General features: G+C 45.7%; 1 protein-coding gene across 1 annotated transcript; it reads left to right on the forward strand.

Annotated features, from left to right (window-relative positions):
• The first annotated feature begins 26,677 nt into the window (after positions 1–26,677).
• Positions 26,678–202,415, forward strand: BRINP1 (BMP/retinoic acid inducible neural specific 1). The gene is made up of 8 exons (XM_036261325.1): positions 26,678–27,052; positions 72,266–72,533; positions 136,740–136,930; positions 143,501–143,670; positions 146,873–146,978; positions 171,727–171,963; positions 176,484–176,706; positions 201,113–202,415. Exons 2-8 carry the CDS (start codon positions 72,316–72,318, stop codon positions 202,251–202,253), a joined length of 2,286 nt encoding a protein of 761 aa, XP_036117218.1. The 5' UTR covers positions 26,678–27,052; positions 72,266–72,315; the 3' UTR covers positions 202,254–202,415.
• Positions 202,416–288,358: the final 85,943 nt, after the last annotated feature.

Genomic DNA, 288,358 nt, shown 5'->3' on the forward strand with positions numbered 1-288,358 from the left:
CCCAACACTCGATTGAATTTTCTCCTTCAGCTGAGCAGCCAGCGGTGAGCTCCCTGCCTCTCTCTGGTGTGCTAAGAAACGGGGCCTTTCGAGTCATGGGTTCCGATCCCAGCTGCACCTTGGTGGTTGCTGGAGTTTGTGGGCACGTGCTCCGTGCTCCCCAGCCCTGTCCTCCCAGCAGGGGAGACGCTGCACCTGGGAGCTGGGCCAGCATTTGCCCTTGGCCATGGCCGCCTCAGAACCCGCCTTGCACACTAGCCTGGCACTGTCCAGTACGAATGGAAGCATGACACCCGGGCCTTTGCTTGTTTTAACTTTATTTTTATTGTTGACACTGTTAGAGATGTCCCCATCTGACGCCCCCCCCAAACCTTTGCCCATCTCCACCCTCTTCCCTGGGGCAATCGCTGTACACATGTCTGTGTCCATGGGCTAAGCCCCCAGCCCCCTTCCCTGGGGCCACCACTGTGCTCTGGTCTGTGTCCATGGGCTAAGCCCCCAGCCCCCTTCCCTGGGGCCATCACTGTACACTTGTCTGTGTCCATGGGCTAAGCCCCCAGCCCCCTTCCCTGGGTCCATCACTGTACACTTGTCTATATCCATGGGCTAAGCCCCCAGCCCCCTTCCCTGGGGCCATCACTGTGCTCTGGTCTGTGTTTATGGGCTAAGCCCCCAGCCCCCTTCCCTGGGGCCATCACTGTGCTCTGGTCTGTGTCCATGGGCTAGGCCCCCAGCCCCCTTCCCTGGGGCCATCACTGTGCTCCGGTCTGTGTCCATGGGCTAAGCCCCCAGCCCCCTTCCCTGGGGCCATCACTGTGCTCCGGTCTGTGTCCATGGGCTAGGCCCCCAGCCCCCTTCCCTGGGGCTATCACTGTGCTCTGGTCTGTGTCCATGGGCTAAGCCCCCAGCCCCCTTCCCTGGGGCCATCACTGTGCTCTGGTCTGTGTCCATGGGCTAAGCCCCCAGCCCCCTTCCCTGGGGCCATCACTGTACACTTGTCTATGTCCATGGGCTAAGCCCCCAGCCCCCTTCCCTGGGGCCATCACTGTGCTCTGGTCTGTGTCCATGGGCTAGGCCCCCAGCCCCCTTCCCTGGGGCCATCACTGTGCTCCGGTCTGTGTCCATGGGCTAAGCCCCCAGCCCCCTTCCCTGGGGCCACCACTGTGCTCTGGTCTGTGTCCATGGGCTAGGCCCCCAGCCCCCTTCCCTGGGGCCATCACTGTGCTCCGGTCTGTGTCCATGGGCTAAGCCCCCAGCCCCCTTCCCTGGGGCCACCACTGTGCTCTGGTCTGTGTCCATGGGCTAGGCCCCCAGCCCCCTTCCCTGGGGCCATCACTGTGCTCCGGTCTGTGTCCATGAGCTAAGCCCCCAGCCCCCTTCCCTGGGGCCATCACTGTGCTCTGGTCTGTGTCCATGGGCTAGGCCCCCAGCCCCCTTCCCTGGGGCCACCACTGTGCTCTGGTCTGTGTCCATGGGCTAAGCCCCCAGCCCCCTTCCCTGGGGCCACCACTGTGCTCTGGTCTGTGTCCATGGGCTAAGCCCCCAGCCCCCTTCCCTGGGGCCATCACTGTGCTCTGGTCTGTGTCCATGGGCTATGTGTCTATGCTAAGCCGTCACCTTCTTTCATCCCGGCTCCCTTGCCCCTCCCCTCCGACAGCTGTCAGTCTGTTCCTTGTATCCAGGCCTCTGGTTCTATTTTGTTCATCAGATTCCACATATACGTGACATCATATGGTCCTTTTAAATTTTATAGCAGCCACACTAAAAAACAAAAACAAAAACAGGTGTAATCTATTTTATTTAACACATTCTATTCTCATTTCAATATGTAATCAATATGAAACTATTAATAAAACAGTTCCCCCCTTTTACCTTCAATTTTCAAAACCCAATGTATATTTTATACTTGAAGCATATCTCAGTACAAACTCTAAATGTTCATCAAAAAACTTGACTCAGATTTCAGTTTCATAGGATTTATGCAGTTGAAAAGTAGATTCATAAACCTGAGTTTTCTACACACACTTAGAATTGTTTCACGAACAGTCATTGAGTATCAGCTTTTGAGTTTAAATTTAAGTCATATAAAATTAAATGAAATTAAAATCGGAATTCCTCATCACACTGGCAATGTTTCAAGCTCTCAGTGACCATACGTAGCTAGCAGCTGCCACATTGGGTGGCACACATCCAGCCTTTTACCTTGTTTTTACGTTTCTTCATTTAAAATCGTCATTACGTGTATGGTGAACTTGAACATCTCTGAAATACTTGCACCCGTGATGGTTTATGTGCTCATCCTGAACACCGATGAGACAACCTGGATAGCTACGACCGTCCCCACTACAGAAACAGCAGAACTGATGCTCAGAGGGATTCAATGACCAGCCTAGGGTTACACTAATAGTACATCGCAGGGCCAGGTCCAAAGTTCAGTGATTCAGTGCTGCCAATTTCCTGAACGGGGCTCTGCTCAAAATCCTTACTTTATATCAAATCCATTTGATATAAAGACCAGCCTATCAACTTTATTCTTTTTTTTTTTTAGTTCTCACCCGAGGACATTTTTTTCCATTTTTTATTCAGATAGAGTGGGAAGGAGAAAGAGGAAGAGAGAGAGAGAGAGAGAGAGAGAGAGAAAGAGAGAGAGAGAAATGAAAGGGACACATCGAGTGGCTGCCACCCGCACGACCAACCAGGGCCGGGCTCAAACTGCAACCGAGGTACATGCCCTTAGCGGGAACCGAACCCGGGTCTCTCTGGACCGCAGGCCGACGCTCTAACTGCTGATGCAAACCGGCCAGGGCTCAAGTTTATTCTTTTAAAATACCTATTTTATCACATAGTTGGTATTATGTGTTAATAGTTTGTGCCCATCTTTTTTTTTTTAAGTTAAAGGGAAGGGAGATGAGGTTATTGCTGAAGTGCTGAACTAATTACCCCTGCTGTAAGCTTACTTAGAAGGCTCGTTTTAGCAGGTGTGCTATTTAAGCATCAGATAACTGATTTGTTAATAACTCTTTTTCTTCCTCTAGTGGGTATAATTTTCTTTTGGGGGTTCAAAAGGTAAAATTTTCACCACACAGAGACCTGATTGTAGTGTTCAGTCTTTAATAAGGTTTATTCTTATAGGAGGTTTTCTGGTTCTCTTTCTCTTTTCGTTCCCCCAGGTTGCAGGGTGTGTGGGAGTGCTAATCTATAGAGCATCTTTCTTCTTCTTCTTCTTCTCTGTTTGTGTTCCTTTGACTGTTTTCTCTTGTGAAGGCAAATACAATAATAACATCTTACTTTCTAAAGCTCTTTTCATCCTGATCGAGTTCCGAGCGCCACGGAATACATTGCATTTCAAAACTTATGGAAATGCAGTCTTACAGGTTACAAATTCAGACAACATGAAAAGTCAGACACACAGGGATCTTGGAGCACATCCATTCACTCACAACATGCCCTGTCCTCCAAGCAGCTACAATTAGTCTCAGCGCTACGCCAAGCCTTCTGCTAACGGTAGCACAGGCCTCGTTAAGAGCAAGGAAATGGTGTTTACTTATGTCTACATTTCCATGTGATTATTGGGAGCCCACGCAGATCTGCTGGGTTTAAACCAGAGGTGCTGGAAGAGGAGATTGTACTTTCACTTCAGTTTTGCAGACAAACCAAGCATTTGCATCTCTTTAAAAGCTCCCTTCTCTTGTTCCTTCTCTCCGGGGGCGGAGGAGTCCGTGTTGCTTGCACAGACTCTGCAAAGGCTGCCTGTAACAATGGAGAAAACTACAACCCAAGTGCCTACCATCTTGGGGAAAGACCTACTTACAGAATTCCAAACTCTGGATCCCAAACAAGGGCTATCTCACCCTCACTGCCCAGCCTACCACCTTAGCTGCCTGCACTCTCTACCACTACCCCACTGGGACTTTTGTCTGGAGCAAGCTCCCTCCTGGCCTCAGGACCTCTTCTCGCCCTGTTCTTCTATCAGTACTTCTGCTGCTGGCTCCTGGAAATCTCCCAGGTCCTCGCTCAAAGAGCATCTTTTCAAATGGGCCTGCTCTGTCCATCTGAAAAATGTCATCATGTTTCCTGTATTGTCCCCCTGCGACTCTTCACTGTTGCCTTGTTGTTGTTGATTTGTGTAACTGTGTAGTGTTCAGTCCTCTTCCTCAGAGAGCGGTGTTAGCTGGAAACTTGAATGTGGCATGGAGGCCCCAGGAAACGCTTCTCTGATGCATAGCCCTTGCAAAAGAGAGAGTTTGGGGTTAATCACAGGGGTCTTTACTTAACTGCAAATGTTGTGTTTAGGGCTCAAGAGTAATTTCTAAATCTGTCATTCATGCTGAAAAGGATTTAAAAGAACAGCAACCATGCCCATGTCTCCTCTGGCTCACACTGGAGAAAATCACTCAGTGCTCAGCGGGTCAGATGAATAAGGGAATATGGCAGGAGGGTTTCGAATCACTAACTTCTCCATTCCAATACTTAACATTATTTTCTGGGAGCATCTTACTAAGTGCCCATGTTTACCATTAATTTCTTTTAAATGTGTATAACAGAAAGGGAACTGAAGAACTCAATATAAATCCCTTTCATTATACCTTAGCTCTAAATCAAGATGTAAGCTGATTTTTGATAGAAGAAATGAACTTCTATTATGCTACAGTGACATAAACTTTGTGGGGAGAAAGGGAGATGGAGGTCAGGAAATAGAGAAAATTTACCATTATTATTATTTTTTTACATCTACTGTCTCATCCAATCTTCAGATGAAGCTAGAATGGAGGTTATCATCTGCATTTTCCAGCTGAAGACTGGGACACAGACAGGAAAGGAAAGACCTATGTGGGAAGATCGAAGGGTTGCTGTACATACAAAAGGCATTGTGTGTGTGTGTGTGTGTGTGTGTGTGTGTGTGTGTGTCTCACATGGGTTTCAACCCAAGTGCTTACTCTGATCTATCGGTAGTAACTGTGGGGACAACTGTTAGGAAGGATTCTGAGGCTGTGTCAGAGTTTAGCCAGAAAGTGCGGCAATTGATTAATAATGTCTGTCAGGGACATGGCCTTGGTGGTGGTAAAAGGTAGAACACATGCCATATCATTTAAAAACTCGGTAAATTATAAGTTTCAAAGCACTAGCCATCTGTGTTATCTGGATTTTGAATCATCAAGACACGTGGTTTTCATTTCTGACTCCTTTAATAGTGAGCAGTGTGGTCTTCAGAAGGTCATTGTCTTCTCAGTGGTCATTATGAGTCTGTAAAATGTGAATATTGTAGTAGATGATCAGTAAGGCTTAATCCAGCTGAAATAGCCTGTGATTTTATAGGAAGTTTATAATGACTATATCATTAAAACATCCCTACTCATATAATAGCAGTTCCATCCTGAGCTACCAGTTCCTTTTTCTCCTCTTTTTCACTTGTACAGATTACTTAAATAGGGTATTTGCTTATATAAACAATGAAGCTCTTTAGAAGGCCAATATTGATGCATTTTGTGTGAAATTTGAAGTATGTCATGTGTTTGCTCTAACACGTATTGGGAAGCAGTCAGATTCTCATTTTTTCTTATTTTCATGGTGACAGTGGTTGACCTACAGGATACATTCTGTACACTGAACATATGCTGATGATCACAAAAGCACAGTACAGAATCGGAGAAGCAAACTTACATGAAAAGAGGATCAGAGTACACGATGATTCTTGAAGTTATAAAGATATTTTCTCCTTCTGGTGATGAAAAGAAAACACATTAATTGCAGAAAGATTAGGACAGGCAGAGAAGAAAAAGGCAGCTTGAATGTGCAGTCCCTGATACCAGGAACTACGTCTTACTTGCCACCCATTGTATCTCCAGTGATTGTAGAATTTCTTGGACTAATTAGTAAATATGAATATGATTGTTGTTAAAAGGCAGCTTTATTGAGGTATAATTTACATACAACAATAGTCATCAAGTTTAAGTATACAGTTCAATGAATTTTGACAAATGTCTACAATCATGCAATCACTTCCACAATCAAGATTAGAATATTTTATTCACTTCTCATAAGTCTCTTGTGACACCTTGTAGTCAATGTGCGCTCCCCACCCCTGGTTCACTTAAAACCACTGAGCTGATGTCAAAGTCATCTGGAATCAAACAGTGTAGTCTTTCATGTTTGGCTTCCTCACATAGCATAAAGCTTTTGAGATTCATCTGTGTTGTTGGGTATCATTAGTTTGTTCCTGACCCATTTTTATGGTTATACAACAATTTGTCTATCCACTCACCAGTGGATGGACATTTAACTTTCCAGGTTTGCCTACTGTCATGAAACTCTTAACATTCCTGTGTAAGTCTGTGTGAACATCTGTTTTTCTTTCTTTTGGATAAAAATCTAGGAATGAAAATGCAGAGTTAAATTTTAACTGTGTACAACATTCCAGAGTGGTGGTATCATTTCTCATTTTCAGCAGCAGTGTGAGAGCAAAATTTGTTTTGTCATTCTTAATTTCAGTCACTCTAAATCAGCGGTTCTCAACCTGTGGGATATGACCCCTTTGGGGGTCGAATGACCCCTTCCCAGGGGTCACCTAAGACATAACAGTAGCAAAATTACAGTGATGAAGTAGCAACAAAAATAATTTTATGGTTGGGGGGGTCACTGCCACATGAGGAACTGTATTAAAGAGTCGCAGCATTAGGAAGGTTGAGAACCACTGCTCTAAATGAACATGTAGAAGTATCTCGTGGTTTCAATTTGTATTTACCTAATGACCAATGATACTCTCTGTACCTTTCCCCTGCTTATTTTGCCAGGTGTATATTATTTTCTGATGAAGTAGCTGTTCAGATATTTCTTTTTTCCTTGTTTTTGTTCATTTTATTTTGTTTTTTAATTCTAGTTATTTATCTTTTTGTTATGGAGTTGAATGGGTTTTTTTTTATATATGCTGGTTATACTTATCACATATTTTCTCAGTGTATGATTGTCCTTTTCATTTTCAATATTATAGTATTTTTTGAGGAGCAAAGAAGTTTAATTTTGGTTAAGCTCTATTTGAAAATTCTCTATAATTTCTCCTTTTGGTATCCTATAGTCATTCATTTTTCCCTAACCCAAGGTCACAAATATTTCCATATATATTGTCTTTTAGAATGAGGTTTGAGCTCTTACATTTAATTTTATGATCTATTTTGAGTTGATTTGTATGACTGGTGAGGTAAGGGTTGAGGTTCATTTTTTAATAAGTGCATATCTGATTGTGCCAGCACCATTTGTTTAAAAGGATAATAATACTTTTCTCCATTGAATCTCTTTGGCTCCTTTGTCAAAAATCAATTAACCAATTATGTTTGAATTTTCATTTCTGATATTTTGTTCTATTCCATTGATTTATATGTTATCCTTTTGCCAAAACAACCTTGTCTTAATTCTGTGGCTTTATAAATAATAAGTCTTCCAATCAGGTAGTTTAAGTCTTCCAACTTTGTTATTTTTTCAAAATTGTTTTGGTTATTCTAGGTTGCTTGCATTTTATGTATGTTTTATAATCAACTTTTTGAGTTCTATAAAAAGTACCTATTGGGATGTTTATGGGGACTTATATGTGTCTATTGATTAGTTTGGGGAGAATTGACAGCTTAAACCATTGAGTGTTCTGATTCACAAATATGGTACACATCTCTCTTTATTCACATCTTTTAAAAAAGTTAGCAACATTTAAAAATATTCAGTACACAGATATTACTGCATTTTGTTAAATTTATCTCAAAATGCTCATCCTTTTTTATGCCATTACAATCATATTTTTAAAAACTTTCACTTTCTAATTGTTAATTGCTGGTATATAAAAAAACTATATGTGGACATTGATCGGTATAATGAAATTTTGCTACACTCACTTATTAGTTCTAGGAGCTTTGTAATAGATTTGGAGGGTATTATTTAGATAATCATATCATCAGCAAATAAATAAATAAAGACAGCTTACTTATTATTTTTCAATCTGAATATCTTTTTTTTTTTTTTTTTTTTTTATCTTATGGCATACTATAAGATCTCCAGTACAATAATGACTACTAGTAATGAGAACAAACATACTTGCCTTGTTTCTGGCCTTTTGAGAAATACATTCAGTTTTTTACCATTAAATAAGCTAATACCATAAGATTTTTGTAAATGCCCCTTATTAGATTGAGAAATTTTTCCTTATTTGCTGAAAGTATCTTTTGATCATTAACAAATATTGATTTTTTTTCAAATACTTGTTCTGTATTGATCAAAATAATTATATAGACTTTCTTGTTAGTCTATTGACATGGCAGATAACATCGATAGATTTTTTAATGTTGTTATATAATAAAGAATTTGTCTGATCTTTATACCTGGCTTTTGGGATAGAATTTCTAAACCTTTGTAATTTCTCAACTGATAGGAGTGTCTTGTTGTTATTCATAGTGGGTCCCTAGGATTGTGACTGAGTTTACGCTAATGAGGTGATTTATGATGGATGCCTAGAAAGTTTCAGGCTGGTCTTGTTGGAAAGACCAACCATTATATTAGAGGCTTGAACCAGATTATATCAACCTGACCTCTGCGAAGGACACAGTGGTTAGAGACTGAGTTCAATCATATGCCCAATAATCCAATCAAATATGCCTACGTAATAAAAGCTCTGGACAACAAAATTCAGTTGAACTTCCTGTTTCATTAACACATTGATGTGTCAGGAGAATGACATGCCCTAATTTAACAGAGGGAGGGCATGGGCTCTCTATGTTCGGTACCCTTCTAAACTGATTCCATTGGTTGCTTCTTTTGGCTGGTCCTGATTTGTAGTCTTTAAAATAAAACTATAATTTTAAGTATAGCACTTTACTGAGTTCTGTCATTCTAGTGAATTATTGAACCCAACGGTAGAGTGAAAACCCCTGAGTTTGCAGCTGATTGGTCAGAAGTGCAGAGAGTCTGGGAACCCTGCAATTTGTGGCAAGTTTCTGAAGTCATGGCAGTCTTGTTGAGGACTGTGCTCTTCACTTGTGAAGTCTGTGCTCACTGAGATAGTTAGTGTCGGAGGGTTTTGCAATATTACTAATGTAAAACCAACTTTGTATTTCTGAAAAAGTTTTTTTAACTACACATAAGGATTTATCCTTTTAAGATATCACACAGTTCATTTTGTTAATTTTATATTAAATAATTTTTATTTATATTTAGGAGTGACGTTGTTCTATATTTTTCTTTTTCTTTAATGTCTTTTCATGGTTTTGCTATTAGGGTAATGCTGGATTCATAAAACAGACTGGGAAGTGTTATCTCCTTGTATATTTATCTGAAGTTTTTGTATAGAATTGGTATTATTTCTTACTTAAATATTTGGATGAAGTACCTGGGCCTGAAATTTTCTTTGTGGGAAGGTTTCTAAATATGAATCTATTTTAATAAGTATGGTGTTCCAGTTATCTGTTTCTTCTTTAGTGAGCCTTGATTAATGCCTTAATTAATGCCTTTCAAATCCTTCATACATTTCATCTTAGTTGTCAAAATTTTTGTCACAGAGTTGTTTGTGATGTGATATTCTCTTATTATTCATGGAATGACTGTAGAGTCTATTATGATGTCCCCTTTTTCCTTTCTGATATTGTCATGTGTGTTCTTCTCCATCCCTATGAAATCAGCCTAATGTCTGCCAAATTTTGAAGTTTTCCAAAAATTGATTTTTGTTTCATTGTTTTTTTCAATTATTTGCCTGCTTTCTCATTTTTTTCAATATTTAATTTTTAACTTTTATGTGCAAAACGCTTTTTTATTTCTTTGATCTCCATTCTTATCATGTCTTCTTCTTTTTTTTTTCCTAGTTACATTAGATTTCATTTGCTCTCCTTTTTCTAGTTTTCTAATTAGAGTATTGACTTGAGACTGCTATAAGACAAGTATATAATCTTTTAAATTTCTGTTTAAGCATTGGTTTACTTGAAAGCCACAATTTTGTCATGTTGTGTTTTTTTTTATCAATTCTCAACTCAAAATGTTTCCTAACTTCCTTTGTAATTTCTTCTTACCCAGATGTGTGTTGTTTAATTTCAAATATTTAAGGGTTTTTCCAAGAACACTTGTGTTTTCTAGTTTAGTTCCATTTTGATCAGAGAATGTACTCTATAAATTAAAAAAATATATGTTTTTTCTTTATTGATTTTAGAGATAGGGAGAGAGAGATAGAAACACTGATGAGAGAAGACATCAATTGGCTGCCTCCTGCAACCCCCCACTGGGGATTTGGCCCACAACATGGACATGTGCCCTGACTGGGAATTGAACCTGTGACCTCTTGGTGCATGGGTCAACACTCAACCACTGAGCCACACCAGCCAGGCAGTAGACTGTAAATTTTTAATCATTTTGTTTACTTATATTTTGGGAGTCCTTAGAATGTTATCTATACTACATGTTTACTTGAAAGAATATGGATTCTGCTCTTGTCTTGTGCTAATATTCCTTTTCTAAATCTACTTTATTTGATTATTAATATTGATCCTATAGTTTTTTGTTTTTTTTTTGTCTTTCATGTTAGTGTGGCATACTATTTCTATTCTTTTACTTTTACTATATCTTTGGCTTTATATTTAAGGGGTTGTAGGCAATATATAACTGCATCTTGCTGTTTCTATGCAGTCTGACTATTTTGCTTTTTCTTTGGAGTCTGATTATTTTATTTTATTTATTTCATTTAAATTATTTCATTTAATTATTGATTGAATGAGTTTACAGCTATTGTTATGCTTATTTGCTTTCTATTTATATCATCTGTTCCTTGTTTAATTTTTCTTGTTTACTTTCCTAACTTTTGTTCTCATTAATTGAGCATTTTCTGTGATTCTATTTCTTCTCTACTGTTTATTCACCAGATAGTCCTCTTTTTGTTTATTTTAGTGGTTGGTTGCTCTAGGGCGTATACTATACATCTTTAACTTATTGCAATCTATCTTCAAGTAATATATCAAATTGCATATTGTATAAAAACCCTAAAACAGCATACTTTCATTTCTCTTATTTTGACCTTTAGGCTGTTGTTTTCATACATTTTTACTTCTATGTATATTTTAGAATCCACAAAACACTGCTAACATGTTCTGTTGAAAAAAAGAATTATCATTTAACAATATTTTAAATTATGAGAAGAAGAGGGAGATACATGATAACTATATGATTTATTATTTTAAAATTTATCTTCTAAGGCATAATCTTGCACTATAATTAACTTGTTTCAGTTAACTTCACTTTTCTCATCTTCAACTTCCATGACTTAGAAAAAATGTAGAAGACCCTTTAAAACAGTAGTATTTATAATACTTTTAATAGTGAAGTCCAACAGCAAAAATATCACAAATATACACTCTCTATATATAGGTAACGTAGTTATTCATGTTATGACTGTTACACCTATGTAGTATATTTATCATCACATACATATGTTAGAAGAACAAACTCAGAAGATGAGAAAAATAAACAGAAATAGAATTTTAACAATTTACTCTCAAAACTCATAATGGAATATTTTTTCATCTCTAAGATGTATGCTTACGCACCTTGGAAACCACTACTCTCAAACATAAAATAGTAAAAAAAAACATGGCGTGAGCAATCAGGGTAACCAACTTACTGAGTGGACATGACAACTCAAAAAGGCATACATTTCATTATTTACATTTTATACACAAGGAAACTGAGGCTTAGATAGTAAGAGACTCACTTAAGATCACATATAAGGTAAAAAGAAGACCCCAATCTAAGTGCAAGTGTCCTCATTCTGAATCTAATTAACTTTTCTTTGTACCACTGTGTCCTACCCTTTGAAGAGTGATACTTCATGCCTGATATATATGGACAACATTATCCAACAGCCTAGTAATTACCAATAACTCAAAAATCCTTCATAATATGATTAAGCCCTTCATTTCCAAAACAAATCACATAAGATCTTTTATTCAATGAATGCTCTTCAATAATGAGAATAGTACCTGTATTAGACTATACCAAGATGACATTTAATCTTGTGTTTCTATATCATTTGCTCTTAATTCTTTCTCTTATTTTGTGTGAGGAGAAGTGAGGTCAGTGGGAATTAACTTTTCATTTCCCATTAATAAGGAAGATTTTGGGGGGAAATTAGGCCTAAAAGAATGGCAAGGAATTGGGCTAGAAGGAGGGAGGGAGAGTATTTGGAGAATAGAGAACTCTTTGGAGAATGTCCCAAATCCCAGCTTCTATCTACCAAGTAATCACATCGAGCAGACAGTGAAAGACTGGACTAGATTCAGCCATTGACCTAGAGATGAAATTCTCCATTTTCCATTATCAACGCGGCCAGAAATCTACTCCCCCTGGAGCTATACTTCACCAACTTGCCTTCCCCTCCCCCCCCTCGCTGCCTGGTTTATAAATACAGATCCAGGCATGGAGGTGCACAGACCCAGCACTCCCTTCCCAAAGGGCAAACTGTTTTTGTATAGCACCAAGCAGAGTTCAGGAGCCAGAAATGGTTGTAGTAAATAAAATAACAATATTAAATCCTATTCGAAGTTCTGTGATTGATGGGCAAAAGGAGATAAGAGAAGATGAAGAATCAAAACTAAAACTCTTCAGCCTACTGGCCATGGCACAGTAAACACACGCAGAGGTACAGTTTGGTGCAGGAGAGAGAACGTGGGTCTGACGGTAGAAAGACCTGTGTTCATGCGCCCGGTTCTACCTTTTCCTCTAGTTTAACACCTCAACTCTCCTAGCCTCAGGTGATGTTTCAAATGTGAGTGCAATTATTGATGTCACCACAGAGTTGCTCTGGATATTAATGTGAGAATAAATATAAAGTCATTTAGTTAACCATTTATTATTAACCTTCTACCCATTCTCCAAGGCCATGACTAAGTCACTCTTCCCTCCGAGGATCTGATCATTCTATTGCCTTCATCTAAAGTGACCACTCCATGTCCCAGAATCCTTTGGAATAGCTAGTGGCCACATTGCAAAGAGTGAAATGAAATGGATGAAATTAATTATAACATTTCATTAAACTCCATATATCGAAAATACCATTGTTCGAACATGTAATAAAAATATTACAGACATTTTATATCCCTTTTTCATACTCCTTTTTTTGGTTAATTCTCACCTTAGGATATTTTTCCATTGACTTTTAGACAGAGTGGAAGGGAAGGAGGGAGGGAGAGAGAGAGAGAGAGAAAAAAGAAAGAAACATCGATGTGAGACAGACACATCAAATGGTTGCCTCCTACCTGGCCCTGGTCGGGGATCGAACCTGCAACCTAGGTACGTGCCCTTGACCAGGAATCAAACTTGTGACCCTTCAGTCTGCAGGCTGACACTAACCACTGAGCTAAAGTGGCCAGGGTTCCATACCCTTTAAATAAATGGTGTATATTTTACACGAGCAGCATGTATCAGTGCAGATCAGCCCTCTGTTTCTCAACATGGCTAGCCACTGCCTCTTCTCAGAACCAGTCCAAGAGGAGAGAGCATTTCTCCTTTCTGTGGGCTAGATGCTTTTCTAAGGGTGGTCTTCCATGGCAACAACGATTCAGTGAGCTGGGGAGTACTCCATATTTCCAACTCAGTTTTGGGGTTTTAATTATTTTAACTATCTTTCCTGATAGCTGAGAGTCAAACATCAGACTGAAAATGGGATGGAGCAGAGTGCAAGATGTGACCTTTAAAGGTCATTTTAGCCTTGATTCAGTGCCCCGTGGATGCTTTTAAAGGTAGCCCTCATTCTTCAGATACATAAAGCTGCTAGGAAGAGAGTAGGTCAGACCGGATTAGACCCCGTTGCCCTGCATCCTATCCAACAGTGTTCAAGAGTCAAAATGCTGTTGGATTCTGAGGGACTCTCTTTGCCCAGCGTGAATGCCAATGTGCCCAGTGTACATGTAAGACCCTTGCTCGGACCACCATGTCCTAGATTTGGCTGTAGGAGTACGCAGTTTAAATTGAATGAGAGTGGGGATGTTCAAAAAGATCATCAACAATGACAACAATCAAAAACAAAAATAAAACAGAGATTCCCTAATCCACCAATGAAATAATATTTCATCTCAGCTCTCAAGTCTAGACCAAGATCTCCTAGAGCCAGATGGTTCCAACTGAATCTGTTAATCCTGAAATTTTGTAGCTGTTAATGTCTGGCAAAGATGCCTCTGGATTTCTAAAAGCAAAGAGATCCTGGGAGATTATGGTTCACCTATGTCTCTGCAGAGCCTTGGGTGAGGGGTCCATGCCTATGGTAATTTAGGAGACAGTCAAGGTCCACTGATCTTTCTAAAGGTACATGGCAACTCCCCAGGAGACAGATGTTTGCACAATGATTTCTGGGCACAGTCAAATCGGATCACCACTCAGAGGGGTATTTGTTTGCAGAGGAGAAATGCAGTTCGCAATCCACTAGAGACCTGAAGAGCCGTGGAATATCAACACAGCTCTCCAGGAGCACATTCGACCTGGTTTGAGCTCGCGATGAGCAGGCATAACTATTCTGACTTGGAAATGATGCATGCTGCATAGCTTGAAAATGGGCTGGAAAAACACCTCCCCGCCTCTTCCCAGCTCACAGGCTCATTTCCTGAAAACAGTCAGAGGAACAAGAAACAGGGTCTGATTCTAGCTCATTGATCAAGGTACTTTGCTGCTAGTCTCGTCTACAACATACCAATGGGAAATGAAGGGTCCTTCCTTATTCAGGGAACCCTTTGGCTGTCTTCAGAGACTTGCCGAGTAGGTAGGACATATCTTAGCCCACCCTGGGTAGCCTGTCAAGGGTTTGGGGAACCAGCCAGAGGTTTTTCAACTCCTAGGTTCATTTTATCTTATAGGTAATTACTTTTTTTTTTTTAACAGTGAAAAAATACACTTTGTTAACAGAATGTAAAAAACAGTTCTTCTCATTCATATGCTTTACCTTCCTCACTGTAGATGGTAAGAAATGCTAACATTATACATACTAGTGGAATATTTTTCATTTTTTCACTAGTTCATTATCTAGGTTAATGTACCAAGCAGAAAACATATTCTGGTTGCTTGTCGTGGGTTAGAATTTCTAATCTTTGTATGCATAAAAAAAAGAGGAAAAAGAAGACAAAACTAGGTGTTGTTGAATGTATGTGTGTTGGTTTTTTTTCATGTAGTCACTCAGCTGACATTTCGTGAATGTATTCTCTAAGTCAGATGAGACCCTAGGTTCTGAGTTTTCCTCTTGGATCTACCTTTCACAAACCATGTGGTCTAGGCCACTCTATGAACCTTAATCCCATTGACAACGAGATAATACACAGTCGGACCTCATCACACACTGGACTAAGAACTGTGTCAGTCATTTTGCCGGGCAGTAATAGTTTCCATCTTTACTCAGTTCTCTAAACTAAATATGATTGGGACAATTTTACATATGAGAAAAATGGACTCAGAGCGGTGAAGCAATCTGGCCCGATTAAGTTAATGGCAGAGGTGAAATCTGAACCGAAGTTTGTCTGGCTGCAAAGATTATTCTCTTTAACACTATGTGGAAGTCTTTATAACCACACAGAGCTATTCTCTGTCATTTTGATTATGACATAGCTAACTTCATATATTAACCTAAATACCTCTATGGGATCTCAGGAATTTTGTGAATGTTTTTACAAGAAGCTTTTAGAAGGTTGGTGATGATCCGGTAGGCTGAAAGGAGATTGTTGTCATCCTTAGGCACAGTTCATCAGCTGAAATGCTGTGGCCATAGTACTGAGACCTGGGCATCAGGGTTTGTGCTAATCACAGGGTCACGATGTAATGAGTAGAAAACTCACCAGGAGAATGTGGGCCTCTGAATTTAATGCTTGTATTTTTCTTACATGCCAATTTCATAGATCTCTCAACATACTGATTGGAAATTTCCATCTGTGTGTTTTAAAGAAACCAATATATTAAAGCTACTGGTGGAGTTCAGAAAGTGGGCAATGCCAAAGCAGCTCAGTGCTCATTGTTTTGATACTTTCAATACATAGATACCTGAATGGTGTCCTGTAGTCCCTGGGGACAGGAAAAAGAGCCAATTAAAAAAACAAAACAAAACGACCGTTTCAAACTTCCACTTTCTAATCACATGCATTCTCTCCTGATCTTTGTGATGCTTGCGAGTTTGGGCATGCAAATTTATAAAAAGGAATAAAATCAATTTTTACTATCTTTGGTAGTGTTTAATAACATCATCAAAATATTTCAAAACTAACTGTGATCACTGAATTGTAAAATGTGGAAAGTTCGGCAGTATTTAAGAATCTCTCTGTTAAAGTATTCTGGGATTTTCAAAGAACCCTGAGAAAAATGTAAGCAAAACATGATCTGCATGTTGAAGACGAAGAGACTGGTTCTAAGAGGGTCCCGAGGGGGATAGAATTGTTGGTGAAGTTGAATATCCTGAGCATCCACTGTTGCTTGGAGGTGAAATACTAAAAAGTTATTTAAAATGTAAAATTCTTTGTGTGTATATTTTCCTGAGAGACCAATGGCCAGCTGATTCAGGTCAAATGGGTTGGTGACATGGCCATTTATTGCCTTTGTAGCTTGGACCTTTTCTCCATATTTCTGATGATAGCACCCCCAAAATTTCTTACAAGGGGCCACTTTCCCCCTTAATCCATCTGGTTGAGGTGATGTTGAGTCATCTTTGGGATGCAGAGCACAGAAGACCGTGATGGAGATTCAGTGGTGGGGACACAATCCTATCAGAGCCATGGAGACACAGTCCTGGATTTTTGTTGGGACTTTAGAGCAGTTCACATTCACCTTCCAGCTACCTGTAGGGGCGTCTGCAGGATGGCTGAGCCACCTGAGGGACAGAGAACGGGAGAGGCAGGCAGGATGGGTCCTGATGCCACGAAGGCAAACTCAAGCAAGTTCTATGTCTGCATTTTTTTTTTTTTAATTACACGAAACTATAAATTTCCCTTTTTTTGGCTGCGGTTCGTTTCATATGAGTTTCTCGTCATTTGTAAGCAAGAGAATGCTGATTGATACTGCGGGTTTGATTAAGTGCTCCTGCTGAAACCCTGTCTGGAGTTGCGCAGACGCCCAGAGTGTGGAACAAGCCTGCAAAGTGACCAGCGTGAACACGCACAGGACTTGGGTGTGTCATGGTGTGATCACTTAACAGTGCTGTTATCAGCCGGATCTAATACAGGCACCCGTCCTAGCAGACAAAAACAGTGACTAACTTCATCAACCGTGGCTTTGTTTACTCTCTCGTTGCTTAATCAAACAGCCATTAATTTGTTCCTTGGGCTACCTGTCCCTAGTAAAGCCTGCAGGGCCCACCTAGCAGTGAAATCGGGTTTGCTATCTACAGGTATGTCTGGATTTCATAAATATTGTATTTTACCCAAGCAGCAGTAGGGACCCAGGCTCTGTAAACAACTATTTTTTGCCCTGACATCTGTAATAAAACATGGAGAAGGATAAAAGGTACGCGGCGCTTGACCTTCAGGATAGAAAGATCGAGATATCCTGATTTCACAATTTAGATAATTCTTTCTTTTTGATCGCCCCATGAGACAGGCATGTTTTCTCTCTCACATCTACAGAAGGCCTTCACCTGTCTCAGGCAGAGAACATGCACGGTTTCGCCTCTCCTGACTAGTCTAGTTGATTGGTAGCTATTGCCTAGAAGGCTGTACTAGGAAGTGTTTGGGGGTTTTCTGGGAGAGGGTCTGGTGATCCACTAGCAACGATGCCCCAGGCGAGACATAGACAAGAGGTAACGCTGAGGTGACACCAAGAAATATTGAAAATCTAAGCATGTCTGGTGGTTTGAAGTGAAATAAAGATTAGCCAGCTAAACTCCAGCTAATTGCAATAGAAGTCAATTGTAAACCCTGACAAGAGGATATTTATGTCAAAAAATGACTAGCCAATCATACCCTCTCAGGAACAGGGATGCGGAGGCCGAATGGGAATGTGTTTAGATGCCAGTTTCATGTCACTGTGGACTCGGGCAACGGGGCTTGCAGTCCTGTGTTCCAGTTGGCAGAGGTGAGACCTGGCATGGCTGAGCACAGAGGAACACAGCGAGCAAGGTCGCGGAGGCACTGGGGGGATTCAAGCCCACCGTCAGCTCCTGCTAGTGGTGGGTTCTTCAGCAAACCATTTCACTTCTCGGATCCTCAATCTCTTCATCTGTGACAGTGGACAATACCTGTGACTTATGGCCTTTTGAAAGCTGATTTTAATCAATTAATTTGATTGCAGAATATTTGCGAAGCGCTTAGCAAACTTGCTGGCACATTATAGGCATGAAATCTGTGGCAGATGGAAGCAATGAAGAAAAATAGCAATGCTAGCAATGCTGTGTTGTCTGACCCAGTCAGTGATGGTTCCCGTGGAGGGGTACTCACGGGATAGTCTCTGGGGCAGACGGAGGGTTTCACCATTCACAATGAAAGATGTAAACAAAACGAAACCTGTCTCCCCTGTGCCATCCCTGTTGCTTCAAAGGCATCAAATTAGAGGCTCATAGGGCCGTGGTTAAGTGCATTGAATTATATGTTCAACTATATGAATCTATTAATATATTTTCTTTATTGATTTTAGAGAAAGAAAGGAAGAAGGAGAGAGAGAGAGAGAGAAATATCAATGTGAAAGAGAAAATCGACTGGCTGCCTCCTGCATGCTCCTCACTGGGATTTGGGCCCACAACCTGGGCATGTGCCCTGACCGGGCTGACGTAGTTCAATGCTCAACCACTGAGCTACACCAGGCGGGCAGTAGTTATCTCATTTAATCATTACAACAACTTTGTTAGGATAAAGTCTTCCTAATGAGACTATATGCTCCCGGGGAAGAGGGGGCAGGGGAGTTGTCCACTGCTGTAGACCAGATGTCTGGGTCAGAGAAGGGACTCAATAAATAAACTCTAGATGAATTACTGGATCCCATTTGCCAGATGAAGACATTGAAGCTTGACGGGATTGATGCTATGTGTATGCAGCCCCTGGCTTATTGGGTGTCTTCCTGGGGGACGGTGATGCCGGGTTCGGGCCCAAATCCGTTTCACTTCAAGGTCCATTTCTCGTGTCCACTATGCTCACTGACTTGAAAGTAATTTGTGTTTATTCACATCTCAGAAAGAAAGGATGTCACCGGATCGGAAGACCGTCTTCCTGAAAGCAAGCTGGGGTGCAAATAGGCACCCACTCTCACACTCCCCACCCCCACGAGCCCCATGTATCCAGATGGAATTAACTTCAAAATGAGAAATCAACAGGGCAAGGCTTTTCAAGAAGAGAAGTCCCTGGATGAAAGCTCTGAACTTGAGTGAGAGGGATTTCTCCTTCTCTAGCCTGGGAGATATTTATGAATGGACCTGCGGTAGGCTGTCAGGGGTAGAGATATCCTATAGGAGCCCACAGATATTCAGCACCAGCAGGCATTGTCACCTGGTCATGCAATGCCAGGACTGAAAGAGAAGGCTGTAGAAACGACTTGATATAATCACTTACATTATAGATTATATCAATTTTCTATTGGTGGGCAACAAATTTCCACAAATGTAATGGCTTAAAAAAACAAACACATTTATTTTCTCATAGTTTCTGTGGGTCAGAAGTTCAGGCATGGAATGACTGACTTTTCCACCCAGGGTCTTATCAGACTGAAAGCAGTGCGTGAGCTATGGCTGTGGTTCTTACCTAGAGCTCGATGTCCTCTTCTCAGACATCGTAGGCAGAATCCTTTTCCTTCTGGTTGTAGGACTGAGGTTCCTGTTTTCCTGCTAGCTGTCAGTCAGGGACCTGGAGACCACTCATTGTTCCTTGCTATATAATTTAATGTAATCATGAGAGTGATATCTCATAGTCACAGGTTCTGCCCACACTCAAAGGAGAGAGATTATACAAAGGCAAGGGTACTGGGGTCAGCTTTAGAATTCTGCCTACCAAATAAGTTGAGAACACATGTCCCAGAAGGACAAATAGACTTAATTTGTCTGGAGCACAGTGCTTACTGGAGACAGATCTGATTGATGGCTATTCACCTGGCTCCAAGTTCATCTCTCTACTTCTGGTCTCTGTAAATCAAGTGCTTCAACATTGTGTACCTAAAACTCAATCATCCTGATGGATAATGCTATCGGGATACCTTTGGTAGCAAGTGACAAAAACCCAAATCAAACTAGCTTAAATAGAAAGGAATGTTATTGGCTCCTGGGGCCAGTATCTTTCTATGACTCTAGGTATCTCTGGATCTATTTTCTGGTTAAGCCTTCACGTTGCCTTCATTCCCAGTCCAGCTTCCTCACTGTAGTGGCAAAGGTAATTGCCAGAACTCCAGGCTTGGATTTTACTAGCTAAGTATATCCATCATAATCATTTTGTTTTTATGAGTACTTTTTAATAACAGTTCCAGTAAATGTTCTGGGGCTGGCTGATTGATTGCACCAATCTCTAAACCAATCATAGTGACCACTGGGATTTAACAGCCTCACTGGCCCGTCTTGGTTATATGCCCTAGCGCCAGGGGCTAGAGTCAGCACCTGTAGAACCACATGGACTGAGAAACTTAAAAGGCTGGTTTCCCAAAGGAAAATAAAGGTGGTGTTAGCACCAGAGGAAAATGGATGCAAGGCAGTCTAATGCTGCCAATAGCCTATGGAGGGCTCCCCCTAGTGGAATGTGGCAGAGAGTGAGAACTGGGGTTAGGCAGGCTTATTACAAAGAGGGAGCTGAGTGGAAGTGATTGATCATAAACCACCAAAACAGTGTTTAACATAGAAATAAAGAGAGAACCAGTCCCCCAGCCTTGAAGAGTTTGCAGATCTGGGGTCAAGGAAGTCATACTAAGTTCCTAAGCCTGTTTCCTTTTCTGTAAAGTGAGGCTCCCTGTCATGTCTACCTCATCTTTCAGTCACTGCAAAAAGTAAGGTTCCAAAAAAACAAAGTAAAACAAAGGAGAAAATATCTGAGATTTCAAAAGGGCTTCATCTGCTAAATAATTAATTCACACAGAGTACTGAAATTTGCAATAGGGTTATCCCTTGAGACTAAGCCAACAGGATAGTATTTTTCTGGACACTTTAAAAAAACAAAAACAAAAACAAACCCTTTTTAGAAATCATATGCCACCAAGGTAACAGCCTGGGCAAGATCAGGCCTAAGGAAGCTGAGACTTTGGCAACATGGACGAGAGAAGGAGTTGAGAGAGAAAGCTGGGGATATCTCGTGAAACAAGTCTGCACACGCTTGTGTCCAAATGCATCCAATCTCGTGGCTGAGGAGCCTATTGGGAGACCAGGAAGCATGCAACTCCTAGTCCAGGCATTCACAGGTGAGGGCTTGGCTTCAGAATATCAGTGTACTTGCTCAAAGAATACAACCAGGAGCCAGGAATACCGAGATCAAGGTTCACATGTGCAAAAAGGCATCAGAAAAGGCAGAAAGTGAAAGGTATCAATATCCTTAAAGATTGAAGGGCTTATGAAGAACTCCTGTTTATTCAATAAATATATCCTGGTTCTTTCCAGGTGTAAGCCTGGGGTAGCACAGTGACTATGGGCTGGACTTCCCTAGCAGGGTGGCCTGGTTTTGAATCTTGGATCTGGTATGTGATATTGGGAAATGCATTTAACCTCCCAGTTTTTCTCACCTGAAAATGGGGACTAGAATCCTAATAGTAGTATTGATATCTCAGGACTCTTTGAGGGATTAAATTAAATAATATTTGTGATCATAGAGAATAGTTCCTGGGACACTGGGCACAGTTAATACCTTTTAACTGTATTTTTATGTGCCAAGGTCTCATGATGAATATAACCTTTAAGTCTTTGAATTCTAGTTCTAGCTCAGGAAACACATATTAAACAAACAATATCACCAATCACTGTTTAATTACAATGATGATGCATGTTATGACATTCAGGTGTGAGAAAGCCCATAACAGGGGACATGCCTTGGTCTGGAGATCAGGGAAGTGACATTCAACCTGATCCTTAGAGGGTGCACAGGACTTGGATAGTAGTGGGAAGTGGCTTCTAATGGGAGGAACAGCTGGCACAAAGGTTTAGAGGCATGAAGGGACTTTGTAAATTCTGATGACTAGAAAAGTGCCGGTGTGGTTGGCTCAGAGGGGAGACATGACATTAAGGAGAAAGATCAAGCCTGGTACACTTCATGTTAAAATATGTCTTATCCTCACTGAAGTAGTAAAGGACATATGTGAACTAAATATTTAAGGAGGGGTCAGGTTGGGTCACACAGAAGCAAAGGGTTACTGGGGAGAAAAAGGCTTGGAAGTAGAGGGGCTGGTCTAATTAGGGCACAGAAAGAGGGACACTGGGAACTGGAATCAATGAGCAGGTAATTTTTAACAGTGAAGGTATGGGGATGATAACTAGGTAAACATAATATAGTAAAGAACACCAACCAGATGATGGAGGGCATTGAATTCTGGGCAGAAATGTTTTGACTTCGGTACTTTGGTATGCAATAAAAAATCCTCCAGGTTTTGGATAAGTAGAATGATGGATAAGAGTTGTGTTTTAAGCATATTGCCCCAGCAGGTTTGGGAAAGGGGTAAGGAGAGAGAGAGAGAGAGAGAGAGAGAGAGAGAGAGAGAGAGAGAGAGAACCAATGGCATGTAGCATTTTTATTCAATTAGGACATGCTAATGAAAACCTAAATGAGAGAGACATGAAAGGCTTGAAAGTTGCTCATACATAGTGATCACTCAGTAAATATTAGTTCTTATGAATTCAGCTGCTTTTAAAACAAAGTAAAAATACTCTTGATAGGTGCAAAATGTTGATCTCATATAAAGGCAAATTTTTTCTCCTCTTAGCTCCTGTAGCATTTCCTATGGACCCTGCCCATTCCGGCTGCAGTCTGTGGTACTTTGTGATCATCTACGGATAAGTATGGCTCCGCAACGGATTTCAGACTCTTGGAAGACAGATACCAGAGAAGATATTTATTTCTGAATCTTTTATACCACCTTATATTCAGTGGGCACTTAACAGATGTGGGCTTTCTTCTGCAGTTGTTCAGTCTGTTCTGAACCCAAAGGATAAAGAGATGAAGGGATTTTAACTCCTTTGAGATTTGACAGAAGTAGTAAACTTCAGCTTCTGAGGCGGTGGCAGGTGGCTCAGAGTCCTGCACAAATAGGGCTAAATCTTATCTATTTACCGAGGGGAAAGTAAAACCTCCATTTTTGTTACTGAACATTTATCTATATTTCTTGCCTATTTCTAGAAAAAAAAAAAAAAGGCTGTTTACCTGCTTTTTGATTTCCCTATTGGCTCCCACTTACCAGTTTCTCACGTTCAAATATAATGAAGCAATATGTAAAATCCAAGGTCAGGCTGGAGACAAGAAAAGTTATCTACTCTAGAGTCCCTGGAGTTCGGGTCAAGGTATACATATCCATGAATACAACTGGCAAATGAAACGACCTGACAATCTTGTAGGTATTTTTGTAAGTATATTTTTTTCAGAAGAAAGAGGGTCTATAGAAATTTTGAGGTTTCCCAAAAGGGTCTATGACTCTAAAACTATGATCCAATGCTTATCAAATTATCATAGTGAGAAAACTAAAAAGGAACCATCATATTGTCTCATTAAATGTCCTTGGCAGAAGGTCCCATTCTAAATCACCTAAGATCTACAGACAGGAAGTTCTTTCTTAAGTCTACCCTAATTCTTTGGCACCTTCTCCCCATGCAAGCCCTTTGGTAAATTCAGTGGAAATAGCAAACAGCTGCTCACCAACACCCACCCCAAAGAAAGAACAAGACATTTCTCACATAACTCAAGCTGCCTTAAATGTTCTTTCTTTGGCAAAGAAGAAAAAAAAAAAAAAAGAAAATATATTTTTGGCCTCTAAACCTTTTCCCACCCATGTGTATTTCTGAAGAAATGTTATCCATATGGTTTCGATTGCTTTCTCCATAAGTCATTAGGCATGCTTTCCACTGAGAACTTTTCTGATGACCAAGGGGTCTTTGGAGACTTTTAAAAATGGCTCTCTTAGCCTTTCTTCATAGAAACAGGAAAGCTAAACAGAGCCAAATGCAAATGAACAAAGACCTGGAAAGGTTGGGGTTTTATTCAAAACTCAGAAGCCATAAGGCTTGGGTAAGTCTTACATCTGTCCATGCAAAGCTTTCATCTCCTCCGGCAGGGACAAGAGCTGATAAATACTCCACTGGCCCAGAGGACGTGATGGTCTCAACCATTTATGTTGATATTTAAGGTTGAGTGTGGTGGCCCCATTAAAATTCTAAGTTTCCTCCAAAGCTTCTCCACTATTTCCAGAGGCCACAGTAAAGATTTTGGACTTAGACTTGGATGTGGAATTGTCTCTTGGCATGCTACTCAAGTTTTCCAAGCTCCAATTTCCTATGATGTAAAAGTGGGATTTACCTATTTCATACCTCACAGCATTTTGAGAATTGTAAAATATAATATAGGAAAGCTACAAATGAAATGCCTGGTGCATGGTAAAAGTTCAAAAAATTCTCTCTTTCCCTCTTCTCTTTTATTCTAACAATAGTTGGGACTGGGAAGGATTCTGTGTTTCGTGAAGGAAATATTGGCTGTGCGAGGTGGAGGAGAGGAAGATAGGAAGGTGTTCCACAGTGTTAAATCCTCTTTCTAAGGTATCTGGATCACAGCCCATCTTGGGAGATTGATTAAGAGAGAAGAGCTAAGAGAAATCAGTCTGTATCTTGGGCCTCCTTGAAAGCTGCCTAACTAGGTTGTTTCAGACTGATTTCAAAACTACACCCCCAGCAGGATAGCTGTTGCCTACTCTCACTCAGGAAGAAATGATGGAGAAACAGAGGGAAGAGAAGAAAAGAATAAAGGAAGGGATGGGGTTAGAGAAAGGCAGAGAGAAAGGGGAGAATTAAAGGAAGGAGGAAGGAACAGGAGAGGTTAACCTAGATGGGAGAAGCAGTGTGTGTGGTAAGAGCATCTCTTTGTGGTTGGACTTAAAGTCAGGACTATCTAAAAACCACTGCCCATGATCTGAACCTGGGCCAGAAGACGAGAGAAGGAGAAAATTGTCCAAACAAAATGGAGAAGTTTTCACCTGGCAGAGAGAAATCAATCAAGCCCTTGGTCAGTGTCTGGAGAGCTGTCCGTGGTGCTGACTACCCGTGATTTGGATTAGAGCGAAGGAGAAGCAGAGCGGAGCTTTGAACTGCAGCGCTACTTCTTCCCTCTTCTCCCTGTGCACCGTCCCCCGCCCCAAATCCTACACTGCTGAGACCCAGGCTCATTCTGGTTAGTTCTCTGTCTCCTCAATTTTTCCATTCCTCCCTGCCAACGCAATAATTTTTCTCAAGTTCTTAATTCCTCACTCAAAAATTTATCTTTTGTTTCAAGACGTTTCTTCCTCTAATTCACTGGCCCCTAGATCCTTTTAGGTCTCCTTAGTTATCACACCTCTCTTATCACCCTTTGCATAATAATAATACTAATAACAATAGTGGTCACAATTACAGATAACATGCTTTGAACACTTGCTAGGTGTCGGGGAGTATTCTAAGTACTTGTACATACATTAACTCATTTAAATCTTACACCAACCATGTTAGGTAGTTATACTCTCTTATTATACAGGTGAGAAATTGAGGCTTAAGAGGTAAGTAGTGTGGCCAAGATCACATAGCTACAGGATTCCAGCCGGTCTAGAGCCTCCACTTTTACTGAATCTGGGTTCCTTTAAATTCCTCCTCACTTTTTCCATATTGCTCCCTGCCCCTCCATCTGGTAGCTTCATGGATGCTACCTACCACTGTCTAAGCTCCAGGGGCTAGGAGTCTTCATTGCTGAGTTAGTTTAAATTTAAAAAGGAAGCAAAGTAAGCAAACATACGGAATATGCACAGTGTGAGAATTTCGATTGTGCACTAGTCTTCTTTTCTGCTCCAGGGAGAGGCCTCATGTCAGCAACTGCAGCCTGCATCTCAAGCTAAAGTCTGTGTCTTTTGCTCTCTCTATATCAATGCGTTAGCCCCCTTAGTACCCTCGCCCCTTCCCTGCCTCTGGTTTGATGGAGAGAACTTTGTGCCCCCTCAGATTCTCACTCCCACATCCTGCCCACCTAGACAGAAACGCTTGCTTAATTCCGGGAGGTTGCAGCGGACTCATGCGTACACATACAGAGAAACAAACAGCCTAAATACTCATGTAGAGGCACAGAGATACAAACGGACCCACACGGCAACTCCCCAGGCAAAATCACACTCAGATAGATACACGCAGACACAAGCACCCGCATACCCAGAAACACGCAGCTACTCGCGAAGCACACAGCTACAGACGGGCTTAAGAACACCACGATGCAGGGTTTTCACAGTCCCTTTCGGTGGTCACACATGGGAACACACCACCCTAAATCCCCAGACCTACGCGATTGCCCAACGGTTCAGACTCAGCCCACCCAGGCCACCCCTCCCTCCAAAGAGACCTCCCCCTTCTTCTCCTCCGCCTCAAGGTGTACAAAACACTACTCAGAATAAACCCGGGCCCGGGATCCTCCCTTCCCGCCCCGGCAGCTGCTCCCCCATTCATTTTCGCCAGTCGCTGGGTAAGTCCCTCCCCCGCGTAGCCCGGCCTCCTCTGCTCCCCGCCCTGAGACCGCGGCGCACTTGGACTTCCCTCTCCATTCGCTGGCCGCCTCGCTCCGGGTCCCCACGGCTGCAAACTGATCTGGCGCGGGGGGAGGAGGAAAGCGCAGGCGAACGAGCGAACGCAAGAGAGGGAGAGGGAGAGCGAGCGAGCAGCCAGAGCGAGAGAGCCGGGGGCAGAGGGAATAGTGACCGCCTTCGGAGCCCGGATTCATGCCTGTCCTCGGGACCAGCCAAGGGGACTTGACGGCTGAGTATGAGCCAGGCTGCTAGGAGCCAGGTACCCTCACGCCTGCAGTCCCCGCGCCGATCCCGGTATGCGAGCTGGACGCAGGGCTCTCCCAAGTTCCCACCGAACCGAATAAAAAGCGTCCGCCCGCAGCTCTCCGCCAAAGACGGACATTGACTCCAGGTAAGGCGGCGCCGGGCGCAGCGCCCCGCAGCCCATCTGCCCTTGGAGACGGCCGGGCCGCATTCGGGGCGCCCCCGCCCGCCCCGCCCCCCTTCCTCCAGCACCTTTCCGCTCTTCCCTCGCAGCCTGCCGCCTCCAAGTCCTCTCAGGTTCCCGGGAAGGGGGGGGGGGTCTGTATTCTGGGCTGCTAAGGGTTAAATGCGGGTTTTAGTAAGTGGCATGTGTGCTCCCCGCGCGCTCCCGACGTGTGTACCATGGTGGGAACTTGATGTGGTGCTAGTGTGTGTTTGCGTGTGCGGCGTCGTTTGCGTGTGTTTGTGGTGTGTGTGTGTGTGTGTGTGCACGTACGTACACGGGAGGGGTGAAAAGATGTCCTATAACCTACTTAAGGCGCGATGTGCGTGTGCATGTTTGTATGTATGTGTTTGTATGTGTCTTTTTAATTAGGTCTCCGGCTTACACGAAATGGGATCCTTACTATAGGATCACGTAGCCATCTGGAAACCTGCTGTGGACTTCCGCGTGGGGCTCTGGGCTCGGGGTTTGGGAAGGATTATGGGGATAAGGATGGCACCTTATTTAGCCCATTATTGGTACCCTTGAAGGAAAATTCTCCAGGATGGAGACCTGCTACACTTGAACTCACCGTTTCCTATGAAAGAGAAATGGTCAAACCTTGAGAAATTAGATGCTGTCACTTTAAATTCTGCACTAGGCAGACTCCAGGATTCTGACGGGAATTTGGAGTCACTGGGTAGTGGGTGACAGAAAGGGAAGAGGTCAGCAGTAGGCTTTCTATCTGGGGCTTGACAAGTCTGGATGGAGTCTACCCTGCTTCTTCATTTGTAATTGTAATAGCATAACAGCACCTTCTGCTTCTGGTGCTTTGGGGGAGGATCTGGGCAAGTTTGCATGGATTCTCCCTAAAGGAAAAGCAGAAAGAGTCCTCAGGGACTTGCTCATCTATCATAGTTACACAGGATCTCAAATTCGTAAAAATTTCATTTGGGCTAAGCACTAGGTAATATGGAAGGAGATGGATGGGCCACTTCCCTAAGATAGATTTCTTCTTCCCTTCCCCATTTCAAACAGGCTTGGGGAGCCCCAAGAGAATCTCTTCCTAAACTGTTCCTCTTCTTGGCTCCCCTAGAGTTAGGAGGATACTGGGAGAAGGCAGAGAGGCAGTGTGTGTGTGTGTGTGTGTTTCAGGACTGAGGGAGACCTACAATTTGGGAATGGGTTGTGGGTGGAGAACTCATGGCAGGATATGGCGGTAATTGATTTAAACTGCTGCCTTGCTGTCTATTTGCACTTCACATCTCTTGCTTGGCTCCAACATAATGCCAAGGACAGGAGGGTGGTAGAAAGAATCTCAGTAAGGAAGACAGTTCAGGCCAAGTCCCTCTGTCCCCTTTCCTGCAACCCTAGGAGGCTCTCTAGGTAAGTCCCTGGTTACCCTGGCTAGGTCCTGCCGGGCTGGAACTCTGGGGCCAGCCATTGATTTGATTCCTGGCTGCCTCTTAAAAGCTTGCCCTACTCAGCAAAAATGCTGAGTTTTACTGCTGTTCATGGCTTCCAGATTCGGCAGCTGTTACTTTTCCAAGGTAAGAGGCAGCCGTTCGGCTCTCAGAAGCAAGGCTAGGGGAGGACGAGGGCTGGCGTGCTGGGGCACCGCTTCTTGTCTGGCTGGAAAGGGGCCACTGGAAAGACCTTTTGGGAAAATCAAAGTAGAAATATACTTGTCTTAAAAATGTTTTATATGTGTGGATATACGTATCTTCTGGGGAGAGATAAAAGCAAACGTGTGTTGGCAGGCCCCAGCCCTGGCGGGCGGGTGCCGTGTACCTGTAGGCACTTGCACACACACCATTCTCTGGCCAGAGGCTGATACCTGAACCTGAAGCCTTCACAGGGCCGCAAGGAATCTTCTTCGGGAAACTCGTATCAGAGCAGAGCTCCTCGGCTCATTTTGAGTGGGGGTGTGAAGGCAGAGGAGGAGACCCCATGTAAGGAGCTGCTCACGTTTTCTCTTTTTACATCCATAGACAATCACCTCTGGGAGGAATATCAGTGAACAGACAGGCAGAACTCACCCAGAGAGGGGATGAGAATTCCCCAACATTCTCTAGGGAGTTGGTGGTATGCCCAAGGCTGAAACTTGTGATGACTGACACCCAAATCAATGCCACACTGCCCAGGGGCTCCATATGGTTCCTCACCCCATCCTGCTACTCTGCTCCCACCCAAGACATCACTTGTCCTCCCTCATCAAACTTCTCATTTCGGAGATGCATTTAAAAGCTACTCCACCTGAAAACATGAGCCCAGAAAGAAAGGGTCTATTGCCTCCATCACTCTCCTCACTAGACAGACAGACAGACAGATACACACACACACACACACACACACACACGCACACATGCACACAAACATACATTCTTTCTCCAGTGCCTTTCAGAGAATTGCACTTGGGCAGGGATCCGTGCTGGCTGTGACCGAGCATCTGAACTGTCCCTAAGTCCTGTATTAAGGGATGGTTTGCTTTCCGTAGAGCCAAGTGTACACCCATCACTGATGCAAATACTTCAGGAAAATGAATGTCTTTATATGGAGGAGAATCCTGCCCTTATGCATATTATACGTCGCATGCTCATAGGAGCTTGTGCAGGTACACATGCGTACATGCACTCAAACAGACGTGCGCACACAGATCCAGAAACCTTTCCTACTTGCTGTATTCCCCAAAAGGGAATTGCAACCTCCGCACCAAATTGTGTTCCCCTATTTAAAGGCATCACCCACAGGAAGACTGGGACTCAGAGTCACAGGGAAGGAGAAATATAAAGTCCTATGGAAGATAGGCTTTTGAGAAGTCAGAATCAGGCCCTCATAGAAGTAGGCTCCCAGACTCCTAGCTGCATGTTTTGGGGTGCAGGCAAGCACTGAGGAAAAAACATGGGGGTTTCAGGCCCATCTTCAACAGAGCCTTTTCCACGCAGGCTTTTCCGGGGCTGGATGGCACTTTAGTTCCCAGAAGGGGGAGCTGTGACTCCATTCCAACCGAGGAGAAACAGCTCAGATTCCAAATCAGCTACTGGGCCCCTGTGGAGTTTAGATGGCCCAGCTGAGGCTGCGACGTATTTATTTGAAGCAGTGCAGGAGGGGACCTTAGAAACACTCTCCACTGCTCAGTCCAAATAAAATATCTCTGGGCTTGCAAGAGTTTGTGCTGTTGACCACCAAGTCCTCTATTTGTCTGGAAAGGTCTTTGCCCAAAGGCGCCTTCCGTGGTGGGGAGACACATGCTCTGGTTTGCATCCTCCAGTTTGTCGCCTCCCAATTCCTTAAACAAAATCACCAATACATAGTACCTGAACAGGCCCCTAAGGTTAGATATATCCTGCCCTTCCCTCCCTGCATCACACTTGCTAAATTCCAGAGTTCCAAATTGGCCAATGAACCCCTGGTGATCATGTTAAAGATAAGGTGGAGGTCATGTGAAAAGGACAAGCCTTCCCATATCATTCCCCAAGTAATCCCAATCATCGTTTTCCATTCTAACTGTTCTGCAAGGCATACCTTTTTCTTCTCTCCTCCACTTCCCACCTTCAGCAGCTACTGTTAAAAATCCTGTTCATATTTCAACATCCAGCTCCAATGACCCTTCCAGGAAGTCTTCCCAAAACCTTGTTTTGGAATCAGTCTCTTTCTCCCCTGTTCTTTCACATAATTTTCTCTGAAACCCTCTTTTAACTGTGTCTCGGTTCACTTTGTTTTATAGCTCTGTGGGTATCTGTCTAGCTTGCCCTTTTCCGTATGGTCTTCTAAGGAGCATTTTTTAAAATCTCCAAGGACTGCCACCTAATAGTTATTTTATAAATGTTTGCTATTGCTGTTTTCCAGTCTCAACAGAAGCTATGACTCCTCTCTCTCTCTCTCTCTCTCTCTCTCTCTCTCTCTTTCTCTCTCTCTCTCTCTCTCTCTCTCTCTCTCTCGTTGTTTCCTATTCACTTTAAGCAATGTATTCATGGCTTCAGAATTGTCCCACTATATCTACAATATAGGGATATCAGCGATGGTCCAGACAGGTAAAATTATGCCCTGATTGAAGTGAGCATTACCTTACTGTGCTCTAGGGCCTTTAGTCTTGTTCTTATTCGGTCTTTCTTCTCACTCACTGAGGCAGATACAGCCCCCTTTTCAGAAGAGGACAGTGAAACTCATGCTGTCCAGGTCTCTGGCCCAAGGTCACATAACCAACAGAGATAGGATTCAAGCCAAGTCCTGGCTTCAGCATCCCTACTCTGTCCAGCATACCGCTGACCTAATGGGAACCACTGGGGATGGCAAACAGGATTGGTTGTTCAGTGGATACTAGGAATAGGGGGCTTATTATTAACTCTTTGAAATTGATATTATGAAGGAGTCAGGGAGTTATTGGGTCAACGAATCTGTATTTTCAGGTTCCTCAATAACCAAACCTTTCTCCTCATTCAAGAATCAAGACTCCTTTTTGTAATATCCATAACACATGACCACTCAGTCTCATTTTTAGTACTTTTAACAACTCATTACCATACAAACCAGCCTTTGTTATATAGAAAGAGGTTTATCGGAACCTTGACCCGGAGTCTGCCTTCTAAGTCCCTGAAATCACACAATACAAGTATAATTCTCTCCCAATGATCCGCTCTTCAGATATAATGGAAGCGTGATCGTGTTACCACCGTATTCTCTTTTAGACAACACGGGGCCCTTTTCACAGCTTTGTCACTGCAACATTCGTTTGGGCCCCTCACCAAGCTGGATGCTGCCTTACGGACGTTACCTGGTTTATCTCACTTGTAGGGCTTAGGAGCCACAAAAGCAGAGAGGGTGACCTGAAATCGAGAGAAGATTACAAAGGGTCATTTATTCAACAAATATTTATTGTGTGCCCGCTCTCTCTCAATCGTTGCTCTAGACCAATACTGTCCAATAGAACTTTCCGTGATAATGGACATGTGCTCTGGACTGTCCATTATAATGGCCATTAACCACATGTGGCTGCTGAGCACTTAAAATGTGGCCATATTACCAATGAACTGCATTTTAATCTTATTGTCATTCATTTTATTATCATTTAAATTAAATCGTTATATGTGGCTCACTATTACTGTTAGTGAACAGCACTGATCTAGATAGAAATGTCTCCTGAACTTGGTCCTGTTTTCACGGAACTCCTACTCTAGTGGACAGAGATAGACAATTACTGAGTCAAAAATAGGTAAGCAAAGTAATTTCATGCAATAGTAAATGCCATGCAAATAATAATACTTTGTTGTAATAGGCGAGAAAGGACTGTAGGTGGTATAATTTTCGATAGGGTAGTAAGGAAAAAAAACTTCTCTGAGGGGGTGATGTTGCAGCTGAGATCTATTTTAAATTTTGTTTTCTTTATTGATTTTTAGAGAGAGATGAAGGGAGAGAGAGAGAGAGAGAGAGAGAGAGAGAGAGAAATGTTGATGAGAGAAAACATCGATTGGCCACCTCCTGCATGCCCCCCACTGGGGATGGGGCCCACAACCTGGGCATGTGCCCTGATGGGAATCAAACTGGTGACCTCTGGGTGCATGGGTCAATGCTCAACCAGTGAGCTACACCGGCTGGGCTGCAGCTGAGATCTAAATACAAGGAATCAGCTATGTGATTATGTGGGGAAAGGATATTAGAGGTGGAGACAAGAACAGAAGTCACTAAAGAGGGGCAAGCCTAGGAAATCTAAGGGCAATGTGGTTGAGCTGAATAATAAGGAGAATGTCATGAGATAAAAATAAGACAGGTGAGCTGAGGCAAGCTCACAGAGGCCTTATACAGGAGGAGGGAGTGAAAAATCAAGACGTCTGCCCCTTGGACTCTCCCTGTTTGGGAAGCAGGTAGTCTGAGTACTTAGCTGAGGAGAGTTGGGAGATTGACAGAAGGTCATCATCAAGTATTCTCAGTGGGTTTTCATCATGTCCATATTTTATCAGTCATTCTGATGAATTCTTCTAATCTTCACCTCTAGTCCTGCTCTGAGTGCGGCATGCTCTGGAAATACCCAACTCTAAAGAGAGGGGGAGAACCTGGAAGAGGGGAGATGGATAGAAAATGAGGAAGGGAGTGAATACCTGGGAAGAAGGTAATTGAAATGAAGTCTGGTGAAAAAGGATGAAAGCTATTTGGATCAGCAAAAGTTATTGCGTACCTCGTCTGGGAAAGGCCTTGAACAAAATGACTTAGGGGGTATGGTGATGAATCCTGCTAGGTGCTGGAAATCTAATAGAGGAGATCTACAAATTTGTAAATTGTCATTCACGGTAGACTGGTGATTGTCATTTCAGAAGTTCTGTAGTTTGGGGAAGTGGAAGATTAGAGGAAGATACAGAGGCCATGACAGTGAGGAGGAGGGTGGCCAAAACTGCAGGTCTTGAGATCAGAGACTCTTTCTTTTCCTTTTCTATCCCTTTTCATTCTACATTTGATGTAATAAGAGCACAGGGGCTCAGGGCTCCTGATTCTAGTCCTGACTCCTACCACAGTGTATCGGGACCACCTTCCCAACATATCCGCCCCCTTCCTGGGCATTCCTTCTGCACATTGAGAAAGACCAAACGATGGCCTGTCCCACCGGAGGGGTTTGCTGAGCTCTTTGGAGATGTTGCAGGATGAAATTCTTGTAAAAGCAGAGAGACACACACTCATCGTGGTTGTGCTTTATCATCAGGGTTAGATGTCTTCTCAAAAACAAGCAGATCTGAAGGAAGTCATAGCTCAGGGCACAGACCGTGGCTCAAGACGGTGGCTGAGTGGGACAGATAGACTGCTCCTGGAACTCTCAACATCAAAGTGATTCAGTGGAAGCTTGCAAACCACTGTCCTTCTGGAATCCAGTAGCCTAAAAAGGCTGCTTAGAAATCCGTAGACAGTCCTCGCTACTGAGGGGGCAAAGAAGACAATTAAAAAGATAATGAGACTGAGAGAAACTGAAATTAATTTCTTTCTTTTTTTTTTCATATGAGGGTGAAGGGGATCTTTGTCTCTCAAAGGAACTATCTTTTAGAAATTGCAGGTGGACTTCAGGAGAATAGACTAAATGGACTGAGTGTGAGAAAGTTAAGTTTGGTAATTACCCAGCCTGTCCGCTCTCCAGCAGAGGACACACGTAGGGCTAGAGAGCCTGGGGAGGGTGCAAAATATGTCACTCTGAACAAATCCTGTTCTCCGTTTGCAGAGATTTTTCTCAGGGGTGCGGAGCTGCGTACAATGATGTCGGGACCGTCTTAGAAACAGCTAAGAGACTGTGTCCCCCCAAGCGTGAGGAGGTAGATTCATAAGGCAATTAACAAAAGCTAGATGCAATAACTTTTGTGTAAACTGCTCAAGTAGGAGCAGCAGGGCTCCAAGTAAATCACCCATGGAGCAACTAGAACCCTTTGTAAGGGTTCACCTAATACTGGCTCAGAAGGGCTTCTGAAATATCATTTATCTAGCCTTCCAGAAATCCTGCAAAGGAACCAGTGGGGACCTCTGAGAGAAATAGGGGGTTTTGGGGGTAATGTGGAACAGCCAAGTGCAGATTACAAGCTGCTTCTGGTGGAGGAAGAGCAGACATCTAGGATATGATTGCTTTTTCGCCGACCCACACTTCCAGGTGGTCCATTCTCACATCTCCATTGCAAGAATTTGCAGTCCACAAAAGTAGATGAAACTCTGGTGGGCTGTGGAATTCCTCGAGACCCCAGAGACCCCATGATAGACCTGAAAAAGCATTCCGAGAGCTGTGAAGCAGACACCTGCCTTAAGTAAGTACGTTTCAGTTTACAAGCAAATGGACAAGCTACATTTCTCATGCGATTTGATGGGCTCTGAGTTTAAAGGCACATTCTAGGGGAGGAGCTACAAGGAGCCTTGGCTGGCACTTTCAAAACATCTGCACAAAGCACAGGGGCCATCCAAACAATCAAATCAGTGTTTTGGCATGTTTAGGACTCTAGGAGAAAGATTAAAAAATAGATTACCCAGCAGGGGCTGGTAATAGGGTTTTTCTGCTGGGACAAATTGTAGAAAGACGATGCTTTGAGATGAAGCGGTTCTCATCAGATGCCGTTGCCAGAGACGGCAGAGGCAAGGGCAGGCTGACGGGGGTCATAAAGACTTTTATTCTGAACGCACATCAACAGGACAGCATCACTGAGACTCCAGCGAAGACTTGCAATTGATTCCAGAAACCATTACCTGACCAGCCACAGTGTCTCCTGCCCTCTCCTTTCCCGTTCCCCGTGGCAGTGGGGGTGACAGATTTAGGCAGAGTACAGGATAGAATCTGAAGGGGTTCTGAAGAAGCTTCTTCCACAATATTTAGAGATGGCCCAAATGTCACAATTATGAAACCATTCTCGGAGTGGCCAAGTGTGTGTGCCAAGCAGGTCATGCGTTCTTGGTGCTGTAACAGGTCCTTGGGAGACCTGTGCCCCATGTCAACCTCTCAGTGAGGACCTCCCTGACCCCTCCATACAGAGCAGCAGGTCCTCTCCTGCCGTGTCACCTGTCATCTCTAGGACACTCATCTGACCACCGCACATTTACCTGTTTCTTTACTTATCGTCTTCCTCGCTAGACTGCTGTCTCCAAGGAGGCGGGGACAGGTCTGTTTTGATCATGGCTGTATTTACAGCTCCTGGAACAGTGTCTGGCACAAAATAAATGTTCAATAAACAATGTTTGTTTTTAAATAAAAGAACGAAAATCGCATTTCATAAAAGGCCTCCTTCAATCCAGATTGCTACCCCTGCCACACAAGAGCGTCCTTTTCCCCCTGCGTTCTTGCCAAGACTGAATGCTGGCATCAAAACAAAACAAGACAAACAAAACAAAACAAAAAACCCAGAACTAACAAAAACACCGGTTAATGCTGTATGGCATCACAGTGTTATTTTCAGATTTCTATCATTAGTGAACTTGAATATTTTGAGTTTTTAAATATATATATTTTTGGCCAAATGTGTTTTCCATTTGTATTTTTAGCTAACAGTTCCATCCTCAGATCATATTCCTGTGGTAGGTGATCTTTTTTTTTTTATCCTCACTTGAGGACATTTTTGCATTTATCTTCAGATAGAGTGGGAGGGAGAGGGAGGAAGAGAGAGAGAAACATTGATGTGAGAGAGACACATCGAGTGGTTGCCACCCACACGACTCCAACCGGGCCGGGGACAAACTGCAACTGAGGGACGTGCCCTTAGTGGGAACCGGACCCCAGACTCTCTGGTCCACGGGCTGATGCTCTAACCGCTGAGCCAAACCGACCAGGGCTCGGTAGGTGATCTTACGATCATATCTGCACACAAGTTCCACTAATGGGAAAGAAGAACTTGACCTTGAGCCTTTTCCTTTCCCCCTATATTTATTGTTCTCCTTCCTACCTTCTCTCAAACCCATTCAATATGCCCTTCTTTATACATACCCATGCATGTATGGTGTATGCATGTATACATATTTGCAGAAAGAACAAGATCATATATATATATACACACACTTTTTTTTTTCTCTTGCAACATCTGGCTGTCACAATTAATGCCACCTCCACCTTGCTACTTTGTGAGCTTCTTTTAAAGTGCTACTGTTACCAGAAGTGGCTTAAGTGATCCATTCCCAAGAAAAATAGGGTCTTAGCTCTGGCCCCGAGTTAGAACATGGCTGACTCTATGACTTCTAGTCCTGGCCCCGGCAGCACTTGAACTTCCACAGCTCAAAGGTGCAAATAAACACACAAAGCTAAGGTTTTCTGCTGAGGCATTGTGAAGTTAAATTACTATTTTAAGAGGCTATGAAGTTGGCAGCTAGAAAGCATGGAAGAGGGGAAGATACTCATGGTGTTGAGAGATAAAGGAGAGAAAGGAAAAGGAAAATGCAGGTTATTAAGGAGATTTAAGAAGCCTCCCTTTGGTGGCGCCCTTTATAGCATCTCCTGAACCATGTAAGATAGACACCTTTCTCATTTAGATGTACACAAGGCCAACGGAGGCCAGCGCCCATGTGACAGAATGGTCAATGATTTGCAACAGTGGTCCTGACCTAAGATGATATGGACCCAGCAGCAATAATCAACCTTGATTTTGGGAGGCCACCAAGCTGCGAAGAGTGGGGTGATGCCTCAGAGGGGTGGATGGCAGGAGGACAGGTCAATGAAAGAACGTTATGTCTGGTATCCGATGATATGGGTTGAAGATCTGACGCTATCGCTTACTGTATGACTTGGAGCAAATTCTGTCACCTCTGAGCTGAAAGGTCCTCATCAGGAAAATGGGGAAAATAATTGCAACTTCAGGGTGTGACTGTAAAGGGTAAATGAGAGAAAGCATGTTAAGACATGCAAGCACTTGGTAAAATAAATGGTAACCGCGAGGAAGAGGGGACACAGTTCACACGAGGACGAGCAGCATGCTGTGTTGTCCGTCAGCCGCTCTCTCATATGCACTTACTGAATACCCTGGTCTTACAGATGAGGAAATCAAGTGAGCTACCACGACACAGGCTGCAGAGGGCTAGGGTATGAGAACCAACGCAGATACTGTTCGATCTTAAAGACAAAATAGCTTCTATCTAAAAAATAATAATAAGAGGAAGTTAAACTGGACTGTGATGGAAATAACTTTCAGTTCCAATGGCTGATGATTCTGTCTTTTTCGGGCTTCTGATTCATGGTAATGTAGAGAATAAAGACATCTCTCTCAGTTATTTGACATCTTTCTGAGCCTTTTCCTACTCTCAGTCTCTCCCCTAATTGCTAGTATCACTTTGCCCCATAGGGGGACAGGGGATCAGGAAAAATGATTGAGCAAGCTCATTTGCAAGGTAGTACCTCAAACCTGGTCGTCATCTCTTTCCTACAAGACATTTCCAGTTGGAGAACATACCTGGGGTCATGGGCAACATTTCATCTAATGCAACAGAGTGTAATAATAATGAAAAGTAATAATAGTTAACATTTATATAATGTCCTTGATCTGCCAGGCATTGTTCAAAGCACTGATCATATAAACTCATTAAATCTTCACAATATCTCTTTGAGGAGTTGCTACTGTCACCCTCATTTTACAGATGAGGAAACTGGCACAGGAACATCAGGTAGTCCGGCCAAGGTCGCAGAGCTAGCCAGCAGCGGGGCTGGCGTCCAAACTCGAGCATCCCAGATTTCCACCACGCTTGCAGGTCGGACGGAAAGAGTCCAGATCTTTGATGCATCATTGACTCAGTGTGCGGACTTGGACAAAGGGCATCACTGTGCTGAGCCCTGGTTTCCTTATCTCTAGACTGGGTGGTGTAGCACCTATGCATGAACGTGTTGAGAATATTCAACAAGTCATTAAGTCAGAGAGAGGCATGAAGATAGGGAATGTGATCTGTAAAGTCTGCTAATAGCAGTGCCTCCCTGACAGTGTTGCTATGAGAACGCATGTCACATATACAAAGCGCTTAGCAACATGTCTCATATATAGTAAGTGCTCAGTAAATGACACTCATGACATTTATCAATATGGAGATATTTTGGTTGCGTTATTAAGTTGAACATATATGTAAGGTACAAAATATATAGCATGGCTATTTTATAAGATGCACCTTAATATTTGAGTGATTCTCTTTGGGTGATAGGTTAGGGGGAACCTAACCTATCTGCCCTTTTATACTTACCTGTGTTTCTTAATATTTCTTTTATGAATGTCTGTTACTTGGGTAATTAATATTTCCGGTAGCAGAATTTGGGGCATCAGTGAGCCAGTCTGATAGAACACACATGTTAATCTGAGATGATACAGAGTAGCTGCTGCTGAAATTGGAGCTACAACATGGAAGGGTACAGAGAGCGGTCTGTCTGTGTGAGCCACCAAAGTGCATTAGCCAGCTGGGTAGGAGGAGGAAGGGCATTCCATGTAGCATGGAACAGGAAAGAGTTCCATGTGATTGGAGAGAAATACTCTAGGGATGGACCCTATAAAGCCTTGGAACTCATATTAAGTAATCTGTGTTTAGAAAATTATTGGTAGCTATTAAGATAATGCTTGACTTGATGAGATTGGGGATTAGGGAAGATGAGAAGGAAGGGAGGGGGGTCTGGTGGCTCTTTAGCAGGTTATGGTAATGGTTAGGATGACAGAAGATGTCCTTCTAGGCTTGGGCAGTGACAAAGGCGGGGGTGGATTGGAGGAATGCTGTAATGGTGAGACAAGGTAGAGGGAGGGAGGGGTTGTGGATGACTTCCTTTGAGGTTATGCAACATCTAGGCCTGCTTTCTCCAAATAGTGCTTCCAAAAACAGCAGGGTCTCAATGATCTCACCCTGGGCTGTGAAATTCTTTAAAAAAAAAAAAAAAATGTTCTCAAACCAAAATTAGGTTTAATTTGCTTTAATTGAAAAATAAACACATGCCATGTACAGCACTCTCAGAGGAGGAGAAAGAGCTAACAAATGAAATGAACACTTGGGTGTGTTAGACCCACCATGATTGGGCACCCTGAAAGGAGAATCGGTATTGGTTGACAAAAGAAACTGAGACTTAAGTTCAGGAATAGGAAGTGTAGGCCTTCTCTCGGGCCTTGGTTCTCTTAATCTTTTGTGAAGTTGTTTGTATCATTAAGAGCACAGTAAGGCAGCTGTGGGATAAAGGAAGGCGTACTGAGCTTGAGGTCAGAGAATTTAGGTTGGATGCATTTCTATCACTTTAATCGCGTGATCTTTGGTAAGTTGTTTTATTTCTTACCTTCAGGCTCCTCATCTGTAAAATGGGGATAACAATCCAGATATCATTGGATTCCAATGAGGACTGTATCATTATTATACATGGGCATGCTGTGTACTCTGAAGAGATGATGGAGAAAGAGGAGGGGGATGGAAAAGGAGAGGGAATGAGGAAGAAGGTGGAGGAGGATCGGAAAGAGGCAATGGAAAAGAAAGAAGAGGAAGAGGCTACAATGAGTCTAACTGACTCATTCTATCACATTAACGAGCGCCTTCGAGGTTCAGGCCTTGTGTTGATGCTAGGAGATGAAGTGGCAAGCAACAGCTGAGCCTCTGTGGCACCTATATTCTAGTGATAGACATTCTCAATTTCTAGCCCGTAGAATGGAGTTCAGAAGGAAGACTGGGCTAAAGCAGGTGTTTGGAAAGCCTTTGAGATGTGTTTTAGGAGCTCTTATTGGGCATTTTTCTCTCTTTTCACAAACACTCTGTCTTCCCCATTCATGTATAGATACTTGGACGCTGATTTAGGTTCTGCCTGTGTCATGGGGAAGAGTCTGATAAACCCATTTGCATCCAGGGGTTGGTGACTTGGAATTGTAAGCTCAAGTGTCAGATTCTTATAATATTGACATCTGAGAATCATAGTTGTAGAATTTTAAGATCTATCAAACCTTGGAATCATAGAATCTTAGAATAATAAAAACTCACAGAGTCAGAATCTCATAGACTCCTAGAATGTAATATTCACAGAATATAAAAATAAACCCTTAGTACCACCAAATCATAAAAAGCATGGAATCATGAAATTAGTCTTTTAGAAGAGAATGGCATTTTATGATTATCTAGTCCACCCTCCTGCCCAGTTCATGGAAAATACTAATAGAGCATTAAAAATACAAACATTCTTGACACTCTTTATAGAGAAAAAAGGTGGCCTTAAGGAAAATGTCATGCTTAATAACACCAATGGTGAATGTACTGGCCCCGGGGTCACTGATGGTAGAGACGGGCGGAGTTTCTGAACTTGTAAAAGTTCTCAGTGGGGTGGCCATTGAGTTGACTGACATCAGAAACAAACACATCTGAAGCGAAATAGGAAATAATGCCTTTGCTCACTGACCATCCCTGATGTAATTACTCATTCCGGCCAGTCCTAGCCATGCTATCATTTTAGAAGGTAGTCCCCTAAATATTGGTCTCTTCTCTTTGGACTGCAAGCCCCAGAAGGTCAGCGGTGACCTATGGCTCTGGACGACTTCTGTAAGGTGTGTGGTAGTGGTTAGCGCAGCGGGCTTTTCCGGTGCCCTCTTCCTGTCGCTTCCCTCGGGTTCCTCCTGCATACACACGGCGCATTATTGCCGGTCTGCATCCTTGCTTATGTTTCCTCTGAAGTATTGGCTTGTTTTGCAAAGATGTCTTTTAAATTTTAACCAGGCCCTCATTCTGTGCGTAGCAGTTATTTCTTCCATATTCTCTTAGGAACTCCGGTCGAATGGCTTCGTTTGACAAGTATAGGAAGGACCTGGCTTAAAGAAGTGTGTAGGGTGCATAGCAAGCTCTTTGCTGTATACCACAGAGTCAGTGTGTGTGTGTGTGTGTGTGTGTGTGTATACGCGTGTGTGCATGTGCTGCTCACACACAGTGTGAGTTTGGGTGTTTTCCACGTGAGTACGCAACTGCATTTGAATGTATTCATGGATTCCTAGCGGATAATCTCATGTGCAAATGAATGTGCTCATGAACAGGTAAGCTATGTAAATGATTATGTGGCTTCCAAAGACCTTTGTCGAACATCTACTGTGCTTCCGCCAATGAAGTGAGTGCTTTCATGGATGCTACTGTATTTGATTTCACAACTATGAAGTAGTTCTTGTAGGCATTACAGTTTCTATTTTGAAGATGGGTCAACTAAGGCTCTTAGAATTGAAGCGATCAGGGCTAGTATTTGAAATGGTCTATTAAAGACTTTTTTGTTTATATGTTTTTGATTTGGGTGTACAGGTATGTTAAAGCAGGTTGTGTGTGTGTATGGGTGTGTGTTCACACTCATGCTCATGGACATATGGGTATGTATGCATTTCTTTGTCACATGCATTTTTTTTCTGTGCATGGATGTGTAAATACACGAATATGTATATAGTAAATAGATATGCACCAGCTGAAACCATAATCATCTAGCAAAGCAAATCTATGTGGTTGGTCTTGGAGGCCAGGGGAGTGTGGCCACAGTGAGTTGTAGGGAGAGAGCAACCGAGAGACAGAGGGTTTGTACCCAGGTTTTCCTGCCCATGTGCTTCCCCTCCCCTGAACGTCCCCTCACCATTTCCTGTGCTGGGGTTTTCTCAGGCTACCATCTGAACCCACGTAAATCTCAGGCAGTCTGACACCCAGCCAAGCCACACAAACATTCCGAATTCATGGCACTGACACTCCAAGGGGCTGAAATAGAACTTTGAAATTCTCCTTCACTTTTAATTAAAAAAAGATTTAGGCCAACCCTGGGTTCCCGGTTCTATTTAACTGCGACTGCTTTTAACCATTGTTGTATTTTTATTGTTGCAAAAGTGACGCACCGATCCATCTTCCTTGTAATGCTTCTCGGTTTCTGCTCCATCTGTTGAAGAGAAAACATTTGCAGAAAATCTCTCGGCTTCTCTCCAAGGGCAGAAACTTCCGTTGTAGCAAGGAATACAATGCAGGAAACAGTGTTGGCCATCAGTGAAATCAGAAAATTAGAAAAATTAATTTCCAGTAGCTTTTGGATTATCATTTGCCCAAACTACAGGTTCTTCCCTGTTCCCAGCGGGAGCCATGGTGTTCCCCTGGGTATGCTGGGCACTCCACATTTAGGTGTTCTCACTCTTCTTTGCAATGGAACCATCCATTCTCTTCTCGTTTGTGTTTGTCCCCTGTTCTAAGCCAGAACCTACATTGTTTTTCTAATAAACTACTATTGGTTCTTGATAAGGACTGTGTTTGTTAAGGAAGGGGCATTGGACTCGGTGTGGGAGGACTTGAGTTCAAGTCCTTACCTTGCCATGCCAGAACCTGGTGAATCACTCAAGCTCTCTGAGCCGGGATTTCCTAGGAAAGCACCAGCATGTGGCGAGAATCAAATGGTTTCATTGAAACCCAAATGCTCCGTGAATTGTGCAATGCCGCACTCATGCTGCACGTATCTAATCCTGCTGTTCTTTGGCCGGTTCCTTTTGTTTGTTTTTTGTTCGTTTAGTTATTTAATTATGGGATCTTGCTGGGTGAATGCTATGGACCAGGTCTTGCTTTGGTGCAGGTAATGCTGTATGATTAAGGCAAAGGCCATGCCCTCCAGAAGCCCACATGTAAGACAGCATAATAGGTGTTGGCATAGAGTCATGACTAAGCTGTGGCTTTCTCTTCCTGGCTGATCAGGGGATTCTTTACTATTCAAGAGATGACCTTGCACTGAATATTAAGGAATAAGGGCTTTATTAGGTTTGGTATGGGGTAGGGTAGGAGAGCATTCTTGGCAGAGGGACTGGCTTGAGAAAAGGTAACAGGGGGGCCATGCTGAAAATATCTGCAGGGAATTCAGAAAGCAAAGGCAGAGACGCTGGGAAGAGGCATGGGTAGCAATGGGGCAGAGTGACAACAGCTAGGAGCTGACATTTCGAGGTGGGAGGGAGCTGTTGATAGATGTAAGCAAGGAAGCAACCCGGTGTGATATTGTGATTGATAATGAGAAATGTATATTTGGTCTTCACCTTTCTTTCTGACACAGAGCTTTGAAAATCCTTGGAATTTCATGATAAGAGAGATACAGGTGCCTGGCCAGTGTGGCTCAGTGGTTGAGCATTGGCCCATGCACCAAGAGGTTGCCAGTTCAATTCCTGGTCAGGACACATGGTTGTAGGCCAAATCCTCATTGGGGGGCATGCAGGAGGCAGCCAGTCAATGTTCTCTCTCATCAATGTTCCTATCCTTCTCTCCCTCTCCCTTCCTCTCTCTCTAAAATCAATAATAAAAAAAAAGGAAAAAAAGAGCGAGAGATAAAGGTGTCTTTTGTTATATTAATGAGATAATTTTGGAAAACATAGATGGGTACTGGTTGCTACTGGAGCCAACCTTGGATTAAGAGGGTTGGAACTTTCAGCTTCACCCGCTGACCTCAGGGGAAGGGAAAGAAGCTGGAGGTTGACTCATTCAGCAATGGATAATTAGTTAATCAATCATGCCTGCGTAATGAAGCGTCCATAAAAATCCCAAGAGGACAGGGTTCGGGAGCTTCCAGGGGGGTGAACACATGGAGGTGCTGGGAGGGTGATGCACCTGGAGAGGGCTCCGTGCCCTCCCCATACCTTACTCTATCCATCTCTTCCATCCGGCTGTTCCTGAGTTATATCCTTTTATAATAAACCAATGATCTAGTGAGTAAACAGGCTTCCTGAGTTCTGTGAGCTGCCCTAGCAAATTAATCAAACCCAAGAAGGGAGTCTTGGGAACCTCCGACCTATATCCAGTCAGTCAGAAGCATAGGTGACAACCTGGGCTTGCAAATGACACCTGAAGTTTTGGGGGAGGAACATTCTTATAGGACTGAGCCCTCAACCTATGGTATCGGACGCTGTCCCCGGGTAGATATTGTCAAAATTGAGTTGACCCAGCTGGTGTCCAAGCATTGCTTGTGATTAGAGTGGCCACCTCCCTTCAGCCCCCTGCGCTCCTCCACACACATTGAAATCGGTCTCAGAAGATCAAAAGACCTAATCATAATGACAGCTCCCTTTTACCAAACACTTAACTATATTTGTGGCAGACGCTGTGTTCGTGATTTGCATTAATCATTTCATCGAAGGCTCAAGTACAGGATGCGGTGGAAGGAGTACAATGTTGACTGATGTGGGAACTGAGGTTAGAAGATCTGACATGACTTGCCAGCATGGATAGTGGGCCCCACAGTTTGAGCCCAAACCCGGTTCTGTCTGCCTGTAATTCTGCCATGACTCTCTTGGCTATCCAAATGGGCATTTCAGGGATATCTGGTTAGCTCTGGACAGGAGCTGGGAAGGATGGAGAGGCTGAGCAAGTAACAGTTATGGTTACTCCGGGGGTAAGAACATCCCTTGGAACTCTAAAACGAAGTCACTGTGAAATTGCAGGCAGAATGTCTAGTCTTTTCAAGGAGACTTTGGAGCAAAGAGAAGAGACTGTGGCTAACTTCTGAGTGCACCCAGGGCAGGAGATGGGATCTGGGAAGAAGTTGGGTCTTCAGGCTTCTGTTAATGAACATCCTTCATAGTGACTCTGGTGGTTTCGTAGGAGATACCTAACATTACTGGGAAATGTAATGGAAGCTGCCTTTCTTGGCAATCCTCCAGAGACAGAACCCCAAAGTGAAAGGGCCATAAAACAACCCATAAACTTTATTTTTTTGTCCTTCTGTAATTACATTTTTATAGCATTTTTAACAACCTTTGAAGGAAGAGCCACAGAATCACATACTCTGTGGTTTGGAATGTCTGAGATTTTTAGCCTCTTTCTCACTTAGTGAATGCCAGGATCCAAACCCCTCAGTTCCAGCTCAGTCTGTTGCTGCCATCTCTGCCCATCGGACTTTTCTTCGTGTATGCCTTTCGGTGCTATTCTTCTTTGGTCAAGACTTGTAGATTGATGGCACTTCAATGCTGGTCTAAGATTTGTGTCTAGATCTGAGGAGCAATCTTTTATTTTGAGGTTATGCCCTCCCTATTTTATGTTGCTGGGTAAAATATGTGTTCTCTTATAAAATGCTAGTAATAGTAACTGAAATTTGTTTTTGTTAAATGACCTTTTCTAGAACAAGAATACATTGATAACCTCCTATTGGTCCCCCCAAATTGGTTTTATAGATTTGACTTCGCTATGGAGCTCGAAAGGCTGATGTTGATGCTTAGTCACACAGAATAAGTTGTTCCTCATTCCACATTCAACTCCCGAACACTATTATCATATCATTGTGTATTTTATCATTTCCTATGATACCTTGGTAATGTCTTGCCTATAGTAGGTCATCTTTAAATGTGTGATAAAGTAAGTGAATCTCCAGATAATCAAACGTGTTATGTCCAGGGCTGCTTGGTGTAGTGAAATATATACAATAGTGTAAATAAATAAAAAGCTTAGTCAAGAATCCAGAGTTGAGTAAGTTAGTGGTTAAGGGCTTAGGTTCTGGAACCAGACTGCCTGGGTGTGAGGCCACTAACTAGCTATATAACTCCAGGCAGGGTACTTAACAATGTGCTACCTCACTTACCTGATCTGTAAAGTGGGTATAATAAAAGCCTCATAGAGTTGCTGTGAAGATGACACGAATTTACCCAGATAAAGACTGCGGAGTGGTGCCTGAGACATAGGAAATGCTCAGTAGATCGTAACTCACATCAGTAAGAGTCACATTATCAGACATAATGTAGTTGGGAGCCCAGGGTGACTTGGATCAGAAGACCAGGTGCATGTCCCTGCTTCACAACCTATGAGTTGAGTAAGCTTGGAAGATGACCTAACCTCAAATTCAGGACTAACAGCCAATAAGACGTTAGAGAAAGCTCGTGTGTGTAGGACGGGCAAGTTGAAAGGCCCCCAGGAAGAGGGACCTTGGAGGAAGAGCGGGTTATTGCTGTAGAGAAGGTAGTGAGGTGGGTGGCCCAAAAGCTGAAGTAGCCTGTGGAGCAGATGTGGAACCACCTATTTCCTCTTTCTGGAAAGTTCTTTAAAGAATTAGTATTATTCTTTTCTGTCAGTGTGGAAGGTATTGAAATAATTGCATTTGAGGGGACATTCTCGTTTTGTAGAGATACCCAGAAGGAGAATTTCCATTCTCTCAGACATGTACTACCATGATGAAGACCCTTCTTATCATGAGGGGGCTGACGAAAAGATGAAATTCACATTGACGTTGGAACGAAAGTTGTTAGAATGTTGTTCAGGGTCTGGAATTGTTATCAAGGATACTTAAGACGGGATCAGTCTGGAAAGGGCTCCTGCCTGACGTGAGTGGAATCAGATGTGTGTCTGTGAATATTCAATGCGACAGAGGTTTTGACTGCTCCCGGCTCCCTGGATTTTGTTTGTTGCCAGAGATCAGGCTGCCATCTGGATAATACCTGCCTCCAAGATGTTGCACGGATTCTTGCTGATTTTCAGAAGTTGGTCAACAATTCCTTTTGTTTATTTTTGTACAGAGAAGAAATAAATGCTAGGACATTGAGGTTACGAGAGGAGACTGGCCATGTGGGGTGGAGGCAGGAAGTCTGAGGCTCTGTTTGTTATGTGCTGGGGATCTTGGTGAGCCACAGCAGGGGCGGAGTTAAACAAATCAGACATGAACAGAGGATGCTGAATGGATAATCTAATTGAATGCCCCTCTTAGTGAAATAAAGGCATTTGCTCAATTAGATGGTGGCTGTGGCATCTGAGGCTGAATGTGTGGCTGGAAACTGGGAGGGGAGAGTATATTCAAAACCTTAGCACTTGGTATCAGGTAAGCATTTTTATTAGAGCATCTTGGAAATCCATTCATGTGCTCACACATTCACCTATTCATGCAACGGGCCTGCATGGAAAAACTCCTCTTTGTTCTAGAGGCTGTGGTTAAAACGATAAAGTAGATATGTCCTGCTCTGGAGAAATGTAATCAATGGATAAATGTCTGTTATACACCTACTATGTGCTAAGTGCTGGTGATAAAAGTGAGCAAGACAGCATGACTTTTACTTTTAAGGACTATACAATTCTGGAGAAAGATGAATGTTAACCAGATAATATGAGAGTGCTGGAATATATATATATATATATATATATATATGTGTGTGTGTGTGTGTGTGTGTGTGTGTGTGTATTCCAAATAATAACAATAGTAATAATGATGTATATTTATTAAGTATTTGCTATGTGCAAGGCACAGTACTAAAACATTTCATATGTACTGTCTCAAATAATTTCCCCTGCCTTTTTCTGAAGTAGGCAGGATACAATTATTAGCCAAATTTTACCAATGAGAAAGTGAATTCAGGGATGCTACGTAAGTTACCCAAGGAAACAAAAGAATAGTAACAGAGTGGGAAATAAACTCCAATGCCCTTCCCCTTAGCTTCTCTCCCTCTGTCCTGTCTCCCCAACACATGGTAGGGAGCCTGGAAGTAGGGGCATCTACATGGTTGGGTTCTGAGCTGAGGCAGAGGCTGGAAAAATGCCTAAGCTGGGTCATAGGTTTAGTGAGAGTTCATTTAGAAGACAGGTCTGGGAAGAGCATTTCATGGTGTGGGAACAATGCAGAGGTCTGAACCACCCCAGACCTTCAAGGAAGAATAATTAGCTCTGAGTAGATGGTTGAGGGGCAACCCGGGAGTCTAGGCAGGAGAGGGTCATTCCAGTCCCTCCACACCGCACAACCTTGGGCAGGTAACAGTGTCTCAGATTGCAGCATCTGCCCAGGATCACCTCTCAGGGATCCAGCGAGGGAGAATTCACTGACCGGGTTAGGAGCTACCCAACAGAGAGAGAGATAAAGAATGAAGAGGCAGGTCTTAAAGGTAGAAAGATGGGCTTCGAGGCTTAAGAAGTTCTTTGAGGGGCAGGGGTGGCTGTCAAACAGGGCGCTGAGCAGGAGGAGGAAGCATTTTGAAAAGTCCGATCCCACAAGTTCAAGGTCAAGGCGGCGGATGTGTGGAATGCTGGTGGATGGGTGGGGAAGAAAGGCAGCACGGTGCTGGGCGGGGAAAGGAGCAGTTGTGAAGTTCAGGGTTTGACTTGAAGAACGTGACCCAGATAGCCAGCTTTCTCTTCCTGATGTGTTTTTAATCGGATGTTCTTCTAAATTCACCCTTCGCTGACTCCATATCTCATTCCCTGGAGGCAGCGCGGAGCTATCTGTGTGCATCTGCACTTTATATAGCTGAGGGTCCTTTTCCCGTCACACCTGCTGGCTCACATCTTGGACTCGGCACCACAGCCAAGTCCCACTGTGCTGAATGCCCGGGAGGAAGCTCAGCTTGACACTGCGCCCTGGTAGTAGCAGGAAGTGTTTAGTGCTCACTTCCTGTAATGCGGGCACTCTGCTAACTGCTTTCCATGCATTAATTGATTTGATCTGGGCAACAGCCCGCTGTATTGTCTTAATCTCTATTTTATAGAGATGCAAACGGAGGCAGAGAGAAATAAAGCAACTTACCAAGGTCATGTAGTTAATGACAAGCCTAGGATTTGAACTAGGGATGGCCCAGTTCAAAGTTTGATGCTTATTCTCTTGGGTCTGTTGTTTGCTTGATGCTGTACATAGATTTTCCAGCAGGGGTGCAGTTTGGGGCAGGGCTGTGATAATAGTTATGTTTTAGGAATAGGAGTGAAAGTAATATCAGGCCTTCACAAATACCATTGAGTTAGTTTTTTTCACGCATCACCTGTCACCCACAGGTGGTGTCTTACAGGTCTCATGTCTAGAGGTCTCCCAGGTGCGAAACATACCAACTCCGGGTCTGGCTCTAGGCCACGATGCAAACGCAAGTGAGAGGCCCATCTGTGGATACACACGGGGCCCAGGCGGGTGATGTCGTGGTGGTTGGCAGGTTTGGGGTTTGGAGTCCCTGTTCTTACAGGACACTTTATGCAGGCCATTCTCTTTGTCTTCGTCTCCGTTTCTTGTCCTTCAAACAAAGGAATTAGATGAATGTTTCTGAAATGTCAGTTTTCCAGGTACCATCTTAACTTCTCTCTTTTTGTCTCATCTACGCTACTTAGTGTTTTCCCTCAAATTAATGCACTTCTTACCGACAAGCATACATTCAGAAAGGAAACCCTATCACCGCAGCCTTTTTTCTTTTGTAAAAATGTCGTTGGCCAAATAGAAGGTCTAACCGCACAAGCCATACGATTAAAAACAAAACGGTGCGCCAATCCTCCAGCTCCGAGCCTGGCCTCTGCCTCCGCCACGCGCTCCCGCCCGGGTCTGAGGCCAGGCCGCGCTCCTCGGGCGCTGGGCGGAAAAGGAATACTGGAAACGCCGGGGAGGAGCTGCAGATGTAGCAGCCCTGGAATGAAACCTTCTCTTTGACTTACTCAAGACGGAGGCAGGATTGAAAAGGGGTTTTGTTTTTTACTGCGTGAGTCAGAGCTACCTGACGAAGGCAGATGTCCCCCCAAAGCCGCCCCTCTCCAGCCGGCCAGGCAGCCTCGATTTTAGGAGAGGCTGGACCTGGGGTCTGTACCGCTTCTCAGCCCGTGTATTCGTCCGCTCTGAACGTTTGCCAGGGTCCTCATGTCCTTAGAGATCCGTTTGGAGAGAAGTGGGCTCGACTGGATGTGAAGTGAAGGCCTGAGTCTAGCCTGAGTGTGGAAGAGAGGGAGCAAGACGGTCTCTGTGCAGTCGCTCCTCCGAGACACCAGGGGGAGGCAGGGTTGGGGTCTAGGGCGCCCAGTGCTGGGGTTCCTTTCCAGGTGGCTCCTCCCACTCGAACCTTCCACTCTTCTATCCTTGACCTCGATGCCCTCCGGCTCCCTCTTCTCCATGGCCCTTTCCATGATTCTCCCCTGCCCTCTCTCCCTTGTTCACCCGAGACAAACGCTGTCAGGGCTGATCTCCATTTAAAAACCGATGTCTAATGAAGCTTTTAACAGTTCTGGAGGAGGAATTAACAAGAGTTGATTCCTGTTCCCATCGTTGGTCAGGCATTTGTCATGTAGAATTTTATTTCCCTCAACAACTCAATGAAGTAAGCAAGGGCGAGCATCTCCTTTGACACATCAGGTGTGGAGAGTATAGTTACGTCCCTCAGCTCCGAGGCCTGCAGGGTCCAAGTGTCTCAAAACCCGTGCTTTCTCCGTTACTGGGATGCGTTGAAGGTGTTTGGGGGTGGGCCAGGGGAAGAGGACGTTCTTGGGTTGGGGACCTGTCCCTGCACCCTGGGGGTAGGGCAGACTTCACACCTCTCAGCTCAGCCTTTCTTTGTTGACTGTTAGAAGGATGATGCTAATGAGATCCTACTCATGGATCTGTGCCTCTTGGGGGCCAATTAACTTCACTTCACTTTAGCTGCTAGGGACCTCAAAACTAAATCCAGATAAATTAGCTCTTCCCAGGGGCCGGGTAGCATCTCTTCCTTCACTCATTGTAACTATTCTTTGTTCCATTTTTATTTTTAATTCTTTTGATTTATATCTTATTTAACTTCATAATATCGTTCTAGCTGTGTCTGGGGCGTAGGTGGGGTACGGATATGAAGTAAATAAGTGAAATCACTGTCGTGCCATCTCTTGGAGAAGGAAGAACTCCTGGGTCCTCGTCTGCGTGGAAAAGCTGAGGTTGTTCTGAGATAGCAGCTTGGGGCATGAGTCCTTTCTGGAGCACAAGGGCACTTGGGGAGGGGCCAGACCTGGCCCACTACCTGTTTTTGCCAATAAAGTTTTACTGGAACACAGCCATGAACATTTTTTTTCTTTTTGCTGATTGTCTATGACTGCTTTTATGCTACAGTGGCAGAGTTGAGTAATTGAAACATGAACAATATGGCCTATAACACCTAAACTGTTTATTATTTGGCCCTTTAAAGAAAACATTTTCTATTCCTGGTCTAGAGGAAAACAAGATTTGTAGAAGCTGCTATCCAGGTAAAAAGGAAGCTAAAGCAATTCCCCTACCTTTATTTGGTGTCTCATTTTTTATTTCGAAACTAACTTCCCTCCCCTCCCTTCACCTCCCTCCCCTCCCCCTCCCTTCCTTTCCTTCATCTTCCCTTTCTTTCCTTCTCCTTCTCCTATTTTGTGCTGAAAGATTCCTTCTAGTTCAGTTGTTTTTATTTTATTTTTTTACATTTTTATTTTAGAGAGAGAGGAAAGGAGAGAGAGAGAGAGAGAATGAGAGAGAGAGATTGAGAGAGGGGGGAGAGGGAGAGAGAGAGAGAGAGAGAGAGAGAGAGAGAGAGATCCACTTTCCTGCTCCACCCAACCCCATGGTTGATTCTCATGTGTGCCCCGACCTGGGATCAAACCCACAACTTTGGAGTATCAGGATGATGTTTCAACCAACTCAGCTGCCCAGCCAGGGCAGTTTTCTTTTTTCTTTTGGAAGAGGAGACTGGACTCTAGGAACTGGAAGTGACGTCCAAGGTGAGGAGGTCAGAGGTGACAGTGAAGGGACAACCACTTCCCAGTTGGCATTTCCTCCCCGTGTCTCTCCCTGTGCGCACAGACCAGGTTAGGAGCTCAGAGGAGACGAGAGATATACAAATACAGGACAAGCACTTAGCACAGAGCCTGGCACAGAATTCGTGATTAGTGAAGCCCCGCTGAGTTCAAGACAAGCCCAGTCTAATTGCAGAGGCAAAAACATGTGCCCACAGTTTGAATGCCGGAAACTAGGCACAGCCTTCGACGTTGGTGTTTCTCATGATTGGCCTGGAGAGCCTCCCCTGCCCCTCAGCGCCCCTCCCTGTGCCCTGGCCCCTTCTGAGCCTACTGTGGAACTGCTTCCTTAAGCCAATATTCTTATTTCAAAAGTAGTGGAAACTGAGTCTCAGAGAGAGGAGTTAACCTGCCCAAGGCCACCGAGTAAGGTGGGGACACAGCCAGGATTAGAACCCAGGTGCCCTGGTTTCCCAGTCAAACACCGTTTCCATTGCGGGATCCTGATAAGTAACCATGAAATGATAGTGTACCTTTTAAAGGACAAAGAACAATCCTCTCCCTTCCCAGCTACAGGTGAAGGGGTCGATGGGTCAGGAAAGGCTTCCTGGAGGAGGCAGGGCTTAGGTGGTACTAAACAGGTGGAGAAAATGTTCTGCACCTACAGAAACAGCAGTATCTTTCCCAGAGTGTTAGGGAATTGGACGTACCATGCTTATAGGATCTGTACTGTTATATAGGAAGGGAAAATAAGGTTGGGGAATTAGGTTGGATCTAGTTAGGGTGATCGCTTGGGTGTTTAATTAGATATTTGGACTTGATCCTGTAAGATCAGAATCACAAACAGGTGTACCCGTGGGCGCTTGATGTGTTGTATTTGACCCTCACGTGTCAGGGGGACAGATCATTTGTTCATGCTTAAAAATGGAGAGATTTCACCAAGAAATCTGGGTTCCCTCTGGCTTTTCCTAGAGATCAGACTAGTGGCAGCTAAGAGATGCCACTCCCACGTGGCAGCAGTCTGCCGTCCTAGACGGGGTCACACGTCTGCCACTTGCCACCATACTCTCTTCCTAAGCTCCGTACCTTGTCGCTCACGTTATGTCAGGGACTCAACAAGGCTTTGGAGTTTACTGTTCCTGAAGAAGTGGTGATGTACTAAAAATTCATCCTTATTGACGTGATGAAATCAATGTCCGAGGCTGTTTATTTGCTCATCAAACATTCATTAAGCATCTATTTCCAGCAAGGCTTTAAAAGGGAAGGATTGACTTCGGGACATGAATTAGGAGGCTGGTCCAGAGGTTCCAATGAGGAAGGATGAAATCTGCTTCGGAACAGAGCCATGGTGACAGGGAAGAGGTTGGACTCTTTTCCTTGAATCCCCACAGTCGTCCTTTTAAAGAGAAAGCTGCCCCATCCCATTTCCATAGAATCGGGCACCTGTCCTTCTAGACCCCTTCACCCGGTCTCTTTCATAGTGTATTCATCTGAGAAGAGGGATCCATCCTTTCCTTCTCAGACCTTCTCTCCCTCTCTCTTCTCTTTCTCAACTTGTCGAGCGAGCGAACACATCCCACCTGGGCCCGGTTCCTGTCAGTTCAGCCCCTGCGTACAGAGTGGATGGCTGTGCACCTCGGAGGTGGGCGTGCGCCTTCACAGACCTGCCAGGAAGAGCCAAGAGCCGGGCTGGCAGCGCCGACCTCAGAGCTGCCTCTCAAATCAATACACCTGCTTTGTTTCCGACTCTGCATCTGACTGTGGCTCTGCATCTGACTGCGGCATTCCGTTCCGCTCCCCAGCGCGCTCTCCTGCCTTTCGCTCCCACCCTCCCAGCCCACCCTCTCCATCTCCTCTCCGGGGTGTTCCCCAAAGGGCCCATGTTTCTCCATCCCTCATGCACATTGCAGTATGATTGCTCTCACAGTAATGAGTTGCTGCATTTGGGGAAGTTGACTTCGCTGGAAATGGTCCTATGCTAAAGCACAACAAAACCTTACTAATACAGTGCAATGCGATGCAATAAGACAAAATCAGTGCCTACAGGAACCGGAGAGGATGGTTGGAGCAGGGCAAATAGTACGCAGGAGGAGGCAGGGAGCCTCGGTCCTTGCTCTTGGTTTCTACCATTCACTAGGGCCGTTGCACAGCCGTGGTTTCCCTTGTCCTGGAATGAAGCAGCTGGATTGGATCCTCTTTGAGGACCTGTCCACCTGGAATCACTCGGAGTATTAGGAGGACATTGCGAATGGGCTTTCTTTTCCACCTTTTCATGGCACGTGTACGGTGATGCCAGTGCGACATGTCAGCGTGCGGGAGCAGGAGCCGGTTCCGTGTTCCAGCCGGAGGAAGGACTGCCTCCCCGGGGAGCGCACGGCCCGGGGACTCCACTGCCCGCCCGCCGGAGCTCTCTGGATCCTAAGGAAGCCTGGTCTGGGGATCATGAGGAGCAGAGGAACATCACGCCGCGCCATGTGGAGGTTCTGTACTCGGAGAAAGCATGCTAGGCCAGATGACACCTCGGGTCGTTCCCCTCCGGAGGGGGGTGTCGTTACCCTCACAGAGAGCTGGCTTTAGGTTTGCGGATGTGTTACCGCATCCCCCAGCTCCCCGCCTGGCACGGGAAACGTGTCCCATCAGTACCTGTTGAATGACTAAAAGTCACTGGTATTTTTTTTATTAATTAATTTATTTTTGTTACAGATGTTTCTCCTTTTCCCCCACTGACACCCTCCTCCCGATCCTGCCCCCTCACCTGCAGCACTGTTGTCTACGTTTGTTATGCACACATGCATTTACGTTCTTTGGTTCATCTTATCCACCCCTCCTTCCCGAGGTTTGTCAGTCCTAATGGTACTCCTTTCTATGGCTCTGGGTCTATTTTGTTCATTATATTCCACAAATAAGTGAGAGCATGTGGTATTTGTCTTTCTCTGCTTGGCTTATTTTGCTTAACGTCATACTCTCCAGGTCCCTCCATGTCCTCTCAAAGGATAAGAGATCTTTCTTACAGCTGCATAGTACTCCATTGTGTATATGTACCACAGCGTTTTTATCCACTCATCTACTGGTGGACACTTGGGCTGTTTCCAGATCTTAGCAATTGTAACTAGTGCTGCTATGAACATAGGGGTACATAGAAAGTCACTGGTATTTGATCATAAAATGTCAATGACTGCCTGAGTCAGAAAGACCCTTGGAGATCATTTAAAACTTCCACTTTTCCTACACGGACAAATGGAGGTCTAGGCACAGCATGAGCCTTTACCCAAATCCCACGGTGAATCAAAGACCAAGCTGGGACTGGGGTGCAGGCCCCTGACTCCCAGACCAGTGCTTTCTCACTGACCAAGTCTTACTGCATCACGTGGTATCACTGGGCTCAGTCCTCGGTTAGCATGTCCAGGGGCCCTTGTGGGTTCTGGGTGAGCACTCCGAGCCTCTGGGGAGAGGCCAAGCTGGTGCTTTCCTGCCCGGGGCTGGTTCTTCCCGTGGGTCGCCGTCGGGAGGACACTATCATTTTCTGTCCGCTGTCCCGCAGCACACAGCCACCCCATCACTCACTGCAGCAGACCCTGCGGAGCACCCAGAGTACATCTGGAAGCCACTTTCTGTTTGGGAGTCAGTGGCGGTCAGCCAACGTCTCGGTAATGTTTGCTTCCCTAAGACTTAGGCAAATCAAATCCATCCACTTTCTCAGCCTCTCTCTGTCTGGCATCATTTCCCTGCATCCGAGCCAAGCCAGGACTGAGCACGGTTCTCTCTCCCTCCCTCCCTCTCTTTCTTCTTCTCTCTCTAGTAATATGTCAGTTTTGTCTTTATTTTACTAGTATAGAATCATGACCTGAAGCAGTGTTAAATTTGGGGAAAAAAATCACCCAGGCCCACCATCCTGATTCTAATAAGCACATAGACCAAGTCCCAGAGATGTGGGGTTACCAGTTACCCCGTCTTGCTTCTGCAGTGGGATTAGCAGGGGGCTAGAATTTAGACTCAGCCCAGTCCAGTGGCAGTCACACCTCAGCGCCTCCTGTCCTCCACCCTCCCACTGACAGCCCTGCTTCAGCCTTATCTCTGCTGACCGTCCTGGAGCTGGGGTCCGATTAGGAAGGAGCTGAAGACATGTCCGCTAATCTCAGACTTGAGGCTTCGACTCTCCGGACCTCGGATCCCTATGAAGTGTGAACTCAGTTTGCTCGTTTTGCACATGGCACAGCATTGTCGTGGGGGGTCAGATGGGGTCAAGTGCTCCTGAAGGTTCCACAGTGCTAGGCATGCACCTGCTCCTTCTGCCTGGTGTTATTAGGGCTCCTTCTTGAATGGGAACTTACAACTTTCAAAGTTGTGTTTATTCTATAATGAGCATGTGGGGCATCCTGGCAAGGAAGCAGGTGTGGTATTTCGGAGCAAAGAATCTCTTTCAGGAGCCTTCTCCTTCATCTCTCTGCCTACTGTGTGCTAGGCCCCCAGCCCAGCGGGGAACCGTCCTTCTCTGGGACTGCATTCAAAGCCGTGCAGTCAGGGGGTGTAGCAGCCAGAAATAGACCAGTGGTTTCCTTGGAAGTTTCACAAAAATGGATCCTTTGGGTCAAAGGCTCCTTAATCTGCAAAACACAAGCTGTTTGCCTGACTTGAGGCCTCCGCAGACTTCCTAGGCTTGACGGGGCTTTGGTATGGAAAAAATGGTTGGTGTTTTGAAGATTAAGGGCCCTTTCATCCAAAAGATGCAATTTTTTTTTTTCTTATTTCCTCAAGCGCCCAGAGAAACACTATGTTCCTTTCTGGTTTAAAAGCTGCAGCCTCCTTTTGTGTGCCTAGGTTTCACTGCATACTCACAGCCTGGGGGAGAGTCAGTGAACCTCTGCTAGGACTAGCTCTCCCTTCCTATTCCCAGTATGCCTGTCTTCCCCGCAAACGCCCTAAAATCATCTGGGAGTGTTTTATGACGGCAAATTCTGGGATCTCACCACCAGAATGTCTGAGGAAGTCTCAAGGAGAAAATGCATTTGGAAAGTAGAGACTGCTTGGGAATCACCAGCTTCAAGATGCCTGACTTGGAAGCAGAGTCCCCAGCCCAGAAGTCGTCAGTGTACGGTGGTGGCTAAGAGCCAGGACTTTGGAGAGACCTAGAATCAAATCACAATTTTGACTCTTCCTACCCATGATGTGACTTGGAACAAATTACTGGACTTCACTGACCCTGTTTCCTTACTCTAAAACGGGAACAGTGTGTCCGTTAGCTACCCTCCCACCTCCACCACTATCAGGTCCGTGGCTTTAAACAGCTGGCATTGATTATCGCAGCACATGCGTCTGTGGGTCGGCCAGACTCACGGATCGAGGCTGGGCTGTTCTTGCTCCTCAGGCTCAGCTGGGGGCTCTGCTGTGAGCTTGGCTGATGGAGGTATGCTTGCTGGATGGTCTGCCCACATGTCTTGTCCTCCATCTTCCTCTGAGACACCAGTGCTAGTAGCAGATGCACAGGAGGTGAAGGAGAAACACCCGAGGTCTCTTGAGGCTCAGGGCGGGCACAGCATCACTTCTGCCTCATTCCAATCACCGAAGGGAGTTAGGATGATGAGCCTAAATGCAAGGGAGGGGGAATAGACTTCACCTCTGCAGTAGGAGAGCTGGAAAACTGCATGACAAAGTGCCCGCGCACAGGGGAGGGCGATGACTGGGGGCCATTGATCTGCCACACCTGTCCCACAGGGGGCCGTGAAAGTCAACTGAAATAATGTTTGTGAAGTTCTTGAAACAGTTCCTGCCCAGCACTGAAAGTTCATGTGTTGTGTTCATCGAGGTCATTACTAGAGTGAGGACTAACACATGGTGGCTGGAGTTATTAATCCAGAATTTCCAAATCTGGAAACTTTCTGAAGATCACACAGATGGAGCAGGTTGAATGAACCCTTAGAAGTCAGACGGTGCTGCGATGTTTTATTTGCGACTTGAAGGACAAGGGGGAGGACCTTGGTTCTAGCTTGTTGTGGTATTCGACGTTCCAACAATTGTGAGGCATTTCTGACAATGGCCTCAGATGTCCCTGCCCACCTCCCTCCCCTGCCAGGACAGTGGGTCTCACAGGAGGATGTGACTTTTGCAAACATAATATTCACCCAGAGCAAAATGCAGGTCCCAATGCCTTTCTTACTGGAGATTGCAATACAGTAGATCTCATAACGGATCCAGAAGGTTAAATATTTATTAAGCATCTCTAGTGATTTTGCCCAAGATGGTCCACGGACTTGAATCTGAAAGAGAGCCAAAAGGAGGGAAATATTGAATCTCTCGTGTCTTTCTTTGGTTGATGGTCACATTAATAGGGCCAGAGTTCATCTGTCGCAGAATGCCAGTTCTCAGGTCTGTGGGTGTTGGAAAGAGGCAGTAGTGATAGGGGAAGACAGACTTGACCATGCACACATTTGCCAGGGAACACACATGGCCACGGGAACACCCCAAAACAAGAAACACAGGAAGGTCAATGAAATAACATTAGCTGAGCAAATTTTATGTAGGTATGCAGATGTGTGTTGTAAAATTGCTGTTATCTGTTAGGGCTTCAGGTGATGGTAGCAATAGAGAACCAAACTCATACTGGATTAAGGTTAAAAAAAAACAAAAAGCAAAACAAAATAAAACACTAGCTGTGAGACCATGAGTAAGTCACTGAAGCTTTTTGACCCACTTCCTCTCTCATTAAGTGGGAATAATAATCATACCTTCTTCAAAGGCTTGTCTTGAGGACTAAGTGAATTGTGCGTATTTTATTGAAATAATTCACCATGTTACCTCACTGAATGTTCATTTTCTCATCTCAGGAATGAGAGGTATAAATCTCTGCCCTACATATGTTAGAAGTGGCTCTGAGATCAAACAGGAGCTCGGGCCCTTTGCAGCATGAAGTCTTGCTGGAATGCAAGGATGGAATGAGGAGTACCTTGAGAGAGTGCAGGGGAAAGAGGGCATTCACAGTCTCCAAACTGACCTTGTTTTTCTAAAACTGTGATTGCCCACCCAGCACCTGCTTAAATACTCAGATGTGTCTCCCCTGCCTTCCACCTTGGGTTCCATGATTGTCATGGACAAGTCGCAGTTGGAGCAGTTCCTTTAGCTCATCATTTAGAAAGCACTGCACAAAAGACTGAACCCATTGCACAAAGCCAGCAGAGCTCAAGGAGCTTCTATCCAAATGCATCCACCAGGAACCTTTCAGCTGTTTTCTTTGGTGATGTGTTAGAAACATCAAGCCAAAGGTCAGAGCTTTTGACAAGTAAGCGCTGAAGTTTAGGTTCAGATGGAAATGTGTTTTATTTATTTGCTCCAATGAATATTAAGAATAGATTAGCCACAGGGAAGAATTTAGAGCCATTAACTCAGCAGAACACTGTTTATTTATTGAACAATTATATTTTGAGCACCGGTCGAGTGCCAGTTCTCCTCTTTGGCATTCCAACTCTTCAGTAAGCCTGTAGGGAGAGCATCCTTTTCTTACTCATTTCTTTGTCCCATGCAGCATTTAATGTACTGATTTGCACATAATTGGTGGGTTTGCATGATTTGATGCCTTTTGCTCACACTGGTCCCACTACCTGAAATGCCTTCTATGAAATCCTTTTTTCTCCCTTTGCCTGGAAATCACTACTGAACCAATAGAACCCAGGTAAAATCTCAGTGCCCCTGAGAAATTTCCTTGAACTGGCTCTGTTGGAGTTACTTTTTCCCTCCTTTCTTCCAATAACACTTTATTTAAGTCTCCAGTAAAACTCAATTTATTGTTTTGCAATTTGAGGGGTAAAGATTTATCTCCTTTGCCAGCTTCTGGCTCCCTAAATCCACAGATACATTCTTATTTTTCTTTGACTTCCCAATGGCTGGTATAGAGTTTGGCATTCCACCCCAATCCCAGACCCCCTGCTGTTCTTTCAATCAGTACTAATTTTCTTTCCCTTTCATATTTCTTTTCTTCTTTAATTCTGTATCTGTTCTCTGAGTTTATAAATATCATCCTCATCCTTCTGTGAAGAAAAATTTCCCTGGTGGAGAGAAAGGAAGCACCAACTACTACTTTTCGGGGACCTTTCTTTGCCAAGTAGTCTACACTCTATGCTTCCATTTATTCATGTTCCATTCATGCCTTAATCTCTTTCAATGAATCTTCAGTTCCCATTAAGACATTGAACGCTGCCAACCACCTCTGGATTCTTAAGTGCAAGAGACGTTTTGAGTCCTCATCATGTTGTACCATTCTGTAGATTTTTGAAACTTGAGAAACTTCTCTTCTTAAATGTTTCTGCTCCTCTGACTTTGTTGATATTATTCTTTCATGATTCTCCTCCTCCCCCTCTTACAATTGTTTCTTACTGTACTTCACGGGACTCTTTCCCTTTTAATCTTTCCTACATATGAGCATCACTCCACCTTTATTTCCATTATTCTTGTCCCACGGTACTCACTGGGTGTTCTCATCCACTTCCAGAGCTCTAACAACCACTAGTTCAAATTGACTTACAAATCTCTACCTCTAGTTTGGCCTCTCTTTTGATTTGGAGTCAAGGATTCTTTAGTCTACTAGAAACTCTGACTTAAATGTTTAACAGACACTCCAGACTCAACAGGTCCAAGAGGGAACTTGTCATCATTCACTCTAAACCTATTCTTTTTTTATAATTATTGTTTATTAGCATGAATGACACCCATCATCAGTCTAATCATCAAACCAGATCTAGGAGTCATCATCGACATTTCTTTCACTACCCCACCCACCCAATCTTCAACTCTTGCTAATTTGCCTCTCCATTTTTTCTTTTTCTTTTTTTCCACTTTCTGTCAAATATAAGATGTCTTGTTCAGGCCATATCTAGCCTAAACTATTGTGATTTCCTCCTTGTTCCTCTTAAATTTATCCACCACCCCTTTAGTTGGAGTAATTCATCTAAAATAAAACTCTAATGTAGAACTCCTCTGCTTAAAAGCCATTGGTGGATCCCTGTGATCCCACAGGGTTAATCCTAGCTCTTGATTTATTCAATTCATTCATTCAGTGAGTATTGATTAGTGTCTACCATATGATTCTTATAAATTCCTGAGCATACATGGGGAGAAAAGGGGGAAGAATCTATGTCTTCAAGAAGCTACCAGTTATGCATAAATATAAGATTATAAAACAAGTCACCCCTTTCAGCTCTTCCGCATCATCTCCTGTCACTCCCTTCCTCAAAATTTTCAATGCAGTAACTTTGAAATGTTTGTAGATATTGTATTCATACCACACTCCTGCATTCTTTTCACATGCTTTGTCCTGACCTGAAATGTGGTGTCCACATTTTGTCACCCGACAAAATTCTTTTTCTTCTAAGTCCTGCCCTGGATGCCATGTGCAGGAAGCTTTCTTGGGGACCCCAGCTTGGAGCTCCAAGCTCCTCCATGGAAGACTGGGTGCACTCTGTCTTTGACCTGTTACATTGTGTTCAAATTACCTGTTTCTTTGTCCGTCTCCTACTGTGGACTCTGAAAACTAATTAAAATAGTAGGGACTCAACAAATATTTGTTGAATTTTATCACACGGACCCAGAAGAGGCATTCCAGCATGTTAATTTCACTTTCCTCTTTGAAAGATGTCCTGCAAAGACTGCTGGTAATTTGGAGAGAAAACTTAAAAAGCAGTTTCCCTGCATTTGGATCTTTACATTTCTAAATGTGGCTCCAAATGAAATGTTTATGAAGAAAAAGATGCTAAACACAACTTACAGACATATTGTTAATCACACACACGTATAGTATTTAGGGTATCGTCCCCAAATTATAAAAATAAGTATTCCACATATTTCAGTTTTCTTTCCGACTTCCATGGCCTTACCTAGATTCAACATTTCCAGACGTTTCACACCTTAGTTTGACTTAGCAGCCATTCTCTTTGTTGATATCCTTACATTTCACTTGTGGTTGTTCACGATTGTCAAAACAAACAAACAAACAAAAACTACAACTAAGGATGATGTAGTTTCTTAGCTTATTGGATCAAAGCATTGAATCATAGAACCTAGTTAAAACTGGCTTAGTTTGAAGTATATTTCTGCTATTTTTAAATAACCAGATTTTTTAGAAGAATCTCTGTCCTATCATCTGCACGATAGAAATGATGCTATCAAGCTCAGAGAATTGTTCTATGGATTTAATGTCACAGGCCATGAGAAAGCCTGGCATAGTATCTATCATGTAGTAGGTACACAGTAGTCTTTTACCCACCCTTACTAATGTACTTAAAATATGTGAAACATTAACAGCCTGTGGTGAATTTGGGAAATTGGGGTGGACATTGCAAGAAGAGGGAACTGTAGAAGCAAAAGCAATGAGGTATAAAGTTTATGGTGTGTTCAGTCAGTGCACTTGTGGAGAGAACAGGGTCAACTGAGGGTAGGAAGTGGAAGAGCAGAATAGGAAAAGATGAGTATACAAAGTATCCAGCTCATAAACATTGAGGAATATGAGACTAAAAGGTAGGGCAATCAATAGGGAGCTGATGAGCTTGTTTAATTAGGGGATTGTCATAGTCATGACTGTATTTAGAAAAAAATTGCTCTGGCAACTAGAGTGGTGCTAAGGATGGAGGTAGCAGAGATACATGAAGCGGGAAACCAGTAGGAAGATGAATGTGATAGTCCAAGTGTTTAGAATGACAGATATTAAGAGAGAAGTTTCTAAAGTGAAGTGTCTAAGGGGGAGGGAAGAAAATTCAGGATTACACTTAGGTTACAGAAGACAAGAGAAGGCAAAAGTTGTCAAAAGATGTGGGTTAATAGGAAAACAAAAGAAATGGACAGGATATGAAGGTTGTGGTGCTGGTGGTGTTGGTGGTGATAGTAGTGGTGGTGGTGGTGATGATGGTGGTAATTGTGGTGAGGGTTGTGATGGTGGTGGTGATGGTGGTAGTGGTGTTGGTGGTTGTAGTGGTGGCAGTGGTGGTGGTGATGATGGTGTTGATGGTGATGGTGGTTGTGATGATGGTGGTGGTGGTGTTGATGGTGATGGTGGTTGTGGAGGTGGTAGTGGTGGTGGTTGTGGTAGTGGTGATGGTGTTGATGGTGATGGTATTGATAGTGATGGTAGTTGTGGTGGTTGTGGTAGTAGTGGTGGTGGTAATGGTGGTGGTAGTGGTGGTGGTGGTGGTTGTGGTGGTGGTGGTGGTGGTGGTGATGGTGTTGATGGTGATGGTATTGATGGTGATGGTGGTTGTGGTGGTTGTGGTAGTAGTGGTGGTGGTAATGGTGGTGGTAGTGGTGGTGGTGGTGGTTGTGGTGGTGGTTATGGTGGTGGTGTTGATGGTGATGGTGGTGATGGTGGTTGTGGTGGTTGTGGTACTAGTGATGGTGGTAATGGTGGTGGTGGTGGTGGTGATGGTGGTTGTGGTGGTGGTGAAGGTGTTGGTGATGGTGACGGTGGTTGTGGAGGTGGTAGTGGTGGTGGTGGTGGTTGTGGTGGTGTTGGTGGTGATGGTGGTGATGGTGATGGTGTTGATGGTGATGGTGGTTGTGGTAGTAGTGGTGGTGGTGGTGGTGGTGGTGATGGTGGTGGTGGTGGTGGTGGTGGTGATGGTGGTGGTGGTGCTGGTGGTGGCAGCATTGGCAGCAGTGGCAGCAGTATTGGTAGTTGTCGAGGAGGAGATGGTTTAGTAGAGTGGAGGAGGAATTTAGGAAAAGTCCTAGGTTTCACATAGGCATGATTCAGGACATTGTGTGGTTCACTTGAATGGAGAATACCAGGAGAAGGGGAAGTCTGAGAGAGTGAGGATGGCTTTAGTCAGGGATCATTTGAGTTTGAGAAGCCTATGAGATTTCCTCGAGATGTTGATGTGGTTGAAAATAACAATATAAAATATACAAATTGTAATGAACACTCATTACCTTGGTTTCTAGACTTTTTTGCAGTCACACACATAATATTGAGTAAAAATATCTGACTATATACCTCTCTATGAATGTATGCATATAAATTATTTATACACACTACCTTAACTAGCTAATATCTCAATTCCCCAGTGCTCAGTGTTCACTTAGAGCAAGGATCAGCATTAATAATTGCATATGTAAATCCATATTTTAATTAGTCCTCTTGATCATCTTGAATTGTTTTGGCCAACTCATGACAAATCTAATTAGATCATCATTATTGGTTTAGCACTGTAGTGTGGCTGTTTCTTTGCCATTTTTTGTTTTGGGTTTGAATTATTCTCATTATTGTCATCCACAATTGATTTTTATTTATTTTTTTTTATCCTCACCTGAGGACATTTTTTTTTTTTTTTGTTCAGATAGAGTGGGAGGGAGGGAGAGAGAGAGAGAGAGAGAGAGAGAGAGAGAGAGAGAAACATCAATGTGAAAGGGACACATCGAGTGGCTGCCACCTACACAACCCAACCAGTTGCCAGGGACAAACTGCAACCGAGGTACGTGCCCTTAGCGGGAACCGAACCCGGGTCTCTCCAGACCGCAGGCTGATGCTCTAACCGCTGAGCCAAACCAGGCGGGGCCACAATTGATTTTTAAATGACTTGCTCACTTTGGGAGAGTTGGTTTAGTCAAAATCAGGTAATAGAACCCTAAACTCTGTATCCTGAGGCACAGATCAGCATCAGGCATGAAGGTACACTGAAAGAGAAGGAATGATGAAGCCCGGCCTCTTCAAGGTGTGCGACTCCCCTTCACGCTTAGTGTCTTTTGTGAGTTGTGACTGTCTGATATTTGGGCTAAGTGTTGAAAGTAGGCAATCAACATGTACACTAGAAGTTCTGATTTTATTTCCTTCTCTGTGTCCAGATTCATTAATTATATTTGAAGTTCATTGGAGTTTTACATCGAACTGGGTGGACACTGAGTTAAGTGTTTTAATGCATGAAATCTTTACTTTGTCCAAATAAGATCCATAGAGTACAATTAGAAAGAAAAAAAATTCCTCAATTCTTGTTTCCCATCATTTAAACTTATACTTAAATCAGGTGTCCCTGACATTTGGATAAAACGTAACACAAGGCCATGATATTTTCAAGTTACATTCAACATCTTTTTGTTCACCTCTATTTCTCATATTCAGTCTTGGTTCAGCAATTAATGTGTCCAGTTCAGTATATAAGAACAAAACAAATTTTATTTAAAGTGGACACTGCATTGTTCCCCCAGATTTTTCTGTCTTTCCCCAGTTTATGAATTTGCCATATCTCCTCCATCGTGTTACCTTAATCTTGACTTCTTCAGGGCCCAGAGTTTTCTCAAGATAGTGAGGCAAGGAGGCAGTAGGACTCCTTCCTTGACTACTTTTTCATCAACTTAGTATCCGTGCTGCAAAGGGTTGGCAGGTGTTCAGACTTACAGTTTTCCTATGCAGCATTTTGGGGGGTATCTGGAGCTTCTCTTTGTCTCTGGGATCTCTTGTGATTTTTTAGGTGAAGGAAATGGATATCTTTTCAGATTCTCACTGACCAATTATTCTTGTGTCCTTGATAAATTACAAGACACTTTCAGTTTCCTTTTGCTGAGATCCCCTTCCCTCCAGGTCGGGATCTAGGGCAACACCTTCTGGCTTTCTCTTTCATGTGGTCCACCTCTGATTTATGGGGGACACATCCCTTTTACACATGAGCTAAGAAGTTATTTCTCAAATGGCAACCCCTCCTCTGCACCAGGCTTCAACCGGCCTCTCTTTAGCTTTTCCTCTGCAGAATTCTTTGTTTAGATTTCTCCGGTGTGAGTCAGACACCAATGTGCCATGTTCTCCCAACCTCCTGGGGACATTGCATGGTCTTCTTGAAGCTCAAGGGGAGGGGCTTCAACCCTGATGGTGCCCATGAGTTGTTTGGGGATAGGCAGGAGGAGTCATAGTGCGCTGTCTGTTCTCACTCAAACTCCATTCGTGATCAAACTCTTTATGCCTTCAGGTGACTGAAAGGCTGAGAACCTCAGAAAGCTCATTTTCTTTGGAAATCCTAAATCGTGGTCACCCACCTCTCCTTAGACTATGGTGTCTATCGTCCTGGATTTCAACTAAAACCGAGACTAAAACAGTTGTATTTAAAATCCTATTTAATGTTTCTCCAAACCCTAAGAGGTACTCATCATCTTGTCATTGCCCAGATTTTACAGATGAGTAGACTGCGTGGTGGTCACCCAGCTCTGTAGGTTTTTCTCTCTGGTGAGAAGTCTGATCTGGAGACTCTGGTTTCAAAGTTGAAGCCTGGACGAGATCATCAGGTTGACATAGGCTCAAGAGGCAGGCACTGTGGTCTCAGATCCGGTAACCTGCCTTAGGGACCCTGAGGGTGGGGGACAGAGCGGGCATTCCCTTCCCTCTTGGGCCCAGAATGGGGGCCATGGCTCTGCGGTGCATACAGAAGCAGCAGAGAAGCTTGGTGATAAAGCTGTGGAAGGCCCTCTCTCATCCCTGCTGCGTGCTCCTGGGATGTAAGTAATTACAAGGACAACAGTTAGTGTGCTCTGTGTGCATGAGCCTGATTCCCATAGAAACGCTGCAGGCTTATCTGTAGCACGGTGCAGCCGAGGGCCCCATGTGTTCTCCATCCTTCAGCCCTCGTCAGCGGCGCCACGCCCAGCAGGGCACCCCGCGGCACAGGGCCTGGGACTCATAGAAAGCCCCTGGGGGTCAAGGGCAACACTGGGAATCGAACCAGCCTCTCGTTCACAGGCTCTAAACCCTGGTGGCAGGACGTGCCGGTCTGAATGATGGAAAGCAACAGTTCTGAACGGCATGGTCGTACCTGTCCAGGTGTGTCTCTAGGACGTGCAGATTGGGAGGTGTGGCCCTTGAATGTGGGAGTTGTTGTTTGTAAGGTATTTCATGTCTGTTCGTTCATCGGTTTTGAAGGGAGGAAGCGAGAACACAGTGGCTCGACCACACCGTTGCAGGGGAGAGTGAATCGGGTCCTCGATATGTTGATTAAAAACGTGGAGATGGATGAGTGACCTTCTCAGGAGTGTCGTAGGCCTGAAAGGCTCATTCTAGCCCTGCACTGTCCATTGAAAGTAGAATACCATCTACATCTGTAATTTTAAAGTCTCAGCGGCCATGTTAAAGCAATTAAAAATAAACCGGTGAAATGAATTTTAATAATATATTTCATTTAATCCAGTACATCCAAAATAGTAATGTTTGTACATGTAACCAGTATGAAATATTAGTGACAAGGTTTATTTTCTGTTACTCCTACAATGTCTTCAAAATCTGGGGGCAGGGTGTACTTTAAACTTGCGGTGCCCCTCGATTTGGAGTAGGCACGTTTCAAGTGCTTGAGAGCCACACGTGGTCAGTGCTCCCAAGTTGGACGGCACATTCTCCAGCTCTTCTGTTACGTTGGTCCATTTACTTCAGTTTCCCCTCCCCCATGTATAAAATGGAGATCACAGTTCCTCAAGATGTTGAGAGGTGGTCAGATGTGTAAAGCAGCTAGTGTGGTTCGTGATACACAGTAAATGCTCAGTTAATGCGCGATTCCTTCCTTAAACGGACTTTTCCTAGTCCTGGCACATAGCAGATGCTCAGTTAATGCATGATTCCTCCCTCAAACTGCCTTCCACAGCAACTAAAGTGTAAGCTCATTGCAGGAGAGTGACATGCAGTTTGACCTCGGACCATCTCCAGAAGTAAACCAGAGCTAACCCTCTCCCTTCCTTCCACAGACATCTCCCCCAGGCATTTGCACCCCTCACGCCTGCACTTTCTCCATGTCTCTGCTGCAAATGCACTTAATCAGAACAGCTTTTCCTGAACACCTGTGCGTAAAGGGGCTCCGTCAGCCCCTCTTCCCAGCTTTGATCTCCTTCAGAGGAGCCCTCACCATCACAGAAACTTCTCATTTGTTTATTCCTCCCAACCCAATAGCAAATTAGTTCCTGGAGGGCCCAGGCTCCTCTGTTTACCATTTAATTTCCAACTAAATATGTTAATGGATGAATGAATGAATTTATTGAAGATCCCCAATGCTTTGTCCTTTGCATATAGCATCGGAATGAAATACACAGTTCTTGCTGGATGAGAGAGGGGGAGAGGCATACGGGTGATCAAATGCCTCAGAGGTCCCTATTCTCACCGAAACCTCTGCTACCCGGTGTCCTGCCCTGGGCACACGCCATCACTCTGCCCTCTCTGACCTTTAGACCTGTGTTATGCCACTTGCTGCGCTGGAATTTCCTTTACCTCATCTCTGCTTAATAAAACCTGACATGCTATTTAAGGCTCTGCTCAAACACCACCTCTTATACAGGATCCTTTTCAGATCTCTGGGTTGGAGACGTTATCCCTGGCCTCCATTCCTGCCCTGGACACTTTCCTTTTGCTCTAGTGTTTATGACAGCATGTTTCTCGTATCAGAATTCCTCACAGAAGGGTGGGACTCCCCACAATATACGGAACCTGTGGAGGGCAGGACTTAATCTCAGCTGGGGTGGGATGAGGGTGGGGATGTAGTTGAAACTATGCAGACTTTGTAACGAGAAACCCAGGGCTTAGAATCCTGAATCAAATCCTTCCGAGTTGTGGGCTTGGTAAAGTTATTCAATGTCTTTAAGTCCCAAGGTGCTCATCTGTGAAATGCAGTAGCTGCGGCCACCTCATGGAGAAAACCTTTCTTAACGTGTACTCTATCCTGGGTGCTTTGACTACTACCAAGAGAGCACACATGAATCCAAGCACACAGCAGATACCCAATAAATACCAGTCAAGCGACCTTTATATGATCCCTAGTCTCTAGTCCAATTAGTGCTAATATGAGCTTATTTATAGAATGGGGTCACAGTGTCTATCATACTATGACAACATGTAGGTAGCACATCCACAATCCATTAGCTCTTGTTGTTCTTTGTTTTTAATCCTTACCTGAGGACATGTCTCAAAGTGGGAGGAAGAGAGAGGAAAAGAGAGAGAGACATGAAAGGGACGCATTGAGTGGCTGCCTCCCGCACAACCCCAATCAGGGCTGGGGAAGAACCACAACCAAGGTATGTGCCCTTGACCAGAATCAAACCTGCAACTCATTGGTCCACGGACCAATGCTCTAACCACTGAGAAAAACTGGCCAGGGCCTGGCTCCATGTCTGTTGAAATTCACCGAATAGGAACTTCTGTTTTCATTTTTAGTATTCTGTGGATTTTTGTGATTTTCTAAGTCAACGCAGATACATATTCTGACTTCTTCCAGGAAGAGCTTATATCTACTTGCTCAAATGCAGATTTTATCATCGGCCCTGACAACAAAGAAGGTTCAAACATGGCCATGCACACCCACTGTGTTGCTGAGACAACATGTCAAAATGAAAACCGGAGCTAAAAGATAGAGGTCACGGTCTGTAAAAATAACAATGGTGGGTGAGAGCAGGGTTTTACTTCCGCACCGTTGCCATATGGGTCCAGTATTTTTGTTTGTAGGGTGTTTAGCAGCATCCCTAGCCTCTACCCACTCGGAGTGAGTTGCACCCCCACAACATGACAATGACAGATGTTCCTTGCGGGACAAAATGGCCACCACTTGGATTAGACCTTTCAAATTTCAGCTAATTCTAGGACTGTTGGCCGAGGGCTCACTTTCTTGCGCACGCATGCACACAAACACACACATGCACACACACGCGCACATGCACACATGTGCACATGCATGCACACACACACATGCACACGCACACACACATGCACACTGCTGTTCCATGCATAGCTTCATTCCACTTTGAAAAGCTGCAATGTTCTGAGTCACGTTTCCTTGCAAACAGTCTAACAGCCAAGTATTCTCTCCCAGGCTCCCAGCCCACTCTACTTACAACAGAAGCCACGGGGAAGGTTCCTATGGGTGACATGCGATTTTAGTGGTTCCCCAGTGAGATTTCTGAACAGTCGCCTCCGCCCCCTGCTGGCCTCTCAGGTGGGCGTGGCCGCCAGTCTTGGCAGCTGCACTCACCACGCGGGGCTTTGAGGCTCTGAGCAGAACTTCGGGCCTCAGCCTCTGGCGCCCACGCCTCTGCCCACGGGCCTCGCCCCTCGGCCGCTGACAGCTGGGGCGGGTGGGCTGAGCAGGTTTCTGCAGTTACTCATCATACAACGGCAATTGGGCAACAGAGGGAAACGTCCAATTGAGGAAGGCATTTCCATCCCTTCTACTGATTTGTTTTCGCTTTACATTCTTCCCGTTTTCAGTTGGAAGAGTAGAGAAATAAGATACCACATTATTCATATATGTACATCATTTTACTCCCGGTAGAATGTTTGTGTCTTTACCACATTTTTAAATGGTAGAAATAAAATTCTGAGATCTAGAGAGAGGACGTGACTGGCTAAAGTCACACCGTAGACATGTGTAGAAAGTCATTTAAAGGTTCTTTCCAGATAAAGGCTCGCAGCCCAGCCCTGGCCAGTGTGGCTCAGTGGTCGTGGGTTCGATTGCCAGTCAAGGGCACGTACCCAGGTTGCAGATTCAATCCCCAGCCTTGGTTGGGGCACATGCCGGAGGCAACCAATTGATGTGTCTCTCTCACATTAATGTTTCTCTCTCTCTCTTCCTTTCTCTCACTCTCTATAAAAATAAATGGAAAAGTAGCCTTGGGTGAGAATTAACAAATAATCAAACAAACAAAAAGGCTCACAGCCCAATGAGCAAGACACAGAAACAATTATGTATAATAAAAGATAATAAGCACTAATATACACTTATATGAAGTAAGCAACTAGAGCGGAGAGAAAGGATCAACTAGAGTAGAAAAAGGAAATGACCTTTGAGGACCTGACTCAGCTGGCTGCTGAGGGATAAACAGGACTTGGCTGGACAGTGGGGACAGTCTGACCAACGGCAGTCCCAGCAGGGAATAAGTGGACATCGCCAGCACCAACATTCATCGTTATCATCACCCTCACCATCACGAAGCACCTGCTCAATGCTAGGCACTGGGTGGACCACTTTACCTAAATGGTGTCGTTGCATTTTCACACCAGGTGCTATTGTCAATCACATTTTACAGACAAGGAAACTGAGGCTCAGAGAGGTTAGATTCTTGCCTGAAATCATGCTGTTTATGACTGATGCCGCCTGGATTCGGAGCTGTCTTTCAATATGGACTAAGATGAGTGTGTCTAGAATAAGTGGGGTGGGGACCACAGACAGCATAGTTCTAGGGCAGTAGTAGAATTTTGCTGAAATGATAAAAACAAAATTAGTAAATTTTCAAAGGCTAGGCATGGCCCTGTAGTCTCTCTTCTCTACTCCCCACAAGGAGCCTCTTCTGAGCTCCCTCTTTGTCTTCAACACTTCTCCAACATGGTGCCACTGCGCTATGCTACCACACCCCCAAAAGGAGATGGCTGACACCCCACCTAGTTTCCTGGCTTTTAGTTTACCTTCTTTAAAAAAAATTTTTTTCTTTATTGATATATTAGAGAGGCAGAGAAAGGGAGAGAGAGAGATGGAAACATTGATGAGAAAGAACATTGATTAGCCGCCTCCTGCATCCCCCCCACTGGGGATTTGGCCCACAACCTGGGCATGTGCCCTGACCGGGAATTGAACAGGCGACCTCTTGGTGCATGGATCGATGCTCAACCACTGAGCCACACCAGCAGGGCTAGTTTCCCTTCTGAACATTAGGGAACCTTGAGGCTCAGAATCACCAGGAGGTCAAGTCTCCTTGGGGTGAAGGAGACACCTCACTGAACACCATAGAAGTGACTCTAATGAGCACCACAGCTCTTCACCTGTAAGGTAACCAACCCCAAAGCCGTGCTCATAATCCATCCCGAGACAGTGCATTCCCATGACAATGGAAAGGCAAAGTGGGTATCCAGCAGCTACCTGTCTGTGCGAGAGGAGGAGGGAAGGGGAGTCCCATTCACCCTGTCCCTGCCACGAGAGGCAGGTTGTCTGTGAAGGTAGTAGGTGGAGCGGACCCTTGAGTTTTGTCTCCATATCCTGGAGGCTGTTTCTGCATTTATTCATTCGTTTCATACATTCTATCAACACATGTGCCTGGATCACCTTTGATGTGCCGAGTGCCAGGGTATAGGCACTTAAGCCCATCCTGTGTTCCGCAGATGAGGAAACCGCATGCCTAAGCAGTTAAGCAGTTTACATGTTCATACAGTATATGAACAGCAAACAGGACCGGGAGTCAGGATCTCCCTAGATGCCATGCTCTTAACCAGACACTGGACTGAATTTATAAACCTCAAAGCTCTCTACTGTAAGGTAGTATTAAGAAGATGTGTTAATACCTTTCCCCTTTGTCTTTCTCTCTTTTCCTTTTCTCTCTCTCTCTCCCTCCCTCCACTTCTCCCTACAGGACTCCACAGAATGGAGCAAGAATGAGAGGAAAAAGGCCGGCAGAAAAGCATGAACTGGAGGTTTGTTGAGCTCCTCTACTTCCTGTTTATATGGGGCCCTATCTCAGTGCAGCCCTCCCACCAGGAGCCAGCTGGGACAGACCAACATGTCTCCAAGGAATTTGATTGGCTCATTTCAGACAGGGGGCCTTTCCACCACTCCAGGAGCTACCTATCCTTTGTGGAAAGACACCGGCAAGGATTTACAACCAGATATAAAATATACAGGTAAGAGCTGGGCTACGCTGGCCCTTGCTTTTCATTCATACAGGCTTTGGCGGGGGGGGGGGGGGGGGGGGGTCATAGGCATGGGCCTTGCTGTAAGGGGGAGCGTCTGGACCAAGGGATCATGCCCCTTCAGCAGACTTTTGGTTACATTTTCACCATTTTTTTTCCACTTTGTGTAAGAGATCAAGAGATCAGCAATGACAAGAAGAACAAATAGCTAATATTTATTGAGTGCTCACTGTGTGCCGGGCATAGTACTGGTACTTTGTGTATACTATCTCATTGAATCTATAAACCATCGGAGATAGGTTCTTCTCTTTCTCCACTTTGTAGATGAGGTGAAAGCTTCAATGAGGCGAAGTAACTTGTGTCAAGTCACCCTGTAAAGGGTCAGATACTTTTAGCCCACCCTGTCAAGGGTCAGTAGTGTTGCTTTGCACTTGCATCTAGTGACCTACTCAGACACTTGTACATATTTGGAAATAAGAAATGACAGTCAGTGAACAACCTTTTCCTGAGCAGATCTCAACTGGTTCTTGGCTTCTTGGAATCCTACTCATTCAAGGACTTAGCCCAACGTTCTTTTCTCTGTAAAACCATGGCAGAGTCTCCTCATTCCACTTGATCACCCTCTCTCTGCACTTATACCTTGTTAGTGTTAAACCATCTGCAATTAGAAATTTCATTTCTAGATGCCCAGAGTGACTTTTGTGCTGCCTTGTGTCATACGCCCATAATATATATTGTGGATATAAATGAATTGGAGAATGCAAAGACTCTCTAGAGGTGTAACTTTTGTCTTAAGGTCAAGGAAGAAGAACAAAACCTAACACTTGGGGGCCAGTTAGGATAGGGGAGCCAGGAAGCATGGCAAAGGAAGGAGTCGACCTGCCGCTGAGAAGGCATGGCTTCAGGTCTTAAATCTTCTGTGTACTTGCTATGAAAATAGGCATGTCTTCTTTGCACATTCTGTGGCATTATTGGCTGAGAATGGGTTATTCATAAAGTCTCTACCAGCTGCCAGTGCTTCTGATTTTATGCTGTATATTCAGATCCTACTTTCAAGTTGGCCCACTAGTGACTGAGGTCTTGCAATGGTTCCATTTATACAAGAGTTCACAGATGAACTTTCCATGAACTGTTGGGAGCTATAGATGATGAGAGGTGTTGGGGAAGGTGCTCTGGGCATGATAAAGAGCAGGGACTACAAAGGAAAATGAATACGGGGTGTGCACGGGAAGAGCTAGCACCAGGAGCATGAAAGTGATGCATTTCTTCTTTCAAAAGAGAAGACTATCAGAATCTCTAAAATAGAGTTATTGATTCAAAAGTCTAAGTTATTCCTTAGGGGAATGAATGATCCAAGAACAATCATTATCTACTTAATTTCAAATTTGGATCCTTAAAATAGTTTCGGACACAATAGGACCATGACTTTCAGGGAACATGCATAGACTAAATATGGGCGCATCAGTTACTCAACAGAATGCTCCAATATCTTAAGTCCTGATGTTTCAAAAGACATTGGCTTGAGATGTTGGATTTAGGGGAAGAGAAGGAGTAGTAAAGACCCAGATGTTTGCAACCTATAGATAATAAGAGCCTCTTGGTTTTATCTGTGGCTTTCTCTTCAATGTGAGTCTCCTGAGGATACTTTGAAGTTGGAGTAACTGGGGCTCAGATTTCCACTTTAAAGATCAGGAGATGATTGGCTGGAATAGAGGTATGCAGCTGAGAAAAGGTGGAGCCTGGACTGGAAACAAAATTTGATGACAAGTCCATCTACATAAATAAATATGCCAGAACTGGAGGTATCCACTCATTGTTTACAATTTTTTTTTTTAGCAGCTGTTGTATACTTGGCCCTCTGCTAGACACTAGGGATAAGTTGGCCTGAATATAAGTAATCATGAGATGACATGGTGATGATCATAAATGAAGTTCATAGGGGAGTTACCACACTTGTTAGATGATTAATATGTTTGTGATTGCTGTTGAAATAATCTAGACATAAATGGGTATCCTCAGTCCAGCCACAGATACAGAGTGTTCAATAGTTGCAACCTTTTATAGAGCACTTACCATGTGTTATGGGGGCAGGTCATTCAATTCTCACAGCACCCTCTGTGAGATGAGCAATGCCTTGGCATTATGCAGATGGGAAAACCAGGATTGGGGAGGCAGAATTCATTGCTCCCACCCAGAGATGTCCAACCTTTTCATTTCATGGCAACATGTGAACTAATTACTAGAATTCTGCAGCACACCCAAAATATATGTTTTGCCGATCTTACCAAAAAAATAGGTGTCATTTTGATTCATTCACACTGGACAGCTGTGTTGGCTGTTGTCATTTTTTTTTTTCTCTATTGATTTTTAGAGAGAGAAGAAGGGAAAGGGAGAGAGAAATAGAAACATCGATGAGAGAGAACATCGATTGGCCGCCTCCTGCATGCCCCCCACTGGGGATCAGGCCCACAACCAGGGCATGTGCCCTGACGGGGATTCAAACCAGTGACCTCTTGGTGCATGGGTTGACGCCCAACCATTGAGCCACACTGCCCGGGCTGTTGTCATTTTTTTTTATTTGACAATCTAAGGGAAAAGAGGTCAGTGCCCTGACTAAATAGTCAGGTATTACAAGTTTAAAGATTCTTGTGGCACCCCAGTGTGCCATGGCACACTGGTCGAAGATCATTGCTCTTGCCCCTCCATCTGGTGAGGAGTGGAACTGGGGTCCAAACACAGATCTACCTGACTCACAGCCCTCCTGTCACCCACTCTGCTGCATGGCCCCTGCAGCGTGGAGTCCAAATGTGGGGGTGGTTTCTAGGTGCTGAGAAGTGAAAGGCTGCTAATGGGGTTGGGAGTCAGGGCATCTGGATGCTCGTTTCTGCTCTCCAGTCACTGGTCTGGTGACATTAAGCAAGTTTTCTCCTCTCCTGGATCCCACTTTCCTTACCCATCAAATGATAGGTGTGGTGTGGATCCGTGGCTTTCCATCAATGCTCTTTGAAATCCTGAGGAGCGATGAAAGAAGTCATAGGAGCCAGCAGAGTGTGGGAAGACAGGCAACGAGCAGGCAGCGGTCAGGCAGGATCCCCAGCCTTTCCCAGCCCTTCTGCGAAAGGTTTGCTTCTTCTGCTTCTGGGTGCAGGCTGTTCATATGCTTTTCTTTGCATTCTGCTGCTAAAACAAAGTGTGCAATCAGCCAACAGGCCAATTTCTAAGCTCCTTTCTAGCTTTAAAACGAAGTGTAAGGCTTAATCAAGGTCACATGGTTAATTAAATGATGGAGTTCAACCCAGAAGTCGGGCCCCTGGTCATCTAGTTATTTCTTCCTTCCTTTATTTAATCCTCAAATAATTACTAAGCACCATCTACAGGCCCAGTGCTGTTTTGGGGCAGGTGATACAATGAGCAGTAAAACAAACATGGTCCCTGCTCTCAGAGGAGAGACTAATATTAATTAAACACGGCGCGCATGCATGCACACACAGATACACACACACAGCGCTACAAAGAAGAAAGAGCAAAGTAGACATAACTGAGACAACAGTAATGCCATAAACATGGATCCAGAACCTACTATGTGCAGTGGTTTGGTGGGGCTTCTATCATAATCCGCACATGGACATGCAGATAGGTACCCAGAGACATATGTGCCTAAGCAAACCAGGTTCGGACCAGAGCAGAAGCCAGCTAGGGTGTGCTCATCGGACTGGTTGTGCATCAACACTTCCTCCCCATTGCATGCTGCTTTGCTGAAACACTATGCATGTCCACCAGTGATTTCCTGCGCTTCCTGTGCGCTAACATGGGTGCAGCACCTTGGAAACCTGGGCTTCCTGTGTGCTCTCCTGCACTTCCTGTGCACTAACATGGGTGCAGCACCTTGGAAACCTGGGCTTCCTGTGTGCTCTTCTGCACTTCCTGTGCGCTAACATGGGTGCAGCACCTTGGAAACCTGGGCTTCCTATGTGCTCTCCTGCACTTCCTGTGCGCTAACATGGGTGCAGCACCTTGGAAACCTGGGCTTCCTATGTGCTCTCCTGCACTTCCTGTGCGCTAACATGGGTGCAGCACCTTGGAAACCTGGGCTTCCTGTGTGCTCTCCTGCACTTCCTGTGCACTAACATGAGTGCAGCACCTTGGAAACCTGGGCTTCCTGTATGCTCTCCTGCACTTCCTGTCCGCTAACATGGGTGCAGCACACTGGCAACTTGGCATTTGCATCAGGAAAACAGTCTTCACTATCAGAATGTGCCTTATTGTCATATGCTAGAGAGCCCGCCTGTTTGAAATGTCCTAGACCTCAAGTTCTGGCCAGTTTCCCCCACCCTGCATCCAGGCTAGAGCCTTAGTGATCTGGAAGCTTCGGAAAGACACTGGAAGGCTCCTGTCCTCTAAGTGGGTTAAGGCCATCTCCCTCCTCATGCATATGCATGCAGAACCTGGTTTCAGCTCATAGAGTCGTGGTGGGGAGCCGGTGCCATTGGCAACGATGAGAGAACCTTTCAGATTGAATCCCAGCAGAAACCTCTCTCATGTTGGTGCACAAGCCGAGCAGTAATCTGTGCACAAGCAGTGATTTGGGTGCGCAAGGCACACGCTCTGTCCCTCACCATCCTGAGCTGACACCTGGAGGCTGAGCGAGTTCTCTGCTGGCTCCCCCCAGGTAGCTGGGCAGCAGTATTGATCTTGGGCCCAGGGAACCTGGGCCTGGCCCTCCCTGATGCATGATTTCAGCCAACAATGAACCTTTTCCGAGCCTCTGTTTCCTCATCTGTAAAACGAAGTGTTAGTTTAGGTGGTTTCCAAGAGCCTTCCCCTGTCTGAAATGTCATGATTCTGTGAAATATTGTCATTTAAAAACAGAACAAAGGGAAGCAGAGAGGACTCTAGACTTGGAATCTGGAGACTCAGGTTTTGTTTAGTTTGGAGCCTCTTTGTAGCTCCGTCATCCTGGGCAGATTCGTTCACACAGCACTCGCTCATTCATTCGTCCATTGCTTTAGCACTTAACACAGATCATCTGCCAAAAGCTGTGCTGATAGGAGCAAAAACAAACTCCTGAAGCTCACCCACAAACGCACACCCACAAACCCACCGTGGAGGGTAGAGGACAAAAAGATTCAGTAAGCAAACAAGTGTCATTTTATGCAGGCGGGAAACACTCTCTTCTCTCTAGAAAGGGATAATGATGTCTGTCTAACCCACGAATCCAAATGACAAAACTGTGTGTGAGAATGCTTTGCAAAACTGAAGTTTTCTTATATCTGGAATTTTAAAAATAAGATTCTAAATCACTATTCTAATAAAATCATTTATGTTTAACTTTCTGTTAAGCCCGGTGCATATGTCAGTCATTAAATATAGCCATTCTGTGAGGGAAAACTGTTTAGTTTCCTTTTTAAAGAATTAAGTATTGATTTTTAGAGAGAGAGGAAAGGAGAAAAGAGAAACATTGATCAGCTGCCCTGTGCATGTCCCCTACCTGGGGATTGAGCCCATTTCCCAGGCATGTACCCTGACCAGGAATCGAACCAGCAACCTCTTGGTGCATGGGACGATGTCTAACCAACTGAACCATACTATCCAGTGCAGGAAATACTATTGTTGTCCCTATTACAAATGAGAAAATAAAGGCACCAAGAGGCGAAGTGTATTGTCCATGTCATACATCTGGGAAGTGGCCAAGCCAGGAATCAAAAGCAGGCCTTAGAGATGCTACAGCACGAGAGTCCCTAACACTATATGCTCGTGACTCTCTCTGCTTCTTAGTCACCTGTTTTATTAGCAAATGCCAGGAGACTTCCTTTGACCACGGACAAGTCACAACTCTCTGAGACTCGGTTTGCACTACAAAATGAAGATAATATTGCATGTGTGGTTGTGGTGAGAAATAACTTAGATATCAAGCATATTGAGCTTGGAATTTTGCAGGAGCTGCATGAATGCACGTTCTTCCCTCTACTCGGGAGAGCTGATTGCATTGCTAGAAATTATTTCTTTTCTACTTATGTTAATTTAAGAGTCAGTGTTGTCCAAAGGTGTTCCCTGTGTTTCCACTACCATTTTGTGCTTATTTTTTGTTTATTTATCCTGACTTTGAGATCCTTAGTAGTTGCTGCAAATTAAGCAATCATTTCAGAGGTGGATTTAATAGGAGTATTGTGGTACCCTCTGTAGGCTTTGGTTCTGGAGAGTCAGGGCAGAGGAGAGATGCTGATAATGGTGGTCACTGTGGCCTAAGAGACAATTTCATATCCAGTGGTTTTCCCTGTAGGTTGCAGAGCAAGATCTGTAGCTTATGGAACACCTGTCTTTGAGCCTTAAATAAGTACCTAAAACTTGAGTGTAAATCAAATCTTGGTAAACAAAATCTGATTGCCTAACTTTCTTGCATTTATTTCAGAGTTGCATGAATCTCCATTTTAATCTGCTCTCCTGATGGTTCCTTCATGTGTTTCATAAAAATATCTTAGTAGATTTTGTGGTAAAGCCACTACATGAATGGGGTGGAGATGGGTGGATGGTTCTACTGAGACAGATGAGATGTGGATAAGGATCCAGAAATCATTCAGGCATATACTAGGCACCTAAGTAGGCTAGGTGCTGTACACGGGGGAGATGCTGCTGCCTAAGGTAGACAGGTCTCTGCCTTCAAGGAGCTTACAGACAAGTGGTGGTGAGAGACGTTCACCGCTGTGCCACTCAGGATGCTTGTGGGGGAACTTGAAAGCAAACCACCAACCTCTGGATTCCAGATAGAATCTAGATATCACGTGGTGCGAATGTTAGATTTTTATTGGTGTGGCTAAGACTAGTCTAAATTAGCATTTCTTAAAGCACATTATGTGGAACTCTAGTTTCATGTGATGTTTAAAGATTTTTTTCTGGCAAAAAAAATCGATCCTATAGTCAAATAAATAATAACAATAATGATGATGATAAGTTAATTGCTGACATTGAAAGCCTACCGAGTGCTTAGCATGGCCACAGAGTGTATATGTTATTCCAGCTGATTGGTCTCACCACAGTCCTGTGCCTTAGGTATTGCTAACATCCCCGTTTACATACTTGTCCGAGGAAAGAGCTCTTCTCACTCAGCCACGCCACAGGCAAGCAGGTCCCAGAGCCTGCAGGGTTAACTCTGCTGCGCTGCTCCCCCGGTGACAGAAATCTGTTGGTTTGGGAAACAGATCACCCCTGGAATATTGAATCATATTTGACTAGACCCCCCTTGACCATACAACCTCTTTTTCTGGGAATGGCTGGGATTCTGGAGAGCAGGCTTAAGGAGTCACCGGCACTCCCTGGCGTTGGCAGCGTGAATGTCGCTTCTTTAGATGCTGCCAGCCTGTGTCCAAGCACCCTTTTTTTTTTTTTTCTTTTTAATCCTCACCCGAGGACACTTTTCCATTTTTTTGTTCAGATAGAGTGGAAGGGAGAGAGAGTGAGAGAGAGAGGGAGAGAAACATTGATGTGAAAGAGACACATCGAGTGGCTGCCACCCACACAACCAACCAGGTCCGGGGACAAACTGCAACCGTGGTACATGCCCTTAGCGAGAACCGAACCCTGGTCTTTCTGGACCACAGCCGACGCTCTAACCGCTGAGCCAAACCGGCCAGGGCTGTCTAAGCACTCTTAAAGGGACATCTCTTCAACCTGGGAAGCTGGCACCTGGCCTAGGAAGCCACCCTACCTGTTGAACTTCTGCTTTGAGCACGTTGGACTCAATCTGCATCCTGGTTTATGATGAAAAGGAATGGAATTAGTAGCCTTGGTTTCCTGTCACAAGTAAAAGCCTTATCTTTTTTTGTTTTCTTTTCCCTTTTCATTTCCTAAAATTTTGCACTATTATTTCTGATTTCTAAGTTAGGCCTTCCACCCTATGGGGTAGGGATAAGAACCTCAACAGAGGCCAGAGTCACAGTCGGGGAGTAAGGAGAGGCCATGATTCAACAGGCAAAGACATGGCTGCAGGTTAGAATCACCTGCAAAGCTTTTAAAAAATACCAAGGCCTGACCCCGGCCGGTTTGGCTCAGCGGTTAGAGTGTCAGCCCACGGACTGGAGAGTCCTGGGATTGGTTCCCGCTAAGAGCACGTACCTTGGTTGCAGTTTGTCCCCAGCCCCGGTTGGGGTTGTGTGGATGGCAACCAGTCTATGTGTCTCTCTCACAGCGATGCTTCTCTCTCTCTCTTTTCCTCCCTCTCTCTCTCCCACTCTATCTAAAGATAAATGCAAAAAATGTCCTCGGGTAAAGATTAAAAAAATTTAAAAAAACAAGGCCTGGGTCCTTTGTCAGTATTTGGGGTTCATGGGTCTAGGATAGACATGAGACCTCTGAGCTAGGGCACTGATTGTCAATCAGGGCTAATTTCTCTCCCTAAGGGCACAGTTTCGGTTGTGGCATCTGGAGGGCGGAGGCCAGGGATCAGGGCCTGCTAACCACCCTGCTGCGCCCCCGGCCCTGCGGCCGTCATGAGGCTCCGACGTCTGCGGTGTAGAGGTAGAGAAACCTTTCTCTACAACAAGAATCTTTGGACAAAAGGGAAAAGGGTGGTGGGAAGGATGTTAGAATACGTGGTCTTCGAGTTTGGTCTTCATCAGTTCATGCTGGGAGGATTGAAATAGAGGCAGCAGCATGTGGCCGGGTTCCCAGAGAGTCTGGTTGCAGGAGTAAAGGGGAAGGGATGCCCCACGTTCTGAGACGTGGCCTCAGTCAGGGTGGCCATTGGTGCACTGAGGAAGGTGAGCTGCTTTTTGCTTCCTGCGGCAGAGAGGGGACCTCTAAGGGAAACATGTTTTCCAGTCCCGATGCACCAGTTTCCATTCCCTGGGAGGGCTGGCGGGTTTCTCGGAGGTAAGTTCAGCCTGCGTCGGTGGCTCTGGGCAGACATTGCCTGAGTCGTTAAAAACAAGCTTGGACCAAGAGCGTCAACACATGCTTTTCATTCCTTCGAGAGGACGCCAACTAGGCTAAAACTAAGACGAGCATGAATGATGTCCCATGTTTGGAGGTGTAGATGCCACTTACAGGTTGGCATCGCTGGTGAGAGCCAATACCCTGTGCTCCCCCCTCCTGCCCTATCCCTCATTTAGTCCAAATTTTTGATCAAGGTCTCCCTGAATATAGTGGGATGGGGAGGGTTACCCAGCAAACATCTCCCCAGCCACTTGTGAGCCATTCAAATACAATCTTCCATGCTGATGATCTAAAAAAAACTGAGCTTCCACTTCCAAGAACGATAGCTTTATGGCCACCCAGTCGGTACCTTTGCGGCTTTACCTCTTTGCTCTCACACCATTACCGAACTGACGTCCCTGAGCAGCTGCAAACCTTCATTTGCTACGGTCTCTGCAGAGCAGTTACCCAGCTTTACTTAGCAGCGATGTCTGAAAATGGACCGGCTTGCACACCTCCCGCATGTGGACTGACTGACTGGCACAAATCCAGCCAAAATTGTGACTGGGGAAATTAGGAGGAGGATGGAGACAAGCCCTTGGGGCTTTGGATACTATGTTCCAAATCTGGAGGAACTGGGTCCGATCTGGAGCATCTGCCCCTCACTCAGACCTGGAGCACCCGCCCCTCACTCAGATCTGGAGTACCTGCCCCTCACTCAGATCTGGAGTACCTGCCCCTCACTCAGATCTGGAGTACCTGCCCCTCACTCAGATCTGGAGCACCCGCCTCTCACTCAGATCTGGAGCACCTGTCCCTCACTCAGATCTGGAGCACCCGCCCCTCACTCAGATCTGGAGCACCCGCCCCTCACTCAGATCTGGAGCACCTGCCCCTTACTCAGATCTGGAGCACCCGCCCCTCACTCAGATCTGGAGCACCCGCCCCTCACTCAGATCTGGAGCACCCGCCCCTCACTCAGATCTGGAGTACCTGCCCCTCACTCAGATCTGGAGCACCCGCCTCTCACTCAGATCTGGAGCACCTGTCCCTCACTCAGATCTGGAGTGCCCACCCCTCACTCAGATCTGGAGCACCCGCCCCTCACTCAGATCTGGAGTACCTGCCCCTCACTCAGATCTGGAGCACCCGCCTCTCACTCAGATCTGGAGCACCTGTCCCTCACTCAGATCTGGAGTGCCCACCCCTCACTCAGATCTGAAGTACCCGTCCCTCACTCAGATCTGGAGCACCTGTCCCTCACTCAGATCTGGAGTGCCCACCCCTCACTCAGATCTGGAGTACCTGCCCCTCACTCAGATCTGGAGCACCCGTCCCTCACTCAGATCTGGAGCACCTGTCCCTCACTCAGATCTGGAGCACCTGTCCCTCACTCAGATCTGGAGTACCCGCCCCTCACTCAGATCTGGAGCACCTGTCCCTCACTCAGATCTGGAGTACCCGCCCCTCACTCAGATCTGGAGCACCTGTCCCTCACTCAGATCTGGAGCACCCGCCCCTCACTCAGATCTGGAGCACCCGCCCCTCACTCAGATCTGGAGCACCCGCCCCTCACTCAGATCTGGAGCACCCGCCCCTCACTCAGATCTGGAGTACCTGCCCCTCACTCAGATCTGGAGCACCCGCCTCTCACTCAGATCTGGAGCACCTGTCCCTCACTCAGATCTGGAGTGCCCACCCCTCACTCAGATCTGAAGTACCCGTCCCTCACTCAGATCTGGAGCACCTGTCCCTCACTCAGATCTGGAGTGCCCACCCCTCACTCAGATCTGGAGTACCTGCCCCTCACTCAGATCTGGAGCACCCGTCCCTCACTCAGATCTGGAGCACCTGTCCCTCACTCAGATCTGGAGCACCTGTCCCTCACTCAGATCTGGAGTACCCGCCCCTCACTCAGATCTGGAGCACCTGTCCCTCACTCAGATCTGGAGTACCCGCCCCTCACTCAGATCTGGAGCACCTGTCCCTCACTCAGATCTGGAGTACCCGCCCCTCACTCAGATCTGGAGCACCTGTCCCTCACTCAGATCTGGAGCACCCGCCCCTCACTCAGATCTGGAGCACCTGTCCCCTCACTCAGATCTGGAGCACCCGCCCCTCACTCAGATCTGGAGCACCCGCCCCTCACTCAGATCTGGAGTACCTGTCCCTCACTCAGATCTGGAGCACCCGCCTCTCACTCAGATCTGGAGCACCTGTCCCTCACTCAGATCTGGAGTGCCCACCCCTCACTCAGATCTGAAGTACCCGTCCCTCACTCAGATCTGGAGCACCTGTCCCTCACTCAGATCTGGAGTGCCCACCCCTCACTCAGATCTGGAGTACCTGCCCCTCACTCAGATCTGGAGCACCCGTCCCTCACTCAGATCTGGAGCACCTGTCCCTCACTCAGATCTGGAGCACCTGTCCCTCACTCAGATCTGGAGTACCCGCCCCTCACTCAGATCTGGAGCACCTGTCCCTCACTCAGATCTGGAGTACCCGCCCCTCACTCAGATCTGGAGCACCTGTCCCTCACTCAGATCTGGAGTACCCGCCCCTCACTCAGATCTGGAGCACCTGTCCCTCACTCAGATCTGGAGCACCCGCCCCTCACTCAGATCTGGAGCACCTGTCCCTCACTCAGATCTGGAGCACCCGCCCCTCACTCAGATCTGGAGCACCCGCCCCTCACTCAGATCTGGAGTACCTGCCCCTCACTCAGATCTGGAGCACCCGCCTCTCACTCAGATCTGGAGCACCTGTCCCTCACTCAGATCTGGAGTGCCCACCCCTCACTCAGATCTGAAGTACCCGTCCCTCACTCAGATCTGGAGCACCTGTCCCTCACTCAGATCTGGAGTGCCCACCCCTCACTCAGATCTGGAGTACCTGCCCTCACTCAGATCTGGAGCACCTGTCCCTCACTCAGATCTGGAGCACCTGTCCCTCACTCAGATCTGGAGTACCCGCCCCTCACTCAGATCTGGAGCACCTGTCCCTCACTCAGATCTGGAGTACCCGCCCCTCACTCAGATCTGGAGCACCTGTCCCTCACTCAGATCTGGAGTACCCGCCCCTCACTCAGATCTGGAGCACCTGTCCCTCACTCAGATCTGGAGCACCCGCCCCTCACTCAGATCTGGAGCACCTGTCCCTCACTCAGATCTGGAGCACCCGCCCCTCACTCAGATCTGGAGCACCTGTCCCTCACTCAGATCTGGAGCACCCGCCCCTCACTCAGATCTGGAGTACCTGCCCCTCACTCAGATCTGGAGCACCCGCCTCTCACTCAGATCTGGAGCACCTGTCCCTCACTCAGATCTGGAGTGCCCACCCCTCACTCAGATCTGAAGTACCCGTCCCTCACTCAGATCTGGAGCACCTGTCCCTCACTCAGATCTGGAGTGCCCACCCCTCACTCAGATCTGGAGTACCTGCCCCTCACTCAGATCTGGAGCACCCGTCCCTCACTCAGATCTGGAGCACCTGTCCCTCACTCAGATCTGGAGCACCTGTCCCTCACTCAGATCTGGAGTACCCGCCCCTCACTCAGATCTGGAGCACCTGTCCCTCACTCAGATCTGGAGTACCCGCCCCTCACTCAGATCTGGAGCACCTGTCCCTCACTCAGATCTGGAGTACCCGCCCCTCACTCAGATCTGGAGCACCTGTCCCTCACTCAGATCTGGAGCACCTGTCCCTCACTCAGATCTGGAGTACCCGCCCCTCACTCAGATCTGGAGCACCTGTCCCTCACTCAGATCTGGAGCACCCGCCCCTCACTCAGATCTGGAGTACCTGTCCCTCACTCAGATCTGGAGCACCTGTCCCTCACTCAGATCTGGAGCACCCGCCCCTCACTCAGATCTGGAGTACCTGTCCCTCACTCAGATCTGGAGCACCTGCCCCTCACTCAGATCTGGAGCACTTGTCCCTCACTCAGATCTGGAGCACCCGTCCCTCACTCAGATCTGGAGCACCTGTCCCTCACTCAGATCTGGAGCACCTGCCCCTCACTCAGATCTGGAGCACCCGTCCCTCACTCAGATCTGGAGCACCTGCCCCTCACTCAGATCTGGAGCACCCGCCCCTCACTCAGATCTGCAGCACCCGTCCCTCACTCAGATCTGGAGCACCTGCCCCTCACTCAGATCTGGAGCACCCGTCCCTCACTCAGATCTGGAGCACCTGTCCCTCACTCAGATCTGGAGCACCCGCCCCTCACTCAGATCTGGAGTACCTGCCCCTCACTCAGATCTGGAGCACCCGCCCCTCACTCAGATCTGGAGTACCTGTCCCTCACTCAGATCTGGAGCACCTGTCCCTCACTCAGATCTGGAGCACCCGCCCCTCACTCAGATCTGGAGTACCTGTCCCTCACTCAGATCTGGAGCACCTGCCCCTCACTCAGATCTGGAGCACCTGCCCCTCACTCAGATCTGGAGTACCCGCCCCTCACTCAGATCTGCAGTACCCGCCCCTCACTCAGATCTGGAGCACCTGTCCCTCACTCAGATCTGGAGCACCCGCCCCTCACTCAGATCTGGAGCACCCGCCCCTCACTCAGATCTGGAGTACCTGTCCCTCACTCAGATCTGGAGCACCTGTCCCTCACTCAGATCTGGAGCACCCGCCCCTCACTCAGATCTGGAGTACCTGTCCCTCACTCAGATCTGGAGCACCTGCCCCTCACTCAGATCTGGAGCACCTGCCCCTCACTCAGATCTGGAGTACCCGCCCCTCACTCAGATCTGCAGTACCCGCCCCTCACTCAGATCTGGAAGCACCTGTCCCTCACTCAGATCTGGAGTACCTGCCCCTCACTCAGATCTGGAGCACCCGCCCCTCACTCAGATCTGGAGTACCTGTCCCTCACTCAGATCTGGAGTACCCGCCCCTCACTCAGATCTGCAGTACCCGCCCCTCACTCAGATCTGGAGCACCTGTCCCTCACTCAGATCTGGAGCACCTGCCCCTCACTCAGATCTGGAGCACCCGCCCCTCACTCAGATCTGGAGTACCTGTCCCTCACTCAGATCTGGAGCACCTGTCCCTCACTCAGATCTGGAGCACCTGCCCCTCACTCAGATCTGGAGCACCCGCCCCTCACTCAGATCTGGAGTACCTGTCCCTCACTCAGATCTGGAGTACCCGCCCCTCACTCAGATCTGGAGCACCTGTCCCTCACTCAGATCTGGAGCACCTGTCCCTCACTCAGATCTGGAGCACCTGTCCCTCACTCAGATCTGGAGCACCTGTCCCTCACTCAGATCTGGAGTACCCGTCCCTCACTCAGATCTGGAGCACCTGTCCCTCACTCAGATCTGGAGCACCTGTCCCTCACTCAGATCTGGAGTACCCGCCCCTCACTCAGATCTGGAGTACCCGCCCCTCACTCAGATCTGGAGCACCTGTCCCTCACTCAGATCTGGAGTACCCGCCCCTCACTCAGATCTGGAGTACCCGCCCCTCACTCAGATCTGGAGCACCTGTCCCTCACTCAGATCTGGAGCACCCGCCCCTCACTCAGATCTGGAGCATCTGTCCCTCACTCAGATCTGGAGCACCCGCCCCTCACTCAGATCTGGAGCACCTGTCCCTCACTCAGATCTGGAGCACCTGTCCCTCACTCAGATCTGGAGCACCTGTCCCTCACTCTTACTTTGAAAAATGTTTACTGAGCTCCAGGCACCTGCTACCTAGACTCTGTCCTGTTTCCTGGGACTAGGAAGAGGAAAACCTTGATCCCTGCCCTCAAGGGACTTAGAGTATCTTGAGGAAACTGCCTGAAAGGCAATTAAGCACCAAGCCTCCTGCTAAGTTCCCTGATTGGGCAATGCCCTGGATGCTGTGTTTGTGCCGGGTGGAGTGGGGGAGGGGATTTCCTCTAGCCTTGGAATCCTGAAGGTGAGGAAGGATGGGCGGAAGAGGCCTCTCCAGGAAGGCATCCTAGAGGGAAGAGTGCTGACCTCAGTCTTCAGGGAAGACTCAGACCTCATGAGCAGTCAGCTGGGACAAAAGTAGTCCGGGCAGAACAGTAGCATCTGCAAAGACGAGGAGGCAGGAGAAATTGGGATGGCAAAGTGATTTTAACTAACCTTCAAACTCTAGTTATTGTCAGGGTCTTACCATATAGCTATACAGAAGAGTGTTTTGTTTTGTTTTCCATTTCTTGACCCTCACTCATGCTACATTTTACACTGGCACTCAGTCTACTTAGAGATGTGTGAAATGAAAATACATGAAAAACAATCTTAACCTTACAACCTGGGATGAATCTTGAGATTTTGTATTCTATTCCATTCTAACTGAATCTATTCCTTTCTGATTCCTTTATTTTAAAAAATGCAGGTGTGCATCAATGAAATCGATTTCAGCCGCCACTAATGGGGTGGGCCGGACGGTTTGCAAAACACCGACTTCGAGTCTCTGTTGGGCTCAGGTTTTGGCTCAGAGGACACTGCCCCATATTTGGCTGGCAGAGTTTGCCATGGGTTCAGGGTGAGCGGATTAGCACCTGGGCCCTGACTGAGGTGGGCCACAGGAAATCAACGAAGGGTTTGAAACGTTGAGACCCACATGGTTCGACATTAGTGTAGACACCACTCTGGCGTCTACACTGGCGGGGGAGACAAGGCTGAGAAGCCTGTGGCAGCGATTTAAAGGAGAGGGGGTGAGTGCTGGATCCCAAACAAAGGCAATAAAGATGGAGTTCATTAACTCCCAAGTACCACTCAGTGCCACCGACAGAGCTGCTTGGTCTACCTGGCAGACAGCTCTCTCCCTGGGCTGCATCCAGGCGTACTTGCCCCAGTTCCATTCCGGGCACCCTGTGGCAGGATGCATTATTTTATGTAGCATCGACAGCAGCTGGATACCTTTGTGTCTCACATGAAAGGAACCAGAATGCCCAGGCTTCTGCCTCTAGGCAATGTCTTTATCTCTCAAGGCCTTCTTTCTGGACGTAAGAATTACTGGGTCTCATTAGCAGTGGATTCCCAGGCTGGTTTGGAGGAAGGCCTTGTATTCCACCCTTTATCTGCACCCGACTCGCCCCTGCAGATGGAAAGTCACAGCTGCGAGTCAGCAGCTCAGCTCACGTGAAGCCTGTAGCAGTCGCTACAGCTTAGTGATGAAGAACAGGGGTCGAGCCTCTGGCCGACCTTGTTGGAGTTCTGGCTCTGCCACTTCCCACTGAATGCCATCCTGAGCGTGGTACTTTCTGGGCCTCCGTTTCTTCAGCTGCAAAATGGGGAGACATTCCAAGATTGTTGTGAAGACCTGAGAAGCCAAGATATGATGGCATTTAGCATGGAGCAAGGGCTTGAGGACTCTCTGAAGCACCGATCCCTGGACTTGCAGCAACGGGGACGCGCAGTGGTTTGTGGGAGACTCCAGCAGGCGGGAGCTGGACCTGAGTGCTGAGTGGCTCCGGTGGGTGCCCTGCGGAGCCAGCGTTGCTCTGTTCTTAGACTAAGAGGGCGCTTGTTAGGAGGCAGATGAGCAAGGGGACCAGAGAGAGGATGTTTCTGATGGCCTGAGGCACCAGGGGTAGGAATCCAGAGGCCTCCACACTGGCAAGGTGTCCTTAAGTTGGCAGCATGCATCTTTTCACGTAAACAGCACACGTCCGTGATTTGCAGGCGTCTAATTTATTAATCAGCCTGGGTAATGGGAGCTGGCTGCGACACCTCATCTCCCAGTTCCGGCTGCCTGGTGCCCGCCGGGGTGCCTTTGATGTCGAACACGGGAGACTCTGGCCCCTGGGGGATGGCTCTTCACCCTGGCCCCTCCACAGCCTTTCAGGTTGGGGGGTGCGCATGTGGTGGGGTAACTCTGCTTTTGCCCAAATTGCAGGTGTGTTGTGCAGAGAAGGCAGCAAGATGCAGCCTTCCTCCCGAGCGCTTGTGACAACCTCTCTGTGACTGTGGCGTGACAGCGGCTTTATATCACATTGACAGGGAGTGTGGTCGGTGAGAGGGACGGATGTGAATACAAACGACAGCGAAGTCTCCGCGATGCTAAACGGTCGGGGCTGTCCGCGCATTAATCCACCAAGTACGTGCTGAGTCCCTGCCGTGTGCAGGGACTGCACTGGCCTCTGAGGACACCAAGGTGTCCCTGATCGGGGCCCTTGAGGGGGGCTCTGGGGAAGCGGAGGGGCGGGGGACAAGCCGGCAGATGGCTGCCTCCGGCGAGGAGTGCTGGGGGTAGCAGAGGGGACCTGAAGTGGGCCTTGATTAAGAAAGGCTTCCAGGAAGAGGTGTGCCTTGTTTTAAAGTCCAGAGCTGAGTGGTAGGCATTGGGCCACGGAAGGCAGTGTGTGTGCGCATGCGCGCGTGCACCTGCGTGTTTTCAGAAAAGGTCAGACACGAGTGGCAGGCAGAGGAAACACTGGCTGCTGGCCGGAGAGGTCGGAGGGCCAGGTCAGGATGCAGCCCGAGGTATGCTGTCTGAGGGACTGGGCACCCTCAGCTGCTGGCTCCGTCCTGTCTCATTTCAGGGTTCTCTCTTACTGTCTCAGTGACTTGGTTATGGGTCCCCCAGGCCGGGGAGATACTAATAGTTCTGTTTATTAAGTAGTTCAGTTCAAACAACTTAATGAAGTCTGTATGTCCCACGAAGTTTAGTGGCCATTTAAAAAATAATACATGCAAATCTAGAGAAACACAGTTTTTATTTCATTCTCAGATAACCACCGTTACTGCTTCTCCGGGCTTGCAGTGGGGCACTGCCGCCCTCACTTCCTGCCCCTCGGTACTTTTTTCACAGTACTTGGTAGTCGTACCAACTGCCTGAAACCCATCTTCACTAGCAGTATGCTATCGGTGGAAGGACTGTGGTGTGTTCCAATGTTGACACTGGGAAGTACCTCAAGTTAGTATTGTTCCCGATGCCCGATAAATGTCAAGGATCCCGCATTTCCCTTGAGCCTCTGCAACACCCCGCTGTGCCTGCACAGTGTCTCAGTGTGTAGAACCCAGGGCCTCAGGACAATAGGGAGCTCCTTTGAGGTTTCTGCCCGGAGACCGCATACTCAGGTTATCCTCTTAGAAAGATCGCTCCTGCTAAAAAGGAGAGGAATGGATTGATGGAGGAAATTGGGCGAGGGTGCCAACTGTGTGGCAGGGAAACAGAATGCTATGGCATTCTGAGGGTGGCAGAGTGTCTCAGGCTAAAGTAGCATCAGTGGGGGTTTGAGATATATTTTTAAATTTTTTATTTTGGGCCCTGGCTGGTGTGGCTCAGTTGGTTGAGTGCTGTCCCATGCACCAAAGGGTTGCTGATTCAATTCCTGGTCCGGGCACATGCTCAGGTTGCGGCTCGGTCCCCAGTAGGGGGCATGCGAGAGGCAGCTGGTAGATAATTCACTCTCACATCTGTGTTTATCTCTCTCTCTCCCTCTCGCTCTAAATGTCAATAAAAATATTATTTTTTCCTTTATTGATTTGAGAGAGAGAGGAAGTGAGAGGGAGAGAGAAATAGAAACATCAATGAGAGAGAATATCAGTTGGCCTCCTCCTACATGCCCCTCACTGGGGATCGGACCCACAACCTGGGCATGTGTCCTGACCCGGAATCGAACTGGCCACCTGTTGTTGCATGGGTTGACGCTCAACCCCTAAGCCACACCGGCTGGACAATATTAATTTTTAAATTTTGAAATAGTTATAGATTGGCAAGAAGTTAGAAGCAGAGTATAGAGAGGTCTTATGTACCCTTCACCCAGTTTACCCCAAGGGTCTCCTCTTACATAACTGTAGCACGGTGTCAAACCAGAAGATTGATTTGGGTACATGTGTGTTCACAGTTCTACAGCATTTTATCACGTGTAGATTGATGTAATCGCCACCTCAGTGAAGATATAGGACAGTTCCGTCACCGCAGAGATCTCCTTTGGCCGTTCCGTAACTTGATAGTCACACTTCTACCATCCCTAGCCCTCACAGCCACTAATTTGTCCCTCGTGTCTATGATGTCATCATTTCAAGAATGCCACATAAAGGAATTATGACTAGAGATACTCGAAGGAGAGGGAGGACTCAGTATTTGAGCACGAAGGTTGAAAGGGGGGAAGACTCAAGAAGTGAGGGACTTGGCAAGACTGTTCTTTAAGTGATGAATCGCTGGATCAAGGATACATAGGAAAAAGCAGGGGCCTTTTTCACTTGGTCATCTAGGTAGGTGGTGGTACTAGGAGCCCTGGAACGCAAAGAGGCTTTTGGGGGTTGTGCATGTTTGAAGACGAGTCAGCTTGGGAAATGTTGAATTTAAACTACCTGGAACATCCAAATAAAGACTTGGCAGGCAGTTGCTTTATAAATGGTTCTGACCCTCCACAAAGAGAGCTTGGGTGAAAAACGATGGTATTCAGAGGTATCAGGTTAGCAGTGGGAATTGTAGATCGATCTCCCTTGGGGATGTGCTCACTCTTGGGGAACCTATGTAGCCTGTGCAGAGAAAAGCCCTGGGGAGCTGAGGAATGGCCAGTGGTAAAGGAGGAACATCAGGGACTTTTAGTGCCACGGCAGCTAAAATAAACGGATGCCTATGAAGGAAGGTGTAGGTCATCAGAGCTGTGGTCTCCGATACACGTCTTCCATAAGATGAGAACTGACAATAGTCTTTTATGCTAAAATCTTGACCTTGGCAAGAGCTGTTTAAAGGGAATGTTAGGCACAGAAGTCAGTTTGCAGTGGGCTCAAGAGGACGTGAGTAGCAAGAGCCAGACATTTTTAAAGAAATAATGTCTAAAGAATCATGGCTGTGAGAGGGAGCAGAGACTGGAAATAAAGAGGGTTGCTTTTTGTTGTTTTCCTTTGGTTTATAAAAGGGAGGAGACCATTAGGGGAGGGAGAGAGGGGTGCTGAGGGGAAGAGTAGGGTTATTACTGAAGAAGCACTTTCTCAAGGGGCAGGGAGGGGAAGGATAAGAGTGTACAGATGGGTAAAAGGAGGGACACCTTTCCATTGAAATGGAAAGAAAGAAGGGAGAGAGGGGTGGGTGCAGATAAATCATTGATTTTACCCAGGATCTGAAGGTACTTCCGATGGCTTCTGTTCTTTTGTGAAGGGGGACGTGAAACCTGTCACCGGAAACTGTACTGGGAGTGCAAATACGGTGGGTGGTATATGAGAAACTGTGAAATAATCTGCAGAATTGTAGAGGGGTCTGATTGAGAGAATGTAAGAGGATCACCAGGAAGCAATTAGGGTGTTGACACTGTTGGTGACCACCCGTTTGTGACAGTGGTAGCCTGTGCAGCGGGGGTGCTCGTCTCTGAAAGAATGGAGACTCCAAGGAAAGAGAATGGATGGTGGATGCGGGTTCAAACAGGGTGGAGGTTCATCAAGGAGATGGAGGGGCACTTGGGGAAAGAAGTTGAAAGTGTTGGCTGAAAGTGAACATAGAGATGGATCACTGGATTGAGGACAGTAGGTAGTGGATAAAGGGAAGAGGCATGTCGTGGGCCCAGAGGTCTGGAAGGTTAGGAAGCAGGCATGGTGCTGGCCGGTCAGAGACTGGAATGTTGTAACACAACATGTTAGAGTTAGAGGGGTTTGGGACATGACACATTCCAGGAAGAAGGAGACTGGAGGAGGTTGGGGGTGCAGATCACTGGGATGGAGTATGTCTGTGGGCAGAGGGGCTGAGGAATTGGATATTAGACACTTGAGGTTAAGACCGTCTGAAAATTAAGTGCTAAAGCATTCTAATGGATATGGGAGAATACCTTGGAAGCTGGTTATTAAACACAGGAAGAAATGAAGGAGGAGGATGGGGTGGAGGTGAGTGAACTCGATCTGCAGCAGAAGATCGAGTTTGGTAACTAACGACTGCACTCGAATGGCCTGCCTTCCGCGTATCATTTTAGGATAACAAAATGAGCAGCAGCTGCAATATTGATGATGACCATTAGATGTCCTATTTTTTGATGTTCAGACTAAAGTGTACGAGGACAGTTGACCCGGGCAAATTGACCGATGAAAGGCTAACTTACACTTTGAACATACTGAGTTCAATATTCTTCTGATTTACCAAGAAAGCACTGGGGCAGCTGGGCCTGGGACGCTCGTCAGCAGCAGGGACGTGTGGACTGAACTGCATTTCCTAGAGACAACAGAGTGCTCCCTCTCTGACCACTGCAGCTCAGCCTGCCTTTCAACAGTAATAACAGGAATTATTAACAGTTATTAATCACTATGATTGTCATTAATAGTGATGATTGCTATTCTTACTAAGAAGGGCAGTGAAGGGGACTACTAGAGAGCGGGGGTTTCCACGGCAGAGTGTTCCGGAAGCGGAACCGTGAACTCGCCCACTCTTGACCTTGCAAGTTGAGCTGAAATGAGCAGGATAATGGGGGGTCGGTTTCCAAAACAGAATCTAGTTGGAATTCACTCCAGAACCAAGAACAATGTTGAAAGAAACAAAACAAAAACAAAAAAAACAAACACACACAGAATGTAACTCATGAACTAGTTTTATGTGATACTGAATAAATAACTAAATAACCTAACAGCTAATTAAGTCATCCGATCCTCACAACAATCCTACATGACGGATAGATACTACCCTTAATCCCATTGTACACATTAGGAAATGCACGCGCACTGACGTATTTTGCTCAAGGTCACCCGGCTGGGGGTGGTCACACGACTGTGATTCAAAGCCAGGCAAAGTGCTTGTACCAATGGCTCTGCAGAGTGCTGGGAGGTGAAGGGAGATCAGGAGCCTGGGTCCTCCTCCATCCTCGACACGGAATCACCTTGTGACCTGAGTAAATGTGTTTTCTCTCATACCCCCACGGTTCTCATTTCTCCTTCTTTGTGTTCTCCTCTCTTTTTTCCCTTTCCACTCCTGCTCTTCTCCTTCCCATTCAAATATGCTTCCACAAGTAATGCGTCAACGTTCACAGGCACTTTCCACGGGAGGCAGGTAATATTGCCCCATTTTAAAGATGAGTTGGTCAGCGCTTTGAGCAACTGAATGACTCGTCCAGTGTGATTTATCTGGTAAGCGATGGAACAGTGACTTGCATCCAGGCCTCTGGCATATCTCAATACTCATTTCAATTCTCCCGCAATTGCTTTTTTTTTTTTTTTCATGAGCTCGTCTTATCAAGGGTACTCAGTTTAGGTCCGTCATTCATGCCGACGGCAACATTGTCCAAGGGGGAACGGAGGAGAGCTTGGCACACATGCTGTGCTTCACCTGGACGTGCGTAGGGACGGAGGTGATGTTTGAAAGGAGGAGGGATGAGGTGTAGGCAGTTCCACCTGGTGTAGTTCTATGGGTCCCTTGGCTCCTCCAAGATTTCAGAAAATTAACTCACAGTGAGTACCATCCCCTGACTCTGGGAACAAAGTATTTTTTTTTTCTAAGATTGTTTTCCTAAAATTAGCAGGTTGGTGTGGTAACATTAAAAACAACCCACTCACCACACTTTAGGGTAGAGATCCTTTTGTCTCTTGCTGATGGGGGACGGTAGACAGGCGATGCATGGCTGTACCGATTGTGCCATTCCTTTTCAGTCTAAGCTGTGATTCGCCCTCTCTCTCTCTCTTTTCAGATCTTATTCTTTTACTGAGTACCACCCACCTACTTGTGGGAGACAAGGCCAGGTGAGAGACATATTCCGATGTCTCAGCTTCCTCATCCACTTGTCAGTGGGTGCTGGGTTTTCAGTAGTAGCTAGGAAGCCTGTCTTTCAAAGAGATCCAGAGACAGTAGCCCGACATTAGACCAATATCTATTGTGTGCGGGAGCTTGTGAACTTATGTACCCAGAGCCTGTGCTGGGATCAGAGAGCTCCTGAGCCTGGCTGTGGGAGAGGATTAGTAATGGTTCCTGGAAGCAGACTTCCAGGTGAGGAGAACTTATTCATGGTCAGAGTTGCTATAAGACAGGGGGAGCACCTTGCTAGAACCCAGGGGGCCGTCACTCTCCTGTCACCAGAGCGATTCTAATTAGCACAGTCTGACAAAAAGCACCTAAGTGCAGGTGGGAGATTGGTTTCAGTGAGCCCGGAGGCCCTTGACAACCCAAGGTTGCATAATTACGCCTAAAAAGGATAGGTCCCCGTCATTTGTCTGGCTGGAGAGGGTACCACTCTCTACTTTTCTTAGAGTCTGTTGTAGGAGGTGGAGCTCCTGACAGCCTGAAGAACCATCCAGGGGACACGCCGACTGTGTTATTGACGTTTTTTATCTAAGTCTTCCCTGGGGGCCTCTCCTCTTAGAGCAGGTATCAGCCGAAGACTGCCCTTGCCTCCACCCTCCCTGGGAAGTCACACGGACTCCCGGGTCTTCCTTGATTGTCATGTTCCAGCTACTCCCAAGTATCTGTTCAGCTTGTATTTCTCCTCCAAACTCTGAAGGCCTTCCATCCAACTTCCAGATGGATATTTCCACTGGACTTGTCCATGAAATCTCAGAATCCTCATTCCCCCTTCTCTGCCCATCCACCTCTCTTCCTGTGTCCTGTCTCTCAGATAGTGGCCACTCCTCAGTCAGGGGTCCAAGCCAAAGCTTGACAGTATTCTTGAGTCATTCCTCATCCTTACCCAATTGTAATGATAACAATAATGATAATAAAAATAAAATAATAATAATTTTATAGTAATTGCTAATATTTGAGTACTTAACATGTTTCAGACTCTATGTTAACCATATTGCATGGACAGTATCACTTAGTTCTTCCACTGACCTATGACTGGTGCCCTGCATCGTGACTCGAGGACATGAGCAGCTTGCCCACTATTATGCAGGGAGTTGGTGAAGGGGCTAGGGTTCAAGACTTCAGAATTTGTGTTCTTAATCTCCTCTGCTTTCCTGTCTGATTCATCACCATTCTCTCTCTTCACTGGCGTATGTCTTCCAGTTCATGTACTTTTCCCCATTGCAGCTTTCTCCTTTTTATTTAATTTTTTTATTACTTATTTTCCAAGTCAGTGGTCTCTAATGATTGTGTATTTTAATCATTAAAAAAACCCTAGCCCCGCTGGTGTGGTTTAGTGGTTGACCCATGCAGCAAGAGGTTGCCGGTTCGATTCCCGGTCAGGAAACATGCCCAGGTTGTGGGCCCGATCCCCAGTGGGGGGCATGCAGGAGGCGGCCAATCAGCGTTCTCTCTCATCGATGTTTCTATCTCTCTCTCCCTCTCCCTTCCTCTCTCTCTAAAATCAATAAAGGAAAACACATTAAAAGAAAAAAAGCCTATACCATCCTATATCGATATTCATTTATATATTATAAACATGTTAGATATTTGTGTTTATTTACATGTTATAAACATGTACTAATATGTAAATGTTCATTATTATAAGCACAAACATGGACATTTTAACTTATTTTTATGTTTTATTTTTTAAAATTTATTTTATTGTTGAAAGTGTTACAGATGTCCCCTGTACCCCCTCATTGACCCCCTGCTCCCCCTCCCACCCCGCCCTCCCTGCTCTGGTCTGTGTCGATTGGTTATGCATGGATGCATATAAGGTCTTTGGTTGGTCTCTTTGTACTCCCCTTTCCCCGTTCCCTCTGAGGTTCCTCAGTCTGTTCCCTGTTTCCATGTCTCTGGATCTATTTTTTTCATCAGTTTATTTTATTCATTAGATTCTACATATAACTAAGATCATGTGATATGTGTCTTTCTCTGACTGGCTTATTTCACTTAGCATAACACTCTCCAGGTCCCTCCATGCTGTCTCAAAGGGTAAGACAGCCTCCTCCTCCTCCTCCTCCTCCTCCTCCTCCTCCTCCTCCTCCTCCTCCCCCTCCTCCTCCCCCTCCTCCTCCTCCTCCTCCCCCTTCTCCTCCCCTCCCTCTCCTCTTTCTCCTCCTCCTCCTCCTTCTTCTTTTTACAGCTGCATAGTATAAAGGAATAAATAAGAACAACTAAAATTTCTTAAAATTATTTTAGTTTACTGCTTAACAGTGTATTATTAGCAACTGTGGATAGATGTTAACTCTAATGTAAAATGTTCTTTTTGATTATTTTGAATTTGAGGGAGGAAACTTGCAGATGTGATGGCTTTGTCGTGATTTTGTAGTTTATACTATGACCGCTGAGGTGCTCACCCCAGGGGTAAGAGAGAGATCAGCACTACCCTCTTATTTTGTTTTTGTTATTGGTCTTATCTTCAACTGGTAGTTTCTTTGCAGGAAACTGTCAAAGCTATTTGTTCATAATAGGAGGGTTGACTTAGTTAAAACTAGATAAAGACGTCACAGATCCCACTGGACTGTGCACAGGTAAATGGCAATAGGCTGCGATGAACTGAAAACAGAAAAGCCGGGCACCGCTGGCCACCCCTCTGGGTCAGAGGGCCGAGGTCTGCCCCCGACACCTCTGTGCCTGTGTCAGAGCTACACGCGGCTGTGCGGTACTTGGGCTGAGTCCTTTCAAGTTAATTGTGTGTATGGTCTAAGGTCAGGGTCAATGTTTATGTTATTTCCCAATATCAATATCCTGTTTTTCAATTCTATTTGTTAAAAAGACATTTATTTTCCCATTAACTGCATTCACACCTTTCCTGACAATCAGGTGGCCATTTATGTGTGGACACTGTGATATTCCTCACACCAATGCTATGCTTTCTTGATTACGGGTTGGAAATGTGATTGGGATTTTGTTGCATTTATACATTGGGAGGAAGCTGGCATCTTAACAAGTCTTCTGGTCCATGAATGATGTTTATTGCTTCATTTATTTAGATATTTAATTTTACCATGTAATATGTTACAGTTACCTGTGTGCAAGTCTTGTACATGCTTTATTAAAGCATATTCCTATTTTGAGTGGTACTGTAAATGAAATTCTAATTTTTATTTTAATTTTTAATATTTTCATTTCTAGTATATAGAAATATAATTAAATTTTATGTATTGCATTCTCCAACCTTATCATTTTTGCTAAGCACTTCTGGTAGCTTTTTTGTAGGATTTTTACCCCCCTTAGGACTTTCTACACCATCCATGAAGAGTTTTACTTCTTCCTTTCCAATTTGTATGCCTTTTATTTCTTTGTCTTGCCTTATTGCACTGGTAAAATGTCGACTAGCAGTGTTGGAGTGTAAATCTGTGCCTTGTTAACTGATTGGAAGGGAAAGCATTTATTTGTTCACTACTAAATATGGTGCTAGCGGTAGGGTTTTCTTGTTTTTAGTACAAATTTTTTTTTCTTTATTGATGTTAGAGAGAGGAAGGGAGAGAGAGATGGAAACATCGATGACAGAGAATATCGATTGGCTGCCACCCGCATGCCCCCCACTGGGGATTGGACCCACAAACTGGGCATGTGCCTTAACCGGGAATCGAACCAGTGACTTCTTGGTGCATGGGTAGACACTCAGCCACTGAGCCACACCAGCTGGGCAGCTGTAGGGTGTTTTGTTGATACCTTTGTTTCTATCCCGCTTGAGCTTTATCTGCTTCATGTAAGTTTATGTTTTAAACCAAGTTGGGGGAGGTTTCAGCTGTTACTTTATTAGATATTTTTCTTCCCTATTCTCTCTCTTCTCTTTTGAATTACATGTGTCTTGAACTACTTGTTTCCAGACAATGTCTCTGAGGTGCAGTTTGTTTTCTTCAGTCTTTTTTCTCGCATTTGTTTGATTATATAATTTTTTATGATTTATATTCAAGTTTACTTTTTTCTGCCACCTCAATTATTCTGTTAAGTATATGTTATGAACTTTTAAATGTTCATTGTTATGCTTTTCATCTAGAATTTCCACATAGTTTCCACCTATCGTGTTTTCCTGTCTATTCATTGTTTTCTTATTTCCTCTAATCTTTTAAAGACATGTATATATATTTGTAAATATATATCATATTTATAATTGCTGCTTTGAAGTTTTTGTCAGGTAAATCCAACATCAGAGTTTATTTGGAATTAGTTTCTATTGTCTGACCCCCCCCCCCCTTCATGGATTACATTTTCTTTTTTCTTTGCAAGTATGGTGATTTTTGGTGGAAAACTAGACATTGTAAATAACATGATGCAGTAGCTTTGGATCATGTTGTATTTTTCTGAATATTCATTGTTGTCGTTCTTGTATGATGTCAACTTGCTTGAACCTGTTGCTGCAAAATCTGTCAGCTATGGTGTATAGGCACGAATATCGCTACTTCACTTTCATGACTTCAGCTACTGCGTGGCCCCCTGCAAGTCTGCTCTGTACCTATGCAGTTTTGTGGTCAGCCAAATATTTGGGGAGAGATTATAATTCAGTTTGCAGGAGCTTTGGTTTCCTTGTGTCTAAGGACTCTATGTTTAATTTTCAGCTGTTCTGCCTACCTTTGGTTTTGTCTTCTGAAACTTCAAGCCCATAAGGATTCAAACTTTGCCACTTAACATGTGCACGTTTGGGGGATGCACTTAGTTTTTAAAAAACAGAAAATATACAGATCTTTCCCTGTGCTGTTCTGTGACTAATGGGTAGATTCTTTGTTTCCTACCATTTCTTTCACCAGGTCCTCTAGGGTCTCTCCTCCACATTTGTCCTTTAGCCATCATCAAATGATTTGGGCAGAATTTTTAACTCAGATTTTGGTTCTCATACCTTTTGTAGTTGTTGCTGCCAAGATTTTTCCTTAGAATTTTCTCCTGCTCTTCCATTCTGTTCTCCATTGCAGATTTCAAGACTGTTTGTTGCCTTGGGGCTAGGAAGCACCTTCAAGAGGCCAGAAAGCCATAGACTTGCAATTCTTACCTTTTCCAGTTTCAATTGTTCAAGAATAAACTTTCCTATGGCTTTTGTCTGCTTTGGGGTACTTTCCATTATCTTTAAGTAGTTGTTAATTGTGTTTATTTTAGAGCTTATCTGGTTTTTCCAATTGTTATCTATAGGAGATTTTGCTTGATGACTTTCCACTGATGCCTTTGCCAGAATTTCCTGACTTATTTATGTAGGTGTCACTGCAGGTATATCTCCCAGGAGGGGAAACCATCCAGAGTAAAGCTTGGACCAGTAAGGAGGCTGTCAGGATTCCCCAGGCAGGAGATAGTAATGGCTTGGACTAGGTAATTTAATGGAGTCTGTGAGAAATCATCTAATTCAGAACATTTAAGATAAAAGGATTGTGGCAAGCCATGTGATCAGTCACGGATGGAAAACACCATGTTCTTCTGACCATTTCACTAGGTTATTGGCCAATGTATGGATGCTTCAAGGTATCTGAGCTGATGAGAATTTAGAACGAGTAACTGTTGGGGCACTCAGCACTCTATAGACATTATCTGTGGTGACTGAGGCTCAGTGTGAAATTATACCCTCAAGGAGTTTTCGCAGCCAGATTAATGGAGATCTTAAAATGTCTCTTCTCACTTCCACATATCAAGTGGGGCATCAAACACTACTGTTTCTGATTTCCCCTTCTGCCCTCTTATATTTCAATTCCCTAGCCCTAATACATGCCATCCATTTCTCTCAGCCCCATAGGTACAGTAGTCTTCTAATTAGGTTCCGCACCCCCTCCGCCTTGCACAGAACAGCTAGACTTCACTGATTTCTTAGAATGAAGGTCAAATTGTACTTTTCCTGTTTTCTAGCATCTCCAGTGGCTTCCAGTATGCACAGATATAAAATCCAAAGACTCAAGCTTTATCATCCAGTTCTTTCCTTACGACTGTATTTCTCTACAAAGGCAATGCCGTATCTGGTTACTTATCACTCCCAGGCTTTCATTCTCACTGTTCTGCCCCTGTGCCTTTTGTCATCCTGTTCATTGGCTCTTTATCCTTCCTCTCCTTTTAAAACTGTACGCAGACTTTAAGAACTGGTTTAAATGACACCCTGCTTTGGTGCATTCACTTTTAAAAAATTTGATTCAAATATTTTATTGAGCACCTACTACGGGCCAGACACTGTGCACTATCCTAAGGCTATAGAATTGAGTAAGAAGCCTTTTCCCACCACAAAAAATGGGCTTGATCCTATTTAAGATTTAACACTTTTCTCCCCCAAAGCTGACTACTGCCAGCATTTGTTTTGCCTCTGATACATAATACACAGTCAGCACTCATTGGTGGTTGCTTAGTTAAATGACTACTGAAAGACACTATTTTGCTTTCTGTATATTATTTATGCTATTCTTTTCCACTTCCTCTCATCACCCCAGGAGTCAATTGGTTGATGAGGTCAAGGTTTGTGTTCTAATTATCCATTTTTTTCTCCAAAGCACTTAGCATTATAGTTTTACGCATTGGGTCACCAGTTTGTATCTGAGGTATGTAGAAGTTAACAACAACAAAAAAACAACAACAGTACTGAGTGGTGTCTGTTGCCTCATATATCTGGCCTCCCGGAATCTCATACTGACAACATCATTCACAGTGGATTATTAATAGAAAGCTCCTTTGAGGTTGAAGTCATTTATTTTCCTTAAATGAGTCTCTTCAGGTGAGAGGAGAAGAAAGAAGGGTGGTGAGAAGACGTCCTTGCATGCAAATAGACCAGACATTTCGACAACCACCCACACATCTGTTCTGGTTATGCAATGTCATATACAGGCCTTGGCCCCAAGACAGGATGTGTTTTCTCTTGGCTCATAGTGAGTTTTTAAAAGGGATGTTTTGTTGTTGTTTTGGATTGATAAGTCTGGGAAGCCTTTGCCATCATTTGTGCATATTACCAATGGTCAGGAACTGTGTCATAGCTGTTCCCTTTGGATGTGGATGATGCTCAGACTTGCCCCCTGCGAGAGTATAGGAAGTATGTATGTACTTGAACATGAACTTCATGGCCCTGAAAGACTAAGATTTTCATTCCCTAGGTTATTTATTTTGCCTCATTTATATGTCTGTGTCTATGATCTTCGTGGAACAAGACCAGCGTAGCAGGCTCAGTGTTCTGATATACGCCACCAATCGAATTATCATAACTACTCTACCATAGAGATGTGACTATAACATTTCTACTGATGAGGTGTTTATGGTTCAGAGAAGCTAATGAACTTGTCCCAAGGAACACAGAAAATAATGAGGAGAGCTAGGATTCAAACCTAGAGCTATCTACTCCCAGGAGAGTATGTGGAGTAAAAGTTAAAAATGTGAACCATCTCTGAGCAGGGATAATGAGGAAATTTCATCTTGCAGTGATATATGAAGGACGTTATTCAAGACTGTTTCTTGGAACCAGGCCCCTCTTATGAATGAGCGCTCTCGAAAGGGAGAGCTTAAAGCACCGTGTGTGAATTATTGAAAACTAAAGTGCTCTGTACCCTGTAAACAGAGAACTTGGAATAATCCAAAATTGGGTCCCCAGAGAGGAGAGATAAATCAGATGAGATTTGTTAGGTGGATTTTTCCCTCTCCTATCTCAAATTTCTCTCTGCCTCTGGTTTTCTTAAGGTGAAATCAACCAGACAATTTGGCCATTTGGGGGGAAAAAACGCAGTCAACCATGTTAGTGCAATTGAAGTGTTTGAAGACTCCTTAGCCCTGGAAAAGGGTTTAAAATCTATTTAGTACTTCTCATTTTCTGTTGAATAAACTGAGATAAGAGTCATGAGATGACTTGATCAAAATTCTGCATGTGTAAATGACAGACACGAGGTGAGAAAGGCCCGCTCAGTGAGTTCCCCCTGACCTCTTGTGTGGCCTCTTATGCATGCTTGACTGTCTCTGATCTTTCAAAATACCAAAAAGCCCTTTTTTGACATTTAAAATCAGACCTGGTATTGTTAATTATCTTGTCTACCCAGCTACATTAAAATTTCATATATGCAAAGGCTGTATACTTTACTCTTTATATTTTCAGTACATAGTAGGCTTGCAATTAATTGGATGTTCTTTGTTAAAAATGATCATGGTGGTGACACTCTTGGTGCCCTCAGCTATGCAGAGAATATGTATATTGTTTATGTTGAAAAAAGCTGCTGATACTGGTAATGTTAGAGATGACAAAGATTAGTGATGGCAACCTTATTTGTGATAATGATATCTCCCGCTGGTTCCAATGCTGATGTTCGTATGAAAGATGATGAAGATGATGGCAGCAATGATTTTGAAGGTGCTACTAATTGTTGGAGGGTGATAAATATTACTCTGTTTCCAGGTTGCTCAGCTTTTTGCCCAGGCATGTTTGTGGTTCTGTTTGAACCCATTTTGTTCTTTCTAGTACAAACAGGATCCCATTTCTAAAAAAAAAAAAGAATGAGTTAGCAACATACCACCACTGAAAATCAGAATAAGGGCCCAGCTGGAGCCTCTGAGAAGTTGTCTTTCTTACTTAATGATAATAGACATCACTACTGAGGTCAGAAATCCATGGGGGACACAGAAAGCCTGATGGGTAGTCAGAAGAGGGGGAAACATGGAGAATGAATAGATGAAGGTGAGAGAGAGAAGGAAAAGAAGGAAGGAAGGAAGGAAGGAAGGAAGGAAGGAAGGAAGGAAGGAAGGAAGGAAGGAAGGAAGGAAGGAAGGAAGGAAGGAAGGGAAGGAAGGAGAAAGGAGGAGGTGTAAAGAATCTGAGTGCCCAAAGGACTGAATTTGAAATTCCCTCTAAGGTATTAATCCCAAAGCACAAGACTTTGGCAATCCCACGAGTAATTAGATTAAGGTTTAGGAGGATGCCTCTGGAGTAAGAAATATCTAAATTGAAACTGTGCCTCTACCACTTATTAGCCCTGTGGACCTGGGGTACATCAATTAACTGCTCTGAGCTCCAGCACTACCCTGCTCATAAAATGGGGGCATTCCTACTGAACCGGCCCACAGTGGCTGCCACATGTGTGCCCTTTCCTTCCTTCCTTCCTTCTCACCGTGGTCCCTGTTCTATTTTGAATGCCAGATTCATTGTGCTGCACCCCAGGAGAACCAAGAGGATCTCTTCACTGGTGTGTTTCATGTCCTGATTTCAGTGAGTCTCTAGAACTTTTCCTTCCTGCCTGCAAGAGCTGATCAGTATGCAAAGGAGTGGCCTGTCCACTTCACTCTGCAGCAGGAACCAGGGCGGGCAGAGCCGAGGCCCTGGGAACTGCCTGGTGCGCTTCTGGGTGGGAAGCCCTAGGAACCAGAGACAAGCTGAGCTTCGCTTTCAGAACTCTGTCGTAAATTAACGTAAAGACGTTCTTTTCCTTCTCCAGCCAGAGGGTGGGCGCGCGCGTTGCCGTCGGCAATTAATCTTGGCGGATCTATATTAAATATTTATCTGCTGAAATGAGCCCGGTATTGTCATGTTATTTTTCATTAGAGGACTTTGTCATTTCCAAAGAGATGTCCATGGGCCGGCTCCCTTGTACACATTAAACCCAAATTTCCTGTGGAATGACACATCTTTCTTGGCGACAACCTTTTCTCTCTGCAATATAGTAGCTACTCGTATGTTGGAATTTACAGGGCGATAAACACATTTATTGAGAACGGGGAGTGAAGGAATCCAGTATTTGCTTTCCTAATAAAAACCCCAGGACTGGCTCAGGACTGTGGAAATCGGTGCCCACATTCAGCAGCAGGTGGCGAGGGGCAGGAAATTGAGATCTGCTCCGGAAAAAGCCCCGGGGGAAGGGTGAGGCACTGAGCTACTTGGGTAATAGTTATTACAGTTTCTTGCATTTGAATAAGGTCTTTTACATTCATTCCCATTATCTCATGTTTCCCCCCTCACAACCAACCCCAAGAAAAGGCATGGCATCTCCATTGTAGAAATGAGGCTCAGAAGGTTAAATGTTTTTGTCTAAAGCAGAGATGGGCAGAGCTGGGACTGGAATTCCCAGTTCAGGACTCTGGCCTGAACCACACTGCCTCCCACAGGCAGAAGAGAAAAGTGCATCGTTCATAGCCCTGGGTTGTGAAGATGTTCAAGTCGCTGGGTAGTGTGTGTGGTTTGTTCAACGTGATGGTCAGCCCAGGTCTAAGTGACCCTCTGGAAAACACGGGCATTTCCAAGGGAGGTTAAAAGAAAAAGAAGAGTGATGCAAAATGAGCAAGCGAAGGATCAAGAAAGGGAAGGGGAGGGAAGGCAGGCTTCTCAAATGTAGATGGGCTTCACATCCGCTCCGCATCTTATTAAAAATGCAAATTTGGGCCCTGGCCAGTTTGGCTCAGTGGTCAGAGCGTCATTGGCCTATGGTCCAGAGAGACCTGGGTTCGGTTCCCACTAAGGGCACATACTTCGGTTGTGGTTTGTCCCCAGCCCTGGTTGGTCGTGTGGGTGGCAGCCACCGGATGTGTCCCTTTCACGTCGATGTTTCTCTCTCTCTCTCTCTCCCTCCCACTCTATCTGAACAAAAAAATGTCCTTGGGTGAGGATTTAAATAAATAAATAAATAAATAAAAATGCAGATTTGGAAACAGCGGTCTGGAGTGTGACCTGGGATGCTACATTTCTAGCAGGCTTCCCGTTGACGCGGATTCTGTTGGCCCAGGGGCTACCCTTTAAGCAGCAAGGCCGGGAGAAACAGAGGAAGCAGGGGGATGATAGACCCTTGGCCTGGAAGACTGGAGACTAGGAAAGCGTTGTTTAATTTCCCCCCCCACCCCCGCAACCAAAATCCTTAGGGCTGCTTGAGGATTAGCAGGTACCTCTGCAGTCTTTCAGTTCAGTGATTTTCAAACTGCAGCCTGCATCATGGTCGCCTGGAGGGCTTGCTGAAACAGACTGCTGGACCCACTCACAGAGCTCAGGGCCCATAGGTCTGGGCAGGGCCAGGGATCCTGCATCTCTAGCAAGTTCCCAGGTGATGCTGCTGCTGCTGGTCCATCCAGGGACTTTGACAAACCCTGTTTTCTTTTAACCCCTTCATTTTAGAGAACATCAGAGGAGGCCCAGAGAGGGAAAGCGACTTCGCTTACAGTTATGGGACCAGTGAGGGGCAGATTCAGGCCTCAAAAAGCCCCTCCTCTTCCTGTTTCCCCATAGCTCCCCACCCTCGGTCAGGTCCCAGCATCCGTTTCTGTCCCTAAACAAGGTTTGAGAGGAGGCTAAGGAGGGGTGGTCAGTGCGGTTGATGACTTGGGCAGTTGTGATTAATAAACCTTGATGAGAAGAGAACCTGCCTTCTCCCCAGGGGCAGAGCACTCTGTGTCTGCGGGTCACATGGACACACTCTGCCCTGAGAGGCAATCTGTCACCTCGCTCTCTCCCCTGTGACCAGCTGTTACTCTCCCCTTGGTCTCACTCAACATGAACAGTGTTATTTCTGGGCAAAATTCAGTGTGGGGGTTTTGGAAAGAACAGAACAACATCCTCGTCCCTCACTCCCCTTTGGAATTTCTTTTTCTTTCTTTCACACGATATAGCTCCCGGCATTGTTACATAGCGAATTTTTAAAAGGCTTTGCTCTAACAGTGAAGGTGGAGATGGGCTTATTCTTCATTGCTTGGGTTCTTCGGTTTCTTTGTTTTTCATTTGTTACCCATTTTATTTCTTCCTCCCAGTTACTCTTCTCTTTTAAGTTCCTCCCTTCCTCCCTCTATCCTTTCTCTCATTCATTCCTCCTTTCTTGGGATCACTGGAGCTCTGAGCCAAAAGAGACCCTCAGTCATCAAGTTCAAGTTACTTGTCTCCTGGGTGGAAACCGAGGTCCAGAAAGCTTCCGCCCTGTGCTGCTGGACCTTCTAGGAGGGGCATGGCGAGGGTCTCAGCACCGCTGAGCTGCGGGGTCGGGCTGGATCCAAGCGTCTTGGCGTCTTCCCCCGTGGAGCTCAACCATTCCCACGGTGCTTGAGTTTAGCACGCTCCATAACGGGCCTCTCTTCTACACGCAGTAATTCTCAGGCAGGGGACACGGCTGGGGTGAGACGGGGTGAAAGGCCCTGTCAGAACTGGTCGAGCCCTTAGAGGAGTTCGAGAAGCCGACACTTTCAGACCTTTCTGAGAGAAGGGCCCATCTGTATTTTGGAGAAGTCAATACGTCTCTACCCTGTGGCTCTGTACTTCCACTTCGGGAATCACGGTCCAGAAACGCAATGTGCGCAGGGATCCGTATTCACGGTGATACGTTCGCAGCGTTGTTTGTGCCGGCCAGCAATGGGCAAACATGGGAACCGTCTTGATATCTGTCAGTCAGGGTTGTTCAAATAAACTAGGGTCCATCCTTGTAATACCACAATGCCAGTAGAAGGAATGAAGACAATCTATGTGTTGTGATCTGGAAAAAAATCATGATAGATTATCTTGTAAAAACTAAAGCATGTGGTGCCCTGGCCGGTGCGGCTCAGTTGGTTGGGCATCGTCCTGTGCCCTGAAAGGTTGCAGGTTCAATGCCCAGTTCAGGGCACATGCTTGGGTTGTGGGCTCCATCCCCGGTGGGGGGCTTACAGGAGGCAGCAGATCGATGTTTTGCTCTTACATAGATGTTTCTCTCTCTCCCTCTCCCTTCCTCTCTCTCTAAAGTAAAATAAAATAAATAAAGCACATGACACGTATACACATGACCTGATTTTTGCTAAAACAGTTTTGTGTGTCTACAGGGATAGATGCTAGATTTATACAAACACAAGTGAAATAAATAAAACAATTAAAATATATAATAAATTAGTACAATGATAGGTGGTTTTTAACTTTTTTCCAAAAATCTCCCTTCCCTCAGTCTTCATACTCCTTTGCAATGCTGATTTATTCCCACTGGCCCGAAGAAAATCCTGTTGAGCCTTACTATTTCTCTCCCCTCCCTCTTGCTCGCTCTCACTCTGTCTTCCCATCTCTCCCTTCCTCCCCCTTCCCTCCCTTCCTCCTCATACACAATGCATAAGTGATTTTTGAATGCTTACATCAATGCTAAAAGACCCACCGAGGAAGAACAGTAGTTTCCTGGTAGTCCTTCCGCAAAGGCAGGCTGATTGATTGCAGATTGCAACCAGCTCCAACTTTCTGTCCCAAATGACAAATGAAGAGCTCTTAAAAACCGAATAAAATATCCCGTGTGAGGAGAACTATCTCTGCCAGGCCAGGCATGAAAGGCAGTGAGCAATGAGAACCGTGTGTGATTCCTGACCTATCCGTAGCCCGTCTCATTTCTACACTCACCACACCGGTGTTAGCAGGGCTGGCTGGGCTCCTTCGCTTGGCTCTCAAGGTCCCTCCGCCATTTATCCCCAAGCCACAGTTATCTCCGTCACCTCCCTTTCCTGCACCCTTGTGCTGGTAGCTCTGTGTATGTCCCCATTTCCTAGACAGCTGTGGCTTCACTCAGGTGCCCTCTACCTGGAAAAGTCCTAAGCAGTCTTCAAGACCTGGTTGAAGGCTTCCTGCTCTGTGAAGTCTGCTGTCAAAGTTAAAGCCAAATGCATTTGCTCTATTATTAGAGCAGTTATTTAACGTAGCCTCGTATGACACTCAGTAGATGCCAGTCCTTCACCCCAGATCGTTCTTGAGGACAAGAATGACATCCTTGTCTTTGTTTTCTGAGTGCCCCCTTATACATAGTAGATGTGCAATGAGTACAATAAAGGATGAAGAGGGGAAATGATTAGGCAATGCATTGAGTTCGGTTAGGCCTCCTAAATAATTACTACTGAATTTCAATTTGGCTTGTTTCACCAGCACTTACAAACACTAGGTATTTTACTCATGTTGTCACCATTGGAAACCACTGTGTCTCTTTCCTTTGCATATCACTGTATATCCATAGTGCTAACAGTAATTTTCTCAACCCTTGCCAGGGCTCAGAAAAGTCTCTCCTGAGATCATCTACTGTTGTCCTTATGTGGGACATTTTATTTTATTGCCATATTTTCAAAATTATAACCGAGGCTGTTATGATCCTCTGTGCGCACATAGCATGTGTGTGTGTGTGTGTGTGTGTGTGTGTGTGTGTTTCCTTTTGAATTATCTCCTTAGGATAGATTCCCAGGAGAAGGATTATTAGGTCAAAGCATATGAACATTCTTATAAACCTCATTAATTTTGACCCCACTAATTCAGAATCTGAGCTGATTTGGGCAGGTAGCGAGCTTTCTCTTACTCTCTTGGAAAGGAAAACTGTTAAATAATAAAATGGCAGGAATGGGGTTTTCAAGGTGCTATTGACGGGATTTCATGCCAACACCATTGTAAGCATTTCTGTAGGCATCGCTTTCTTGCATATGGAATTGATATGTTAATTATCATTTATTCCCATCAGTTTATTTTTGCAGCCATCAATGGTCAACACTTGGTGAACTAATCCCACCTTTTTCTACACCATCGATGTGCATGAGACATTGGCGACCCGTGAAGGGTCCCCCACCGCTTTCATTTGACACACGTGTAATGAGCACCTGCGACTTGCTGGGTACTATTTTTGGTGTAGAAGACTAGCAAATAGGAAGGCCCCTTCTCTCTAGGAGCTCAAGTGTCTGAAGGGAGATTGGCAGGTAGGCAGCACGGTGGGTCAGGGACATCAGATATGCAGGTGGCACCTCCCAGGGGCACCTCCGAGAGCCAGGGGCCAGAACAGAGTCCCCATGGCTGAGCTGAGTTCTCAAGGACTGGGAATTTACCAACCAAAGACTTTAAATAGGACATATGTTTCAGTTACTCTCTCTACTAGATGGTGTTTGCTTTCAAATATTAAACTCTCCAGCCTGTTCATGAATTCAGACTAAACTTTCCCCAAACAGCCTGAATTTATATTGCTTTGTTTCTCGCCTCTGAAAAGAACATTGGCGAGTTCTAAGCTGGGCTCTGTTATTGATTTGCTCTGAGCCCCATCAAATCTGGGTATGTGCCTGAACCTCAGTTTTCTCGTCAATAAAATGGAAATCTGCTTTCTTATTATGGGGTATTATGAGTAGAAAAAGGCATTGAAAGAAAAATGCTTTAAATTGGAAGAAAAAAAAAGGTTCAAGGCAAATGCGTTTGTCTTATTTACTCCCCTGTTGCGGGGTGCCCCTCAGCTTCAGGAGTCCCTCATCCATCTCTCGTGTGAGGCTCCCCATTGGAGCGGGTTCGCAAATACAGTCTATGGAACGTGGAAATGGTTTCCTAATAAGCTGTCTATGAGGCCAGGAAAAACGTGCCAAACAAAATCAGCCACCAATCAGTCAGGAGGCAGCTCTGCCTCTGCCTGGGGGATGGTTCACTGCTCAGGAAGATTAAGCTCTAAATACAGCCTGTGCCCTCTGTGCGGGGGGCTGCAGGAGGGGGCGGGAGGTGGCCAGGGTGCCATGGGAGGACAGGTGCGGACGCAGGGGCAGGAGTCCTGGGAGAGGCACCAGATGTCATCCAGTACAAACCCCACATTGTAAACCCAGGAGAGGGTCCCGCAGAGGCAGAGGAATGGGGACACGGTTTGTTTCCCCGACCCAAGCTTGGGGGGGTGGAACAATGGACAAAGGACACAGGGTCAGCTGGAGTCGTCATGCAGGAGGTGTCGTTCTGAGGAGGCCATGAGTTGCCAGCGATTGGAAAGCCCCCCTCCCCACCCCCAGCCCTACTGAGATAAAATGGGTAACTAACACAGATATTGATGGTATACAATGCGGTGATACCATCTGTCTACATTATGAAATGATTACACAGTCAAGGTGTTAATATATCTGTGGCCTCATCTGGCTGCCATTGTTTCTTTGGTGAGGACAAATAATATTACTCTCTTAGCAAATTTCAAGTACACAACACAGTGTTATGAACTATAGTCACCAGGCCATATATTAGGTCTCCAGAATGTATTTGCCCTGAATAACTGAAACTTTCTACCCAACATTTCCCCTCCCCACCGCCCAGTCCCTGGCAGCCGGCCTTCTACTCTTGGCATCCATGAAAGGTTGGTGCCCTCTTTTGAAGCATGTCAAACAAGGGAACCGGGGAGTAAGTGAGGTGTGGGGGGCGGGGGGCTGTCCTTTGCCGTAGCTGCACACTTCCAGCCTTGAGAGATTCCTAGTACGCTTACATTCCTGGGAACCCTTCTCTGTTTCTGAGAAGTTATAACCTTTTAGTCCAAACTCCACATGCAAGGCCGCTACCCCTGACCGCCCGGCACGCATCACTCCTCTGTGTTCCTCTGGACCCTCATTCGCGACCTTTGGAGAGGCCCCGGGTTTCCCTCTAGTCCTGGGTGCGAGATCGTCTGGAATCAGGGTGTGTTCACGGTGCATGCTTACGGCCGTCAGCCATGGGCGCCCTTCTGCCCGTCCCGGCCCTGAGAATTAGTGTTTGTCAATTCCATGATGGGAGTATTCCCACAGCCGAGCTGCCAGCGTGTCACTGAACACGGCGTTAGGAAGAGCCGCTCCATCGGCTTCTGTGAGCCGGGAACAGCCTTCTGCAAACCGGTGCCCGGACAGGCTTCCCCAGCCTCCATGGAGGAGGTCTCGCCACCCCTGGTCTATTGCAGAGGTGAACATATTGGGAGGAGAGGAGAGGAGGGAAGGGTTTAAAAAGAAAACCATTGGCAGGAAACAATGCAGATGTCCTTCAACGGGCGAGTGGCTAAACCAACTGTGGTGCATCCGCAGACCATTATAGAGAAAATGAAGAAGAAAAGTATATATGTTTGTACAGCTGTTTTGGTCAGCGATTAGGTAGTATTTATACCATTTACGATGGGCAAGTGCTCTGCTCCAGCAAAGCCCTAGAGGACACATGGCCCCATACACCGGGAGGCACGGGCCGGGGTGTTCACTGCCGGATGATGTGTAAAATAGTGACGATATTAGAAATGACCCAGATAGCCACCGGGGGGTTAATGCACAGATATATCCCAAATTATTGATAGTGTAGAACACGCTGAAGTAATTGAAAAGATTAAGCACAACTATTTTTATTGACATAAAAAGCTCTATAGAGGATTTTGTTGGGACAAAAAGCAAGTTACGGGACAATTCACAGGGCAGTGTTTCCCACGTATATTGAGCACACACATATGCACGCACACAAAACAATGCTTTACTTTTTTTTTTTTTATCCTCACCCAAGGACATTTTTTCATTTTTTGTTCAGGTAGAGTGGGAGGGGAAGAGAGAGAGAGTGAGAAACATCGACGTGGAAGGGACACATCGAGTGGCTGCCACCCGCACGACCCAACCAGGGCCAGGGACAAACTGCAACCGAGGTACGTGCCCTTAGAAGGAACCGAACCCGGGTCTCTCTGGACCGCAGGCCGACGCTCTAACCGCTGAGCCAAACCGGCCAGGGCAATGCTTTACATTTTTAAGGACATATTTGTACTCACGTGAATGTAAACATAAAACTCAGGAAGGTTTTACCAGGGCAATGGCTGTTGTCTATAATCAAAACCGGTTTTAAAACAAAGGCATTGTACTCACATATTGGTCAAATCATTAAACATCAATGGGCTATCATCAGGAAATATCACGATGGAAACTCACGGACCTTGCTCTGGATGGTTTAGGAAAGTACCCAGTTACGATGACCGTTAAGGTGCTTGAGGAAAATGAGACTCCGGTGAAGATGGTGTTTGTCTGGCTGCCAAGAGCAGGTGACGTGAAAGAAGGAAAGAAGAAGGCAGTGAGGAGGAGGAGACCAGATAAAAGAGAGGAGGAGGGGATAAAGAAGAAGAGAAAAGACACAGGAGCTGGAGGAGAGGGGAAGCGGCGAGGAAGGAAAAGACCAAAGGGCAGAAGTCAGTGAGAGACCAGGTGGGGAGGGCGGCAGAGCAGGCTCAGCTCTGGTCTACTCTTGCAGGACTTCTTCTAGAGAAGCCAGACTTACGTTACACCCTTCCCGCAAATAGGGCCCAGTTCTGAAATATCTTCATGTCCGTGCCACGTAGAATGTGGGCCACTGGGAGAGGGTGCTTCTTCAAGGTAGCACGTGCCCGGAGACTCATGACCCCTGCCTTGAGATTAAGGAATCCAGCAAAAACGAGTGGACATGGCCCTGCAGGTGTGACTGGGGACTTGCTGCTTATGAGGTTGTAGAAGAGCTCGTGGCAGTGGCTGGACATGGTCAGCAGCCTCCAGTATGTGCCCTGGACCTGCCCGACAGGGTGTCCATTTCAGAATTAGTCTTAGAGGGTTCATCCTATTAAGACTGTACACGAAACTTCCCCACCTCTCTTCTTAGCTCATTAGAGTCATCTACCTATGAGGTCCTCCTGGGCTCAGCACATATTTCATGAGCGGCTACTCTGTGCTGCGCCCTGTGCTAAACAGGCACAGAGATAAGCAGAAGTGGTTAGAGCCTTAAGGCATTGAGCTCCCAGTCTGGTGGGAGTGAAGGGTTTATACATCACTTAAGGCAGGACAAAATCGTAAGGAATATGGAGGTGATTTGCTGCTAACAAACTGCAGTGTTTCCTCATTGATTGGAAGGAGTCCTACTCATTGGGAGTTGGACTTTGGACTTTTATAAGCCTAAAGCATTCATTAAAAGGAAAAAAGGAAAAATTTTAAGGATATGCATTATGAGCTCCAACCATCTATTATCAGGATCCAAGTAATGAAATAGTTCAGATGCAGAAGGTCTGGAGTTAGATATGAGTTCAAATCCCAGCCTTGGTTTTACTTATGCGTGACCTTGGGCAAGTCACTTTCATGCCTAAGCCTCCATTTTCATGTATGTAAATGGAGACGTGATCTAACTCACAGGTATGAAGAGCATTAAATACTGTAATTGTGTAACATGCATAGTACAGTGTCTGTGTGTTAGTATATAGACTACAAATATATTTTATACATACTGTTCATATAATATATATATACTATACATATATATAATACTACATATATATACTGTACACACAGTGTATATGTTTGTGTATATTCTACACATATATTTTCTGTGTAGTACATGTATACATTTTTGTATATATACTACATATATACTTAGAGTGTATATGTCTATCTCTATCTCTGTATCTATATATCATCTATCTATCTCTATCTCTTTTTTTTTCTTTATTGATTTTAGAGAGAGAGGAAGGGAAAAGGAAAGAAAGATAGAAACATCAATGAGAGAGAACATCGATTGGCCGCCTCCTACATGCCCCCCGCTGGGGATCAGGCCCACAACCTGGGCATGTGTCCTTACCGGGAATTGAACCAGCAACCTCTTGGTGCATGGGTGGATGCTCAACTACTGAGCCACACCGGCCCGACTCTATCTCTCTCTATCTCTGTCTCTCTCTCTATCTCATTCTCTATTTCTATCTCTATCTCATTCTTTATCTCTATTTCTATCTCTATCTTTGTCTCTATCTCATTCTCTATATCTCTATCGATCTCATTCTCTATCTTTATCTCTCTATCTCTATCTCATTCTTTATCTCTCTCTCTCTCCTCTCTCTCTCTAGCTCTATCTCTATCTCTAGCTCTATCTCTAGCTATGTCTATATCTATCTATAACTTAGATCTTCCAAGGTGACACTGAATTTGCTCTCTGTGACTTGGAGCCACCAGTCCTTGGTGCTTTATGATTCTGACACTCACTGGCCTGTCTAGGTCTCAGTTTTCTTGTGTGTGGCACAGATATGCCCTTGATTAGTGCATATTCCCTCCTATGTGCCCTGGGGCTGACCTGCCAGGTAGGCAGGTTGCAGCCACCCCTCCCCTTTTCCAGAGAAGAACTCTGGACACAGCAAGTTGGAGGGACTTTCTCAGGGTTGTCCAGATAAGAAATGTCTTTCTCCAGCTCGGCACATGGTCTGTCTCAAATCAGAGCCAGCTGGGGTCCCATCCAGTGAAGTGAATCCAGGCCAATCAGCTCTCTCCCTTGGCAGAAGCACCTGGGCCCTTAAAGGTTCTCTGTAATCTCCATCAAATCCAGCCTTAGTGTCCGAGGTGGAGCCATTTCACTGTTTACTCTTCATTCTGTTTTCCCCACTGCAGTGCACTTCTTCCTCGCGTGCCCCCCAGTGTCCTGCTGTCCAGGGCTGGATCACTCAAGGCCAGACCAGGGAAGCTGGCTTCTCCTCCACCCTCATTCCCTGCGATGTGCTCTCTATCTCTCTGGGCTGGGGAACACCTGCCATTTAGAGAAAAGAGCTGGCGGGTGGGGGGAGAGCGGAGGGCGAGGTGTCCTCAGCTGGGAAGTCTGGGGAATGACTCAGGATCAGCGAAATGTGACGGACAGAAGGGTGAGCTGCCAGCCACAGTCATGCTCTGCTTTCGGCTTCGAGCCTTCTGCAGTCTGTTTCTAGGCCTAGGCATCCAGGACCGTCTCAGCTTCAACTCTGTGTAGCCCTGAGAAAACAGAGGTGAAGGTGACTTGTCTTTATCTCGTGAGAATATAAGCAGAAAGACTGGACAGTTGCAAAGAGACTTGGTCTAAGGGGGTCACCTTGGACAAGTAACCTCTCTGAGCCAGATAATTTTTGCATCTTCACCCTAACATTTTGGCTGAAACAGTTGAGTGAGACACTCTTTCAAACATGTGGCTTAAGCCCGGCTGGTGTGGCTCAGTGGTCGAGCGTTGACCCATGCACCAAGAGGTCCCTGTTTTGATTCCCAGTCAGGGCACATGCCCAGATTGTGGGCCCGATCCCCAGTGGGGGGCGTGCAGGAGGCGGCCAGTCAATGTTCTTTCTCATTCATGTTTCTATCTCTCTCCTTCTCCCTTCTCTCTCTCTCAAACCAATAGAGATAAATAAATAAATAAATAAATAAATAAATAACCAACCATGGCTCAGCGGAGGTGGTCAATAGTTGGTATGGACTAATGAGAAGTAAGGGGTGATTGTAAGGCGCTGACTCTGGCTGGAGAGGTCTGGAAGGACCCTGGGGCAGGCAGCGCGGGCTTGGCCTTGCAGGACGCACTGCACAGAGTGGGCCAACCCTTGCATGCCGACCTGGCCCCTTCCCACCCCTCCCCCATGCCCCTTTCAGTCCAGACTCCGTGCCTTGCTCACAAGCCTTCTCCCCCCTTGAAATTTCTTTATCCCTTTTCTTTGCTCACTCAAATCCTCACCAGCCCCCAGACCCAGCCAAATCCTTCTCTTCCATTCACCCACCTGAACTCCTCTGGCCTCATTTTGGATTCAGATTCAGAATCTTCCAGGATTCATACTCATTTGTTCTCGTATATATATTGACGAGGACTTCAGGGAAATATTATTCGAGCCTTCAATTTTATAGATGGGGTAACTGAGGCCCAGAGAAGAGAAACCACTGGCCCCTGAAACTGCGGCTGCGGGTGTGGTTTCAGCACCTGCTCTCTGGGGGGGCCTGGAATCTCGTGTGCACTCTTCTCCAAGGTCCACTTCTCTGACCTGACAACCACCTCCAAGCACAGAGGATCTCCACAAGCCTCAGCTCAGATCACTTTCGTTTGGACTTAGAAGCATGAGTACGTGTAACGGGTGCAGACTACCCTGGCTGAAGAAGAGGGAGCTGGAGCAAGAACAGCTTCCAGGGGAAGTGGCTGCCCAGGCCTGGCTGGCCACTAGGGGAGCTGGTCTTCATGTTTGTCACTAGAGCAGGAAATGGTGCGGAAAGATGTCTGGAAGTAGCAAGTTCAGCCCAGGCAGGGGCTGTGTCCCCTTTGGGCTGCCCCGTGGTGCCTGGGGAGCTGGCTTTCCTTCTCCGTGGCGATGATTGGTCAGGACTCGCAGGTGGTGTCCCTGAGGCATCTCCACAGCCGACGGAGAAGTGATGGTTTTATCTGCTCCTCTGAATTCAGCACTCGCCATCCTTACGTGTGTTTCAACCCAGGTCAGCCCCTCAACAGGATGTTGCTTTGAAGTGCGGTTTCTACAATTATCTTTAAAAGTAACATAACTTTTTATTCTGAAAAATAAGTTTAAACCAGTTCCACAGAAGTCAAACGTTTTGAAAAATTATTTAAAAAAATGTAAGAAAAGAAAAATCAACAACTATAGACTATTTTTCTAGATTTGAGAATCATTACTATTTTGCTATATCTGTTTTCTGTCTCTGTGTCTCTGATTCTCTCTCTCTAAATAACAAAAATGCAAACATCATGCCATCCCCCGCTGCAATATTTCAGCACACTTCTTCTATAAATGAAGCATGCATAAATAATAAATACATGTATTAATATAAATAATGCATCCTCCTATAAATAATAAATACATAAATTTCATAATAAAAATAATTGTACCAGTAAAACCCCTTAGAAAATTAACAGTAGTTCCAAAATGCAATCTACTAACTAGTATATATTTATTTAAATATTCACAGTAGGCCAGCTGGTGTGGCTCCGTGGTTGAGCATCAACCCCTGCACTCAGTAGCCACAGTATTGTCCAAGACTCATTCAATGCTGTTTTTCCTTTGTGGGATCAAAGTTCACACATTGCGGTGTTTTTCTTTTTCTTTTTGGTCTCTAATCTTTTTCAGTATATAATGGCCCACACTTGCCTTTATTTATGATTTTTTTAATGACACTGACTTAAACATTCAATATTTATAGTGTTCCCATTCTGGACGAATTTGTCTCCTTGTGGTGTCCTCGGACCCCTCTGGCCCTGTATTTCCTGTAAACTGGAAGCGAGGTCTACACTCTTGATTAGATTCAGTGGATCCATTTGAGCCCGAACACTTCTGGGTGACCTCCTGAGGCTCCCAGCCTCTAGGGCTGGGGCTCCTCCATGTTCTCCTTGGCGTCAGCTCCCCTACTGTGTGTAGGCTGCCGGCATTTGGGTGTCCCTGAAGGGGCTCCCAAAGAGTGAATGAGTCAGGCCTGCGCCAGAAGAGGAGGCACTTGAGTTCGTAGACTGTAAATGATTTTGGTGTCTGTGACCTAACCACCTGACAATCCCTGCGCTCATCCACCAGCGCTGTGTGCCCTTATCTACTGAACGTAACATCTTGATCTCAACAGCCCTCAGCAGAACATGCCTGTCCACCGTATGAATTCCCTTCTCCTCAATGTGGGGTGCGCTGTGTCCACGCACATTCATGCTGAGGCCAAGCTCTGGGCGTGATACAGTAAACAGAGCAGTCCTGGTGGTGCCTGATGTTGCAGAACTTAGGGTTCAGCTTTCGCTATTGGATTCAATTCCTGGAGAAGGAGGAGTGGGCTTTCTGACCTTGATGTTCCTACCACCCAACAAAGAGTTTGCTGGGCAGGTCAGATTGGCTACCAGTGGAACAGCCACATCAACGCTCTCTCTGGTGCAGTTCCAAGTGAACAGGAGGCATATATTGGTTGGTTGAATGAATCGTCACTCAGATTACTTTTGAAAGTGGCTGTGTGTGTGTGTGTGTGTGTGTGTGTGTGTGTGTGTGTTGGGGAGTGATCAGTAATACTTCTTGGTTGAACCTCTCCCAAATCCAGATGTGTCTACCCAACGGCACACTGGACATCTCAGCCAGATGTCAGGTAGACGTCTCAAACATATCATGCCCAAACCTGTACTTCTGGCCACCCCTCCCTGTGACCAGCCGAATCCATGCTTCCTGTAGCTTGCCCATCTCAGTTAATGGAAGGTCTGTCTTTCCAGTTGCTCAAGCAAAGCCTTTTACTCTTCCCTGATTCCCCTTGTTCTCTCACATCCCTCATCTAGTCCATCAGGAAATTTTATTTTTACGTCCTCAAAAATACAAATCCAGAATCTGACATGCCTCACCTCCTCTCCTGTTATACCCGTGGTTCATGTTCAGCCCTGGACATGGCAGAAGCCTCCTATAGAGTTTCACTGCTTCTGCTTTTCATTCTGTTCTCAACACGCGTTAGATCACGTCACTTATTTAGCTCCACACCCTGCAACAGGCCCCCATCCTTTTCAGAATAAAAACCAACGTCCTCGCAGTGGTCAAGAAGGTCCTACAGGGTCAGACCTGTTATCTCTCTGACATTTTCTTCTACCACTCCTGCCCCTCAGTTACCAGGGCTCCCGGGGTCCCCTCCACTTGGCAAGTTCTTCCACCAGGTGTCCATGTACATAGCTCACTCCCCACCTTCAGGTATTTTCTCAGCCACACACTGACCTGACCATCCCTTCTGCCGGTGCTTCCAGTCCCCCTGAGCCTGCTCACGTTTATGTTTCTATGCTACTTGTCACTTCCTATTCTACTTGCTTAAAACATTTATGATTTTTTTGTTTGTTTGTTTTGTCTGTTGCCTCTTCCTGGAAAAGAAGGTTCACATCTGTGTTCATTGGTATATCTCAGGTGCTTAGAACAGTGTGTCTGGTTTGTGAGCAGCATTTGCTGAGTGAATGGATGAGTGAATGAATGCGTGGAGAATTCAGCGAATGACTGAATGGTGTGGAAAAGCGGGGAGAACGGAGAATTCAAGGCCACATGCCCGTGGAGTCCTGTTGCCTAGAGAACTTCAGCTTCTACATTTTATAAATGGAATAAACAAAAATCCCTATACATAAGACAGCTTGAGGATTAACCAGAGGTATTTGAAATGTGCTTTGCAAGCTGGAAAGCATCGTATAAACGTTAGCTTCAGAAGGGGGGCGGGGGAGGAAAAAGAATAGGAGGAAACCACGAAGTAGAGTGACCAGCAGGGAATTACGTGGGCAAACTCCCACAGTCCCTGGGAAGCACTGAAGGAGATAAGACACCAGTAAAAATAAAGTGCAAGAAACTCGGGTTAAAAATGCTTTATGCCCCTGAGGAAGGGGAGCATGATTCATTCTGTAAGCGTTTACAGGGAATTTGGAAATTGCAAGTCACTGCACTCGGAGTTGAACTGGTATTGATAATTTTACAGTGTTTGATGGGGTCAATCCCCACATGTCCAAGAATTGCAGTCCAGGGTCAGGAGCGGTTCCGGGGCCTGCCTAGGGAGTGCAGAGGAGGGAAGGAGAGCAGGGAGCAGATAATACCCTTTACGACCACCTCTCTGTGGCCAGCCCCCCACGTACATTTTGTCTGACAGGAAACCTGTGGAGGAAGGACCTTTATGGTCTTCACTGTGTGGGAAACAAGCCCAGAGACTCTATGACTGGTACAGAGCCACCCAGCTGATTAGAAGCAGTACTGGGACTTGAACCCTATTCTGTCTTGATCTCCAGGCCTGCCCTCTTTCTGCCACATGTTATTGTCTCTTATATTTTGTCTTGAGAGGGAGGTGGCAACTTTCCATAAACAGTAGGATTTTAGTTTGGTCTTGATGGATGGGGTTTCAATGGATGATTCTTTCACGTGCTCAACAGATACTGATTGAGCACTTACTAAGTGCAGGGCACACAGTTCATGGGCTCCTGCCGTGAACCATCCAGAGAATAACACAATGTTCTTGTCCTCCTGGAGTTTATGTTGCAGTAGGGGAAAGGGCTGCGGCCTGGGGAGTATATGAAGAAGGGTACTAAAATGTAAACAAATGGTTAAAATACTTTCAGAGAGTGATGCAGTTGTCCTAAGTCAAAGACAATCTGGATAATGGGATGGGGATTGGTTTAGTTTGGGTGGACAGAGATTGCCTCTCTGAGCTGTTGACTTGGAGCTTGAAATGCTGAGGGGGCAGCATTACAGAGATCTGAGGCCAACACTCCCCTGCAGGCTACAAAGGCACAAAAACCAAGGCGTCCAAGCCTGTTTGAGGATTGAACAAGGCCACTGTGGTTGGGGTGCACTTAATCGGAGAAAAATGGTTGAAAATGAAGTGGGATAGGTATACAGAGGTCAGTTCAGATAAGCCAGGTAGAGAGTTTCAGTTTTACGTTAATTGAAATACTTTCTTTATCGAACTTCTCTTTCATGATCCTCCTTGTTGACTTGGATCACCTTCTCAGTGTCTTTGCTGGATCCTCCTCTTTTCAACTTCTAGATATTGAAGTATCGGGCTCAGTCCTGGGCCTCTTCTCTACGTATACTCATGTTTCGATGATCTCATCTGTTCTATTTGTTCTCAGGGCCATATAGGGTCTATCCTGACAACTCACATTCGTATTCCCAGCTTTGACCACTCCCTTGAGCTCCAGACTCATCTACCCACGTATTAAATAGCCTTCTTAACTGTGTCATAGCAAAGTCTGAATTCTTGGTTTCTTTTTTCTAACATGCTTCTCTCCCGATGTTTCATTCCATTTCATTTTTTGGCATCACCCTTGACCCAGTTTTTGCACCCCAGACCCAAAGCTTTCAAAGCTCTTCTCTGGCTCCCACATCCCACCCCAGCAAATCCTACAGGTTTTACTCATTAAATATGTCTGCAGTATTATTGTCATATTGACCTTGCTACCCTCATCCAGACCACCATCAACTTTCGTCTGGACCACTGCAGTAGCCACATGGTGTCATCTGGCTTTCACTGTGTCCACAGAGCAGCCAGAGCGATCTTCTGAAATCAAACTCCAATTCTGTCACCCTTCCCAGACTCCTCCAGCGGCTGTTCACTATACTTAATGCAAAATCCAAAGTCCTCCTCGTGGTTCACCCCAGCCACCTCTCCCTACCTCTCCAGACTGCCCTTCTTGTCACTTTTCAAATACTCTAAGATTACTCACAGCATTGGGCATGTTAAAGTTGCTTTTCCCCTTCATTGCCTGGAACAGATCTAAATCCCTTGTACCTCAATCAGGTCTGTGGTCATGGTTCTCCTCATGGGAGAAGCTCCTACTGCCCCCATGTAAAAATGAACCCTCTTTACCCCTGTGAATTTTCTGTCCTCTTACCTTGCTTCATTGTTCCACGAGACTTAGCATTGTCTGGCATTTCATTGCATATTCATTGGCTTATTTATTGACTGGCTTTCCCACTGGAATCTAAGCTTGCCAAGGGCAACCATTTGTCCTGGTCACTGCTCTATCTACCTCCTTTAGAAGACTGCCATGAACATAGCAGGTGCTCCAAAGTTGGTGGAATGAATGAATACATGGGAAGTCATGGAGCCAACTGCACATGACAGCAACACGGTGACTCTTTTCCCAGATATTTCAGAACCTTCTTGATGCCGGGCCTTCAGCTAGGTGCTAAGAATACCCTGAACAAATATCTTTCTTACTCTCACGCAGAATGCACCACGGAGCAGGAACAGAAAGAAGTAAACAGGCAATTTTAGCATGGGGTAAAATGCACACTTTAATTGGGGAAGTACAAAGGGCTATTGGTGAGGAAGAATGAACCAGCAGAAGGAAGGTTTTTTTTCAACAAGTAGGAAAGCCCGGAGGTCAGAGTGGGTTTGTGCACTTGATGGAGCTCAATAAAACAATAAAAACATGCTGTGTACCTGCCAGGGCCAGGGGGAGACTAGGTGTCACAAAGAAGCTGGACAGGTCATGGAAGGCATTGCACTCAGAATTGAGTGCTTTGGGCTATATTTCAGGTAGGAGCTGGTCTCTGAAAGCCCATAAAATTGTAAGGAAAAGGTGAAGGCGGGTCCGCAGAGCTGTTCTGTTTGACTGGAGTAAGGATGTGGTCATAGAGGAAGGAGCTGGGAATATGAAGTTCAACTCTGGCCGGGGGGAATCTCGAATAGGAACTGTGTCGGCAGTAAGGATTCATTGACAGCTTCCCAACAAGGTGGAGATGGTGTCATGGTGCATTTTACCCCATGCTAATCCAAGGAGAGGATTCTGGCTGTAATATTGAAGAAAATTGTAGGGCTGTCAAGGTGGAAGTGGGGGACCAGGTGGGCGGCGGTTGCCTCTCCGTGTATCTTGGCTGAGAACCTTGCTTTATTTAATCCCATAAGAATCCCTTCCTGCAGATCTTTGGACTTATTAGATGTGCTGCTGATTGGAAAAGGGGGAAATGAAAGCACCAGGGTGTTAAGGATTAATTCCAAAACTTCTCACTCCCAAGGCTTAAATTGCTACCTTTGTCTACATACGGAACAGGGTGAAGTCATAAATAGAAACGGGAGTCACTGACGACTCAGGCAGTTTGGAAACAGAGTCTTAAGGTATCTTGCCAGATGCCAGGGGCTGAGCCTTGGCAGGGAAGCCGTCTGATTGTGGGGGGTGTCTAAAAACATGAATTTCTTAATGCTGGCAAGGAGACATCTACTCATAAACTCACTTGCCCTGCCTTGGGTTATTTAAGAATTATTTAATGGAGACTTTATAAGGTCCAAGAATGTATGAGAGCTGAGAAAAATAGACCTCGTCCCTGCCCTGTGGAAGCCACTGTCCAGTGGAGGGGATGACAATGAAATCGTCACACGAGAACATAATGGCCAGGTACGTTCAGTGGTTTGAGGGACTTGACCTTGCTGGGGGAGTTGGGAAAAGTTTCCTGTAGCAATGACTTCTGGCTGAGGCCCAGTGGGTGGGGGAGGAGTTGACTAGGAGGGAATCAGGAGAAGACTGTTCAAGGCAGAGGAGACCTCAGGGGCCCATCAATCCTGAGGTTCTCAATTTTACTCTGTGGCAGCATCATTCGGAGACTTGTTCACAAGGCAGAGACAGAGGCCCTGGCTTTCTGTGTGAGTGAGCTCTCGTTTCTGTGTTTTAACATGATTTCCACCAAAGTCTGATGTAGCTGGCCTATGGGCCTCATTTCACAAAGTGCAGGTGGAATCCAACCCTCATTGGGCTCCTTCGTCTGAAACACAGGGTGTGGAGAGGAGAGACAGGGTTCTGTGACCATCCCCAGAGAAGTTCCACTTACATCTTCTTTATCTATTTTGCAGATTATTTATTGGAATATTATTACTTGTGTTTTGCCAGCAAAATGCAAGTTCTTTGTCTATATTGATTATTTCTGTTGTCTTGCACCTAAAATAGAGACAGAATTATGGTAGATGTTCCAAAATAAACAAACAAAAGTATGAATTGGAAGAATGAATTGATGAATCAAATGTTTCACATCTAAATAAAAACTTGAGCTCGTCTAAGCCAGTTCTACTGTCCATTTTACAGATGGGAAAATTGAAATACAAAGAATTTTTGTCTAAGGTAGTGCAGCTTATCATGGTAAAGTAGATGGAGTTATGACGCCTTTGCTTGAAGTTCAAGGCTTGTTCCTCTAGGCCCAATGTCAGCCTTTAAGGAGGCCAAAATATTGATAGTACTTTGCCTAAAAAGCAACAGGTGAATAAGAAGTACAAAATTATTTAAGAATGGCTCATGTATATGTATGGACTTGAGGTCCATAAAGGGCAATTAGCTTGCTGGATAGAACCTTGGGCTGAATGTAATCATAAGTCAGATCTGGTGTGCCCATAGCATCATGGAGAGAGTCATACCTGGCTGGGTCTTTGAACCTGAGTTTCTTCATATGTAAAGATGATTATAACCACCTCCCAGGGTGCTTGTGAATATTACTGCAAAGCAGCTGGCCCATATTAGGGGCCAGTATACATTTATGCTTAGGTACATGGATCTGGACATTCAAGCATATCCAATATTGGAAAATAGTATGATTTACGACTGAATCTATGGAGTTAGGTGGACAAGCATCTGTCTATGAGAGGGAGGGGTTGGTACTTTCTGGAAGAGTAGTTGCCAGGCAGTGGCTTTTGCAGGATGTGGCAACCGAAATGCCCGTATGCCCAAGAACAATGAAATTTATTAGTCTTTTGTGAGGACACCAAAAAGGAGGAACTGGAGAATCATTTGATGGAGCGGAACCATTTTTATGTGCTTTAGAAGAAAGAATAGCATTAAAATTCGAATTCTCAGGGGAGCCATGCAACAGACCAAGGGGTTGACATCTCTCAGCATGTTTAGGAGCATCATCCAACTAACCAGAGCTAAACGCAGATAAGTAGGTAATCTCTCCCATAACTGCCACCTGTCACCGGGTACTGCCGAGGTGAAACGGACATACCAGTCAGTGGTTACAATGGCTAGTCCCTGACTGAAACATTCCCAGGTCACCTGGGCACTCAGAAGACAATTCCTGATGTTCCACACACATTTCTCCTTCCTGAAACTCCTTGGTCAGTAAACACAGCGACAGTAACACTCTCCGTGTGGGTTCCGAATTCCTCCTGTAAGCATCCCTAGCAGTCAGTTACTTGACTCAACTTCCGTGTCTTCAGACAGGGGCCCCTGACTTCCCCGCGCATCCTGCTCTATTCCGATGGTCTGGAAGGACCCCCGGTCATCCTAGTTCTAGCTCTTGGGGCCATGTTTCTACGGTATCACAACTCAGCAGATTGTAATGGGAAACGGGTGCTTTCTTCTCGTGTGGTGTTTGGGCAATCCACGACCTCTGGAAATGCCTTAGGCACGCACCCCAGATTTTTTTTTTTTTATCATTGCATATATTAAATCAATTACCTTGTTTAATCATCAAATCATAAATTCCACTTGAAGCATGTTTATTTTCATAATCAGGTATAATCCCAGCATTTTTAAAAAAATCAGTTCCTTCTAATTTATATTTTAAATAGTTAACTTTTATTTTTTAGGCTCAAAGGTGCTTCAAACAGGCTGTGTGGGAAACTATCCTTGTTTTCTGATTTGCTTTGGCTGAGTAGTTTTCAAGTATTTTTAGGATGAGAAAGTCTTTATGTTAAAAAAAACAAACAGAATTTACTTATTTACTTTTTGAGTAGTTCGATCTACAAATCTTTGATCTGGCATCCTTGATTATTCCCTTAAAATACATTATTTGACTGACTAGGAAAATGGTATAAATGAGGGTCAGCAAACTGTTTCTGTAAAGGGCTGGATAGTAAATATTTTAGACTTGGTGGGCCTGTGGTCCTGGTCTCAACTATTGTTCTTCGTCTCTGTGGTGTGAAAGCCTCCCGAGATGATACATAAACAAACACGTGAGATTGTGTTCCAATAAAAACGTAGTTACAAAGCAGACAGTGGGGCAAATTTGGTCTGTGGGCTACAGTTCGACCACCCCTAAGTTAAATCATTTCTGGGGACTTTGATCCATTGAGGCAATAGACGGCTTTAGAGCCCCAATTTTTTTTTTTTAATTTTTAAAATTGATTTTAGAGAGAGATGAAGGAAGAGAGAGAGAGAGAAACTTTGATGAGAGAGAAAATCGATTGGCCGCCTCCTGCATGCCCCCACCGGGGATCAGGCCCACAACCTGGGCATGGGCCCTGACTGGGAATTGAACTGGCACCTCTGGGTGCATGGGTCGATGCTCAACCACTGAGCCACACTGGCTGGGATAAATCCCACAATTTCGATATAGGCCTGAAGGTCAGTGAGTGTGTCTATTGAATGAGTTGGGGAATAAAAGCAATTTCTTAACTAGTTTAGAGCGGGAACAGGGGCGCTTTCTCCATAAGGAAAGCAAAGAAGAACCTAAGTAGGAATGTGGGTTTTGGGGAGGCCCTGAGATGGCAGCACACTGGCTGACTCGAACGTATTTTAACGAGAAAGAATCGGCAATTACATCCCCTTGGGAAGAAGGAGTTTTTCTCCTAAGACGATGCACTGAGGCGGAGGGAAATGAGCAGAGAGTGAACTGGAATCCAAACCAGCTCTGCACGGAGAGCTGTGTGTCCCTGGGAGAACCGCCTCCCCTCTCTGAGCTCCGTGTTTCCATCTAAAGACCGGAGGCAGGACGAAGACGTTCTCCGTGGTCCCTTGGAGCACTCACAGTCTGTGATCTGAAAGAGAGCATTCACATAATTGCAATGTTGAATGGGGTTTATGACAATTGGAAAATAATTGCTACTCCAAACTTTTATTCATCTATATTTAGTTATGAGTCATGCTTTCACAATAGATGCCTAGGACATAAGCAGAGAGATGAATCGAGTAAACAGAATTTTAGATATTTTATTTATATTCCGTTTGTGTAATCTCTGGAGCCCACGGGCATATTAAGATTAGTTAAAATATCCATTAAAAGCTATGTGTTATGCTGCATACTCCCCTTTTAGAATGCCTTGCCAAGGGATAAATAGCTAACACTTATTGAGTAGCTACTCCTGCCAGATTAATTGCGTTCAGTGTGCTACTCCTTCCACAAGCCTGCCAGGTAAGCGCTGGGGTTCCTGTAGCCCTGACAAAGAAGCTCAGAGAGGCTGAGCAGTCTGCAAAGGATCCCTCAGCAAATGAGTGGCCTTCTGCGGGGAGTCAAAGTCAGGCCTTGGTGACTGTAGTCTTAGCTCCTCCCACAGTGCTGGTTCTTGGGAAAGGAGCTGTTGGGTGTCTCCTTTTCAGAGGCTCAGTGCATGAGCCAGCCAGCCCGGTTGCTTTTCTTTGCTATCATACAGGTCATTGTTCTCCTGCAGAGCACAGGAGGGGCTCCTGGCAAGGTGGTTTGGGAGTTAACACCTGCGCTCTGCTGGCTGGTGACTTGTGTCAGGAGTGGGCAGAGGAGGAGGAGGGAGCAGGAAGGGGCAGGGAAGAGCCCAGGCAGAGGAGCCTGGAATCTGAGTTTCTGTCCCCGCTCTGGTGTGGGTTTGCCATGTGGCCCTCACTTGGGGGCCTGGGCCTTAGTTTCCTCCACGTCTGATGCAGGACAGCAATGCTCCCATAGTGCAGGTTGTCAGGAGGATGATGTCTGTGATGACAGAGCTCTGTAAAGCCCCAAGTGCACTACGAACTCCGCAAAATCAAGATAAAGGGATGGACCATGGATGGGGCGGGAGCCCGCGGGACCTGAGGTCAGGAATCAGATGCGAGCCCCTCTTACCACTGATGGTGCTGTGGCCCTGGGCAAGTCCCTTTCTCTCTCTGGGCCTCAATTTCCTCATTTGCAAAATGGCTGCAATGTCCTTGGTGATCGCTGCAAAGCCCTGCATATGGTTTGGATTGCCTGTGGCAAGGTAGGAACTGAGCGCCTCTCGGGACCCTCCAGCTGCTTCGGGAAGAGAAAGCCAGACCGTGCTGAGAATTCCCGCGACCCCCAGTGGCTCCTGCCCTCCCTCACGGTGCCCCACCAGGAATCCCATTGGCTTTTCTCAAAACGGTTCCCTGACCTTCATTCTCACAGGAGCCTTCAGAGCTGTGCCTGGGGTCAGTGTAGCATCAAAATGCTGTTACTCAAAATAGACCCAGAGAGCCCGGCTGGTGTGGCTCAGTGGTTGAGCATCAACCCGTGCACCAAGAGGTCGCCTGTTCGATTCCCAGTCAGGGCACATTCCCAGGTTGTGGGCCTGATCCCCAGTGGGGAGCGTGCAGAAGGCAGCCAATCGATGTTCTTTCTCATCAATGTTTCTATCTGTCTCTCCTTCTCCCTTCCTCTCTCTCTCTCTAATATCAATAAAGAAAAAAAAATTAGACCCAGAGACATAGAGGCAGGAACAGACTGACAGACCTCAGGGGGAAGAAGGTGGGGGGGGGGGGCGGGAAGAGATAAACCAAAGGACTTATGTGCATATGTGCACAACCAATGGGCACAGACAGCAGTGCGGTGAAGGGGGTGCAGGGAGGAGGGGGTCAATGGGGGACAAAAGGCGGCACATCTGTAAACATCTGTAATACTTCCAACAATAAAGATACATTTTTAAGAAATGCTGTTACTGAAGTGAGCACGCTTTGGAAAATGGAAAGGCTTGTACACATATGGTAGGCAAGGATTATTTTATCCTCTCAAGCTAAGCCAATGTCTTGTAATTAAAATGAAACTATTCATAAGCATGTTTCAGAGACGTTTTGTTTCCTCCTGTTCTTGTCATCACTCTGGGGTCACAATGCTGCAGAGACCCAATTGGCTCCCACTCGTGTGCGGGGCACGGGGGCAGGAAGGAGAGGCGCTGCGGGTGGGCACCCTGCTTGCTATGATGCCTCTCTTCCACTTGGCATTTGCCCTTGGGTTCCCTTTCCCCGAGCTGGATAGGGGTCATGTGGGAGCAGCAGACAAGAGAAATATCTTTGCTCCCTCCCCACCCCCTTTCCTCACTGGCCTCCTCTGGAATTCCCCTCCTTCATCTCTGGGGATAATTTGCTGCTAACAGGAACGGGAGTGGCCCTAGAGTGCCCACCCCCGGCACTGATACCCAGAGGCTTGTTTTGACTTCACTTCCAAATGATTAGTTAATACAACCAATGAGATAAGCTGCCCGGAGTAAACACATGCAAACATCCTTTAACCGTAATCAGTCATGCTTTCAATAAACATTTATGGGGAGCACAGTGTCTATAAACTGTTCTAAAATATACCCTTGGATGAAGTCAGACCACTGGAGAGCTCCGTATTTAGACTGTAATACATTTGACTCTCATGGAATTGCTTCACTGAACGGTGCTGTGGCATATGCAGAAGGCTAAACTGAGCCAATCAGACAATGGGGTATTGTTGAAGACAACCCCTACGAGCACCCATTACATCCATTTCTTTATTTGAGACCAGGGGAGATTCTTGTGTCCTTATCAGAGCAACCAGGACATCTGTGTTTTTACAGCAACTTTGAACAACAACTTCTCTGTCATCTTCCTGACTGTGTGGCTCTTTTGGATGGAATTCCTTTTTTCCGTTGGCTGCAAGGAAGCTCAGACATTTGTAGACGTTTCTATCAAGTGTTCAGGACTTTATAGAATTGATTTTGCATGCTAATCTTTAACCCGAAATTTATTTTCTTTTTCTCTTTATGTTTTTTCATTTTTCTCTACTTTTAAGTCTATATAGAATATGTGTTTTTGAAAATCACCTCCAATGATTTCTGTTACGAGATCAGGTTTAATTTAAAAAAACAAGCTGCAAAACATGCTCCGTAAAGAAAAGGAAAGCAGCTCGTCACTCACTCGTCATTCGTAGCCTCGATTGTGCAGGGACAGTGGGGGAAACGCACATTTCTCCAGCGCTCACCCTGGAGGTGCTCCCCTCTCAGCCCTGAGCAGAAATGGTCGCCCCCACTTTTCACGAGGAAACCGAAAAAGAAAACATTTAAGCAATAGAAACATCACTGTAAATGTGCCCTAGGCAAATAAAATAAAATAAAAAATACCAACAGCAGCTTACAATGGTTTGTGCCCTGTTGCAATTTACAGAAATGTTTTCCAACCATTATTTTATTTAACTCCACAGTCTTTGGGAGAAGCGTGTTCTTGGTCTGCACGGTGCATATGAGGAAGTAGACTTGGAGGGAGTTTCTTAAATTCAGTCTTACTACCTTTTTTCTTTTTTTATCCTCTCCGAGGACATTTTTTCATTCATCTTCAGTTAGAGTGGGAGGGAGAGAGGGAGGAAGAGAGCGAGAGAAACATCGATGTGAGAGAGATACATGAAGTGGTCGCCACCCACACGATCTCAACTGGGGCCAGGGACAAACTGCAACCGAGGTACGTACATGCCCTTAGCGGGAACCAAACCCGGGACTCTCTGGTCCATGGCCGATGCTCTAAATGCTGAGCCAAACCGGCCAGGGCAGACTCACTACTTTGAACAGACATCACAAGATTCAACTCTCACCTACCCCCAAAGGTCTACCTACTGGTGACATTTAAAGGAACCTGATTGTTTCTTCCCCTCTCCCATCCCACCATCCATCTGCAGTCACCCAACTTCCCATGGTAGCCTCCCAGCTAAGCATAGCAACGATGATAATATTGATACTAACTTTAATGCTTACATTTTACTGAGGGCTTATTATGTTCTGGGTCCTGACTGTGCTTCGTGAATCAATATAATTGTAAACACATCTCTCTAAAGTAGATAGGCTTCCCCTGGATTACATCCATATTTTATTTTACTTATTTTAATTTATTTTCTTTATTGATTTTTTGTTTTGTTTTTTTTAGAGAGAAAGGAAGGGGGAGGGAGAGAGATAGAAACACCAATGAGAGAGAACATCGATTGGCCACCTCCTGCACAACCCCACTGGGGATCGGGCCTACAACCTGGGCGTGTGCCCTGACCGGGAATCCAACCGGTGACCTCTTGGTGCATGGGTTGATGCTCAACCACTGAGCCACACATCCACATTTTATAGACTGTTAGCGAACTTGCCTTCTATCTCACAGCTAATCCATGGCAGAGTCAGCTTTCAACCCACAATTCCTGCCTCCAGAGCCCAGGCTGAGAGATGCAGAGCTGAACACCATCTAATACATCAGCCGATTTCCTGAGGGCACAGAGCCAGCTCTCCGGACTGTCTTACCATCTTTTCTCCTTCGCTGCTACCTCGTGCTCTCTGTGTCACTGAGCGTCTGTGTGTGTGTGTGTGTCTGTGGAGAGCAGAGGGTTAGTAAAGAGGGTGAGTGAGCATTCCTGTAAAGGCAATGCTAAGCCTTGGGGTTACAATTTTCTCTCCATCCGTATCTTAAACTCTGCTACCCTGGCTCCGGTCTTCATCCACCCTCTGCCTCTGTCATCACCAGCCCCCCGTCTTCCGCTCCCTCAGCGGGATGGGCCTTGTTGCAGACACCCCAGGCCTCCCATCCCGGATCCTGTGTCAGTCTAATGGGTTTGCCTGTCCTGCTGGGATGCTTAAGTGGGCTGAAGCGTATTCCATGGGTCCGGAGCCTTCTCCTCCAAAGGGAATTCTTCGCTCTGTGGGCTCAGAAGGAAGGGTCTGTTTTAGGTTGTGCTCAGTTCACTGAGAACATACACGAACTGTTCTGGGCCAGCAGAGCAGTTAGGCAACATGACAAGCAAGGCTTTCTCACCCTCTTTTAGGTTTTTACTTTTTATATGTTTTTTTAAGGTGGCACATTGCATTCAAAAGGACACGACACTTGGAATTCTGAGCTAACTCTGATTTCAGCCCTGCCAGTCATTTTTGTGTGTTCTCGGGCAAATGACTGATTATTTTTGGAATTCAGTTTTTCTATTTGTGCGTTGAGTGAGTTAAATTTGATGACTTCTATGAAAGGTGTCAGTGATGTTTTTAGAACAGGGGTCATACTCTCTCTGGGCCAAATCTGGCCTTGCCTTCTGCTTTTGTAAATAAAGCTTTATTGGAAACAGCCATGCTCACTTATGTAGGGATTGTTTATGGTAGCAAAACCAAAATATTTGCTCTATGGCCTTTTATAGAAAATGAGATTGCCTGCTCCTCTTTTAGAATACGAGTCAGATTGGTTCATTGTTCGAAACCTTCTTTTGTCTTTCTATATTACTTAGAATTTGAAAATAAAAAATCTTTACCAAATCTAACATACCCTTTTGAGATCTTTTGACTCCGTATTTAGAGATTTTTTTCCTTATTATTGTTTTCTTTCATCTCACCCCGTCTACCCATCTCCATCTGCCTCCCTGATGCTCCTCAAACCTAGTGAACATATTTCAACCTCAGGACCTTGGCACCTGCTGCTTCTTCCTAGATCACTCCCCTGCTCCAAAGTCTCTTCTTCACTTCCTCCAAGTCTCTTCTCCAATGCTATCTAATCAGGAAGGTTTTTTCCGACCAGTATATCAAACCACACCTTCACCCCACCCCTGAACATCCTGACCTCCTTCCTCTCTTTTATTCATCTTCATAACATGTGTGTCCCTTTGGCATGTTACACATTTGTCTCTTTATCATCTGTCTACTCTCACCTGAATGCATGGTCTGGATAGCAGGACTTTCATCTGTTTACTACTGTACCCTCCCATGTGGAAAAATGGTGCTCAGATTTTGAAAACCCAGATCAATCGTTTCTATGCTAATGCTGTTTAATTCTACTTCTGAATGGCTCGGGGTCCTCCAAAGCCCCTTCATATGAGTGCATTTTGGTAGAGTACACAGTTGTAGAATCCTGTGACTGTTCTGTCTTTGTTCCAACATCCCTATGGTGTCACAGAGTCACGTGAACTCATCCTCTGGAAGGTTTTAGTCTGCACTGTTCACCATTAAGAACAGAGTTTATAGACGAAAATCTAATAACAGAGTTTGGCACACAAGGTCCTTTGTCATAGGTCCCTGACAACCTGTCTGTCCCTACCTCTTATCATTTCATACACCCATGCGCACGCGCGCGCGCGCGCGCACACACACGCATCCCTCTCTCTCCAGCTGTCTTATCTGCTCCCATCCCTCTCCATTTTTGCACATAGAGCTCATTCTTCCTGAAACATTCTTTCACAATCCTGGCCCAACGCCTACATTCTCTTCAAGATTGAACCTGCACTTGTACAGGGGAATTCTTGGACATCTCTACTCCTGCCCCATCCATCCCCTCCTCCAGACTGGGTCAGGGGCCCTCCTGTCTGGTTGCTCTGTGACTAAAGTGACCATTGCAAACAGCACCCCGCAGTTAAATAGCGTTCCTAAACCCGCCCGTCCCTCCAGTGAGATGGAATTCCCGAGGATCAGGAGCTGTGTTGGTGATGCTGAGCATGCCTGGCACGGAGCCGGTGCTTCATAATAACACGCCCCAGTGACCGAGCCCTGCCCGAGAGCCCGGCACCGCCCAGCAGGCCACATGCGTCCTCTCTCTCAGCCTTCATCCACCCTGCCAGGGAGGATCCTGAACCCAGCGTCAGCTTCCTCCCTAGTTTTTTTCAAGGAAGCAACACAGACGGCGGCCCTGGGTGTGCAGCTGCTGAGCAGCGGGCACAGTGTGGAGGCTGCTAGCCGAGCAACAGGAGGGACCGAGTCGTGGGCTTGTCATCCGATGCTGGTGGCAGTATTCCTTCGTGTCAGTTCTGGTTTTACTGGGGCTCTTACGTCTACCTCTCGGTGTCTCCAAGAGTGGTTTGCGACTCGGGATGTCAGTGTTCGGCTTTAGCTCTGCCTCTAGCTGGTGCTGTGACTTCTGACGTGTCGCTTAACCTCTGTGTGTGTCAGTCTTGAGGACTGTAGACATACTCACATGAAAAAAACAGCAACCCAAAGCCGTGTTATAAATAAAAGCGATACATATGTGACATAGTGATATCATTCTACCATATGACATTTAAAAGGGTATATACATGTGTGATGCAATGATATAACATATAATACTGTACGGTCGTCTATTATACTATATATGCCTAGGAAATATACGCATAAATATAATTCCATAACTAAGGTATATATAATCTAATACATTTCAGGGATAATTTGATGAGGAAAGACTTTTTCCTCAGAAATTTCTGATGATTCTCATTGCTTTTTTTTTAACCCTCACCTGAAGAGATATATTTTTATTTTAGTGATTTGAGAGAGAAAGAGAGAAACATCCGTGTGAGAGAGAAACATCATTCTGTGGCTTCCCGCACAGGCCCCTACCCAGGATGAAACCCTGACCAGGAATTGAGCCCACAACCCTTTGGGGCACAGGATGGTGCTCCAACCAACTGAGCCCCCTGGCCAGGACCCCCATTTCCTTTTATTGGCCATCTAATACCGAGTAACACATCACAAATCCCTGTACCACTTAGTGGTTTAATGCAGCAGTATTTGCCGCCTCCCAGTTCCTGCGGGTCGGGAGTGTGGTGTGGCTTTGCTGGGTGCTCCGTCCAAGCTCTGGTCATTTCGGGGCTCCAGTGGGGGGCGCTGCTTCCAGCTCACACAGGTCACTGTTCGAATTCAGCTCCTGTGAGGTCCTAGCTCCTCAGAAGCTGTTGGCGGGAGGCTCCCTGGGTCCCCCTTCGTGTGGACCTCGCCATAGAGCTTCTCAAGAAATGGCAGTGGGGAGGGGGTACAGAGAGAGAGAGAGAGGAGCTTCCATAGTGTGTAACCTAACCATGAAAGTAATATTCTATCACCTTCATAGTCTCTTCTTTATAAACAAGTTGCTGGGTCACCTGAGCCCACACTCAGTGGGAGGGGAGGGGATTGCACAGGGGTGTGAACACCAGGGCGCTGGAATCATTGGGAATCATGTCCAAGCTACCTGTCCACCTCCCACTCCTATAAAATTCTCCTCAACCGGCTCTCATGTCCGCTACCCTCTGCCCATCGCTGGTTGCCCCACTTGTCCCATCTTGTCTCCTTCGACAGCCCCCCTTTCCACACCTCCTGTCCTCTTCGGCTCTTCCCATCATGCACCGTGAATCCCCTCTCACTCACTGTGCCCTTTCCGCCACGTGCAGAGTTGTGTGTATGTGTGTGTTACAGCGTTTCTGTTCATGTAAGTCCCACGTCAGCTGCAGAACTACAGTTCAGCTGTGCCCTCCTCTCCGAAGCATCTCCTGGAGAGCAGAGGCGTCTGGGTTCCTGCTTCCATGTCCTGTCATCCTCGGTGTGCAGTCGATTGGAGATTTCTCTTCGCTGCCAGACTGAGCTCCTTAAGGCCGTGGGACTGTGACATGCCCATCCCCCTTCATAGACATCATCCTCTGTGCCCTGCAAGGGTTCGTTGGATGCAGCGGATTGACTTAATAAGTACTCGTGTGTAAGGTACTGAGCTCACTTTATTTAGAATTTGAACTATGTTATGAATTCTGGGCAGAGATTCCTCAAGCAGACATAGACCGTAAGCTCTGAGGCTCAGAAACGTGTTCTAATGTGAACACTTTCTTCAGACCCAGTGTCCTCTGCGTCAGGGATCTGGCTCCACCGCTGAATTACCTGGGCACCTCCCAGCGGGCACCCGCACTGTTCCGCCCCTTCTCGCTCTGGGCCCTTCCTTTGTCTCTCCCACCTTCTGGCAGGAGAGAGAGACCTTTTTATTAAACTCTGGTTCCCATCATTTATCTGGGCTGACCTTGCGTTCCTTTTGGCTGGTCTGTTTTGCTCAAGGGATCTGGAGCTTGTAACTCAGGCAGGTCGGAGAGCTGGTTGTTCCTGGGAACTTTGTCACTGGTAAGAGTGGAGGTCATTACTGATGCCAAAGGAGCCCGACCAAGGCCCCTTAAATTCCTACTGGGATCCAGTGTGCATGCTCCTTGTCCGTCATCCATGAACCTTTAATGATGTACATGTCTGGGAATTGTGCCGAAATAATGTTATGAAACTATCTTTCACCCTGAATTAGTGCCTGGCAGTTTCCAAAGGCATTTTCACACCCTGTGTTTCATGGAACCTGTGCTCCTGCAAGAGGAAATAAATAATACTAGATGGATTTTATAGACGAGGAAAGGGAGACCCAGAGAGGTGACAGGCTCTGCCCGTGATCACACGGCACGGGCCAGTGTGACAGTCAGAGCTGGACTCCCAAGCCCCGTGCTTTGGTCTTTATCCCCCATTAGTGAAGGAAGAATAGAAATGCCCTGCACGACCTTTAGAACACAGCTCAAGTTCTTCCTCATTGTAGTTGCTCAATAAATTCATGCTAAACTTTTGAATTCGACTGAGCCCTGGGATTATTATCTGATTCTGTAATTGTCGTAGAACGGGTCTCAGATTGTTTTGTGCCTTAGATCTTGTCCATTGTTACACAGTGTGCCTCCCTGCCCCTCCCTTCTTCCCTCGCATCCATTCGCGTGTTTATTTATTTGTCCAGTGTGCATTCTTATGAATCCTATCATGTAACATGTGCTGTGTTGCTGGGAAGATTACATCTCTGTGTTATCATTCACTGGAGAGGTGGATAAGCACCGAGACAATGATGCTTTTTGGTATCCTTGATCCTGTGTTAGCAACATGACAACGTGAGTGTTCTGTCGGGTTCACCAAGGTCTCAGTGAGGAGAAGGGTGTTCAGTAAACATCTGCTGGCTGGAGAGGACTGAGCGTCCCGGCTCTCAGTATCACGCGATGGATATTAGAAATAACTGTAGTCACTCTGCCTCGTACGAGGAATGTCGGGTGGTTGGGTAGGCTCTTGCCTAGGGGAGAGGTGGTAAGTTGAAGAGTCTCACTCATCTCTCCTGCCCAGGGAGTTTGCCCGTTGGAAGGTGAGGAACACAGCCATCGAGAGGAGAGACCTGGTCCGTCATCCAGTGCCCCTCATGCCGGAGTTTCAAAGGAGCATCCGCCTGCTTGGCAGGAGACCCACCACTCAGCAGTTCATTGATACCATCATCAAAAAGTACGGCACCCACCTCCTCATCTCTGCCACCTTGGGAGGTAGGTCAGCAGCCACTGGGCCATATGGCCTTGTTATGACTTTGGGTCTGGGATGGAGCGGGGGTGGGGAGGTGGGGGATGGGATGCCCTGGGATCAAAGCTGAATTGACATCTCTGCTGTGGCTCATTACTCCAAAGCATATATCGACACGTAAGCCAAATTGTCTTGGTTCTTATGATCATATCAGAGCAATTGATTCTGTTCTCTGGGACAGTCTAGCTTGACCGGTCACTCACTTCTCTGGAAACATGGCTTCGCCTTGAAATTAGCTCAGCTTGTTGGGAATGCTTAATTTGGTTATTAGATTAGTTCCTTTCGGAATATAGCCTAATTTGGGGAAATCATTAAAATTCAGATGTTGTTTTGAGAATGGCCTTTGTTGATTTAAGTCTGCTTGAGAGACTGATAACTTGAGGTTAGCGTGTTGCAACGGGGATCTCATCTGTGTCTTCTATGGGTTTGGAGTAGGTTACTAGGAAGGCAGACTAACCGCCCCACCCTGCTCAGCCTTGCCCAACCCTCCCACCAAGTCCAATCAGTCTTTAAGGGAGTAAGGAACAGGGGAGGGAGGCGGATAAAAGGGAGCAAAGAAATGCAAAGAATAAAAGGGGGAAATGGTAGAGACTGGTGCATTTAGTTGCTCATGGGTCTTGCCTGCATGCATCATTTTATATTATAAGCTGCAATCCCTCAGTCATCAGTTTTCTTCTACCAGAGTGAGTGGGTTTGTTGAAGTTCGAGAAAACCCCTTTGGTGGCAGGGCACCAAGCCACCTACTCAGAGAGCTGCTAAGTGGCATTTGGCAGGGCTATAGGGCTATGGCAATATACCAACAGGGTTGGTATATTGATGGAGGCAGGCTGGGTAGACTGAGGTGCAATTAATTACACTAGATGATGTTCCCCTACGGAGGAGGGGGGAGCATCACAAGCTGGAGTAGTTCGTACACACCGCAGGGAGGGAGGGCTATTCAGCTGGCCAGGAGCTGGCCGGGGGGAAGCCAGGAGCGAAGCTTCCCAGGCTGAGCACACAGCGTAAGTGCTGAGGAAGATCAGATTCGGAGGATGATGCTGTGAGGACTGTGGCTTGGTTTGGTGAAGTCATTCATTCTTGCCATAATAGCCACTACTTATTGAGTATTTGCCCATAGTAGGCATTGCACTTTGTCTTTAGTCCTCAAACACTGCACAGTAAGTCAAATTACCTGCATTTTATAGAGGAATTGAGATTCAGAGAGGTGTGGCTAAGTAAGTGACAAAGCTAAGGAGTGTGTGTGTGTGTGTGTGTGTGTGTGTGTGTGTGTAATTGAATGTATTTAAACAAAAACAGAACAGTTAACTCTTATTTTTTAATTTATGGCTTTCAGTCCGTAAAATCTATATTAGTTTTTGACCCAGCATCAATTATGTCTTGAACTGACTAATTAATCCACTCACTGCCTAAGACAGCCAACCAGCATGGATTGGTCTCCTGCTGCTAGTTGGAGATTAGGTGAGGCTGGACTTGGAATGATAAGTCCAGTAGTATAAATTCTATTCTCTTGTAAAGGGACACTGAAATCACTTCTACATCGAGTGTTGCATTAACCTATACCCCTTCCTTTGAACTTCTCCCCCTTTCCATTTTACCTGAAAAATAAATTGTTGCAACCAATTCAGTTGTTCTGTGAGAGACAGTGTTCTGTCCAAGCGTATGGAAAACCCAAGTAACAAAGACCTCTCTTTGGCAGTGAAATATATTTTTAATTTTTCAAGGCAAGGAGGTGAATTATTCACAGAGCCTTGTTCCTCTCCTGTTTTTACAGACCCACGTTTTAAAACATGCAAAGCTTTGGACTGAGTTTTGGTGTTGGACAGCGGACCCCGGATGTTCCCGCAACGTGGAGGAGCGGGCAGGGGGACGGGGAAAGGTTGACTGTAGATTGAGCGCAATGTGCCAGGAAGCCTGTGAGGTCCCTCTCACACCATCATTTCATTCATTTAGTCTGAACAGTATTTCTTAAGGGCCTCCTAATGCAGAGGGAGAGAAGGGAGGTGGTAATTGTAGTGAACAAGAGGGTTTCATTCTTGGGTTTCCAGCCTGTCTCCTGCTCCTCGCCAGGTTTCTGTCACCTTGGATAATATTATTATTATTAATAACTATTGTCATTAATAATATTAATAACATTATTATTAATATTATTATTCTTGTTATCATTGAGTGGGGCTAAGGAACGTGGAGACTCAGGATTCAAGCCCATTTCTACCGCTCACTAGGTGAATGGGAGACACTGAGAAAGTCATTTTTCTGGCTGGATATGAGTTTCCCTGTCCAAATAGAAGGAGGTGCAGAAAATTTTATTTGCTATAATTTTTCCTACAGGAAACTGTGTTTATTTAGGAGAAATGCTTTGATAAGCTGTTTGAGGTGTTAGGCAAGTTCCTAAGGGCATACTCAGACAACAAGGATGATCTGTGAACCGTCATGCGTGGGACAAGTGAACTCGTGTGTATGGTCCCCGAGGGAGAGGGAAGTAAGAGCAGGGAGTGAGGAAGGAGATGGGGGAGGGCTGACAACTGAGACATATCAATGGGATCTTCAAATTTTTGCTGAAATCCATTAAACTCCTACCATGCTTGGCATGAGTGGTGAAGGTAATTTGGGGGTGGGGGTCTAGGATGACACTCAGGAATACCAGTTCCCCCCTGTCCCTCAGAAGGTCATATTCTTGCCTCAAGGGAGCCCCGTGGAGCCTGTGTATCTGTGCATGATAAGCTCGCAGCATGCAAACACCTGCCTGTGCTAGATATCAGTTCACCTGCGTGTGGACATGCACACAAACTCAGAGCACGCATGCTCACTCATTGGACTCATGTGTAGGGATGCCATGTCCACATACATGAGTATCTGTGAGCTTGCACATGCATGTAAGTATGTGTGTATGGCAGGGATATCTTTTCATGCATGAGGGTTCATGTTTTTGTACTTGTGTGTCTGTGTGTCTATTCATTACCCCCCCCCATTTTGGGCCATCTGCCCATGGCTAAGAGGAGGGCTGAGAGCAAAGTCCCAGGGGCTCAGCAGGAAAGGATGGGGGTGCCCCGTTCAGACATCCCTCACCCTCCATCTGGAAGTAGTAGCCCCTACTGACACCAAAGGCCAGATGGCCATCTACCATCTCCTCCCCATCCCTGCATGGCTGAGTCCACTGTGTTCCCTTGGAAAGTTGTACTGCAGAGAGAGGCAAAGCCCCCAGAGGAGAGAGACCAAGGAAAGGCCTTTGTGGGGCGAAAAGCCAATTTGCAGGGACGTCCTAATGGGAAAGCAACTCCGAACAGAACATTCTTTTAATAAACAAGAAATTAAGTCTTAATAATGCAGCGAGAAGCCCATTAACCCCTCTTGATCTAAGGTTTGCTGCTGCCAGTTCTCAGTCCAGAGGGACCGGGGCTGATTTCACCTACGTCTTCCACAGGCCCCTTAGAGAACACTTGGAATGTTGATTTCCTCTGCCTCTTGCCTCTAACTTCTAGCTATTCATTTATTTATTCATTTACCTTTCCACCCATCTATCTGTTCATCAACTCGGTCAATCATCTATCCACCCATCCATCCATCCATGCATCTACTCACTCACTTATCTTCCAATCAGAACAAAACACCTGCTCTTCATCTGACCCAGGAGAAACAGATAGAGTCCTTGTTCCCTAAGGCCACCACCCAGCACCCCTGACCACAAAGTCTAAATGTACCTAAAGTCATCTTTAAGCCACATCTATTCAGGTTGCTATGGTGTTCACAGGATGCAAAATCACGTCCTCTAGGAAAACCAGTGAGGGCTTCATGGGAAGTTGCAGAACACAAATGTCTTATTCCGAACTCTGCTCAAGTCTAGGCGCGGGAAACCCAGAGATTAATTTTGATGATGATGAATCTTCTTACTGGGAGATTTCAGTCTAGTCATTGAGGCAGTTATGTCAATCAATAACTGCTAGAGAGTTGGATCATTTCCATGTGTATTCATTCACCCCAAAATATGGTGATTGTTAAGCACCTAATATATGCCCAGATTATGCCAGGCAGTGACAGTGACATGATGAAACACTCTCACATGCTTCTCCTCTAGTGAAGATGCAGCTAGCAAACAGCAGCCACCAAGCTAGGTGATAGGCGATATATCAGAGAAAGAAGAGACCGGGAGCACGTGGTCAGGGTCCTTCATCAGTCTAAGACTGGAGGATGCAAGGGAGACTTCTCAGAGGAGGTGTTGTCTCTGGTGACACCTGAGGGATGAGAGGAAGTTAGCAGGAGAAAAGCAGACTCCCTCGCAGAGCACACAAGGTGCCTTGGTGCGGGCTACAGCCTACCTAGAGGGTGGCAAGGTGGGCGGCAGGAGAGACTGATCAGCTGAGCTCCGTATCCCTCAGCAGCAGCAGGGACGCAGGCACCCTTCATCTGGCCGTCCCCCTACCCCCCGTGCATCCCTGTACTCGGCTGTTCGCTTGACTCATTGAAACGATCCCTCCAAGTCTCTGTTTCCCTGGACCAGGGGTGTCCAGTAGGAATGAAACGTGAGTCGCAATGTGAGTCACTCTTGCCATTTTAAGTTCGCTCACAGCCACATTTTTAAGTAAATAGGAAATGAAAAGGAGAGAATCAATTTAAAAATATATTTCATTTCACGTACTAAATCATCCAAAATGTGATCATTTCAACATGTAATAAATAAAATAAACAATCAACTAGCTATTTCATTTATATTTTTTACATTTGGGGACATTAGCTGTGTAGCTTACACCTACAGGCTTCTCAGTGTGGACCAGCCACGTATCAGTGCTCAGGAGTCACACTTGGCTGGTGGCTCCCGTTTTGGACAGCAGGTGTGTAGTCACTCAGTGTCCCAAGAATGGGGATGGTGTCTTATTCATTTGTCACCCCAGGGCCTGCCAAAGTGCTCAGCACACACAAAATGGCCAGTGCATGCCATTTTGAATGAAACTGAATGGACCAGCTAGAGAAGGAGAGAGAGGGGCATACATCCCCCTTGGGGTGAGTGTATGGCTGGGGAAGCTCACAGGAAGGTGGTGCCTGAGCGGGTTTTGCAGGGTGTCTAGGAGTTTGCCAGGACAGAGGAGGGATAGTAAGAGCAGGTGACATGTGAATTGGGCCCAGAAAGCTGGATAGGATGTCAACATTTAGGGCAGAGACAGAATGACATTCCACACAGGAAAAAAAAAAGAGGCCGAGGAAATACTGGGAGAAATGGTAAGAATCAATCACGGGGCCAGAAGGAACGGCCTGGGTAGACCCCGTGGAGAGACAGCGCTGCAGACAGACAGGAGGCGGCCAGCGCAGACCTCTGGCAGTGGAACTGTGTTCTGGGAGCAGGCACGAGGGATCTGAGGCCGAGGAGTTAACCTCTGTGCCCACTGCCCGCAATAACCACTCTCCTTCTGAAAGTAAATTGTTTGTTCTCTTCCACTGAAAGAGCCTGCAGTGTCACGGAGACATCCCAGTTATCCTAGATGCCGGGCTTTTGTCCTCAGAAAGTATTGACAGTGTTTGTTCTCCGACCACCCCATTGTATCATCCAACTGATATTTCACCGCGATCAAATGATGGCAGTTAACCCTTTCATGGTGCTTACTGTGGGCCTGGCAGGAGCCAGGCACTGTATGTAATTAATGAGTTTAATCCGTGACACCTGTGGGAGGTAAGGGCCGTTGGTGTCGCCGATTTTGCACGTGAAGAAGCTGGAGTGGGGAGAGGGTCCCTCGTTCACACAGCTGCTTCGCGTCCGGGCTCTGTTTGCACGACTGCTCCAAGCGATGTCGCCGGCCGCAGCGCACTGCATACTGATGCAGGGACTCCACGCATCTTCATTAACTTCTTCTTCTTCTTCTTTTAATCCTCACGCAGGGGTATTTTTCCATTGATTTTTATTTATTAAAATTTTTTTTTTCGTGTATTGATTTTTACCGAGAGAGGAAGGGAGAAGGAGAAAGAGATAGAAACATCAATGAGAGAGAATATCGACTGGCTGCCTCCTGCATGCCCCCCACTGGGGATCGGGCCCACAACCTGGGCATGTGTCCTGACCGGGAATTGAACCGGCGACCTTTTGGTGCGTGGGTCGATGCTCAACCACTGAGCCACACCGGCCGGACTCCATTGATTTTTAGGTAGATTGGAAGGAAGGGAGGGAGGGACAGAGAGAGAGAGAGAGCATAGATGTGAGAGAGACACATTGATTGGTTGCCTCCCGCACAACCCCGACTGGGGCCAGGGATGGAACCTGCAACCCAGGTCGTGCCCTTGACCAGGAATCAAACCCGAGACCCTGTGGACGGTGGGCCGAGGCTCTAATCACTGCACCCAGCAGCCAGGCTGTGATCCTTCTCTTAAGGAGCCTGCTGCTTCCAGACACTATGGACAGCTTTTCTTTCATTGAGCTCTTGCTTTTCACTGGCACGAGGAAGTTGGGCCAAGTCAGTGGGAAGTCGGAGGGTGTTTTCAGCCTCCATGCTCTGCAGCTGTTCTTCCCACCCCAAGCTGGATGGGCTGCCTGAGCTTCCTTTCCTCCCACGCAGGGGAAGAGGCCCTGACCATGTACATGGACAAAAGTCGCCTGGACAGGAAGTCAGGGAACGCCACTCAGAGTGTTGAAGCTCTGCACCAGCTCGCATCCTCCTACTTTGTGGACCGCGACGGCACCATGAGGAGGCTCCATGAGATCCAGATATCCACCGGGGCAATCAAGGTACGGCTCAGGCGGGTTGGGGTGGCAGCTCCCTGAGGCACCCCCACTGCAGCCCCGGCAGTCTGAGGGTCGATGGGCAGATACAAGCCCTGGCTTCATCCCCATGGACCTAACAGTCCCTCCCCACCCCCGCCAAGCATTCTGACTCATGTTGTCAAGTGTATGAGTGTTGTCTTTCTGGTGACCATGGCTACGGATTCACTGGGGAGCCCCCAGCTATGGCCACAGCATAATTAGCGACAATCTTCTCATTCACTCTTTTTTTTGATCCTCACCTGAGGATATTTTTCCATCTATCTTTAGAGAGAGAGACATCGATGTGAGAGGGACACACTGATTGGTTGCCTCCCAGATGCCCTGACCAGGGCTGGGTACTGAACTACAACTGAGGTATGTGTCCTCGACCAGAATCGAACCCGCGACTCTTTGGTACGTGGGCCAATGCTCTAACCGCCGAAATGGCCAGGTTTCTTATTCACTCTTAAAGTTCTCTTGTATGGATGATTTTCAGGCTCTCGTCCTAAGAAAAGAAACAGTGGGTAAATGATTCCCCCAAGGTCACAGAGCTAGCTGCAGTCAGACTACTGAATGACAGTAATTTCTTCAACACCTGTGTTTCTGTTCCTCACCCCATATTACAGATGGAAAAATTGTGATCCGAGGGTTAAAGACGTTTGCCCAGGGTTTCAGAGTAGAGAGTACCTTCACAAGGACTAGAGCTCGAGTCTCTGGGCCGGGGTCAGTAACTATTTTCTGTAAAGGGCCAGATAATCAATATTGAAAGCTTTGCTGGTCACGTGGTTTCTGCTGCTACAGCTCAATCCTGTTGCTGTTGCATAGACATCGGCCATAGACAATATGTAAACAAATGGGTGTGGCTGTGTTCCAATAAAACTTTATTTGTAAAAACAGGCAGTCGGTCCCGCTCATGTACCACACTGCCAGCCAGCAGACTGTTCTAAGCCGAGGAATGTGCCCTCCATCTGTGCTGGCCAAGATAATAGACACCAGTAATTTGGGGTTATGGAGTCCTTTAAATGTGGCTGTTGAGGAACTAAATTTGTAAGTTTATTTCATTTTAATTAATGTTAATTTTAATAGCCATACCAAATAGAGCAGCTGTAGACTTTTAATTGAGTGCCTTGCAGCACAGGAACTTAGAAAAAACAAAACAGATATCATTCCAAATGCATTCACAGATTACCTTTATAAAGAAAATAAGAGAGGGCATTTTTGATGTAATTAATCAGTTCTTCTGAGGATATCAATGCAGGATTTTTGCATCTCAGTTTTTTTTTTTAAACCAGATTATACCTGCCTTTTATGTCTCAATCTTCAGTCTAATTTTTTCCCCCCTGAATAAAGTGCAATCCCAGCCTTATTTTAAGACTTTCAAAGGTGTCCCTAGGAAAAGAGTGTTTGTGTGGGGTGGGGACCAGCCGGGGGGGGGGGGGGGGCAGGGATGCAGGCGAAGAGTCAGAAATTGACTAAGGCAAGAGAAAGATGTGGGCGGGAGAGAGTTACTGGGGAGGAAGGTAGGAAGAAGAGAAATAAATCAGATCAACAAACAAAGAGCCACTTATCTGAGAAGAATCGCCTATATTGGGGGGATTATGTTGTTAGGGAGCTCAGCACAGAGAGACGGATCTTTACAAAGCCGTCAGTCGGAGTGAAGCAAAGGCCTGGATTTATGATCATCAAACGGTGCTCTCGCCACTGGACAGGCACGGGGTTGAGATCTCGAAGCCCGGTCACACGCTGGTCCTCTTTTGTGCATCCCGGACAGGCAGCCGGCCTCCTTCCGAGGACTGTCTCGGAGTATTGCTGGGGCTACTCAAGGAGCCGCCCTCACGGGAGCACTGTCTTCTCCACCCAGGCGGGGATTTTGATTTTCCTGGACATGTCTTGACATTCCCTGCAGACCCAGCCGGCTAGAAGGGGTCCCGCCGCCAGCTTCGTGCACGACACATGGCTGGTCCAGGTGGGGTTTGGCCCATGGTTCCTGTTCCCTGGGTGTCTTGCAAAATGAACTGGTCGTTGTCTCCCATTCGATAACAACTATGTTCTAATAACTGTGTTATTTTTTCTGTTCAAAGAAGAATAAATTATTTGTTAAAGACCCCAAAGCTAATGGTCCTTCATTTAGGTACCATATCCTGGGTGCTAGCCACTTCAAAAATAGGATCCCTTTACCTACTGAGGTGGGGGAGAAGATTAGTCACATTTTATGGATGGGGACGGTGAGGCTTCGAAAATAAGCTCCAGATGCGTGGCTCCACAGCTGGAGAAAGGCACAGCGGGCACCTGGAGGTCTCTGGGGCTGTTTCTCAAGCAGTCACTTCCTCCAGCAGCCAATGCTGTGTCCTTGTAATTGGGTGCAAATCCCAAAACAATTCCACAGGTACCTGTGTCAAATGATGGGGAGTGAAGGCTAAAGGGATGAAGAAGCCCCTTTTCAGGCTAAACCATTGCTATAGCCCATGGCTATCTTCGGGAATAGATGCCCCCTATCGTCCACCATCTCAGTTATTCAAAGACAGTTTTGGAAACACTCCACCAAAGAATCAGGATGTTTTGTTCTGCTGTGGTGTTGATTGTGCTCCTTGCTGATTTTTAAAATTTTTCGGAAAATGGGGATAATTTCAATGTACTTGCCTAATGAGAATGCATATGTGCAATTGCTAGAGACTTTTGGCAGGAAGATGCCCATTGTTGAACATTCGCCATGTGTTAGGTTTTTACACCCACGGGTCACGTCTCATCTCACAACTTCCCTGGAAAGAATTTACTAGCTTCAGGTTGGAGAAGCTCAGTGACTTCCTTAGGTCACAGCGCAAATAAGTGGGCGGGCCAGGATTTAACACCGATTCTCCTGATGCTAACGTCCATGCTTTTGCGATGTACTGCACTGGATGCTTTCACTTTCTAGTCCGTAGCGTACTTACAGCGGCTTTGTGGTGCACCACAGATGGGACCTGGGCATTCTGACTCCTGCCTGTCTGCTTGATTGGCCTGCTAGCTTGTCATTGCCTGGTGACATCCAGGCGAGGTCCTTGGCACAGGCAAGGCACTCAGGAAGCAGCCATTGGCTTGGGGAGAAGATGTTTTCTGCTGGCTTTGCTGTGCTAGGGGCTGACTTTGCAGGGACTGTCCCATACAAGGCTGTCTGTCTCACATCTGCCACCCTTGATGTCCACTCCAGGTCACAGAGACACGCACTGGGCCTCTGGGCTGTAACAGCTATGACAATCTGGACTCTGTGAGTTCTGTCCTTCTGCAAAGCACCGAGAGCAAACTTCACCTTCAAGGTAGGTGCTGGTGGCCATGGGGGGACCCGAGAGAGGAGGAGGAGGCAGACTGGGGGAGGCATGATGTGCAGGGAGAACGAAAAAGATGAAAGACAGAGAGACCAATGAAAACTAAGCCATGATATAAAGTCCCTTTAACAATTCTAACATAGACAGGACATTAAACTCAGGGTTATTAATTAGTTTTCAGATATCAAGTATGGAGTTGTGAGCTTTATCTGATTATTTTGATGAAAACATCTAAACCATGTTATTTATAGATTCTCCAGATCTAATATATATTATAGTTTCATATCCTATTGTCTGAATTTCCTACATTACGGTGTTTGATTTTCAATGCATTTTGGCAGGTGTTATTTGAATTCTAAGAGCTATAGGGCAATTTATAGAATGTTTGGTTCTATGAAATCTTCTTTTTCCTTATTTGTTGATATTTGTGATCTTCAGTTTTTCATACATACACACAAATACACATATGTGTTTGTGTATGTGTATGTATGTGTATTTGCTTTTAGCAGAGCTGACAGATGAGAGCGGTCCATGCTGCCTGGGGTGTACAGACAGGTCTCTTCGGCATTGCTACCGAGAATGTAATAATCATAAGGATTAATTTGCTGCTACATGCAAATATTTGTATTTGTTTCATGTCTGTTACATATCAGGTCCATGTTAGGTGCTCCATATATACTCATAACCTTAGAATAAGATATTATTATTATTTTTTATTGGTACGTGCCCCTAGCTGGAACCGAACCAGGGACTCTCTGGTCCGCAGGCCCACACTCCAACTGCTGAGCCAAACCAGCCAGGGCTAGAATAAGATATTCTTTAAAATAATAATTATACCCTTATTAATTCATCCTAAAGTGGAGAGGATATTGTAGGGGAAACTGACAAGCCTTTAAGTACAGATGGTGATGTTTTAAAAAGCAATACGTTACAATGACAGAAAAACAACGTAAAGATCTCAATTTTCCACATGAGGATACTAAGTTAATTAATGTAGCATCCATACAACATGATATCAGGCCGTCCTGAAATGTGGTTTATAAAGAACTTCCAAGTGTATGTGACAATGATTGGATACAATGTTAATTTAAACATGGCTGGCTTCTGACTGAATGTATGGCATGACCATGTAGAAGAATAAGGAGCAACAATATGGCAAGGAAATACGCGGAGCTGTTAAAAGAGGATACCTCTCGATGGTTAGGTTACAGATGATCTCTCTTGGGCTCCCAGCTCCTTTTCTGACTTCCCTATGGTGATCATGTATTAACTTTATAGTCAGAAAAGGAAATGACATGCTTTAACTTTGTGTAGACCTTCTAGAAAGGTACCTGATAAAGGTGATGCTGAATGTCAGTGGGAGGAAAGTTGGGTGGAGATTGGCAGGCGGAGCTAAGCAGAGGTTGGTAGGACTTTTATATTCTAGTTCTCTGGCAACTCTTTGATTCATGCTGCTGTTATAGGATATGATTGGAAAATGGTTCAAGGATGGCTTCGAAGTGTCACTAGGGAGCAATGAATGAAAATTCTCAGGAAAATCCAGGCCAAGAAAGTGGTTTAGTATTAAAACAAAACATATCCTCAAATACACGAAGAAGAACCCTGCTCTTTTAGTAGCGAAAGGAGTAGACAGATGGTTTGGTAATGCCTAACGAGAAGGTCAGAACTGGCTTGGGCGTACAGTGATGTTAGCTCCTGTGCTCTCTCGGTGACCTTGAAGTGCCAGCAGGGTTTGAGTCCAGGAAGTTTGGCTTTCATCTGCATTGATCACCCTGCTGTGTGTGTTAGAGGTGGAGAGACCTGTGAGTTATAATTGGAATACGTTTAGGAGGGATTCACAAGATGTTACTAGGAAGTTATTAAGATCACAGGGGCAGTTAGAGGCTGATTTACCACAAAGCTAATGACACTTGAGGTCCAGGGTTCCCTCCCCTTCCGTGTCCTCATCTTTTCTCATTCTAAATATTCACTTTCATATCTAATTTTGAATTATTTTTCTCAGTGAGCAACAAAATTATAAGTGTTCGTCCCCGCAGATCCAAGTCTGCCACGGGCTACATTATTAGAAGTATATTATCCATGGAAAAGGAGGTGACAGCCTTGTCCTATTCTAGATTGCCAGAGCACACCTGGAGGATTTGATTCAAGTCTGCATCACACTTCAAGAGAGTGTTAACAAACTACAGTTCCTGAAGGAGGGTGTCCTATGATGAACAGCTGAAGAGGTTGACTTGGAGCAAAGGGTGTTGTCTGCATATCCCTGAAGGGTTGTCTTGCAGAAAAGATAGTCAGATTTATTAACATGGATGAAACGGGCTAACCCTGATCTACTTACAGGAAACTACAAGGACCCCAGCTTTTAACTGAGATAAAGTAGATCTCAGTTTAAACTCAGTGTACAATAGATCTTCTAATGCACATTTATGCCAAACCTAGAAGGGCCTGCCGATGTATGTAGTGACTCTGAGTTATAAGTAAATGACATTTGATAGGAATGTTATTAGAGAGATTATTTAATCATCATTCCATTGGGTTGGGTGATTGAAGTAAGTGGTCTGTAAGACCTCAATACAGAATCTAGGCTTTTATGAAGACTTTTCTTGAGACTGGCTATGTGCCAAATTTAATGTGAGACATGGGACACATCAGCACAAATCAGTTCTTTTCAATTTACAACATACAGGGTGGGGAAAAAGTAAGTTTACAGTCATGAGCATGTGACACACAGTTTATTCTCGTATTATTATTGATTAATTATTGTATTATTTTCCATACAAACAACTGGAAACCTAATTTTGCCCTACCCTGCGTATATTATTTAAGGAGCCATATTAGCCCTGAGCTAGTCACAAGGGTACAGGAGTAAACAAGACATAATTTCTATCCCAAGGAAGTATATGCTCTATCAGAGAAGATGGACCTAGACAAATAATAATAAGCATCATGCGTTTTTGTGTTGTTGTTGTTGTTTTTAAATGTTTTTTTCCTTTATTGAGTTTAGAGAGAGAGGAAGGGAGAGGGAGAGAGAGATAGAAACATCGATGAGAGAACATTGATTGGCCACCTCCTGCATGCCCCCCACTGGGGATCAGGCCCAAAACCTGGGCATGTGCCCTGACTGGGAATCAAACCAGCAACCTCTTGGTGCATGAGTCGACGCTCTAGACACTAAACACTGAGCCACACTGGCCGGGCAGCATATTGTGTTTTAACTGAGAAAAAACATGAGGGTTTTATGGTACTAGTTGGTGTGGGGACTTAACTTACAAGAGAATCAGGGAAGTTTTCTTGCTAAAAAAGATTCATGGGATAAGACCTGAAGGATGAGAACTAGGGCAGGCTCGTGGATATGGGGGCAGACAGAAGAGTCTCTATGAAGGGGCATTCGAGGAACTGGAAAGTCTTAAGAGACTAAGGCTGAGACATCAATGGTGAGAAGGACAAAGGAACCCTTCAGATCCTGCAGCGCATCAATGAGTTGAACATTAATTTGAGAGTGCTGGGCACCATGGAAGAGTTTTTACCAAGGAAATAGCATGAAGAGGTTGATGTTTTGGAAGACCACTCTGGCTTTTGTGTGGTCAGTTAATTAGAGATGGGTGGGTATCAGGTTGGTGACCAGTTGGAGGCTATTGTAGTACTTTTGAAGAGAGGTCATGGATTTAGACATGGAGGTGGCAGTTGGGATGGAGAAAAGAGACCAATTTTTGAGTTACTTAGAAGGCATCATGGCCAGGATTTAGTGAAAAGACTGCGAAGAATTTGATAATTGAGTGAATGGAGTGTGGGGAAGAGATAGAGAGAATGGACAGGAAAATACATATGATTGAACGTAATATATAATAGAGATAATAAAAGTAATGCATACTATTATAGAGACCCAGAAAAGGGAGTAATTCATTCTGTCTGTCTAGATAGAGGAATCACAGGGGAGAAATGGTGTCCGAGGGAGAGTAATGTCATGGTGCTGGAAGGTAAAAGGAAAAAGCTCCTTAAATATAAGACAGAAGATTATCTCATGACTTTTCAGTAGTCTGATATTTATTCAGCAGAATACAAAAAGCACTAAATGTAAGAGAAAGGTTGATAAATCGGACGACATTGAAATTAAAAATTTCTGTTTATCAGAGGCTGCTATTCCTAGCATGAAAATGCACGCTATCGAGTGGATGGAAGTATCTGTGATACGTGTATCTGACCGAGAACTCTTGTGCAAAACATATCAATAACTCCTAAAGCCAACAAGAAAAAGACAGACAATCTAGTAAGACAAGAAAATGGGTAAAAGATATTCCTGCTTCACAAACAGGAATATCAAAGTGGCAAATAAACATTCGAAAAGGTAATTCACTTTCCTCGTCCTCAGAAAATGTAAATTAACACCACAGTGCATTAGCATACCTCAGCAACCCGTCTGGCTCAAATGCAAAGCCCTGCCAATTTCAAGGAGAGACAGTTCGGAGCCCTGGGACCTGACCACGTTGCCTGAGGGTATAAGTGGGTACAGCAGTTCTGGAAAACTCTTGCAGTATTTACTGACAACCCAGCATAGCCTCACCATCTGACCCAGCAATTACAACTCCTGAGAATATGCCCAACAGAAGTGTTCCCTGTGTTCACCAAAAAACACGGATGTTCACAGCCACTTGATTCAAAATGTCCAAATAGAAGTAGCCCCAAATGCTCATCAACAAGAAAGTGGATGAATAAGTTGTCCTACATTCACTTGCTGGGCTACAGCACAGGAAAGAGAACAGAATAAATACCCTTTCGCGCAACACTGTGGAAGAATCTCATGGAGATCTCATTGAGGAAAAGAAGCCAGACATAAACGAATACACGCACTACGATTTCATTCCCACACAGGTCAAAACCAGGACAAACAAACACATTGTTTCAGAGTCGTCCACCTTTTGGGGAGGATGAGTGGGGAAGCGATTGATGGTAGATCAGAGGTGTTTCTGGAAGTATTGGTAATGTTCTGTTTCTTGATCTGGGTGGTGTTCACTTTGTGAAAATACACCTTGCTGTACACACATGATGTATATGCATACGTTTCCGAGTATATAATATGCAGCTAGTAAACGTTTGTTTATGAATGTACTCCATCCTGACATCGTCTGGAAAGAGAAAACATGGGTAGGGCAGGGACAGGGAAAAGCAGGAGGTGGTCCAGCCCAGCGGGAAGACGAGCTGCAGGGACTGAGGCCAGAGGAGCCAGAAATCACAACAGCCCTGGCCGGGGTGCTCAGTGGTTAGAGCGTCGGCCTGCGGTCCAGACAGAAATCACAACAGATACTACTGAGTCAGCGCTTCCCTATGAGACAGGGCCTGCACCGATTTCTTTTTATTCTATTTATATTTACTTTAACTTAGACTTATTTGTGTTATGTAATTGTATGTATTACATTTTTTTAATCCTCACCGCATTGCTACAAGAAAGGCGTAAATAACGTCCCCATTTTATAGGTGAGAAAACGGGGCTGAGAGGGGTTACCCAGTAAGTGATTGAGCCAGAATTTTAACCCCCAAAGCCCGATTCAGAACTTCTCAAAATGGTGTTCCTCTTCTAATTCCTCTGAATGAGGCTGCAAGGGGAGATGCTGCAGAGGTTTACTTTGGTGGATATAGATGAGCATGAACGGCACTCACGACGTTTCCTTGTGGTGTTTCATAAAACGTCTGCAAAACAGGGCAAAGGCACAGGGAGGTAGGAAAGAAGAGGGTCAGAGAAGAAGACTAGAAACGAGAAAAAAGGAATCATAGAAATGATCAGAGACTATTAGTCAAAGAAGTAACAGCCTCTGGTAGTAATAATGCTAATAGCATAATTTATTCTTATTTTTATACTTCTTTCTCCAAGAAGCCCATTGAGCGCTTTACTGACGTGGTCACGTCATTTAATCGACTGTCCATCTTGTGAGGTGTGCAGAGAGCAGAACTGTGCCTCAGTCACTCACTGATGTGGAAAGAGATGCAGAAAGAATACTTTGTTGAAACCAAGGGATGATCCAGAAATGTTTTCATTTATACATTCACTCATTTATTTAGCAGTATTTATGGAACATCAACTATATGCCAGAGATTGTTTTAAGAGCTGGCTCTATGCAGTGAATAAGCTACGTCTCAGTGATTTGGGAGCTTATATTTTGCATGTCGGGGGAACAGACGATAAACAAGTAAACAAAGAAATATATTGTGCTTACAATCAGGGACAGTCAGGGAACAGGGCTTGTAGAAATTTGTAGACCATGGAAAGCCTTTAGATATTACTCAGGATGAAATGAGAAGTCCCTGCAAATGCAGACAGTGGAGTAACGGGACCTGACTTACATTTTAAATGAATCACTATGACTGTTGACCAGAAAAGACCATCGAGGGAACGAATACATACAAGGAACCCAGTTAGGAGGCTACTGTGTTTACCGAGGCGAGGGACAGTGGTGGTCTGGACCATGATCGTGACAGTGAAGGTTGTGAGAAGTGATGGAATTATGGGTATATTTTGAAGTAGTGCTGACATTATTCAGTAGTGGATGGAGGCATTTGTGCGAGAAACAGAGGAGCAGAAGATGATCCCCAACTTTTGCCTGAGTAAATGCAATGTTGGAATTGCCTCACTGATATGGTGAAGACTGTGGGAGGAGGATACTTTGATGGGACACGAGGAATTGGGTGTGAACCTAATTCGGTTTTTACCTAAGTTTGAAACGTCTATTCTATATACAAACGTATATTTTCAATGGGCATTTGGAAGATTGGAGGAAAGAAGCAGAGATATAAATTAGCATAGAGATAATATTTAATGATGTGGGATTGGCTAGATTACCTTGGAAGAAAGTGTACTTAGAGAAGAGAAAGAATCCAGTTCTTGAGCCGTGGAGAGTTTAACATCGAAGTGTGGATACTGGGATGATGATGAGGAACAAGAAACAAGAGCTGAGAAGAGACCAAGGAGGTAGGAGGAGAGCATGTATCCTGGAAGCCATGGAAAGTATATTTTCCCACACAGAGGTCACGGTCAGTTGCGTCGAATGCTGCCGATAGGAGAATTAAGATGTGGAGTAAGAACCTGGGTGTGAATTTAGCAGCAGGCAGGTCCTTGGTGACCCCGACAAAAGGTGCTTTGATGGCGATACAGAGAGGGAGCCTGGGTCGGATGCAGTCCATAGAAAACGGGAGTCAGGAGGTGGAGGCAGGGGAGGGAGGGAGCTCTGCAGGGCGACACTGCAGTCGGTGGCTCGGTAGCAGCAAGTGATGTGGAGCAGGTGAGTTGCTCTTCCTTTTTAATAGGGAAGCGACACGACTTTTCTATGCCGCTGGAAAGGACTGTTCCGAGAGCGAGAGTGATTCTGCAAGCGAGAAGGATGATGTTAGCGTCCACGTTGAACAGGCAGGAGAGAACAGGGTCTTTGGTATGAATGGAGTTATCTGCCTTCGCTGAGAACACCTGCTGGTTCATCCATAGTGAGGATGGGAGAACACGGGGCCGGAGGTGGCGACAGCTCACAGATGGGGTCACGGGGGCATCGTCTTGAACTTTTTCTCTGAATACTTTTCATAGATTTAAGCTGCATCTCTGAAATTAGAATGTTTCTGATAACTGATGCTGTGTCCTCGTTTAGCTGGCAGGCTGTTTCCTCCTAGTGTCCATAGAACACTGATGTGTCTCTCAGCGAGTGGCATCTCAGATTCAATGGCACCTGATATTTTTCTTAATGAAGGAAGGAGTGAGGTCAGTAGCCTCTTCTCAGTTGCCCAAGGAGAAAGACGAACAGGGAGAAGGTAAAGATCTTTCAGAGATGGGAGGTTAGGCAGTGAGGGGCTGTGGGGTGAATGACTGATAACACGAGGCATCACCTGCTCTCTGAACCTCCAGACAGGGCCACCTGAGACTGGTGTGTTTTGAGAACCTCATTCTAATTATTCACCTTCAAATGGTCCATTTCACTTGTTGATCTCATATCATTTTCCCTCTTTCTCCTTCTTGCTTCTTTCCTTCTTCAACATTGTCCTCCCCACATCTTTTTTTTCTTTTCCTCTGTGTCTGCTTGAAACTCAGCTCCTTGTAGATGAGGGTCTCTCTCCTATCACCCATGCACCCACAATCCCTTCATGCCTTAAGTGACCTCCGCCTCTCCTTTATCGAGTTCAGTTTATCTTTCAATGCCCAGCTCAAACATCCACCCCAGTCAGGGATCCTTCCTTCTGCACCCTGCCTTGGTTCGGCTCCTCCCCCATCGTTGCCCCTTCCATGGACACTGCAGTGACCACCACGCCAGCCTCCTTGACCCTGATCCCTTCTGCTCTCCACCCCCGTCACAGACGGAGGTGTGGTCTTCACATCCAGCCCTGTACTGCCACTTTGTGCTTAAAACCCTTCACTTCCTCTGGGGAGGTTTTGGTATAAAGGTTAGACTTCCTAACTTGGCACCAGGCAATGTCACCAAACCTTGCCTAACCTATTTCTTGTCTTTGTCTCATTCCACCCTCCGGCACACACCGATATCTTTACTCCAGGCCGTGGAATATCTTACATTTCACTGCAGGCATCTTTTTACATTTTTATTTTATATCACTTTGCACCTTACCACAAAGTCTCTTAAATTCCTGCACTTGCACTTCTCCCAAGAAGGCTTCTCTTATCTTCTCTGCCCAGGTTATTAGGCACGTCACCTCTAGATGTCACCTCTAGGACTTGACATGCACACGCGCGCGCGCACACACACACACACACACACACATGCAGTCATCATATTACCAATATGACTGTCCTGTGGAAGTGCAAATTCCATGATGGTAGGGACCATCTCTGTCTTTAGCACAATATATAGAACCTGGTACATGAACAGTGCTCAGAATATATTTGTTAAATTTGTTTATGAAGGAATGAATACAAAATGAAGTGAGTGAATTGCCCAGAACATAGTGAGCTCTGCTTTCTCTGAACTCAGTCTTCTCCTTCCACATCATAATGGATCCCGTCCAGCCTAACAGCCACTCCCTGAGGGCCCACTGTGTGCGGCCTCTGCTCCCTCGTGTGGTGAGCCCTAGTCAGGGCCCACTGTGTGCCGGCCTCTGCTCCCTTGTGTGGAGCCCTCGTCAGGGCCCACTGTGTGCGGCCTCTGCTCCCTCGTGTGGAGCCCTCGTCAGGGCCCACTGTGTGCGGCCTCTGCTCCCTCGTGTGGAGAGCCCTCGTCAGGGCCCACTGTGTGCGGCCTCTGCTCCCTCGTGTGGAGAGCCCTCGTCAGGGCCCACTGTGTGCCGGCCTCTGCTCCCTCGTGTGGAGCCCTCGTCAGGGCCCACTGTGTGCGGCCTCTGCTCCCTCGTGTGGAGCCCTCGTCAGGGCCCACTGTGTGCGGCCTCTGCTCCCTCGTGTGGAGCCCTCGTCAGGGCCCACTGTGTGCCGCCTCTGCTCCCTCGTGTGGAGAGCGCTCGTCAGGGCCCACTGTGTGCGGCCTCTGCTCCCTCGTGTGGAGCCCTCGTCAGGGCCCACTGTGTGCGGCCTCTGCTCCCTCGTGTGGAGAGCGCTCGTCAGGGCCCACTGTGTGCCGGCCTCTGCTCCCTCGTGTGGAGAGCCCTCGTCAGGGCCCACTGTGTGCCGGCCTCTGCTCCCTTGTGTGGAGAGCCCTCCTCAGGGCCCACTGTGTGCGGCCTCTGCTCCCTCGTGTGGAGAGCCCTCGTCAGGGCCCACTGTGTGCGGCCTCTGCTCCCTTGTGTGGAGCCCTCGTCAGGGCCCACTGTGTGCGGCCTCTGCTCCCTTGTGTGGAGCCCTCGTCAGGGCCCACTGTGTGCGGCCTCTGCTCCCTTGTGTGGAGCCCTCGTCAGGGCCCACTGTGTGCGGCCTCTGCTCCCTTGTGTGGAGCCCTCGTCAGGGCCCACTGTGTGCCGGCCTCTGCTCCCTTGTGTGGAGGGCGCTCGTCAGGGCCCACTGTGTGCGGCCTCTGCTCCCTCGTGTGGAGAGCCCTCGTCAGGGCCCACTGTGTGCGGCCTCTGCTCCCTCGTGTGGAGAGCCCTCGTCAGGGCCCACTGTGTGCCGCCTCTGCTCCCTTGTGTGGAGAGCCCTCGTCAGGGCCCACTGTGTGCCGGCCTCTGCTCCCTCGTGTGGAGGGCGCTCGTCAGGGCCCACTGTGTGCGGCCTCTGCTCCCTTGTGTGGAGAGCCCTCGTCAGGGCCCACTGTGTGCCGGCCTCTGCTCCCTCGTGTGGAGCCCTCGTCAGGACCCACTGTGTGCGGCCTCTGCTCCCTTGTGTGGAGAGCCCTCGTCAGGGCCCACTGTGTGCGGCCTCTGCTCCCTCGTGTGGAGCCCTCGTCAGGGCCCACTGTGTGCGGCCTCTGCTCCCTCGTGTGGAGCCCTCGTCAGGGCCCACTGTGTGCCGCCTCTGCTCCCTCGTGTGGAGAGCGCTCGTCAGGGCCCACTGTGTGCGGCCTCTGCTCCCTCGTGTGGAGCCCTCGTCAGGGCCCACTGTGTGCCGGCCTCTGCTCCCTCGTGTGGAGAGCCCTCGTCAGGGCCCACTGTGTGCGGCCTCTGCTCCCTCGTGTGGAGCCCTCGTCAGGGCCCACTGTGTGCGGCCTCTGCTCCCTCGTGTGGAGAGCCCTCGTCAGGGCCCACTGTGTGCGGCCTCTGCTCCCTCGTGTGGAGCCCTCGTCAGGGCCCACTGTGTGCCGGCCTCTGCTCCCTCGTGTGGAGCCCTCGTCAGGGCCCACTGTGTGCGGCCTCTGCTCCCTCGTGTGGAGGGCCCTCGTCAGGGCCCACTGTGTGCGGCCTCTGCTCCCTTGTGTGGAGAGCCCTCGTCAGGGCCCACTGTGTGCGGCCTCTGCTCCCTCGTGTGGAGCCCGCGTCAGGGCCCACTGTGTGCCGGCTCTGCTCCCTGTGTGGAGCCCTCGTCCGGGCCCACTGTGTGCGGCCTCTGCTCCCTCGTGTGGAGCCCTCGTCAGGGCCCACTGTGTGCGGCCTCTGCTCCCTCGTGTGGAGAGCCCTCGTCAGGGCCCACTGTGTGCGGCCTCTGCTCCCTCGTGTGGAGCCCTCGTCAGGGCCCACTGTGTGCGGCCTCTGCTCCCTTGTGTGGAGCCCTCGTCAGGGCCCACTGTGTGCGGCCTCTGCTCCCTCGTGTGGAGCCCTCGTCAGGGCCCACTGTGTGCGGCCTCTGCTCCCTCGTGTGGAGAGCCCTCGTCAGGGCCCACTGTGTGCCGGCCTCTGCTCCCTCGTGTGGAGCCCTCGTCAGGGCCCACTGTGTGCGGCCTCTGCTCCCTGTGTGGAGGCCCTCGTCAGGGCCCACTGTGTGCGGCCTCTGCTCCCTTGTGTGGAGAGCCCTCGTCAGGGCCCACTGTGTGCGGCCTCTGCTCCCTCGTGTGGAGAGCCCTCGTCAGGGCCCACTGTGTGCGGCCTCTGCTCCCTTGTGTGGAGGGCCCTCGTCAGGGCCCACTGTGTGCGGCCTCTGCTCCCTTGTGTGGAGAGCCCTCGTCAGGGCCCACTGTGTGCGGCCTCTGCTCCCTTGTGTGGAGAGCCCTCGTCAGGCACCTGCGCCGCCTCCATGGCCGGGGAGTTACACTCCCAGCCAGGGCCCATGTCCCGAAGCCTCCCGATACCACCTCTTCGGAAAAGCCTCTTTTAAGACTTCTTTTGTGATATGATTTTTTTTTTTTAACTCATCGTTCAACATATTCATTTTTGTTTTGCTTTTGTCTCTTCTCTTGGAGGGAGGTGTTGTGCCTTGCCGGCTTTGCATTTCGTCACATTCAGCGCTATGGACATAGCGACCCAACGCATGTTTGCTGGGTTGGATTTTTGTACTTGGTTGGTGCTGAAGTGCCACTTGAAGGAGGAAGACTAGGAGGAGGGGAGGGGAGAAAGAGGGAGGAGGAGAGGGAGGGCAGGAAGAGTAAAGGACGGGAGGAGATGGAGGAGCAGGAGGAGGCCCAGGGAGAGAAGCAGCACCAGCGATCTCGTTCCTCAGGATCTAGGCCAAATAAATGGAGTGCAGATGGTTATTCTCAAAGTCGTCTTGCAGCAAGAGGGAGAAAGGAACAGAGAGTGTGGAAGTGTAAAGAAATAGCCCTTTTTTGAGCTGCTGCTCCTTCTTAGGCATGTGCTAATACCCACTAGCCAGTGCGTTCCTCCCACCAACTGAGAGAGGGATCATTCTCCCCATTATACAGATGACAAAACTGAGGCTCAAAAAGGTAAAATCTCTTTCCCAAGGTCCCCTGTCTTTTGGTTCTTAGTCACCTGGGCTCCTAAGGACACCTTACTTCTCTGGGGGAGCTGTGAGTATCCCGACACATTCTAGATGTGGGTACAGTGGTACCATGTCCCAGCCCAGCTGTGGTGGAGGAAGAAGGACAGGACATGATCATATCTCCTTTTCATAAGCCCCCTCTCTCTCACACCCCTGCACCTCATGTGGCCTCTGATCCCAGGGGGGCTGCTGAGTCATCGTGGCCGGTGCATCTTGGGGTCAGTTCTCACTAAGATTAGCTCAGGTTCGCAGGCTGATGACTAAGGTCCCTCTCGTCCCACGAACAGGGACCTGGGAGGCACTGTTGGGAACCCTTGTGTCTGCCTTCCCATGGCTCTGTCCATGAGGCCTGTTGAATAAAAGAGCAACACCTCATGCCAAATGGGGTTGCCGACCTCCACCCAGCTGCTGGCACCCAAGTGCTGACTTTCCTTTACAGCTCAGGATGGCCTGTTCTCTGTGCTGTCAGAAGCGAAAGTGGAGTCCCCTTGAGAACTGGATTGAAATGCCAGTTACGACTCGGCCAGAAAACAAGCGGAATGGGGAGGCTCGGGCGAGCACATTTGACAGTGATAAGACGTTGGACTATTAATTAAGTCTCTGAGCTTTGCTGGGACTTCTAATCTATAAAATGGGAATAGAAGCACCTCTGCCTTGGAGCCATTATTCTGCCTTTAACAGGAAATTATGTAGAAAGCACCAACCCCAAATCAAGGGTGCTGATATAAAATAAAAATCATAACTATGATTTACTGTATAATTCTCAGAGCTCTTTTTTTTAAAATATTTTTTTCTTCATTGATTTTTAGAGAGAAAGGAAGGGAGAGGGAGAGAGAGACAGAAACATCGATGAGAGAGAACATCGATTGGTGCCTCCTGCATGTCCTGCACTGGGGATTTGCAAGTAATTTGCATGTGCCCTGACCAGGAATCAAACTGGCGACCTCTTGGTGCATGGGTTGACACTCAACCAGTGAGCCACACCGGCAGGGCTAGAACTTGTTTTTTAATGTCAATGTCTTATGTACACCTCAACACAGATCCATTTTCCAGATTTGAAAATTGAGACTTCTAGAACTTAATTATGTTGTAGGTGGCAGAGTAAGGATTTGAATCCAGGTCCACTCAGTGCCGATGCTCTTAAACTGTACACCGCATCATTTATCAACCTGGGGCACATACATCATAGTCATGGGCTTTATCAGAGCAAGAGGCATAGAGCTCTTTCTCTGTGCTTGCAGGCTCTGCTCGTTACTTTAGAAAGCCTGTGGTTTTCCTAAGATTACCTGCCACCTTGTGTATGTGGGTAGGCGTGCCGTTTCCGTAGCTACTCTCATACTCGCCGAAGGATCCAGACCCGAAGAGATCAAATGCCTTTATGACAGACAGTTCCTGAGGCCTTGCAACAGTCCAGGTGACATGACTGTAGAAAGTGCTGCCCCTAACCTGGGGACATCTGGGATCCTCTGGCGACTAGGGCACAAAGAGGTGGGAATTCGGATGGGGTCGAGGCTGATGTTGACAGAAGGGATATCAGCACATTTAACTCTTGGTGCATGGTCATTCCGGGCTCCACCTTTCAGGAAGCTCGTGGCCGAGTGTACACAGAGAACACCTGCGTGGTACATGGTCAAGGTGGTGTTCGTGGTTCTCCCTTGACAGCAGGTCACATTTGGTTCCTTGTCGAGCTCAGTGACTGTGCAGTATCCCGGCATCGAGATGGCGGAAATGGAAGCCAGTCACTCGTGGAAGTTGATTCATTGACTGATAGATATGGTACCAGTTCATTTTGAAGAGCATTAAGTCAACCCTTAGTCCCTCCCCCAGATCTCAGTCAGAAGGAAGCTGCCCTTTGGTACTGTGAGCAGAGCGGTTTCGAGGTGCATTCTGGCTGGTCTCATGTACACATGTGTACATATTGGCTACTAAACTCTAAGATCCCTGAGAGAAGACACCGTGTCCTTTTTCATTTGTTCATTATCTGCTTCTCCTTCAGTGTTTCACTCTTAGTAGGTACTCAAACCCTAGATACTGATTTAAGTTTATGTAGACTGTTAAATCAGTTTTGTTTTGAATCTTGGTTTTTCTCATGGTGAATATACATAACATCAAGTGTGTCTAGCCATTTTAAAATGCACACTTCAGTGGCATTAAGTATATTCACACCATCATGCAACTATCATTGTTATTTAATTCCAGACCTTTCCGCCACCCCAAGTGGAAATCCTGTATCCCTTCAGCACAGTCATTCCTCAGTCTCCCTCTAGTCAGCCCCGGCAGGTATTAATCTGCTGTCTGTCTCTCCAGGTTTTCTTATTCTGGATATTTCGTGTCAATGAAATTATACAAAATATGTGTTTTGTGTGTGCATGTGTCTGGCTTCTTTACTAACAAAATGTTTTTAGGGTTTGTTTATGTTGCAACATATATCAGCACTGCCTTTTTTCATGGCTAACTTACATTTCATTTTATGGTTGTATCACATTTTGTTTACCTGCTCAGAGATAGATGGACATTTAGGTGACCTCTACCTCTTATCTACTGTGAATAGTGCTGCTCTGAACACTTGTGTACATGTTTTTGTTTGAATAACTCTCTACAGTTCTTTGGGGTATATACCTTAAGTGTGCAATTGCTGAATGATATGATAACTAAATTTCAAGAAAGGGTGGGTACAAAAATACATTTATTTGGTAGTTGATTGCATGATTGTGTTGTTGACTTCCTCTCGGAGGGTCACCAGGGGGCGTTACCATATGACCGGCGGTGCTGGCCTGTGGGAGGTGGACACTTTCCATTGGGTTGATATGGGACTTGGCCACGTGATTTGCTTTGGCCAATGGAATGTGAGAGCACAAAATGCATGTCTCATCTAGCAGACACGTTAGGAGACATTGCCTTGGCTTCTGCTCTTTTCCTTCTGTCACACAAATGGCATATACCCAAGAAAGCCTCCTCCTTCAGCCCGGATCCGAAATGAAGACGACTTCTAGGGAAGGGTCACAGCCCCACCAACAGGAACCACGGACAATGAACAAACCTATGTGGCTACAAGTCACTATGATTTTGAGGGTATTTATTACCACCTGGGAACTTAACAAAAGCTCAATAATACTGAAGCACTGGATTAAATGACACAAACCACACCTACTTACTGCAGGCCTTCTCAGAGCCTTAAGTGTGTGAATGCATATTATGAGTCTCAAGAGGTGGATTAAATACACAGCGTTTCCTGAACTATTTGATTCTGGGTGCCTTTGCAGATTTGTGATTCTGTGGCATACAACTTGGCAAATGCTGGACTATACATACCATTCGGGTCCTGTCCTAGCCTCCTGCTTCTTGAGGTCGGAAATCATGCCTTATTCATTTTCCATGTTTCTAGCATCTAGGACAACACCTGACTTAATAAAGTGATGAGGGAAAGGAATTTTCGAATGATTGCTGAATTGAGCAGTTTGATTTTTGCATACCTACTACGATCTAGCACTGTGCTTGGTATCCTGGGAAGAATGCAAAGAAATATTAAAATACATAGTTGTAGACCTCGAGAATCATAGTTTATGACCCATAGCTAGGGATCCAAAACAGAATACAATGCTGAAATGAATGGTCAGGTCTTTTCCTATCACCTGAACACCTGTCTCTTTCACTACTCAGTTGAAGTTAAAATAGTTTCAGGTTTCAAGCTGTGATGTTGGGAAGGATGGCGCAGGTCCTGCTCATGACTGATGGCTGGAGGGAGGCAGGGCATACTGGCACAGAGCAGAGGAGCCCTGTCCTCTGTCTACATTCACCTTCATTCAAACACATTTACTGGTGCCCATTTATGTGCCAGGTGACAGGGAAATGGGAGGTGAACGAGACGTTGCCTTTTCCATTCAAGGAGCTCCCAGACCGAGAGGAACAGGAACAGAAACACATGTAGTTCGATATGGTCAGTGTTTTATTAACATTTTTGATATGTGCAAAGTACTTTTGCGTGCCAACCGGGGGATGCCAGAGATTTCCAGAGGCCTTCAGGGAAAGCAACAGAAAACAGAGGAGACCAGGAAATGATATTAGTTGAACAACTGGCATTGATTTTATTTTCCAGTCCCTGAGGTATCATTTACACCCAGAAAAATGTACCCTGTTGCGTTGAACGGGCACTATAATTTGACAAATATATCCGATCACGAAATCAAGATACCACCACGACCAAGATCTAAAATTATTCATTTGATTTTTACACCAGCCTGACAATGAAAGTTCCAAAGAAGAAACTGAGAATCAGAGCAGTTGAGCCTCTTACCCTTAACTTCCCAAGGTCCTGCCGTTAATAACAGCTGGACCAGACTTGGAACAGGAGAGAACTTGTCCCACGGGACAGAGGCAGTGGTGTTGCTGGAGGTATCAGGGGAAGGTTATAGGTTAGGGAAGAACTTGGAGACATCTGCTGGATCTAGGGATCAGACATCACAGAGTCTCGTAGGCATCAAATTTGGTTTTTATCATGAATTGCATGGAGAAGCTTTTATTTCAATGGAATCAACCTCTCCTGAAAGCTTAAAGGGTATCTTCATGTTGACATTTTATGAAATTTAATTTAAAAGTACATTCGCCTGTTTATCCTCGGTGATTTCGTGGTTTAGACCATATTGTCTCTTTTGAAGTGAAAATTGTCGCTTAGAAGTCCCGCTGCCCCTACACCCTCGTCCGTGTCCATCCTCCTGTGTTTATTCATTGACAGTGCGTCTCCCTGCCTGGAAGGTGCGTTCCGTGAGAACAGGGGCTTCGTTCGTATCTCGTTCCTGGTCTTTCCTCCAGAGCCTGGGAGAGTGCCTGATGCATGGTGGTCACTAACTGATCGTTGCTCAATCAATGGGTGAAGGACAGCACAGAGTAGACTCCTAGACAATCGAGGTTGAAAGAGTCTTAATGAGCAATTGGTCCAGGGGCTGGCAAATGTTTTCAGAAAGGAGCCAGATGGTCTCAGGATCTGTGGGCCACACTCAGTCTCTGTTGCTAGTACTCGGCTCTCACTGTAATGTGAAAGCAGCTATAGGCAAAAGTCAGATCTGTGTGGCTGTGCTCCAGAGCAATTAGTTTACACGCATAGGTGGCGGGTTGATTTGGCCCGTGGGTCATGGTTCTCCGGCTCCTGTGTCTGTCAGTGTGGGCCAGGTTAGGCTGTGCAGCTAAACAATCCCCGCATCTCAGTGGTTGGCAAAGGGAAACGCTCCTTTCTTACCGATGCTACAACGTCGTCACAGTCCATGGCGACTGCTCATCTGGTGGCCTCGATGTGGAGCATTGCCGTTCCGGTGGGGATGGGGAAAGACAACCTGAGGAACCCATGTGTTGGTTCTTACAGCTTCATTTTGGAAGTTGTACATGTCACCTCCACCCCCATGTCATGGGCCGGAACATGTCAGTGAACCTGCCTGAGTTCTGTGGGTGGGGGTGTATGACGTTTTCAGTGGGAGGGCACTGCAGGGAGGGGTCTGAGTACGAGTCAATGACAATCCAGTCTACCTCACGCCATTTGGACCTTGGGTTCCTTAGAGCATTCTTACTATGTCAGCTTGCCAATTATGCCTGTACACTTTCAGTGATGAGGAAGTTCTCTACCTCCTGAAGCAACCTGTTTCATGGAAACTCAGAACTTCTGAGAGTAAAATGGTATTAGTGTCATCATGCTGAAGTTCATTTACCTGCATCTTTCATCCAAGTCTTCCACGTCTTCTCCATTAGAGTCCACAGAATAGATGACGATACCTCGGAACAGGAAAGGTTCCTCGCTCCAGAAGGGGGAGCCAGAACCCACTCACTCTTCCCCCAGGTAGCTGCCTTTCTTTATTCCCCCGGAAGCAAGTGACCCATCACGGCGACAGTGCTGAACTCCTGAATGAGATCATAGCCTTTGTGCCCTTTCTGCACAGTTTCACCGGGTGAATTATTGTCTTATTTTCATTCTGCTCCAATGAGCTGTCAGCGATGGGTACCGTAATTCACAGCAATAGAAATACAAACAGATGGGTAATTGACCTGCATGCCTTCATTACGCCGGGGTTCAGAATGGCCGCTGGAGCCGTAAAGTCCTCTCTCCGCCAGTCTGTAATCCCTGGGCTTTCACGAGGAAGGGGATCAGGATGACGTTTTGCAAAAGGTGCAGCCCTCGTTGTTCTCTCCACCTCGTGCTTTTCAGAAATAGACAGAATTTGACAAGCAGAACTTAGCGAGTACAAGATAACAGCTGGGACTCCTGTAGGGCTCAGAGGTATCTACAGGGGGCCACATTCTGATGCAAGAACAGGATAGAAAAATATTTATATTTGACCAAAATAGAACCTAACCTGTATTTTCTCTCCTCTTCTTAGCACTGTACGAGATCGTGCATTTAATTTTTAATGAAATAGGTTGGAAAAGAGCAAATCCATCAAAAATAGTACTATGTTAAGCAATTAGGATATACACTAAAATACAACAAAGCTGAGGAATAAAACCAGGAAGATATATGGCCCTCACCTTGAACAAGACTTAGATTGATCCAAGGTATTCACATGCTAATTTTTGCTCACGGTAAACCCTCAGCATAGAACATGGTGGCTGCCCTGCATATCCTCAGGCCATGCTTGTGTTTAAAAACTCTACCCACATCCCACACACCTCCCAAAGTCTTCCTTAATTATTGTCTCCAGGCTTATTCTCTTTCATCTTCATAACAGATCACTGATACTCAATATTTGAAATATACTTATTAAACATGGTCTGCTGCTATGGACCAGACATGATGCTACTTCTTACGTTTTAATGATCAAGTTCTTTGTCTGTTATTGTTGGATTTGGGGCCTTGGTTTTGAATCTCCAAGTAGCCCCTCTGTGTCCTTAGAAGGTGGGAAGCTTCTCCTCGAACAATTCTCCATGTACGCTTGTGGAAGGAAGGAGGAAGAGGAGGAAGAGGATAAGAGTTCTTTATCAGCAAAGGGGCAGGATCATGGTCAGAGAGGAAGGTTGGACTAATCTCCAGATCTTGGGGGCACCTTTAGCTTTTGTTGATTAGGTCTTCTTTTTCAGATGTTAAATGTTCCCCAGGAAGATATATGGTCCTTGCCTTGAACAAGACTTAGATTGATCCAAGGTATTCACACACCAATTTTCGCTCATGGTAAGCCCTCAGCATAGAACATGGTGGCTGCCCTTTATCTCCTCAAGGCCCTGCTTGTGTTTAAAAACTCTACCCACATCCCACACACATCACAAAGTTCAGTCACCTAAACCAGTCGCTTGCTTTAGACGAGAATAGTATTGACGATGTTATCGAAGGTCTCCAGGGATCTAATGTAGGCTTTTCCTAAATGTTCCTCTTACTTTACGCCCCCCAATGGTTGAAACTCAACGGTACAGTGAGCCCCCACCCCCCACCCCCATCTCAAATACATTCCCTGTCTGTGAGGACCAGGGATCCTGGACTTCTGTTGCCGTGAGTGATGCTGTGCCTCTAACGAGCTGACAGGTCTCTGCTGCGTGTCATTCTTCCCTGCAGAGTTAATCCGTTAGGTCTCGGCCGAAATGCCTCTTCCTCCGAGAGCCTCTGTGACCACCCTGCTCCTTTCTGCACCAGGTGTGCTTCCTCTCGTCCCCCAAGGAACACTGTGCCTCTGGTGGGGCCTGGCCACACTGCAGCCAAGCAGCTCGGTCACACATCTCTCTCCTTCCTGCACCGTGAGGTCTGCAAAGGCCTTATCCACCCTGGCATCCATGGCAGGGTGCCTGGCACATAGTGCATCTTAAGCCATATGTGTGGAAAGAGAAGGAAAAAGAGAAAAGATGGAGGGAAGGAAGAAAGGGAGGAGTGGGGAAAGAAAGAAGGAAGGAGGGAAAGGAAGAAGGAAGGAGCAACAGAAGAAGGCGGGGAGATAGAGCTTTCTTGTGTCTTCCTCTTCTTCTAAGGGCACTAATCCTCCCGTAGGTGCCCCACCCTCGTGCCCTAACCACCTCCCACAGGCCCCGCCTCCTAATACTATCACATGGGCTTAGGGTTTCAACACGTGCATTGTGGGCCGTGTGAACATTCACCCATGACAGTCGGGTTCCTGTCTACGTGGCATTTATGCCGTTTCTCGCCTCATGTACTCCTCCTATCAGCCCTGGGAAGTGGTTATTCAGATGTTTACTTCCCAGGCAAGAAGCTGAGCTCAGAGAGGCCACGCTGTGCCGCCGCAGCTGCCATGAACACCAGGCCGGGATTCGACCTCCGTCTTCACACTTCCCACTGGATGGGTGGAAAGACCCGCGCGTTTCAGAACTCGGTCGGAATTCCGGGGCTTGCATCTGGAGTCTGTTGCTTTCGTCGGGGAGCTTTGGGCAGGGCACCTAACTTTTCAGTCCTAACATCTTCTAAATCTAATGGGGCAACATGATTTTCCATTGGGCTAAAAAGAGGGTCGTTTCTTTCATTCAGCAGATGAGTTCATGGAGCCCTGGCCTTCATGGACACTCAGGTCTGCACTGGACAGGCAAGGCCCTGCCCCTGCAGCCCGCTCCCCCGTGGGGGAGACGGAACAATAGAAATAAAAACAAATGAATAAAATGACTTCAATGAGGAAGAAATCTTGCGAAGAAACCACAAGAGGCATTCTAACTCTTCTAAGGGTGCAGGGCAAGGCAGCGAAGCAGAGATCCGGGGAAAGAATGTTCTAGGCTCAGGAAGGGCAGGTGCAGAGACCATGGGAAGGATACACCTGGCACATGGAGGGATGGACCAAGGGCAGGATGCCTGGTGTGTTCCGAATGAAGAAGAGACTGTTAGGAGATCAGGGGGAGGGGGAGGCAGGGAAATAGAGCCATCCCACCGAGACTCCTCCCAGAGCGCATGGAAAGTACAGGAAATACTGCGAGATGTATGTGCAGAACGTGAGGTGGGAGGAAGGAGCGAGGACAATGGGCCCGAAAGCAGAGGAAGAGAAGGGGCGGGTGTTCCCGCCTCTCCGTTGCCCACTCACTCTGCGGAACACTGAAACATTCCATTTTCAAGGATAGCAAGATGTGTGTGTTTTTTCCCCCTAAAGTATAATGAGATGGAGGGGAAAATATTCTCTATGTTCAGCGTGGGCGAATGGTGTTCCAGTGAAACGCTCCACTGTCGCCTTTCTGGGTGTTGTGAAGCAACATGTATATGCTGGGCAATAATGGTGGCCTTTTTCCCTCTCTCCCATTGTCTCAGTTTTCCTCTTCATGTGTGTGTGTGTGTCTGTGGGAACTGTGGGGACAGAACATTCCAACCCAGCCAGCAGCTGTATATCTTTCACGCAGCGGTTCTAGAGGCCAAATCCCTCTCGGAATTATTTACGACTCCCATTGAAGCCCGCGGGATCCAGGCGCCCGGCTCGGAGGTCAGCAATGGGCCTCTTTGTCGGACACAGGTCATCGGGACACGGCTGTGGTGGTGACTGCCGTGTGAACCTCCGCTGCGGTGGAAATGGTTATGTAACTTTAAACAGTAATGACATTTTGCAGAAAAGTGCTTTTTAATTGCTATGTCTTCATTATTCTCTTTCAAATCTGCCCAGGAGATTCTGCCTCAGAGACAGCTCACGTGTTCTGAGTTTCCATTTTTAAAGAGCAGCCAGTTTTGCGTTTCAGCTGCTCCCAGAAACCCCCCAACCCCAAACTTCATCTGTTTTCGGTTGCATTAAATGGGGTAGGTAACGTTGCCTTTTGTAGCCCTGCCAAACGGAGAAACGATTTGACGCAATTTTCTAAAACTGCGCTCCCCGAATTCCTTTTGGGCTTGGACCAAGAATAGAATATTTTATCCCCTACAAAAGGGAGAAAGAAAATGATGAGCCAGCTAGAAAAATAAGGCTGTGAGTAGAGTCTATAGAGTTCCTTTAAGCAACAGAAACTTAACCCCAATCCATACACTCGGATGCCTATAGGGGATTGGGATCAGCTAAAAATAAATTTTGCTTTGGAAGTGAAAATTGTGATACAGATAAAGTGACTCAATAATGCATACTCAGAAAGAATTGTAGACTTGGCTTAGAAGGAACTTTTCTGCTCCATTTGATGTGTTTTGCCCACCTTTCGGTGTTTGTATTGTATCCCTGTACCGCAAGCCCTTCCGAGCAGTCACTCCCACTCCGATGGACGCCTCCTCATGGGCGTGGACCTCACCCAGCTGTGCACACCGGCCGCGGGTGATCACCTGTGCCCCACCTTCCTGAGAGCCCTCCCACCATTGCCGGTTCAATAGGCACAAACTTCTCAACCCTACCTCTTGTGAAATCCCTCCAAATATCTAAAGACTGCTTTCTGAGCAGTGCCGTCCTCTCATTAAATACCCACAGCTACTGCTCATTGATTCTGTAGGTTCTGCTGAAACTTCGAAAGACTTTCATCGGAGGAGTAACATTAGCACCGTCGTCATCAAAAGTAGGGATCGCTCACATTTACTGTTTACTCGCTCTGTGCCGGGAATTGTCGTAGCCATTTTGCAGGAGTTCTTTCAATGAGTCCTCCCAACGCCCTTCTGATATAGGTACCAAACGTATTCCCGTTGTATAGGGAAGGACGTGGAGCCGGAGAGAGGTGGGGTGGCTTGCTTGAGCTGACTCCGGGGTAAGAAGAGGATCCCGACTCCAGAGATGCCCAGCTCTCGACGGCATCGCTGTGGTTTCGTACCATAGGGCGCGCCGAGGCACAAGCTCTGTTGCCACAGTGCCCCTCTCAAACAGTCTTTGTGAGATGCCACCTGAAGACAAGTTGACAGGATGGAGCTTCATGTCTTTAAAAATAATTTTAAGGCGAGAGAGGGAAAGATAAAACTCTAGAAACAGGACTATGAAGGGCTGAGAAGCAGAGAGCGAGAGAAAGGCTGAGCTTATTCGGCAGATCCCTGATGAGGAGGGTCGGGATGACAAGAGCATGAATGATAAAAAAAAAAAAATTTAACCCGAATAACAGTTCTCTTTTACACAGTGGATAGTAACACCATTAGGCTCCAATGCCTTGGTGGCTAAAACCGTCAGCATCTCCAAATGAGGTAGAGAGAAATGTCCCAGGTGAAGGTACGTTAATGAACTAATTTAGCCCAGACGTGTCCTTCCATCTGGGCACCATTGGCAATAACTTCACTGCTGACATTTTTCAAGGTTACAGGAGGAGTGCTCATGCCCAGATCAACCCCTCTCTCTCCATCATTGGCTCTGAGGGTTAAGACGGATGAGCCAAGTATAGAGAAAAGATCGTGAGAGATGGTCAACAGTGCTGTCCAATAACCAACCACAGCTAGTCACTTCCCCTTGGTGGGCCCTGGCTGCCTCATTTTTATTTATTTATTTATTTATTTATTTATTTATTTATTTATTTATTTATTTATTTTCCTGTATTGATTTTAGAGAGAGAAGAAGTGAGAGGGAGACAGAAATAGAAACATCAATGAGAGAGAACATCGATTGGCTACTTCTTGTATGTTGGGCCCACAACCCGGGCATGTGCCCTGACCAGGAATCGAACTGGCGACCTCTTGGTGCATGGGTCAACGCTCAACCACTGAGCCACACCGGCCGGACTGGCTTCTTCATTTTTTGAGCAACAAAGAAAAAATTGATTCTCTCTGGTATTCTCCACTGCTACTTTATTTCTTATGAGATTCTATCACTCTTCATATATCAGTCTTACCCCCATTTTCCACAGAATAAAGTTCAGGTTCCTTAGTGTTATCAATTAAGCTCTCTGCCTTCCGGCGTCTGCTCCTGGCTAAAACCTGTTCTCCGCGGGAGGCACCCCCACCCGTCCAAATTCATTTTCTTCGCAGATCCATTACGTCTTTGTTCTTGCTGTTCCTGTTCCCCCCTTCAGAAAGTGCTTCCTGCCCTCTGTACATGGTGATGCAACCAGCCCCCGTACATCTCCTCGACTAAGGTCCCCTCCTCTCCAGGCGGCGTCGTTTGAGTCTTCGGCTGCCCGTTGCCTCACACGGCCGTCTCTGCTGCAGGTTATAGAGCTGTGTTCTGATGATGTGTGTCCCTGGCTCTCCCTGCTGATCACATTGTAAACTCCCCAAGGGCTGGGATCGTGTCTTTTTTATCTCTATAGACCTCGTGCTCAGCTGAGACTTGTGCTTCGTAAACAGGGTTCATAAATATTTGAAGAAAGGAAAAGGCAAGAAATGAAGGAACTAAGAAAAACCACCACCACAGTCATCTTCTGCTTTGAGGAAGGGTTTTCTCCTCCCAGAATGGGAAAGATGTATACCAGACAGACCTCAGTCCCAATGGGACGGAACAGAGCATGCGTCTCAGCCACGGCCACGGCCACGGCCGGAGGGGCTGGTGTGGAAGCAGTGCCGCCGGAGGGAGGCCCCGTCTGGCTCCAGGCGTGCTCCCGGGTACTTTGTCTCAGCGCGCAGGGAGACAGCCAGCAGCTTCACATTCCTCCGTGTCACCTCCCGAAGCTGCTAATGAAACACCTTTCTGAGCCTCTCTGTTTCCCCTTCTTGCTGTTCCCCAACAGGTCTGCAGATCATCTTCCCTCCGTACCTGCAGGAGAAGTTCGTCCAGTCGGCTCTCAGCTACATCATGTGCAACGGCGAGGGCGAGTACGTGTGCCAGGACAGCCAGTGCCGGTGCCAGTGCGCCGAGGAGTTCCCGCAGTGCAACTGCCCCACCACCGACATCCAGATCATGGAGTACACGCTGGCCAGCATGGCCAGGTCCTGGGCCGAGGCGTACAAGGACCTGGAGAACTCAGGTAGAGATCCCAGCTCGGTTCTGCGGCCAAGTCTAGGAAGGGCTTCTGTGAGGGAACACTCACGGACCCCCGCCCCCACCCTCCCCTTGGGAGAGCCCAGGGCAAAGTCTGGCAGCTGTCGTGGGGTAGGCACTCAATAAATCTGCACTGAGTGGAATAATGAATAGCGTAATCTGGTTTGTGGCCCTGTGATGTATTGTCTCCGTGGTACCCAGAAGACAGAAGGCATGCCACATGGCACAGAGGAAGCCTCAGAGAACGGAGGGTTCAAGGTGTTTCTACTCATGCCCGAGTCTGTGTGTCTGTCTGTCTTTCTAAATAAACACGCGTCGCTGTGCAAATAGGCATGTGTATAGCTACAGCTATATGTAGATATTGATATGGATGTCCGAAGAATTGACACACTGTCAAAGCCAGAAGTCCCTGCTCGGGTAACTGAGCTCTTTCCTGCTTTTTATGGTTCAGGGGAGGAAAGTCCGTCACCGAAGGCCGTGAGGTGGGGGTCTCGGTCCTCACGCAGCTCCTGGTTAGTGGGAAAGCCAAGCATCCATCAGTCCTGTAACCATGCCAGTAACTGACATTGTGATCATATCTGCATGAAGAACGAGGAGCTGCTGTGGAGCTGGAGGTTGACGTGGTCAGGAGTCAGTCAGGGAGGCCACCTGAGGAAGAGCGGAGCCCACGTGTCTGACTGTGGGCCGGAGATCAGAGGGTGGGCAGGCCAGCCGATGGGAGGCCGTCACTAGGTGCCCAGGGGAGAGAGGCCTGTGATGTGGGCCAGGGCGGTGGTATCGGGAGTAAACACGGGAAATGTGCACAGATGCTGAGGGATCTACAAGGGAGAATTAGCAGGACTTCAGAAAGGAGGGGTGAGATGAGCCCGGCCGGTGTGGCTCAGTGGTTGAGCATCGACCCATGCGCCAAGAGGTTGCCGGTTCGATTCCCGGTCAGGGCGCGTGCCCAGGTTGTGGGCCCGATCCCCAGTGGGGGCCATGCAGGAGGCGGCCAATCGATGTTCTCTCTCATTGATGTTTCTATCTCTTTCTCCTTCTCCCTCTAAAATCTATAAAGAAAAAAAAATTAAAAAAAAAAAAACAAAAAAACAGGAAGGAAAGGGTGAGGTGAGATCCCAGAACTCTTTGACTCTCTGAGGCACATTTGTCCGACACTTCGATGGGTGTTGGTACCATTCACTGAGCTACAACACCCGGCCAGGTCTGTAAAGAAAACAGTGTGTTCCGTTTCAGACAGGAAAAGTTTGGGAAGTCTCGAGACTTCCATGAAGAGATGCCAAATAGTAGCATATAAGTATGTGCTCAGATATCTGTTCAATAAATGGACATCTATAGAGAGCATTACTGTTTTAAAACAACTTTCTACTCCTTAAATCTATTATGAGAACTGCATTAAAGTAAGGAATGATGTTTCTGAATCGTCGCGCAGGGAGGGTGCCAAGGCCCAACGTCTTCCCCAGGGTTGTTACACAGTCAGTGCCGGAGTCTGTAACGGAATCCCTGGTTCCAAACCCAGGGCTCACGGCAGCTTTTGTACCTTATTAATTCTGCTCTACCCGCCGTCCTCAGTTCCCTCATCTGATAAATGAGAGGACATGTTTATGTGTTTAATTTTTGAATTTATTTAAATATGTAGCCAAGAAACCCTTTGATCCCCCGGAATCCTACCTTGGAGCCACTGTGAACCGCAGATAAAAGCGGAGCTCTGCGGAGCTCTATTTGAAAACCACTGGTTTCCATGAACTCTGAGTCCCCAGCCAGCTCTGAGCACGCACAGCACACTGGCGATTATGCTCTTAAAGGGTCACGCGGCTCGAGTGGAGCCGTGGATGCCTGATGAACCTGCACCCATTAGTCCACTTAAAATCCTGGGAATGCATCAAAGAGAGAGGTTCAGGATGGAAATGTATTGTGATGATTATTTGGCCTCCAACAAAAGTAGCATTTGATAAAATGCTTTTGCAAAGAGATTCTCCCTGTTGCTCAAAAGCGTAGAATGTAAGCCATGTGCATAAGCAGTAATAACCCGTATTCCCAAAGAAAAGAAAGCACTGTGAGTGGGTGGGCGGCTGGGGGAGGGGCCCAGAAAGCTGAGATGCTGCAGAATTAGCTGAATAGGCCACGAGCATTGTGGGTGCCCCGCGTTCTCCCCAGAAGAGACGCTCACTCCAGACATCCTGTGCTCGCCCATCTGAAATGTTTTCCCCGTTAAGTCAAAGCCACCCACTGACCCACGTCCACGCGGTTGGGGCGTGCTTACTTTCGTCCTTCTCATTTCGAGCTCCTGCTCTTAATGACTCGGCACCAGGTAATTTGGAGGGATTCACAGCCAGTCAAAAGCCATCGCCATTGATTTCTTGATGGCTCCGGAGTGTCAGTGGTCAAACAGGACCAAGTTCCCACACACAGATTGGGCTCTGCGTGTTCACATGGGGAGGGAACTCTTCCCCTTTTAGTCAAGAAAGTAAGTCCTGTTAACGTTTAAAAGATGTTTTCTTGTCTGACCCAAATATGGGTTCATTGGAAGGACTGTTACCTCCTTCGAGGTCCACAGAGCCAGCCGTCTGCAGGATGAGCCGCGGGTCTCCCACGAGGGGCGCTGGGCTGGTCCGAGCAGCAGAGCCTGGCCCGTGCCCTGCCTGCTGCCCGTGCCCCGAGCATGCCCATCGGTGCGGTCCTGTGTGATCCTCCCAGTCCAATGCTACCATCTCCTGAGTACTCCCTGCACGCTGGGAACTATTTAGGCAGGTGCAGCCCTGTGTCACCCGCTCGGCATTTGAATGAGATGCCGACATACCTGGCTGCCAGCTGGGGAAACTGAAGCCTGAGAATCACGGTCGCGCAGCTGCGGGGGGTGAGGTGCGGTTTGCAGGCACGCGTGTCTGACTGTCTGGAACGGGGCGCCTGATTCTGGAGGAGCCAGACGCTTTTCCTGGAGGTGTGTCTTCAGCGCCTTGGTGTCTGTGTTTTTCCCATGATCCTCTGTGTGTTGAGAGGAACTGGCACGTGTCAAGTAAGAGCGTCAGAGTTGGAGCCAGGCTGAAGTTCCAATTCTGCCATTACTGGCTGTGTGGCCTTGGCAAGTTAATTAACTTCTCTGTGCCCTGGTTTCCATAAGAGGGGCACCCAGATTAGCCACCTCATAGGTTTGCTACAAACTCATTTATATGTTTTAGGTGTTTAAGACCGAGCCTGTGCAAGCATTTTTTTAAAAAAATAAAATGAATGCTGAGTGTGCCTAAAGTTGGTTCCCTGGTAGGTTTTATCACATAAAGTGAAAATATGAGGCTCAAGATACATATGCATATGTATTTTATCATATGTACCATCTAATCATGTTACCTGCACAACGATGAACCCCTTGACCCTTGAATTGCCCCAGGAGGGGAGGGGCGCGGCCGCGGTGGGCCAGCAGGGGTTAGCTCGGACAACAGCGCTCTGGTTCCAGCCCTGCCCCGTGGTGCTCGCGGGCGGTTCCAGCCCAGAAAGCCGTGTCCTCCGTTGCACGACAGCGTCCCTGTCCCTCTACGCAGAACACGAGAGCTGACCCAGATCGTTTCTAAGTCGTAGCCCACGCTGACACTCGGAAACTCAGCATCGAGGCAGAAACCTTCCCTCGGGAGACTCAAAAGTTTGTCCCCTTCTCTTAAGCTGGAGTTTCCCAAAACGCTACACGACAGACATTAAGAGGCTGGCACACAGCACTTCGCAAGGCTGGCTCACACAGCGGGGAGATGGGTCCCCCGCAGCTCTGTCACGATCACATCAAAGAGAACGTTTCAGGGGGCCCGATGGGCCTTTAGCACCTACCTACCGAGGGCTACCCGTCTATTTCCAAGTGAGGGCAGGTGCGGGGTGTGGTCGGGGAGCAGGGAACAGTATCCGGCTGGAATTCATTGACACTGTTTTCATCATACTACTTACAGCTCCCATTGCACTAAGGCATGCGGTCGTGGTTTCCTGTGTAGCACCGGATGAAAATGGGTGTGACCGATGCTGAGTAAACGTAGACACAGTGATTCGGGAATACTGCTGCCCGGTTGGCATTCAGATGACCGAAGCTGGGGAAGCCCTGTCCTGGGCAGGATGCAGGTTCACTCCTGTGGCAGCAAAGTCAGAGAGCCCTCACGGAGGGCACAGTGGCCTCTGCACACCCTCCCGGGGGCGGAGCAGACTAATGCCACGTTCTGTGGCCTCCAGCAAGTCCGTATTTTTAAAAATATGTTTTTATTGATTATTTTTTAGAGAGAGAGGAAGGGAGAGAGAGAGAAACAGATGTGAGAGAGAAACATTGAGCGGCAGCCTCCTGCACACCCCACTCCGGGGATCGAGCCCGCAACCTGGGCATGTGCCGTGACTGGACAATCGAACTGCCACCTCTCAGCCCAGGGGACATGCTCAATCCCCTGGGCCACACGCCCGGGCCAGCGAGTCTGCTTTGGTAGGTGGGCAACATTGGATGGGCTGCCATGCTGAGCCCTCCTCTCCCGGCTTGTTTCCCGCCAGATGAGTTCAAGTCGTTTATGAAGCGTCTCCCCAGCAACCACTTCCTGACCATCGGGAGCATCCACCAGCACTGGGGCAACGACTGGGACCTGCAGAACCGCTACAAGCTGCTGCAGAGCTCCATGGAGGCCCAGCGGCAGAAGATCCAGCGCACGGCCCGCAAGCTCTTCGGCCTCAGCGTCCGCTGCCGCCACAACCCCAACCACCAGCTGCCCAGAGAGCGGTAAGTGCTGCCCCCGCCTCTGCAGGCTGCACCCCGTGCGAGCTGGCGCCGCTGCTGCAGGGCAGGGCCGTGCAGGTGACGCACTTGGAGGTGGCGAGCCAGGCAGACCTTTTCTGGTCATCTCTGCCTCTCCCCGAATGGCTCAGGCTGCCCTGGGACAATGGGTTTCTCGCAGTTTCCTGACTCTGCCCTGAACTGCCAGCCTCGTGGGTTCTGTCTGATCCCCCCGAGGAAGGGAACGGACGAGAGCCCAGGCCGCCGCAGGACAGTATTCTGGTTGCTTCAAATGTAGGATCTCTTTCATTTTCAAACCACTTGGAAAAGCAGATGTTAGCATCCCTATGTTAAGGGTGAAGAAACTGGCTTACCTCCTTCCTGGGTCAGCTGTTCACTGAGGGCTTTGATCAGGGCTGAAGCAGGGCCCCTGCCATGAAAATTTAAGGGGGCACTCCCTCTCTGGGTCATGCGGGTGCAGGGCCCTCACCTGAGAGTCAGCAAGTCCTGAAGTGCCCAGATGCCTCGCTTGTCTGACCCTAGTCCCATCCCTGCCCTGAGGCACCAGGTGTTCTGGTGAATGGGGGCGAAGGAGGGTGAGCAACACAGACTGGGCTCTGCCTTCCCAGCACGTGCGGTTCATCCTCTCTCCCTGGGACCCCAGGGAAGGAGGCAGGATTCAAATCCAGGTCTTCAGACTCCATCCCCCGGCATTTGTGAGCTGCCTCTGGGGTTTTCTGTGGCGGTGGCTCCAGGGTTTCCGTAAGGGCATCGCAGGAGGGCAAGAGGCAGGCGTGGGCCTCGCTGCCCGGCTTCAGCCAGAGCTGCTAGGGTTTAACTCTCCTCACGTTTGGGGTTCCATGTTCAACAGCATTTGAAAGAGACCCACCTTAAAAAGATTGAGGCTAAGTCACATTCACTGACCAGATTCTGTGTCAGCCACAGGTTAGTATATATGACTGTTACCCCATCATACAGACCAGAAAACCTAAGCTCAGAGAGCTGAGTGGTCCCAGACTACAGCGCACAAGTCAGTGGTTCTCAGCTGCAGGTGATTTTGTTCCAGGGCACAGTGAGAACTGTCTGAACACATTGTTTACTGTCCTAGCAGGGGTGGGGTGCTATCACACAGGGCAGGCCCTGCAACAATTTGAAGTCCTTGGTACTAAGGTTTGGAAACCCTGATGAAGAGGAAGAGATAAGATGCCCCAACTTTGTGGATTTAAATACCATGTTCTTAATCACCATGTTCTCTGGGCATTTGATTTAAAAATTACTGTGCTTGTCTAAGCAGTCTCCCTCCATCCCAGACACCCCATCCAAGCACCTGTTTTATTCTCATTTTCCTAAACTCAGGTCAAATGCCTCCTCTTTCATGCAGGCTTCCCTGATTGCACCAGCCAATACAGAAGGCACCTTATTTGAAGTCCCGTGAATGTAAAAGCCCTCCTCAGTCAGCATACTTCTCTCTTTTCCCATTATGAAACCTCCTTCTTCTGCACTTGTTCGTGCCCATCTCTATGGTCCCCACTCCCTCCAACTCTGAGCTGGTTGCTTTGCACTAAGTGATAATTATTCTGTGAACCAGGTAGAACCTCTCTGGAGGTTGCTCACTTGTTGCTATGCTGCAGTCATTCAGCCACAAAATGGCATCCTTGTCATCTGCAACAGACACCCCGGCTGCCACCATGAGCCAGTGTCTGAAGTAGGTCCCACTTACCGTCCAGCGTCTATCATGTGACCTGCAGCGGGCACAGGAGAGAATCGGAAATGAGCGGGGTGGGCGGTGCTGAGACAGATCTCTTTTAGGGGAGCGAGGAGGTCTGGTGGCAGTCAGGTCGAGCTCCGTGTATACGGTGCATGCTAGGGCTGCCGCAGCCCAAGACCACACTGAGATGGCAGAGTTGGCAGGGACACTTTCTTGCGAGCCTTCTCTTTGGCTTGTGGATGGCCATCTTCTCCCTGCGTGTTCACATGGCTGTCCCTCTGTGTGTGTCTGTGTCCTCATCACCTCTTCTTTTAAGGACACTGGTCCTACTGAGTTAGGGTTCCCCTCAGTGACCTCATTTTAACGTAATTGCATCTTCAAAGACCCTGTCTCCAAAAAGAGCCACATTCTGAGGTCTTCGGGGTGAGGACTTGAACCTTTGATGGTGGGGGATATCATTCAGCATAAACACCATCTGGCTTTTGATAAGATCTCTAGGTGAAGAAGCTCTGCACCCCCAAGACTGGCCATGCTAGCTGACCTGGTGGAAAAGGGTGACCATTACCAGGCTTCAAGCAGATATGTCTTCAATGTTGCTGGTTGTCACCTTAGAGAACAAAGTGGAGGGTCCGAAGGCCCAAAGACACCTGGGAGACATTTACTCGCAGTGAGAAGAATGCTCAGGCACAGGACAGCCAGGTCTGGGGAAGACCCGGGGCTCCAGGAGAGCAGTTGGAGCACATGGGGGAGGGAAGGAACATGGGAGACAATCAGGGGGTAGAGTTTGAGAGCATGCCCCACCATTGGCAGGCTCTGTGACCTTGAGCAAGTCACTTCGCTCTTCTGAGCACAGACGTCCACTTTGGAGAAGGAGTCGCTCTTGCGCACAAGCTCTCGGGTGTAGACAGTAGAGATGTCCTGCCACCACCAGGACCTTCAAGGAAGGAACTTGCAGCCTTGCCTTCTCCTCCTGCGACGAGAAAACTTGCCCGATCGCAGCATCCCTGCCCCACTGGCCCAGAGAGGATGTGTGGATTTCCACCTGGGCCAGCCACGCACTTCGTTTTCAGGAGTACTGAGTGCCGGGCCTGGAGGTGCAGGGCGCAGACACAGCCCGCGCGGGTCCCTCGGAGCCCGACCCTCCTTGCTGGCTGCGGGCTGCTTCCTGACATCTGAATCGAAAGCTTTAATGAGCATTTCTCACCGGGGCAGGCGGAACACCTCCCTGCCAGGGAGCAGTGTCAAACAGGTGCCAACCCTGGGGATCTGGGCCGCCTGAGCTGAGCGAGCTGGAATTTGCAAATGCGCTATTGCTGGCTGCAATCTATCTGTGCGCCAGACTCCGTGGGGATGAGTCCACCGAGCAGATGCCACCACGCCACGTGTGTCGCAGGGATTTCCACTCGGGTCCCACAGGGGTGGCACTCTGGAGGCCGGGCGGGAAGGGGCAGAGCTGTAGCCACACGTGGACAGCGTCCGAATCCGGCCTCTATCATTTCCCAGCCAGGAGTCTTTCTGCGAGTCCCTCACCTTACAGAGAGTTATTATGTTACACTGTGACATAATAACACTTGCCTTCGGGTTAAGTCTGGGAATTAAGATTTCAAAATGTAAAACGCCTAGTAAAGTGCCTGACTCAGTTACAAGAAAGTGGAAGAGATACTAAGAGGGTGGGGGCAGGAGAGGGAGGGGAAAGGGGAGAGAGAGCTGCCACTCGGCTTATGTATTCTAAATGTCAGGCGCTGTTCTACCATCTTGTAGGAATTAACTGATTTCCTCCTCACTGCAACCTTGAACAACGTACTCTGACCATCTTACTTTTCTTATTTTGCAGAGAGGGGAACTGAGGCACAGAGAGATAAATAATGTGCCCAAGATCAATAAATATTATTTTATTGTTCCTCGAAAGGTATTCACCTCGAAACTTTAGAGAGACGTCAAAAATAGATCATTAGAACTTTGTTTCAAGGCGTGCTAGGATCTGTATGTTAGGCTAGAAGACAAAAGAGGTGTTCTGCTTATCAAGTGATGCTAAACCATTCTCCCCAAGACATTAGTGGCTCAAAAGAACACTTTACTATCACCTTGCACGGTTCTGTAGGTTGACTGGACACAGCCAGGGGGTCTCTCATGTTGGTTGTTGCTGAAGTCATCTAGGGGCTTGGCTGAACTCGACATCCAAGGTGGCTCATTCCCAGAACTGGCTGTTAATGCTGGCTGTCCCCTGGGAGCTCAGGTGGGCTGCCAGTCAGAGTACCTACGCCTGCCCTCTGCACGTGGCTTGAGCTCTTCCAGCACGTCAGCATCCCGAGACAAAACAAGCTGTAAGACTTCCTACACCTTAGCTTTGGAAGTCAGAGAGCATTACTTCTACCACGTTCTATTGGCCAGAAGGCCTACCAGGGTGTGACTACTGGGGGGGGGGGGGGTCACTGGGACCAAGGGAGTCTTCTTCAGAGATTACATATCACAGGATAAATTGAGTATAACTACAGCTAGAGGTGACCACCTTACATGTAGGGAAAATTAGATCAGTGATGATGACAATAACAAATTAAATAACAAAACTCAATAACAATCGCTGTTGAACACCAGGCAATAGAGCGGGCTAAGTGTAAATATTCTGGAGCGAAGACGTCCTGGGTTCAAATCCCAGCACTGCCACCTGCTTACTGTGGAATCCAGGGGGATTTACTACCGTCTTGGATCCTCAGTTTTCTCTGAGGAGCTGAGGCTCAAAGATGGTTGTCAATTCATTCTGAAACAACCGAGTGCCGACCTCATAAGGCTTTTCTGGAGGTTAAGTGCTGTAACCGTCTGAAATGTGGCTTAGAACAGTGTCTGGCAGGTGGAAAACAATACACGTTGGCTACTTTCTTACTGTTATTTTTACGGGGTGGTGCTATGTTGCGTGTCAATGACGCAGCCCACCTGAATGCTCAGTAAGCCTGAGTGTTGATGATGATGGCCTACGGTCTCCGTGACGTTGATGCTATTGGATCTGTTTCATAGACGAGGGCGCTGGTGAGTCAGAGACGTAATTAACTGGTCCGAGGTCACAGGGCAGGGGAGGGGGGGGACTGGGACGGCTGGCTGAGTCCACTGGCCGGCTTGGTGGTCCGGAGCCCTGCGCGGGCTGGGAGCAGCATGCCTGGCAAGGGGCCAGCTGTGCTTGGTCGGGCTCCCTGGTTTGAGTGCATGTGGATGCTGAAGGCAGGGTGGGCGCACAGCATCATGGGGGAGGGACCTGCCTTCTGTAGTCTCTGACGTGACGTGCTGAGTCAGGAGATGGCCCCAGCTGTGGAGCCCAAATCGGTTCTGAAGCCCAGGCAGGCATGCAGCAGACAGACCAGGCACGTCTCCCGTGGTCAGAGACAGCGGCCGGTTCGGTGCGGGTCCACGCAGCAAGCCCCTCCGCCAGGCTTGCTCCGGGTGGGGCTCTGGAGCACCAAGACAAGTGGGGCTCTTCCCTCTCCAGGCTCAGCGTTTGCTGTGACGAGGGCAGCAGGACTGTTTCCAGAGCACCCCTGCCAGTGTAGGACCCAGCGCCCCGCACATACTTACTGGGCGCCCATCGTGGATGAGGGTTTTCGGGGATCCCAGGGCACCAGGATGGGTTTCTTTCAGTCTATGCCGGAGCTGGCCCAAGGGTCAGACCAGGGCACTGTGGTTGGACAGGTCACAGGAAGGTGGGGACCTACATGGAGGCTTTCGGGGGATTGTTCTGCTACGGGGAGATCCGCACATGGTGCCGTTCAGAAGGGCGAGGTAGACACGAAGAGATGTTCAGAGCCTTGGTTTTCTCATCTGTAAAATGGGCGTCATCATGTCTTCCTCCTGCCTCAGCGTCTGTGTCCGTCCTACCTGAGATGGTGCGTCTGGGAGCACTTTGTGAGCCCTGCGTGCTCTGGGAAAGGGGATTGTGTGAGCAGGATGAATGTGAAACCGAGTTCATCAGGAAGAGAACGAGGCTGAGGTCAGGGCCCAGGCAACCCTTCCAAGGCATTTACCACGCTGGGCACCGCTCAACGTGCTTCCGCCTCGTCTACTCGGCAGCACTAACGCACCCATCTTATGAGGGGGGCAGAGAGGAACAGAGAGCTTGCGTGGCTTGCTGAAGCCTATACAGCAAATAAGAGGCAGAGTTGCTGTCTACCTGTCAAGGCCAGATGATCCAAGGTGATGGATGACCTGCCTAGAATAAACACTGTTGTCATGGTGGAAATCACCTCTCATTGCAAAGGAGGGAGAAAAGGAGAGAAGGACAAAGCCCCAAATCAGCACGGGCAAAGCCGAATTAGCTGACCTCTGGGCAATTTCAGAGATATTTATTGACCACCTGGTCTCCCAGCCCTGCCGGAAGGCATTTAAAGATACAAGCAACAGGGCCTTTGTCCCCCAAGCCTCAGATCATGCTGAAGAGGACACTGGTTTAAACCAGGGGCCCAAGTTCAAGTCCTGCCTCTGCCCTGTGTGGGCCAGACGAAATGGTGATGGCCTGTGCCAGGTGCGCCCAAGAACCGGGGCTGCACAACCATGCCCTGTGCCCCGCGAGGGGCGGGGCGCAGGTTGCGCAGTGAACCACCGCCCCTCCCCTTGTGCCGCCTGTTACCCATTTCCTTTATGGAACTCTGAATTAAAACTCATTTGCGGGAATAAGGAGACACTTCCTTTTATCTTTTTCTTGAACAATTTGGAAACAAGCAGGCTCGGTTTCTCTGAGGTCCTTGCGAACTCTGGAAGAAATGCCACAGACAATGAGAGAATAGCAGTTCAACTCCACAATATTGGGACAAGGTCAGTAATTGGATCTTTGAGCAGTCTTGCTTTCAGATGACGCTAATTAGTCCATTTTAATGAGTAGCGTCGAGTTCAAACTCAGATCTTTCTTCCCCCAAAACACAATGCCCTTTTCGCTCTCTCCGAATCTAATCACTTTTCGATCTGTGTTCCAGCGGGCAGTCAAAATTTTTACTTAAGAATCAGATTCTAGCTTGTCACCACCTGCTCAAAACCTTCAGGTGACGGATCTCCGCTCGTAGGAGAAAGAGGAACAATTTAAGATGACCTCCAGGCTGCCGTGATCTGGCCCTGCCTACCTCCTACACTGGCTTTCCCACCTTTTCTGGGCTCACTCCACTGCACCTCCACTGGTCTCCTTTGTATTGCTTTTTAATTAAACGGACTGGGGTGACATTGGTTAATAAGATGATACAATCTGCAAGGGTACAGTTTCAGAGTACATCATCCGTATATCTCCTTCCGGTTCACTGGGTGTCCGCGGCTCCCTCCCCTCCACAGGCTCCACACAGGCTGTTCCCTGCACTGGGTTCTGCCTTCCTTGTTCCTGAGCTGCAGGTGCTTCTACGCGGCCGAATCTCAGCGCGGAAGGCTGTGACCCTTGTGCCGAGAGGCGGCGTTGGGACCTGTGTGATATGCTTTCTTAGCATTCTGACCTCCCAAATCTCAGTGTACCATGTTCCTTCGTGTATCCATTTGTGAATGCCTCTCTCTCCTGCCAGCTCCGGGCAGGCGTCTGCACCCATGTTCTCCATCCAGCATGTCCTTCACTGCCAGCACAGTCCTTGGCACCGGGGGTGTTCAAGTCTCGGTTCAGGGGATGGACAGATCAGTGATCTTCTGCTTGGGATGGGGTCCCAAAGGTACTTTGACATAATCTTTCAAAATTACATCCCATTGCCGTATAGACTATCTACAGATCTTCCACCTGTGTAGTATGTGCTTCAGCCATGTTCCTCATTCACGAGTGAAGAGACTAAGGCCAAAGGGAGTTCAGGGACTTGCTGGAGGTCACTCAGGGAATCGGCGCGCAGACCGTGATGAAAGGTCAGGCCCTCGGACTGTGATGGTCCAGACAACAAGGCAGAATGGACACTGCAAGAGGAGAGGGTTTTCTACTGACCTGGATGCAAATCCTGAAAGCAAGTCTTGCTAACTCTATTGCTTTGAAAAATACACCCTCCTGAAGAGAAGAAAGAAAGAAAGAAAGAAAGAAAGAAAGAAAGAAAGAAAGAAAGAAAGAAAGAAAGAAAGGGCAAAAATAGATACTTCTTAGAGTCTATTAAATTCAAAGAAATGAAGAAAAGTTCCTAGCACAAAATAGATGCTTGATCTCAGTGTGAGTTGATGCCCCCCCCCCCCATATCCCATCACCTGGTAGAGGTCAGAGTATCATGAGGCAAAGCTGATCCACAGACCCTGAACTCGAGGGCAGGCAGTATAATTATTGGCATTTTCCATTGACTCTCGGTCTTTGGTTTATTTTTACTTCCCGTATTCACATGGCCTTGACCCAGCAGTCCAGGCCTTAGCCAACCACAATGTAATTATTCATTGTTGAGATAAAAATCTCTTGGGGGCTCCTGGGGCCATCGCTTCTGAACCCATGTCAGCTTTTCACATATTCCCTGTTCCATGCAGTGTTTAATTGGTGTCTGTGGAAAGTTCCTGCCTACCAGGATAATTGTTATCTCCATTATGACGCCCCTCAATATCCACGCCGACTGCGATTCCTTCCCTGAACCCTATACTTACTTGCCTCTGGATGTCATCTCCATAGACACATGCAGGGGGTCAGACGGATGTGACTTCTTATATTTTATTGAACAAAAGTCAGGTTTCGTTTATTAGACTGACAGCTTCTGCTCTGCCACTTATTAGATGCACGACCTCCAAAAGTCTCTAAACTCATCCGTCTGAGCCTCTGTTTCCTCATCTGTATGATCGGGATAATAAGAGTTGCTGCCCCGCGGAGTTGCATGCCCTAGTCAATTATATGATGTATATGAAAACTCTCCAGAAGCTCCGAAGAAATGAACAGATACCACGTTAATATAATCAAGAGCACAGCAGTCGTAGACCCTAGGTGTTTGATGAAGACACGTTCATCCAAGAAATGGATGTTTCCACTAGAGAAGATCAAGCATGAGCCCAACGAAATGCAATAATGTAGCACTGAGGCAACAGAACTCCGGGCCTCAGGGTTCAGATTCGGAGGTCTGCCAGGCCAAGACTTGTGACTGCCATTATTAGCGCTGTAGTCAGGTGTCTGAGCCTCCGTTCTCTAACTGCTATGGTGGAGATAAAAATAATGCCTACGCTTTGAAAATCAATAGGAGAACAGCTAGGCCACTTTTAGCATACAGTAAGAACTCAAAGCACGAGGTTTCTTCCAAGAATAACTGGAGACCAATAATTTGTCAGTTAATTGAAAAAAAGTATGCTAAAATAGGGAACCCTAAAATATATACATGCTACGTATACATAAACACATATTACTTTAACTTAAAACATATAAATGTGTATTCCTGGCCAGCCCTTCCAAATACGGATAGATTCTTTTTGGAGGTGTGCATATATATTCTATCGGACCTTTTATTGGTTTCTTTGCATACACCTGACCAATGATTGTATAATATTTCCAACTTCGATTTCTGCAAAGTGGGGCAGTAGTGTAAAGATGCTTAAGAAACAATCTAAATGTTTGTAGAACTTTATAAACCCCTCCAGTCTTTCCCAGCTACTCCCCCATTTATCTAAATGGATGGGAGTTTTTTTCAGCAACCGGTCTTTGTAGAATTTTTTTTCATAGAATTCAAATTAGTTTCCACAGAAAAAGCTCATATTTCACCGATTTATTTGCTTTTAATTCCATGATAAAACGATAGCAAATAGAACGGGTGTAAACAGGTTGGGGAGCACACAAAACTGACTCTCGGGAAGTGCTTGTCACTTGGAGGGAGCAGAAGCATGTGGGCTTTGTAGGGTCACAACCAACCGGCTGTGAGCAGTGAATGTACTGTGATTGCCACACACCACCTTTTCCTGATGGCACGGAGGGTGTCAGGTGTGTGGCAATCACTTACATGGAGTCAGTCATGAGCTTGCCCTGAGATAGAAGCTCTTATTCCTGGTAATTTGCCACTATTACTGGAGCAACTTGCTCCAGGTCATATAGTAAGAATAAAAAAAGCTGTAATGAAAGTTAACATAGATCGACCATTTATTATATACCAGACAGTTTTCAGCGCTTGCATATATTTGCTCATTTAATTCTTACAACGCCCTTGCAACACAGATTCCATTGTGCTTTCCTTTGGATGAACACAGAACTTGAATAGCAACAGAGGTAAAAAGAGAAACATTCCTGCCGGAAGACTGGAGGACTCCCTTCCCTCTTTGCCTGGATTTCTCTAGTCCCTCCTTAAATCCCATATCAAACCCCATGTCTTAGGGGTGTTTGTCCAGCTCACTGGCCTGGTTTACCCCATCCCACATGGCACCGTTAATGCGTCCAGCTCGGCATTTTTCTAACACTTGGTAAGTTCGCCCGCCATCCGATCCCAGACTTTCCCCTTGATCACAAATTCCATGACAAGGACTGTTGTTTCTTGCTCACCTGTGTATCCTCTCTCCCAAAGTGACCAGTGACGTACCTGGTACCCAATGACACAGCGTTTGCTGAACCAAAGGGGGGGCACCTTTGAGATGAGAGTGGAGGGACAATAATGCTTTGAACTTGGGGTGGAGAATATGGTTTTCCATTTGAGGAAACAACACACACTTATGACAGATTGAATGTGAGATTAATTTCATCCAGAAACGGGAAATCAGAAATCAGAGAGAGCCCATAAATCAAGGTGGAGTCCATGGGCCTTGGAGCCAGACAATCTGGTGTTAAATCTCGGGGAGCTGTGTTCTCATTGTCTCTGGCCCTGCGTGTCCTCATCTGTACAATGAGGATAATAACAGAACTTTCTCCACCAAGTGAGCGTGAGGACCGCCCAAGATATAGAGGAAGTTCTCAGCATATGTGTTCAGTAAATATTAGCTCATGATGTCATTGTCCTTACTGTGATTGAATTAAGATGAATCCAGTATGTTGAGATGACCTATGGAGGGATTGAATACCTTGTTGTGGAGTTTGCATGTTATCCTTTGGGAGCTGAGTAGCCACGGGAGGGAAACACAATAGAAGGAATTAGTGAGTATTCACTGGTAGCCATGTGAGTGATCAACCAGAGCATCCACGGAACCTCTTCCTCTGGGTATAGACGGATTCAGTGTTTCCTCCTTGGGCTGAAGGATCTCTACCACAGATCTAGGGGCTACAGCCTGGTTCTCAAACTGGAGAGGGGGCCACAGTCCCCTGGAAGGCTTTTGACCCGGGTTGCTGGGCCCCAGACCAGGGCTTCTGATTCAATAGGTCTGGGATAGGTCCTGGCCCTAAATGATGTGACGCTGCTGGTCTGGGGACCACACTCCCTTGAATTACAAGACCCCTCACTGCCCTAAGTGTGGTCTCACTCACTATACATACCTTTGGCAGGAACCAAGCAAAAATGAGTCCCCCAAATGCATGGTATAGGAACTGGGAGGGGTGTGGGAAGAAAGTGGTGTCTGTGAAACATTTAGGATATGTGGATTTAAAAATCAAATAGAAGAAGGGGTCCAATGTGCATATATTTCACACTTATTTGGACATTGAACCCTTCTATTTGAAGTTTTTATTTATTTATTTTTCTTTATTGATGTTAGAGACAGAGAGAAAGGGAGAGAGAGATAGGAACATCAATGAGAGAGAACATCAACTGGCTGCCTCCTGCATGCCCCCCACTGGGGGTTGGCCCAAACTGGACCAGGAATCGAACTGGAGACCTCTCGGTGCATAGGTTGATGCTCAACCACTGAGCCACACGGGCTGAGCCTTTTTGAAGTTTTTCAAGAGACCGGTTTCTCAGTATGCAGCTGTGGAAAGAGTGACTTACACCAGATTAAGAGGCAGTGACCCAGATCTGGTGTGGCACCTCGGGCTGTGACTTCCCTGCCTGTCACTAGAGGTCCTCATCCTTCACCTGGTCTTCAGCAGAGAGATGCTAATGGCTTTGTATCCTGGCAGGTACCGCTCCTGCTGAGCGGTGGGGTGACTGCTAACCAGCCAAAGGAACAGCAGGAAGGGACTCATTTTCTCCTGTAATTAGGGGATAGATTTACACCTCTTCGCTTGGGGACATTCCTAACCTTAAAAAAAATAAACCATTGCTAAGATAAATACCTCGTGCACAGGTTATTTTACAGTTTGCAAAGGGCTTTCCCACCAATGAGCTTATCTGATCCTTTTAATTACCTGTGATGGAGCCAGAGGGAGGGTTAGTCCCCCCATTTACTCAGGCTCTTGGACCAGCCCTCTGCTGCTGTCCTACGTGAGCATGGTCCTTTGTTCTTGTCAAAGAATAGCCCCAGGAATATGTCTTCATTCATCCATCCATCCATTGCAAACATTTAGTGATCAGCTGCTAAGTTCCAGACGTTACGCAAGGGGTGGTGGTGGAGAGGGCATCTCTGTTCGCAGAGAGGTTGAAATTTAGTAGATAAGATAAAATTGGCACTGGGCAGGTCCTGCATCCATGCTTTCCAGTAGGAATCTGAGGCTCAGTAGGGCTAAATAACCTAAAATTACAAAATCACAGCGTGTCATGGTTGTCAGGGAACCTAAAATATCATCTCGTCGATTTCTGTCATTTCATTAGAGAGTGAAATGAAATAGAGTGGGGTAGGGTTTTGGCCAGAGTAACTGTATTATTTTAGTATTGCCGGGGAACAAGTCACCAGGGATTTAGAGGCTTAAAGAAACACCCACTCATTATCTATCTCACAATTTCCCTTGGTCGGGAGTCTGGGGGCTGGTGTAGCCGGACCTTCCGCTGACCTTTATATGCACAAACCAAGGCACTGAAGTTCTGGGGAAGAACTCACTTCCATGCTCATTCAAGTTGTTGTGTGAATTCACTTCTTTTGGTTGTGGGACTGAGGTCACCTTTTCCTTGGTGGCTGTGAGCCACAGTTTACTCTTAGCTCCTAGGGGGCATTTTCTAGCCCCTGCACATGTAACCCTCCATCTTCAAAGAACCCAAGGTGCAGTGAGTCCTTCTCATGCTTGGTCTCTGAGGGTGCTCCTTCTGCAAGAGCCAGAGACATCTCTGCTTTGAATGGGACACCTCTGATTACATTAGGTCCGCTTAGACAATCTCCTTATCTTTAGGTCAACTGTGCCTTATAGGAGGACACAATCCACGTGGCCAGTCTGGCTCAGTGGGTGGAGCATCGTCCCATGGACTGAGAGGTCCTGGTTCGATTCCCAGTCAGGGGACATGCCTGGGTTTCGGGCTCGATCCCCAGTGGGGGCCATGCAGGAGACAGCCAATCGATGCATCTCTCTCACATCAATGTTTCTCTCTCTCCCTTAAAAAATAAAAATGAAAAAAAAACAAATCCTGGAAGTGATATCAAATTCATAGGTCCTGGGGATTAGAGCCTGGACTCTTGGGGAAGGAGGAGCCATTTTCATTTATTTATTTTTCCTTTGTTATAATTGAAACTTTTATTGTATTTTACTTTTTTAAATGAATTTATTTTTGTTACAGATATTTCTCCTTATCACCCCATTGACACCCTCCTCCTGCCCTCCCCAGCATTGTTGTCTATGTCCTTCGGTTATGCTTATATGCGCAAGTTCTTTGGTGTATCTCTCCCCTCCCCCTGCCCCCTCCTCTGCGGTTTGTCAGTCCTAGAATTCTGCCTCGTAAGTTAACGTAGCTTGTAGTAATGGGATGGGGAAGAAACATCCTGAGCTTTGGGGCTCATGGTTATACAGTCGTTGGGATATCTATTGCTGTATAACAAGTGGACCCAAACTTAGAGGTTTCAAGCAGCAATCATTGTGTTATGCTCATGGTCTACGGGCCAGGAGTCTGTGCCAGGGTTGGCCGGGCAGTTCTGCTCCACATGGAGTTGGCTGAGGGCATTGATATGGGCCTGGCAGCTGGGCTGGGCAGGAGGTTCCGAGACAGCGTCACTCACAGGTCCCGGGCCTTCGCAGACAGTGGGAGGCTGGGCTCAGCTGGGCAGGTCCCCTCTCCCAGGGTCGTTCCAAGTAGTCATTCCAGCGAGGTGATCAGATTGCTCATAAGTGGTCCACGGGGGAGTTTCCCAAGAGACAGGAGGTGGAAACTGCTAGTCTCTCGAGACCTGAGTCCATAAACTGTGTGACTCATGCTACCTTTTGTGTTGGTCAAAGCAGTAATGGAATCTGCCCAGAGTCAAGGGGAGGGACTGTAGACATCCCATCTCAGGATCCGTGCCCACCTGCCAGCCCTCGTGGGTTTTCATTCGTTTACTTTTTCGTTACCAGACACTCTAGCACAGAGGGCACCGCAGTCTGCAGACACCTGCGAGGAAGCGTTCTGCAGTATTCGATTGGCCTGCAGGACTGGTGTCCACCAAGACGGTTGTTGAGTGGATTTGTCTTACGGTTTACGCCCCTCGTCACAGGCTTCAACCTAAGTGCGTGCTTTGCTGTTCAATTTTCTTGGGAGCTGGTTCAGGGGAGAGAACGGTCCACAGTGTCATGTGTTATCTGGCGGATATGTGTAGTGCTGGCACCGGAAGTGGGGGGGAGGTCAGTCTGCCAGCTGCGAAGTGTCCCAATGATGGGGTAATTCCGAGAGTGCATTCCGGAACAAGGAGCTACTGCAGGAAACAACCCCTGGACCCCGTGAGGAGGGCCTGAGCTGAAACTCCACTGAGCGCTGCCCTCTCCAAACACTTGTTCTGACAGGTGGGTCACAGTGACATTTGGTGTCTCCTGGAATCAGTATCCGTCCAGAGCCAGTGTCCAGCAATTCTTGGGAAGGGTGACTATTTCCTTTTCGCCAGTATACAGCCACCCAGGTGAAATGCTGCCAGGCCCTTTGGGGAAAGATGACGATGCACGGGGTGGCTTTCCCAAGGGGAAGATTCCGGTCCTGGGCTTCCAGGGGCTACTGTGTGACCTCATGCAAGTCACAGAACCTCTCTGGGCTTTCCCTCTCGGACCAGGCTCTGTCTAAGCATCATTCAGCTCCAATATTCTGGAAATTGCCATCCGAAACTTAGACAGTTTTCCCCAGAGTAAATTGCTACTTTGATAGCCCCTGACATTCTGATTTTTGGGGGGTGGGAAGAGAGGGTGGAAATTTGGTGACAAAGACCTATTTTAAACCTGTATTAAACTGTCCTATTGAAGAAGACACACCAGCTCACAAATAGCCCCGGGCTAGCCGTGGGCAGGTGGCTGTCAGTCATAGCTTTCAAGTGTCTCCCAACCATGGGCCAAGGAAGCTTTTATCTAAGAACATCTTTGGCATTGCTTTTCTATTTATGGGGGTGAAAAGAAGGCAGTCAGCGAGGCCGAACCCCGTGCCACCTCAGGGGGATAGCCTGGACGAGAGGCAGGGAGGTGCCTGCAGCTGAGCTTTGTCATGACTGATGTGCGGGATTCCTGCGAGGCAGCACCAGGCCTGTCTCTGTGCCCAACCCTGGTTGTCATTCTGCACCTGTAACAAGGAGGGTGATTGCCTCCCCCCCACCCCCCGACACGAGGCAAGGAAATAAGCATCTCCAGATCCTTTTGGGTTTTCTCAGGAGCTCGGAAGTGGCTTCCTGTTTGGACTAGAATCTGGAGGCTCGGGCCACCGATTCAGAAATAGACCTGGGTTCACACAATTTCTGCAGCTACCTCCTTCATCTCCTTTTCCAGAGGCACCTGCACACCCTCCCACCTGCACCCTCCACCGGGCCAGCAAGCTCACACACGGGCGAGTGAGGGTCCTGGTGATGTGACAGGTGATGTGACCTTCAGGAAGTCACGCCTGCTCTCTGAGCCTGGTGTTTCACATCGTCTAACTGAGACTCAGGTTACCCTCTCCACCCGCCTGTGACACAGAAACGTTGTGAAGGTCAGAATTAGAGGACCACACAGAAGAGCTTCAGGAAGTGTGAAGATGATATACAAATATAGAGAGTTTAACCGTGATGTAACAATGTAAGGATCGCCCTGGCTGCTTTGGCCCAGTGGTTAGAGCGTCGGCCGGCGGACCAAAGAGTCGCAGGTTTGAGTTGGTTGAGGGCACACACCTGAGTTGCGGTTCGTCCCCAGCCCTGTTCGGAGTCATGCGGGAGGCAACCAGTTGATGTGTCCCTCTCGCGTTGATGTTTCTCTCTCTTCCTCTCTCTCTACCTGAATATAAATAAAAGAAGAAAAAAATGTGAGCATCACTGCCTTAGTAGTATTACGCTGTTTGTCTTAAAGGATGATTTTTTTGCATGTTTTAGGGGAATACTACAGATAGATGGAAAGTGAAAACATCATATATCACAGCAACAGAAACTTGCACAAGACGAATTCACACATGTAACCAGCAGCACCCGGAGTTTTTAAAGCCAGGAGTTAGCAGCATCACAGAAACACCAAGTGTCCAGTTCTGGGCATTACAGTCCTAGTCCAGGGAAGCCCTCTCGTCCGCAGATGTGCCTCTCTACGGCATGGACTCTCTGCGTCTGGCTGCTTTCCCCTTTCCATTCTCCTATGAGATCCCTCCCTATTATTTTGTATTGTTTGGGCTCGTTTATTCTCAAGAAGAGCCTATTTTCTTTGTAGAAGTCTGTTATCCTGCTGACAGTAACGTGTATCCCCTCCAGTTTGGGGCCATGACAAATAGTGTGATCGTCTTACACGTCTTTGGGTGACCCCGACATGCACTTTTGTTGGGCACATGCTAGGAGTGGAGTCGCTGGGACAAAGAGTATTCACAGGTTCAGCCATGTGGATCCGGTAGTAGATACTTCCGAAGTTTTTCTCGAAATGTGCAGAACCAGGGTTCTCTCCTGCCAGGAGCATCCTTGCCAATGCTGCGTTCTCCATCTTTCCTATTTTTATTCTCATTGATTTTAGCCATCCTGCTGCAATAGCGTCACGTTGTGGCTTCAACTGGCATGGTCCTAAAGGCTCACGAAGCAGAGTTGCACATGCTTTTTGGCCTTTTGAATATCTTCTTTTATGAAGTGCCTGTTCCCGTCCTTTCCCGATGTTCCCTCTCGGTCATCTGACTTTTCCTTACTGGCTTGTAGTTTTGCTTTTTCTGGGACAAATCACATTTATTAAATAATTCAGTGCGAACCTTCTCAAGATAAATATAAATTGTGATGATGACGTCTACTGTGGTGTAAAGAGACCCAGAAAGGAGTGGCCAACCTCAGTCGGCACAAAATGCCTTGGGACTAGCCCCGGCATCCAGTCAGGCAGGAGTGATTTATGTAAGAGAAGGAAATACAGTCTTTGATTGGCTAGAGTTATCGCAAATACCTTCTCTAAGGGTTGTCTTGTCACTCTATGAATGGTATCTTTGATGGATATGCGCTAATCTTAACATATCCCTATTAATCCTTTATTTTTCCTGTATGGTGAGCCCTGTTAAGCAATCTTTGCCCCCTCCATTATCATAATAATGCCCCCTCTGTTTTCTCCTAAGTGCTGTTTTACTCGTGTTGGTGCTGACATTGTTATTTACTCCTCACATTTAGATCTGTAATCCCTCTGTTAACGATTTGGGGGTACAGAGGAGATTAAGCGTCCAAAGAGGTTTTGCTATTGTTGCTGTTTTAATATCAATAGTCAACTGACCCGGTGACATTTATTGAACTACTTCCCTGGATCTTGAAATCTACAATTACGTGTTTCAAAGGGGCTGTTTTCCATGTGAGCTCAAGAGGAACACAGTTGTTCGTTTTCACGAGAGACACGGGCTCCTACTCTGTGTGCGCAACTTTACATCCATGATCTTCCCTGGTCCTCAAAACCACCCTGCCGGTACTGCATTATCATTCTGCTCTGGAGTTGAGAAAACTGAAGCTTAGAAAGGACAAGCAATTAGCTCAAGGTTAAGTGCTGAGTAGCAGAGCTATGATTCAATACCCAGTCTCTTGGACCCCGAAGCCTGCGTCCCCAGCTCTTTCTTCAAGCATCACGGTGACGGTATCATTATACACGGTGGGGTGTGCAGGGTGAGTAACCGGAGAGGCTGGGATAGAAATGATAACCAACTGGGCTTTCTCAGGAAGGAGAGGAATGTTCTTACCTGGGACATTTATAAAAGAGAGTCTCCTTTGCCCTCGGTAACAATAATGGTTAATGGCCAGTCATCACCCTTCACTGCCAACCTCCCAGCAGCTTTGCACAATTCAGTTCTGGTTCTGAAGACAAAGAGTGGGGTAGGCATTACCTTCCCCATTTGACAGCTAAGAAAACTGAGTATCAAAGAGGTGAAGTGACTTATCCAAGGTCAAATATCCAAGGCCAAATCGTGGGAGGGCAGAGTCCAGCATGTCCTTACTTGGCTCCCCGCCTGTGTCACCCCGCCTCACTGCCCGGATCATGGATCTAGAAGCCCAGTAGGGTACCTCGGGGTCAGCCCCTCGCTTTCTAGCCTCGTTCTCCTGCCCGAGTGCCGCCGGGAAGAACGCCCCGCTCGCTGCCGTCCGCCTGGAGCAGCTCGCTGCTCCCTGCTTGCTGCCAGCCCCAGAGAGGCGCCTGGCTCCTTCCTTCACTTCTCCCCACACATCCATGCCCCACAGCAAAACGCTGAATTTAAATATGCCCCGGTGTCGCCTGTCACCTTCTCGCAGACACAGAGCTGTGTAACTGCAAACATTGTTTCATAATCCTCCCCAGGGAAGCTCCTGCTGACCGAATTTGAAAGAGTCCCCTACTGGATTTGTGCGTGTTCTTCTCCCCACCCCTCCCACTACCCTTCGCCTCTGTGCCCTGCAGACCAGACCCGTGGCCCCCACCACACCAAGCTGGAGAGCATCTTCATCCCGGCAGGGGCCACGGCGTTCTTCTGGTCTTTCCTTCCTCACTGCTAGGAGCTGTTCCGCGAGGCTCCGGCCTCCTGCGAAGAACTGAGAAGAAGGGTCAGCGGGTTATTAAGGCAATGATAGAAATTCAAGAGGGGAATGATTAAAACGCTCAATATTTATCTGGGAAAAATGAGGAACGCAGAGTGGGTCTGATAGCCAGTTACAAGTCATAGTAGCACATCCATAAGACAAGGCTGCCTTCAGTTGAGCCCCAAGCACTCTGGCACTATCGATGTGTGCATCTCTTATTAGCACCAATTATTTCATACACACACGCACACACACACAGACACACACACGTGCATGCACAACACCCACACACAGCACCGCCAAGAAACAGTGCAGCATCAGAAACCTAAAAACACCTATTTGTCTTTCCGGTGGAAGGTCTACAGGGTATACATTTTGCGAGGTCTCAGGCATCACTCAGACACCCATTATGATGTTAGAGAAATGCCAAGATGAAGCACAGGGCATCAGTAACAGAATGATTCAGAACACCAATATATTTTCCATTTCCTCTCCACTTCTAAGTAAATACTCCTGGTAGGCAAATGGGAATTATGGCTCATAGTTTTCTATTTTAGTTTAGGTCTGTCTCACCCCCACTTCCTTGGCACCTGATTTGTATGATCTTCCCTGAAATGCCACTGGGCCCCCCTGCATTCCTGTCCTAGGCAAAACCTCCAATTAAAACCAGCAGGGAGTTTGCTTGAATTAGGAAGCCCAGCCTGGGCTCCCCTCCCGGCTGGCTCTGGAAGGGAGTCGTGTGCCTTTGGAAGCACCGGGGAAGCTCCGGGTGGCGAAGCCTCCATCCTCAAGTGACCGGCGACTCCACGCCGTGTCGCTGGGAGACGTGTCATGTCGCAGAAAATCCTGGCTGAGGTGAAGATGGGCTGCGAGCGAGCAGCAGAGGTGACCCTGTGGCCGGAGCCTGGCTTCCCCTCCAGTCTGGGTTTTGGAGGGGAGGAGGAGGCCAGCAGGCAAATTGAGGGAGCACTGCATTGGACCCAGAAACCCTGGGCTCTGGTGGGCTTCATCCATGCCGTGTGACCGTGGCCTTCAAGCCACACCAGGGATCCCACCTTGTGGGCTCGATGGGAGGATAAAGGGGTAACTGCCGTGATGTCCAAAGCACTCGAGAGTCTCGGATCCTCTACCCAAGCGCCCAGGTCTCAGTGCTCAGGTCTGAACAGAAGGGGGATGGGCTGAACATTTCCAGGCTGCGTCTAGGTCTCCCGCGTCTGTGGTCCAGGCCACCTGCTCTGAGCCTCTGTGCGTGCCTACCAACCTGCTTTAGAGAGAAAAGCACCTCTTTCTGCCCTCCTGTCCTTCTTCCTTCGCCCTCCCCTCGGCCCCCCAGCAGAATGAAATCCCATCCCATAGAAAGATGCTGATTTAGATGTAGTCAAGTTCAGCTTTGGCTGCAAACAGAAGATGCTTCGGATCCCCAGGGACCCAGAAACGCATTTTAAAACTTGGTCTTCACTCCCTCGAGCTCACTGCCTCACAGTGGGGCTGTGCCAGCCCTTGGTGAGACCCTCTCTCTCGCCGGCCTATTAAGCCATCTCGGTTGCCAGGGTTGAGGCAGGCTGTCACCAGCTAGCCTGGGAAGTGGTATTTATAGATCACAGTCCCTCCTACCCCCGGTCCCTAGCCTCTTCCTATGCACTTGTCATGAGCTCCAATTATCTGTGAATGGAGGAGAGGGATCCTGGCAGGCCCGGAGGAAGCAAGGGATGTGATAATAGGTCCTACACATGCTCAAACTTGCAGTAGTTTCCATTATTTCCATTTGTTTCTCTTTTCGTGGCCTGCTTATTCTTCTTGCTGGCTTCACCGCGATCATTTTAAACTGCGGGACGGCGCAGCACGTGGACCCGTGCCGGAGTTGGAGGCCCTGGTGTTCCACTTCTCCAGGCCTCGCTGGGGAAGCCTGGTGTGCAACACCTGGTATACAGTGTGTGCTCAGTAGCTGGAAGCCGCCGATGGCCTGGGCCGGCCCGGGAGCTGCCTGCTGTGGAGCCTTGTAGGGTTTCTGAACGTCAATAATCGCTACCTAGAGCCCTGGCTGGAGACGGAGAAGGCAGAGGAAATTGATCTGATTCAGGTGGGCTCCTCAAATACATTAAAAAACTGGAAGGAGCTTGTATCTCGGTTTTGCTCTTCTCAAAATTATTACAAAGCTCAGGGAAGTTCACCGACCTTGGGAATAGGACTCCATAGTAGCACGACTCCCCTCGGGCCCCCTCCTCCTGCCCCTTGAGGAGAGGATGGCTCGTCCTCGCCTGGCCCAGCCTGTGTCCACCAGGCCTGAGACTGTGAGTTATGACAATGAAAGGCGTGGCTGCCGTTGTCTGTCTCTACCTGCCCAGGCTGACTTCCCTCCATCACCTCCTCCCTCTGCAGGCCTGTCTGCTCATCTGCTCCTGAGCTCCCCCGCCAGCTCCGACACCACGTCCCTTTCTCCTCTTGGGTCACCCTGCCTCGAAGGATGATCCACCTCTCCCCCTTCTCTCCGTCCCTGCCCCCTCCCCGCCCTCCTGTGCGCGGCCTCGTCCTGGGTCCTCTCGCTGCATCGTTAATGCCTTCATTGATGCAGCCCACAACCTCACGATTATTCTGCGGTTGGGAGATGCAGGTGCCAGCTCCCCAGGCGCCTCAGAGGGCTTCTGTCCCCAGTCCCTCCTGCTCGACAGGCCTGGAATCCCAATGTGCCACTGTCCTCTTTGCTTGTTGAAGCAAAGCCCAGGGACTTCCATCTTGGCCTTCCCCCTCCGAGGACCCTGAGCGCTCAGCCACAGTGGGGCATTGATTCAAGGAGTGGGGGCTGCGGCCCTGACAAAGGACCCCAATGATGAGACACGGGAAAGGGGGCGCTCTGCGGGGTTATAGAATGCCTTGCAGATGGGAACAGCGGAGCTCTAAATGGGGTACTGTCCCGCCACTTGGAGAGGGGCTGACAGGGGCAAGTGTGGGCCCTTTGAAAGAGGCATTTTGAAAGGAGGCTCTCGTCAGATGGAACCGTGCAATCGGAGACGTGTGGCGGTCCCCGCAGCTCACAGAAACTATCAGCTGACTCACAGCCAATATTCAGTCAATGTTCTGGTCTGGGAGGTGGGAGCCACAGAGCTCATTACCATTCCAGCTCCGTTTCCTGGAGGCTGGGCCTGCCGCTGTTCTCCAGGCTGCGAGAGGGTTGGTCTCACCAGCAGAGGCTGCAGCGGGAGGGGCCGAGCTGTGTGGGCGGAGGGTATGGAGAACTAATCCTGCAGGGGAGCAGAGAAGGTGGGTTTCCTTAATGAAAAACAAGAAGAAGAAATAGTAATTCTGTTCGTTCCTTCAGCAAGCACTAACATGGAGTCTGTCTCTGGGCTGGATTTCGCAGGGAAGGACGGCCCCCTCCCCCAAGCCTGGGAGCCTGGAGGGGAAAGGGACAGGAAAACCGGGTGTTTCGATCCAGTGTTCTGAATGTTGTGGGGGAGGATTGATTGCCAGGGGCTGGGTGGTTCTGTGGATGTAAAAGGCAGAGCGATTTCAAGGAGCACACTAATTATTCCCCCATTCTCTCTCCGCTGATAAGCAACTCATTCAAAGCAAAGCATCCTAGAAAGCCGGTTCAACAGTATCCATTTTCAAATGTCCCACAGGAGAAAATGGTTTGCCTCAAACTCCAGAGAGATAGTGAAATCCCTGCGAGTGCCTCAATGCCTTCAAAGGGACAGCTTATTCCCCGGGATAAGAGTGTTTATTATTATTACCTCTTCAATGATCGCTCTATGCCGGGCTCCGGGCGTTAAATATATTCACACAATCCTCTCACCCACCCCATAAGGCGGGCTTTGTATTCTCATTTTAGAGATGGATATGGAGGCTTGATGACATGAAGTGACCTGTTCCTGGTGACAGAACTGAACTTTGACCCTGGTTCTACTTGGGCCAGTACACACGCTTTCAAGGTTCAGCTCTGTTGCCGACCCCACAGATCCTGGGCTTGCCCAGGGAAATAATCAAATAGATGACGGTCAACATCACCACAGCCCATAACAGCCTTAAGAAGGGCTTTCTTGTCTTGGCCCTCTGGACCAGAGGGTCTCTCTGGTTTGGTTCCTGGTCAAGGGCTCATGCCTCGGTTGCAGGTTTGATCCCCAGCCCATGTTGGGGTCATGTGTGAGGCAACCGATTGATGTGTCTCTCTCACATTGATGTTTCTCTCTCTCTCTCTCTCTCTCTCTCTCTCTCTCTCTCCCCCCCCCCCTCCCTCCCTCTCTCCCTTTCCCTCTATCTGAAAATCAATGGAAAAATGCAAAAGTAAGGGTGAGGATTAGCATAAAAAAAAGGACTTTCTTGATTCTTCCTTAACATTTAATGAAAAAACAAACAAACAAACAAAAAAACACCCTAGCTATGAGCCAGGAGACCTCTGCTCATTCACTGACTTCAGTCCATCATTTCACCTCTGCGCTCCTCTTGCCAAGTCTATAAAATGGAACTGCCGGTCCCTTTGCAGGAATAACAAGCGCTAACTTTTATCGACCCCTTAATACCTACCAAGTTTGGGGCTGAGCTTTCACATAGAAACGCATGTAATCCTCACCACGGCCCTGGGTGGGCGGGCGGTTAGGGAGGTGAGGGAGCTGCCCAGTAACACCTCCCGAGTCCAGGACCAGGGCTTCAAGCAACCTCGGCCTGGCCTCAAGTCCCAAGCGATTTGCAGGTGTTGAGGCTCAGGTGAGAGAAAGGAGTGAATGTGCCTTGTGCAGGGTGCGAAGCGCGAGGCGTGTGTGGAAGGGGTCATTCGGAGCATGAAAGACAGCCCAGAGGTGACCTGCACAGAATGAGTAAAGAGGAGAGACCACTAAGCCGACTGCCTTACATATTTTTACCTATTCTTCTGTTGCTTCTTATCGGGTGGGGTGTCTATCTTATCAGGTAGAGTGTCTATCTTATCAGGTGGAGTATCTGTCTTATCGGGTGGAGTGTCTATCTTATCGGGTGGAGTATCTGTCTTATCGGGTGGAGTATCTGTCTTATTAGGTGGAGTATCTAATTGGGTGGAGTATCTTATTGGGTGCAGTATCTATCTGTCTTATCGGGTGGAGTATCTATCTTATCGGGTGGAGTGTCTGTCTTATCGGGTGGAGTATCTGTCTTATTGGGTGGAGTATCTAATCGGGTGGAGTATCTTATTGGGTGCAGTATCTATCTGTCTTATCGGGTGGAGTATCTAGAATGTTCCAGTGACTGGAATCTGGGGACAGACTTGGCTACAAGTGTTGAGGGGCAGTGGTGGAGGAGACCTAGGGATACATGTTGTGATGGAAATTCCTCTGAGTGGAGAGTTAGGAGCTCTGGAAAAATAGGGGTCCAGTAATGACATCTCTTACCTGTTTCAAAAAGCCACTGTCAGGATGCCGTAAGGTCGTCCGTCTGGAAGCACTACGCCACCTCTAGAGTGCTCGAAAACATATCCTATTTTTGTTGCGGTTGCATGTTATATAACCTCATGGAAGAATCTGAGGAGGGTTGAAACATCTGATGCAGGTTACCTTCTATTGCTGATTTTTTTAAAAAAACAATCTGTTGTCATCCAGCCGGAGTGTTTGCGTTTAGACACCTCAATTTCCTGAATCAAACTTAATTGATGCTAATGTAACGGGAATCGTAGAGTTAGAAGGACCCCAAAGAATGTGTACTCCAACCCCTTCACTTTACAGATAGGGCACTGAACATGCCAGGGGAGGGACAGCATCCTGTAGCTGTGGCCTGTGGCATTACAGGGACTGACAGTGTCATTCTCATAAGGTACATTCCGAGCCCCTGGTCTTCTCGCGGCTCTTCCCAGCCTTCTCACTCCTCTGGCGGCTCCATGTACATTGTCAGTTGGATAACAGTCACTCACAGCCTTCTCCTGGCACTTGACATTCTCCCTTTCCCTCTGTCCCGCAGGACCATTCAGCAGTGGCTGGCACGGGTCCAGTCGCTTCTCTACTGCAATGAGAACGGGTTTTGGGGAACCTTCCTGGAGAGCCAGAGGAGCTGCGTGTGCCACGGGAGCACCACGCTGTGCCAGCGCCCCATCCCCTGCGTCATCGGGGGCAACAACAGCTGCGCCATGTGCAGCCTGGCCAACATCTCGCTCTGCGGCTCCTGCAACAAGGGCTACAAGCTCTACCGAGGCCGCTGCGAACCGCAGAACGTGGACTCGGAGCGGAGCGAGCAGTTCATCAGCTTCGAGACCGACCTGGACTTCCAGGACCTGGAGCTGAAGTACCTGCTGCAGAAGATGGACTCGCGCCTCTACGTCCACACCACCTTCGTCAGCAACGAGATCCGCCTCGACACCTTCTTTGACCCCCGGTGGCGCAAGCGCATGTCCCTCACTCTCAAGAGCAACAAGAACCGCATGGACTTCATCCACATGGTGATCGGCATGTCCATGCGCATCTGCCAGATGCGTAACAGCAGCCTGGACCCCATGTTCTTTGTCTACGTCAACCCCTTCAGCGGGAGCCACTCGGAGGGCTGGAACATGCCCTTCGGGGAGTTTGGCTACCCGCGTTGGGAGAAGATCCGCCTCCAAAACAGCCAGTGCTACAACTGGACTCTCCTGCTGGGCAATCGGTGGAAAACGTTCTTCGAGACCGTCCACATCTACCTGCGCAGTCGGACTCGGCTAGCCACCGTCATGCGCAACGAGACCGGCCAGGGCCCCGTGGACCTGTCCGACCCCAACAAGAGGCAGTTCTACATCAAGATCTCGGATGTGCAGGTATTCGGCTACAGCCTGAGGTTCAACGCCGACCTCCTCCGCAGCGCGGTGCAGCAGGTCAACCAGTCCTACACGCAGGGCGGCCAGTTCTACTCCTCTTCGTCCGTGATGCTCCTCCTGCTGGATATTCGGGACCGAATTAACCGCCTGGCGCCCCCCGTGGCCCCGGGGAAGCCGCAGCTGGACCTGTTCTCCTGTATGCTGAAACACCGGCTGAAGCTGACCAACAGCGAGATCATCAGGGTGAACCACGCCTTGGACCTCTACAACACGGAGATCCTCAAACAGTCGGACCAGATGACGGCCAAGCTCTGCTAACCTGGGACTCGGCCGCGGACTTTCCCTTTTGTTGTACACACATAACGGGACAGAAACCAAGCGAAAGAAATAAAAATTTGTAAGATGTAATTAACTACTCCAAGAGGAGGAGGAACATCGTCGTTCGTTGGAAACTGAAAACGTTCTAGCAACTGTATAAAACCGTGGGGCATGTTTGTTATTACTCTACTCTGTCATGAAGAAGGGTCTCGGCCTTTGGAGGAGCTTGGGGGAGTTGCTGCGTCGGCCTCAGGTGCTGTGCTGAGGGGGAGGAGGAGGGAGCGTAGGCAATGAATTGTAAAGGTCTCTGCTGTGCAGGTGCTAAGATGAAACCCCGGAGAGAAAGATATGTAATGTACAACCGACACTGCCATTTTTCCTTGTGGGAGGAAATGGACACAGATAAAGAAGATGTTTCTTCGGTTACAATTTCTTCCCTCTTGCTGCTTAATTCTTTGTGGTTGTCTGGACTCCTTTTCACACAGGGTGGGGATGCAGTGGCGGGGCTATCCGACTCACCTAGCTTCTTTCTTTCTTTGTTTTGTATCGTCACCGGAGGATATTTTTCCATTTCTTTTCAGACAGAGTGGGAGGGAGGGAGGGAGAGAGGGAGAGGGAGAAACATCAATGTGAGAGAGAGACATGGACTGGCTGCCTCCTGCCTGATTCTGACCAGGGCCAGGCTCGGACCACAACTGAGGTTCCATGCCCTTGACTGGCGTCGCTCTAAATGCTGAGCCGAACCGGCCAGGGCTGGCCTAGCTTCTTTCATGCTGAATAAACGGAAGCTTATGGAGGCTGGACAAGGAAGGGGTTGGGGACAGAGGCACTCCCACAATCACACGGGGTGAAAACAGTAACCACCCTAGATATCAGCAGTCGAACGCGTCCATCTCGTTTGGGAAACACTCAGAGAGAAAGGCATGCCCCTGGTAACACACAATGAACCACCTGGAAGAGGATCTGAGTTCCTCGCAAGTCCCCCCTAAATCATGCTGCCACGGCCGTGTTCTCTCCAAGCACACTGCCAAGGGACAGACTACATTTCAGTCTCTGGTTGTTTTGATTTTTTTTTTTTTTTCATTTAATCAAGAAACTCTTTTCACCTAGTTTCTCCAAAAAGAAATGATGTCCGATTTCCTAGAAATACTTCACATATTAAATTTTAATTTGAATAAAAATCAATAACCTAAATAAAATAAAACAGAGTAGGTTTGAGTTTTGCATTGGTCTGCCAAACTGACTTCCCCAAGGAAGTATCTAAAAATTATTCTTTGGATCAACTCGGAATATACACATCCATAAAATAACACTGCCGTTTCTTTGGCAGCTGTGAGAGCCGAGAAGCCTTGTGTGGGGCTTGGGAGTCGATTTGGAAGGAGAGGTTTGAGCAGGAAGGTGGTTTGAAGCGCACCTGTGGCGGATGTCGGCAGCGGCCACTCCGTCTCCAGGATGCTGTGTTGATGTTTTTGCTAAGGTGGTACTTGCTGGACGTGCTTCTGAGCATCTGGATCTTCATTCCCGTGTTGGCAGAGAAACAGGATCACACACTTTGGGGCTGGAAGAAAAAGTAGAACACCTGTGCTCCAAACTTCTGCTCAGTGCAAATATCCCCTTGACCACCTTAGGGAGAGGACTGCTGTCGGCTGACTGGGCCGTGTCAGGGGCAGGGAGCTGATTAGTTGTATCTTCCACATTCTGTCAATTCCTCTTACTGACGGGGAGCAGCAGTGCGCACTCCAGCTTGTGTTACAAAAGAATAGGATGCTTAGATTGTCCTCCGGCACTTTGACCAGCTTTTGGGTACCTTTAACCCACTGGTTCAAGAATGTGCATCTCTCTCTCAGAGAAATGCTATCCTAGATAAAATACAAAGACCTATCTCAGAGGTCACCAGAGTCTATGATAATGTGACTCAAAGAGAACATCATTCCCAAAATAGCTCCTTTTAAGATGAGGAAGGAGAGTGCTGGCATGCACATGGGGTAAAGAATTGTCTACTTTATCTGTGTGGCTAGGGGGTATTTTTTTTTCTTAGTGGTAAATTTCAGCTTTAGTGTGTCCTAGTTTTTTGTTTTGTTTTGTTTTAGTATGAATTAGCATATATTTTTAAACCAGTTTTACCACTTAATATGCACTTCACATTAATATACGTTTTTAGACCTCAGATTCTCAGAGGATTGGTGTTCAGCCCAGTGGTCACATACCAAGTAGTCACCAAGCACAAGATTTTGCAGGTCAGTAAATCCTGAAACATGTTTTCAACACCTATTACATGAATGGGGCACATCCAAAAAAATAAAGATTTGTAAGGAAATGGTCCTTGACTTTGTGTCACTCATAGACTAATGAAAAAGACGGACATATGCACCAATTTAAAAAATAAGCAACAGTCACAGTACACCGTGATGAGTGCTACTGTGGAGTCAGGCACACAGCAGGGAGCCCTGCAGATGTGATCCATTCTGTCCATAGCGTTGGTAAAGGCACTCCTTGAGCAATATCATTCTGAGTGTTGAAAATGAATAGGACTTGGGCAAATCACAAGGAGCCTAGAGGGCCAAGGAACAGAGAATGCAAAAGCAAAAGGGTATAAGTACGCATGGGGCATGTGAGGGTCCATTGCAATAATAGCTACAGAAAGTTGTCATTTTAAATGGCAAGCTACCAAGGAGAATGAGGATTTCAAGTCTATATCAGAAGTGGAAATAATCATCCATAATCTTTATGAGCTGAAGACTCGATTTAAGACTGAGCATTCCTCAGTTGCCTCTCTTCCTCCTCCCTTTCATTTCTGCCTTCCAAAGACTCATGATCTAATAATCCCTCTGTTTGCAAAGCACTTTACAGATTGCTAGGCAATTTTAATCTGCACTGCGCTACCTAATGCTTATCACAGTTCAGTTAGGGCCTTCAACCTGAGTTCTTCCCGTAGGCTTCACCAACTCTGTGTGTGTGTGTGTGTGTGTGTGTGTGAGAGAGAGAGAGAGAGAGAGAGAGAGAGAGAGAGAGAGAGAGAGAAAGGCCTCTTCTCTTGACCTTGAAAACACTAACTCCATATTACAAAGAGAATACATTGAAAATGTCAGGGAAATAGAGAAGTTTTCAAGGGAGAGACAGATTCAGACATTGAGATATTTATTCAAAGGTGAAAGGAAAACACTTTACTCTAAAAGGACACAAAGTTCTGTGGATTTCTGAACATCTCCTGTTTGGTTCTGGCCCTTTCAACTAACAGAGTTCCCCCCAAGCTGGGAGGGGGGAAAAGCCTGAATCCTTCAAGTGCGATTTTAATTCAATTAGTGTCTTACCAATTTGAGACAGCAACCAAGGACCTGTGGTGTCTGATTAATATGTTGACGCTAAGGCAAAAGAGTGAACAGAATGCCCATTTGGATACGGCCTGGCGGCAAAGCATGGCATCGCTATGGAAACCACAGAAGGCCATTAATGAGCTATCAGATAAAATCATTGGAAAATTCTGGACCCTGGCATATCTGCTCTCTTCAAAGAGGAGGGCCAAGAAGAGGTCACACTAACAGCAAGGCTCCCTTCGGTGAGTAACATCATAGTAGCACAGAGACTACAGGTCACCAAGTGGGAGAAAAATTGGGAAGTAAAACAAATGGACACAACAGATTGAAAGAGGCTTTGGGTTATCCAAGTGCAATAATATAATTTTAAATGTGCAGTATCTTCTTAGGTGTCCTATGCTGATAAAATTATCTTGATGACAATCATTTTCTCCTATTCTCTTTTCTGTGGAAAGAGTAATATGGATCCACTAGATGGTGATAAATGATTGGGGGATGAGATCATAGCGTCAAAGGGTGAGAAGTGATTAACCTCTGAAATAATAAATATAGCTTATATGACTTTTAAAGTAATAGGGGAGGGTTTTGCAAATGAAAGCAGAAAATAAAAATATTATTAAAATAGCTGGTCACATAGACATAATAATAATACTTACCACACCGATAATCACAATAAATGTAATTGGACAAAGTTGATCATTAAAAAGACAGAGGTAATCAGACCAGAAGTTATACATTTAAAAAAAATAAAAGAAAAAGCAAATGGAAAATAAAATTATGGATGAAGACATACTGGACAAATATTAACTAAAAGGGAGTTGATGTAGCACTATTAATATCAGTCAAAACAGACTTTAAGGCAAAATACATTGTTAGGTTTAAAGATGGCCAATTTACCAGGGAAAGTAGACAAGGGTGTAGACACTGAACTACAGGCTTGTCGGGCTAGAGGGGTCATTAAAGATCTGTCAATCTTTAACCTTCAGAGATGCGGAGTTATAATCAAAGTTATTCTACAAGTTTGGACACAGAGCATGAATTGAGTTCCCTTTGCACTATCTCAAGCATTTTCTGGCCTTGATTACATATCAAGTTAATGTAGTTCATACAGTAGAATCCTGCCCTCAGGGAAGACAATTTTTAACCTAAGGATAAATATGTTGATGGCCGTTATGCTCACTTTAATAAAAACCAACATACATGAAATCCCAAATGTATTAAATAGATATATTCTTTGTAAGTACTAATAAAAAGAAAGGAGTCTTTAAACTGAAAGCAATGCGCTTGGTTAGAGGATGGGCAGGAATGTACTGATAAGTACTGCATCACCAGAAGTCACAGAGCCCAGTTCACTGAGCCTGGTACAGTGGTACATGGAGTTTGAAGGACAGAGCGCCTGTCTTAGTGAACTCAGTGTCCTACAACAAAAACACCACTGGCAACAAACCTTTATTTCTCACCTTTCGGGAGGCTGGAAAGTCCAAGATCAAGGTAGCAGCAGATTTGGTGCCTGGTGAGAATCCGTTTCCTGGTTCATAGAAGCCCATCTCCCCACTGTGTCCTCATATTTCAGAAGGGGCAAGAGGACGCTCTTGGGTCTCTGCTGTAAGGGCACAAGTCCCACTCATTAGGACTCCGCCCTCACAACCTAATCATTTTTCCACCTCTTCTAATGCCATTTCCACCTTGGGGGCTAGGGGTCAACAAATGGATTTTGGGGGCACACATTCAGTCTGTAACAGTATTAAATTAGTAAAAGAAAAGCCTCCACTCAGTAGCTTGGAATAAGCAAATGAGGTTCAGGCATCACGAGCTGAGTTGCACTCTGAGCTGCGCATCTGCCCCTCTACTCCCAAACTTCCTTGTTTGGCAGGTGACCACCCCAACTGTATTGGCTCCACCCAAAGGCCAACATTTCCCTATAATGAAGGAGGAGCCTCTCCCACAGTTTCAATAAAACTTCTAAATGGAGTCTTTGACCAGAAGGAGATAATGGCTTTGAGAAAAATCTTAACAAGGTGCTTCAGAGCTGATGGTAAGGAGAAAGAAGGGGGGTTCCAAGCTGACATCCAAATTATCATGTTGCTGTCATCAGGATGACTACCTCTCCCTAAGTGATCTCTGGAAGCCGTAACCAGGGATTGGAGATTGGTCTGACTTTGCCACAGGCTTGCACGAGTGAGGAAACCGTAATGTTCTTACAAATTAGAGGATGATCATAAACACTGCCAAGGGATTATTAATTATATGGTATTAATTATATAACACATGATTATACATTAACAATTACATCACCTAATATTTTGTTAGTGTGCAAAACGATGCTGAGTTTAACACCTAGACCCAGGAGCTGGGTTGTTCTGAATTACTAGGCACCTACAGAAGCAGGATTAGAACTCAGATCTCCCAGTTCCTAGGTGAGTGCTTTAACCATTACATTTAACATTATTCCTGACATGGCAAATTTCTGGCAGCATAGTGCTCTGGCTAAGAGCACAGGCCTGCAGACAGGAGCTCATTCACTTTCTACCTGCGCAATGACTAAGATAGTTAACCTCTCTGGGCTCCAATGTCTTCTCCTGTAAAAATGAGGTTCTTAATTGGTCCTGTCTAATATGGTTGTTATGAGAGTAAGCCCATTTAAAGAGCCTAGAACAATGACTAGTATATTGAAAGATTTTCTGTTTGTTAAATAAATGGCACAACTAAAAGTATATGTTAGACAATATGCAAAGTAATGACTTTAATAATAATAGCTAAAAATCAATTGACCTCTTTTTACAGGCCAAACACTACAGCAAGAACTTAATGTGAGTTACTCATTTAAATTCATGGCGACCCAATGGGTGGGTCTAATTATCACTTCAGTTTTACACAGGAAGACACTGAGTCTTAGAAAGATGAAATAGTCCTGGATGGTTTTGTTCAGTGGTTAGAACATCAGTCCTTAGACCCAAGGGTCCCGTGTTTGCTTCTCGGTCAAGGGCATGTATCTGGGTTGCAGGTCAATCCCTGGGCCCCTCAGGGTCGTGTGAGAGGCAACCAATTGATGTGTCTCTCTCACATTGACGTTTCTCTCTCTCTCTTCCTCCTTCCATCCCTCCATTTTACTCTATCTAAAAATCAATGGAAATGTATCCTCAGGTGAGGATTAACAAAAAGAAGACAGATGAAATAACTTGCCTGTGGCCACACAGCTAATGATGGAATTTTGATTTGTAAGTTTGCAAAATCAGGTCTCCTAACTATGCCACACAGTTTCCCCAACAAGAGCAAATAAGTGGTCTAACAAAGTTATCATCAGCATAACCCAGACCTTAAAGTCACCTGGCACCATTCTTAACATATAACCGCTAAATTCCTCTATGAGCCAGAGTCGGGGTATCCAGATAGTTAACCCCAGAGCTTCAGCAGGGACCCGGGAGGAATGGGCAGTCTAAGACAGATTTTCCACCTGCAAGAGCAGGATCAGGTTCAGAATCCAGATACACTTTATACATGTATAAACCACCTTCTCAAACACTCGGGGAAGCCCACTGGCTCCAGGTAGGGCCATGGGTTCTTTAGGCAAAGTGGTATTGATTCTTTTCTGGGGAAGAGGGGTACAGAGGAAGTGAAGTGGACAGGTGGGACGCGGAAGATGAAAACCATAATCTGTTCCTCACTGCTGCCTCACAGAGAGCAAGCCCTCGAATTCCAGGCAGGCCAGCTCCCACATTTCAACATAGCGGGTGGAGCTGGAACCAATCCGATCCAAGGCTCCTAAAAGCCCATCCCAGGCCCATCCAATGGAGACTCACTGCTGGAGGGGACCTTCACAACGAATGGGATGGGGCAGAGTGACTTCTGTAAACAGTAGAACATCTTTGTTCCTATCACCCCACCTTCTCATACTATTTCATCTCCCTTTTCCCAGAAGTTCCAGAGTTCTCAAGTCCAGATTCTCACCCAAGAGATGCAAAGTAATTTGCTTTCTCTTACAGTGGCAGAAAGACAGAAGGCAGAATGAATAAACTACATTGTAACAAAAGGATTTTACATATTTACAAAAACCTCACTTCCATATGCATTTCCTCAAGCGACATCTATGGAAAGGGGACTCTAAATGCCCATCTCTCCTTCGAACCTTGCAAGGCCACCCAGGTCTCAGGAGAGGGACTCGGCACACCTTCATGGAAGGGAGAAGGCGGCTCGCAGTGTGCACTGTGCCCTCTGTGTTCCGGTACTTAACATGTGTCTGACTCAATCCCCATAAACCCCTAAGGAAACGTTACTATTGACATCATACGCGTGAGGACACCGGAGCACCAGAAATGTCAGGTCACTGCAGGTCAGCTTCACACCGACTGATTTCACACAAAGCTAAGCGCTAAGAGGGAGTAGTTAGCAGCATGAGGTCTCCGCCCGGGAGGGGTTCAGTTCTTGGTTCCCTTTACAAACTCCGTGGCCTTGGAAAGTCACTTAACCTCTGTCCCTCAGAATCTACACCTGTCACGTGGGGAGGATAATAACCCCACTGCGTCGGGCTGCCAGGACGTTTCTTTTGTGCTCCTTCCACCCTTCCCGTGAGATGGAGCAGGTAAGGGCCTGCCCGGAACTCCCCGCTGCACAGGGAGCGCTCAGTCACCGCTGACATTCGTTCTCCCTGGTGCCAGGCTCCGCTCTGTGCTGGGCCGGGCGTCCCCCGTCGCGCGCGTGGCTCCTCTGGGATCATCCACGGCACAGGAACTACGTGGAAGAGTTAGGCAAATCCCTCTCTCTCAGAAGTTCACAGGCGACTAATGACAAAACGTTTATGTAAAACCCGAAACAGGGGCGGGATGCAATCCAAGAAGATAGAGTTTTTAAAGGACAAAAGTGGGATTGGGGAGAAGGGGAATGAAAGGCTGAGCCTGCCAGAGGAGTGATGACAGGGAGGCAGCTCCCCCTCATTCTTCCCTGCGCCCTCTCTCACAAAGCCTGATACAGCCTCGCCCTGTTTCCAGGCAAGCAGGGATGTTGCTTAGCAACCCAGCCCAGAAAAGCAGAGTGAGCCCAGCGCTCCCTGGTGCATTGAGGGCTGCTACTGCTGTCCTGAAAAGGACCAAACTTTCACTTAAAGCCCCACCTGCAGCACAAGGGCTACCTGCAAATGGGAAGCACCTCGAAGGAGAGTCTCTTCTGCGAAGGTACGTTAGGCAGAAGGCAGACAAAGAGGAAAACGCTCCGTCTCAATTAGTGGAAAACAGAGTATTTTTCATTTCTTTCAAACCCTGCAGAAACTTGATGTGCTAAGAGCGATTTGCCATGCCAAGGACTTGGTGCGTGTGCTTCATTGAATGTTGATGTGGTAATTAAGGCCAGCAGGACATCATGCCTGGTTTCCAATTCATGTGGGCCACCTCTCTCAACAGCTGCAGCCTCTTGATTACTACCCGCAAGTTAGATCTGATCTGAAAGTCAGATCTGGAGAAAATATTGTTCTTAGTCAGGACTGATTGAAGGTGTGAGAGTCCAACTCTACGTTCATTCATTCAATAAATATTTTTGAAATTTGCCATTTGAAGGGGGAAGACAGACATGCATTTTGATGTGTGATATGTGTTAGGGAGGGGGACATATAACGTACCATGGGTGTGTGTAGTGTGGGCCCCTAACATGGATTAGATAGGAATGGAGTAAGGTCATGGGAAGTACCAGAAGGTCTGACATTTAATAAAAGTCTTAAGCTCGGCTGGTGTGGGTCAGTGGTTTAGTATCGACCCATGCACCAAGAGGTTGATGGTTCAATTCCTGGTCAGGGCACATGCCCAGGTTGTGGGCCTGATCCCCAGTGCGGGGCATGCAGGAGGCAGCCAATTGATGTTCTCTCTCATGGATGTTTCTATCTCTCTCTTCCTCTGCCTTCCTCTCTCTAAAAATCAATGAAGAAAAAATTTTAATTAAAATAAAAGTATTAAGAACATGGGGGTACATATATTCTTTCTGATTGGTGTTTCAGGCTTCTTAGGGTATATTCCTAGAAGTAGGATCACTGGGTCAAATGGAAGTTCAATTTTTAATTTTTTGAGGTAACACCATATTGTTTTCCACAGTGGCTGCACCAGTCTGCATTCCCACCAGCAGTGTACTAGAGTCCCCTTTTCTCCACACCCTCGCCAACACTTGTTGTTTGATGATTTGTTGATGGCGGCCATTCTGACAGGTGTGAGGTGACACCTCATTGTTGTTTTAATTTGCATCTCTCTGATGATTAGTGATATTAAGCATTTTATTCATATGTCTCTTAGCCATTTGTATGTCCTGTTTGGAGAGGTGTCTATTTAGTTCCTCTGCCCATTTTTTAATTGGGTTCTATGTCTTCCTTTTGTTGAGCTGTATGAGCCCTCTCTATATATTGGAAATTAATCCCTTATTTACAATAGCTAAGATCTGGAAACAGCCCAAATATCCATCAGTACACAAATGGATAAAAAAGCTGTGGTACATATACACAATGGAGTACTATGCAGCTATAAGAAAGAAAGATCTCTTATCCTTTGAGATGACATGGAGGGACCTGGAGAGTATTATCCTAAGTGAAACAAGCCAAGCAGAGAAAGATAAATATCACATGATCTCACTTATTTGTGGAATATAATGAACATAACAGTCTGAGGAATGGGGTAGTCCTAGAGACGTGGAAGTGGGGTACAGACTGACAATCCCCAGGAGAGGGGGAGGTAGGGGAGAGATAAACCACAGAACTTATATGCATATGTGCATGAACAATGGACATGGACAACAAAGCTGGGGACAGGGCGGGGAGGGTGGGGAGGTATCACAGGGGGAAAAAGGAGAAACATCTGTAACAAAAATAAATTAATTAATTAATTTTAAAAAATAAAAGAAAAGTGTTAGATGATAAGTCATTATTGAACCAAGGGAGGAAGGAGACATTGTTCCATGTGCAGTGCACGGTTCGTGCAATGGTTCGGTTGGGCCGGAAGGGAGAAAGGTAAGAAGAGAGGCAGAGAGGGAATCAGGGATGAGGATGTGAAGGAACAGAAGGTAAGAGTGTTATGTAGTCATATGATGAAGGGACTTGCACCTCACAGGAGGATTCTGGACTGCATCCTCAGAGCAACTGGCAGGCATTGCAGAATTTCAGAGCAGAGCATGTGATCAAATGCACTGGTACCCGGTCAGCCCTTCTGCCACCCCTCTCTGTGCCGGGATCCCTGTACTTGGGTCCCTGGTCTAATGTCTCCTTGGCTTGGTCTTCTGCCTCGTTCTCTGAAGAATGGAGGTTTTGTGTTTGAATCTGAGCACAGGTGTCATCCATTTACCTGCTTCCTTTCTGCCTGCCAGCCTTAAGATTCTCAGCCACAGGGCTTGCTCCTCCTGTCCGTGCCCATAGCTGTGTCTGAACCAACCACGAGCCCAGGACCTGCTCCACTTCAAAGGAGTTGTCTCACATCAAGCTCTGGTCAGCCTAGGGATGAAGCAAGAGATCCACCTGGCCCATCACCTTTTTGGAATAGTGATTAAGGGCACAGACTCGAGTCAACTCCCCCTGACGGTGAATGGGAACCTACACCCAGATAAGCTGTGTGACCTTTGGTGAGTTAATTCATCTCTCTGAGTCTGGTTTCATCATCCTCATGTGAAGATATTAGCACCCACCTCATGGGGGCTCTTACAAAGATTAAAATAAAACTTATGTGGAGAAAATACCTAGAGTAGCACCTTTCACAGAAGTAAAATAACTATTTATTCCTCTCCACTCTTCCTCAGAAAGTGCGTTATCTGCTTACATGACTGGTTTGGATCCTTACAATGACTTCCTAAAACTGGAGGATTAAAAGAGATTATGCATATAAAGCACCAGGTACTAGCAAACACAAGCTACTGTTATTAATTGTTATCATTAACGAAGCAGAATATCCTGATTGAGATTTGATTTAACTGTGTCTTATCTTCTTGAATACAGGCTCATCATAAGTGAACAAGCATTAACGATCCCTCATGACTGTTTTTCCTGTGCATTCACCTAAGTCCCCCCCAAAGGGAAGTATTTGTCCTCTGAGGGCTCTTTGGTCTCAGAAGCTATGCTGCAGAAGACTCCATCAGGGAGGAGGGCAGAATGGAGGAGAAGGATGGGGAGAAGGGGGAGAAGGGGGAGGAGGAGTAGTAGGGGGAGGAGGAGGAAGAAGAAGGGGTGGAGGAGGATGGGGAGGTGTATGAGGAGGAGTGGGAAGGAAGAGGTAGAGGAAGAGGAGGGGGAGAAGGAGGGCATCTCATGTAGTAAATAGTCGATGGTAATGATGGCTGTCAGGTGCTTCATTGTGTCCCCTAAAAGTCATATGTTGAAGTTCTAGCCCCTAGTACCTCAGAATGTGACTGTTTTGGGGAAAGGATCTTTGAAGAGGAGATTAAGGTCAAATAAGGCTGTAAAGGATGGGCCTTCATTTGGACACACAAAGAGACACCAGCGATGTGTGTACACAGAGAAACAACCTTGTGTGGACACAACAAGCAGTGGCCCACTGCAGGCAAAGCAGAAGAAACCAAATCTGCTGACTCCTGGATCTTGGGCTTCTAGCCTCCAGACCGAGAAAATAAACATCTGGTTTAAGCCACCTAGTGTGTGGAGTTTAGATTCGACAGACCTAGCAAAGTCACACAGTAACCCATCAAAGAGTTGGGCTGCAGTCATTGTGGAGGTAGGAGAAAGACAGGTACTTGAATCACTAGAGAGAGCTGGTTCTTTGGGGGCGGGGGTGACATGGTGGTTTGGATTTCCCGAGAAAGAGACTGGACTACCCCTTGCTTCCCCGTGGGGAATGGGGTCTTCGAAGCAACTGCTGGCCTAGAGGCCTTGGAGGGCTGACAGCTGGTGTGTGTCTCTGAGACGAGTATTCAGGTAACCTCGTGAAGGCTCAGGCTTGAAAGTACCTATGTGTGGCCTCCATGTGACCCTCTGTAGAAGGAGCACGCAGAAGTCCTGCACAGCATCTGCAGGTAATAGTTGCAAGGTGGTGGTCAGTAGAGACCAAAGACCAGGCCTCTGCCTCCCTTTGTTGGGACCATATGTGTGTAAGATTAATCCAGGAGAGGGTTGAAGGGAATTCCATCAATGAATGTGGAAATCATCCTGCTAATCAGGTAGGTAATAACTCAGAAATATATAATTTTCTTAAAGAAATATAACATATGTATGCTGTGGAATAAACTAACATCCTCTGTACATAAGTAGGCAGGGAAGCTGTGAAGTCCCAGTATTAGCACAAGGGAAATATTTATCTTGATCTCTGTTGCTTCCCTAGTATTAACACAGCACCTGGCACCAGTTATATGCTCAGTAAATATCTCTTAAATAAAAAAGGGGACTAACCATGTGCTATTTTTTTATTTCAGACATGCACAGAACGAGGCCCAGCCAAGGTCACACAGTGACCTTGAGTCATTGGCAGACATGAGGTGTCTTAGTCAGTTGGGGCCTCCATAACAAAATATGTTGGAGTGGGTGGGTGGCTTAAATAATAAGCATTTATTTCTCACAGTTCTGGAAGCTGAGACGTCTCAGTCAAGGTGCCAGAGATTCAGTTTCTGGTGAGGGCCTTCTTTCTGGTTTCAAGATGACTATCGTCCTGTTGTGTCCTCACATGAAGACAGAGAGAGCTCAAGACTATTCTTCTTCTTTAGGGACACGAATCCCATTTTTGGGAGCCCCATCTCATGACTTCATCCAAGCCTAATTACCTCCCAAAGGCCTCCCCTCTAAATATCATCACATTGAGTTATAGGGTGTCAAGAAATGAATTGGGGTGGGGCACAAACATTTAGGTCGTAATACAAGTCAGGAATCAAAACATGTCCCTTCCACTCCAGGGCTCTGCTCAAAGCCTCTGTAGAGTTTAACATACTTTCTCCAGAAGCATGTGATTCAGGATTCTGCCTGGCCAGGCCAAAGGATGGGCAGACTGATCTAGTATGACAAATCCTCTCTCTCTCTGTCCCCTTGCGAAGGGAATTTGCCATCTTCTGTGATCATCAGGCTGACAACAACAATCTGGATGTTGGTTGATGACACTGACCTAAATCTGTCGCGTTGCAAGGAACCCATCACAGCAGTTGGGTCTGACTGCCACATGACGGTTTGATTGTACATGGAACTCTCTGATAAGCTGATTAAAAACAGAATTATTTGAAGTCTCAGTATGTGCTTTGCAGATATCTGATGGGAAGCAGAGTGAGTGGAAAGAACTGCGAGCTGAGTCTAGAAAGCGGGGATCCCATTGCATTAGAAGGATGCTCGTGTGTGGAACATAGGACACTTCTCACAGTTGCCACAGCAAAGTTCTGGCGTGATGACATCCTCACTTCAGCCTTTCCTTGGTTTGCTTCGATGCCAGCACAGCACATAAGGATAAAGTCATAGGGAGCAGTGGGCATCTCTAGGATGGATTGACGTCCAACTGTGCCTCATAAAGCAGGATCACTTTATTACTTATGTGTTGGGCACTGAGCTGTAGGTTCATCTCTCTGATTCTCCAAAAGACTCTGCAAGAAAGATGGTCATGACCATCTTCACCTGCATTCCAACCATCCTCATTTTAAAGAAACAGAAACTGAGTCTCAGAAAGTGTCTTTGGCTCTGGGCCTTTGGATGGGCTAGTTGCACACCAGCTCTGACTAATACCCAAGCTCAAGTCTCAGGCAACTACTACAAAAGTGGTGGACCCTCCACACTCAGAAATCTTCCACAGTATTTTTCAGGTTAGCCATTTTCTAGTTGAAATATAGACTTCACTTTTTATAGTACTTTTCCCCATTAAAAAACCTAACCTCATAGAGGAGTACAGTAGTTAGTCCTCCCTTATCTGCGGTTTCACTTTCCACGGTTTCAGTTATCTGCGATCAACAGTGGTCTGAAAATATCAAATGGAAAATTCTAGAAATAAGCCATTCATGAGTTTTAAATTGCGCACCCTCCATTCTGAGCAGTGTGATGAAGTCTCGGGCTGCTCCTCTGCACTCTGTGTGGGATGTGAGTCAGCCCTTTGTCCAGCGTGTTCCTGCTATTCGTCCCTTCGGCACTGAGTAGCCATTCAGTTATCTGACTGGTTATCAGAGAGAAAGAGACCAGATTCACATAATTTTTATTACAGTATATTGTTATAGTTGTTTTATTTTATTCTTAGTGATTGTTGTTAATCTCTTACTGTGCCTAATGTATAAATTAAACTTTACATTGGTATGTCCGTAGAGGAAAAAGCATAGCAGATACAGGGTTTAGTACTATCTGCAATTTCAGGGTCGTGAAACATTTCTCCTGTGGGTATGGGCAGACTACACTCCAGTACTAATCACTGACCATTGTGCAGGAAGGGATTAACTTAGCAGACTTGGGTTGCTCAAACATTTCCAAGAAAGACCTGTCTTCAGGGCTGGCTCTTGACCAACTCCTAGGAGATGAGCTCTAAGCCCTTGGAGCGTTCTGCCTGATAAAAGTGTATCTGTGGGCCCGGGGCCTTGGGCCATGCTGTACACGTTTGACCATATAGTTCCTGCTAACAAATGTGATTTAGAGTGAATGTCTGTTTTCGCTCTGAGGACTTGGAGTAAGAATAGCTGAGGTCAGTCACATAAACACGGCATGTCTATGTAATTGACCCCAGTAAAATCCCTGGGCACCAATGTTTGGGTGAGCTTCCCTGAGTAGCAACACCTCACACATCTGTCGCACACCACTGCTGGGAGAAGTCACGATGTCTTCTCAACACAGGAACAGACACCTGGAAGCTTGCATGTGGTTTATCTTAACTTCACCCTGCACACCTTTTCCTTTTGCTGATTTTAAAGTGTCCTTTTGCTGTAATAAACTATAAAGTGCTGATAACAACTTTTGAGTCCTGTGAGTGTTTTTAGTAGATCATTGATCCTCAAGGCAGTCTTGGGCAACTCTGAAACAACCATCCATTTCTCCACCCATCACCTTCTTTACTCCTCATCACACCACAGAGAGCCCTGCATTGGTGCATCCATTCCAGGGTTCAGGAATCCTAGACCTCCTGAGGTCAAGTACCTTCCCTGATGATGTGTTTAGGGGCCCAAGGCCCCCTGCATTATAAACCAGTAGAGATGGGAGTAGTTAAGCAGTTGAAAATCTAATTATTACCTGTCATGTGGATAAAGAAGAGATTGGAGGGTGTGGTTTAGGTGTGCACCAGAATTATGGATATGCCCACCCAAGTACAGAATGGCAATGGACAACCAGAGGCCTCTCTCCCTGATGATAAAGCTTCCATCCCAAGGGTTGGCAGGTTGGGGAGAAGACCAATGTACTACGCAAGCCCACAGATCCCAGAGAAGAAAGGTCATCACTCACTCTTCCAAACACAGTAATGAGAACACTTACTCTGCTGCAATGTGAGGAATAAATGATGAGATAGAGAGGGGCCTGGAGCATGCTTCTAATTAATGGATGTCCTTCTGCTTGGAATTAGTGAGCCAGGAAGTAACTGATGCTACCAGGACTAGAATCCCCAGGGTACTGGTATCTAGGACATGTCCTTCATCACCATTCTACATTGACTTCATGGCAAGCACTATGCTTTCTATTGTTGACTTCCATGTCTCAGGGTCTTAAAGGTGTAAGATACACACAGAAGTTTAAAATGTAACAAGCCCTAAGTCACCTTCATTGAACTTAATTAACGCCACTTTTTTAGGGAAACCAACTCCCCTTCTTTCAGAAAAAGGATGATTTCCCAAAGCCCATACCTGATACTTAAGATAAGCATAAACCTTCAATTGTGCTCAAATTGCTTTGCATCCTAGCACAATGCAGCCAGGAGTTCTAGGTAAACCACTTCCAGCCCTATTTCAGAGCTCCTCCCTTTTACAGACTAAAAACACTATCCTGAGACATAGGGATTCTATGCCTCAGTTTTATTATTAACTGAACATCCATGAAGCATTGGCCACGTGTCAGACGTTATTCTATTCTCTGGAGATACAACTAAACTTTTGCCTCAAAGGATTTACTCTCAGTTTCAGAAAGCAGGGTATACTTGCAAATAATGCAAATAGGTGTATGGAGAATGGTGATCGAAGTCTTTGCAGGAGAAAGTCAAGGTCGAGGTGAGGGAGTGATCCATTCCTCGGGCAATCCTCTCCTACATGCATTGCAAAACCAGCTTGCTTTTCCTGCCTTCTCAACCTCCGTTAGCCTCTTTTAGCTTCACTCCCCAATTATTCCCACACCCACTCATGATTTGGCCAGTGTCTTCAGTATCTAGATCTCTCACCAATCCTAATGGTTTAGACCAAATGTTCCATTGAACACCAGCTCGGTACTCAATCTGTATCAAATTCAAGTGCCATTCAGATTCGGGCTGGGCCTGCCTTATCATCTTTTGCTGCAAGGTTCTCGCTGACAGAGGCCAGATTGTACCCCCATAAGACCTCATGCCTGTAGGGCACTTTCCACGGCAAGCCTCTCAGCCTCTGCCCCAGAATTGCTTAACCAAGCTGAAACACCATCCACTCACCGCCTGGTTGCGGGACAAGATTTAAAGTCTTAATGGTGTCTCATTGATTTCTTAAGGCATGCATAGAGCAGGCACTCTGCTGGTGCATATTTTAATTCTTACTGTTTTGTTCTTGCATCCAAGGTGATTTTATCAAGAGGAACGCATGCTTAAAGAAGTTGAATTCAATACAGGCAAACCTCATTCATTCAGACTCCACTAATTCCGGCTGGATGGAAACATAACTTTGTGTTATCTAGAAGTAAAAAAAAATTTTCTAACTAAATTAATGATGGAAATAAGGCCACGAGAGAAAGGGAAGGTTTCACCTAGTGACAAGGTAGTGCTCCCAAACACCGTCAGAGATTCCGGGAGGGCTGTCAGCATGTACAGAATTTCCTCTGCGTTTGTTCCTTAGAGCTACAGGCTTGTTGTTTCAAGAATAATTTCCTATTTGGAAAATGCTTCCTTTGGTTTGTTAATTTGGAGAGTTGAGAAACAGTAAGCCTACATGTCTCAAAATTTTCCTCAAAACCACTCCCCTCCACCACCCTAAGTGTATTATAGACATATCGTATCCACCCATAAACATATGTGTATGCATTAAAAATACAATGCAAACATTTTAAAATGAAGGAAACTATTAATGGTTGGTAGTATTAGAGGTGATTTTTATTCTCTACTTCATATTTGTAAGTATTTTCTGTAATGAACTCTTATTTTTATCAATGTGAAAGTGCCAATCATTAATATTTTCTAATATTTAATAGGTGTTTTCCCCAAGTAGTTTATATGGAATTTGGGGGGTTGGAGAAACTCCACCCTCTACCCCCTTGAGTTCTTATGGCTGGACTAGGAACTGACACTTGACCAGATTACCAGGAGAAAAACCAGTTTCATATGTGCACATAGGAGATCATAAATGATCCTCAGAGAAGTGATCAAAGTAGGCAGCTTTTTATACATTTCAGACAAAGAAATAATAAATTTGTGAAGAAATAAAGAAACTTAAGTCTTTTTAGTAAGAATTTAAACAGAAGGAGGACTTGGAGTAGTAAATTAGTAAGAAAGAAATAAGGTTTGTTTATACAGGCCCTTTGCCTCTGGATTCCTTCATCTGGTACTCGGGGTGTCTCTTTCACCCCACTGGGACAAGGAGGGCACCTTTCACAAGCAAGATTTATTTCCTGCCTTCAAGGAGACAGAGGAGGGGAGACATGCCCTTCTCGTACAGGTTGCTTTCCAGGTAAATTTAACTCAAAATGATGACTCAAAATATGCCATTGTGGGCATATTTGGGGGTGACCTGCCCTGGGTCCCAGCAGAATAAAGTTGAATCATATTCAGCATGTATGAATGAAAAGACAGTAGTAGCTGGCTTACCACAAGGCCACCATTGATGTCCTTGCCACCCCTGCTGAAGGCACCTGGATCCTGAGCTCCCTGTAGAATACGAGGTGATCCAAGACTACTTATTTAACATCAGCGATCATCTGTTCTGTGGTCAGGACTGTGTTAGGTGACGAGGACAAGTTGATGCTGCCCTTACGTGTGTCCTCCAGGAGCGCCTAAGTGTCGGTCAGAGATGGAGGCGGCTCACACACAACATAGTAGGCCACGGGCTACTTGATGCCTTCCTCGTGGGCCATCCAGCCCTGCCCACCTCCAGCAGAGCCCCGCCCACTCCGGAGGGTTACCACTACATCCCTGCAGCTGGATTCCAAATCTTACTTGTGCTGGGTAATTTTCCATGCATTTTCTAGACAGAATTTACTTTTTTTGCTCCAAATAATCACTGATGAATCCTTAGGGATAGCCAGTAAGTTGCCTAGGTTCCCACAGCTGGTACGTAGGAGAGGTGACATTCCCACCCAGTTGGCCAAGGCGGAGTCCCTGCCGTGGCCACCGTGATGCCCTGCCAGCCCGACAGCCAGACGGCATTCTGCTGGTCGTTCTTAAATTTTACTGTTTGATTCTTGAGATAAATGTAGGTTTGGATTAACCAGATAACTCCACTTCAGCCTAGGACATAATTTCAGGCTCAGAGGTAAAAAAAAAAAAAAAATCAGCCAGAAAGAGCACTGGACTAGTGGTCAGACATTTTGAATTTCGAGGGCTGATTCTGCTGTTAATTAAACATATGCTCTTGAGCTTTGTGCTTAATCTTTTTAAATCTCAATTTTTAAAAAAAGTTATGTTTTTATTGATTTTAGAGAGAGAGAGAGAGGGAGGGAGAGAGAAAAAAACATTGATTTCAGAGAGAAACAGATCGGCAGCCTCTCTCAACCATCCCAACCAGGGATCGGGAACGGAGCCTGCAACCTGGACATGTGCCCTGACCAGGAACCAAACCTGTGACCTCTCGGTACCTGGGACCACACTGAACCGATTCAGCCACAGCACCCTAGGCTCAACTTCCATTTTCTGTCAAATGGTCAACATATTCAGCTGATGAGCAAAATAACTGAGATAAAGTGTTTTATAATCCCTCTAAAAGTTTTCTTTTTATTAATATAATTTTTTATTAATAGCATCTTCATCTTCCTGGCCACCTACCTCTGGCAGGTGTAAGTACACAATGCAGAATTCTGTGTACACACACGCCCATACAAAACAACGCGGTCTACTCGAGTCGTGTTCCTGTGCAGTGTCTTTGTCTTTTGTCCTACGGACTCGACTCATTTCCAAATTAAGTCAGCATTTCCCTCCCACCAGCACCTTCACTGAGGCCGTTTCATACATTTGTAATACAGTTTAATTCTCTTGTCACAGTGTGCATTCCTTCCTCGAATGACCAAGATTCTAAATTATTTTTTAATTTGCATATATTAAGGTCTGCTCTTTGTCTGTGAAGTTCCACGGGTCTCACTAATGCATAATGTCATGAAGTCTCCACTACAGTACGAGACTCATCTTTCTAAAAATCCCCTATTTACTGCTCCTTCTTCCATTCTCCCCCTGGAAACTACTTACATTTTTCTTGTCTCTACAGTTCGACCTTTACCAGGATGGTATAAAGTTGAAATCACACAGTGTGCCACCTCGTGAGACTGGATTTTTTACTCAGTAGTATGTGTTTGCGGTTCATCCATGTCCTCAGTGGGCTGCAAGCTTCGTTCCTTGAATTGCTCCATTTTACGGCTGTATCACAATTTTTTTATCCATTTACCTATTGAGGGATATCTGAAAAGTTCCCAGTTTGGGGCAGTTATAATCCAGCTGCCATAAACGTTCACATGCAGATGTTAGATGGACATAAGTTTTCAAATTGAGAAAAGGCCGAAGTGCACAAGAATTCCACTGCATGGAAAGGCTATATTTGATTTTGTAGAAACTGCCAAACTATCTTTCCAAGTGGCTCTACCATTTGCATTCGCAGCAGCAAAAAAAAAAAAAGAGTTCCCACTGTTTTGTATTCTTACCAGCATTTGGTATTGCCAGCTTTTCATATCAGCCCTTCTAATCGGTGTGCGGTGGTTAGGTATCTTTTTAAGCTTCCGTTTTTCTGGGGTCACCATGGGAATAGCCAGACAATGGTTTAGCTGATGACATTGACATTATTTGCTCTAGGCAGGGGTGTGGGGGTAGCTGGTAAGGTGATGATGTTCAGGAAGAGGTGACTGAACTCCTGGAGACTGAATGAGCTATGGCACGGAGCTGTGTTATGTAAAATCCCCACTCATTGCAAGTCTGAACAACCAGCTGGCGAACACTCTGACCCAACACATTTCCTAGCAACTGCAGCCACGCTCTGTGCAGCGGTCTGTGCATTCACCTCCGGCATACCTCTTTGGAACACAGGATTGCTGCTGATCGTCCCTGTACATGCTTCCACATGGCATAATCAGCTAAATGAAGATGACCAGAGCTATGTCATCACCCAGACAACCACGACCACATAGGGATGCCAGGGAAGCACAGGAAACATCTTAGGGAAACCGAGAAAAGGATCACTAAGGAGAGGAATAAACCCAAGAAGACGGCACAGCCAATAATTAAAGGAGACACAAATAATTATAATCCCATTATAAAATTAAATCATCATGAGACATTTTAAAAACATCGAGTTAAGACTTCACTGAATACCAAAAACAAAGTTATGGGAGATGGGTTTGGAAAAATAACATAAAACGACATGGGGGAGAAAAAAAAGAGTCAAAGTGATTGGAAAAAAAAATAGAGCTGTGAAATATAGAAGAGGGGAAAATATAGATGATTAATGTTCCTGAAAAAGAGGAAAAATTAGGCAAAAAAACCCCCAATATTTTTATACCATAACAGAAAAAAATATTAAATTGAAGGAATGCCTCCCAAACGCGTTCCAACATACACGCAATCCCCTAGAGACTGGCTTCTGCTTACCTCCGGGCAACGCTCCAGACAGTGAAGCCAAGTGTGTAAGCAACGTCCACCCTGGTCCAAGGGAAAAGCAGGTGATGCAAGAATTTTACACCAGGCCAAACTGGCGTTCAAGCATAAAGGCAACTGAAAGCCATTTTTATACAGGGGAGAACTCAGGAAATGTCACCCACGAGACTTTCTTGATGGAAGTCATGGTCGTAAAATCCAGACGACCAAGAAATGAAACAAAATAAAATGCACAGAAAGGAGGAACTATGGAAACACATTTTTTTGTTTTTTGCACTGACTTTATTTATTATTATTTATTTTGCACCGAGTTTATTTTAATGTAGAACTAAAGTCAAAGAATTGTGAGAATTTTGGTTACTATGCAGAATGTAACTGCTGTAAACCATGAGGATACATGAGGATACATGGGACAAAGAAACTAACAAAAACTGGACATGGGGCCCTGGCCAGTTTGGCTCAGAGGTTAGAGCATTGGCCTGCGGTCTGGAGAGACCCAGGTTCGGTTCCCACTAAGGGCACGTACCTCAGTTGCAGTTTGTCCCCGGCCCTGGTTGGGTCGTGCGGGTGGCAGCCACTCGATGTGTCCCTTTCACGTCGATGTTTCTCTTCCTCTCTCTCTTCCTCTCTCTGCCTCCCACTCTATCTGAACAAAAAATAAAAAAATGTCCTCGAGTGAGGATAAAAATAAAAAATAAATAAAACTGGACATGGGAACGTGGCAGGTGAAGGGAAAAGCATGTACGTCTGGGTGTGTGTATGCATGTGCTAATTTTTCTTATTTTCACTGTGGTGGGAGGATTCTATAAATGTTACTTACATTTTTTAAATTGAGAAAAACATAGATAGATATATCATTACTAACAATAAATTTAACAGATAGGGTGTTATTATTTTTATTGTCAAAAAGCTTTCCAACTTATCAGAAGGAAATCAGAAATACAAAAGTAATAAAAGAACCACATATCCTAAAGCAAATAACAGAAAATATAATGGGAACAAAAATAAGAAATTACCATAAAAGAACATGATACAACAAAAACAAAATTGAGACATTATTTAATTATAACGAGATAAAACCCATAAATTATTTTAAAAGAACGTCATATTGATTCAGAAAACAAAACAAAACATGGAGTTAGAAGCAGTTAAAATAAGTGCCTCTGAAAGATAGTAAAATGCTGAATAAAGACATATTATTCAAAATAAACCAGGAATTGAGTTGCAAGTGCGCACGTGCATGCATACACACACACACACACACACACACACACACACACACACACCAGAGGAAAAGGACTAAATAAGACAAAAGAGGGTACTTTTGAATGATGCAATGATGGAGATCTCAATGCCATGGATATTTATGTTTCTAATATCACCACATTTACATGAAAAAAAAATGTAGAAAATTCCAAAATGAGTACTTTAACATAACATTGGTGAGGCTTCTTAATTAAACTCTGATTAAGAAATACACTTTTCTTCTAGCAAAAAGAAGAAAAAAATAGATGAGATATAGCCTAAATAATATTACCAATGAGGCAGGTAGTATTACTTCGATACCAGTGCACAGCAAATTGCCACTCCTTTCAAGTGCCCTTGGGACACTTACATATCTCCAACCTGAATTTGTTTACTATTAGAACCTCAACGACTGATCAAAAGTAGAAATTGAAAGATTATATTTCTGATCACAATAAAATCATAGTGGTCTTCAAGGACTGGAAATTCCACCAATCCCACCCTCTTCTTTGAAAGGTCCCGGAACAAAAGTAAATCGCAGCTAAAATTGCCGAATATCTAGAAAAACGACAATAATGAAAATGCCAGAGATCAGGCCTGCGGATGTGCAGAGTTGCAGTTATGCTCAGAGAACATAGCTGTAGACACACCGCTATAGAAAAAAACCTGAAAACAAACGAATTAATTACCAAACTTAAAAGGTTAGAAAATAAAATATAAAATAAGAGAGAGGCAAAAGGTGAGAATTAGTAAGTGAAAAACAAAATTAATGATTCTGAAAACAGAAACAGAATAGACTTAATAAATTAAATGAAAGGTGGTTGTTTGTAGGAAAAAATAGACCGTTAATTAACTATCGACTTAAAAGAAGTGCATGTGTATTTGTGTGTTGAGTGGAGAGGTAGGTGACTAGAAAAAGACAATATCAATACCAAACCCAGATAATTAGGCAAAATAGGAAAATGCAGATATATTCCATCTGTGAATATGGATATAAAAACCCTAAATTCTTAGCAAATAAAATCTTTCTTTGCATGAACTAAAACATAACACGTTATAACCAAGTAGAATTTTTTTCCCCTAGGAAGGAAACAACTATTCAAGATTAAGTATTACATTAATAGTGTTCAATATATTAATAAATCAAAGAAAAAGAGGCTCCATGGGTGGTTATCTCGATAAATACTGAAAAAGAGATAAAAGTTTAAATTTATCTATACCTGATTTTTATGGTACTTAATAAAATATGAAATGGATGGATACTTCCTTAACCCTATGGCAAGCAAAAGTTGTTAATTTTGTAACAATAGAAGCATTTCTGTTAAAATCAAGAACAAGGCAAGGGAAATACTGTGTATTATTTAACATAGTTCTGGAAGTATTAGCCACTGAATTTAGAGGAGAGAAGCAAATAAGATATACAAAAAAGGGAAGGTGGTAATTATCATCAACATATAAAATAATTATATATCACTAAATACTCAGAGCAAAGACTTAAATAATGTATAAGGTAATTGGTTAAAATGGTTAATAAAAAATTTTAACACATAATTGTTAATAGAAATTTAATGTAAGAACACACCTCATTTATAAGAGTAATAAAGAAAATTAATTGCCTCTATAAACTTAACAGGATTTGTACATGGCTTATATGAAAAACAACCTTTAACTCTACCGAGAACCATGAAAGAAGACCTCAGTAAGTGAATAGACATATCTATACACAAAGGCGTAAATGGTGTTAAAAATCAATTAAATTAATCTAATATCCAATGCAATTCTAACAACTACATGAATATAATATCTTACTTTGAAACATAAATATATAACTCCAAAATTCATCTGGAAAATAAGTTTTTGGAAATTGCCAGAGTCATTTTGAACAAGAGAAATGAGAGGGGCCTAGCACTATTGGATATCAAAAGGCATTACAAGGATATAGTATTAAAACTATGTGGTACTGTAGCAAGAATAAACTGACAAATTGATGGAACATTATAAATTCTCCAAATAGGCCCGCAAGTACATTGAAAACATGGATTGCTATTCAGTTTCAAATGTGAGGAAAAGAGATGGTTTATTGGACAGATTTTCTTTGGACAACCAAGTAGACATTTGGTGTGAGCGGAGGAGTTAAAACTAAATTCTCATCTGATTTTTTCACCCCAAAAAACATTTTAGATGGAGCAAAGAGTTAAGCTAAAGTGGGCAACTGTAAACATAAAGAAAAAATATCATTAAAAGAAATTTGGAGGTGGGAGGGCCTTACTATATTTAGCCTAAAACCACAAACTCCTCAAACATAGATTATTAGGAATACATACAGAAATGCTTCTCTGCAATATTTAAAATTATAACCAAGTAAAAAAGTAAAACATGAATGTTTTATATGAAACACATAAAAAATATAGCCAAGTACCTTCATGTGTAAGGAACTCTTGCCAACCACCAAGAAAAAAACAGCTCTTGCTCAATGGGAAACTGGAAAGGACATAAAAGGACATTTCACAGAAAAATTTACTCATGCATAGATATACACAAATAGGTAGTAAACAGATACAAGAGAAAGATTCCCTAAATTTCTTACAATTTAAGAAAAAAAAATGAAAATAACAACTAGACACCATTTTTATTTATCGTTTGGCCAAAGGTCAAACAGTGTTAACAAACACATAGGAAAACAGGCATTTCCATCACTGCAGATGAAGCCCATATTAAAACCCAATCTAGCCCTGGCCAGTTTGGCTCAGCGGTTAGAGCATCGGCGTGCGGTCCAGAGAGACCCGGGTTCGGTTCCCGCTAAGGGCGCGTACCTCACTTGCAGTTTTTCCCCGGCCCTGACCCAACCAGGGCCATGCAGGAAGCAGCCACTTGATGTGTCCCTTTCACATTGATGTTTTTCTCTCTCTCTCTCTTCCTCTCTCTCCCTCCCACTCTATCTGAACAAAAAAAATGGAAAAATGTCCTCTGGTGAGGATAAAAAAAAAACCTACAAAAAACAATCCCGCTTAATGAAAACTAGACACGTACAGATGATTTTATCCAGCAATTTAACCTCGAAAAATTTACCCTGTAGTTACTGTTGGTCACGTGCATGTAACCATTGTCTTTGAATGTCCATAAAAGACTAATCAAATTAATTAAGGTAGATCCATACAATGGATATTTTATAGCCACTTAAGAGATTAAGAATTTTCTTATGTGCAATTATAGAAGGAACTTTAATCCACATTTAGAGGAAAATAACACCATCAGTGTACAAAACAGTACACAGTTTGATCTGCCCGTTTTTAACTAATTACATAAAGGAAAGAATCACACACGCAAAATAGCAGTTGACAGTTGAATTCCTTGCGGTGTGGCTGTGAGGCTAACTTTTCAGGGACACTGTTTTTTTTTTATTATTTTGCCATGTAAACTATCTAAACTGTGACCATATGTATGCATTTATTTTATAATACATGTTTTACAGGAAACAAAATGGCCTTTCATGTCTATGAACAGTGAGAGTAAGATGACCATGTTATTTGTAAAGGATGTTTTATAGCCTGTGTGAATCAATTTACAGATATATAAAATATATTTTATCTTGACTAAAAGGAACTAATAGGCAAATGATAAAATACTACATAGTGGTTACAGGATTCATCCATGGAGGCAGCCAGGCATTGGTTGGGCGTTCTCGCCTGTCGCTAAAATACACGTGGTCTCTATTCACCCCCTCAACAAAGCAACCACTCTGTAGGCAGCTTGCTTACCTTCACAAACCTCGATTTCACATTAAGAAGGTGATAGTAATAATAATAATAGTAATAGTGATAATTACATTAATACCTACCTTGTACAATTATTGTAAGATTAAATAAGCAAATGGCTATATAGCTCTTAGCACAGTTCCTGACACAGAAAATACGTATAATATATTAACTATAATAAAAAAAAGAGTGGGGAAAAAATGAAAACCGTCCTCCAGGATTACATATGAAGACATCACAGAGTAAGGGAGAGAGGGGGAGAGAGGCAGGGAGAGAGAGAGAGAGAGATCAATGTAATTTATCTTCTAAACAAAAAGTAGGATTCGTATTATGGGGAAACCTATCTCTACGCTTTCGCCTACATTGCCAACATCTTCTCTATCAATAAGTACAGTTCCATCCCACTGCCAAGCCTGAGTTCAAGCTAATATATTATCTGCCTGAATCTTCGCAACAACCCCAACCTGTCTCCTTGCCTCCGTTCTTTCCCATGTTCATGTTTCTTAGCCTCGCAGAATTCTCCAAGCATCCCCCATTGCCAGAGGCTCCGATGCCATTGTGTTTGACTCTAGGCTTTGCATGGTGGCTTCTGCATGGATTTGGCCCCTGTCATACGAACCGGGTGCTCTGGCAGACCTCATACCACATACCTCACGCAGCAGTGACAAGTACCCTACGCATCGTTCCTGCAGGCAGCGTGGGGAGCTATAACCTTTGGGTCCAGACTGACTTACATTCTTTTCTCATAATTTGGCAAATTTAACATGTTATGAAATTTAAGGTGCGTAGTGTGTTACTTTCATGCGTTTATGTATTATGATATGATTTCCATTGAGGTGAGAGTTATCAAGTTACATAATTATAGCACAACATGATTGTCTCTGTTCACGACACGGTGTGTTAGATTTCTATGGCTTATTTACTACTTGTTACAACATTTTACTCATTACAACATTTTACTCTTAAACGCTATCAATCTTATGCCCCCATCTCCTCATCCTCTGGTAACCAGCATCTTATTCTCTGTTTAGGTTACAAGTTTGACTTTTTTAGATTCCACTTATAAGTGATATCATACAGTACTTGTCTTTCTCTGACTTATTTAGCATACTATGCCCAAGGTCCATAAGTTGTTGAAAATGGCAGGCTACCCTCCTTTCTAGGCTGAAGAGTAATATTCCATTGTGTACATGTACCACATTCTTTTAATCTACTCATCTGGTGATGGGCTTTGGGGTTGTTTCCGATCTTGGCTGTTATAAATAATGCTGCAATAAATATGGGTGTGTATACATCTCACTGAAACTCTGTTTCCATGTCCTTTGTAGAGATACCCAGAAGTGCAATTGCTGGTAGATCTATTTTAAATTTTTTCAGGCACCTCCATACTGTTTTCCACAGACCAACCTAGGTTTTCATCTTGGTTCCAACGTCTCCTGTAGTGTGACCACAGGAAATTCACTTCACCTTATTCGCTAATCAAATTTGCTTTTGATAAGACAAACTTTTCTTGTTTCAACATCAGAATTATTGTTGGGCTTATGAGCCAGAGCACAGCAATAATTAACAAAGAGTACACTGTTCCTCACATGGTAATAACCGGCTACATGCTTTCTCCCTTAGAACAGCTGCAGTCTGTCTCACATCTGGACTTTCCTTTTTCTCTCCACTGTGAGCAACTTCGTTTCCTTGCTAACCTACCTGGATTATGGCAACAGCCTCTCACTGATCTCCAAATCTCCGTCTGGCCCCTCCTCCTGTGCTCTCTTTTGGAGTCATTTTTTTCTAAGCCTTTTTCTGACCATGTTGCTCTGTTGTTCAAAAATCTTCACTGATCTTCATCACCTACAGCTAAGCTTCCATCTCTCACCTATGGACTCTTCCAGCCCTGAAGCCTCCCATTTCCCTACCTCTGCCTGGGCTCCAGAATTCTCCAGACCTTTCCCATCACTGTGCTGTGTGCAAATTGTTGTCTGTTTCCAGAATTCCCTTACTCTCGGCACCGCCTGCTGGGACATCTCTCCTCCTTCACGCTCAACTTGCCATCATTTGCATGGAGCTTCCTTTGTAGCCATTGGTTTGCACGTTTTTATACGTGCAGAACATGTAATGTTTCCCACATGTCTATTTCATGGTCTGCCTTTCTGAAAACCCTTCAGTAGATTGGGATCTCCTTGTGATTAAGAGGCACAACGTTCACCTGTGTACTTCCGTCACCAGGAACCATAGCTGGAGCACAGTGGTAATTTACAAGAATGCTCATTAAATAAAGTGAGTGAATAAGTGACCCACGTGCATGACTTCAACTCTAACTCATGCTAACATTGTGTAGTTGAAATACAGTTTAATAATGATTTTAGTGCTATTTCATTGTATAGAGGGCATAATAACAATTATATGTCTAACATTTGGGGTGGGAGCATTGTACTAGACATGTTATGTCTATTATCACATTTCATCCTAACAACTAGGCCCATCTCATGATCCCTATTTTACAGATGAGAAAACTGAGCTGTTGAAACCTGGCTCGCCTGCCTGCCACAATGTACACCATACCAATATCTCTCATAACGCGGGGAAATAAAAAGTACCTTGCTATGGCCTAACAATGACACACCAGCTACCGTGTCTGGCCCCTTACATCTGTTTATTCGTATTATAAAACTTATTTTAGGACACAGGATTTCAAAGATTAAATGACTTTTCTCAAGGTCATTCACTAAGTGAAGAAACAAAAATTAAAACGCGTATCTGTCCGGCCCTAACACTTCCAGGCAGTAGATGAGACTGGACAGCTGCCCGAAAGGCACGCCATAAAGGATTTTATTCCACCAAATGAGATATGATATGATCGTTCGCTTGTTAGGCTGGTTCATGAGGTTCATGTGGGAGCAAGTTAAGAGAGAAAGTATGTAAGAACCAGATCACCACAGGCTTAGCCTGCAGATGCTCCCATCTGGACTCTGGAAGCGAGGGAGAGGCACTACATCATCTTAGCGGGGGCACATAGGAGAGAGACCCACCGGCGAGCTATTTCAATGGTGATAGCCAAAGGAGATGGTGGCGAAGGCAGGGATGGTGGAGAAGAAATGACTGAGTCAAGAGCTATTTAGAAGGTTGTCTATTGAACAAGTTCGGCAATTACCTCTTGAGCAAACGTCGTGTCACAATGTCAAGTTCATTACCGCCTCCAATGTAACTGTTAAAACCCAAGTGAAATTTGTGGTAACTATTGTCCATGGGCCCAAAGTTCATTCCATCAGCATTAGTGGGGATAAGAGGCCCTCCAACAAGGGAAATGACCCCTTTATTTCACCACCTTATCCCAGCACTTCAAAAGATGCCGAGGTCCCGCGCTCATGTGGGCAGATGCGTTGGTCTCCCCTTTGTCAAGGGATCAATAGCTGTTCTAGCAATGGCTACAGAGCACCTTTTAAAACTAATCATGGTGGAATGGCTGAATCCTTCATAATAAAATCTTTAAAACCTTTATAAAATTCCTCTGTAAAGCCATTTTCCTGGGGAGACCTATAATTCTTGAAAGGCAAGACGAGAGCATCAGCCCTTTTGACATAAACATGGGCTGTACCAGCCCCGACCTGGAAAGCTGAGGCTAGAGAAATAAAACCAGATGAGCAAATAAACCAGGATCAATTTTTCTTCCCAATGTATTTTATTGTATACAAACAATAAAACATAAACAGCCTCTGATTTCCCACCAGACTCTGATGATTTTTTTTTCCCTAAAAGGACTGTAGCTAAACACTGAATCTCACATTCTACCATTGAAATATACATGCCACGTTCACCCTCCACGCATGCCGCGGTGGTTAACCCTATTCTCATGTGAATGCGCCTTATTTTTCTTGAATTTTAAATTCAGACATTTAGTTAGCATTCAGAATCTTATTTTCTCTTTGATCTCTTAAAAATCCTAGTGGCGGGGGTAATTATACCTCTGCAATCTCTACTCAATATACTTTGTTTGTTCAAAAAGCAAAGAAAAGAGGCTCTGGTTCAACTCGAGTTCACCCCAACCACCCTTCTCAGCAATGCTCCTGCGTTTTGCAAGCTTTTCCGAGGCTATACTGCTAATAAAGTCGCACAGGACTTGCACGAGACTTGTTCATTCATACCAGGGGCACAGAAGAAGAAACAAGAATTAAAACTCTGTGTGGCCTGCGCAGTCCCTTCCATCACCTGGATCTCAGTTTCCTTATCTCTAAAATGAAGGACTTAGACCTGGGAGACCAAATAACTTTAATATTCTGTTATAATGTTGTTCAGTCAATAGTGACTGGCAGTGATGCCTAGATTCTGAGGTGGGCTCCGGGTTCAGGAGGGAAGAGCACCATGATTGGTTAGTGATGTCTACCAACAATGCAGGATGTGGTGACATCAGCACAAGAGGCAATATTTTGACGTCCCTAAGGCATGGTACTTTTAGCTCTCACATGATTTCTATTTCCTGTTAGAAAAGAGAGAAATGATCACATCTTGGACTAAACATGATGATTCAAGTATTGTGGAAAGGTGAGCTCAGTATTCTAGAATAAGATGACTAAACAGGGATTAAAAATAGAAGATCATTCAGAGGCAAATTATTGATCATGAGACAAGAGAACCAGGGAAAGGAAAGTAGAGATAAATGTATGTGCGGGCACAGACCTGGGCTGAAAATGGAGATAAGGTCTGTTGTCTGTGTTTTCTCCCTGGTGTGATTCCTGAAGGACAGCTATGTATAAAGAATAAGGGGGAAAAAAATAGAATAAACAATTCTGTTTACCACTTAAGCTAAGAGGAGATATTTTATGATGTTCAGAAGACATTCAATAAAAGAATATTAAATTAAACCACGAGTCCTCCGCCCCATGCAGAGCATATGGAAATATTGGCATGACTTGGGTAGAGGGTGTTATCTAGAAGGAAGAGGCCAGGGATGCTAGCACACATTCTACAGTGCACAGGATAGCCCTGTACAACAGAGAGCTGTCCAGCCCAACAGTCCAGTAGCGTCAAGGTTGAGAAATCCTGTACTGAAGGGCGGTGTGAAGGAACAAAAGACTGAAAGGCCTATTCTACATGTGTTCTACTGTGCGGAAGATGCCGGTGTTCGCCAACATGAACCAACGTGATCTGCTCTGCTGCGTCAACCTACATCCAAGCCGTATTTCCTCACTGCCTTTCAAAGTCAGGTGTGGCCATATGACTAAGTTTGGTTCAGTAGGATGTAAGAGAAACTTACTTAGGATACTTCTGGGACTAGCCCATTCATAAACCCCCCGTTATTCTATTTTTCCTCCTGCAATAGCTGAATGGAGAGTTCTCCCATGACCCAGAGGAGGGAGAAGACACAAAATGATGGAAATGATGGAAGTCTGCCTTCCTGAATGACTGTGGAGAGCGGAGCGTGCCTTCGTTGTCCACATTGGCTTCGATTGTAAAAGAGAAATCACCCTTTTATTTCATTAAGCCATTGAAAGTTGAGGTTTGTAGGTTATAGGAATTAGACTACTTTGAGTAAGACATCTAAAATCTGACCAACTGGACTTATGCTATTCCCTAGCAGGAGAAACCTCTGTCTGTCTGTCTCCATCTCTCCTTCTCTCCACTGTCTTGCACATGGATGTATGTTTTATTAACTTCTCTTTTATGGCCTCTGTTTCAAGTTTAAGCTTCCCTATTCTTAGGAACTCATTTTTTATCTATTTTTTCCCTGTCCAAAGCTGTTGACAGTCTACATTAGTAGCTACCATATCACAAAAGCAGAAGCAAGGGGATAAATATCTCCCTTTTTTACATCAGAGTTTATGGGATCCCTGAAGCATCATGACTCCACAACCGATTATAGAATCCTTAAATTATTTGAAATTCAGAAGAAAAAAAGAATATATATAGCACTCTGCTAGGCTCCATAGGTCACAAAAATGTGTTATATATATATGACACCTGTCTTCAAAGAATTTATATTCTGGTAAAACAGATGAAAAAATAAAGAGAAAGCTAAGAGAAATACAATATAAAAATATATTCCTCTAGAAGTTCAAGAGCGAATATCACATGTAGTTAGAGATGCCAGAAAAGGATGAATTGAAGCAATGTTCTTTCAGGTGGATTTCAGGAATTTTTGACAGATGAGCACAGGGCAAAATGAGAGACTATTAAGATGTCAGTGTTACTAGGGGCAGCAGAAAGTCTAATTGGGTAGCACCATCCACAATAGCACCAGCCAATGGAAATGTAATGAGCCACAAATAAAAGCCAATTGTACGTTTTTTTCAAGTAGCCCCATTAGACAAGTAAAAAGAAACGGATGAAATTAATGTTAATAATATATTTTAACTTAATATATCCAAAATATGATTACTTCAACATCTAAGAAATAGAAGATATATTTGTAGGGTATTTCACATTTTTTAATTTGAAATCTTAAATTCTGGAGTGTATTACATATTGAGAGTAGATCTCAATTTGGATGACTCACATTTCAAGTGCTCACCAGCCCCATGTGTCTAGCAGTTATTATATTGGACAGTGAAAACTAGAGACAAATAGTTAAAGGGCCTGGATTTTTATCTGAACATCACCCACACTGTCCAGAGTACAATCATTTGCACAATGGCATTCAATGAAGTCTATTGGGAAGAATTATTTCAATAGATGTTTCCATGGAAGACACACATTTATGAAGCTCCGAAGACAGACTTTTCTGCTGTGAGGTAGAAGAAACTGATGTACTATGGGAGAAAGTCTTAACTGGTTACCCTATCACCTTTTCTAAATGCCAGTCTCTGATATTCGGTGTTGACATTCTAAAGCCTGTTTTTCTGTCTCCTTAACTACATGCCCTGCATTGCAGCACAGCCAACAACATTACCCTGGGACAGAGGTCTTCATATTCTCAGCCTCTTGTCAGCAACATCCCCAACCCTAGGTCCTGACCAGCATCGGGGTCTGTTGGAACAAATCCAGTTGCCCTGAGAGTGGTTTTGGACAACTTTAGAACTTTGAGAAATTCGGGGTTATTTTTTCTTATAATCACTGTGCATATTGTCTAATATTTAGTTTTGGGTGTGCTTCCTTCTTTCCTTTTGACCTCTATGCTCATCCAGGCACCTTTGTTTGCTCAAATGCTCTGTAGCTGCTTCGTTGGGGTGTTCACTGCTCACTTGATTTCAAGAACCTTCCAAATGACCTCCTGACTTAAGTCCCAGCCACCGCCATCCATTCTCCCCACTGTTGCTTGAATGATCTTTCCAAAAATAAATCGAAGTGTGATTGTTTTTTGCAAAGATCACTCCTATTTCCACAGAGGTCTCAAAGTAATTGCCAGAGGACTGCTTTACACTCTTAATAAGGTTTTGTTTTCCTTAGCTATGACCTGTGTTTAATCATCATCATAAACATCATATTTTTGAGGTTCCCTATTGAATTCATCTCAAAACCACAACTACCCAGAACTCCTGCCTCATGCGCATGTCCCCCTTTATGTGAGTTTAACACCTCTGGTCTAGAGAACTAAATCCGAGCTTCTCACATCCGTAGTGTTCACTGAACCAGTCCCAGGTTCCTTTTCACAGACACACATCACACTGCATCGCGTCGGTGCTATGCTGTGCTTCAAGCGCCAGGTTCACAGACATCCCCAACACTACCCAGTGAAAAAAGTGGCTTTTTATGGAATGCACAATTAGGGCTGTGACCTTGATTTTAGCTGGTACATTTCAGAATGGGGTTTGAACTCTGAACTCTATCAGATCCTAGAGCTCAAGCAATTAAACATTCAACTGTGTTTTGCCACCTCTGTAGTGTTCCTCGCAGCCTTCGTCACCCCGGGGAGGCCATCACCCCCGCCTGAAGGCAGCAAGACTTTTCTCCTCCCCCCAGGCACAGAGCCAATGTGACCTTCCCCTGGGAGAAGCCTCCTCCGCTGTGTCCTGATAGATCATTCCTACCCTCCAGTCCGACAGGGGGATGTGGCAAAGACTTCAGCAATATTGGGAGATTTTTTCACAGGAGTAGCTGTTTGTAACTATTTCGCCTACCGGCTCTTGGTGAGTCACTCTATTTCTTTGTGTGTCTCAATTTCCTTTTCTTAAAGTGGAGATTCTAATAGTACTTAGAGTGTTATCGTGAGAAAGAAATAGCAAGTGATAAGACGTGGAGAGTCCTTAGCATAGAGCCTGAACACAGGAAATGATCAGCACTGGTCAGCAGGTCGGCTATGATTATTCTCACCATCCTTAGCACTCCACTCCATACAAAGACATTTGCATTAGATGTTTCTATACCCCAGTCGCTAGTATCACATCTTTTGCCCGGTAAGTGTTCCATAAGTATCTGGGGAGCTGAAAATAGCACAACTACTCCTGTCCTCTCTCAGACTTCCACTCTGCAGAGCTTCTGTACCTCGCAGTGTTCTGCTTGGGCTTCATGTGAGTCTCCAGAACTCTTGTAAAATATCTCTGTCTACTCAGCATAGATCTGTTAATTTCCCAGCTTATTCTTTTCTTCCTCCCTCCCCCCACCACACTCCCTCTGCCAGTCTTCTGTTCCGAGGGCTGAAAGCAAATGAAAGAATAAGGGAGGTTGGTTTCCATTCATTTGAAGCTTACTTTCTGGTGGACAAGAAAGCTACCCAAAGGCTACAAGTAGATATACACACACTGGAAACAATCAAGTAGTGTGAGATAATAGAGAATATTGATTAATTGAGGGTGATGGCTATTTTAATAAGGTGGAAGGCTTCTCCAATAAGACCTGTGTGGTGGAAGAAATCAATCAAAGTGCCAGGCAGGAGCGTTTCCAGGTAATTGGACAGCATGTAAAAGGCCCTGCATTTGGAATTGGTTTGGAGTTTACCAAGAACAGCAAGAAAAGACTGCTGTAGAGAGTAAATAAATGAAGGCCATGAGCTTGGGGAGGCCAGTACCTTTATGGTCGTTTATACACTAAAGTGTGGAATTAAAAAAACAAAAACACTTGGGGCTCCACTAGAGACTTTAATACAGAGACTGACATGATTCCCTTTCCATTGCAAAGGGATCACTCTTTCTTAAGTATAGTAAAAAGAGGGTAGGAGAACAAGAGCAGACGCTGGAAGAACTGTTAGAATCCATTGTAGAACTGCAGGTGGTGGTGATGGTTTGCATTGGGGCAATTATGGGTGTGGTAGAAGGTGTTTGCAATTAAGGTGTAAAAAAAAAAAGATTATGAAACTCCTCAAATATTTATACAAGTAGAGAGACTGGACAAATAAATTTGTATGTTACCTACTTACTCAACATTCTATGATTCTCTCTTTTTCCCTGTTGCTCTTTACCCTTCCCTCCCCTGCCCTTCCCTGCCCTTCCCTCCCCTTCCCTGCCCTCCCCTGCCCTCCCCTGCCCTCCCCTTGTCTTCCCTGCCCTTCCCTCCCCTTCCCTGCCCTTCCCTGCCCTCCCCTTATCTTCCTTGCCCTTCCCTCCCCTTCCCTGCCCTCCCCTTGTCTTCCCTGCCCTTCCCTTGTCTTCCCTGCCCTTCCTTCCCCTTCCCTGCCCTTCCCTGCCCTTCCCTGCCCTTCCCTGCCCTTCCTTGCCCTTCCCTGCCCTTCCCTGCCCTTCCTTGCCCTTCCCTGCCCTTCCCTTGTCTTCCCTGCCCTTCCTTCCCCTTCCCTGCCCTTCCCTGCCCTTCCCTGCCCTTCCTTGCCCTTCCCTGCCCTTCCCTCCCCTTCCCTGCCCTTCCCTGCCCTTCCCTGCCCTTCCTTGCCCTTCCCTGCCCTTCCCTGCCCTTCCCTGCCCTCCCCTTGTCTTCCCTGCCCTTCCTTGCCCTTCCCTGCCCTTCCCTTGTCTTCCCTGCCCTTCCTTGCCCTTCCCTGCCCTTCCCTGCCCTTCCCTGCCCTTCCCTGCTCTTCCCTGCCCTTCCCTTCCCTGCTCTTCCCTGCCCTTCCCTGCTCTTCCCTGCCCTGCTCTTCCCTTCCCTGCTCTTCCCTGCCCTGCTCTTCCCTGCCCTTCCCTTCCCTTCCCTGCCCTTCCCTTCCCTGCTCTTCCCTGCCCTTCCCTTCCCCTTCCCTGCCCTTCCCTGTTCTTCCTTGCCCTTCCCTGCCCTTCCCTGCCCTTCCCTGCCCTTCCCTGCCCTTCCCTGCCCTTCCCTGCCCTTCCCTGCCCTTCCCTGCCCTTCCCTGCCCTTCCCTCCCCTTCCCTGCCCTTCCCTGCCCTTCCCTGCCCTCCCTTGCCCTTCCTTGCCCTTCCCTGCCCTTCCCTCCCCTTCCCTGCCCTTCCCTGCCCTTCCCTGCCCTTCCCTGCCCTTCCTTCCCCTTCCCTGCCCTTCCCTGCCCTTCCCTGCCCTTCCCTGCCCTCCCCTTATCTTCCCTGCCCTTCCCTGCCCTTCCCTGCCCTCCCCTTATCTTCCCTGCCCTTTCCTCCCCTTCCCTGCCCTTCCCTTCTTTTCCCTTTCCCCCTCTTTCACTACAGCCCAGATAGTAAATATTTTCAGCCTTGAAGGCAGAAATAACTGTTACAAGGATGCAATTCTGTCCTCATGATACAAAAGCAGCCCTAGACAATATGTAAACTAGGAGGAAATGGGTTGGTTCCAACAACACGACAAAACCAGGTGGTATCTGGGTTCAGTCCATGGGCCACAGTCTGCCAACCCCTGGCTGCGAGTCCGGAGGTAAATACCACCTACACCGCATATTTACCAGCGAGTAATTCAGAAAGTCTCTCGAACAGATCAGAACTACCTCTTTCTCTCCTCCCTCTCTCTCCTCATCATTGTTTTGTTGCTATATTACTAGTATCACACATAGAATTTGGAGGTTCTTATTGCCATCTAACATGTGGGTTCAGTGTCTCCTCATTGTATAGAACATGCTTGTGTTTTACAAGTTTTTTTTAATGATTTATTACAATCATGTTTATTTTTAAATTAAATTTATTGGGGGTGATACTGGTTAATAAAATTATACAGATGATGTGTTTCATCAGTTTTCCCCCACATTAGAATCCAAATAAAATTCACCCATTGAGATTTATCTGTCTCTCAAGTGTACTTTAATCCATAACAGTTTCTCTCCCTCTTTATATAGTTAATTAACATATATATTTTTTATCCTCACCCGAGGACATTTTTGCATTTATCTTCAGATAGAGTGTGAGGGAGAGAGGGAGGAAGAGAGAGAGAGAGAGAAACATCGATGTGAGAGAGACGCATTGAGTGGTTGCCACCCACACGACCCCAACTGGGGTGGGGACAAACTGCAACCAAGGTACATGGCCTTAGTGGGAACGAACAGGGGACTCTCTGGTCTGTGGGCCGATGCTCTAACCACTGAACCAAACTGGGCAGGGCAACATAATTTTATTTCAGGCATAATTTATACAAATCCTAAGAATAGAGCTTAATAAATGCCCCATACGCATATAATAACCTTGTGGATTATTACAAGGTAGATCATTTTTAGCAACATGCCTCTTCCTAGTCAATACACCACCATTCTATTCTTTATAGTGCAGTTTGGTTTTGCCTGCTTTTAAATTACTTAGAAAGAAAACTTTTCCATGTCTTATAAAATTAACATTATTTTTATTGTTTAAAAGTTGGCTCTTTGGTCATGTAGACTTTGTCATATGCCATATTTACTTGATTGCATATTCAGACTGTCATCAATATGTCTCTCTATCAACTGCACTTTCTAAGATCTGAAAGTTATATCTCAAGGGTTGATTACATTCAGGTTCACAGATGGTGGCTGGGACTCCCTGTTGTATCTCAGGGGGTACACGGTCTGCTTGTCACTGTTTAAGCGATATTAAGATTGATCAGTGCATTCTGGTGCTATTTTTTTTATGACTCTTCCTTTATTCAGTTCCCCATCAACTTCTTACCTAGGAGTTCTAGCAGTCACAGAGGTGTAGTGCCTGGATCAGCTGATTCCTCAGAGGAGAAGATACTTTGGGCAGTGAATGGACTGGCTGCTAGATGGGCGAAGGAAGCAGGAGCAAAGACTTCAACTTCACCTGGAGCTGAACAGCCAGGTGAGTGTTGGCACCACTCACCGATCAGGAGATGACAGAACTTTGAGGAAGGAAAAATCAAGATTTTGATTTTGGAGCTGTTACATTGGGAATGTCTATTAGCTATCCAAGTTGCTTTGCTGAGTATTACAGATGAGTCTTGAGAGAACTTGTGACTGTCAAAATTTGGGAGTCTCCAGTGATCTATGAAACCTTGGGATAAAATGCAGTCCCAAGGGAAAAATATAGACAGTGAAGAGACCCCACAGGAAGACCTCCATGCAAATGCTATAGAGCCCACGAAAGTTTTTAATATTTAAGGTAGACTACATCTTAGAAAACATTAAATTAATACTGTGATTTTACAGGTAGAGAAACAGACATCTGAAATGCCAAAAACATAGAACACTCAGATTAGACAGAGGATATGAAGTCAGTACAATCCAGATCGTCTGTGTAGTTAGTACAAGACCCTGGACTGCATGATGGTGCTCTGAGCCTCAGCCTCCTAGTAAAATAGCAGGTGCTCATTTTTATTTTTCAATCCTTACCTGAGGATATTTTTCTGTTTATCTTCAGATAGAGTAGGAGGGAGAGATAGGGAGAGGAAGGGAGAAAGAGAGAAACATCGATGCAAGAGGGACACATTGACTGGTTGCCCCCCGCACAACGCCGACCAGGGCCAGGGATGAACTGCAACCGAGGTATGTACCCTTGGTCAGAATTGAACCCAGGACTCATTGGTTGGTGGGCTGATGCTCTGCCATTGATTCTAACCGGCCAGGGCACAGGGACTCATTTTTTTGTCCACTTCCCTATGTATTTGAGGGCTCAGTACAGTTCTCCTGTCTCTGGAGAAGGTTTCTATAACATTCTATGATCTCCCTCCACCGGACTGTGCTCCCTTGGCATCTTGGTGTCCCTCCATTTCAGCTTTCCTAAGCCTTCCTTGTGACCATCTTTTGTGAGCTATTTCGTTCTCTAGATAGATCTCTGTCGGGACTTGGTCAGTGTTTAGCACATTCTTGAAAATTGAGAACCTATTGCTTTTTCTGGAACAGGGGAGGCACTCGATAAATAATGATGGAAAGAAGAAAAGACGAAGTAACAAGTGGAAGAAGGATTGGAAAAAAGGAGGGAAAAGCAGGTGGGAGGAAGTGAGGGAGGGAGGGAGGAAGGAAGGGAGGAAGAGATGGATGGATATGAAAATCTTTCTTGTTAGAAGGAGTTTCTGAAGACTAGGGGCATTTTCTTATTCAATCCTGTATCTCCAGCCCTTACTACAGACTAATATTAAAAAACATAACAACCAATTAAAAAAGAAACTCAAATTATTATGGAGCCAGTATTATTGGCCAATATTTTATTTTATTTTACACACTATTTACAGAAACTTTTTAAATTGAGGAATTCTTTTAAACAGGGTTTTTGTTGTTGTTGTTGTTGCTGTTGTTGTTGTTTCCAGATGAATAAAATGAGGCCCCAGGTGGTGAAATCACATGCTCCTGGTCTTTAGTTAAAAGTGCAGAACTAGCCCTGGCCAGTTTGGCTCAGTGGTTAGAACGTCTGCCTGTGGACCAAAGGGTCGCAGGTTCGGTTCCGGTCCAGGACATGTATCTCACTTGCAGTCTGGTCCCCAGCCCCGGTTAGGGTCATGCGGAGGAGGCAACTAATCGATTATGTCTCTCTCACATCAATGTTTCTCTCTCTCCCCCTCCCTCCCTCACTCTATCTGAGGATAAATGAAAAAATTTCCTCAGGCAAGGATTAAAAAAAAAAGTGCCAGAACTAGAATTTTTTCCCTGCGTGTTTCCAAAACACCTTCTTTGGGTCAACACTGGAAAATGTTCATTGAATGAGTGACAGAACTTACAACTCCAGTGCCTGGAACACAGTGACCCTTCCACAAACGTTAGCGAATGTCCTCCTTCCTTTCCTGTGCCTTCCCCAGAGTGGCCTCCGCGACAGCCGCCTGGAGTGATCGCAGTTTTCAAACTCAAGCCTTATCCAGTGGTTGTACATTTCTATTTAACTCCGTGGTAAACACCTTGTGTCCTGAAACAGGACCCGGCACACTGGCACATCTGTCACCATTTCAGTTGCAGTGCCCGCTACAAAGTCGGTGCTCCGTAGACACTTCTGCATGGACCACTTTGCTTCCCGTCTAGAGGCAGCTTTGTGCAGAAGACTGAACACTGACTCCAGTGGAGAAGGTTCCAGTCTCGTTCCCTTGGCAGCTGCACCCGGGAGGGGCCTTGGGAAAGCCACGGAGACTCCCCAGGCTTTGACTTCTGATCTCTAACATCGGGATGCTAGTCTCTGTCCCCACAACTCTCAGGGGTACAGCAGGTCAAAGAGGATGGCGCGGAGCACAGACCGCAGCACAGACACACCGTTTCATTGTCCCACAGACATTCTAGCCCTCTGCTTCTCTCTGCATATTACCACATCCTCATTTAAATGAACAGTCACTGCTCACCAAATGACTTTCCCTAAATCGATAACATAAACAAAGAAAATAAGATGATCTAGGAAAAGAGGCACAGGAAATTGACTCTCGGGAGGTGCGTACAGTATCCTTAGAAAGGTAGGCTGCTGTAATACGCCACGAACTCTCCAAGTCAGAGGAGAATTTACCAGAAAGCTTGCAAGTAAATGCATTTTCCGCAATTCATTGCAGCGCAGCAGTTCCCGGGAGATAACACCATCCATACTCCATTTCAAATTAAAAAACATATGCTTTTTCCTCTCTTAAAAATAAAAAAAGGGAGGGAACACGGCCCATTTTCTTTCCTTGACAAAAACAAAAGCTTTCAAAATGATAAAAATTGCCTCTGCTTGATAAGACAGCCATCTGCATCTGATTTAGTTAAGTGTTATTCTTGTATCTTTTTATATTATTACTATTGCTGGTTGGAGAAAAATGCAGAAATACCAAGAGAGCTCTCGGGAAAGGTCACACAATTTCGAGTTCAATTATCCCCGAAACTTGGCCTTCCCATCAGGTTGACCCTAAAATGGAATCTCAGCCCTTAATGGAAGGATTGGAAACAAAGCTTGAAGAAATATTTCTAATTATTTATGATTAATAGCTGGCCTTGCCCCTCCCCCATGGTCACAATGGCGGTGAGAAGAGACACTAAGAAAACTTTAGAATGACGAATAGACACTGCATTTGGCATTTATATGGCCCTCTATTATTGCAATCATTTTTGTTAGCTATTTCTCACGTCGGAGGTGGAAGAGAGATTGGATAAGTTTAGTAGGCAGAGGGGGTGAGCTCCCCTGTGCCGTTAACTCTCCTGCGACGGTCATAAACACCAAATGGCCTGCGTATGAAACGGGCGCAGGCGGGTTCCCGAATATGCAATTAAGATAACAGGAGATGGCACTGCCGACTCAAATGCCACAGGAGCTCCGGGATTCATCTCATGGAGACGGTTCCTTTGCGTTTCGGACACAGGGAGAGGAAAGAGACTTTGCTGATAATGCTCCTAAATGGACTGCGCTGAGAGTACCCGCTGAAGCCTGGAAATAGCGTGGCCATGAGGAAGGGGCGGGGTGCAGTTCAGACCCGGCAGCTGACCCTGGATAACAGGGCTCAAGGGGTGAGCACATTGTTTTCCCCAATAAATACTGTAAATGTGTTTTTCTTCTTTTTAATGTTCATAATAGCATTTTGTTTTCTCTAGCTTAATTTATTGTGAGAATACAGCAAATCGTGCATATAACATACAAAATAGGTGTCCATCGACTGTTTACGTTATGGGTAAGGCTTCCAATCAGCAGCAGGGTATTAGTTGTTAAGTTTGGGGGGAGTCAGACGTCATACTCCTGGGAGGGGGTCACCGCTGGCGGTCCAAACCCCCATGCTGTTCAAGAGTCAACTTGACATACTTATGCTTGAATTGGGCGGTGAAAGTGATGACTATTACTGTGTCAGATGTAAAATTAGAAGATCAGTAGATGTGGATCTCAGCCCCCTGCTCTACAACCTATAAACTGTATGATTGGATCTTGTATCTCACAACTTTGATCCCCTTTTTGGACCAAAATGGGTACAGTGACTTTAGCCTTTCAGGAAAATACTGGGGGAGAACGTAGATTGTCCAAACAGAGCAACCTGGACACGCAGAGAGTCACCAGAGAGCATCCGAAGCAGGAGTAGTAGCATGGGCGAGGGTAGCGGGACAGTCCGGCGGGAAGGGTGCGGAGGCTCAGCGTGGCGGTATCTGGCAGGCCGGAAGGAAGCCAGTGAGATCCAACTGCGACCAGAACACAGAAGGATGGGGATGCTCTGCCAGGGACTTTGTGACAATGACATGAGAAGTCATGGCTTTGTTTCTTTTTATTCCAGTTCTTTACTGGCTTGCTTATTTATTTTTTGTTAACAGAGACGTGAAAAGTTAAGTAGTGTAGGTGGAAATTAATTCAATTAAGTAAAATGGATTAGAGAGGAAAGAAAGGCAGGCAGGGGAGAGATACAGGGGATGGAGTTAGAATTCTGCAGGCAGCACCTGTCTGCATGACGGATATATACAGGCGGTATGTGTGATCTGTTATAATTTCCTCTGCTGGGTTGTCCTTTGCAATTTGGCGATGACCCCTCTGATGGTGATTACTGTGTTGTGTGCAGCTGTGGCTGAAGAAAGTGACTTGAGGGAGCAGGATTTATCACGAGTCAGAAGGCAGCCTTTGCGAAGACGAGTATGCGAGGCAGATTCAGGCTCCCATTGAGTACCTCCCTTTCCTTTCCGAGCACCCCGCAACCAGTCTCTCTTATTTCCTGGGTCCAGTACCCCTGTCCTCATGAATGATAAAATCCTAGGAGGTCCGAGTTCCAAGGGTGGACTCATAAAAGGAGAGTGAGGTGGATACTGGCAAACATTGTAAGTGTTTATCATGGCAGGTTTGGGTTTGAACAGTGTTTGTGTGTCAGACTCGCTGCATGAATGCAACAGTTCTGACCTTAGGCAAGAATAAAACATCTTTTGAGCTTCAGTGTTTTATGAAATGGACACGCAAATTCAGAAATTACACGCACTGTTGTGGATTAAATAAGACAATGGACATTAAGCCTTCAGCATAAGGCTTATTCACAGAATGAAAGCTGAGCAAATGGTAACTATTCTAATGAGTACAAAGAACTTTGTTTGCTCCCATACTTCACACACCCCCCCACCCCCATCTTTTTCTTTCTCTCTCATAGTGACATCAACTACCCTGAAACAAGTTGCCCTCCTTAGGTAGCACCTTGCCAACTTGGATACTACAGAGGTATCATGCTAGCGAGTAGCATAGTTGCATGAGGGACAGTCAGGGAGACAGGTAGGTGACATGTAGTCATTGCAGACTTTCTGACCTTAAGAAACAAATATTTGAGAGATTAAATGGTGCAATAATCTGGATATACCATGATAAACTGTACATGTTCAAATACAAGTTTCAACTTCAAAGGTGTATTTCTCAAAGGAGAAAACTTGTGAAGAGAGGGGTCATTGACTATGGCTGGCATTAAGGTTGATTCTCAAATACTCAAGTGACTTCATCTAAGCCAGTGGTTCTCAACCTGGGGGATGCCTTTATCCTCCAGGGGACATATGTCACTGAGTGGAGATATTTTTGTTTGTCCCAGCTGGAAGGAGCACTACAGACATCTAGCAAGTCAGGGATGCTTCTCCTTCAATGCACGGGATAGCATTTGAGGACTAGAATTAGCTGTCCCTAAAATGTCAACAGTGTGATGGTTAAAAAACCTTGATCTAAGCCAATCATGGTCACTCTTTCCTATGTGCCACAGATGGGATCAGGAATACAGTGAAACCCACGCGAGCTAATGGCTGCAATATTCTGTTTGTGTCTATTACTCATCTTGGGGTCAGCATGCTTTCTTAATTGGCTAAAGGGAAGAACATGTTTCAAGACTGGGAATGTGGTTTCCCCACTTAATGTGAATAAAGAAACACAAAGCTCCCTTTGCGGCTGGTCACAATCTAGTGGACTTGAGAAGAATGAGTTTGAGGATCAAGCATATATTCCAAAGGAAGCAGAGACAAGAGATGGAAATAGCTCAGGTTCTTGGAAGCTGTTCAGCCTCAAATCTACCCCAGTTCTGGATATTTTATGATGTGAAATAATAAATGCCATTTCTGTATATATCAGTTTCCATCGGTGTTTCTTTTGTACTTGCAAACATAATTCTAGTAACTAAATCCCTAAATAAGTGATCTCCTAATTTTTTAGTTTTACCTTCTTTGATGGATGTTTTGGCTTGGAATGCAATAGTGTCCCAGCAATGTACGTTTCCAGTTCAACACCAGGGTCTACCAGTAGACAGGAAGTCCTTCCTTTAATTTCATTAATGGAGCTAAGGGCAGTTAGGATTTTTTAAAAATGAAGGAGAAGGAAGAGGAGAAGGAGAAGAAGAAGAGCTTGAAAATACCATGCAAGAACCAAAGGGAAATAAACACAGGAGAGAAAAAGGTGATATTTTCAAGTGAACGTTGTAATAAAATCTCTACCCCAAATTCACAATTCAGTTCAATTCAAATGTATTAAGCATCCATTAAGAAACACTGAGACCTGCGCTAGGGGCTGTGGGCGCCTTGATTAGAAAAGGCTAAGTTCTTACTTTGGAAGAGTTCCCAGTCCCTCCAAGAGCGCGGGGTTGACGAGCGCGGGGAAGGACGGCCGCAGTCCCCGTGCGGGACACAATAAACAGAAGCGGTCTAGAGGAAGGAGTAACTCAGCAGGTCCCTGCCCTGGTTTCTCCCTCTGCATCTCCTGACCTATTTCTTTCTTTCTTTTCATTGTTGACATTTTACAAATGTCCCCATTTTCCCTAAGTGGACCATTCCATCTTACAATCCACCTCATGGAACTCTCTCGCAGGCCACCCTGATCCAGAGCCCAGAAGAGAAAATATCATCATGCATCCCTCTACAGTTCGCTCTTTTGCTAGGCTTCTGGCTTGAGAAACATAGAGGACAATGACACCTGAATGACTGTACCTTTCAGGGACGGACACTAACACCAACACCCACACGGGGGAGTTGGGGCAGTCCATGCGACCTTGCTTTACTTTCATTAAAATTTAATGCAAAACATCAGGTGGTTGGCAGTGTAAGAACATGTGATTGAAATAGCAAAGACTGTACAAACAGGTGCAGGGGGTCACCCCCTCCCAGAGCCGTACTAGGAACACCCGGTAGAACTGCCAAGAGAGGTGAATGAAACACTTATTTCTAAGGAAGAACTGATAGGATTTCATGACATGTCAAATACCAGAGAGGGTGGAGTAGCAAGGACTCCGGCACCGGAAGAGCGGATCGCTGGGAGAATGACTGTGTCACCAAGAAAGATGGGCTGGAGAGAGAGGTTAGGAGGAGCCCCTGTAAGAGACTAATGATGAATCTGTGCTTGGTCACATTGCCTTCCACAATCTGCCAGGATGGCAGCCTACTTTGGAAATGTTGTCATGTTCCAGGACTAATTGAAGGAAGAACACAAGAAAAGGGACATAAGGCAGGAAACTTAAGAAAAAAAGGAAGAAAAAGCAAGCTTTTCCAAACTTTATCTGCCAGTGGTCAAAGATACTGTGAGTTAATATCTCTCCTGTTTCCCACCCTTTACCATTTCTGTCAAGCATAAAAAATAGACCAATTTGTCATTGTGTCTGCATGATATCTGGATAAGAGGGTACTGTTCCCTTCCCTTAGCAGAGAGGTCACTGGGAAGAGTGTCTTCAAGATTGTCTGAAGGAAAACAAATGCGAAAGCCCAGAAACGGGAGGCGAGGTGCTCTGCTCTGGCGGGGGGTGGGGGGTGGGGGAGGATGTCGTGATGATGACTTCTGGAAAATTGCATCGGTTTTATCCAACACAGGGACTGTTTTAATCACTGCACCAGGGGCCCTGCTTCAAGGACGGATGGATAATGCATGTTTCAGAGCAGCTGACAGGGAGAGAGTGTGGCTCCTTAGACGTCTTGAGCAGGGTTGTAAGTGAGCCAGCGACCTTGCACGTCTGCTTGGGGGTGTGGGTATGCGTTTCAAAGGAAACATCAAGGTTCTCAGTGGGTCCAAAGGAGCACTTGAGGAGAAAGACTATAGCTGGACAATGGAGAGAGAAAGGAGACATATTTTGCAAAGTTCAAACAGGGCTTAACATCCCCCCACAGACCCCCCAGCCCCATCTGCCGGGGGTAACTGAAGACAAACGATCGCTATGTGGACAAACAGGCACACTGACAGCTATGTTGCCCTTGCGACATTCTCATGTCCAAATTTTCCAAACTTTCGTTATGGAACTTACTCAGGTGCCAAGAATTCACAGAAGCACATGGGGGTTTGGGGTGGGGTGGGGCTTGTATTTACTCTCAGCCCTGTGAATTTAATGGAATAGGGAGAGGCTTTGGCATTAAATTCTCCAGGTTCATATCCCAGCTTTACTATGAATTACTTGTGCAACCTTGGGCAAGTCACTTAACCTCTCCAACTCTAGTTCTTCTCTTGCAAAGCGAGAATAAGTGGCCCTGTCTGATGACACTGCGAACCTAAAGTGTCATAGAATATCAGTTGCTGTGATAGTGATTCTTTTCCATTTGCATTACTTTTGTGTGTGTGAGGAGACTTGCTCTGTGATGACATAAATGTCTTATCTCCCTGGACCTTGGTTATCTTCTATGTTAAATGTAACACTTTGAGTAACGGTAGGTACAATACTAATATTTAAGGAGCTCACTAACTATATGCCAAAGCTGTTCTAAACACTACATACGCATTTACTAAAAAATTAGCTTATGCTATAGGTACCATTATCGCCCCTGTGTTGATGTTGAGACAAAGGAGACACAAGAGGTTGAACTTCTCGCCTCCGGTCACACTGTGGGCAGAACTGAGACGGGATTTCAGACTTGGACTTCAGGTCACCTCACTGCCTTCTCTAGTGCTTGCCTAGGAACACAGGGCCCAAAATAACACGGGCCCAGAAACAGGTTATTTGCAGATCTATTTCTTGGTCCCAGGGATACATCTTACCCTCCAAAACAGTCTTATAAAAGTCTTAGCTTAAGGAGAGAAGCTCGTGGGTCACTTCTCTTGGTGTTGATACCTGCAAGGCTAGAAGGGGGCGGGGGGGGGGCTTGTTTCAATGCACGGGAAAGAAAACAGCATGTAAACAAAACGAAACAAGGAAACTAACAAAACATTTCTGAGGAGGGAGCCATAGAACCACAGATCATGTCAAAGATGGAAGAGACAAGAGAGCCCACCCGGATCACCCCTCAATTTCAAGACGGTGAAGCTGAGATGCAGAGGGAGAGTCTAGCCCAAGGTCACACAGTGAGAACGTACAGGACAGGGACTGGACCCTGAGGGCTCCTGGGCGAGTGCAGTCTGTGTTACACTAAGTGTCCACCTCTGAACTCAGACCTCGGCACATTATTGAGACCCTGCTGTGACCTTCTGTGTGCATGGACTTTAAACACAGTGATCAAAATACTAATCTGTTTTTATTTACAGATTGGAAAAGTTGACTTTGAATAAGGTGGGTCACCTCGATTGAAGCAAACGCCTGATTAACGGCTTGGTACAAGGTTGGGTACGCAGCAGGTATCTGATCAATGCTTCTTAAGTTAGACGAAACCTCTTGATGGCAGACATGACTTCTTTATTCATCTCCTAATTGTCCCTCCCATCTCAAGTCCTTATCTGAGCCTGTACTTTTAAGGGCGTAATTTATCGTTGCCATTATTTGTGAATCAGCAAATGGATCATACTCCATTTGATGAGCAACTTGCAATCACATAAACTATATTAAGCTCCTACCACTGGGCCATTGAAAGGAGGCCCCAGCACAATTCCTGGCTCACAGCGACCTTCCATAAACATTAGCTATTAGTATCACTGCGCAGAGAGCTCATAATGGCCTCTGGGGACAAATGATAACCATTGAAGAATCTCCATCTTCCCCAGGAAGGCCCAAAGTAATAGGGAGATTATCACACTAATAAATATAACCTGTTATGATTACTAATGGCAAAATCACAGAGATTTGTGGATGCTAAAACACAGTAGGTAATTATTCAATGCTATTGAAAATAAGCTCAAAGCAGACCTCAGAGGGAGGAAAGGCTGAATAGGGCTTTGCTGGACGAGGAGGAGTAAAGAAAGCCACTCCAGTAAGAGCAAACGGGATTATTCAAAACATTCACAAAACTGAACTAGGCCATCAGTCATTGAACAGGTACAAATGGGAGAGCAACATGGGCAGATGTGCATTTCAGGAGGATGGCTAAGCTGGCAGCTCAGATCCTAGGAAGAAAGAAAGAAGTTGCAAAGGACAGAAGAGTATTAGGAAGCGGCTGAAATAACAGAGACACGATCCGGGAACCCCACTCTGTGTAGATGTCAAAAGGAAATGAAACAGGATATCACAGATGTCCCAACTCCCACATTCATTGCGGCAGTATAATTATTTGCAAAATCCAAGCTACAGAAACAATCAAAGGGCCTGTCAACAGATGACTAGATAAAGAAACTATGGACCTTTATTCACATATTATTATTCACATGTAAAGAATACGTGGAATATTATTCAACCATGAGAAAGAAAGAAACCCTGGTATTTGCAGCAACATGAATAGACCTCCAAGATATCGTGTTAAGCAAAATAAGCCAGACAGAGAAAGAAGAATACTTCATGGTATCACTTATATGAAGACACTTTTTTTTAAAAAAAGTCAAAGTTATGAAAATAGTAGGAAGTGATTGCCAATAGATGGAGGTTGGGGAGGGTAAGGAGAGGTTGGTAAAGGGTAAAAATTTTCGGCTCTAAGATGAATATGGTTGGAAACTCTAATGTATAACATGGTGACTGCAGTTGATAATATTGTGTTGGGTCATTTAAACTTGCTAAGAGACTAGAACTTAAATATTCTCACTAAAAAATATAAGATATGGTCCTGGCCAGATTGGCTCAGCGGTTAGAGTATCGGCCCAAGGACCAGAGAATCCTGGTTTCGGTTCCCACTGAGGGCATGTACCTTGGTTGCAGTTTGTCCCCGGCCCTGGTTGGGGTCGTGTGTGTGGCAACCAGTTGGTGTGTCTCTCTCACATTAATGTTTCTCTCCCTCTTCCTTTCTCTCTCCCTCCCACTCTATCTGAAGATAAATGCAAAAATGTCCTCGGGTGAGGATAAAATATATATGTATTACATATAGCCAATTAGATGGCGGGGAATCCCTTCACAGTGTACACATATATCAACTTATCACAATGTACAATTTATCTTACAATCTTATTTGCCAGTTCTAATTCAATAAAGCTGAAAGAAAGAATTGTATTTAGAACAGACTTGGGCACAGATATCATTTAGGCTTCACAGTTTATTTTGTGCTCATTTGAATCGGGGGGGATATTGTCTTGAGCATTTAATTATTGAAATCGAAAGATAATGAACACTGGGGAGAATCAAAATTTAGAACACAGAGTAACATGCACAAGAGATAATAGAGGCCTGAATAGATTGGTGAAGAGGAGACAGACAGAGAGAGATTTAAGAGTCACACTTGAAGGATGTGGTGAGAGATTGGATGCAGAGGCTGAGGGGGCATGCGTGGGACGTACCTCCCCTGGAGAGATGAAGCCCCTCCTAGCAGGCTCCTGGGCTCTCACTGGGCTCACATTGCCTTCCAGGGCAGGTGTTCAAGTGCCCCTCCCAACACCTGTGAAAGCAAACTGTTCTTTTTGCAGAACCAGCTATGAATGGGGTCCTGGCAGCTTCTTCCGCCTGCACTCTCCACCCTGTTGTGTTTATCACTGGAGCTATTTGTCTTTGCTGACTGAACATGACCATCTGTTACTGTAACCCAACTATGAAAAAGGGATGCTTTCATTTTTCCCCGTGTCACTTTGTACTGCTTGGGTGACACCTCGGGGAAGGAAAAAGGCAGAATGCCACAACAAATGGCATCGGTGATGAAAAGGGAGAGGCTGAGCTTCCCTCCCTCACCCATTTTTGCCACTCGCCCCATAAAAGGCCCACAAGATGTTGGTGGCTTCAGAGCCGACACTCATCCAGCTGTCTGCACACATTGCGTCCCTCAGAGAACCCATTTCTTACACCGAAGGGTGTTTTGCTTCTCCTCCTTGTTTGAATGTTTAATTTGCATCTTCTCACCTGGCAACAAATGTAAGACTGTAAAGGCACGTTGTAAGGTTGCAACTTCTCAGACTCTGCAGCACAGGGTGCCTAAGCCCGGATTGCTTACCCTGTCCCCAAGCCTCTTTAATACCAACTCAACCTACTGCTCCCTCAGAAACGTGTTGTCCTACTCAGGAATTGCAAGCCTGTACCACATGCCATTACCTGTCATTCTCAGGACAAGCTATGTGCATTTCCATACTTGTTCTCCGAAACCCAGAATATCCTTTTCCAATGTCCCCTCCACACGCTCAGCACCAGCCTCACTGACCTGGTTTCCATGCCTGTAGAGTGCCAAGCTCCCTCCCTCTTCAGGGCCTTTCCTCTACCTCCCTCTCGCCTCCCCTAGCAGCCCTCCGCAAAGACTCTTTCCACCTCACTGGATTACATCAGGTCACACGGGAGTTTTCTCTGTGTAATAGTTGTAGCAATCTGTCATCACACATACACGCGATTATTCGGTAAATGTCTGTGCCCTCTCTAGACCATCAGCTTTATGGTGCTCACCACTGCTTCCTCGATGATCAGCTCGGTGCCTGGTACATCGTTGGACCCCAAAAATCACACACCGAATAAATGCAGCCCTAGAGGAAGGAATGGGTTCACCGAGGAATGGAAAAATCTTATTCATTCCTCGGGGACTATCTCCAACGCCCCCTCTTATATATAGCTCTGTGTCTATGCTTCCTCTCACTATTTGAACGCTTGAAACGTATTTCCTAGATTGGCCTTGTGGAATTTTTGGAGAATGGCTGATATTGCCATAGCATGCTATTTTATTTTTATTTTTTTTACCTCTGGATTAATAGCAGAATCTAAAGAAAACGTTTCCCTAAAAAAACAGGGCTTCCCCTTTATATTCTGGGGTTAGACGAAGATATGGCTTCTGAAAGCTTTTCTGGCCCTCTTCATGACACCGAGCCCTCTACAGCACGTCGGAGGCGCGCGCAGACTCTGTGCACCTGTTTAAAGGCTCCCGTGTAAAGATAAGGAATCTATGGTCTCTAGAAGGGAAATAAGTCATCAGCAACTTAATGGCAGAGTTTTGTACAGAACCCAGGTCTCCTGATGTACAGCCCAATCCCTTCACCAATCTGCTATGTTTATTGTCATATAAAAACAAATAGATATGGCTGAGGAAAAGGAGGCAGCTTATTTATTTCCCTCCATTGGAACACATTCCTAAAATGGGACAGACAGAGACATCATTTATCCTGGGTGGTGGATTCCAAGTTTAATAAAACAAACCTTCTTGCCAAAAACTGGCTGGGTGATTCTCTACAAATTGTGAAGAATCACTAAATTAGCCACATCCATCACAGATTGACATGTTCCTGGGATGACACGACTCTAACAATAAGAGGCCCCGAATTTAGGCGTCATTAATAACCAAACATGATTTTCCAAAGCAGTATATTAATTGGAAGGTTTTCAAAATTTTAGAGCTTGAAATTGCTTTGGAATCAGTACATATTTTACTTGAATATGTACGTGTGGAAGAAGTGTAATCAAGGCTGTCTTTGATTCTATCTATTTTAGCAAGAAAGTATGGCTTGTTCCAGAGGAGACTTTGCTCTACCACCGACTTCCTGTGTTACTTTAGGCAAGTCAACTCGCCTCTCTGTTTCACCATTTATAAAATGAAATTCTTGGATCAGCTTAATCGGTTGTTTCTCCATAAATAACCCAACGCTTTGCAGTTTGTTTGAGCACACGGTTCACAAAAATTAACCATGAGAAAGGCACCGGACCGGATGTTTTAGACACAGAGCCTAATTCCTGACTTCGAGGTGTTCAGAGAGCAAAGAAGAAGGCTTTGATATAAAAAGCCAACTGGAATGCAACAGAAAACAAGAGGAAACTCAAGTAGGCCATGTTAGAAAAGAAAAAGATCTTATCACAATGGCTAGAGAGGAATTATTTAAATGGATGAAAGAATACAATATGCAACTTTTTGCTAATAAACTTGATAGAACTAGAAAATTATTGTCTAAGTAAATGTAAATAATCAAGTTTGAGGTCAGCGTATGCTGAATGTCTGGAACGCACAGAGATCATGGATGGAATGTGAAAATCATCCAGGTAACTCGGAAGCACTCCAGAGCCCAGAGTGTTTGATGGAAAGGTTTTCAAATCTTTAAGAAATACCATTTCTACCTAATTTTGATAGTGCTTCAGTACATAAAAAGAAATGTTTTAAAATGTATTTTATAAATTTGTAATAAACATTATACTTACTCTAAAATGTGAAAAATATAGCATATAATTTTGCCTGCACATACAAATGGAAACTGGCATGGGAAAAATCCTATTAAATCAGGACCAGACATCTAGTAATGGCCACATGATGAGGAGCAGTCAATTATTATGTAGATAATAATGATAAAAACTAGACAAAATGAATAAAAACAACCCTTTGAAGACACTGAAAAATAAAAAAGCTGGTCAAAATGGCAGAAGAGCTTATATTTCAAAGACTGTTACTGCACCAAAAAGACTCTGTGATGTGGGTGTCTTCTGACCCATGGCTCTCCCCAGCCTTCATGGAATTTTCATGGCAGAAAAGTGGAAGCCCTCTCAGTGTAAGGTGTTCATGGGCAGGGATGAGAGGTTAAAGAAACCAGAACATTAAGAGAGAAACTTTAACTCATTGGAATTACAGAGAAAGTGAGCCCCCAAAACTAAGTACAAAGTCTGCCCCAAACTTTGGCCAACCCAGAAGATATGTCTAAAAAAAAAGCCACAGCCCAAAGCTCAAAGCCAAAAATAACTGAGCAAAGATATCAGTTGCTGCATACCATGGGAAGACACAATTCAGTGTGAGTACAACCAAGTTAATTGCCTCTTAGAATTGACAGTACTCATTAGAATGCAACAGAGTCTAGAATCTCCATAACATATAATCAGCAATGTTCAGTTTTAATCAAAAATTACCAAACGTGCAAAGAACCAGAAAGTATGACCAATCTGTAGGAAAACAAACAAGTAAAACCCAGTGTGTAGAGACTGAGTGTGTCTAGCAGTTGGATTTAGCAGGCAAAGATATCAAAGCAACTAACATACATGTATTCAAAGATGTAAAGAAAAGTAAGTTTGAAAAAGTAAAAGAAAATACAATATTAATGAGTGAGTAGAAAAAATGTTAACAGAGAAATAGAAATAAAAAAAAACTTTAATTATAGATCTGAAAGTATAACAGATAAAATTACTAGATGGGCTCAACAATAAATTTGAGATGCAAGAAGAAAAATTGGTGAACTTGAAGAAAGATCAATAGAAATTTTTCAATCAAAATAACAGAGAGAAGAAATACTTTAAAGTATATGCATAAAGCCTCACAGAACTATGGTCAGTATTGATCAGTCTAACAAACAGAATGGGGCAAAAATATATTTAAGGATGTAATGGTCAAAATTTCCCCAAATTGGTTGGAAAAAGCATTAATTTATATATTTAAGAAGCTCAATTTGATAACTCCCCAAATTATACAGATTTAAAAAGCACTTCTTAGTAAAATTGCAGAAAACCAAAAATAATAGAAAGAAAATGAAACAGCTAAATAAAAACCACACATTATAAGCAGAGACACAATTATACAATTAGTAGCTGAATTATCATTGGAAACAATGAAAGCCAGAAAATAGTGGATTTAAATACTTAAAGTGTTGAAAGAAAAACTAAAGGTGTTATAAAGACATTTTCAGATAAACAAAAACTGACCAAATTCATTGCTATTGATAAATTTAAAGGAATGCTAAAGGAAATCTTTCATAATGAATCAAATATCTGAAAATGCCTGTATAGACAGAAAGGGATACAGAATACTGGAAATGGTGAATATATATATATATATACATATATATATATATATGTTTATTATATATATATATGTTTATTATATATATGTAACATTTTATTATAAAACTAAGTAGTCTAAAAATTAGAAAGCTAGATAGGTTGAGATGTGATAGATTATTTTAAAGAAATGTTTGTGAAGATTTAATTAGGAAAGAACTTGAGTAGGTGGAAAGCCTTAGACTAGATGCTGTTCCAATATCTGTGAATAGAGAGAACAGAAGATGGGTTGGGTGGGAAAAGCCTCAGCCCACTGTACATTTCTGAGAAAATCTCAGCCAGGCTATCTCTCAGGGTAATTCCACATTGAACCAGTATAAGTCAGCACTAAGATCTCCAGCTTGCTCAGTCATTGTCTATGAGCAGCCCGGGGGAAGGTTGACCAGAGTGTTCATGGGAGCATGACCCAAAACAGTTAATTATGCTCCCATAAGCACATATTCTTGAAGGAGAATCAATCCCCGCATCTCCATAGTCATCACACTTAATTCCTTTAAAAATATATGACTATTTGCCCTTGCCAGTGTGGTTCAGTTAGTTGGGTGACATCCTGTGTATGAAAAGGTTTTCAGTTCTATTCCTGGTCAGGGCATATGCCCTAGTTGTGAGCTTGATCCCTGGTAGGGGGCCTGCAGAAGGCAGCTGATTGATGTTTTATTCTCACATTAATGTATCTCTCTCTCTCTCCCTTTCCCTTCTCTCTCTAAAAAAATAAAAATCAATAAAAATGTTTTAAAAATATACATGACTATTTAAAGCAAAAAATTATACCACAAGTATTGTTGAGTATAACATATCTGTATAATATATAGATGTAGATGTAGCTATTGATATAGCTATAGGAATTATCTATATCTAACTACCTATCTCTATTGATCAATCAATCCATCAATCTATCTATAATATATATGCCCAAATAGTACAAAAGATGGAAGGGAATAACTGAAAATTCACTGTAGCCAGAGTCATCTATTTTTGTTTTAACCAAAATAAATTCAGTATTAATTTTAGTAGAATTTAAATATGCATATTATAATCTTGAGATCAAACAAAAATCACAGTGTAAAAATATATAGCCAAAATTTAGTTTTGGAATTCAAGTCATATACTAAAAATATGTTTGTTTGGTGCAAAAGAATAAAAAACAGAAAAGTAAGAAATTATTTTTGAATTTTTTAAATTGGTAGACCTAAATCTGACTATTTTAATAATTACAGTCAGCCCTCGTTTATCGCGGTTAATTAGTTCCAAACTCTACTGCAGTAAATGAATTTTCGTGAAGTAGGATTCTTTATTTATATACCGTCATCCCTCTCCACTTCGTGCTTCTCGGGACTTCACTCTATCGCGTTTTTTTCAAATATCGCAATAGAGTGAAGCTGCAAAAGTTGAAGCGCGAAGTGGCGAGGGACGACTGTACATTAAACGTAAATGAATTAAATACTCTTATCAAAAGAGAGATTTTCAAACTCAATACAAAAGTGATAATCAAATATATGCTGCCTATAAGAGACATACTTTAGACACAAGATACAAATATATTGAAATTAAACTTATAGTAGCAAGAAATCATACACACAGCAAATATAAGGATTTGTAGTAGTTATATTAATATCAGGCAAAATAGATATTAAAACACATGTATGTCTAGAGAAAGAGAAATATTTTATAATAATAAAATGGCATAAAAGGGTGATCACAATAAGAAAATATAAAACTTATCATTGATATATTTTTTAACAATACTACTAAATGCATGAAGCCAAAAATGAGACAGTCAAAAGGAGAAAAAGTAAAAAATCAGATTTATGATTTTCATACTTCTCTCTCATTGACTGATAGACTAAACAGAAAGAAATTTACCAAGGATACAGAAGAACTGAACATTATTATTCAAGTGAACTGACTTGATGTTTCTAGAGCATTCCATCTCAAAACAAGAGATTACACTCTCTTTAAGTACACATGAAAAATTCACTAAGATAATTTTGTGGACCATAGAAGTCTCAATAAATTTAAAATAAATGAATGATATAAAACATGCTCTTTGATCCTAATTAGGCTTCAGATCAACAGTAAGAAATCTGCAAGTTCTCCAAATATTTTGAAATTTAAACAATAGTCTTCTAGACAACCAATGGATGGAAGACAAAATTACATGGAAGAGTTTAAAGCAATTTGAATTTAAATATACATTGAAACACAACGTATCAAAAGTTGTGAAAATACAACATATTAAAAATCAGTGCTTACAGGGATACTTGTAGCTTTAAATGGTTTATTACACTAAAGAAAGAGTCTAACAACAATGATCTAATCTTCGGCCTTAGGAAGGTAGAGGAAGAGAAGGAAAGCAAGTCCAAGGTAAGTAAAAGTAAGAAAATCTTAAAGAGTGGTAATTACTGTTTTAAATGAGCAAATAATAAAGAAAATCACTGGGAAAAATCCCTTTTATTTTTATTTACTTTTTCTTTATTAATTTGAGAGAGAGAGGAGGGGAGAGGGAGAGAGAGAGAAACATCGAAGAGAGAGAACATCGATTGGCCACCTCCTGCATGTCCCCCACTGAGGATCGTGCCCACAACCTGGCCATGTGCCCTGACCGGGAATCTAACCAGCGACCTCTTGGTGCATGGGTAGACACTCAACCACTGAACCACAGTGGCCGAGCAAGCCCTTTTATTTTTAAAAGTCTCTTAAAATTAACAAACGTTTAGCTTGACTGATAAGGAGAGAATACCCTAATTATCAGTGTCAGGAATGACATCGCTTAGATTCTACAAACATTGAAAAAAAGCAAGTGAATAATATAAACAACTTCAAGCCAATCAATTTGATGATTTAAATGAAATGGACAAATGTCTTGAAATGCAGATTACATATAAAAAAGAGAATTACTTGCAGGCTATAATGTAGTGGCTTGTGTAAGACCAATCAGTTACTGAGAACAAACAGAAACAAATTAAGTAATTTTTTGTAAAGATGTAAGAGAACTACTGAAGGAAATGAGAGTTGAGGTTCCCAGAGTCCACAGTGAAGAGGATCAGAGAGGTTAGCTCACACACACAGCATCTGCATGATCTCTCAGGGCATCTGCCAAATCACTGGGCTATGGAGGTGGATGGTCATTGCTGGGTGGTCAAGAGTCCAGCACAACTGTTGGTGAACTAATGACTATGAGGATTAAAAAATGCTTTTGTGACTATCCTGGCAGCCAACACCTAGGAAGCCAAAGTTTCTAATCAGAAGAAAGTTCATAGAAATGAGAAAAACTGTTGTTTTTTTCTGGTGACATCTGCTGAATTCTTGAACTACAGTGGTCAAAATAGCAAGCAATGCAGAAGTCTTTTCCCTGTTAAACAGAGTTTTCCAAGTCTCTCAGAGCTGACCATTTACAAATTGGAGTTCACAAAGCAGAAACAATGAGGGACCTTAGTAAGTATTACAAAAATACAAGACTCAAAGATGACCTGTAGATTCATTGTAATCCCAATTACATTCTCAGCAGTCATTTTTAAAAATAAAAATTAACAAGCTGTTTCTAAAATGTATGTGGACATGCAAACCACCTAGAATAGTGAAAACAATTTTTGAAAACAAAGAACAAAGTTACAAACTTCTGTACTACCTGATTTCAAGACTTAATATACAGCTTCAAATAATCAAGTACCTTCAGAAAAAGAATAGATTTATAGATCAAAGAACAGAGGAAAAGGTTAAGAACTAGACCCACACTTACATGTGTATGATTGAGTTTATAGAAAGTTTTAAAGTAATTCAGATGGAGACAGAGTATTTTCAATAAATGGTGCTTGAACAACTGTATATCTCTGTAGAAACACACACACACACACAAACGACCAAATAACTCAAAACAATTATAAAAATATACTATCAAAATAGATCATATGTACTTAAACATAAAAGCTAAACCTATAAAAGTTTTGAAGAAACATAAAAAAGTTCATTGGGGTTATGGAGTAAGCATTTACCATAATGTAAATGTATTAGTTAGATATCACCAGAATCAAAACTATTTTCTTGTTTTACAATAAAAATGTAGTAAAATAGCAAACACACACACACACAAATAATTGTGTGTGTGTGTGTGTATATATACACATATATATACACACATTATCTGACAAAGGACTAGTAACAACAACAACAATAACAAAGAATACATAAAGGACTCTTTAAGTCTATAATAAGACAAATACAATTTAAAAATAAACATAGGGTTTGAATGGACATTATAATAAAAGATAAACAAATAGCCAAAAGGCACTCGATAATATAAATGGACGACAATATAAATATACGCATTTCTTTAACTAGTCAAAACCAAGTAGAACTAACTTAGGGTGTAGGTCAGAAGCGTTTACCTGTGGGGAGGAATCATGAGGGGAAGACCAGGCTTCTGGGCCTTCTGCCGTGCTGATGGGCTTCTTGCTGGGTGTAGGCTCCACACATCTGTCTGCAATGCTTTATATACCCGTGGGTGTTGACACTACAATAAAAAGTTTACTAGAACAATTCAAAGGCTGATTTGAGAGCTAATAAGTTATCTTAATGATTGTCTCCAAGAATAAACCATCTGAGAACAGGCACCAAACACTGAAGATGAACAGAGAAAATATTGAATGGATTTGAGTTTGTAGGTTCGGTGTCAGGCCATCCTGAGTTTCATTCTCAGTTTGATCAGATAATACATAACACATGTCTCTGTTTCCTTCACAGAAATATGCGTGTAGTAATTGTCCCTATTTCACAGTTGTTTGAAAAAGCAAATCCGACATATTTTGTGAAAGTATTAAGCATGGTATGCTTAATTATTATATGTTGGCCAAGTTCAGAAAATAGTAGCTATTAAAATAATAACAGTATCATTAGTATTAATGATAATTATAATAATATGAACCAACATAATTTATAAAGAAAATAGTGGTAGAGGAACTGGCTGATGAATTCTTTTTATTTTTTTTATTTTTCTATATTGATTTCAGAGAGAGAAGAAGGGAGAGAGAGAGAGAGAGAGAGAAATGGAAATGTCGATGAGAGAGAATATTGATGGGCCGCCTTCTGCATGCCTCCCACTGGAGACTGGGCCCACAACCTGGGCATGTGCCCTGACCGGGAATCGAACCAGTGACCTCTTGGTGCATGGGTCAACGCTCAGCCACTGAGCCACACTGGCTGGGTATGAATTATTTTTAAATGTTCATAAACTGATCTGAGGATGTACAGGGTGGGGCAAAAATAGGTTTACTGTTGTTCATATGAAAAATAATACAATAATTAATAAATAATCATACTGTTTCACGTATTCACAACTGAAAACCTACTTTCTCTCCACCCTGTATATGAATCAATATATAATACCAGTAGCACTTCAAATCAATGGGGATTGAATGAATTGTATCATAAATCATTTTCAGATTCAAAGGCAGACAGCTAAAAGAGATAAAATTTTTGTGAGGCATACATGACAGACAAAGGGTGATATAAAAATCAATGGGAAAAAAAAGATAAGCACCACAGTGGCAAGTTAACCAGAGGACCCAATTAAGAAAATCAGAAAAGAAACAAAAAATATATATGAGTTCAATATACAGAGGAAAATATAACTCACAGGGGGATTATGTTAAATCAACAAGGTACACATTGTTGCTTATTCAACTGTTATTAAGTAGCATATGTTATATTACCTTAGTGAGGCAACAGTCTTCCTTTGCTTTGGGGAGTACAGATTAATAGAATCTTTTTGGAAGAAAATTTAGAAATGTATATCAAAAGGCTTACACTTGTACATCCTCATTGATCCAGAAATTCCTCCAGTCAAAATTTGTCAAACAGAAGTGATTGTAATCACACTCAAAGATTTAGTTATAAAGAGAATCATTTCTTTCTTGTTTGTAAGTGAAACATTTGGATAAAACTGCAGTTCAAACAATGGGAAGTTGTTTCATTCATCCAAGGACATCTTTTTCAACATTGACACTGATATTACAAAATAATTTTAGAGGCAGGAGATAATTGTTACAAGATATTCTTCCATTTCAAAAAGCTGATTACAAAAGAATATGGACATTTTGATTATATTTTTGCCAAACAAATACTTGTATACATTTAGAGAAAAGACTAGAGAGAGAGTCCACCACAGCGTTAACTACATTGGCAACTGCATCGACCAAATTATTGATCATTTAAATTTTTTATTCTGCTTATCTACTTTTTCAAAAGGCCTTACAAGGTGCATATACTACTTTACAATAAAAAAGAAAGTAGTAACATTTGAGTACAATCCATGTAAAGGTAGCAGCTCTCATAAGGGGCTTGAGAAGCTAAAAAACAAAGAAACAAACAAACAAAAAACACGGGAATTAATAAATGCTTTGTGCAAAGATACAGATTATCTTTGAGTTTGGGCATTTAGGAAAAAAAGAAGACACCAGGCACACAAAAATTGGGGAGATTCTTCCAGCAAGGAAACAGTATGTACAAAGAACAAGGAGGTTTAGGTCATTTTGCAGACAGTTGAGAGTTGCTACTCTTCAACCTTTGAGTTGGTCTGGGTTGGAGGTAAAGTTGGAGACATAAGCAGAAGTCAGATTATAGTAGGTCAGTCCACTGGGTCATGCTAAGGAGCTCAGACTTAACCTTCTGACAATGGAGACCACTGAGTTCGCAGAGAGCATGATCAGACCTGGGTTTCAGAAATTCCCTCTAGCAGCATTGGAGGGGATCGGTGGCATTACTGGAGAGCACAGGGAAATCAGATACTTAACACGCCATTACAGTGGTCCATGCATCAAAGAAACTTGCAATTAAGCAGTGACTAATGTTGGTCTGAGAACGAGATGAGTCTGAAAGAAATTTAGGGTATAGAATTAACAAGACTTGGTGACTTCCAAGATGTGGAAAGTGAAGGTGAGAAAAACATCTAGGGACCCCTAATATGCTATTTTTAAGATAGAATGTATGGGTGTATAGGTGAAGTAATGTTTGCCTTATGCTTTCTCCTTAGACCAATATGGAGAAGTACACACACACACACACACACACACACACGCGTGCGCATGCACACGCACACGCACACAGTTAATTAAAAACATCAATGCATCTTTAAACTTAGCTGAACCAAAACAAATAACAAAAGACTTGAAGTAAATAAGAGTGAGGAATGACAAGAACTGAAAAACAGAAAATTGACCAAGAAAATAAAAATTAGGTCAAGCTTGTTTTGATACCAAGTCAGACTTTTCTGCCCAGGGAAAATATTAGTGAATCTAGGATTCAGACCATTAAGAAAGGGCAGTGTTTACTTTTCTGGTCTTCAAGGAGAACCACATTTTTTTTTTTTAAGTCGTATTTTTTCATACTGGAGAATGCAACTTGATTTTTTTCACTCTTTGTTCCATTTGTATTTAAAGTTCTTTTCATGATTGTTGCTGCTTGCCAAGAGCAGAACTATAGAATTATATAGCTTTTGTTGTCATTGTGACTTTTCTCTGCTGGTGTGGAAGAAATAAGTGTGGGCAGGAAGGCGCTTTGGGTGGAACAGTGTACCATTTTGACAATCATGAGAGTTTGTGGGGTGCCTACAGCACCCACTGTTGTCACAGCTCTTGAGGGAACGTACAGTATGTAGTTGCTTTGATCTCTTTCTCTGCCATGTTGATGGATTGGTATGGAAAATGAGGCAGGGGCTGTTAGGTAGATAGATGGAGAGAGGGAGGGGGAGAGAAAGAATGAGTAGATAGGTGTGAGAATTCATTCCTTCAGCAAATGTTTAGTGAATGCCCACCCTGTGCCAGAGACAAGCATGGGCCACGTCCTAACACGATGGAATGTGCCCACTCCCGGTCTCCCACATCGGTCCTAAGGGGCCATAGCAATAAGCGCAGACATCAGCAGTCATCTGCACATGGAGTCTCACCTTGATCCTCTGTCTCCTCACTATGTGACTGGCACATGACGCTTCACCGCCGAGCCTTCTGTTTTCCTATGCAAAACTGGGCTGTGCTGAGGGTAGATGCAGGAAGCAGGGTGGTAGCGAGGTGGACTTTGTAAAGTCAGTGAAAGGGGGAGGCAGCTTGTCCTCTCTCGTCCGGTTGTTGTCTGGCCTGCAGCTTTGTCAAGTATGGGTCTCAGATAATGACAGTGGGGAAGGACTTGGAGGCGGAAGTGTTTCTTGTGTGTGTGTGTGTGTGTGTGTGTGTGTGTGTGTGTAATTTACTTTTTAGAGAGAGAGAGGAAGAGGAAGAGGAAGGGAGAGAAAGAGAAACATCAGAGTGAGAGAGAAACATCCATTGGCTGTCTCCTGCACGCCCCCTACTAGGGATCGAGCCTACAACCCAGGTATGTGCCCTGACCGGGAATTAAACCGGGACTTCTCAGTCCATGGGAGGACTCTCAATCCACTGAGCCACACGGGCCAGGCTGGAAGTGTTTCTTATTCATTGGGAAGCCAAATGCCAGGTGATTCAGATTGCAGAGCAATCTCAAAATTCTGATCCTTAAAGTTCTTGTCCTGTGAGTTCTTTCTCTTTTTGCTTAATCAAAGAAAGTATAGGGGTGATAAATGGTGATGGAAACAAAATAAAAGATAAAAAAGTTCTTGTCCGACTAGTTAGTCACCTGTGGTCAAATGACATACCTTCTTTCTTCCTTGTTAAAGTGGAGATAACAACTGTCATGTGTCACATGACCATTTATTGAGCATGTACTATATTCCAGGCACCAAACTTAGATCAAGCTTTAAACTCTCTCTGTAAAAGAGATGATGCCCTAATCTCCAGTTTACTCATAAGAAAACTGAGACCCAGAGAGGCCATGTAACCTGCCCAAAGTCACACAGCTAATAAGTACGCTGATTCCAGGTCCAAGCCTCTAAACAACACCACATTGCAATGCTTCTCTCTACAAGTGCCACGAGGCAGCAATAGAATGCTGAGGTACACATATGAAAAAGTGCTATGGGAATTATTGAAGTTAACAGGCAGTAGAAGTGAGTTGCTGGCACAAGAAAGTCACCATTATTATAACGATAATGACCATTTCCTGAGTATATGTAATAGAGTAGGCAGTAGGTTGGGTGCTTTATATATTTCATTTCATTAAATCTTCACAGATCCCTTGCCAGGTTGTTATTACTTTTCTTATTTTATGGGCAAAGTAGGTGAGAGATTAAATAACTTGTTAATGTCCCACTAGTTAGTAAGGGGCAGAGCCAGGGTGTGGACCTGCCTGCCCGAGGCCCCGCGTTTTCCTCTCTGCCACAGTCCCCTGTCCACAGGGGAAGAGTCGGAAGCGGGACATGAAAGGCATGTTGGGACTGAAACTCAGTCCAGGGTTCCCCAAAGGGGAAATGGTGTCGAAAAGCTGAAGCATCAGCTACTTAGGTACAAAATGCAAGCTAAGAATCTTGGACTTGACCTTGCAGACAACGGTGAGCCACCAAGACAGAAACAAGACTATGACCAGAAATTGTCCCCCAAACATGTCTTGAGAACCTCTGTCTCTGTTGTTGCTGGTATTCCAACCATTGCAACCCCCACATGGGTTCCTTCAACCCTGGCAGGAAAATGTTCTCTGAACGCAGTCTAAGTACTTATACCTTCCCCCGAGTTTTTACAGGATTTACTGACGGCGCTTCTCGGCGAACATCAAGTGGTATTTGTATTTTACTGCCTATTACTTGCCTTTTCATCTAGGCTGCCAATTCTCAGAAAACTGGTGTTGTGTCTTAGGTGTCTGTGTGCTAAGTGCCTGTCCTCGTGTTTGTACATAACTAGAACTTCTAAAATGCTAGTGTTGGGGCTGTGATGGATAAGGTGGCATCATTTTATTTTATTTCATTTCATTTTATTCCTCACCTGAGGATATTTTTCTAATTATCATCAGATAGAGTGGGAAGGAGAGAGAGAGAAACATTGATATGATAGAGCCACATCGACTGGTTTCCTCTGTGTCATATGACCCAACCAGGACGGGGGATGAACTGCAACTGAGATACATGCCTTTGACCAGAATCGAACCCGCTACTCATTGGTCTGCCGGCCGACGCGCTAACTGCTGAGCCAAACCGGCCAGGGCTGGTGGCATCATTTTAAAAGGGCTGACTCATCTCCAAAAGAGCAGCCAGGAGAAAGTTTCTTCCTAGTCAAGAGTCAGGAGACCCAAACCCATCCCCAGGTGACCAACAGGGACCAAACTGGGAGAAATTCCTCCCTGCCATGAACCCCAGTGTCTTCATCTATCTGAAGGAGCTGGCGCCTCCTCTGTTTTCAAAAGGGAAGGACACCGGGCGCGGTGCTGACCACGTAGTCCCGCTTTGCAAATGGCAGAAGGAAAAAGCCTGGTGTGGGCTGCAGGCAGGATACCCTGTTTCTAAATCTGGGCTCCACCGGGTGCCGGCTCCATGTTACAGGCTGACTTGTGTCCCCCCAGAATTCATATATTGAACTCCTAACCTCCAGTACATCAGAATGTGACTGTATTTGGTGATACGACCTTTAAAGGGACAATTAGGGTACAGTGAGTTTATTCTCTGTACCCGGTAGGGCTTATTCCAGTATGGTTGGTGTCCTTATATAAAGCGGAGATTAGACCCCCAGAGACACACCCAGAGGGAAGAAGTGTGAAGGTGTAGGGGGAAGACTGCCATCCGCAAGCCAAAGAGGGAGCCACAGAAGAAAGCAACCGAGCTGGACCGGTGACTTCTAGCCTGCAGAAATGAGAAACTAAATACCTGTAGGTTAGACCACCCAGCGTGCGGTCCTTTGCTCCGGCAGCCCCAGCAACGACTACACACTTAGCTTCTTTGAGCCTCAGTTTGTTGTATAAAAGGGAAAATCGTGTCTACCCTCAGGGAAGTGTGAGGCTGAGAGATGATTTATGTAAAGCAGGGGCAGGGACTTGATACATGTTTCCTGGAAGATGAGCAATGTCAGTAATGGTAGCAGCAGGGTTAGTGATGGGGAAATTGTCAGGGTTTCTAGCCCACAAGGCTGCTGGGAGATCAGCGGAGATGGTAGTTTCGATGGGAAATATCCACTTCAGTGGAATCAGAGTGTCTGATGGTGCCCAGCCGGTGTGGCTCAGTGAAAGACTGAGCATCCTCCTATGGGCTGAGAGTTCCCGGTTCGATTCCCGGTCCCGGCACGTGCTCAGGTTGCAGGCTCAATCCCCAGTAGGGGGCGTGCAGGAGGCAGCAGATGGATGTTTCTCTCTCACATCGGTGTTTCTATCACTCTCTCCTTTCCTATCTCTCTCTCAAAAAAAAAAAAAAAAATCCATGAAAACATAAAAAACAAAACAAAACAAAGTGCCTGGTGGTGAGCCCTGGCTTCACCAGGGACTAGGTATGTGATCCTGGCCATTCTCAAGCTCCTGGAGTCGTTCAGAAGAACAGAAGCAGGGAGCCTTGTGGAATACTCGGTGTGAGTCAGGGACCGTCCTGACCCTTTACCTCAACGAATTAACACATGAAGTACGTGGAGAGCCTGGGACTTGGTAACACCGCCTGCCCTGTTTCTACACAGCAGTTCACCTGCTGCGCGGAGGGAGAAGCGGCTTGGTCAAGTCGCGGAGGCAGTAGACGGTGGAGCCCGGATTCAAATTTGGACAGAAAAAAACAGAAAACAACACGCGGACTGTTAGCTCACTACAGTTTACTTCTCTGACGTTGTTTTCCCTCCTGCCCCCTGTTCCCTGTTCCCTCCACAACCCTGAGGAAGAGTGGTCTCATTCCTACCAGGACGAGACTGTGTTTGTTTTTCGTTTTTTTTCTGCAGATGGAAGAGGGATTTATTAACTAATGTCACCTCAATAAATTCAATAAAAATATAGGGACTCGACTCTGAATCAGAGTGTTTGGAGTTCAATAGAGGGCCACAGCGCCTGTGAGGAGTCTAGTCCCAGGCCCGCAGGGTAGACACCTGCACTCTGACCCCTGAGCACAGCAGTGTGGCCCCTGGTGGGGAAGTGGGACCACATGGCCAGGTCATCCAATGATGACAAAAGCTATGTGTGCCACTAGTGAGTTCATAGTGTTTAAATGCTAGTGTGACAGCCTTCTTTATATATATATATATTTTTTTTTTTTCTCCTTTATTGGTTTTAGAGAGAGAGGAAGGGAGAGGGAGAAAGAGAGAGAAACATCGATGAGAGAGATCTGGGATTGGCTGCCTCCTGCATGCTCTCCACTGGGGATCAGGCCCACAACCTGGGCATGTGCCCTGACCGGGAATCGAACTGGCGACCTCATGGTGCATGGTGCATTGAGCCACACCGGCCGGGCTGTGACAGCCTTCTGAATTCAGTTTCCCTTTGATGTGGTGAGCAGCAGTGACTGCCAGTATCTCTGCTCCTTTCCCCGGACTGTGGAGTGACTATCAGGACCACAGAAGCCTTCCGACTCCCACTAGACACCCAGGTTCAGTGAGAAACAGACTCTTGATGATCCAAGTCATGACACTTTAGAGTTGTTTGTTATGACAACATAACGTAGTCCACCCTGACGGGGGCATCCACCCGTGAGTTAATTTCAATCTCCCGCTTTTCCCTCCTGGGAATGTTCCCTGTTTTATGACACTCTCAGTCCCTGAGGTCTTATTGCTCCTCCTCTGTGACTTTCACTCTTTCCACCTTCAATTCTATCGTGCTGTCCTATCCAATTGCCTTCTGAGGTCCTCCTTGCCTGGGGTGTCTCCCAGAGGAGACAAGTATAATTGGATTTAGGGACAGAATCACTCTGTCTGCCCTCCTTCTGTTCAAACTAGGACCAGAAGGTGGAACGGATCGTAGGACCTGCCCATGAGATGCAGCCGTTTCTGCAAACACAGTGAAGACTTACGCGCGGTCTGGGTCACTACGGCCACTTGGTACACGTCAGACCTCATCTTCCCGGTGATGAGGCTGTGTCCAACCGTGACAGCACCGAGTATGTCCATTTAACAAGGACAAGAGTAGCCGATATGTCCCTAACGGGCCTTGAAAATTCACTCGACTAGCATGAAATGGGTCAATAAAATCGAGACATGAAATTGAGGTCAGAGACTCCCTCTGGAGAGAGAGCAAACGGCATCAAGGAACCGCCCCTGCCCCTGCCCCTGCCCCTGCCCCATGTGCTGCTGCTGCTGACCAGCCAGAGGGAATGTCCCTGCGGCCAGGGACCAGCAGGAAACAGGGAGCTGAGGGAATCTTGCAGGACAGGCTGTGTCCACCACAGGAGCGATTGCTTCTTCAATTCTATATTTGTAGCTAAATCCCAGGGCTATGCTCGCTGAGTATGACTGGGGATTTGGCTAGGGCACAAGTATTGTAAGGGCAGTGATCAGATCTTGGTCAGGATTATATTTTAGTACCTAGTACAGTCCATGACATATAGTGAACAGCTCATGATTTCTGATGAACGAGTCGATGGATATAGGACTGTCTTAATCCATTGGGCTCCTCTAACAAAAATACCAGAAACCAGGCAGCTTATAAACCACCAGCATTTATTTCTCAGTTCTAGGGGCAGAGGAATCCAAGATCATGACGCCAGCAGGTTCGACATCTGGTGAGAATCTGCTTTCTAAACGGCTGACTCATCGCTGTAACTTCACATGGCGGAGGGTGCAAGGGAGCTCTGTTGGGCCTGTTGTCTAAATGGACTAACCCTACTCAAGCCCTCAAGTCCTGATCACCTTCCCAAGGCCCTCCTTCCTCTAGCCATCACACTGGAGGCTAGGATGTCAACATATAGATTGGCAGGGCGGCCACACAGATGCATAAAGTACGTATGTTGCTCTCTTCATCTCTCTCTCTCTCCCCCCAACCCCCAAATCCCCTGCATTTACCACAGTGTCCTGCTCATAGATCCTTCTCTGAGTGCTGTCTAGGTGACTGTCACTATAGGCAACAGAGATGAGGACATCAGTAAGGCAAGGGTCTGCTGTTCTCATTTTAGTGAGGGAGACAGGACTTCTCACAAAGAATCTCAGGGGCAATGTAAGTGAAGAGAGTGTGGGGGCCAATGAGAAAGAGAGGAAATCTCCCCCAGAGAAGAGAGGCAGAGGAAGAGGTGGCCTCCTGGAGTGAAGACCCCTGATCGGAGGGTTGGATGGATGAAGAGGAGTTTGCTATGTGGATCCAGGCAGAGATGACATCACATAACCCCCGGTGTATAAAAGGACAGAGAATGTGTGCCACCTGGAAATCCTCAGGGGAGGTCCCAGGAGAGCTTAGTCTTCCTGAATCTTAGCAAGAAGCACTCTCCAATCTGATTTGCTCCATCCTTCCCACTGGACCAAGTTTCATCCCCTTTGAGATGCCTTCAGGTTAATTTAGCAAAGATTTCCACCTCGTGGGCTCAGAGTCTATCAGAAATGTCTCACGCACGCTGTGTGATCTGGGGAAGTCACCTTCAATTTTTCAATCTGCTAAATTAGGGTTTTAAGAACACCCTTCCCTTCAAATTATAGTGTAATTAATGACACAGCACCTGGTAGTTCACCAGTTCCTTGTTTTTTCTCACCTATGAAATGTTACGATAATAAAATGTGTCAACAGAGGTAAAACACTGAGAACAGTGGGTGGCACACAGTAAGCATCTCTGAGCGTTAACTATTATCATTCTTACTACCTAGTACATCTATTCCTTAATAGCGAAGGCTTGGTATCAACAATGAAAATAATGCACGAGAACACTTTTTCTCACTCTGAACCTCCTTCCCACACTGATCTCAATTGCTGAGGAGCTGGTGGCCTGAGACCAGGGTCTTGTTTGAAAATTCTAACTCCTGGCCCATGGTCCTTCAGTCACACGCCCCAGCCCGCATGCTCCTGGGTTGAGAATAGAGGCTGGTAAATCTCTGAGCTATGGGTGCTCTGCCCCTCCGGGCCCTCTGCCCTCCTTGGTTGGAGGACACTGTGGGGTCATCTGCCTTTTCCCGGTGATGCTGGCAGCACAGGATTTCTGCTGCTAAAAATATGCAGCTCAAGATTCAAGGTGAACCAAATGCATTGATTTTCAACCTGGACAAAGATGAAAGGGAAAATAGTATTCGGGGACTTCTGCTTGGAGTGGATGGAGGTGGGAGGCTTAAGTTTTGATTTAAAATTATAAAACATATTTTTTAATCCATTGGAGTTTCTAACTGGTGTGATAAACACATCATCATCATTATTATTAATGTAGCTTTACCAGCAATGCCTTCTTGATAGGAGAGGGTAAAAAATTTCTCAATTTGAGAGACAGTTCCTCGGGCTTCAAGGGGTTAACCATCCTTGAACTTGACCTTTACCTCTCTGGGGTTCATCCTTGGTGATTCCTTGTCCTGAAGGTCATAGAGGCCTAAGATTCCAAAGCATTCAGAATTCTCTTCCAGTGAATTTGGGGAACCATGGCTTTTGAATTAAAACAGTATATGTAATATTTCTCCAACAACAACAGGTGTAGCACTTTGCTCTTTGTGTGTTCTACGGTGGACACACCGCATATTTCTATAATAAGAACTGCAGAGATTTAAAAAATAAAAATACCGCAAAAAGAAGCTTACTTGCCTGGTATATTTTGTGACTAAAAGTAAATGAAGATGAAACCAGGCACCATAAAAATAATCTTGATAACCTTCCAAAGTTGAGAATCATCATCTATTGAGTACTTTAGCCAGACGCTGGCCAGGTGCTGTCCATAAAACACTTCATATAATCTTCACCAAGTGGGTGGCAACAAAGGAAGCAATCCCCCTGTTTTACAGCTGAAGACATTGAGGCCCCGAAGGACTCATCAACTTGCCTAAGACCACAGAGCTAGGAAGTAACGATGGAAGGATCGCACAGGTCTCAGAGCGAATACTCTGTACCCTGCAGCAAACTCTTTCTGTCCCTGGAAGATCAGCGTTTGGATTCAGGGTACATATAGCAGGGTTGTCCAGGTGGGGGGCTGGATTGGAGACATCAGCATCACCTGGGGACTTGACAGAAATATAAAGAATCAGTAGCTCCGCGTAGGGCCCAGCAATCTGCATGTTAGCAAGCCCTCAGGCCGACTCCAATGGGCCAGTCCCGCTCAGTAGCATGGGTGGAGACTTAGGGCTTCAGAAAGACAAAGCAGATCGCCACAGTCCCAGAACAGAGCTAGGTTTTGAAATGAGCTTTGTCTCAGGGCTTTTATTTTCCTGCAGAATAAATCCATTTTTTTAAATTAAAAATATTTAATGTTGACATAATTGCAGGTATCTCCCTTTTCCCCATCCTTTACCCACCTCCACTCCCCCCCCCCCCGCTACCATCTTTTTTGGCCTTCACCACACTACTGTTCGTGCCCATGGGGTGTGCATGTATGTTCTTTAGCTAATCCCCTCCCCTTCTTTATCCAGTCACCCCATCCCCGCCCCCTTGGGCACCGACCAGTTTATTCCGCGTATCCATGCTTCCAGGTCCACTTTGTGTGCCAGTTTATTTTGTTCATTGGATTCCACACATTAGTGAGATCATATGGTGCTTGTCTTTCTCTGACCGGCTTATTCTTTAGTATCTGTGTTTTAGTTTTCTTAGCTACCAACTAAAAACAATGATCAAAGAAGATGATTTCTAGAAATCAAAAGCATCTCTCCTACTTAGGAGCTAAGTGACTTAGGCAATGCGTTAATCACTTCCTGCTTATATTTTCTTATCTGCTAAACGCCCATTCGGGCTGTCACCGCAGTCAACGATAAACGGCGCGAAATGCTTTTGCACAGGGCTTGGCACTGAGCAGAAGCTCAGCAAATGACGAGCCTGCCGGTGAAATGAGCAGCCTTTCTCTCTGGGTAAAGCCGAGAATCTCCTTATCCGATGCCCGAGGCAAGTAGGTGCACAGTAAATGCTCAGTCCTTTTTGCTGTTTCTCACGGAGGCATCTTTTATTCTTCCTGACAGGCTAAGTACCTTCCAAACTGGTGTGTTTCACCTTTCGGATTTTCTCCCTGCCGCCAACTCCCTTAATGTCAAGCAATGAAAATGGATCCCGGGGAAATAAATTCCAAAGCTACTGTAAGGGAAAGCGTTAGCTTCAGTCAACTTTAGCATTAAATTCTTAATAAGAGTTTCTGTCCCATAAAGGAGTTGCCTTGCAGCCCTTTGTCCTAAGAACTCAGGTTATTAGCTATTACCCCTTGGAGATACACACACGCACACACGCACACACACACACACACACACACACACACACACACAGGCGTGCACACCCTTGCTGAGCAGCCCTTGCGTTTCCCTGCTGAAGCCCTGGAGAGTTGCTGCATCCTACTTGGCAAAATAGCGACTTAATAAGATGCCTAATTATTTTTGAACCAACAACAATATTTTGTTGAATACTGTAATTGCATTTTCCATTTTGCTAGAAAATTGAATGCTGAGAAGCATGTGAACTTGTCACATCAGTGAACAGCCTGGAAAATCAACACATTCGACTCCAGAAGCTGTAGCTCCTTTCGCAATCATCTGTAACGCCCCAAACTCCGAGCAACAGGTTTTGAGGACTCGGCTCAAGTAGAAAAAGTCGATGCATGTGTAATGCGACTGGCAATGCAAAAGGGGATGGTGCATGTGGCTGGACAGGCACGCATACTATACAACGATTCTACAGTTACTAACGTGACCTTGTAACAAAATTGCACCACTGCTCTTAAGTCTTAATTTACCTGTCTCTGCAATGAGAATAATAATGTCTGCACTGTTGGTCATAGAGGGGCTGAAAAGACACCACAGTAGGTAATGGCTGACACCTAGTAGGTATTCAATAAGCAAAGCCTTCCCTTTGGTCCAAGGAGCTATCTAGAGAAATTGATTTCAGCATTTAAAAAACAAACCAGAGACCCGGCTAATGTCATCCCATGGACTGAGAGGTCCTGGTTCCATTCCCTCTCAGGGCACATGCCCAGGTTGTGGGTTCAATCCCAGTGGGGGGTGTGCAAGAGGCAGCCGATCCATGTTTCTCTCTCTCTTTCTCTTCCTTTTTCTATCCTCATCTGAGGACATTTTTGCATTAATCTTCAGATAGAGTGGGAGGGAGAGAGGGAGGAAGAGAGAGAGAGAGAAACATCGATGTGAAAGAGACACATTGACTGGCTGCCACCCACACGACTCCAACTGGGGCTGGGGACAAACTGCAACTGAGGTATGTGCCCTTAGTGGGAACCGAAACTGGGACTCTGGTCCCTGGGCCTATGCTCCAACCACTGAGCCAAACCGGCCAGGGCTCTCGTCTGTCTTTCTAAAAAAATCAATAAAAACATATATTTAAAACAACAACAACAAAACAGAGTAAAACAACCAAAAGGGAGAACATTGCCCTTGGACTTAGCCAGAGTTCAAAATCACTACTCTGGTGCTTCGCCATCTATGCTTATCACTCAGTTCATTGTCATACTTCTGGGCTATCTCTAGACTTTCGTCCCCTACACGTGGCAGATAGCACCGCTGACAAATTGCTGTTTCCATGAATCACAAGGCTGCTAATCCCTACCACCGTTTCCTTAGCACACATCCCTGCATTTCCCACATTGTGCTTTCTCTACGCATCCTGTAGTTGCCTAGTTACTGGGCGAATATCGACAACACTCTCTGGTCCTTCTGCAGCAGGGAGGTCCTCAAGGCGCTCTGCGGGCATGCCACCGCCCCACACTGCCCTGCGGTTTGCCTCATCCCGTTCCTTCTGCCCAGGCTTTTATTTCTTCACTCCTCTCAACAAGTCCCTGGGAGTTTTGCAAAACACGGGCTCCAGCTTTCTCTGCTCTTGATGTTCTCTTCATATGCATCAAGACATACCCTGTTATGAGCACCAGAGCAGTTTGAGCTCTATAAATGCATCCTCAATTGGGGACCATTTATAATGTTCGAGTCTCGTAGAGTCTTTACTTTCTAAAAGATTCTATTTGTTCACTTTCAAAACAAACCTGACCATTATTTAGAAATGTTTAAATATTGAAAAATTAAGGACAACAATAAAATATGTATGTAGAGAGACATCTAGATAGATAGATAGAAAGATATATAGATGTAGAGATAGATATAATATGTACTATATAGATATGATATAATATATATTATAGATATAATATATAGAAATAATATCACCTACAGTTCATCAGTCTGCATACCATGGCATATTTTCTTCCCATATTTTCTCTATTTGTAGTTATACTTTTAATTTCGTGTTACTTAATATAATATTTATTTGTAACTTTGTATTCTATTCTGTTCACATATCAGCTGTACTTACTTATGAGACTCTCTCCACAAGCATAAGTTAGATGGCTGCATACTATTCCCCTGAGTAGAGGTATCGGCTTTCTTAAATATTCCTCTAGTGTTGTATTTCTAATTTTTTTTTAGAAAATATTTCTTCTTATCACAACCATCTCTGTGATGGGCTACATTGCCCATAAAGCTGTCCTTCCAGAAGGAGGCACCAGACCATACATAAGAAACACAACCTGAATGACCGAGCACAGCAGGGTCAGAGGGAAGGGAGCAAGGATGGACGGCTGCTACTGTAAAGGCAGGGCTGGGAGGCGGGGTGGCTGGGCGGACGCCAGCCGCAGGGGACCAGGAGGGAGTCAGCCATGCGGGTGACGCGGAGAAGGTTCTTCCAGGAGAAGGACTTGAGCGTGTGAAGGTTCTGAAGCAGAATTAGAAAGTGGATGCAAAGACAACTTAATACAATTGCCCAGGGTCCTGCGGACAGTCTGTGGCAGAACAGACACAAGTTACTCGGATCCTGGGGAGTGTGTCTAAGTGTCCAAACCTGGGAACAGCAGATGAGGGAGGGTGGCCAGGGCTGTCTTCACACTGACCTCAGCTTGACTAGGTTTGGGGCAGGTTTCTTCCTGACTGAGGACTCCGACCTCCCTTTTCTTAAGTAATTTACTTTAGAACACTTACAGTCTTAAATTATTTCTCTGCCCCTTTGAGATGTAAATCTTCTCCCAGACTCTTACAAGGTTTACAACTCAGGGGCCTGGGAGCCATGACTATCAAATGGGATCATCTGCCCGGCCGGTGTGGTTGAGCATCCACCCAGGCACCAAGAGTTTGCCGGTTCGATTCCCGGTCAGGACACACGCCCAGGTTGTGGGCCAGATCCCCAGTGGGGGGCATGCAGGAAGCAGCCAATCAATGTTCTCTCTCATCGATGTTTCTCTCTCTCTAAAAATCAATAAAGGAAAAAATTTTTAAATAGGATCATCGAAGGAGGTAGCACCCCATTTCTGGTCCCTGGGGAAGGACAGGAGCCCAACTTAGACCAGTGTCAGTGAGCACACACCGGTGGCCCACCCCTGTGACCAAGGCTCCCCACCCCAATGCATCCTCCAGCGTGTTTCCACTAGCTCCCCCAGCTCTTACCCTCCTGCCTGTGTTTCAGGGAGGTTAATTCAGCCTCTCCCCCATTGTAGGAGTCCTGCAAAGCCTTCCTCTCCTGTTTCACTCTGTCTGGTGCCATTTTTCTTTGACAAGAGGTCTAGTCCAGCATTTCCCTAAATGTGTCCCTGGGAACTCTCTTCTCAGGATCTGTGTGCAAGTGTTCACCTCACCAGTCAGGACATGCACTCGTTTATTTAAGGCTCTTTTCCCACAGATCCAGGGCTGCATAGACCCAAATCTGGGAGGCGTGTCCCACTCTTTATTATCATGTCCCACAACCCACCCATCAGCAGATCCTGTCAGCTTATTTCCGCAACATCTCGCGGACCTACACCTCTCTGCACTTTCTCCTCCATCACTGGTCATGCCGTCCAGCATCACCACCTCTCACCTGGAATATGGCAATGGATTCCTAACTGCTTTCCTTCTTGCTTGCCTCTTACTGTTTCCTCTGTACAGAGTTGGCAGGAAGAGGGAAACAGAGGGAGAGAGAGATAGAGATAGAGATAGAGATAGAGATAGAGATAGAGAGAGAGAGAGAGAGAGAGAGAGAGAGAGAGAGAGAGAGAGAGAGAGAAAGAGAGGTGTTTTAAAAGTGAGATTACATCCACCTTTGCTCCTGAGCCTCCGGCAGCTTTCCATTATACTTTCAATAGGTTCCAAAATCTCATGGCTCCCAAGGCCTTGGCTCCTTCTCTGACCTCAACTCTACCCACTTAGGTTCTCCTTCACTCCTCCCAGACATCCTGGCCAACAGGGCTCCCACCCTGGGGACCTTGGACCCTGCTGTTGCTGCTGGGTGGACCCTCAGTGTGGCTTCCGTTCTGAGTTTTCAGCTCTCTGGAGACGCAGCTCATCCTGAGTGATGTGTTTTCCCACCAGAATGAATAAATCTCGTCATCCCCATCACTGCAGCTTGTTTTCATGACACATACCAGGACCTAACATTCTACATTTATTATGTTACTGTCTAAACCCCCATGACAAAAGTTTCATTTTATCGCTGCCACATTCTTGTGGCTGGTCAACTAAGCACTCAAGGCCCTGGCTCAGTAGCTCAGTTGGTTAGAGCGCAGTCCTGATACACCAAGGTTGCAGGTTCGATCCCTGGTCAGGGCACATACAAGAACCAATCAATGAATGCATAACTAAGTGGAACAACAAAACAATGCTTCTCTCTCGCTCACTCAAAAAAAAAAAAAAAAATCAAAGTAAACACTCAACAAGTAATGAGAGAATGGGCAAAACTGAAGAGTCTTGCAGTTACAAAACAATTGCTCAACTCTCCGACCCACTATTTCCCAAACTTAAGATCCACCAAATCCTTTTTCATGTCACACTTTTCAACTGCAGGACAGCCGGGAAGCACAGACAGCGGTAGATAAGATGGCTGGAACATCTTGGTCCCGCTCTCGTCAAGTAGCAAGGTCTGCGTTGCCTCTACCTGAACTCAGGTAGTCCCTGGGACGGCGTCGTACAATAAAGTGTGCTGGAAATGGAGCTGTACCCGTTTCTGAGCTCAGGCCTTGAGAAACTGGCAGCTTCTACGTGCTGTCCCCTGCGAAACTCTCTGGGAGCCCGGAGTGCGGTGTATGAAGTCTGGTGGTCCTGACCACGCCTGCTGCAGCAGCCACACGTGGATGCTCTAGTCAACAGTCTGAGCAGAGCCCCGCTGCACCGCCAGTCCCCTAAAAAGCCACCCTGCCATCTCACATCTCACAGACATGTGAGAGGAGGCGCCTTACACTCTCCAGACCAGCCTACCTGCCAACTCAACACCACTGATGATGTCCTTTGACATCTCAGGAAAGAGAACAATCTGCCACTGAGCCTGGCCTAGTTTCTTCATCCACAAAATCATGAGATGCGATAAAATGAATTACATTTAAAAAACACCCCTTAAACTATGCTATGTATTTTTTTTTTTAATCCTCACCTGAGGATATTTTTCTATTTATCTTCAGATAGATCGGGAGGGAGCAAGAGAAGAGAGAGAGAGAGAGAGAGAGAGAGAGAGAGAGAGAGAGAGAGAAGCAGCGATGTGAGAGAGACATATCAACTGGTTGCCACCCGCACAACCCCAACCGGGGCCGGGGATGAATTGCAACCAAGGTATGTGCCTTTGGCTGAAATTGAACCCGGGCCTCTTTGGTCCACAGGCAGACACTCTAACTGCTGAGCCAAACCAGCCAGTGCTATGCTATGTATTTTATTATGCAGCAACACATAACTAAAATAGTAATACAATCTCTTCTCTTCAATTTTTTTTTTTTTTTTTCAGATGGGAAAACTAAGTTTGAACTAGTTCTCAACAGAACGAGCTAGAACCCATCTATTCCGATCCTAGTTCAGTGTTTCTTCCATAACAAAGAGGTTTAGGAGTTTTCTGAATCACCATTTCCCCTCCTCTCGTGTGGGCTGTCTCTTTCAGTTTAAACTGACATTTATTGAATACATTCTGGGTGTCAAACCGCAGACCTGGGAACATTTACATACTCATTTCATTCAGTCCCTCCAGCCTAGGGAGTTCTTTGGGAACCCAGACCATGCAGACCAGCAAAGAGGGATGTCACCGAGGCTATAAAATAAAAGGTAAGTCCAGCCAGAGTGTAAATCGACCAGAATATATTTCATTCTCCTGGCTGCAAGGCCTCAAGCTTTTGAATGAATATGTGCTTAACTATTTATAATTGACCTTTGCACAAAGGAACATGAAAATTTTATAGCTCAAAGCTTCATTTATTAACTTTACTGGAGTGTAAAATATTGCTGTTTGCCATAAATTTGTACCAGGACAAACAATATATATGCTAATTAGTAGTCATGTCGTCGTCTGCTCGCTGTTGTGTTGGCTGGTCATTTCCGACGGGCAAAATAGCAGAATTCAATCCACAAATGACAACTGAATCATTTGATACTTGCTGTTCAAACAGTGAAGTCTGAAGTGATGAATTAATGGTGTTCATTATCACGAGTCCATTTCCTTCTCATTTCCTTTATAAATTAGTCCAGGTAACACACCGAGTCCCTTCAAGAATGACTCCCAGGAACCTGCCAAGAAGCACCTGCAAAACCCACAACTCGGCAGAAGCCCTCCGGAGCACATCCTCCGGTTTTTATGTTCCTTCTGGAGTTTCCAAAACCCACTGGTGCTTCCGGCGTGGAAGGGGCCTTACAGATTACCTGCACTTGCTGTAGAGAGAAGGAGACAGGGGCTGAGGGTGGTGAAGGGCACTGCCCGCGGTCAAACAGAAAATGAGACATGGAATCAGGGCTCAAGAGTGGATCTCAGTGAGAAATAAGTCTGGAAAACTCCCAGCAGTCATTGTTTCCTACCCATTTAAAAGATGGGAAAACTGAGGATCCGAGCGGGCCAGTTCAAATTGTGTATCCTTCGTGTAGCCTGACACCCCTAAGTAAAACCTGTGGCTTCATTCTACCCATTGAGGTATCCATTCATTTAATAGAGTTTTATTTAGTGCCTACCATGTGCTAGGTGCTGAAGACAAAATGGTTATCCAAACACATAGCCCCTTCCCTCATGGAGTCTAAAGTAAAGAGTGAGAAATATATCTCAATCAAATTGTCACACAGTTATAGAATAGCAAGATGTGATAGGCACTATGAGTGTTATAATAGTGACAAAAAGAAATATGATCTCATCTGAAGGGCTAGATATCATATGGGAGCTGAGATCTGAATGATGAATAGGTATTAATAGATAAAGTGTGTTGAGGAGGTGATTAAAACATATTCTAGTCAAAGGGAACAGCATGTGCAAAGGCCCTGGGGAGGAATAAGCTTGGCCCACTATAGAAATTAAAGAATGGTTGTCATGGATGTGTGCACAGAAAGATGGAGAAAGTAACACAAGATGAATTTAGGAAGATGGCCCTAGTTTTACTAATATTGAACTTTAACAAAATTTATTTTTCTTTATTGATTTTAGAGAGAGAGGAAAGGAGAGAGAGACAGAAACATCGATGAGAGAGAACATCAACTGGCCGCCTCCTGCATGTCCCCCACTGGGGATTGGGCCCACAACCTGGGCATGTGCCCTGACCAGGAATTAAACCGGTGACCTCTTGGTACGTGGGTTGATGCTCAACCACTGAGCCATACTGGCTGGGCATATTGAACTTTTTGTGTTTTAGTTCAGAAGACATACAGAGAGCAAATAAACACTTTAAGGAATATGAAAGTGGTATGCATAAATAGGACACTTTGTCTCCATTGTAGCATATATTATATTGAATTATACTCATGGCTATATCCTTGACTATGAAATGAGGACTTGAAACATGACATTTCTTACTTATGTTTATAGCATTTAGTTCGGTTCTTAGTACGTAAGGGCAACTTGAATGCAGCCTGCTGAATGAAAAGATGACCTTCCCACCACCCTCTAAAAATATTGGCAAAGAAGAGTCTACTGTTTTGTTTTTATACTGAGTGGATTACTCCTTTCCTTCGCTATTATGACATAAGTATAAAGATGCGAAATATCCCAAAACTACCCTTTCTTTATCTTTGCTGCCATAGTTTATTTCATTTCTGAGAACAAATTCCCAGCGAAGTACTCCCCAGCGATGTGTAAGCCAAAGCCTGCTGACATTTTCTGGGAAAGCTTTCGTTCCTCAACAAACAGGACAAATGCAGCTGGTAAGTTTCTTCAGCTTCCCTCTTGCTTTGAATTCAAGTGCAATGCCTGGAGCTGTAGCAACCACCTTGTGACCATAAGCTCACATGTGTTATGAAACAGCAAAAAGAACTATTAATATACAGACATCAATCTTGATGTTGGTAAGTGTCAAAATGATCCCTCACCCTAGACGCTTATTTGACAGACAAAATACACAAAATTCTAAAATTCTATTAGTCTTAGACACTCTAGTCAGGTTTTCCATTATTTGCAAGCGGTCACAGTTCTAACTGGTACAGAGGTCTAACACAGTACTTGTCACCAACATAGGAACTCAGGACATATTCACTCTTTTCCCAACTCAGTCATTTTCCTTTCTACCAAGGTATCTTTTATATGTGTACCCACTGTTTAGTCTCTTCAGTTGGTGGATTATGCATATTCAAATACTGGAGAAAGAGAGAGAGAGAGAGAGAGAGGAGGGGAGGGGGAGGGGAATGATACTTTAGGAAACTTGAAATCCTTTTGGAAGTTGAGAGATCACACCAACCAAATAATAACTCCATAAGCCACCTTGCGGAGAAACAGGCACAGGATCTGTGTTCCAACCCCATCCTGCCATTAGCAGCAGACATTTGGAAAGTCATTTCATTGTTTGAAACTTAATTCACTCTTTTGAAAAACGAGATTTACATACGCTCCAATTTCGTGCTCTTGAAAGTGTTCCATGAACCAACAGCCTCGGAACCCCTGATGGGGTGTGCAGAGCCCTGGGCCTCGCCCCACGCCAAGTCAGCCTGGGGACGGGTGACTGGCACCCGAAGCGTGCCCTTAGACTTGTGACAGCCCTGAAGTCGGAGGACCAGTCACATCCTGTTCTCAATTCAGCATTCTCCGTCTCACTGGGGGTGAAGTGCTAATTCTGTTTCAGTTTTCCCAGATAAGGCAGAAAACTGTCGGTTTAAAGCATTTTTAAACGGACTTTAGGTGATTAAGAGCTAAGACCTCAGTACAGCGGGGGATCCCAGCTCCTCCTGAAACAGATCCGTAGTTCAGTGAAAACTGCTGAATTAAACGATAGGAGCCTCCGCCGTGTTTGCTGCTGGAGCTGTTCGCAGTGTTGTCAAAATACCCATCTGTGCGGGTGTGTATTTGGACATACACATGCCTATGCATAAATGCATGCCTGGCCACACAGGGATGTGCACGCGGGCCTGTGCTTAGTATACACTAACATGTGCACAGGGACTGAGAGTGTACCTCTGTATGTGGATACATGTGCTTAGAGACACGATTCTGCACATTTACGCTCACGAATTCACATGAACATACACATATGGATGTAAATGGATCATTTTTTACACCATTTGTTATCGATTCCAAACTGAATTCTGAGTAAAACGCCATCATCCCCTCCCTTCAGTTGGCCCTGAGGTGTAGGGAAACAGGAGACACTGAATAGCGTGTAGAGGTTCGACTCTGGATATTAATTTCTTTCCATTTCTTCAAATATCTCCTTATTAAGGTAGCTCTGAAATAAATGATACAGAGAAGGAAACACTGGGCTGCTGGTCCCAGCACCATGGGTAACACACTGGGTGGTCTTGGGCAAGTCATGTGATCTCTGTGGGTCTCTGTCTCCCCTTCTCTCTCTGTGGTCTCCGAGCTTCTGGTTCAAACCTAAGTGACATTTATAGTGTGTGTCTCTTTTCCTTAGAATATTAATGTCCCTCGATAGTAGGAACTACACCTTATTCAGGTCCGCACCAGCTATGTCGCTGAGAGGGTCTAGCACGTTCTAATGGTGACGGAAATGACGTAGATGACGGTGATGATGGAAATGGCGTAGATGACAGTGGTGACGGCGATGGTGACAACGGGAGCTAACGTTGGTTGAGTTCCCACTTTGTTACAGCACTTTCAAGCACTTTACATGCATCGCCTCATTTCATTTCCCCCCACAAATGGGGAGCAATTACTACTATCCTTCCCATTTTGGGAAGATATGGTTCAGAGAAATTATTGAGCCTGTCAAGTGCTATCAGGCCAAGAATCAGCGTAACAAGTTCAAATCCAAGTCTGTCTGACTCCAGTGATCACAGTGGATAACGGTGCAACTGTGCTCAGTGAAGAGTTACACGATGTTCGAATGATATTTAGTAGAACGCAGTGTTTACTTGGAATCCCCAAAAACCTTGTCTACAGGGAACAGAATCTGGTTTAGGATCACCTACGAGGGGCGCATTTTAAAGTTGGAAGGGATCACAGAGGTTTCCAGACCCAAATGGCCTTATTATATATTAAGGAAGTTGAGGCCTAGAGAGGTAAAGTGACTTGCTCAAGGTGACGAGTTACCGTTGCAACAATAAAAATAGAATCCCTTGCTCCTCCTTCCCAGTACACGTCTCTCTTCTTCTATCCCCAAGAGCTCTGTAACTCTTTAAAACAAAAAAACCTTGAAGATAACCTTATGGTAAAACGAAGGTCAGTGGAAATCCCTATATAAACACGCGTTGCAATCATCATTGTTATTATAATTATAATGGTGCCTCTCCTCCCTGTCAGTTCGCAGTCGGTGGACAGACACCAGGACTGAACATACACACTGAAGTGCCGGCAGCGGTGCCATGTGCATCCAGGGGACAGAGCTTTCAGGGACCAATCACCTCACTCCCCCAAAGTGCCCCCTCTCATAATTAAAAATTAAACCGTTTTCCAGTGAAATAATTTGGTTCATTCTTCTTGCTCCCGCTCCAGTGCCTGTGGCACCAGCTAAATTTCGAATTAAATAATTCAATGGCAATCCATTTAAAATAGATCACGTTTAGTGCCACACTGCTGATTGGCTGCAAAACCAGGCCAATTGAACAAGGCTCCGGTGGATGTCAGCTACCAAGGGTGTGCAAGGCGCGGGATTCCGTTAACGAGGGCCGGCCACCTCTCCCCTTCTTCTCAGGCTCGGGGTGCAGTCGCACAAGGGACCCTTTGCTCGCCCCTGCACCCCGTGTCTCCTGTTTATTTCTTTGTTCTCATGTTCTCCCTTTGGAGCAAAAACTTCCTTTAGGAAACAGAATCCGCCATTCTGCTTTCTCGGAGGGCTGCTCTCTGCTTGCAGCCACGTCCGCTTGCCTGCTAAGGTCAGAGAGAGACATCAGGATGCCCACCGCCTCACGAGGGAGGGCGCAGGCAGGATGGATTAAGGGACTGTGCCCAGTCAAATGCTCTCTCCTCCTGGGGCTGCGAGTGTTCCTCCAGCTTAGGCTGCCAGGACCTCAGAATCATTATTTCATTTGACAGATAATACTGTAACAATAGCCTGCCCTGTTAATGGTCCTCACCTGGGAAGAGTCTATGGCGGCAGGATCCCCAGACGGGGACGGTCCTGGGTTTGATGTCCAGGTGTGTAACCTAGAGGGAGGCACTCAGTCACTCTGGACCTCACTTTCCCCCACTGAACTCTTCCCTCCCTGGACATCCTGGTTTTATCTATTCTCAGGCACATACGTAAGAGGGAAATTTGAGCCACAAATGACTTTCATTGAGGTCAACCAAGATTACGAGTTAATGAGGACAGCTGAACAAGGGAGAGGAGGCAGAAATGATCATTGTCCCTGCAAGTCAAGTACCCACAAAGGGAAGGAAATTCCTATTTCACTGCCCAAGAGGGGAAAGAGACGTTCTGTTGCTCTCTGGTTTCACCCTCCCCTGCCCCAGCGCATGGGTATTCACTTACGTGATTGCTGGAGAAGAAGCTGAGCTTGTGTATCTCAGGCCCTTCTAAGCTATCACTTTCCGAGCCAGCCTGTCTGCAGGACCCTGGTGTCTCCATTTGCCAACGCTCAGCTTACAGAGTCTCTGCCCACACGGGGGAGGGGTGTGCAAGGGTCCAGGTGATGGGCGGGTGAGTTGATTCAAGGGTGAGGTAGCAGGACTGCAGACATGATTGACCTTCCAAATCTGCCTTTACCAGTAACACATCTGGGATGTTTGATTTTCATGGCTGTGTTTATTGAATCTTATTTCTCAATAAGTTCTGAATATTGTAAAGGAAAAGGGATCTTGTGTATTTACCTTGAAAAACTAATTTTTTGTTTCCTGCAGAGGCCTGAAAAACGATACCAAATGCCACGTGGTAGAAGAAGGGATGAATTGGCGCCTTGAAGCTCTATAGGGCCACTGAGGGCTACAGATGCCGTTACAAGGAAACACTGCAACCCTAAATGGAAGGGGAGAACTCTGCTGAGGTAGTGAGCTCTTCATCAGAACGGGCTGTCCAAGACATGGTGCCACTAACCACTGCTATGTACTCCTGACACCGGCGGTTTGCGTTGACGTAAAATGAAAGACAATTGTGAGGGGTGTTGGGAACATCCCCGAGTCCTGCCTCACTTGCACCAAGTCCTGTCTGTTTTTTTCTGCAAGGGCTTTCATAGTGGTAGATGCCAGGATAGCTGTGCCCTTGAATAATTAATAATTGCATTTGTCATGTGCAGAAATGTGTTTATAGAGAGAGAACATGAGTTTACAATGTGGCACTCAGGACCTAGTGAATGTCTTTTCTTCTTGTCAATGCACTTAGCGAGGGCACAGGTATACACAGGCATATGTGCATGCAAAATCACACATACACAACGCACCCACACATACACATGCATGCACACTCGCAGAGTGCACACACACGCATGCACAGGCACACATGTATGCACACACAATGCACACGTGTGTGCACACTCACACATACACAATGCACACACATGCATAGGCACATGTGCATGCACACTCACATATACACGATACACACACATGTGTTTATGCTCTCACACGATGCATACATGCAAATGCACACATAGGCACATGTGCACGCATGCTCAACATATATGATGTACAAACATGCACACGTGTGTGCACGTGGCACATGCACGATGCACTTGCACACACATGCACAATGCATTTAGTAAAGGCACATGCACACACCAGCACACATGCATGTACACTCACACATACATAATGCACACATGCACATGTACATGTTCATGCACACACAGATGTTCAAGGAGGCCATCTACTTGTCTTATTTATTAAACTCTCCCTGAGACTCATAACCCTCTTGAAGCAAATACAAGGATAAAGAATGGAAAGCTATTAAAAATAAAAGCAGAATCTATGTTTAGAGGACCTGCCCAGATATGATGCTCACACCACTCAGGTCCATCAACCAGGGGCACACAGCGGAAACAGAAGGCAGAACTGCACTGTGTGGTGTCGCTGCCCCAAATGTGGGGGCTGCAGTGGTTAGAGACTAGGAAAGGACATCATCCATCATCACATATGATCACAAAGTCACTGGTGTTTGCCAGCCTACTTTTAGAGGCTCGTGGTTGATTCTGGGTGCTGTTCGTTGGTAAATTCCAAAGGACTTCCTTTCCTGGTCATGTCTAGCTCCTGTGGACTACATCTGAAGATGAGGGAGCCTGCCACTCACAGGGAGGAAAGGCCGGGCGCTCCAGTCGGTCACTGAGCAGGGCCCCCTCAGTCCTTGTTTTATCTGTTCTTTGATTCCACATGGTCACCAGCAGGTGAGCCACGCATTTTCCATTCCTTTGTTGTTGTTTTCAGTTAAATACTAATTAGCAACAGAGAGAGCTGGATCCAGTCAGCTGTGAAGGGTTGAGAGTCAGCAGGTGCCCAAACAATGTATTCATAGATCCTCCATCTGAGGTGTTAAAACAGGCAGGCTTCTGTTTGCTGCCTTCCAGTTGGGTCTTAAGAAAAGTGCAGCGTAATTCGGGAAAAGGTACAGAATGGAAAGTGTCCTTTCCTGAATATGACTCCTTAGTTCATTTCCCGTGAACCCGACTCAGGGAATAGTGGGAAACTGAAGACCTGGGTCTGAGAAAGCGTATTGTCACGTACCACGTCTGTGCCTCTGGGTAATTCACTTGACATCCCACACCTTAGTTTCCTCATCGTTTCCTGGAAAAGGTCCTAATAACAGCCTTTCCTCACAAGACTGTGGTTGTCATCGCAGGAATGAATGGATATGAAAATACTGTAACATTTAATACGCCGGAGTCCCTGTGGTGTCCCCATCTGGAGATCTGTGAGATTTCTGTGGTCAAATACGTTGTATGACATTCGTATTAAAGGCTCTGATGAGCCCTGCTATACCTAAACACACTGCCCAGAAGTTTCAAAATCTAATTTCACCCTTGAACTCAGTTTCCTGGAAGCACCATTTAACATCCCATTTTGCGAGTTTTGAAGGAGGCAAGTTCATACAAAAACCCTCCATTTTGCCAGACAGCTGAGTATACACTAGGGGTGGGATCGACAGCCATGTCAAGGAAAGCACTGAAGATCATAAAGCACCCCCACCCCGGAAGATTTTGCTTGACAATGTTGCCAAAGTCTGGTCATGGTTTAACTCCACGATCCATTAAGAACATCATGGCTACATCAACAGAAGTCAGGATTCAGTGGAGAATTGAACAAGTTATTTTCCTTATGAGGACTTGGGTTTCCTCATTTGACTGGAGGCTACATATCCCAGATCGGTGTGAACCACTCAGCCCATCAGCATCAGAATCGTGTACAAATGCAGATCCCTGAGCCCCAGACCTCGGGCTGAAGCAGAATGCCTGCATTGTCTGCGGACTCCCCGGGGGGTGAATTTTATGCACACCACAGTTTAAGAAGCAGTGTTCTAGAAAAACCTCAGAGCTATACGAAGGCTAATAACCTTGGCTTTCTTTATGTTCACACACTTGAAGCAAAGGAAAAATTGAGGTCAGGAGCGCAGAACAAAAAGCAGCCTCTCTCTGCTGGGAAAACCACCTAAG

This window comes from Molossus molossus, unplaced genomic scaffold (genome assembly GCF_014108415.1).
Source record: "Molossus molossus isolate mMolMol1 unplaced genomic scaffold, mMolMol1.p scaffold_m16_p_14, whole genome shotgun sequence".
In the NCBI taxonomy this organism is placed as follows: domain Eukaryota; kingdom Metazoa; phylum Chordata; class Mammalia; order Chiroptera; family Molossidae; genus Molossus; species Molossus molossus.

Excerpts from the sequence above, each read along its gene's own strand:
- BRINP1 (XM_036261325.1), top strand. The coding sequence starts at position 72,316 with ATGAACTGGAGGTTTGTTGAGCTCCTCTACTTCCTGTTTATATGGGGC. Across the intron at positions 143,671-146,872 it reads TATCCACCGGGGCAATCAAG|GTCACAGAGACACGCACTGG; the intron begins GTACGGCTCAGG and ends TGTCCACTCCAG. Across the intron at positions 176,707-201,112 it reads CACCAGCTGCCCAGAGAGCG|GACCATTCAGCAGTGGCTGG; the intron begins GTAAGTGCTGCC and ends TCTGTCCCGCAG.